At 44.8% G+C, this 288,358-nt stretch overlaps 1 protein-coding gene across 1 annotated transcript; it reads right to left on the bottom strand.

Moving 5' to 3' along the window:
* Positions 1 to 77,191: 77,191 nt before the first annotated feature.
* On the bottom strand, positions 77,192 to 274,700 carry YIPF7 (Yip1 domain family member 7). Its single transcript, XM_040418920.1, has 7 exons — positions 274,385 to 274,700; positions 241,500 to 241,636; positions 213,408 to 213,550; positions 193,680 to 193,825; positions 176,421 to 176,602; positions 78,081 to 78,295; positions 77,192 to 77,731 (listed from the first exon to the last, which is right to left on the bottom strand). The coding sequence occupies exons 2-6, from the start codon at positions 241,601 to 241,603 to the stop codon at positions 78,133 to 78,135; spliced, it is 738 nt and encodes a 245-aa protein (XP_040274854.1). The 5' UTR covers positions 241,604 to 241,636; positions 274,385 to 274,700; the 3' UTR covers positions 77,192 to 77,731; positions 78,081 to 78,132.
* Between the last annotated feature and the right edge of the window lie 13,658 nt (positions 274,701 to 288,358).

Genomic DNA, 288,358 nt, shown 5'->3' with positions numbered 1-288,358 from the left:
AACATGCCCTAATAACTGTAGGATGTCCAGGCATGCTGGGAGTTGTAGTTTTGCAACAGCTAAAGGACTACAGGTTGGGTATTCCTGTACTAAGTCATTTGACATCATAGAGCTGGGTCACTCCTTTATGAGCCCAAAAATTCCCACACTGGCGAGCCTGGACCTTCCGATATTAATATGTAATTCATGTAAAAGACCAGCACGTCATGCAACAAATAAGTGGTGAATTCACTGACAAACAGACATGGCATGATTGATTTTCCTGCTTGCTTATATTAAAAGGGCTGACTAGATGATGTAACCCCTATAAACCCTGTTGGGAGAAGCTGCAATGTTCCATTAATCAAGCTGAACTGTTGAATATAGATGCAGCGTGTTATTGGGTTGCCAGAACCAAGCATATGGCAATTTTATTTCATCAGTATATGATAATAATGCATGGTTGATGTGTTACTGGATAGATATCATTTCCCATTAAGGCCATACTTTAGAAAAGGAGATGATAACAGTAACAATATTTTATGAAGCCGTAAAAATTCCATCGAGCAGACCAAATGGCGTTTAGAGATAACATACATTATTTTTTACACATGACCCAGAACATCAGGATGACAGCCTCTGCTCAAAATGATTACCTTTTAGATAGGAGCAGCTGAAAAGATTAAGATGTCCTTTGCAAAATGTTCAAAATGGACAGGAAAGAGCACCAGCCTAGACATGGTATATACAGTGGGGAAAATAAGTATTTGATACACTGACGATTTTGCAAGTTTTCCAACCTACAAAGAATGGAGAAGTCTGTAATATTCATCATAGGTACACTGTAACTGTGAGAGACAGAATCTAAAAACAAAATCCAGAAAATCACATTGTAGGATTTTTAAATAATTAATTAGCATTTTATTGCATGAAATAAGTATTTGATCACCTACCAACCAGCGAGAATTCTGGCTCTCACAGACCTGTTAGTTTTTCTTTAAGAAGCCCTCCTACTCTGCACTCATTACCTGTATTAATTGCACCTGTTTGAACTCATTAACTGTATAAAAGACACCTGTCAATCACACTCCAACCTCTCCACCATGGCCAAGACCAAAGAGCTGTCTAAGGACACCAGGGACAAAATTGTAGACCTGCACAAGGCTGGAATGGGCTACAGGACAATAGGCAAGAAGGTTGGTGAGAAGGCAACAACTGTTGGAGCAATTATTAGAAAATGGAAGAAACACAAGATGACTGTCAATCTTCCTCGGTCTGGGGCTCCATGCAACATCTCGCCTCGTGGGGTAAGGATGATTCTGAAAAAAGGGCAGGAATCAGCCCAGAACTACACATCAGGACCTGGTCAATGACCTGAAGAGAGCTGGGACTAAAGTCTCAAAGATTACGGTTAGTAACACACTACGCCGTCATGGATTAAAATCCTGCAGGGCACGCAAGGTCCCCCTGCTCACGCCAGCACATGTCCAGGCCCGTTTGAAGTTCACCAATGACCATCTGGATGGTCCAGAGGAGACATGGGAGAAGGTCATGTGGTCAGATGAGAACAAAATATAACTTTTTGGTATTAACTCCACTCGCCGTGTTTGGTGGAAGAAGAAGGATGAGTACAACCCCAAGAACACCATCTCAACCATGAAGCATAGGGGTGGAAACATCATACTTTGGGGGTGCTTTACTGCAAAGGGGACAGGACAACTACACCATATTTAAGGGAGGATGGATGGGGCCATGTATTGCGAGATTTTGGCCAACAACCTCCTTCCCTCAGTAAGAACATTGAGAATGGGTTGTGGCTGGGTCTTCCAGCATGACTATGACCAGAAACACACAGCCAGGGCAACTAAGGAGTGGCTCCGTAAGAAGCATTTCAAGTTCCTGGAGTGGCCTAGCCAGTCTCCAGACCTGAACCCAATCAAAAATCTTTGGAAGGAGCTAAAACTCAATGTAGCCCAGAGACAGCCCTGAAACCTGAAAGATCTGGAGAAGATCTATAGAAGGAGTGGGCCAAAATCCCTGTTGCAGTGTGTGCAAACTTGGTCAAGAACTACAGGAAACGTCTGACCTCTGTAATTGCAAACAAAGGTTTATATACCAAATATTAAGTTCTGTTTTTATATTCTATCAAATACTTATTTCATGCAATAACATGCAAATGAATTATTTAAAAATCATACAATGTGATTTTCTGGATATTTTTTTACATTCTGTCTCTCACAGTTGAAGTGTACCTTTGATAAAAATTACAGACCTCTCCATTCTTTGTAGGTGGGAAAACTTGTAAAAACGCCAGTGTATCAAATACTTATTTCCCCCACTGTACATAAGCTGTGAGGGGTTCAAATTTACATTTGTGTCTGGAAATATCACTGTAATCTTCTGTGATTCCTACAGCATATCTTTGAAACTAGCAGAGCAGTGGCTAAACCAAGAAAATAAAATAAGAAAATAAGCCCCAAGCAACAACCTATACAAAAACCCTATAAAAGCGAAAAAGTAAGCAAAACCTTATATATAAAAATATTATATTCTTTATTGCAGCATATATACACTCACCTAAAGAATTATTAGGAACACCTGTTCTATTTCTCATTAATGCAATTATCTAGTCAACCAATCACATGGCAGTTGCTTCAATGAATTTAGGGGTGTGCTCCTGGTCAAGACAATCTCCTGAACTCCAAACTGAATGTCAGAATGGGAAAGAAAGGCGATTTAAGCAATTTTGAGCGTGGCATGGTTGTTGGTGCCAGACGGGCCGGTCTGAGTATTTCACAATCTGCTCAGTTACTGGGATTTTCACGCACAACCATTTCTAGGGTTTACAAAGAATGGTGTGAAAAGGGAAAAACATCCAGTATGCGGCAGTCCTGTGGGCAAAAATGCCTTGTGGATGCTAGAGGTCAGAGGAGAATGGGCCGACTGATTCAAGCTGATAGAAGAGCAACGTTGACTGAAATAACCACTCGTTACAACCGAGGTATGCAGCAAAGCATTTGTCAAGCCACAACACGCACAACCTTGAGGCGGATTGGCTACAACAGCAGAAGACCCCACCGGGTACCACTCATCTCCACTACAAATAGGAAAAAGAGGCTACAATTTGCACGAGCTCACCAAAATTGGACTGTTGAAGACTGGAAAAATGTTGCCTGGTCTGATGAGTCTCGATTTCTGTTGAGACATTCAAATGGTAGAGTCCGAATTTGGCGTAAACAGAATGAGAACATGTATCCATCCTCTGATGGCTACTTCCAGCAGGATAATGCACCATGTCACAAAGCTCGAATGATTTCAAATTGGTTTCTTGAACATGACAATGAGTTCACTGTACTAAAATGGCCCCCACAGTCACCAGATCTCAACCCAATAGAGCATCTTTGGGATGTGGTGGAACGGGAGCTTCGTGCCCTGGATGTGCATCCCTCAAATCTCTATCAACTGCAAGATGCTATCCTATCAATATGGGCCAACATTTCTAAAGAATGCTATCAGCACCTTGTTGAATCAATGCCACGTAGAATTAAGGCAGTTCTGAAGGCAAAAGGTGGTCCAACACCGTATTAGTATGGTGTTCCTAATAATTCTTTAGGTGAGTGTAAATACATTTGTGGTCATGGCTACGGCCAAGAGATATCCGAAGAACCCTAGGGAGAGAAACAACGGGAACAACCTAACCCAGCTAGGCGTGTCTTAGCTAACCTGACTAAAAGGCTTGTTGTGTGCCCTAAGCCATGATCGTGGGTAGGCCTATAAGTGGGCATACCCTGTGGAAATGAGAAGATAAGGGAGGAAGGGTGGGGCACCTGAGAAAACACACCTGTGAGTGAGGCTGTGGCTCGTATATTAAGAGCCTCCGCCCCTCCCACAAATGCAGGCTGACTAATCAGCCTTACCAACTTGTGGTCATGGCTATGGCCAAGAGATATCCGAAGAACCCTAGGGAGAGAAACAACAGGAAGAACCTAACCCAGCTAGGCGTGTCTTAGCTAACCTGACTAAATGGCTTGTTGTGTGCCCTAAGCCATGATCGTGGGTAGGCCTATAAGTGGGCAAAAACTAAGCCAAGTAGGGTAGAAAAGGAACTCGAATGGCATGTGCAAACTAATCCCCAAGCCAACTGCAAGGCGTCATGGATCTAGAGAAAAATTCGGGGTGTATGAGGCAAGGCCAGAAGGAGACCTACAACCCATCTTGTGGATGACGAGGCCAGAGACATGATGCTCAATATTGCGGATACTGCCCCAAAGCGGAATGGAGGACCGGGAATACGTTGTGAAATGGATCATGAAAACCAACTGAACCTTGTAAAGTTTTGGTTCTGGGAAGTACTGGCAATGCCCTAGCCTCAGGAGATCGTGGGACCAAAACCTAACTGCCTAGACTAAGCAGGAATGAGGGCCAAAAAGAACTATGTAGATAGGAAGAGAATCCTTGAATAGTTCCCCAGACAACAGCTAACTGCTAGCCATGGTCTGCGCGTTGTTCTACTGTGTGCCCCTGAGAATTGTTTTAACACTTGAGACATGAAGACCGACCTACTATCTGAATCTTCTACCGTGAGGAAATGCTGAACCTTGTCCAAAATCCGATTCAACGTAGTTGTAGGGAGTCTGAGGTTAGTGCGGCAAGAAGCTACGAAGCCATAATATACAAAATTCTGTCTATGACCTCCCATGAGTGAGGGAATGCAATTGCAATGAAGCTACCGGTGAAAATGAATTCCTGGTCGTGGTAAAAAGGCAAAGACTTTGCGCGGGGACCTGGTTGACAAGATGCGATCGACTACGATCAGAGACTGAAATGCTAGAGGGAATTACCCTACTTGTTCCTCCTCTGGCAGGACCTGAACGAAAGCATGAACAATTAAAAGCAAGACGAAATATCTGCGTAAGACATGATAATGATGCTGTTGGGCGAACCGGACCAGTTGCGGTCAAAACCTAAAGTGAGTGATCAACATGGATTATTCGGAAATTAGGGAAGCAGGTATGTATGTGATACATACGGGCCAAATCAGCCCAGATGGACAACCAACCAGGCAATCAGCCCAGCAGGACTGAAAACAGTCATCGGGCCCCCGAAGCCATGAGGCCGAAGCCTTCATCGGGCCCCCGAAGCCATGGGGTCGAAGCCGTCATCGGGCCCACTAAGCCATGGGGCCGAAGCAGTCATCGGGCCCCCGAAGTCTTGGGGCCAAAGCCGTCATCGGGCCCACGAAGCCATGGGGCCGAAGCCGTCATCGGGCCCACAAAGCCATGGGGCCGAAGCCATCATCGGGCTGTTTTCAGTCCTGCTGGGCTGATTGCCTGGTTGGTTGTCCATCTGGGCTGATTTGGCCCGTATGTATCACATACATACCTGCTTCCCTAATTTCCGAATAATCCATGTTGATCACTCACTTTAGGTTTTGACCGCAACTGGTCCGGTTCGCCCAACAGCATCATTGTCATGTCTTACGCAGATATTTCGTCTTGCTTTTAATTGTTCATGTTTTCGTTCAGGTCCTGCCAGAGGAGGAACAAGTAGGGTAATTCCCTCTAGCATTTCAGTCTCTGATCGTAGTCGATCACATCTTGTCAACCAGGTCCCCGCGCAAAGTCTTTGCCTTTTTACCACGACTAGGAATTCATTTTCACCGGTAGCTTCATTGCAATTGCATTCCCTCACTCATGGGAGGTCATAGACAGAATTTTGTATATTATGGCTTCGTAGCTTCTTGCCGCACTAACCTCAGACTCCCTACAACTACGTTGAATCGGGTTTTGGACAAGGTTCAGCATTTCCTCACAGTAGAAGATTCAGATAGTAGGTCGGTCTTCATGTCTCAAGTGTTAAAACAATTCTCAGGGGCACACAGTAGAACAACGCGCGGACCATGGCTAGCAGTTAGCTGTTGTCTGGGGAACTATTCAAGGATTCTCTTCCTATCTACATAGTTCTTTTTGGCCCTCATTCCTGCTTAGTCTAGGCAGTTAGGTTTTGGTCCCACGATCTCCTGAGGCTAGGGCATTGCCAGTACTTCCCAGAACCAAAACTTTACAAGGTTCAGTTGGTTTTCATGATCCATTTCACAACGTATTCCCGGTCCTCCATTCCGCTTTGGGGCAGTATCCGCAATATTGAGCATCATGTCTCTGGCCTCGTCATCCACAAGATGGGTTGTAGGTCTCCTTCTGGCCTTGCCTCATACACCCCGAATTTTTCTCTAGATCCCTGACTGACCGGTCGGGCACTTCGGACATGGTCCGAGGGCCCGGCCGGGATGGGGGCCCGCCGCACTCACTGTATGCTGGCCTGGTAATGGTGGTAATGGCAACGGGGCCCGGTGCACTCACTGTATTCTATCGCACCGGGCCCCGCTCACTGTAATACTAAGTTTCATATGTGAACAAGAAGAGAAATCCTCTGCGATCCTCTCCCTCTCTGTACTCACAAACTCAGTAGCAGCCTGGCAGGCCGGGCGGCAGCGTAACTCACTGACGTCAAGCGCCTGCTCCGCCTGTTCATTCATAAAGTGGGAGGAGCAGGCGTGTGACATCAGTGAGTTGCGCTGCCGCCCGGCCTGCCTGCTACTGAGTTTGTGAGTACAGAGAGGGAGAGGATCGCAGAGGATTTCTCTTCTTGTTCACATAGGAAAATTAGTATTACAGTGAGCGGGGCCCGGTGCGATAGAATACAGTGACTGCACCGGGCCCCGCTGCCATTTCAACACCAGATGCCGGCCCCCAGACCCTGTATTGGGGGTCATTCACTCACAGGGACACTGTTATGGGGGGATCTGTGGATGACACATATATAGCATAAGGTGCTATATATGTGTCACCCACAGTGCCATCCACAGAGCCCCCACGACAGTGCCATCCACAGAGCCCCCACGACAGTGCCATCCACAGAGCCCCCACGACAGTGCCATCCACAGACCACCATAAGTTCAAAACCCACCAAAAGCACACCTTTTGGTTCAAAATATTTTTTAATTTGGCTATTCCCCACCCCTCTTGTAATTGTTCCGCTACTTGTGGGCTGCGCGGGCATGAGTTCAGTCACTTCGGTGCGCAATCCCGTCCTGCAGCGCATGATCCCGCGAGACCCGCCGCTGTAGGTCACGGGTCTCGCGGGATCACGCGCCGAAGTGACTGAACTCATGCCCACGTAGCCCGCAAGTTGCAGATCAGTGGAACAAGTACAAGGTGGAGGGGACTGTTTCTAACAGAGGCTCACTAATGGACGCTGAGATTAGATCACCCCATACGAAAGCATTGAACCAAAGGTCTGTTTTACTCCAGGAAGCCCTCAGGTGGCTGCCAGCCACTAGAGGCTGACTTATTGCTGGAACGTAAACAATGCAGTTTCTCTAGAACATTGCAGCTCGATTTGCAAAAGGGACACTGTACCCAGACCACATCAATGAGCTGAAGGGGTCTGGGTGCCTTTTGTGTCACTTTAACTTTGAAATCTTATTAAAGATTGTGTAGGGTGTGGCTGGAGGCAGGGCATGGAGGCGGGACAAGGGTGGGGCTTGCAGCAGAACATGGGTGGGGCCTGTAAGGGGGCACTTGATTTATTTTGCCCGGGGGCCCTGAGGGTTCTCAGTCCGCCCCTGCAAGCAAGACTTAATGTGCGTGGTTTTGCCAACATGATATTTGCTCATTGCTAGGGGCCTGGTTGTCTTACCGTTCCTATTCTCTAGTCTTTTCTATTAATGCAGTAAACTCGTCTACACATAATACTTTATTGTATTAAGATGCCTTCTGCCTTTTGTGGCAGAAAATGCTGTGACTGAAAATCAGTTCCATTCATTTGAGCAAGCACATGGATTTCTGCAAGATCCATTAAGGTGAATGGAACTGATTTTCGCTGCATTTTCTGCCACAAAATCTGGCGCGTGTGAAGCGCCCTTAGTAGTCCTAACCTATTCATCCAGGGTATGAGGCTTACGCTGGGTTCAGACCTGAGCGTACTGGATAGAGCGCTCTGTATGCGCGATTCTTCAGGCGTCTCACATACGAAGCTCCTGTGCAAGCGAACGCCCATTGTCGCGCGTTCCCGGAAGTCTATGTACAGGAACGCGCAACACTACCCCCCAAAGAAGCTCCTGTACTTCTTGGGGCGTAGGGCGTTTTACAGCGCATTCGTACGTGCACATTGGTTCATGCCTGTTGAGCATTTTACAGCGCGTAGGAACGCGCTGTAAAACGCTCAGGTGTGAACCCAGCCTCAGAGTAATAATGTGCATATCATGCTTTATGTGCCATGTGTTGTGAACTACAGTAAAGCTAGTATTACACCGGCCAATTGTCGGCCAGATCATCGCTAACAAGCGTTCGTAGTAACTAGAGATAAACAAAGTTTTCAGAAATTTGAGTCAGACGCTTCGTTGAATGTCCCAAGAAATTCATTTTGTTACAAATTAATTTGTCACGCATCGCGATAAATCAGGTATACCTGAATATGAACCGTATACTTAGGTTGGCGGCCAGGCATTTTAAAATGGCACCGTGGCCACCGGGTGTCTGCTGAGACCCGACACTAATGTCTGCGATGGGTGGTAATGGCGGTCATGGACTTGTAACCCTTCAGATGCCATTACTCTAACTCTAAGTGACAGCCCCGCTTTGGTCACCATATTATATGACAAATAGTTTTCAGGCTCCTGTCCCTTATGGCAAATAATCCAGCGGCCATGTTTTATCCCTAATACATTTTGAAAGCAAAATACCAGTCGGTTCACAGTATAGGGAGGTCATGTCATGGTGACGCAGAATAACATTTTCCCGAACCAAACGTATTAGCTGTGACGAATTTCATTCTGTTAGGTGGACAATTTGTGTGGTTCATTCCGATAAAGAACCATAATCCTCTGTGATTGACCCCAGGCAGACCGCGTCCAACTTCCTGGAAGCCAAAGGGGCGTTGACTTTTGCGATGCCCGTTACATGTGCGGGGCTGCACGCATTGCACTGAAGGGATCTCCGTGTGTCTACCCTTCACTGACAGGTGTCTCTTCAGCCTTGTAAGGAAAACAGATGCCCAATAACATCTAATTAAAGTTACTGCAGCTAAATAGCTCTTCCTTTCATCTGTAACCATGCCCTAATAATGACACTAAGTTAAACGCTACCGCGTCCAACTTCCTAGAGGGCCAAGCGTTGTTCAGCACCAACTGTTCTGTACCCTTACATGTCCAGGGCTGCCCAGAAGGGTTCTTCATGTGTCTACCCTTTGCTGACAGGTGCGGGTTACCTGCTCAACAAACAAATAATTTTTCAGATAAAATTTAAAGAAATTACGATAAAAAACCAAAAAATTTTTATATAAAAGAATAATTTGACCTGCAATTGTAAAAACAAGTGACAGAACAGTCATAGTGACGCAGAATACAGTTTTCGCTAACGGGACATATTAGGTATACATTTCTTTGCACTGTGCAGTGACGTAGAATTAAAAAAAAAATTTGACTTAGTCATAGTGACGCAGCATAATATTTTCGCTAACAGAATCATTTTTTATTTCATAGGCTAATTTTTGCACTACAAATATGAATTTGATGGGATGGTGCCAGCAGCAGTAGTGCTGATACCAGTGATGATACAGGACCCTATTGAAGCCCTGTCATTGGAATGAGTAAACTTTATACTATGCAACGACAATCAACTCGTGGGCAATTCTGTTGTGTGTAGAATTAATTTATTTGCACTGCCCAAACTGTTTTAAATAAGACTGATACAGGTGTATCACCCCAATTTGTGAATCACGGCCTAATAGAATTGCTTATCTATTAATCCATGTTGACATGCCACAAACAGTAGAATGAGACAGATGTATTACCCCAATTTGTGAATCAGGGACTAATAGAATTGCTCATCTATTAATCAATGTGGACACCCCAATGTGGACACCGATCATTTAGAGTTTTCTATTTTTTAACAGATTGTCAACAATAACTATCCCTAGCGCAACAGCACTTCCACATCTCTCCTTATGTGCAGCTAACACAGAAATGGTGGTGACTTAGTGGGGTTAGGCTTTTAAAGGGTTGTGAGATCACAGTGTGTGGAAAGCTCCGGATGGTCTGGCATTATGGGTGTTCTCGTGTTTCTGGGCTTGTATCCCAGGAATTCGAGAAATCTGATTTGTGAACATGAAGTGACAGAAAATTCGGCTTCATAATGAATTAAAGTTTATCTGAAATTTGAATCAAATTCCAATTTGTTGACTTTGATTCACTCAACACTAGTAGTTATGTTGGTTAGCGATGATCTGGTAGTGAAATACTGCCACCGATTACCCGAAACGCTCCTTCATTAGGCAATACAGATTTTTAGCAGGTTCAAAAATAATTTGCCAGTGGCAGATCATGCTGCCTAATCACGATCTGCTCCCGAAAAACAACTAGTCACTAGGGATGGCATTAACAAACACTCCTCCCCATACTATGGAGGAGATTGCTGCATGTAATAGCAGTGATTTACTCCACTAACGAGCAGATAATTGCCGAGAAGGAACGCTTCCTTCCCGACCAATCTTCTGCCTGATCTTTTTAAGACCTGTTTCACACTTGCGTTAAAGACATCCGACAGGCTGTTCTGGCAGGGAACAGCCTGTCTGATCTCTATGCATTCCAGAATTTCCGGAAGCAAACTCATCGCCGTCTGGCCACATTAACTATAATGGGGACCGGCAGTGATCCGGCTGCAACCTGTCAAAAATGCTAAGAAGCAGCCAGACAAACAGCCGCTTTTTGGCAAGTTTTAGCCGGGTTGCGGCCAGATGTCCACTGGTCCACATTATGGTGAATGGGCCAGCAGATGTCAGTTAGCACCCGACAGTGTTGGATCCCGACATCTCTGGCAGGCTGATCCCCTGCCCGAACAGCCTGATGGAGATGTATAGCGCAGATGTGAAACAAGTCTAATGTAATACAGCCCAAGTCTTCCAACTCCCATGAACCATACTATAACTGAATGGTCTGCAGACAACTATGTAGCATAATAATCCCAAGCCTGTTTTAAATCCATGATGATATAATGCTAAATAATTGTATCATAATCCTTTATAGCCGGATCCACTGGACATTTGGGAGAATGTCGAGTTTTGGACCTTTGTGTTTGTGAATCTGAGAAGAGCTGTCAACATTGGATAATTATTTTATTTAGTATGCTGTTTGATACTTTTGTAGAATTACAGTATTTTAAATCAGAAGATTTGTTTGTACCATTACACCTAGAGGATCTGCTCTCTCTGCAATGGCTGTGCCCTCTCCACTTTGACAGGTCCACGAAGTGAAAACATCATGACTCCTGGCCCTGTCAATCAAAGTGCAGAGGGCACAGGAATTGCAGAGAGAGCAGAGCCTCTAGTTGCAAAGGCAACACCCCCGGTGCTCCTAGAAGTTCACTGGCATATATTAAAACATTATTTTTCTCAATAATGCGGGCACATATGAACAGGGGACCAACACAGATGCCTTCAGTTGCCAAGTGCACATGCAACAGGTCAGCCAGTTTCATCAGTACAAATCTGATGCCCTTTAGTAGGGAGTTATACATGGACCGGTATGGCAGAACACAGAGTGACTACAGGTCCAATTTACTTGGGTATATACATTTATTATACGTATTAGCAGTGTAATACGTATATTCTTAAGTGAACGTATAACCAAGTATCTTTACCGTGTGAGACATATACATTGATTGTCCATAATATTAGAACCACCTACCTAATACTGTGTGTTCTACTATGTTCTGCCAAAACAGCTATGACCCATTGTTAGCACCATATATTTTAAGTCCAGTAAGTTTGGAATCAGATCTGGGGAATTTGAACACCTCTCCGTCATGTTCCTCAAACCATTCCTGAACAATGGCAGGACATATTATCCTGATGAAAGATGCCACTGCCATTAAGGCATACCATTGAAATGAATGAGTATACATGGTCTGTACAATGTTGAGATATGTGTTAAGGTATGTTAGAGTAACATCCACATAAATTCCAGGATCCAAGGTTTCTCAGCAGAACATTTCCCAGATCATCACACTGTCTCTGTTTTCTTATCATCTTCCCATAGTGCACCCTGGTGCCATCTCTCCCGTAGATAAGAGATGAATATGGTAACGCTTGTAAATAGGGACAGGCACGGGCAGTGAGATCTAACCTGGAACCCAGCCCACTTTCCCAACCTACTTGCAGTCGGAGCCCTAGGTAGCAAGACTGCAACTAGTCGGCGGTCCCTACGTTACTAAGATGCAGAGAAAGACAAACACCAACAGACAAAAAACAACACATAGGAATAGTCGTACGTGAAAGGGTCTGAACCAGGTGGACAACGGAGTGCAAAAATAAGAGACAAAGAGTAGTCAAAAGACAACTCAAGGTCAAATACCAGATGGGATGCACAGTAACAGAGAGTGGTCAAAAGACAAGCTGAGGTCAAAAGCACAAACAAATCCAATAACCAGGGTCCTAGCTAGTGAGCCCAAACAAAACCATCACCGGCACTGCTATATGGCCAGGAAGGGGATTAAAGGGAACTTGTCACCATGAAAATGCTAAGTAATCTGCAGGCATCATGTTATAGAGCAGGAGGAGCTGAGCAGATTGAGATATAGTTTTATGGGAAAAGATTCAGAAAAACTTGTATTTCATTCATTTAAATTGCTGCTTATAACTGGCTTTGATGTCAAGGAGGCGGTCCTATTAGTGATTGACGGCTATTTATGTATACCCAGTCATAGAGGGAAGGCTGTCAGTCACTGATAGGACCGCCTCATTGACCTCAAAGACCAGAATAAACACGGATATAAATGAATGAAATACAAGTTTTACTGAATCTTTTCCCATAAAACTATATATCAATCTGCTCAGCTCCTCCTGCTCTATAACATGCCACCTGCAGCTCAGACACAATGTTCCACATGACAGGTTCCCTTTAAATAGAGCATCGAGTCCCAGGATCAGAACCTGATAGGTCCATGACTCGGCGCTCCATTTGTCAGAACACTAGCACACAGGAATAAAGCAGCTGAGCAATCATCTCACTGCTAGCCGCCTCCAGCACACGCCCGCTGTGGGGAGAAATAGAGCATTGCATCCTGTTGCTATGGGTGCTGTCATGTCACCAGGGGGCGTGGCTTAGCAGCACATCTCTCCCAACAGTGTCACGCCGAACCTGGAGACAGGTAAGACCAGACAGGTAAGTTTGTGAGAAACATGCACCTGGTTGTCCACCTTTGATATTTATTGATTTCTATTAGTTTATCTTAGATTACAGTTAAAGGGAACCTGTCATCAACTTTATGCTGTCCATACTATGTCATTAAAAGTTAAAAGTAAGTGATTGCCGAGAACCAACATCACAATCATTGCAGACTGGGCCCGAAAAAGAGTCAAGGCCACCTGAGAAGAGTCCTGGTTATTCATGAATTCTCTGCTGATGACTGACAGTCTTCTACCTAGTTTTCTCCCTAGCAGAGAACTGACAATCATCAGCAGATGGACGGGGAGAGCAGGAGATTCTGAATAACCAGGACTCTTCTCAGGTAGATTTGACTCTTTTCAAGGCCTGGGCTGCAATGATGATGAGGCTGGCTCTCAGCAACCACTTACTTTTAGCTGATGAGTGACACACCGCTGACATCAGCATTTCTGTCACTACTTTATACTGCCCTCAGTGAGGTCAGCATAAAGTTGATGACAGGTTTCCTGTCAGGAAGTTGCAATTTTAGAAATCTACTGGTCATTTCACCTTAAAGGAGTCGTACCTTGATTTTTTTTTTTACATTTTTCAAATCATCACCTGGATCTGAATCTATCTGCATAGCGCCACCTGTTGCGTTACCTTTTTTCTAATTTCTTTGTCCTGCTCACTGAGATGGAAGCACATGCTCAGTTACATCATTCAGCTTCTACCAACTGCAGCAGATAGGACACAGCCCTGAGAAAGGACACGCTCCCTAAGCTGCTAGCTTGAAATAAATCTAGTAAAGCAATTGCAGCAATGAATGGGGATATCTCTGGATCCATGTGAGGTACAGGGCTGTCATGTACTATATGATGTCAGATTTACATTAATTGTGGGATAACCCCATTTGTTCAATGTACTATCCCTTTAAAAATGGCACCACACTTCATGTAGTTTTCTGACTTGATAGTAGCTTGCTTTCAAAAGGTAGGTCAACATTTGTTTGCTTGGCATTTAAATCATCTCCACGCATGACCTCACCTAACATTTCCTGTGCTCTAACACCCTCCGTTTTCCATCTATGCACGCCTGGGAGAGCCTAAATTTTATACCACTCCTTACAAAGAGTTATAGCAACATGTCACAGAATACCATTGTTATATCTGAATGCCTGAATTTTATGTGTAGGTCTGAGCAATTTTCTTGAGCTCCACTCCGTGCAGTTAAATCTGCATTTCTTGCTCTTTGCAAGCCAGAACTGACAAGCTTATCTGGGTCAAGTCCTTAGATTTTTATGATCCTAAATTATTTATAACAAATGTTTTTTTTTTCTTCATTCTTAATGTGATTTTGATGTTCCTCTGTGGTTAAAATGTGTTAGTAAATTATGTAAGTTGTAATTTAATTTGCAAAAGGCTAACTCTGGAGGCCAATTGATTAAAGTAAAATATTGCGTGATGGACAACAACATTAACATTATATTGTTGAAAGAAATCTGGAGTAGATTTACAGTTTTGGAATCTTTACATGTTTTTTAGTTCCCACAGTGAGAAGCCTGATAAATATTTCAAGTGCAACTCTACCTTCATCAAGTTTATATGTGATGCAGACAGCAACCATGGATAAATAGGACATTAGGGGTAATTCAAGGAAAATAGACCCAAAAGACCTAATACCCTGAAGTGAGGCTTCATTTGAAATAGTGTCCTAGTTTAGCAAGCCAGTCTGCCACATACTGGTGCCCTGAGCAGATACTCGGAGGAATATCTAACCTATACAGCCATAGCATTCTGGCCTGTCATGCAGATCCCCAGAGATATAAGGCTGTAGTTTTACTGCCATATGCTGCCAGTTTCTTTAGTCTAAAAATACATCTACAGTTTGTGGGACATATACCATAAAGGCCATATTATGTGTAAAAAGAAAAGTTGCAAATCTTCATATGCGACTTTTTAACCATTTCAGGACACTGCCATTTTTCACCTTCAGGACCAGGCCATTTTCTGCAAATCTGACGTATTCACTTTATGAGGTGATAACTTTAAAACGCTTTTACTTATCTAGGCCATTCTGAGATTGTTTTCTCGTCACGTATTGTACTTCATGACAGTAGTAAAATTGAGTAAAAAAAAGAATATTTATTTAAAAAAATTATAATAATTGACCCTTTTTTTAAAAAAAATTAGCAAATTTCCAAATTTCAATTTCTCTACTTTTATAATAGTAACATAGTAACATAGTAACAAAGTACATAAGGCCGAAAAAAGACATTTGTCCATCCAGTTCGGCCTGTTATCCTGCAAGTTGATCCAGAGGAAGGCAAAAAAACCCTGTGAGGTAGAAGCCAATTTTCCTCACTTTAGGGGAATAAAAAATTCCTTCCCGACTCCAATCAGGCAATCAGAATATCTCCCTGGATCAATGACCCCTCTCTAGTAGTAGCTATATCCTGTAATATTATTACAGACAGTAATACCTCCAAAAATAGTTATTACTTTACATTCTCCATATATCTCTACTTCATGTTTGGATAATTTTGTGAATGCCATTTTATTTTTTGGGGACGTTACAAGGCTTAGAAGTTTAGAAGCAAATATTGAAATTTTTCTGAAAATTTCTAAAACCCACTTTCTCAGGACCAGTTCAGGTCACTTTGTGAGGCTTACATAATAGAAACCACCCAAAAATGACCCCATTTTGCAAACTACACCCCTCAAGGTATTCAAGCTTTGTTAACCCTTTAGGTGTTCCACAAGAATTTATGGAAAATAGAGACAAAATTTCAAAATTTCACTTTTTTTGCAGATTTTCCATTTAAATACATTTTTTCCAGTTACAAAGCAAGGGTTAACAGCCAAACAAAACTCAATATTTATGGCCCTGATTCTGTAGTTTACAGAAACACCCCATATGTGGTCATAAACTGCTGTAGGGGCACACGGCAGGGCGGAGAAGGAAAAGAATGCCATACGGTTTTTGGAAGTCAGATTTTGCTGGACTGGTTTTTTGACACCATGTCCCATTTGAAGCCCCCTGATGCACCTTAGAATACAGTAGTAAATGTTTTAGATATTAGACACGTAATAATTGAATTAACATAAGTGAAAAAGAGGAATATACATGCTTCTAAAATTACCTTTATTATTAAATTATGGGTAATAGGACGAACCTATTGATAAAAGATTACGCTCACCTAACAATAACAATACAATAGATAGATTAGCAGGGATGGTGCAGGTATAGGCATAATCTCTGGGGTAACAGATATGAAAAGGCTGGGTAAATAAGAAATCTATCCCTAACCGACCCTAAGGTAGTCTCTGCCCAGGGATGCCCCCTAATGGTGGAGGCACCCTGTCCCCGTGCCTAGGCCCTAAACCACACCCTATTACAACCCTACATATGTATATATAACCAGCATGTGTATATAAACTTCTGGAGGCATAAAGATGATCTGAAATATTGCGACCCTGACGCGTTTCCTCCGCAACTCGCGGCTCATCAGGGGGTGATCACTGAAGAAATAATATAGTAAGGATAATTCAATAGATAAAAAAGAGGTTACTTAGCTCTCAGAGGTCATTGTGTGGAGCAAATAAATAACAGATGAAAGCTCCAGCACTCACTTTTGTTGAAGTGTCATTTCTCCATTCTTTATTGGTAGGTGTTCACAGACATATAGGACATAATAAACTCTCAGGTGTATCGGCTGTTGACGCGTTTCGAAAGCTTCTTATTCGTAACAGTCATTGTGTGGAGTTGAGATGAAACAAAACATGCCAGTCAATATAAAAAGCTGAAAAAAATATTTTTTTTAGAGAATGTGTATAAACTCCAAAAAAGTTACCCCATTTTGGAAACTACAGGATGAGGTGGCAGTTTTGTTGGTACTATTTTAGGGTACATATGATTTTTGGATGCTCTATATTACACTTTTTATGAGGCAAGGTAACAAGAAATAGCTGTTTTGGCACCGTTTTTATTTTTAGTTATTTACAACATTCATCTGACCAGTTAGATCATGTGGTATTTTTATAGAGCAGGATGTTACGGATGCGACAATACCAAATATGACTACTTTTTTTGGTTGTTTGTTTCAGTTTTACATAACAAAGCATTTTTTGGGGATGAGATGACAGATTGATTGGTACTATTATAGGGTGCATATGACTTTTTGATCGCTTGCTATTACACTTTTTTATTTTTTTTTACAGTATTCACCTGAGGGGTTAAGTCATGTGATAGTTTTATAGAGCAGGTTATTACGGACACGGCGATACCTAATAGGTCAACTTTTTTTTATTTGTGTAAGTTTTACACAATGATTTCATTTTTTAAACAAAAAAAATCATGTTTTAGTGTCTCTATAGTCTGAGAGCCATAGTTTTTTCAGTTTTTGGGAGATTATCTTAGGTAGGGTATGATTTTTGCAGGATGAGATGATGGTTTGATTGGCACTATTTTGGGTTGCGATACTACTTTTTGATCGCTTGCTATTACACTTTTTGTGATGTAAGGTGACAAAAAATAGCTTTTTTCACACTTTTCTTTTGTTATAGTATTCACCTGAGGGGTTAGGTCATGTTATATTTTTATAGAGCAGGTTATTACGGATGCGGCGATACCTAATATGTCTATTTTTTTTTATTTATGTAAGTTTTACACAATGATTTCATTTTTGAAACCAAAAAAATCATGTTTTAGTATCTCCATAGTCTGAGAGCCATAGTTTTTTAAGTTTTTGGGCTATTATCTTAGGTAGGGTATGATTTTTACGGGATGAGATGACGGTTTTATTGGCACTATTTTGGGTGCGTATGACTTGGTGAACTAGATGATGAGGAGAACGAGGATGACAACAGAAAAGTGGGGTCATCCTTGTCCTCACTATGGCTCTCGGAGTCGGAGAGCAGCTGGGCGTATGCCTCCTCGGCCAAGAACATCCGGCGGGCCATCTTCTAACGCTAAAGGGGAGTGTGTGTGTAAAACTTTATTTAGTGTGTGTGTGGGGGGGACGGGACGGTGTGTTTTTACGTATACCCTACCCTAACCTAACAGAATAAATATATATATAAAACTAAATTGAAAAAAACGCAAGCCCCAAAAAGTGGTACAAAAAAAACAAAATGCTTTAATCCCTGAAAAATTGCTCACACCCCAAAAACTCGCTCATCAGCGGTACCAAGCTGATCAGCGGTGGGGTGGGCGATGCGCTAACAGTGGCTGGACGCTCTTTTACGGCTAAGAGTGTCGGCCACAGTCAGCGCACCTACGAAAAGAAAAAAAAAGCGTTTGCGCTCAAAAAAATGCAGCACCCCTGGGGGGGTCAGGGGTCGGACAGCTGAGGGTGCTGTGGACCCCAGAGACCCTCAGATGCGAGTGCTGCACACACACAAAAAAAACTTTTTTTTTTACTCTCCCTACCTAACTAAAGCTCTCCCTAAATGTTTATGTGCCAGGTGGCACTTTATGGTGGTTCAGGGGCCATGGATGGCGGCGGATCACGTGGGAGGCAGAGGGACTGACACGGGGCTCCTCTCTTCTCGCTCACATGGAAGGACTCGGACATCAGGGCGTACATGTACACCTTGTGTCTGTAAGAGGTTAAACAACATTGAGCCTAGAGATGCAAGCAGCAACTTCTATGCCACCCTCATCACTTTCTGAAAAAGGGGGCTTGGTGGGGGTGGGTCATGTGCCGTAGCACATTTATCATCATTTACACCAGTTTTTTGGCGTGGTTGATGACTGAAGCTTACTCCAGTTATGAGCTGGCATAGATGTCATTTCAGGTTCACGGACTGCTGGAGGATGTATCTAATTTTTGATAAGGTACAGGAGAATCAAAGACCGCTGTAAAACTCTGTCAGTCATGGAGGAACCGTTAATTATTAGTCCTTATAAATAATAATTTGTCCAAATCCAGACCATAAACCATGTTGGTAGCTATGTCAATTGTGTTTTTACAGCAATGAGTAGTTCTGTAATGTCGAAAAGCCCCTTTAAACTGGAGGAGCATCGGCCAGATAATCACTAACAAGTGTTCGTATGAATGCTCATTAATGATAATCTGCCAGTGTAAAGGTGCTGCCAACTACCCAATGAACGAGTCAAATGCTTATTCATTGGGTAATAGATCCTTGGTGCGAACACCCAAATCATTATTTGCTGGCAGCAGATCATGATGACTAAACACACTCTGTATATATATATTTTAGTATGCTCTCAAATGAATAATAGGGAATGAGTAATTCTGTTGCCTTAGTGGAAAGTGTTGGATTATTACGGCTATCATAGTGGTTCGCACAATATGATAAATTTGGTGCATCTAAATAGAGCAGGGGTTGGCATCTTGCATCACATGTGCCAGAGATGGTATGTTTACATGGCACAACGTTTGCTGCAAAAAATTCAATGGCATGAGGCCCCCAGAGGTCAGAGGACATACTGACAGCGCAACAATTTTTAACTGTATCTGCGTCCACAGGTGCAGTGGCCTAGGTGAAATGTAAATGATTGACTTTGAGAGCTCATTTTTGTGCTGTTCATATGGCCATTTGGCAAATTACATATAGTGCATTTCCTATTTTGGCCCGCCAGATGTGGTACATGGAGCCATTGAAGTCAATGGGTCCGCAAAAAAATGCATATAGCACACAGATGGTATCCATATTTTGCGGATCCATCATTTGTGGCTGTGAGCATGGAGAAGAAAAAGTTGTCTTCAGAAACGTCAAGGCTTCTTTACTGTAAGAACTGTGAATCTGTAGAATAAAAAATCCCATGCTCACAGCAGAGCTTTTCTACAGAGGAGTGGCCAAGGCAGCCTGCTCATGGGGGTTCATATGCCACTGAAACCTGTAAAATATTCCTTATAATATATTTTTACTTTCCAGCTTTTTTTCTTTTATGGTTAAAGTTATAATTTTCTGTAAAGTTTTTGTTACTAAAAATAACGAAGCAAAAACCATTACAGTTTTGTAACTTCCTTAGTATGAAATATCACAAAACAGTATTTAATATCCCTGTAATCATAATAAGCTTTACAATAAAGTGCACATATTATTTTTGGTTATTAGTAGATGGCTTTTTTTTTTTTTCATTTCAGTAATATACTATTTATTTAGTCATGCCTGTCAAGAAAATAGCTTTTTAAGCAATGTTGAGCGAATCAAAGTTAACGAAGTGGAATTCGATCTGAATTTCAGGAAAATTTCATTCGCCACAAATCAGAATTTATTGGTGCTTCGTTGGAAACAAATCAATTTTTCCTGAAATGGTGGTTAAAAAAAAAAACATGTCAAATCTCGCGCACGCTAACGTATGACATCACCATTTCAGTGAACTGGCCGGGCGTAGTGATGTCATCAGTGTCCAGAAAAAAGAAAATTCTGGTTGGGAACCCTGCTGTAGCCCCATCCCACTGTTCTCTGCCGGTTCGGTCGACAATACACTAATGTACACTCACCTAAAGAATTATTAGGAACACCATACTAATACGGTGTTGGACCCCCTTTTGCCTTCAGAACTGCATTAATTCTACGTGGCATTGATTCTACAAGGTGATGATAGCATTCTTTAGAAATGTTGGCCCATATTGATAGGATAGCATCTTGCAGTTGATGGAGATTTGAGGGATGCACATCCAGGGCACGAAGCTCCCGTTCCACCACATCCCAAAGATGCTCTATTGGGTTGAGATCTGGTGACTGTGGGGGCCATTTTAGTACAGTGAACTCATGGTCATGTTCAAGAAACCAATTTGAAATGATTCGAGCTTTGTGACATGGTGCATTATCCTGCTGGAAGTAGCCATCAGAGGGTTGATACATGTTCTCATTCTGTTTACGCCAAATTCGGACTCTACCATTTGAATGTCTCAACAGAAATCGAGACTCATCAGACCAGGCAACATTTTTCCAGTCTTCAACAGTCCAATTTTGGTGAGCTCGTGCAAATTGTAGCCTCTTTTTCCTATTTGTAGTGGAGATGAGTGGTACCCGGTGGGGTCTTCTGCTGTTGTAGCCAATCCGCCTCAAGGCTGTGCATGTTGTGGCTTCACAAATGCTTTGCTGCATACCTCGGTTGTAACGAGTGGTTATTTCAGTCAACGTTGCTCTTCTATCAGCTTGAATCAGTCGGCCCATTCTCCTCTGACCTCTAGCATCCACAAGGCATTGTCGCCCACAGGACTGATGCTTACTGGATGTTTTTCCCTTTTCACACCATTCTTTGTAAACCCTAGAAATGTTTGTGCATGAAAATCCCAGTAACTGAGCAGATTGTGAAATACTCAGACCGGCCCGTCTGGCACCAACAACCATGCCACGCTCAAAATTGCTTAAATCACCTTTCTTTCCCATTCTGACATTCAGTTTGGAGTTCAGGAGATTGTCTTGACCAGGACCACACCCCTAAATGCATTGAAGCAACTGCCATGTGATTGGTTGACTAGATAATTGCATTAATGAGAAATAGAACAGGTGTTCCTAATAAATCTTTAGGTGAGTGTATATTGAGGCCTTTAGATCTGTGTTTGCTAAAAAAAAAAAAAAAAAAAGGTAGAGGATATTGGCGTAAACCGTAGTCAAACTTGCCTCTGGACGTTAGTCTTTCACTGGCATACAATATATATGTAAATTAGATGGTACAATATATAAATACATCTATATAGACTTGACATTAGAGAAGCTTGTGGCGATAAAGATTAAATGTCTTTGTGAATAAACAATCCAAACGAAATGTAGACCGAGGAACATTAAAATGGGACATAAGGGAACAGATGGATGAAGACTGAGGATATCATGTAAGGAACTTATTACTGTTCAGTTCAATAGCTCTGATGGAATGAGCATTAAAACAGAGGGGAGCGCAAAATACTTTGTTTACAGCAACTCTATTGGGGATACAGATGAAAGTCCTACTAATGAAAACAAAGGCAGAAGGCCAAAATCAAATAGCATAGTATGAAATACAAGCATGCATGTGCAAATACAAAGCTAACGTAGCATAGATAGGCAACCAAGCATTGTGGTAAAGCTGTCTACAATATAAAGCCTCATTCACACGTCAGTGTTCCACGTACGTGTGCTGTACATTAGAGATGGCCTTGCGGTTTGCCCGGCGGTCGTTTCGCGGGAAACTTTGCGTTTTCGCGATTCGCTGGAGAAATTCGCGCCCGCCATATTCTTTTACATTGTGAAGAACTTTGACCCATGACACATCTATCAGGTGGTACAGGACAGCCAATTTAGACGTTTCAGCACATGTACATACCCCCTACCTTATAAATAAACCTCATCTGGCCGCCATTTTACATTCAGTCTTTTGTCAGTGTAGGAGAGGTTGCTGTGTGGAGCAGGGACAGGCTGTTAGGGACACCAAACGCTAGCTAATAGGGCCACAAAAGTCATTTTAAGGACTGGTATAGGTGTGCTATCGATAGGTGTGATACACAGAGGGGTGCGATATACTTATAACATACTTTTAGGAGTCAAAAACACATAGATCTATATAGTGATCACCTGGAAGTCAGGGGCCTAGGGGCTGGGGGCTTACTAGGGCCATTTTTATATAGGGTAAGGTTCCGGACGGGGTCGCTCTTATCAGGGCGGGTGGTCTGTGGTTAGGCTATCAGGGCCAGAATAGCACCCCCCTGTAGGGCAATATCAGGGACAGCTCTTTGCCCACCCTGTCCTTCAATACCACATCATCATCTAGCCCAGGGATAGATGGTTTTATGCTTTCCCTCCGGGATTCATGGATGTGCACTGGAACCCCCCGGATTGTGGTAGGACATATGGTTTCTGATTTGGTGCCGCCGAGCACCGGAATTTAGTGCCGCGGAGCACTTGTTATTGCCTATCACATCTATGCTTTTTGCTTAACTTTAATAATTTCATTTATTTTCATTTTGAGGGATATCTTTTCTATTCACACGTCCGCAAAATGGGTCCATATCCGTTCCGCAAAATTGCAGCCCCATTCATTTTCAATGGATCCGGAATGTGCTGTCCACAACCGCATTTGAGGATCCGCACTTCCGCATCCGTGCTTCCGTTTCTGCAAAAAAATAGAACATGTCCTATTCTTGTCCACAATTGCAGACAAGATTAGGCATTTTCTATTATAGTGCCGGCGATGTGTGGTCCACAAATTGCGGAATGCACATTGCCGGTGTCCGTGTTTTGCGGATCCGCAAAACACTTACGGACTTGTGAATGGACCCTCATAGTAACATTATTAAAGGTTAGGTTTTATCTTTATGTATATTCTAATGGATTGTCTTCCGTGTACAATGTTATAATATACTTTCTATGTTAGTATATTATAGTGCATTTGTATTGTGCGGCAGTTGTGTGCGGTTCTGCTGCGATACTCCAGGTATATAGAGGGACAAGCGTTATTGGAACAAATAATTTCTACTGGTGGGATATACCAGTCGCCCCCCAAAAAAACTGATTGAAGCGGGGTGTTATTTACCAATATACTTTCTTTATAGTGCATTTAGGTACTGTATAGTGCATTTGCGCATGCGCGTACGTGAAAATTATATTGCCGATATTTCACATTGAAAAAAAATAATGAATGGAGATCGCAAATTCGAATAATACATCTGGTACAGGGCCGGCGCCACCAGTAAGGCGAACTAGGCAGTCGCCTAGGGCGCCACTTAGCAGGGGGCGCCCGCCGCGGTTTAAAAAAAAAAAAAAAGTTGGTTATAACTAACATAACAGTGGCGGCCGGCGGCGCCCCTCATGCTGCGCCGCCAGAGCGGCTGAGCGCTCTAAAGAATCCCGGCGGGCCGCGGCGGCGGGCGGCACATGTCAGACAGGCAGCGCACACAGGCAGCAGGCGGCGCCTGCTGACTCCTGACTGACAGTCTGTGACTGAGCGCTGCTGCCTCAGTAAAGCCGTGGGGGCACGGGGGGGGGGAGCGGGGGGGGGGCTGACGTCCTGACTCTGAGTGACTATTCTAACTGCTGCTAGCTTATGCCGGCTTACCTGGCTTCAGGCTGCAGTGCAGAGGGTGGAGCGGAGGCGGAGCTCTGCTGACTTTGGAGCTAATGAGGGGTGGAGCGAAGGAGGAAGAAGAGAAGGCGGCAAGGCCGCACACTGAGCAGCCCAGCAGCCAGCCACAGCGGCCCACCACCAGCAATTTGCCTCCCCCGACCCCCAGTGCGGCAGTGCAGTGCCTGTGCCTTCTCCTTCTGGGACAGAACTAGAAGTGGGCTCCTAGCCTCCTACCTGCCTGGATTGGAGTGCAGCCTGCAGATGCAGCTGCTTTCTTCTTCCCCAGGACCCCAGCCAGGGCGACATTCCTGAATGGTGTACGTACCGTGTTTGTCTCCAGTCCCCAGAGCCCGACCAAGAGCCAGACTGCAGCCAGAGACCAGCTCATCTTATTGTCCTGGACTGGTAAGTAGTCAGTAGACAATGCAATATGTTTATTATTTACTGTATTTTTTGCCTTATAAGACGCACTTTTCCCCCAAAAAGTGGGGGGGAAATGGCCGTGCGTCTTATAAAGCGGATTGGGGATACTTCGCTGGCCGCTATGCTGCACAGCGCGGCCAGCGAAGTATCAGTGTGGAGGGAGGAGGCGGGGAAACTCATGGCGGGGCCCGGTGCAGTGACTCTACTCTAATACACCAGGCCCCGCAGCTGTTAAGTACATTCAATCCGAATGGGTCCGCAATTACTGTACTGTACTTACTGTACTAGTACCTTATGTATAGCATTAAGATGGCGCAGACCAGCAGCTCCCTCGGTCATGCGCCGCCTGCCGCAGCTCCCTCCTCATGTGCCGCCTGCCCATCTGCCTGTTCATTCATAAAGTGAGATAAGCAGGCAGGCGGCGCATGAGGAGGGAGCTGCGGCAGGCGGCGCATGACCGAGGGAGCTGCCAGTCTGCGCCGTCTTAATGCTATACATAAGGTACTACAGTAAGTACAGTACAGTAATTGTGGACCCATTCGGATTGAATGGACTTAACAGCTGCGGCGGGGCCCAGTGTATTAGAGTAGAATCACTGCACCGGGCCCCACCATGAGTGTCTCCGCCTCCTCCCTCCACACTGATGCATCTGATGGGGGATCTGTAGATGACACTTATGGGGATCTGTGGATGACATAAGTGTCATCCACAGACCCCCCCCCCCATAACAGTGAGTCATCCACAGATTCCCCCCATAACAGTAAGTCATCCACAGATTCCCCCCATAACAGTGAGTCATCCACAGATTCCCCCCATAACAGTGAGTCATCCACAGATCCCCCCCATAACAGTGAGTCATCCACAGATCCCCCACATAACAGTGAGTCATCCACAGATCCCCCCATAACAGTGCGTCATCCACAGATCCCCCCATAACAGTGCGTCATCCACAGATCCCCCCATAACAGTGCATCATCCACAGATCCCCCATAACAGTGCGTCATCCACAGATCCCCCCATAACAGTGCGTCATCCACAGATCCCCCCCATAACAGTGCGTCATCCACAGATCCCCCCCATAACAGTGCGTCATCCACAGATCCCCCCATAACAGTGCGTCATCCACAGATCCCCCCCATAACAGTGAGTCATCCACAGATCCCCCCCATAACAGTGAGTCATCCACAGATCCCCCCCATAACAGTGAGTCATCCACAGATCCCCCCCATAACAGTGCGTCATCCACAGATCCTCCCCATAACAGTGCGTCATCCACAGATCCCCCCCATAACAGTGCGTCATCCACAGATCCCCCCATAACAGTGCGTCATCCACAGATCCTCCCCATAACAGTGCGTCATCCACAGATCATCTGATAAGGGGGGGGGGGCGGCAATTTTTATCTTGCCTAGGGCGGCAAAAATCCTTGCACCGGCCCTGATCTGGTATGTCACTGTCCATGTTGTGGGACTATTTGTGCACTTCTAGTAATTATTTCTTGGCTGCAAATATGAGCTGAAGGTTTTTCAGGTTCGCCAGCCATTAAAATGAATGGGACCCGCCGCGAACTTGCGGTTCACGAACATTTGATCGCGTTCGCGAACCATCCTGGCATATGTTCGTCCATCACTACTGTACATGTTCTCAACAGCACACGTCCCCATTTATTTTAATGTGTATATTCACACATCAGTGTTTTACCAGGGTCCGTGGGTCCGTGTTTTTACCACGGATGCATGCTCTAATTTGTCTGCGTCCACGGATCCATCACGCCCATTATAGTCTATGGGTCCGTGAAAACCACGCAATTAGTGTAACATCTGTGTTTCACATATTATTAGGAAGATATGCTTTTAAATTATTTTTCAGCAGTGCAGTGTCCGTAAAACACGAATGACACACTGACCCAACATGGACATCTTCATGGAGGCATCACTGACCACCTTTTAACGGATTTAAGCACAGACAAGGACGTGTGAATAAGGCTTAAGAATACAGGGAGTGCAGAATTATTAGGCAAATGAGTATTTTGACCACATCATCCTCTTTATGCATGTTGTCTTACTCCAAGCTGTATAGGCTCGAAAGCCTACTACCAATTAAGCATATTAGGTGATGTGCATCTCTGTAATGAGAAGGGGTGTGGTCTAATGACATCAACACCCTATATAAGGTGTGCATAATTATTAGGCAACTTCCTTTCCTTTGGCAAAATGGGTCAAAAGAAGGACTTGACAGGCTCAGAAAAGTCTAAAATAGTGAGTTATCTTGCAGAGGGATGCAGCACTCTTAAAATTGCAAAGCTTCTGAAGCGTGATCATCGAACAATCAATCGTTTCATTCAAAATAGTCAACAGGGTCGCAAGAAGCGTGTGGAAAAACCAAGGCGCAAAATAACTGCCCATGAACTGAGAAAAGTCAAGCGTGCAGCTGCCAAGATGCCACTTGCCACCAGTTTGGCCATATTTCAGAGCTGCAACATCACTGGAGTGCCCAAAAGCACAAGGTGTGCAATACTCAGAGACATGGCCAAGGTAAGAAAGGCTGAAAGACGACCACCACTGAACAAGACACACAAGCTGAAACGTCAAGACTGGGCCAAGAAATATCTCAAGACTGATTTTTCTAAGGTTTTATGGACTGATGAAATGAGAGTGAGTCTTGATGGGCCAGATGGATGGGCCCGTGGCTGGATTGGTAAAGGGCAGAGAGCTCCAGTCTGACTCAGACGCCAGCAAGGTGGAGGTGGAGTACTGGTTTGGGCTGGTATCATCAAAGATGAGCTTGTGGGGCCTTTTCGGGTTGAGGATGGAGTCAAGCTCAACTCCCAGTCCTACTGCCAGTTTCTGGAAGACACCTTTTTCAAGCAGTGGTACAGGAAGAAGTCTGCATCCTTCAAGAAAAACATGATTTTCATGCAGGACAATGCTCCATCACACGCGTCCAAGTACTCCACAGCGTGGCTGGCAAGAAAGGGTATAAAAGAAGAAAATCGAATGACATGGCCTCCTTGTTCACCTGATCTGAACCCCATTGAGAACCTGTGGTCCATCATCAAATGTGAGATTTACAAGGAGGGAAAACAGTACACCTCTCTGAACAGTGTCTGGGAGGCTGTGGTTGCTGCTGCACGCAATGTTGATGGTGAACAGATCAAAACACTGACAGAATCCATGGATGGCAGGCTTTTGAGTGTCCTTGCAAAGAAAGGTAGCTATATTGGTCACTGATTTGTTTTTGTTTTGTTTTTGAATGTCAGAAATGTATATTTGTGAATGTTGAGATGTTATATTGGTTTCACTGGTAAAAATAAATAATTGAAATGGGTATATATTTGTTTTTTGTTAAGTTGCCTAATAATTATGCACAGTAATAGTCACCTGCACACACAGATTTCCCCCTAAAATAGCTAAAACTAAAAACAAACTAAAAACTACTTCCAAAAATATTCAGCTTTGATATTAATGAGTTTTTTGGGTTCATTGAGAACATGGTTGTTGTTCAATAATAAAATTAATCCTCAAAAATACAACTTGCCTAATAATTCTGCACTCCCTGTATGTCTGTCTATCTCATCATCTAGTTATGTCTATATCAATTATATCAATGGGTGGGAATTGTTTTAAAACGTATGCATCTTGCCTGACATTCAGAAACTGGTCGCATTCCCTACACTTATGTTATGATTGCATTTCATCCTTCTAGCAGCTCAGAAACCTTCCTACTAAAATATTTATTTTGACCTTTCAGTTAAATAATGTTATTAAGTCTGTTTAGTGGACTCTATACAGTATCTCCTTCAATCACAATAGCATGATGATACCTGGACTAGCATGTGACAATAGCATGCATACATCCCCCAAATCCTTTGAAGTCTTGATGGCATACCAAGTCTCCTTAGGAAGGCACAGCAGGAGACTTTAGGCTATACTCCCTGGCTGGTACACAATAGCAAACCTGTCCTCAAGATAACATTTTGAAGTGACATTTATTTGGCTACTCTGTATGATAATGTTTCACTTTTAAATGGATTCTAAGGGTGAGGCCACACTATCAGGTTTCTGCATGCAGTATTGGAAGCCAAAACCATGAGTAAATTCAAAAAAGAGGATGATTCATATCTGTCTTTTATACTTTCTGCAATTTTATGATCCACTCCTCATTTCGGTTTCCAAAACTTAATGCAGAAACCTGACCATGTGGTTGTACCTAAAGGCGTCCGTGCATCTTCAATAGCTGTTAGCCAAAAAGAAAAAAGCTGTTGCCAAACACTAGTTTATCTAATGGGAGAACAAAAAAATGGGGTGACAAATTTAAATTGGGTATCATTTTGGTGCATTTTTTGCAGTGATTTTTGTATGTATATTTTTTCATCTGTACAATGTATCATTTTGTGTAAGATGTCCTTGTGGTGCATGCGGTCCGCCTCGGCATCCTCCATTGTACGCATTTTCTGCTGGGGATTGCCGTTATCTGCGGACCGCATGCCGAGGAATAGCTCACCCGGTTATAGACACGCTACAGTGTCTGGGTTTGGAGCATTTCCACCCGTTTAGGCCACTTTTTTCAGTGAGTTTTTGTCTTTATGTGTATGGAATATGCCACTTCATTTTGCTGGTAACGTTCTTTTGCATCTGGTAGATTCTGTGTCACATGGTCTGTTGTGGGTGCGGCTTCTGTGTCACATGGTCTGTTGTGGGTGCGGCTGACAGCTTTATCCTACCTCACAGTGCATTGGTGATACCACTATGGAGGCATGTGAGAGTCTGGCTGTGAGTTGGTTTCCAGCACTGTTCAGACCCTGTTCACACACCACGGGCAGTTGAGTGGTAGGACCCCATGCGTGCTGAGACACCGTGACGTGGTGCATGAGGGGCTCCGATATGTTCCTGACTGGAAGATATTCGCAAAGTTCACAGCTTTTAACATCGGCCTGAGGAATTGGCTAGTATTGTCAGTTGCGTATCATTTTGGTGCATTTTTTGCAGTGTTTTTTCAAATTTAAATTCCCCCAATTATTCTATGCCCTGACAGATGATGTTGGGGAGCTCCCCATACACACTAAAGTGTTAGCTGAACTCACCATTCTCTGAGGGTTTGGCTGACAATACACTAATGTGTATGGTGACACATCTGTGCGCCAATGTGTTTCAGTCTATACAGGGTTGCCATTGGATGAGGAAGAAAATGGGCAATTGCTTGGGGTCCTCATTCCAAAGGGCGGTCCACAGGAGATCCAAAGAAGTGCATTTTTGCACAGGTTCTTGCACCCTCCTTGCATGAAGGGGGAGCCACCTGGCTTGAACTCCCATGCAGTGTAGGGCTGTTAAAGCCTCTGCTCCAGTGAGTGCTTAAGGAGTCCCATCCACACACTGAGGAGGCAGAAGCAGAGACAGCAAGAGAAGAGCAGGAAGCTTCAAACACAGCAACAGACCTGTTAGCCGATGTATGTATGTATGTGTGTGTACATATGCCTATAAGAGTGTGTATATAGTATACATGTGCCTGTATGTATACATGTATGTGTGTGTGTATATATATATATATATATATACACACACACACATATACAGTACAAACCAAAAGTTTGGACACACCTTCTCATTCAAAGAGTTTTCTTTATTTTCATGACTATGAAGGCATCAAAACTATGAATTAACACATGTGGAATTATATACATAACAAACAAGTGTGAAACAACTGAAAATATGTCATATTCTAGGTTCTTTAAAGTAGCCACCTTTTGCTTTGATTACTGCTTTGCACACTCTTGGCATTCTCTTGATTAGCTTCAAGAGGTAGTCACCTGAAATGGTTTTCACTTCACAGGTGTGCCCTGTCAGGTTTAATAAGTGGGATTTCTTGCCTTATAAATGGGGTTGGGACCATCAGTTGCGTTGAGGAGAAGTCAGGTGGATACACAGCTGATAGTCCTACTGAATAGACTGTTAGAATTTGTATTATGGCAAGAAAAAAGCAGCTAAGTAAAGAAAAACGAGTGGCCATCATTACTTTAAGAAATGAAGGTCAGTCAGTCAGCCGAAAAATTGGGAAAACGTTGAAAGTAAGGGCTATTTGACCAAGAAGGAGAGTGATGGGGTGCTGCGCCAGATGACCTGGCCTCCACAGTCACCGGACCTGAACCCAATCGAGATGGTTTGGGGTGAGCTGGACCGCAGAGTGAAGGCAAAAGGGCCAACAAGTGCTAAGCATCTCTGGGAACTCCTTCAAGACTGTTGGAAGACCATTTCAGGGGACTACTTCTTGAAGCTCATCAAGAGAATGCCAAGAGTGTGCAAAGCAGTAATCAAAGCAAAAGGTGGCTACTTTGAAGAACCTAGAATATTACATATTTTCAGTTGTTTCACACTTGTTTGTTATGTATATAATTCCACATGTGTTAATTCATAGTTTTGATGCCTTCATAGTCATGAAAATAAAGAAAACTCTTTGAATGAGAAGGTGTGTCCAAACTTTTGGTCTGTACTGTGTATATATATATATATATATATATATATATATATATGTATATATGAAGGCAGCACTCCAGAAAATTGTGATGAAAAAAGTGGATTGTTTATTAACCCTTCTAGCAGCAACGTTTCAGCTGGACAAAGGCTCCATAGAGAGCTGAAACGTTGCTGCTAGATGGGTTAATAAACCATCCACTTTTTTCATCACAATTTTCTGGAGTGCTGCCTTCTTTTCTTCTATATATGCATTTGGGACCTTGGTCGCAGGCCCCTGAAAGGATTTTCACCCGTGATTAATGTGTGCTGCTTTTTTCTTTTTCTTTATACATATACATATATATATATATATATCCCTAAATAAAATCCAGTGAGACCAATTGCCTTCAGAAGTCAACTCATTAGTAAATAGAGTACACCTGTGTGTAATTTAGGCTACTTTCACACCTGCGTTAGGTGCGGATCCGTCTGGTATCTGCACAGACGGATCCGCACCTATAATGCAAATGCTTGTATTCATTCAGAACGGATCCATTTACATTACCACGAACAAAAAAATAATAATAATTTTTATTTTATTTTTTGTTCATGATAATGCAAACAGATCAGTTTTGACTTACATTGAGAGTCAATGGGAGGCGGATCAGTTTTCAATTGCACCATATTGTGTCAGTGAAAACGGATCTGTCCCCATTGACTTACATTGTAAGTCAGGACGGATCTGTTTGGCTCCGCATCGTCAGGCGGACATCAAAACGCTGCTGTCCGCCTCCAGAGAGGAATGGAGGCTGAATGGAGGCAAACTGATGCATTCTGAACGGATCCTTATCCATTCAGAATGCATTGGGGCTGAACTGATCCGTTTTGGGCCGCTTGTGAGAGCCCTGAAACGGATCTCACAAGCGGACCCAGAAACGCCAGTGTGAAAGTAGCCTTATTCTCAGTATAACTACAGCTGTTCTGTGGAGGCCTCAGAGGTTTGTTAGTAAACATTATTGATCAAAAAGCATCATGAAATCCAAGGAACACACCAGACAGGTCAGGAATAAAGTTGTGAACTGTAAAGCAGGGTTAGATTATAAAAAAAATCCCAAGCTCTGAACATCTCACAGAGTACATAATGTCTGGTTTTATTTTTTATTTTTTCTATTAATCATTAGATCAATCAATTCCATTAAGTTGTATTATTGCAATTAAATCTACAAAATAATTAGAACAAAAAAAAATTCTTTATACAGCGACACAATGGGGATAGTTTATTAAGACTAGCATTTTATACACCAGGTTTGCTTTAAAGGATGCTAGTAAGATGTGCCAAATTTCTTAAGAGGCACACACCACTTCACCCCCTAATAGTTTTGCCTATGCTTTGCTGGGGCTTTGAGAAAATGCCCTAACAGTTCAGCTCAAGTAGAGATCAGATTTAGGGGGGGGAGGCTGCTTTAATCATTCATATCTCAGGCTCTATAGGAGGTAGAGATGTTGACATGTTTCAGTAGGAGAGAAAAAATATTCTCTATCATGAACCAGGGAGAAGGTAACATGGACTTGATGCATGTTACCTGTCCCATATAAGTTCCAGCAAAAAAAAATAAAAAAAAAATTATTGATATACATTAAAAAAGGGACCCGTAGGGGACCTTTGATATACTCAAGAAAAATACACAAAAAGTGGTTACTATGTTAATAAATATAATAAACAGCATCCAGGTGAGTGACAATGATAGTGGGGAAGGGAGATTAAGTTGTCCCTACACTTACCCTTATCTTAAAGCAGACCACCATTATAACTTCTTTCATCCATGTCTATCCTCTCAGGAGAGTATGTTACACTGACATTTTAGGTTCCTACTTTTCCATTTCCATCCCACCTTATAAACACCCCATTTTGCCACTGCCAATACTCCAGTATTATGCTGCAGAAATAGCCCTCCTGATAATACTAGTATCACAATAGTGCCTCATTCTATAATTGCCACACAATGCCCTCAAAGATAATCACGCCCACCAAATAAAGCCCCTGATAGTAAGTGCCATAAACAGTGCCCCACCCAAAAATAATTATGTTAAGCTGATACTATACCATGAAGCCCTCCATAGTAATAGTGTTCCCAAAATGCTCCCCAATAGTAATAATTCTGCCCTAGAGTGCCTTTAGTAGTAATATTGCCCCTACTGTGCCTCCAATAGTAATAATCTCCCATTGTGCCCCAGTAGTAAAAATACCCTTACAGTGCCAATTCTAGTAATCATGTTCCCCATAGTTCTCCTGTAGTAATAAACGCACTTTAATGCCCCCACTAGAAAAAATTCCCCCAGTAGTGATAAGCAGCAGGGGCAATATTCGAAATCACGATATTTCGCAAATATTTTTGTAGCATATTCGTCATATATTCGAGAATTCGAGATTATATTCTTGATTGCGAAAATCTGCGTTAATGCGTGCGAATTACCAGTAGTAATAATTCCCCCATAAATAATAACATCCACCTATAGTGCCCCCAGTAAAAGTAATGCAACTTAAAGTGACCGCCCCCAGTACCCATGATGCCCACTATATTGTCCCGCAGTAGTAATAAAGCCCCCAAAGTACGCCCCAGAAGTAATGTCATTGCTCTGCCTAAGACGGCCTCTGATAGGCTTCAAGCCTAGTGGCCGGTAACCTATGAGAGTGAATAACAAGGCAGGTAGACATCAACTACCTACCGCCCGCAGCATTTAAAGAGAACCTTTCATTACGATAGAAAATCTAAACTAAGTATACAGACATGGAGAGCGGCGCCCAGGGATCTCCCTGCACTTACTATTATCCCTGGGCGCCGCTCCGTTCTCCCGGTATAGGCTCCGGTATCTTCAGATTTTCGGATCAACCGGGAGGAGCCTGCTCTTGTTCTCCTGGGCGTCTCCTTCTCCCAGGCTGTAGCGCTGGCCAATCGCAGCGCTCAGCTCATAGCCTGAGAGTTTTTTTTCTCGCCCAGGAGAACAAGAGCAGGCTCCTCCCAGTTGAGCCGAAAATCTGAAGATACCGGAGCCTATACCGGGAGAACGGAGCGGCGCCCAGGGATAATAGTAAGTGCAGGGAGATCCCTGGGCCCCGCTTTCCATGTCTGTATACTTAGTTTAGATTTTCTATTGTAATGAAAGGTCCTCTTTAATTACAATCTGTCCTGAGCACAGAGATGCAGTTGAATATCGAAATATTGCTGGATACCCCCACCGCCCTGAGGCAAGGCTCAATAGGAACTTTACTATTGCTGCTGCACACTATAGGAAAAGCGCACATAGTGTGCGCAGCAGCTCCCACGAGCTGTGTATAATGCGATGGAAAAATGAATCAAGCCAGCAAAGAACCATCACAACACATTAGTAAGTGCCTTGTGAAGTTATTTTACAACTTAAACGGGTTGTCCAATGAAATATATTCTACCATTTTCAAACCAGCTCCTGAATCTGGCGATTGCCTCTCCCCCCCCCGAGGAGTTTCCCGCTGATTTTTCCCTTTAACGCTGGCCGCCACCGCAGAGCCACACTGTAATTACAATACCTGTCCCCTAAGTTCAGATAGGGGGGCGGAGGCAGAGCCATGCGTGCAGGCGCAAGCAGCCAGGAGAGGGAGTGGTCCCGTCTGGGCGGCAAACTTGGAAGGAAAAGCCGGAAGCTGCTGCGTGCCCGGCCCGCGTGCCTGCTAATGAGGTGAGGGCGGCGTGATAGTGTTTGTGCCCAGCTGCTCCCTTACAGCATGCAAGAACACTGCCCTGGCTGAGACCTGTCCCTACCTCTGTATAATTAAGATATATATATATATATATATATATATATATATATATAATATACACACACATATACACACACTCACCTAAAGAATTATTAGGAGCACCTGTTCTATTTCTCATTAATGCAATTATCTAGTCAACCAATCACATGGCAGTTGCTTCAATGCATTTAGGGGGGTGGTCCTGGTCAAGACAATCTCCTGAACTCCAAACTGAATGTCAGAATGGGAAAGAAAGGTGATTTAAGCAATTTTGAGCGTGGCATGGTTGTTCACAATCTGCTCAGTTACTGGGATTTTCACGCACAACCATTTCTAGGGTTTACAAAGAATGGTGTGAAAAGGGAAAAACATCCAGTATGCGGCAGTCCTGTGGGCAAAAATGCCTTGTGGATGCTGGAGGTCAGAGGAGAATGGGCCGACTGATTCAAGATGATAGAAGAGCAACGTTGACTGAAATAACCACTTGTTACAACCGAGGTATGCAGCAAAGCATTTGTGAAGCCACAACACGCACAACCTTGAGGCGGATGGGCTACAACAGCAGAAGACCCCACTGGGTACCACTCATCTCCACTACAAAAAGGAAAAAGAGGCTACAATTTGCACGAGCTCACTAAAATTGGACTGTTGAAGACTGGAAAAATGTTGCCTCGTCTGATGAGTCTCGATTTCTGTTGAGACATTCAAATGGTAGAGTCCGAATTTGGTGTAAACAGAACAGAATGAGAACATGTATCCATCCTCTGATGGCTACTTCCAGCAGGATAATGCACCATGTCACAAAGCTCAAATCATTTCAAATTGGTTTCTTGAACATGACAATGAGTTCACTGTACTAAAATGGCCCCCACAGTCACCAGATCTCAACCCAATAGAGCATCTTTGGGATGTGGTGGAACGGGAGCTTCGTGCCCTGGATGTGCATCCCTCAAATCTCCATCAACTGCAAGATGCTATCCTATCAATATGGGCCAACATTTCTAAAGAATGCTATCAGCACCTTGTTGAATCAATGCCACGTAGAATTAAGGCAGTTCTGAAGGAAAAGGGGGTCCAACACCGTATTAGTATGGTGTTCCTAATAATTCTTTAGGTGAGTGTATATACACAGTATATAACGTATATAAAGTATGTACCCTACCCTGCTACCTCTCCTCAGTTATATTACCCACTGTATAATGTACCCTGATACTCCTTAGTTATAGACAGAGCATTTCTTCTGCTCACACTGTCACTGACAGGGACATCGCTGCCTGTCTCTCTCTTTGTGCCTCGGGAGCCTGCGTGTGTGTGATCGCCTGCAGCAGGGTGTTGTGTGTCAGTCTGCAGTAAGGTGTGGGGGTCCTGTGTTGTCTCTGCGGTGCGGGGGGAGTGCTGCGATCTGTCTCCTCAGTGCAGAGTGTGATCAGACTGGCCCTGAGCTGCCCGACCCCCAGGAAGACCTGCAGAAGACCAGTGTGTGTAACTGATCAGAACTGAGGGCCCCAATGAAAACAAATCATTTACTGCCCCTGTGGTCAAAGACTATTACCGGGGACTCTGTATCCACAAGGGCCCGGCCCACCGCCATCTTTATAGAAGACCGTACCAGTACTTCAGACAGTCTATTAGATTATGTGTATTAGAGCTGGTTAAATAACATAGTCTGTTCTATTAGCACCACATTATTTTCTGTCTGCCGCCACAAAACAGTCTGGAAGTGCCCCTCCCGAGACCAGACTCTGGATCCACCACTGGGCCCACCATACGGATACATTTGAATATAATAAATAATTTAACAAGTTTTTTATATGAACATAGGCTGGTTGAGGTGCTGTACATTGAATATATGTATGTAGTGCAGTAAGTGCAGCGTACTCAAGTTAGGTTTAAAAATGTTCCTGGGTGTTGTAGTGCAATTGTGACACTAACCTGAGACAGCTGACTCTCTGCAAGGGCAGGTGATGATAAGTAATGTTCGTGACGCCAGTGCCAATTAAACGGTGGCACGCCGTTTGCTGATAGCAGGAATAACTGAGGAACCACGTGATGTTAAAACAGAACTCAAACTTTAGTAGTCATCATACATGGACATAGATGGAAGCGCAGTTCCTTTGCAGACAGTTGGTTGCAGTACATTTGATGCAGGCAATATATATAGCAAGGTGACTTCAGAGTGTTAAACCCAGGACTTGCAGTACAGGCGGCTTGCACTCTATTCCTGACTGATCCTGGAACATAGAAACTCTTCTCCAAGGCCCGATGCCCTAGCTCTGGCGTATATCCTTGGTTTTATAATTATCAAGTACCTCCTCTGTTGTCTTTAGTACCTCTTGCTTTTCTGGACTTGCATCTGTCTCTCCCAGCACTGACTCTAGAAACTTCTGAACTCCCCTTCCTAGGCTAGGCCCTGCCTATTTATACTGAACTGGGAGCTCCCTCTGCTGACTGGAACAGGGATTGCCTGCAACAGGCCTAACTGGCTTAAAGGGAAATACACATACAACCTAGCAGTGTCGGGTAACTTACCCGTATGCTGCACACCCCCAGACTTTAACGTGAGTAAGGCCTCGTACTCACACACACCTTCCTGAACCGGCAAACCTTGGTACATAACTTAAGCATTAAATCATGAATATAATAGATAATTATTTCACACAGAAAAACATAACATTAATAACTTCATGACCAAATGACGCAAGGGAAAGGGGCGTCTTCTTACTTCTTAGACACGGGCGCTGACCTGGCACAGCGGACTTGGGGTGAACCAGGTTAGTCCATTCTTCTTTGGTGGCAGTATAATAACGGAACTACCCAGGAGTATCCTGTGGGTGTATCACAGGCAAGGGCTCACGTGGAGGAGTCCATTCTTGCGCACAAATGTCAAGTAAAGTATTACCAGTAGCAACTGCTCGAGAGGAGACACCACCAGCATAGTCAAAGTCTCCTAAACGGACTGGCGGACGTCCCCTGGTCATCCGGGTGGACCTTCTCAATACAGGGGTCTCCTCTTCCCTTAGCAACGAGGTAGAAGAGAGAGGAGCAACAGGAGGGTCTCCATCAGTGAGACCTTGGTCAGGAACAACAGGAACAACTAGATCCACTAGAGGGGAAACTGGATCCGGGGCATCTTGAACCGGCTATTCTGGAGGTGAAGATACAGTAGGTGCCGGAGCAGGCACCAGCAAGTTCAACCATGGTGTCAGAAGCCAATGCATGGGATCAGCGTCATACCTCAGATTACTGACAGCCTGCATAGGATCCTCGGGCGGTATTGATGACTGACACAGGAGATTCAGATCCAGAACTCTCGGCACTAGGTTCTGGTGTCAGGCAGAGCTTTAACCGGTTTCGGTGTACAATTTGGGATCCCTTGCCTTCCCGGGTGATCTCATAAGTGTGAGTTCCAAGATTTGGGATTGCAGTGACAACATAGGGACTTCGCTCCCATTTACTGTCCAGTTTACTGGTACGGCGGTTATTTTTTAACCATACCACAGCCCCTATTGTCAAGGGTTCTGCATGGGCTGTTTGATCATAGTCTCTCTGCTGTCGGTCCCTAGCATAGTCCATACGTTCCTGAACAATGGCTTTGGCTGTATTCAATCGCCTTTGATGTTCAGCAACCCAGTCGGTGTTAGGTAATGGGTTAATGCAATCAGGTACGTGTATGTCCAATGAATGATCAGCAGGCAATGTCCCTTGGCGCCCAAACATCAAATAAAAGGGGGTATACCCGGTGGAACAATGTATGGTATGATTGTATGTGAACATGAGCTGTGGCAACAGATTAGGCCAATCTCCTCTGGTTTCAGGAGGCACGGCCCTCAGCATCTCTATCAAGGTCTGATTCATTTTTTCACATAATCCATTACCTTGAGGATGGTAGGCCGTTGTCCGGATCTTCTTACAGTTGTGTAAGCGGCACAGTTCATGGAACAGATGGGACTCAAAAGCAGGTCCTTGATCGGTGAGGATCTTTTCTGGACATCCGTAGGGCAAGAGGAAGTGCTTCCAGAACAGTTCGGCTGTAGTCTTGGCTGTCTGGTCTCTCACAGGCACCGCTACAACAAACTTAGTGAAATGGTCAATAATAGTCATGGCATAAGCATACCCTGAGCGACTAGGCTCCAGTTTCACATGGTCGATGGCGACAAGTTCAAGAGGACGAGTACTTACAATGGGTCTCAGTGGTGCCCTCTGATCATGGTGCTCACTTCGTTTTAAGGCACAGGCTACACACTCCCGACACCACTTCTCCATGTCTTCTCTCATGCCCACCCAGTAAAACCGCTGGCGGATAGTAGCCTCAGTCTTTTGGACCCCAAAGTGACCAGATTGATTGTGGTACATCTCCAACACCATACCTGCATCTCGTCGGGGTATGAGAATCTGGTGCACTCTCTCGTTGGACACTGGGTCTAGGCTTCTCCGTAGCAATAGGCCCTTTTGTATGAAGAGTTGATGGCGCTGTCTCCACAGTTTGATGAGCTCAGGATCTGCACTCTTACGCCGAATCCTCTCAGGGGCTCTGCCACTAGTAATGAAGTCCAACAACTCACCCAGCACTCTACTTTCAGACTGTAGTTTCACCCACCTTTCTTCCTTAGGATCAGGCCTACTGGAGGGTGAAGGAACTGCAGCTCTGTCATTGGTAGCTCGAGCCTGATCCTGTTGAGCAAATTTGTTATAGAAAGCCAGCATCTCTACATCTTCCCAAGCATCTCGCACATCATCAGGAGCTGTCTCTGTGGGAAGCCTGGATAAAGCATCAGCATTATCATTAGTACGTCCAGCACGATATTTTACAGAGAAATCATAGTTGGCGAGGCGAGACGCCCATCTCTGCTCCAAGGCCCCTAATTTAGCTGTATTTAGATGTGCCAGAGGGTTATTGTCAGTGAATGCAATGAACGGGGTGGCGGCTAGATAATCTTTGAATTTTTCCGTCACTGCCCACTCTAAGGCCAGGAACTCTAGTTTGAAGGAACTATAATTCTGGTCATTTTTCTCAGCTCCTTTCAGGGAGCGGCTTGCATAAGCTATCACTCTTTCTTTTCCCTCTTGGATCTGGGCTAACACAGCTCCCAGGCCTCGCTTGCTAGCATCAGTATACAGATGGAAGGGCTTGCTGTAGTCTGGATAACCTAACACAGGAGGCTTGGTCAGTTTCTTTTTTAACAATTGGAACGCTATCTCTCTTTCCTCATTCCACTCAATGGGCACAGGAGTTCTAGGACTTTTCTTGGGTTGCCCCCTCAAGAGCTCCTGGATAGGATCAGCTATTTGAGCAAAATGGGGGATAAAACGTCTATAGTAGCCGGCAAAACCAAGGAAACCCCTCACCTCTTTGACGGTAGTGGGGACCGGCCAATTACGGACAGCCGCTAACTTATCAGGGTCAGGTTGCACGCCCTCTCCGCTTACCACATGCCCCAGGTATTTTACTGCAGGTTTGAGCAAGTGACACTTGGATGGCTTTACCTTCAAGCCATATTTGATAAGGATTTCAAATACTTCTGCTAAATGTTTCAGATGGTCTTCATATGTTTTTGAGTACACAATGACGTCATCTAGATACAGCAGCACTGTTTCGAAGTTTTTGTGACCCAAACACCGCTCCATTAGTCTCTGGAAAGTTCCTGGGGCATTACATAGCCCGAACGGCATACAATTGAATTCGAACAGGCCCATGGGAGTAGTGAAAGCAGTCTTTTCCCTATCTGCAGGGGCCATGGGTACTTGCCAGTAGCCACTGGTCAAGTCCAATGTGGAGAAATAGGCAGAGGAGCCCAGAGCAGTTAGTGACTCCTCAATGCGGGGCAGTGGGTATGCATCTTTGTGGGTTATTTGATTAATTTTCCTATAATCCACACAGAAACGGATACCACCATCCTTTTTCTTTACAAGGACCAGGGGTGCAGCCCACGGACTACGGCTGTCCTGGATTACATTAGAGTCTTTCATCTCTTGGATCATTTCTTTTACAGTCTGATATGATGTAGGCGGTAAGGGTCTGTATCTCTCCTTGATAGGAGGGAGGATGAGAGCCAGTAGGTATGGTGTGTTGTATGGCACTCACCTCTCCATAATCGGTAGCATGCTTACTGAAGGCCTGGTGGTACTCTTTGACCAGCTGTAGGATCCCTTCTTGTTGATGTTGGGGGGTAGTCTCGTCCCCTACATGGAGCTCTTCCCACCAGGGCACTTGTGGCTGGGTCACTGACGGGCGTCCACTGCCTGCAGCTGGCGGCTTTTCTGTCACTGGAAGACGAATGATGTCTTGGAAGGACACCTGAGAAAGCTGGGCAACACGGCAATGCTTAGTAAGCGCCACAGGATGATCACTCAGGTTAATCAGACGGACAGGTACTTTACCTTGGGAGACGTTCACCAGGCACTTGGCAGCTCTCACATAAGGGTAATCCTCCATCTGGATTGGTTCCACCAGGGCTGGATAATCTCGGCCTTGGACTCCCAGGACAGCACGACACCATAAAAGAGTTTGAGAATTAGGAGGCAAAGTCACAGGCTTAATATCACTAATCCTGGCAGTACAAATTTCTCCTTTCCCATTAGCAAACCTCTGCTGGGCACTTAACACAGTAATAGTCTTTTGAATCACCCTCTTGGATGCAGAGGAAGCAGTGGGCAAAGTCTGGTGAAATACGGCAAGTATTTCTGAATAACAGTTTTTGAAGACATTGGTGCCTAGAATGACAGGATGTCCTCCTCTGTCGCCGGCCTGTACTACTATCACCCCCTGTTGCGGTAAGGTTACTTCCCCCACCTGCAGGGTGGGTTCCCAGTATCCATGAATCTTTACTGGTTTGCCATTGCTGGCGATAATCTCCACCCAGGATTTAGGCGGCTGGGTCAATTGGTTGGTGTCCCAGAATCTTTCAAAGGCGGGCAGCTGAATAGTAGTGACCTGAGACCCAGTGTCTAATAGGGCTTCAAAGGAGACCCCGTTGATCTCTATGTTGATTTTAGGATGGGATCCTACATACCGTGGCATCCAATTTGGATCCTTTGGACCTAGTGTTCTACCTCCCGAGGGGTGGTCCTCAGCCTCAGGGGTTGCCCGTTTAACTGCCAGCACGTGGATTCTGTGTGTCCCAGCTTTTTGCAGTATGTACACACGGGCCTCTTGCGACCTCTATTACGCCTCCCAGGATCCCTGGGGTGAGTCTCTTGGTATGGAGGTGGGAACGGCCTAGGAGGTGACAGGAACTCTTCTTCTGACATTATGGGTTTTTCCCATTCCTCTATTTTTCTGCACACTCTCTCTAGACTTTTAGTGAGGTGATTTACTTGCTCTGTCAGCATGGCGATAGTATCGGTAGCTGAAGCTTGAACAGCTTGACCGGCCTGAGCTTGGTTAGTGATAAGCGGTTTTGGCCTGCAGGCTGGTGATTCAGGTAGGGTGCTCAACTCCGGAGATACTGCTGACCCCAGAATTTTTATAGCCAGTTCTTTAAAGTCCAGAAAGGTACTGTTAGGGTGCTGGGCGGACAGCATCTTTAGTTGGGTCCTTATTTGCTCACTAGACACCCCGTTGATAAATTGTTCCCTCAAGGTCTGGTCCTGATTATCAGCCTCTTTGGGATCTATCTGAATTACAGCCCCTAAAGCCTCCTGAAGTGATAGGGCATAGTCACGGAGGGACTCACCGGACTTCTGTTTCTTGCCAAAGAAGTGCATCTTTATCTCTGAGGCAGTCCTAGTTTCAAAAGTGGCCCTGAGGCGGGTGAATATCTGTTCTAGAGTACTCCGCTCAGTAGCAGGCCAGGATAATACCTCCCTGCGGGCAGCTCCCTCCAGTTGCGCTAGCAGGATTTCCATTTGCTGATCGGCATTTATGGGGTACAGTTTGAATAATGCCAGCAACTTTTCTTTAAAGTCTCTTAGGGTATGGGTCTCTCCTTTATAGCGGGGAAACCATGGGGCCCCGAAATAGTAAGGCATGGTAAAGGGCATCATGCTGGGGGCTATAGAATGATTAGAAGCTGCAAGCTCTCCCGGGGCCGGCTGCTCGGGAACTCCCGGTTCTGACATGTTAGCTTATTGCGATGTGGCCGCTGGTGACTAAAGGGGCCGGAACAATCCCCTTCCCTCCGGTTACAAGTTCTTACCGGTATCGCCGGGCTTGCGCAGGCCAAGTCTCGAGAGATTCCGGACGTCCTGAGTACGCGATGACGTAGAAGAAACCGGGCCGCGGCGGTGCGATGATGACGAGGGGCGGGATTTTCTGTGTCTTTGAAGGGATCCGCCCACGAAGGTCCTCAGCAGCGCGGGAAACTTTACTCCAGGCGGCCGGTGGCCATCTTGGTCACCATTCCCTGACAGCAAGCAGGGTTGTTGAGAAGTGAATAAATTGTAATCCACAAAGTCCACTTTAACCACCTCAGCCCCCAGTGCTTAAACACCCTGAAAGACCAGGCCACTTTTTACACTTCTGACCTACCCTACTTTCACCATTTATTGCTCGGTCATGCAACTTCAACCCAAATGAATTTTACCTCCTTTTCTTCTCACTAATAGAGCTTTCATTTGGTGGTATTTCATTGCTGCTGACATTTTTACTTTTTTTGTTATTAATCGAAATTTAACGATTTTTTTGCAAAAAAATGACATTTTTCACTTTCAGTTGTAAAATTTTGCAAAAAAAATGACATCCATATATAAATTTTGCTCTAAATTTATTGTTCTACATGTCTTTGATAAAAAAAAAATGTTTGGGTAACAAAAAAAATGGTTTGGGTAAAAGTTATAGCGTTTACAAACTATGGTACAAAAATGTGAATTTCCGCTTTTTGAAGCAGCTCTGACTTTCTGAGCACCTGTCATGTTTCCTGAGGTTCTACAATGCCCAGACAGTACAAACACCCCACAAATGACCCCATTTCTGAAAGTACACACCCTAAGGTATTCGCTGATGGGCATAGTGAGTTCATAGAACTTTTTATTTTTTGTCACAAGTTAGCGGAAAATGATGATTTTTTTTTTTTTATTTTTTTTCTTACAAAGTCTCATATTCCACTAACTTGTGACAAAAAATAAAAACTTCCATGAACTCACTATGCCCATCACGAAATACCTTGGGGTCTCTTCTTTCCAAAATGGGGTCACTTGTGGGGTAGTTATACTGCCCTGGCATTCTAGGGGCCCAAATGTGTGGTAAGGAGTTTGAAATCAAATTCTGTAAAAACTGACCAGTGAAATCCGAAAGGTGCTCTTTGGAATGTGGGCCCCTTTGCCCACCTAGGCTGCAAAAAAGTGTCACACATCTGGTATCTCCGTATTCAGTAGAAGTTGGGGAATGTGTTTTGGGGTGTCATTTTACATATACCCATGCTGGGTGAGATAAATATCTTGGTCAAATGCCAACTTTGTATAAAAAAATGGGAAAAGTTGTCTTTTGCCAAGATATTTCTCTCACCCAGCATGGGTATATGTAAAAAGACACCCCAAAACACATTCCCCAACTTCTCCTGAATACGGAGATACCAGATGTGTGACACTTTTTTGCAGCCTAGGTGGGCAAAGGGGCCCATATTCCAAAGAGCACCTTTCGGATTTCACTCGTCATTTTTTACAGAATTTGATTTCAAACTCCTTACCACACATTTGGGCCCCTAGAATGCCAGGGCAGTATAACTACCCCACAAGTGACCCCATTTTGGAAAGAAGAGACCCCAAGGTATTCGCTGATGGGCATAGTGAGTTCATGGAAGTTTTTATTTTTTGTCACAAGTTAGTGGAATATGAGACTTTGTATGAAAAAAAAAAATATATAAAAAAAATCATCATTTTCCACTAACTTGTGACAAAAAATAAAAAATTCTAGGAACTCGCCATGCCCCTCACGGAATACCTTGGGGTGTCTTCTTTCCAAAATGGGGTCACTTGTGGGGTAGTTATACTGCCCTGGCATTTTCCAGGGGCCCTAATGTGTGGTAAGTAGGTAAATGACCAGTGAAATCCAAAAGGTGCTCTTTGGAATATGGGCCCCTTTGCCCACCTAGGCTGCAAAAAAGTGCCACACATGTGGTATCTCCGTACTCAGGAGAAGTTGGGGAATGTGTTTTGGGGTGTCTTTTTACATATACCCATGCTGGGTGAGAGAAATATCTTGGCAAAAGACAACTTTTCCCATTTTTTTATACAAAGTTGGCATTTGACCAAGATATTTATCTCACCCAGCATGGGTATATGTAAAATGACACCCCAAAACACATTCCCCACCTTCTCCTGAGTACGGAGATACCAGATGTGTGACACTTTTTTGCAGCCTAGGTGGGCAAAGGGGCCCATATTCCAAAGAGCACCTTTCGGATTTCACTCGTCATTTTTTACAGAATTTGATTTCAAACTCCTTACCACACATTTGGGCCCCTAAAATACCAGGGCATTATACCTACCCCACAAGTGACCCCATTTTGGAAAGAATAGACCCCAAGGTATTCGCTGATGGGCATAGTGAGTTCATGGAAGTTTTTATTTTTTGTCACAAGTTAGTGGAATATGAGACTTTGTATGAAAAAAAAAAAAAATAAATCATTTTCCACTAACTTGTGACAAAAAATAAAAAATTCTAGGAACTCGCCATGCCCCTCACGGAATACCTTGGGGTGTCTTCTTTCCAAAATGGGGTCACTTGTGGGGTAGTTATACTGCCCTGGCATTTTCCAGGGGCCCTAATGTGTGGTAAGTAGGTAAATGACCAGTGAAATCCGAAAGGTGCTCTTTGGAATATGGGCCCCTTTGCCCACCTAGGCTGCAAAAAAGTGTCACACATCTGGTATCTCCGTACTCGGGAGAAGTTGGGGAATGTGTTTTGGGGTGTCTTTTTACATATACCCATGCTGGGTGAGAGAAATATCTTGGCAAAAGACAACTTTTCCCATTTTTTTATACAAAGTTGGCATTTGACCAAGATATTTATCTCACCCAGCATGGGTATATGTAAAATGACACCCCAAAACACATTCCCCAACTTCTCCTGAGTACGGCGATACCAGATGTGTGACACTTTTTTGCAGCCTAGATGCGCAAAGGGGCCCAAATTCCTTTTAGGAGGGCATTTTTAGACATTTGGATACCAGACTTCTTCTCACGCTTTGGGGCCCCTAGAATGCCAGGGCAGTATAAATACCCCACATGTGACCCCATTTTGGAAAGAAGACACCCCAAGGTATTCAATGAGGGGCATAGCGAGTTCATAGAAATTTTTTTTTTTTGGCACAAGTTAGCGGAAATTGATATTTTTTATTTTTTTCTCACAAAGTCTCCCGTTCCGCTAACTTGGGACAAAAATTTCAATCTTTCATGGACTCAATATGCCCCTCACGGAATACCTGGGGGTGTCTTCTTTCCGAAATGGGGTCACATGTGGGGTATTTATACTGCCCTGGCATTCTAGGGGCCCTAAAGCGTGAGAAGAAGTCTGGAATATAAATGTCTAAAAAATTTTACGCATTTGGATTCCGTGAGGGGTATGGTGAGTTCATGTGAGATTTAATTTTTTGTCACAAGTTAGTGGAATATGAGACTTTGTAAGAAAAAAAATAATAATTCCGCTAACTTGGGCCAAAAAAATGTCTGAATGGAGCCTTACAGGGGGGTGATCAATGACAGGGGGGTTGATCAATGACAGGGGGTTGATCAATGACAGGGGGGTGATCAATGACAGGGGGGTGATCAATGACAGGGGGGGTGATCAATGACAGGGGGGTGATCAGGGAGTCTATATGGGGTGATAACCACAGTCATTTATCACGCCCGTGTAAGGCTTCATTCAGACGTCCGGATGCGTTTTGCGGATCCGATCCATCTATCAGTGGATCCGTAAAAATCATGCGGACGTCTGAATGGAGCTTTACAGGGGGGTGATCAATGACAGGGGGGTAATCAATGACAGGGGGGTGATCAGGGAGTCTATATGGGGTGATCACCACAGTCATTGATCATGCCCCTGTAAGGCTTCATTCAGACGTCCGGATGCGTTTTGCGGATCCGATCCATCTATCAGTGGATCCGTAAAAATCATGCGGACGTCTGAATGGAGCTTTACAGGGTGGTAATCAATGACAGGGGGGTGATCAGGGAGTCTATATGGGGTGATCACCACAGTCATTGATCATGCCCCTGTAAGGCTTCATTCAGACGTCCGGATGCGTTTTGCGGATCCGATCCATCTATCAGTGGATCCGTAAAAATCATGCGGACGTCTGAATGGAGCTTTACAGGGGGGTGATCAATGACAGGGGGGTAATCAATGACAGGGGGGTGATCAGGGAGTCTATATGGGGTGATCACCACAGTCATTGATCATGCCCCTGTAAGGCTTCATTCAGACGTCCGGATGCGTTTTGCGGATCCGATCCATCTATCAGTGGATCCGTAAAAATCATGCGGACGTCTGAATGGAGCTTTACAGGGGGGTAATCAATAACAGGGGGGTGATCAGGGAGTCTATATGGGGTGATAACCACAGTCATTGATCATGCCCCTGTAAGGCTTCATTCAGACGTCCGGATGCGTTTTGCGGATCCGATCCATCTATCAGTGGATCCGTAAAAATCATGCGGACGTCTGAATGGAGCTTTACAGGGGGGTAATCAATGACAGGGGGGTGATCAATGACAGGGGGGTGATCAGGGAGTCTATATGGGGTGATAACCACAGTCATTGATCATGCCCCTGTAAGGCTTCATTCAGACGTCCGGATGCGTTTTGCGGATCCGATCCATCTATCAGTGGATCCGTAAAAATCATGCGGACATCTGAATGGAGCTTTACAGGGGGGTGATCAGGGAGTCTATATGGGGTGATCACCACAGTCATTGATCATGCCCCTGTAAGGCTTCATTCAGACGTCCGGATGCGTTTTGCGGATCCGATCCATCTATCAGTGGATCCGTAAAAATCATGCGGACGTCTGAATGGAGCTTTACAGGGGGGTAATCAATGACAGGGGGGTGATCAGGGAGTCTATATGGGGTGATAACCACAGTCATTGATCATGCCCCTGTAAGGCTTCATTCAGACGTCCGGATGCGTTTTGCGGATCCGATCCATCTATCAGTGGATCCGTAAAAATCATGCGGACATCTGAATGGAGCTTTACAGGGGGTTGATCAATGACAGGGGGGTAATCAATGACAGGGGGGTGATCAGGGAGTCTATATGGGGTGATCAGGGGTGATTAGGGGTGATCAGGGGCTAATAAGGGGTTAATAAGTGACGGGGGGGGGGGGTAGTGTAGTGTAGTGGTGCTTGGTGGGACTTTACTGAGCTACCTGTGTCCTCTGGTGGTCGATCCAAACAAATGGGACCACCAGAGGACCAGGTAGCAGGTATATTAGACGCTGTTATCAAAACAGCGTCTAATATACCTGTTAGGGGTTAAAAAAAACACATCTCCAGCCTGCCAGCGAACGATCGCCGCTGGCAGGCTGGAGATCAACTCTCTTACCTTCCGTTCCTGTGAGCGCGCGCGCCTGTGTGCGCGCGTTCACAGGAAATCTCGCGTCTCGCGAGAGGACGCGCCGGCGCGTCCAGGAGGAATGAATCAACCACCTCCAGGACGCGTCTGTGCGTACAGCGGTCCGGAGGTGGTTAATAAAACAGGCAATTTGTCACTTTGGTCACAGGGCAACTGTATAAGGCACAAAGTTCACGCTTCTTGCACTAGAAAGCGTGCGTATCCTGTTCGTGACGCCAAAAGAGAGGTGCAGCGTACTCAAGTTAGGTTTAAGAATGTTCCTGGGTGTTGTAGTGCAATTGTGACACTAACCTGAGACAGCTGACTCTCTGCAAGGGCAGGTGATGATAAGTAATGTTCGTGACGCCAGTGCCAATTAAACGGTGGCACGCCGTTTGCTGATAGCAGGAATAACTGAGGAACCACGTGATGTTAAAACAGAACTCAAACTTTAGTAGTCATCATACATGGACATAGATGGAAGCGCAGTTCCTTTGCAGACAGTTGGTTGCAGTACATTTGATGCAGGCAATATATATAGCAAGGTGACTTCAGAGTGTTAAACCCAGGACTTGCAGTACAGGCGGCTTGCACTCTATTCCTGACTGATCCTGGAACATAGAAACTCTTCTCCAAGGCCCGATGCCCTAGCTCTGGCGTATATCCTTGATTTTATAATTATCAAGTACCTCCTCTGTTGTCTTTAGTACCTCTTGCTTTTCTGGACTTGCCTCTGTCTCTCCCAGCACTGACTCTAGAAACTTCTGAACTCCCCTTCCTAGGCTAGGCCCTGCCTATTTATACTGAACTGGGAGCTCCCTCTGCTGACTGGAACAGGGATTGCCTGCAACAGGCCTAACTGGCTTAAAGGGAAATACACATACAACCTAGCAGTGTCGGGTAACCTACCCGTATGCTGCATAAGTCTCCTGTGCCACTGGTGCAGGAGGTGGGAGACTAGGGGCCCACCATGCTCAGGGGCCCACCGGGGGATTCACCTGTACCCCTGTGGGCCAGTCCGAGCCTGGCTAGGTGGTATTGCCACCGCAAAAGGGTCAAACCCAGATCTAACCCATAGCAATAGTTAGGCTACTTTCACACTCGCGTTTTGGGCGGATCCGTCATGGATCTGCAAAAACGGATCCGTTGCAATAATACTACCGCATTCATCCGTCATGAACGGATCCGTTTGTGTTATCTGTAACAGGCATGCTCAACCTGCGGCCCTCCAGCTGTTGTAAAACTACAACTCCCTGCTGTAGACTGAGAGCTGTAGGCTGTTCGGGCATGCTGGGAGTTGTAGTTTTGCAACAGCTGGAGGGCCGCAGGTTGAGCATGCCTGATCTGTAACATAGCCAAGACGGATCTATCATGAACTCCTTTGAAAGTCAATGGGAGATGGATCCATTTTCTATTGTGTCAGAGAAAACGGATCCGTCCCCATTGACTTACATTGTGTGTCAGCACGGATCCGTTTGGCTCAGTTTCGTCAAGCGGACAGCAAAACGCTGCAAGCAGCGTTTTGGTGTCCGCCTCCAGAGCGGAATGGAGACTGAACGGAGACAAACTGATGCATTCTGAGCGGATCCTTTTCCATTCAGAATGAATTAGGGCAAAACTGATCTGTTTAAACAGCTTTTGAGAGCCCTGAACGGATCCCACAAACGGAAAGCCAAAACGCGAGTGTGAAAGTCGCCTTACTGTACAGGATACAATGTTCTCTGTAAGAGGTACAATGCTGATTTCAAACCCTCTTACATACAGCCCCACTTTCAAAATTTGCCCAGGGCCACACTTTGTTTAAAACTAGCCCTGAGTATTTATACTTCACAAGAACAGAGCAGTCATCTGCTTAAGCTCTGATTTGCATCCTTTTAACCACTTTCCAACATCTGCTGTACACAACTTGACCACAAGCATTCAACCCCTCAGATGCTGTGGTCAGTTGCAGCCACAGCATCTGACAGGTCATGTATAGAACCAAGAGTGGGCTGCTTTTAAAGCCTGAACAGCTCACCTGGAGGACACCTGACCATATCGGGAGGGTGTACAGGGACTGGGGGTCCCCCTCCCCCTTTTCCTAGGTTCCCTATCCTTGTTCTAGGGCCCCATTCGTTTTGGTCAGGATTTGGTGCATTGGGGGTTAATGATATCATCCTGCCGTGCAGGAAGGGGCGTGCTGCATGATGCCCCTTTATAAGGCTCTGCATCCCCTCCTTCTTCCTCTTTGGCAGAAGCGCTGTGTCTGGTAAGATCAGCGTTCAGTCTGCACAGGAAGCATGGATCCCCTGAGGGATATGTTTATGGCCCGTATGGCGGAGGGGGGTGAGGACTGGCTGCGCTCATTCCTTTGCAGCCTCGGATCCCGTCTGCCCCTGGCCTTGCGGTGACCGCCGGTGACTCTTCTGGGGCCTAGTTCTGGAGCTTTGTCGGGGGGTCGGCGGTCTGCACGGAATAGCCGCCCCCCTGCTAGGCTCGGACATAGCCCTCCCCCTCCCTCGCTGCGTACCTCAAGCACTGTTCGTGCAGCTGCGATCCCGGCCGGCCAGCGCTATTCTGCTGTGCCGGCCGTAGCTCCGCCCCTTCCGGTTTTGGCGCCCGCACTTCCGGTTGCTGTATATTTGCCGGCAGTGCGGCGCGAAGTGCGGAATTTAAGTATGGGGGCGAATGTTAGCAGCCCTCCCTCTGGGGATTCGCCTCCTACCCCCCCTAGTTCACAACCCCCACCTCTCCCAACCCCCTCTGCAGTTATGGAGCAAGGGGTGGACATACCCACATTGTCATCTGCCCTTGTGGGGGGCAATGTAAACTTGCCTGATCCTGTGGGTGCTCCTATGAGTGCGCCCAGCAGCCTCAGGCCGCCCCATTCTGTCCCTAGGCGGTCACACAGGCGCAGAGCTAGATCGGATTTATCATCCTTCTCTGTAGAGAGCCGGAGGCGGAGGCCGCGGGGATCGCATAGGCGTCAGTCCCGTCGCCGGTCTGGCGATTCGCGGTGGAGTAGACGCTCCAGATCTCCTAGGTGGCGGTCCCCATCCTCCTCAGAGGGATCCTGCGCTGCTTCAGGAGAGTCTGGTCGGGTATTGCACAGGACACGCAAATGGCGGATGCCTAGCCATTCTTCCAGGGTCGATAGCCTGGTTCCAGTGACCTTTCCGCAACCTGAAGTTGCTGCGCCGGGTCCTGTGGCGGAGCAGGTTCCTTCTAGTCTGGTGAGTACTAGTTCACAGGGGCGTGGGGATCGGGCAGTGGGGGTTCTGATACGGCGGCGTTGTTAAAAGCGTTGTTGGAGAAGTTTAGTCAGCCCCCGCTAAGCCAGCCCCCCCCCCCCCATCTCCTCCGGTCAAGCCGGTGCCCGCATTAGCTAGCGTTTACAAGGATTCTTGTTTCTGTGGAGTTAGCTCGCTAGGGGCCCATTTAGAGGAGGCTGTTAGGGAGAAGGTTTGGGCTAATCAGTATGTAGACATCTGGTCCCTCATATCTGTTGACCAACAGACAGTGGATAAGGAGAGGCGCTTCCCGGAGAAGCCTTACGAACGGAGACCGAAAGTGGCGAAGACAATGAATAATTGGTTGCAAGCCTTTGCGGTTTTGGGTTGTGTCATGGGACAGCGCCATCCCGAACGCTGTTCGGAATTGTTTATATACCAGGATGTCATTTACAGCGCCTATAAAAGTCATGGCGGCTCCGCATGGTGGCATTATGATGAGGAATTTAGGCACCGCCTAGCATTACAGCCGGATTTGGGTTGGGGGGTTAAGGCCACGGATGTCTGGCTCAGGTTGATGGTGGGGCAAAAACCTCCTCCCTTTTCGGGGGTGGCCGCTGGACCAGGGGGGGTCTTCTTCCCCGGGCCCGGTGGCCGTCCCCCGACTGGGGTCATGCTGGCTGTTCAACGAGGGTAACTGCAGGTTTGCGGGATTGTGTAGATTTAAGCATGAGTGCTCCGCATGTGGTGGCCCCCATTCAGCCAATAAGTGCTCCCGTCCTCCCATTAGACCCCCCAAACAGGGCGAGCAGGGTGTGCTTAAGAACCCCGGTGAGCGTGTCAGAGATGTCCCCCTGGCTAGACAGTTACCCCAATAGGCAGGCAGCTGAGCAGCTGAGGGCGGGGTTTTCAGTTGGGTTCTTTATCCCATTTGTATTGAGTCGTTGTCCGGTTTTGTCGGATAACCTGAGGTTGGCCCGTGAATTTCCGGATGTACTCAGGGAAAAAGTTGAGAAAGAGGTGGAGTTAGGACATATGAGGGGTCCATTTAGTGAGTTACCTTTCCCCAACCTGAGGGTTTCTCCGCTGGGGGTGGTCCCTAAGAAGGAGGTGGGTAAGTTTAGGTTGATACACCATCTGTCTTATCCCAAAGGCTCGTCCGTGAACGACGCCATTACCCCGGAGGATTCGTCAGTGTCATATGTTTCATTTGACAGGGCGGTAAAGTTGGTCAGGGAAGCCGGTAGGGGGGCTCTCTTGGCGAAATCAAACATAGAATCGGCGTTCCGCCTCCTCCCGGTTCACCCTGATTGTTTTCATTTGCTAGGTTGCTGTGTAGAGGGTTTGTTTTACTATGACACGTGTCTCCCAATGGGATGTTCCATATCGTGTCATTATTTTGAGATGTTTGGATCATTTTTGGAATGGGTTGTTTGTTACGACACTGGGTCTACATCTATTTTGCATTACCTAGATGACTTCCTGTTTGTTTCCCCTGGTCCGGAGGGCGGTTGTCGATCCCTGTTGGACAATTTTTTGATGAGAATGTCTCAGTTTGGGGTTCCCATTTCGGTTGAGAAAACGGAAGGTCCTGTGACACGGTTGTCTTTCCTGGGGATTGAGATTGACACGATAGATATGGTCTTTAGACTTCCCGCTGAGAAGCTTCAGAAGCTTCTCGGCTTGATTGATGGTTTTTTTAGCCGTTAGGAAGGTTACTCTGCTCCAGCCCTTGTTAGGTCTTCTGTGCTTTGCGTGCAGAGTGATGCCCATGGGGCGGGTTTTTGCACGGCGTTTGTCGTTGGCCTCGTGTGGGGTTAAAGCCCCGAGTCATCGTATTAGACTTACTAGGTCCCTGAAAGATGATTTAAAGGTTTGGAGGTCTTTTTTGCTTGCTTTTAATGGGCATACGTGTTATATGTCCAAGGTGGTATTCTGAGTTGTGTCTGTTTTCCGATGCCGCGGGATCATGTGGTTTCGGTGCCATTTTTGGGAACGAGTGGTGTGCTGCCTCATGGCCGGTGTCATGGTCTTTCTCCGGATTGTGCCGGAACCTCACGTTGCTCGAGCTGTTCCCGATTATTGTGGCGGTAGAGCTTTGGGGTAGGAGTTTATCCAATAGACATGTTTCGTTTTGGAGGGATAATCTGTCGGTGGTTTATGGTATTAACAGTCTTTCTTCCTCTTCCCTCACAGTTTTGTCATTGCTCAGGCATTTGGTGCTTAGGTGTCTTGAGTTTAACATCTATTTCAGGGCTCGTCATGTTCCGGGGGTAGAGAATAAGATTGCTGATGCTCTTTCAAGTTGTCATTGGGAGGAGTTTCGGTCCCTTCACCCGGAGGCAGATCGGGAAGGCAAGGAATGCCCGCAGCACCTATGGCTCCTGGTGGACGACAGTTGATGCCGATGATTTAGGCTTCGGTTTCCCCTGCAACCTGGCAGGCGCATGGTAAGGCGTGGGGGGAATGGGAAAGCATGGTGGGGGGGCGAGATGTGGTTTCCAGAGATGATCTCCGCCTTGAGGTAACGGTTGAATGGTTGTTGCAATTACGCGCTAGCGGGGTGTCAGCTTCAGTTGCGCAGCGTAGGCTGTCAGGGGTGGCCTTCCATTTTAAGTTGCGCGATTGGCCGGATGTTACTAAGAGATTTGTTATACGCCAGGCGCTTCGGGGGTGGAGGAAGGAGCTTGTATACCGTGAATGTAGGCGTCCGGTATCATTTAATCTGTTAGGCAGACTCATTGCTAAGCTTTCTGAGGTCTGTGGGTCCCCGTTCGAGGTTGCGTTGTTTTCTGCCAGCTTCAGTATAGCCCTCTTTGCAGCGTTACGGATCAGCGAGCTGGTATCTCCGTCTGGGAGCAGACCAGGTGGCCTTTCTTGTGCCGACGTGGTCCTAGGTAATGGCGCATTAAGGATCAAGGTGAGTCGCTCCAAGACGGGCCAGTTTGGTAGCGGGTCATGGATCCCCCTTCACCCGGTTCCCGGTGTGTCATGCCCGGTTCTGGTGACGTTTAGTTATAGCTCCATGCGGGGTGTGGGCCATACCTTTTTGGCGCATGCCGACGGCTCTCCTCTGACTAAGTTCCAGTTCACTTCTGTTTTTAAGTCCTGTCTGGAGCTGTCTGGGATAAATCCCAGGGAATTTGGCACTCATTCATTTCGTATTGGGGCGGCAACTGAAGCCGCTAGGGCGGGTTTGCCAGAGTCTGAGGTCATGAGGATCGGTAGGTGGAAGTCTGCTTGTTTTGCGAGGTATATTAGACCGGACCTGTTATAATAAAAAAATAAAAAAAAAAAACGTATTTACAGATGGAAATGAATAAAAAAAAAAAATATATATATTATATATGCTTTCGCGGTTTTAATGGTTGTTTCTTCACAGGCGCAGTAGGTCCGACGGTGTGGATGGTGGGTCATTCCTACATTTTCTGGGCAGCGCAGAGAGCCGAATGTCGACCCGGCGGGAGATTCCTGGGCTTCAGTGATGTGAGAGTGTCGTGGAGGGGTATCCGGGGCCTCAGATAGTCCCAGCTGTTGTCACAGGTGGTGGAGATTGGCATGCAGGCGGGTGGTCCCGTAGTGTTGGTGGTCCACGCGGGTGGCAACGACATTGGGTCTGTGCCGTTGCTTGAGCTCTTAACGCTCATGCGGGCTGATTTAGAACGTTTTCCATCTTTTTTCCGGGAGGTCGTTTTAGTTGGTCAGAGATTGTACCGCGGGTGGTGTGGCCAAGGTGGTAGGGATGGTGAGGCCATCGAGAAGTGCAGGCGGACGGTGAACGCTCGCATGTCCCGTTTTGTTAGTATCCCGCGGGGGGGTGGTTGTTAGTCGTCGTCAGTTGGAGGGTGACAATCGCTCGTTGATGAGGCCGGATGGTGTCCACTTGTCCGATATCGGCCTAGATATTTTCTCTCGGGTCTCCAGGATGGTATTGAACAGGCCATGTTCTTGTTGGGTGGTGGTCAGAGCCCCGTGTGAGGGTGGGTCTCCTCCGTGGCGGCTGGTAAAGAGAAGTTGGATAATGAGCAGGTGAACTGGCGTAATCTGCCCGCTGGGAGTCCAGCGGCTGGCGGATCGCACGGGCTCAGCTATGTGTTATGCCGTTAAAAGAATTAGCTGTGGCCGACTACCACCCAACAAAATCGTTAAATAAAAGTTATAAACTTGACAAGGTTGTCAGTGTCATTTGTGGTGGGTTGGCATGTCGCGGCCAAGGTGTAGATGGTTCCCCTTCCCCTTTCTCCTTTCCTGAGAGTGACTACCAACAGTCTGTGTGCGCTGTGCCTCAGGCAGGGCTCAATAGGAACTAAGCAATAAAAAAAAAAAAAAAATTTGATTGCTTATACTATAGAGATGGTTTACAATGGTTTATTTAGTTTTAAACAAGGTTTCTAAAGAAATTCTGATTCAAATCATCCCCTTTCTCCTCTTTACACATACAAATAAATAAACAGTAAAATAATACACATCAATAGTATCACTGAATACCAAAATGGGCAAACTGTTAAAATCTTGAAGTATCTATCCTCCCCAATTTTTTTTACAATTAATACATACCCTAATATGGTATGAATAATCAGAGGAATAGTGTGGGGGGGGGGGGGGCAGAGGCTGGGGAGGCGCACCCGCTGAACAATTCATTTCCATAGTGAATCAGGGCACCGTCCGTTCCCTGTATCACTGTTCCACTGGTCACCTGCTCTCTTCAGCAGCCGCTCATCACATGTTGGAGGAGCGATGAAAGCTGTTTATTCAGCCTCCTGTATAGCCAGCAGCATCATATGTGTGTGAGCGTGCTGTGCTGCTGCTGGGGAATGCAGAATGTGCCAATCTTTAGAGAAACAAGGTGAGTATTTGTGTTTTTTTTTTCCCTTATGGGGCTAGAGAGGGCACTAGGGACCAAAAGGGGGCACAGGGTGGGCATAACTACTGTGAAGGGGCACATAGGTGGGCATAACTACTGTGAAGGAGCACATAGGTGGGCATAACTACTGTGAAGGAGCACAAAGGTGGGAATAACTACTGTGAAGGAGCACAAAGGTGGGAATAACTACTGTGAAGGGTCCACAAGGTTGGCATAACTACTGTGAAGGGGCCACAAAAAGGACATAACTACTGTAAAGGGGCCACAAGGAAGACATACAGTAACTACTGTGAAGGGGGCACAATATGGGTCAACTACTGCGAAGAGGCACATAGGTGGCCATAACTACTGTGAAGGGGCCACAAGGTGGGCATAACTTCTGTGATGGGACATAATGTTGGCAAAACTGCAGTGAAGGAGCACAATGTGGACATTTCTGCTGTAAAGGAGGCACAATCTAGGCATAACTTCTGTGAAGGAGGCACAATTGGGCCATACTACTGTGTGGGCACAATGTGAATATTACTGCTTTGAGGGAGCAGAATGTGGGCATAACTACTGTGTGGTAGCACTAAGGGGAAATGCCCTAGTTAACCCTGTTATACATTGGGATGGCTCAGTCTTACAGGGCCATCCAAGTTACGGATGTCAGAATATAGTGATGCAAAGATTTTTTTTTTTTTAAGTACTGTATCATTTTGTCATAGATAATGAAAACTATATAAATGTGGTATCACTGTGAATGCCATAAATACAAAATCCATATAAACGCCATTATGCAATTGGTTTTCTTTCCAACTATACCCCATTGATATTTTTTCCATCTTCCCAATACATCATATGGAATATTTAAATAATGTAGGGCTTTATTTACAATAAGACACCAGAGGGCATGTACAGAACCTACAAGTATGCAGTACCCCAGACTGGGAGAATCTGCAATTATTGTTATGTAATTATGTATTTTATAGTGTATGTAGGTAGGAGTGGCTGGTCCTGCTTCCTCCCAAGAGGGGGTATTCCTGTGCAGAAAACAGAGAGGGGGAGAAGCACACGGCAGAGCTCCTGCTCCTGTTAGAGATTCTCCAGAGAGGTCAAAGTAACTGTGGGGGACATTACTACTGGAGGGGAACTGTGGGGGACATCAGTACTTGGGGGCACTGTGGGTGATCTTACTACTGGAGGGGGGCACTTTGGCGGATGTTACTACTGGGGAGCTCTGTGGGGGACATTACTACTAGGGGGCACTGTGGGGGATCTTACTACTGGAGGGGGGCACTTTGGGGGACGTTACTACTGGACGTTACTACTGGGGAGTTCTGTCGGGGACATTACTACTAGGGGGCACTGTGAAGGACATTACAACTAGGGGGCATATTATTACTTGGGGGCACTGTGTGGTAAATTAATACTGGGGGGAATTTGGGGGATAATACTGGGGGCACTGTGGGGGACATTACTGTCAGCACTATAGGGGGCATTACTAGGGGCACTGTGGGTAAGTTTTAATACTGGGGACAGTATAAGGCCTCATGCACACGACCGTTGTTGTGTTCCGTGTCCGTTGTTCCGCTTTCCGTGATTTTCTGCGGACCCATTGACTTTCAATGGGTCCGCTGAAAACTTGGAAAATGCACCGTTTGTCATCTGCGTCCGTGATCCGTGTTTCCAGTCCGTCAAAAAAATACGACCCGTCCTATTTTTTTGACAGACAACGGTTCGCGGACCCATTCAATTCAATGGGTCCGTGAAAAAAGACGGAGGCACACAAGATTGTCACCCGTGTCCGTGATCCGTGTCAGTTTTTTTCCTATCATTTTCAAGGCAAACTTGACATAGATTTTTTTTCACTTTTCATGTCTGGTGATCCTCCAAAAATCAAGGAAGACACACGGAAACAAAAACGGAAACGGATCACGAACAACGGAACCCCGTTTTGCGGACTGTGAAAAAATACTGTCGTGTGCATGAGGCCTAAGGGGCATTACTGTGGACTTTTAATACTGGGGCACTATAGTGAACATCACTGGGGCATTTTTAATGCTTAGGCGCTATACAGGGCATCACTTGGGGAATTTTTAATATTTTGGGCACTATAGGGCATTACTGGGGACATTTAATACTGAGGCACTATAGGGGATATTACTGGAGACATTTTTAATACTATGGCACTCTAGGGGTAATTACTAGTACTATGGGGGGCACTATATGAACATTATTACTGAGGGTACACTAGAGAGTATTATTGCTGGAGGCACTGTAGGGACATTTTTATTACTTGGGGACCTTATTACTTGGACACTAAACAGGAATTATTATTGAGAGCACAAATGGGGGTATTAGTGTTTGGGATTTTAGGGCAACTTATTATTGCTGGGGGAACTAAGGGGAGGGGCATTATAATTTCTGGAGGCACTATAGGGGCATTATTATTACTGAGACATTTTAGGGGACATTACCACTGGGGCACTATTTTTCATCAGTAATAATACTGTATATGGGGGCATTGGAAGCACAGTGGGCACAATATTGGGGTAGGAGCAGAATTATACTGTTGAGGCACCAGGATGGGGAGTTTGTGTTCAGAAGGTGGAAGAGAATGATGGAAAACTGAAGAATCTAAGATGTCTATATGGCAAACTCTGCAGAGACCAGATGTGGATGAAAGAATTGTTTTCATGTCAGTCTGAACCAAACGGAAAAGATAAGAAAAGAGAGTCTACATCAGAGGAGACATCACTGGATGTAACAGGTATGCAGTGTTTTATTCCCCTGTATGTCTGGTAGTGGTGGCAGGCAGTATGCTGTTAGTAGAGCTAGTATTTTGCAGTGACCCATGTCTCACCTCTTCAGCCCCCTCCTCAATATATTTTAGGGCTTACCAAAGTGCAGCACAATATCCTTCCCTAGCAAAACTAAATACCAAAATGCAACACAATATACTGCCCCAGCAGAACCTAATACCATAGTGCAGTACAATATATTGCCCTAGCAGAACCAAATACCCTAATGCAGCACAATATACTTCCCTAGCAGAACCAAATACTACAGTGCAGCCCAATATTTTGTCCCAACAGAACCAAATACCACAGTGCAGCTCAATATTCTGCCCCAGCAAAATCAAATATCAAAGTGCAGCACTATATACTGACCCAGCAGAACCAAATACCATAGTACAAAGCAAAATAATACCACAGCAGAAGCAAATATTACTGTGGAACAAGAAGTATATTGTGTTGCACTATGGTATTTGGTTCTGCTGGGACAGTACATTGTGCTGTTCTGTAGTATTTGGTTCTGCTGCTCTATAGTATTTATGTGTGTTAGCCCCACTTCCTTGAGTTGACCCCATCTACCTGTGTTGGCCCCACCTTTTATCAATTTGGGCACCCACTACTTCATCTACCACTCCTCTCTTCCTGGCCTGATAGGAAGCATTAAATTGTGTCTAGGGTGGCACCAGCTATAAATACAGCCCTGAAAGAGTGCCTTTAGAAAAAACTATTTGTCTTGCAAAAAACAAGCCCTCATACAGCCATTTAAACTGAAAAATAAAAAATAAATGACTTCTGGAAGGTAGTAAAAAGGGAGTAAATATATGGCAAATTGAAAAACATTTAAAAAAAAAAAAAAAAGCATTAAATTATGATTGTTCGAGTAAGTAGTTAGGGACCAAACTGATTCAGAGATGTCTCAATATGGCAGGCTGGCCCTTTACTTGTGTTCCTATAAAGCTAATATTTACTACTTCGGTTCAGAGCTATTTCTCATAACCCCCCAGCAACCAACAATAGACTAAAGTATTTGTGGACCTATATACCTTTTGCATTACAACGGGTCAAAGCGGCAGCAAATCTAGAAGAAGTCCACAACTGATCCATGCTGTGGAACTATTCAGTTGATGGTTATAATTACCTTTTATAGGAGATCTTATAACTATTTTGTTTACCTGATCAACCACATCCCAAGTGGATTGATGCTTATAGTATAATCGATTTGATGAGCGTATACTTATATTGAGCAATTATCATCTTTCTGAATTATTGGGGTATTATATGACTATTTGGAGACTATCCGAGATACCCATTGCGGAGACCCTAACCACCCCTTGGTCTACATCGACCACGGACCCCGTTGCTGAGTGTCTCTGACATTCTTCCAAAAAGAACCAATATATATGAATTATTGTTTGTTTTTTTATGCAGGTATTGTCTGAATTTTATCCGAATATACACTGCTCAAAAAAATAAAGGGAACAGAAAAATAAGACATCCTAGATCTGAATTAATTAAATATTCTTCTGAAATACTTTGTTCTTTACACAGTTGAATGTGCTGAGAACAAAATCACACAAAAATTTAAAAATGGAAATCAAATTTTTCAACCCATGGAGGTCTGGATTTGGAGTCACACTCAAAATTAAAGTGGAAAAACACACTACAGGCTGATCCAACTTTGATGTAATGTCCTTAAAACAAGTCAAAATGAGGCTCAGTAGTGTGTGTGGCCTCCACGGCCTGTATGACCTCCCTACAACGCCTGTGCATGCTCCTGATGAGGTGGCGGACGGTCTCCTGAGGGATCTCCTCCCAGACTTGGACTAAAGCATCTGCCAACTCCTGGACAGTCTGTGGTGCAATGTGGGTGGATAGAGCGAGACATGATGTCCAGATGTGCTCAATTGGATTCAGGTCTGGGGACGGGCGGCCAGTCCATAGCATCAATGCCTTCATCTTGCAGGAACTGCTGACACACTCCAGCCACATGAGGTCTAGCATGGTCTTGCATTAGGAGGACCCAGGCCACCGCACCAGCATATGGTCTCACAAGGGGGTCTGAGGAGCTCATCTCAGTACCTAATGGCAGTCAAGCTACCTCTGGCGAGCACATGGAGGGCTGTGCGGCCTTCCAAAGAAATGCCACCCCACACCATTACTGACCCAATGCCAAACCGGTCATGCTGGAGGATGTTGCAGGCAGCAGAACGTTCTCCACGGCGTCTACAGACTCTGTCACATGTGCTCAGTGTGAACCTGCTTTCATCTGTGAAGAGCACAGGGCGCCAGTGGCGAATTTGCCAATCTTGGTGTTCTCTGGCAAATGCCAAACGTCCTGCACGGTGTTGGGCTGTAAGCACAACCCCCACCTGTGGACGTCGGGCCCTCATATCACCCTCATGGAGTCTGTTTCTGACCGTTTGAGCAGACACATGCACATTTGTGGCCTGCTGGAGGTCATTTTCCAGGGCTCTGGCAGTGCTCCTCCTGTTCCTCCTTGCACAAAGGCGGAGGTAGCGGTCCTGCTGCTGGGTTGTTGCCCTCCTACGGCCTCCTCCACGTCTCCTGATGTACTGGCCTGTCTCCTGGTAGCGCTCCATGCTCTGGACACTACGCTGACAGACACAGCAAACCTTCTTGCGACAGCTCGCATTGATGTGCCATCCTGGATAAGCTGCACTACCTGAGCCACTTGTGTGGGTTGTAGACTCCGTCTCATGCTAGAGTGAAAGCACCGCCAGCATTCAAAAAAGTGACCAAAACATCAGCCAGGAAGCATAGGAACTGAGAAGTGGTCTGTGGTCACCACCTGCAGAACCACTCCTTTATTGGGGGTGTCTTGCTAATTGCCTATAATTTCCACCTGTTGTCTATCTCATTTGCACAACAGCATGTGCAATTGATTGTCACTCAGTGTTGTTTCCTAAGTGGACAGTTTGATTTCACAGAAGTGTGATTGACTTGGAGTTACATTGTGTTGTTTAAGTGTTCCCTTTATTTTTTTGAGCAGTGTATATTTATATATTTTTTTTATATATATATATATATATATAAGAATAAAACTATATTTTTATATATTATATCACTATTTTAAAATACAACTACAGTATTATTAGCACATCATAGCAATCCGATTTATACCAATCTGACTCATACCAACATGTCAGACGAACTCTTCCAAATGAGGTGTGCACAACTTTCCTGTACATTATATTGATCCGTGCTGTGTGAATGAGAAAATCTGCAGCATGACCTTAAGGATTCATGCACACAAACGTATTTTTTGTCCGCATCCCATCCACATTTTGTAGGTCGGACGTGGATACATTCACTTCAATGGGGCTGTCCGCATGGGTATATCCGTTCCGTAGCATCCGCGAAAATATAGACCATGTCCTATTCTTGTGCGCATTACAGACGAACATAGGACTCTTCAATTATGGCACGGACGTTCTGTTTTGCAAAATGTGAAAAGCACATGGCTGGTGTCCGTGTTTTGCGGATCCTCAATTTATGGATGGCAAAACAGTACAAATATTTGAATGTGCCTTGAATGCTTATAGGTTAAGTTAAGGGACCATATTTTATGAAGATAATGTAGATGCAGTCCCAAAGGGACTGCACCTAGCGGACATTTATAATGAAGATAGCCCTTTAAAGGGGTTATCCAGGGCCTAGATATTGATGACTTACCTCTACAATAGGTCATCAATATCAGATTAGTGGGGGTCCAGCGGAGACAGAATTTTGCTTTTGGCTTTGTCCTCTGTTATTACTGGAGCAAGTGGCCGTTGAAAACAGCTGATTGGTGGGGGAATTTCATATTAATGGCCTTCAGCTGCTTGAAGGGGTTTCAAAGCTCACCAGAGTTCCTGTGAGAGCTGTGGTCTCTTCTCAGCTCACCAGGTACAGCGCCATACATTGTCTATGGCTGTGCTAGGTATTGCAACTCAGCCCCATTCACTGCGGCTAGGCCTGATGTATGGTGATGTCACTGGCCTAGGAAGAGACCCAGCTGATAGGCCGGTGTTATAAACTCCCAGGACCTCCGCCAATCTAATATTAATGACCTATGCCAAGGATAGGTCATCAATATGAAATTCCCAGATATCCCCTTTAAACCTTCATAAGAACCAGAACAGAGTCCCATCTCTATACATTGTGAGCGAGTGTTAGTAAAAATCTAAGAAATTCATATGAATCTATGAAAACCTTAACCACATCTATCAAAACATCCTTTGAACAAACTGCCAAGATCCCATGCAGTCAGCTGAAAAGGTCAATGCAAAAAAAAAAGGAAATTGAAAGTAAAATCATGTTTTTAACGGCTGGTGCAACCTAAAGAGCAACAGAGAAATGTGTAATTTGTCCTATACATAAAGGTGCAATGCAGATAGTCCTGACCTTTCCTTCCTGTCTCATAACATATTAGTGCGCCAGAAGCAGAAGTCCATAAAAATGCTACAAGTCCTCGATTTATTCCAGCATTCCATTATCATGCTACGTTCACACGACATTCATACAATATACACAGGAGGCACCTGACATTACACTACAGGAAATGAAACCACCATTGCAACAACTCACCCCAGTGCCCAGATATCTGTCATCTATATGAATAGCTTATAACGGGTGAATATCAGATATGTATAAAATTCACAATACACAAGCAGTTTTCCGTGTGACAATATTTTGTTGTAAGGGTGGTCTTATACTGTGTTTGCCAGTTGGGTGTGATTGGGGTGTAGCAGAAGCATGTCAGGGGCGTGGGACTCCAGCATCAGGAAATTTACTAACATCAGCACTTGGAAACACTTGGAAACTGGAAACACTTGAAATGTTGGCAAAAACTGGGGCTTGAGTAGTATTTCGCCAGGTGCAAGGACTGCCATAGGTGCGCCTAATCATAAATTAGACGAATCTTACGGCAGCACAAGGGGGAAACTAAGACCAACGTAAAAAGTTGTAAATTCTTTACAAAATCACATCATTATTCGAAAGCAGAACACATGGCAGGCATTGACTCTTCTGAACCCCAAAGGATAACACAAGTCTTTATGTGGTGTATTTTCTGGGGGATTTTTCCACTAAATGTGAAGGCACCCTTAGGCCTCTTTCAGACGGCGAGATTTCTGCGTGGGTGCGATGCGTGAGGTGAACGCATTGCAACCGCACTGAATCTGGACCCATTCATTTCTATGGGGCTGTGCAGATGAGCGGTGATTTTCACGCATCACTTGTGCGTTGAGTGAAAATCGCAGCATGCTCCTCTTTGTGCGTTTTCCACGCAACGCAGGCCCCATAGAAGTGAATGGGGCTGCGTGAAAATCGCAAGCATCCGCAAGCAAGTGTGGATGCGGTGCGATTTTCATGCACGGTTGCTAGGAGACAATCGGGATGGGGACCCGATCATTATTATTTTCCCTTATAACATGGTTATAAGGGAAAATAATAGCATTCTGAATACAGAATGCATAGTACACTGGGGCTGGAGGGGTTAAAAAAAATTAAATAAAAATTTAACGCACCTCATCCACTTGTTCGCGTAGCCCGGCTTCTCTTCTGTCTTCATCTTTGCTGTGCAGTAGGAAAAGGACCTGTGGTGATGTCACTGTGCTCATCACATGGTCCGTCACATGATCCATCACCATGGTAAAAGATCATGTGATGGACCATGTGATGAGCGCAGTGACGTCAAAGGTCCTATTCCTCAAAGAAGAAGACAGAAGAGAAGCCGGGCTGTGCGAACAAGTGGATTAAGGTGAGTTAAATTATTTTTAATTTTTTTTAACCCCTCCAGCCCTATTATACTATGCATTCTGTATTAAGAATGCTATTATTTTCCCTTATAACCATGCTATAAGGGAAAATAATACAATCTACACAACACCTAACCCAAACCCGAACTTCTGTGAAGAAGTTCGGTTTGGGTACCAAAAATGCCGATTTTTCTCACGCGCGTGCAAAACGCATTCCAATGTTCTGCACTCGAGTGGAAAAATCACACATTTTCCCACGACGCACCCGCATCTTATCCGGGCCAAAAACATGACGCCCGTGTGTAAAAGGCCTTGGGGCGGTGTCACATGTAGTCTTTTTTGAATTTTTTTTATGTTGTTTCCTGTATGTGTATAGGAATTATTAAATGCAGCACAAACATTTTCAGAGGTCTTTTTCTTAGGCCTCTTTCACACTACAGTATGTCCATTTCAGTGTTTTGCGTTCCGTTTTTCACGGATCCGTTTTTCCGTATGGCATATACAGTATACAGTAATTACATAGAGAAAATTGGGCTGGGCATAACATTTTCAATAGATGGTTCAGAAAAAAACGGAACGGAAACGGAAGACATACGGATGCATTTCCGTATGTAATCCGTTTTTTTTTGCGGACCCATTGACTTGAATGGAGCCACGGACCGTGATTTGCGGCCAATAATAGAACATGTCCTATCTTTCAACGGAAAAACGGAAATACGGAAACGGAATGCATACGGAACACATTCCGTTTTTTTTGCGGAACCATTGAAATGAATGGTTCCGTATACGGACCGCAAAAAACGGACCGCAAAACGGAGAAAAAAAATGGTAGTGTGAAAGAGGCCTAAGGCCTCTTTCACACTACAGTATGTCCATTCAGTGTTTTGCGTTCCGTTTTTTAACGGATCCGTTGTTCCGTTTTTTTGGTTCCGTTTGTGTTTCCGTTTCCGTTCCGTCGTTCCGTTTTTCCGTATGGCATATACAGTAATTACATTGAAAAAATTGGGCTGGCCATAACATTTTCAATAGATGGTTCAGAAAAAACGGAACGGAAACGGAAGACATACGGATGCATTTCCGTATGTAATCCGTTTTTTTTTGCGGACCCATTGACTTGAATGGAGCCACGGACCGTGATTTGCGGCCAATAATAGAACATGTCCTATCTTTCAACGGAAAAACGGAAATACGGAAACGGAATGCATACGGAACACATTCCGTTTTTTTTGCGGAACCATTGAAATGAATGGTTCCGTATACGGACCGCAAAAAACGACCGCAAAACGGAGAAAAAAAAATGGTAGTGTGAAAGAGGGCCTAAGGCCTCTTTCACACTACAGTATGTCCATTCAGTGTTTTGCGTTCCGTTTTTAACGGATCCGTTGTTCCGTTTTTTTGGTTCCGTTGTGTTTCCGTTTCGTCGTTCCGTTTTTCCGTATGGCATATACAGTATACAGTAATTACATTGAAAAAATTGGGCTGGCCATAACATTTTCAATAGATGGTTCAGAAAAAACGGAACGGAAACGAAGACATACGGATGCATTTCCGTATGTGTTCTGTTTTTTTTTGCGGACCCATTGACTTTAATGGAGCCACGGAACGTGATTTGCGGCCAAATATAGGACATGTTCTATCTTTCAACGGAACGGAAAAACGGAAATACGGAAACGGAATGCATACGGAACACATTCCGTTTTTTTTGCGGAACCATTGAAATGAATGGTTCCGTATACGGACCGTATACGGACCGCAAAAAACGGACTGCAAAACGGAAAAAAAAAACGGTAGTGTGAAAGAGGCCTTAACCTGTGATGTTGCTATGTTTTCCTCAGTTTCTAGAGTTTCTATCCCACAGACATTTCCGGTTTCTTTTGGCCTGCTTGAAAAGACGCAATGTGTGGCAATGTTTGTGGGGTTCTTTTTAAAAGCGTCTTAAATTTTTTTTTTAACCATGCCTTTTTTATATTGCTCTACAAATGAAGTGATATCAGGGGTACATACTTTCCTGTAGAAAAACACATGGCTTGCAAAAAAAATCTATTAAAAATGCATGCGCTAAAACCCGATTTTTACACCAGAATTCTGTCACACTTTTTGCAAAAACAGCACATATTAGGCCACGCTACACAAAAAAATAATATCCAGCAGCAGCTAACATACGCAGCTGTAAACTCCATAAGCTTGTTTTCCAGAAAATCCCTAAGCTCCTATAATGCCATGGGAGAGTTATTCCTTTCTGCACTTGATCATGGTTGAGTGACTGGTGTAAAGGTTACAAAATGCCTGCTCTGTACAGACACCGAGCCGGCCAGGTGATTGCAGTAATATTGCAAGGGCAGCACAAGGTTATAATGCGGTCTCTAAAGTGTAAGTGTGTCTTTAAAAAAAATAATGTAATGAGTAGGAGAAGTGACAAGGAAAGACGCAGAGTGCAGGCAGTCAGCGCTCGCTATTGTCAGTGCGTATAGAGGCAGAGGGACAGGGAGAAGCTGTTCTACAATATAGGGACAGTTATATAAATAAAGGGGGTCATTTACTAACTGATATACGCCAGTTTTCTGGCGTATATATCTGTTGCAGATTGCGGCACAAAGGTTATTTGCACCACAATCTGCGACTTTTCGCCACTCACGCCAGGTCTAAAAAATGGTGTGTGGCATGGGCAGGGAAGATTGCACACCGCCAAGCATGTCTCATTATCGTTTATATGCCCGTTTCAAGGAAGCTGGCATAGATTTAGACCAGCGGTGGATGCGCCAAAGTTATGCAGAGGTCAGCGCCTTTACATAACTTTTGGCAGATCCACCGCCAGCCCAGGGCTATTAAAACCGTAGGGATTTCCCAAATGGTAGCCTTCAGATAAATACACAGTAGCCTTTTAGTGGTGGAAATCAAATAATAAATGTCTTTTATTGTTGGCACACCACAATTCAACAGGTGGTAGTGATGAGCTTACTTTCAGCCGACACTTAAAGATAAACAATTCAGTCTTGAATCTGAACAATCACATAGGAAGTTTTAGGCACAGTACCGTACTCCCCAGGGAGTGGATGGGGACCTTGCTTTGTCCTTTGTCTCTCGGCAGAGACCCTGCGGTTTTTACTCGGCTCCAAAAACACACAGCTACACAGTGCTCCACCATCAGCCAGGTAATCACACCCCTGACCCTGCTGGCTGACTCTTTGTAAGCCCGTCAAAACCCGGCCTGGACCATGGGGAACAGCCACCCACCCTGCACTTTGGCTGCTCCCAGTAAGAGCTGGCCCGGATTAGCTTTTCACAGCTATGCTATCAAAGTGTCCATCAGCAACTGCTGCGGACATATGCTCCTACTTCTCGAGGCCAGGAACCTCGGTGACACATATCTTCCATCTATGATGGTCCCTTGTGCCTTTCTACAATATATATACTATATTGTGTATAACTGAAGTCAGTAATTTCAGAGATATAATATGTATTCAGAAAGTCTTTAGACTGACAGTCTCAGAACCTATCACTTTTTTCACATTTTATGTTGTGGCCCTGTGCTGAAATAAAAAAAATAAAAAATAAAGTTTTGCAGCATCAATCTTTACTCAATACCACAGAGACCTCGCTTCTGAGCCCAGCTGCCTATTTAGCCAGGTGCTGCCAAAACCCTGACCGGCACTTAAAATCCGGTCCGGTATTTGATCTCACCTGGCTGTAAATCAGCCCAGCAGCAGGCAGATGCTGGGTGGAAAATACCTTCCTTGCCAGACAAAAACTCTCACTGTGTCACATACCCCATAATGAGAAAGTAAAAATAAAAGTTTATAAATATTTTAAAATTTTAAATTTTGCATGGACAGACCATTTGTTATGACATTTGAAATTTAGCTCTGAGGGCTTCCTATTTCTGTTGATCATCTTTAAGATGTTTCTACACCTTGACTGGAGTCCACCTGTAGTAAATGCAGTTGATTGGAAATTATTTAGAAAGACACCTCCATCTATATAAGGTGAAAATGCATATCAGAGCATAAAACCAAGCCATGAGGAGGAAAGAATTGCCTGTAGAGCTTAGAGACAGGATTGTGAGGAGACACAGATCTGGAGAAGGGTACAATAATTGTCTGCTGCACTGAATGTTCCCAAGATTCTTAAATGGAAGAACTGTAAAGAATAAATCAAGGCAACTGGACTTACTGTAGATTTCTTGAAAATGTTTCACTCGTTCTTCCAACGAGCTTTCTCAATTCTGAGTGACTGTACAAGAATTCTCTAGGAATAAATATGTAACTGAATCAACATCTGGTAATTATACCCAGCATGGGGTCAGATGTCATTATACCCAGCATGGGGTCAAAGGTGTTGATTCCATTATCCTAATTGGAGGAAATGAGAACCTTCACAGACTTTAATGGAAGTTTGTAGATTCTTCCTAGAGGTGGCTGCCAAATTAAAATAAGTAATCTGGGAAAAAGGGCCTTGGTAAGATAGAGGTAACCAAGAACCTAATGGTCACTCTGTCTGAGCTTCAAAGATCATGTGTGCAGGTGAGAGAACTTCCAGAAGGTCAATCATCACTGCAGCACTCCACCAATCTGGGCTTTATGGCAGAGTGGCCAGAAAGAAGGCACTCCTCAGAAAAAGCACTTCATCGACTCTCAGACTGTGAGAAAAAAGATTCTCTGGTCTGATGAAACCAAGTCTGGAGGAAACCAGACACTGCTCATCACCTGCCCAATACCATCCCTACAGTGAAGCATGGCAATGGCAGCATCATGCCGTGAGGATGTTTTTCAGTGGCTGGGACAGGAAGATTGGTTGAGGGAACAGAGTTGGAAAGCTGAATGAAGCAAAGTTTAGGGACATTCTTAATGAAAAATCACAGAAGATAATTCACTAACACAATAGAGGCAAACATTATAGCAAGCATTTTCCTTGTAGCTAGGAATACGGTAATATTCCCAGTTACAGGAGAAATTAGCAATATAAAAAGTCACCCCAGCAAAAAAAAATTGCCCGTCACCCCAGCAAAAAAACATTATGACCTGATGTGGGTCTCTTGTGTAAAATAAATAAAACCAGTAAGACAAACAACATAAAAATGCAAACAATGAAATGGTATTTCAAAGCAAACTTATAGCTCTGCCCCAGCAACCCAAAGTTATACATTTGCTATACAAAAAGGCCATAAAAATGGAGGCATAATTTAAATGTAGTTTAATCTATAAAAAAAAAAAATGAAAAAAGTAAAATGTGGCAAACAGGCGTATTTGCCTTTCTGCTATATTTCCACAGGTATCACAAAAAAATTTGTATATAAGTGGACAAAAAAAAAAAAAACACCCATAATGCAGCCCGCAAACAGCCCGTAACACAGGCCCGGCCGACACATGTTGGTGTGCATGAGCCCTCAAAGTAAGCCAACCAATAATTGGTATAGAGAGAAAAGTGTCTGTCCCTGCACCAGATTTAGCATCCAGCCTGAGCCCCTGTGATAAATCTCGTGCAGGTCCAGATTGCCGGTCTAAGGCTAAATTCACACGGCCGTATGTATTTTGCAGTCCGCAAAATGCGGATCCGCAAAAAATTACGGATGACATCCGTGTTGCGTCCGTTTTTTTTTTGTTTTGCAGATTTATTGTAACAATGCCTATCCTTGTCCGCAAAACAGACAAGAATAGGACATGCTCTATATTTTTTGCGGGGCTACAGAAAGAAATACGGATGCGGACAGCACAAGGTGTGCTGTCCGCATTTTTTGCGGACCCATTGAAAATGAATGGGTCCGTATCCAATCCGCAAAAAAAACGCAGCGGACATGGAAACAAAATACGTGAATGTAGCCTAAGATTACACCATCTATAGCAGGGATGGCCAACCTGCGGCTCTCCAGCAGTTGCAAAACTACAATTACCACCATGCCCTGCTGTAGGCTAATAGCTGTAGGCAGTGTGGGCATGCTGGGATTTGTAGTTTTGCAACAGCTGGACAGCCTCAGGTCGGCCATTCCTGATCTATAGGATTAGTAAATCTGGGCCACTATTTGATTAGAAAATCACTTTTAAACCCACTGTCCTAATCTTGAACTGGTTAAAGAAACAGTCCGGACAAAACAGAAACACTGTACAATGTTGGGCTTAGTGCAGGGTGTGAGGGGGATGATATAGAGATTCGCTGTGTACGACTGCTTCAGTACTAGCGTCTCTTCACATCCAGTGTTAAGCTGGACAGATCATCAGAATTGGAGGAGCACTTTAATTTATGTTGATTTTATTCATACTTAATTTGTGTTTCCCTGTAGAGATTTGTCCTCCTATCTAAACTATGCATTATACATGTTTATGGAGATGTATTGATGAGCTGCGCTGTTATATTTCTGCTATAATTGCTTGAATTGTTTAACCAGTGATGCCAATTGTCTCCTAATCCGCTCATTAAATAGTCATGCCTCTATGTGACATTTTAGTTAGAAATATCTCTTACTTTGCATAGCACTTGTTTGCACTTTACAGGCTTGTGAAAGGTCATTGTCTATAGAAATGAATGTGATCATTAATACCCCTTGTGCTGGCGCATGATGCGCCGGCCTCTACATAACTTACACGCACCCACCGCCGGCCTAAATCTATACCAGTTCCCTTGCTGGCATAGATTTAGATCATTTGTACGCCTAAAACAGCTGTAGAAAATGATAAATGAGACAGGTCGGCTGGCCCACCGCTCTTTTCCTGCCCGCGCCATGTGAATGGGGAAGAGTCACAGATTCGGCAGGAAATCCCCTTTGCGACCGAACCTGTGACAGATATACGGCAAAAATTGGTGTATATCTAATAATAAATGACCCCCTAAATTTTGTTTTGACATTTTAGATTTTACTTTTTTTTGCAACGTTTTTGATTTTACAGGGATTTGTGTAGCGGTGTTATAAATTATTGCTGACATCCAGTTGAAGGTAATTTTAAGGTTTAAATCTAATATTAAAGGGGTTTTCTCATCTCAGACAATGGGGGCATATCGCTAGGATATGCCCCCGTTGTCTTATAGGTGCGGGTCACAACGCTGGGACCCGCACCTATATCGAGAACAGAGCCCCGAAAGTGAAGGAGAGCGCACTGCGCATGCGCAGCGCCTTCCATTCATTTCTATGGGGCCGGCGAAAATAGCCAAGCACTGGCTCGGCTATTGCCGTCTGCCCCTAAGAAATGAATGGGAGCATGGGCTGCGCATGCGCGACACGCTCCTATTCCCTTCTATGGGAGAGGCGGGGATTAGCGCTTGGTGGTGGACGGACCCCGGGAAATATGGCGTCCTCCAGCCACAGCACTCCCCGCTCCGTTCTCGATATAGGTGGAACCCGCACCTATCAGACAATGGGGGCATATCCTAGCGATATGCCCTTATTGTCTAAGATGGGAATACCCCTTTAAGGCTACTTTCACACTAGCGTTCGGAGCGGATCCGTCTGATGTTTCATCAGACGGATCCGCTCCGATAATGCAGACGTTCGCATCCGTTCAGAACGGATCCGTCTGCATTAAAACTTAGAAAATTTTCTAAGTGTGAAAGTTGTCTGAGCGGATCCGTTCAGACTTTACATTGAAAGTCAATGGGGAACGGATCCGCTTGAAGATTGAGCCATATTGTGTCATCTTCAAGCGGATCCGTCCCCATTGACTTCCATTATAAGTCTGGACGGATCCGCTCGCCTCCGCACGGCCAGGCGGACACCCGAACGCTGCAAGCAGCGTTCAGGTGTCCGCTCACTGAGCGGAGCGGAGGCTGAACGCTGGCAGGCGGATGCATTCTCAGTGGATCCGCCTCCACTGAGAATGCATTGGGGCCAGACGGATGCGTTCGGGGCCGCTCGTGAGCCCCTTCAAACGGAGCGCACGAGCGGACACCCGAACGCTAGTGTGAAAGTAGCCTAATATACATTAATAATAATTTTGTAAATATATTGCATTACTCATCTTGCCATGATCCCAAGTTACAGTCTGTATTATAGTCAAAGAAGTATTCATAAATCTGCAGGCTTCACAGCTGAATTCTCCCAGTATTTCTTTCTGGCTCTATGTCTCTTCCTCCCTTTATGTGGTGATTTAAATTCTGGAAAGTGTAACTTCATAAGATTACATTCACATCTTCGGTGAATGTATCCAGCTGTCTGTTCCGGCACAGAACAGCCTGCCGGCTGTTAAATTATACAGTTCACTGTTGGATCCCTATTGACTATAAAGGGATCCAGCGGTGATCTGACCACTTTCCAGCATAAATGCAGGGTTTCAGCCTGCAAAATACTGGTGCATGCAGTGCCGCAACAGCCTGCCAGATTAGGCAAAGCCAGAGAATGAAGCCTTAGGCCCCTTTCACACGGGCGAGATTTCCGCGCTGGTGCAATGCGTGAGGTGAACGCATTGCACCCGTACTGAATCCGGACCCATTCATTTCTATGGGGCTGTGCACATGAGCGGTGATTTTCACGCATCACTTTTGCGTTATGTGAAAATCGCAGCATGTTCTATATTGTGCGTTTTTCACGCAATGCAGGCCCCATAGAAGTGAATGGGGCTGCGTGAAAATCGCAAGCATCCGCAAGCAAGTGCGGATGCGGTGCGATTTTCACGCACGTTTGCTAGGAGACGATCAGGATGGGGACCCGATCATTATTATTTTCTCTTATAACATGGTTATAAGGGAAAATAATAGCATTCTGAATACAGAATGCATAGTACAATAGGGCTGGAGGGGTTAAAAAAATATAAAAATAATTTAACTCACCTTAATCCACTTGTTCGCGCAGCCGGCATCTCTTCTGTCTTCTTTTTGAGGAATAGGACCTTTGATGACATCACTACGCTCATCACATGGTCCGTCACATGATCCATCACCATGGGAAAAGATCATGTGATGAGCGCAGTGACGTCATCAAAGGTCTTATTCCTCAAAGAAGAAGACAGAAGAGAAGCTGGGCTGTGCGAACAAGTGGATTAAGGTGAGTTAAATTCTTTTTATTTATTTTTTAACCCCTCTGGCCCTATTGTACTATGCATTCTGTATTCAGAATGCTATTATTTCCCCTTATAACCATGTTATAAGGGAAAATAATACAATTTACACAACCTTGAACCCAAACCTGAACTTCTGTGAAGAAGTTTGGGTCTGGGTACCACATTCAGTTTTTTATCACGCGCATGCAAAACACATTGCACCCGCGCGATAAAAACTGAACAACGGAATGCAATCGCAGTCAAAACTGACTGCAATTGCGTACCTACTCGCGCGGGTTTGCCGCAACGCATCCGGACCTTATCCAGACACGCTCGTGTGAAAGAGGCCTTATAAGAGCTTGGCTAACCTGTTAAGACTACATCTGACTACAATATTAGTAGTTTGTTACCATTATAGCCAGAAGAATTGTGAATGCAGCTGTAGCCAGATGCATACTGTAATTAAAGTAAGGCACAGTTACCCTCATTTTTATGTCATAGGGGTCTTATTGTAAAAGATGACAAAAGAAAGAGAAAAGTTAAGTGTTATTATGGTCTTCTCTCTGTCCCTTGTGCTTTATCTACTAGGTCTTTCACTGCTCTCCAAATGCTATACTGGTTCCCCTGGACACTGTTGAGGTGTCACCACGTGTTGTTGCTCTCTGGAAGGGATGGTAAGGCGTGGTGCACCTCAAGGGGAAAGTCCAGAGTCAGGGTCTGCAGTAAACCAGCGTGCTTCTTTATTGGAGGAATTCAGGTGCAAAATAAGGCTACTTTCACACTAGCGGCAGGACGGATCCGACAGGCTGTTCACCCTGTCGGATCCATCCTGCCGCTTTTTCTCTGTGCCGCCGGATTCCCGCTCTGTCCCCATTGACTATAATGGGGATGGGGGCGGAGCTCCAGCGCAGCATGGCAGTGCATGGCGAAAGGCCGCCGGACTAAAAGTACTGCATGTCCGACTTTTTAGTCCAGCGGCCTCTCACCGTGAACTGCCGTGCTGCGCTGGAGCTCCGCCCCTGTCCCCATTATAGTAAATGGGGACGAAAGCGGCGGCACGCCGAAATAGCGGAAGGACGGATCTGACAGGGTGAACAGCCTGTTGGATCCGTCCTGCCACTAGTGTGAAAGTACCCTAATACAGACGAGGCTTCTCCAGTCTCCTCCCTGGCAGAAGAAGGGTTTGATGCTGAGGAAAGGCCTGAGTTAGCTGTCCCTTTCTCAGAAGGCTAGTACTCTGGCCAAAGGCTGGTGATACAGGGTCTGTGGCAGAGTATCGCTGTCTCAGTGTTTTCTTCTGGACACTCAATAGTCTGGCAGAGTCTCCTCTTCTAAGCACTGTTCCCTAACTGCAGCACACTAGGGGCTCTGACTGCTCTCCTTATATATAGTTTCTGGCTGAACTAGAACCTTCTAGTTGGAGGGGTGGAGTGGAGAAACTCAGCACAAACAGATACATTGTTACAACTCCCGTCTCTCATAGACTTGCATTAGAACATCAATACTACTCAATGGCAATGGCACTGCAGTATTTCCAGACAAAAACAAGTCTTCAGACAAAACACCTGACATTTAAAAGGTCAGTCTGGTTTTGGTGGTAAACAAGTCTGGCTTTTTCCCTCCAAAACATAGTCTTCATTAAACCTTATAGTAACTGTTGAAAATGACCAGCTTCTCATTATTAGCTAGAAAGTCCCAAAAGTCTCTCAGTATTCATTAACCTCTTCCATAGTGTCGTGCAAACACAGTGCAAATGAACAGGATATACAGTATATCACAACATAAAATGCAGTTACACAGTATTAAGCAGTATAAGTCAGTGCAAGATAACCCTTTAAAGTGAAAAAAAGTAAGGAGTTGATGACTTTGCATAGGGTTAACTGGGGCAAATGACTACAAATGTTCAGACTTCAAAGTACCCTTGCTCCAGGGCACTACAACTGCACACTCAACATCTCTTTCTCTCTTTGATCCAGATTCCATAGTGATCACAAATGTCTCATCATCACTGAGGTCCCTGGTACTTTCAAGTCAGGGGTGTAGGTAAATATTCGGAAACATACTGTTCGCATCCAAATGCAGATGGATGAACTCTCTGCTACATAAGAAGACACCAGTATTACAAATATTAAATGGTAAGTTGAATGCTACAGATTTAGCCTTGGGACCTGGGACCTTGAAGCTACATCTCTCTTTGCAGTTGGGTGCCCTCTTCTGCAAATTAATCGGCATGCCTTATTTTCATCTTGTGCTGTCGAGATGCGTGTGAAATGTGGCAAAAAAACTGTGGTCATACACGCTATCATGGTTTTCTAAAAGTTCTTGAAAAATGCGTTGCTTGTGGTTTTGCAGGTTTACACATAAAACCACATGGTCCTTAACAATAATCACCTTTTAAGGAACTATTAGAAAACCACTTCAGCTTATATGGCAGCACAGCTTTTGGCTATGTCGTGCGTGCATTTCAAATGTCCACAAGCCCCAACATGTGTTCCTATCACTAGGATGACTCCCTTTATAAGCAAGAGTTATGCAATAATAAGTGGTAGGGATATCAAATTGACTACGGGGGAGATTTATCATTCCCCATGCGCCTGAAAAGTGGTGTTAAAAAGTCACATTTGCGATTTTTTATTTCCCCATTTATTGCCATCCTCACCATCTTTCTAAAAAAGGGGACATGGCAGAGCGGGGAAGGGGGCATGGCCAGCCACCACGTCTTCATTTACGTCGGTTTTCTGGCGTAAATGAAGCCAGAAATCTACAGCAGCTCTGAGCTGTCATAGCTTTTACGCGCATGGACTGCAGGAGGATCCACCTAATTTATGACAAGGCATGAGCTTCGTCATAAGTTAGGCGCATCCTCTGCCAGCGCAGGGGATGTCAAGACAGACGAAGAAAGCTCTAGTCTTGATAAATCTCCACCTATGACTGCTGATGGGCTTAGAAGCTTAGATTTCCATGCTCCTTCTATGCATTATTACCAGAAGTTTTGATAATCCAGTAAAAACTTTATTATTCAGAAAATCGCCTGGTCGGAGAGTATGCAATAAGCATTAAAGGATCTGTTCTTTTCTAATAATTATTTTGTAATAAACATAATGATGAAAGGCAGAGTGAGGGCAGGAAATTCACTAAATATCACTATTAAACCAGACACAATGGGGAGATTTATCAAAACTGGTGTAAAGTAGAACTGGCTTAGTTGCCCATAGCAACCAATCAGATTCCACCTTTCATTTTTCACAGCTCCTTTGGAAAATGAAAGGTAGAATCTGATTGGTTGCTATGGGCAACTAAGCCAGTTCTACTTTACACCAGTTTTGATAAATCTCCTCCAATGTCTTGTAGGGCTAATTCAGCTGAAAGTAATGATACATTTTACTTAGTGATTCATTGCTTCATTCTGGAGGAAAAAGTACTTTTAATGAGCAGTTGAGTGCACCCAGGGCGTGCCCAAGCCACGCTGTGCACCCTTTCTCCTCTGCCTTCATCTCTCTTCTTACTGATTAACAGGGTCAGATGAGATGTGCAAGAACCTGGCCCTGTCAATCAAGAAGGAGAGGGATGGGCTGGCAGAGAAAGCTGAAGGAGCAAGGGTGCCCAAAGTTTCTTGGGCCCACCCTCTCTGCACTTAACTGCTCATTTGCATGTGGATTAAAAACAGTATTTCTCCAGAAACAGTGGATCGCTAATTGAAAGGTATCATTACATTCAGCTAAACTAGTCCTGCAACTTTAGACACTCAGCCCAAAAACCCATTGTATTCTTCTAGTAAAAAAGAACGGGGCATGCTTCCAGTTAAAGTCTACGACACCATCAGATTAAGGCTACGTCTACACGACAACATTTGCCACGCGACATTTTGTTGCACTAATGTCGCGCGACAATTTTTATAATGGCAGTCTATGGTGTCGCACTGCAACATGCAACATGCTGCGACTGCGACGCAACAGTCGCAGAAAATCCATTCGAGATGGATTTTTCTGCGACTGTTGCGTCGCAGTCGCAGCATGTTGCATGTTGCAGTGCGACACCATAGACTGTCATTATAAAAATTGTCGCGCGACATTAGTGCAACAAAATGTTGCGCTACAAATGTTGCAGTGTAGTTGTGCCCTATCTGTCGCGCGACTTATTGTCGCACGACAAATTTCGTCATGTAGACGTAGCCTTACAGTCCACATAGTGTAGTGCTAGCCTACTCCAGTGCATAGCATACTTTTTTTTAAAACACAGTTAGCAAAGCAAAAAGTCCATAAAGCAAGGCACAAGGATATGCTACTAGGAGCTGCTGTCCTTCCATTGCCAAGGTAGTGATGAATATTTTCGAAGCTGAAAAACTGCACCATCCAATTACAGCAGCAGCTAAGACCGAACCAGCGATTCCCCTAAAAAGTAAAGAAAAAAATATATACTGTCAATAATTACACGGTAAGATAAAGGTATAGAAGAAGTGCAGCACCCTTGTGATAATTCACACCCTGAGATTCAGAGGACTGCTATTTTGTCTGCCAGATTTTTTAAGAAAAAAGGTATGTGATGTATTTTTGCTTTAGCCTCACCCATTTCTAGGTGTAGCCTCTTTAGTCTCATTCTGGAGAGGGTTTAAGGGTGGGACCTGCATCTATCTGATGTTGATAGCATATCCTAGTGATATGCCATCAATGTCCTCAATGGGTCAACTCTTTTAAATGAAGTCTTCCTGTGGGTGACTCAAGTGTTAAAGGGGTTATCCAAGATCTATAATGCCTCCCAATATGCCCGGGCCCCTCACAGAGGTTGTACTTACCTCGCTCGCCGGCACGGCTGCTGCTGAATCAAGACGTCGGGAGGGCAGCCAATAGCAGGCCGCAATGCTAGGGAGACTTGTCCCAATCGCAGCCTGCTATTGACTGTCCCGCCCGACGCCATGATGCAATCAGAAGCAATGAGGGTGTCGGGGAACAAGATAAGTATAACCTCTGTGAGGGGCCTAGGCATATGGGGGGCATTATAGATCTTGGATAACCCCTTTAAGTACAAAAATTTAAAACACATATTGATTCTGTTCATCAGTAATCTCCTCCTCATAGGGTAAATGCACTTGATCCTCTGTAGAGATGGCCTTGTGGTTCGCCCGGCGGTCGTTTCGCAGCGAACTCTGCACGTTCGCGGTTCGCTGAACATGCGAACATATGGCGATGTCCGCCCGGCGCCATATTCTTTTGCATTGCGCCGAACTTTGACCCATGACTAGGGTTGAGCGAACACGAACTGTAAAGTTCGGGTTCGTACCGAACTTTACGGTGTTCGGCACCCGAACCCGAACATTTCAGTAAAAGTTCGGGTTCGGTGTTCGGGTAATAATAATATACCATCAGATCGGCGTTTTCTCCAATCTGATGGTATATTTTAACTTGAAGCGTCCCCATCACCATGGGAACGCCTCTATGTTAGAATATACCATCGGATTTGAGTTAGATCGTGAAAACTCAGATCCGACAGTATATTCTAACACAGAGGCGTTCCCATAGTGATGGGGACGCTTCAAGTTAGAATATACTGAAAACTGTGGACATAACGGCCCCCTGCTGCCTGGCAGCACCTGATCTCTTACAGGGGGCTGTGATCCGCACAATTAACCCCTCAGGTGCCGCACCCCTCTCCCTCCTCAGTATTAAAATCATTGCTGGCCAGTGCGGCCCCCCTCCCTCCCCAGTATTAAAATCATTGGTGGCCAGTGCGGCCCCCCTCCCTCCCCAGTATTAAAATCATTGGTGGCCAGTGCGGCCCTCCCCCTCCCAATTAAAATAATTGGCGGCTAGTGCAGCCCCCCCACCCCTATTAAAATCATTGGTGTCCAGTGTGGCCTCCCCTCTCCCCCTCCTAATTAAAATCATTGGTTAACAACCCCCCTCCCTCTCCCCCATCATTGGGGGCAGCGAAACGGCAGTTACGATCGGAGTCCCAGTTTAATCGCTGGGGCTCCGATCGGTTACCATGGCAGCCAGGATGCTACTGCAGTCCTGGCTGCCATGGTTACTTAGCACTTTTAGCAGCATTATACTTACATGTGCTGTCTGTGGCCGGCCAGCGCTCCTCCTACTGGTAAGTGAAAGGTCTGTGCGGCGCATTGCTTATAGCACAGACCTGTCACTTACCAGTAGGAGGAGCGCTGGCCAGCCACAGACAGCGCACGTAAGTATAATGCTGCTAAAAGTGCTAAGTAACCATGGCAGCCAGGACTGCAGTAGCATCCTGGCTGCCATGGTAACCGATCGGAGCCACAGCGATTTAACTAGGACTCCGATCGGAACTGCCGCTCCGCTGCCACCAATGATGGGGGGGAGGGGTTGTTAACCTGTGGCCACTGTCACCAATGATTTTAATTAGGGGGGGAGGCCGCACTGGACACCAATGATTTTAATAGGGGGGGGATGCACTAATGATTTTAATGGGGGGGGGGCCACACTGGCCACCAATGATTGTAATACTGGGGAGGGAGGGAAGGGGGCGGCCGCACTGGCCACCAATGATTTTATTTTTTTTAAATTAACAATTTTTATTGTTTTTTTGTTTATCATAGCATGGTACAGGCTTAAGATAAAATACAATAAAACTACATGTGACATAAAAGAAGGCAGTGTATACATTCGAAAGAATCATCACAGGTTTTTTTGTAACAAGCGGGCTATATGGCCCAACAATGACAGGCACTAGTTACTGAAAGGCTTAAGTATGTTTCTGAACAAACAGAATGATGTAGGTTAAGCAAAGTGATATGGATCTGAGGTACATTTCCGGTGTAGTGATAGTGTAGAAGTATGGGTAAGAGTAAATGTAGAGGAGGGGGGGGGAACAGATAAGGCTTTTGCCATCTCTCTAAGAGGGTACGGGGGAGCAATCTTTGGGAAGTATGGGCATCTGTATGTTGTTAGCTATGTGAATCCTCTATATTCTTTCCATGGGGACCAAATTTTTAAGAACTTGGGTCTGGAATGTGATTCCCAATGGGAGATCTCCTCCAATCTGTAAATCTGGTCAACTTTATTGGTCCAGTGATCAATGCTGGGGATATCAGAAGAGAGCCAATGCAAGGGTAAGAGTAATCTAGCTGCTGCTAGTAGGAGCAGGAATAAAGATGTTTTATATGGTCCCAATTTCTCCACTCCCAAGGAGACGAGAACTATTTTGGGTTTACAAGGGAAAGATGTCTGACATATCTTATTACATAGTTGTAGGATTTTATGCCACCAGGGCTCAATTAGTTCACAGGACCACCAGATGTGCATAAATGTGCCTTTCGATGTATGGCATCTCCAACAAGTATCTGAAGCTGTTGTACTATACATACAGGTTATATCTGGGGTCCTGTACCACCTCATAAGGATTTTGTAGCTATTCTCCTGTATGCGAATACACCTAGATAGTTTGTGGGGGGATGATAAGAGTTTAGTAATCTCTTGGGGTGATAAGTTACGCTGTAAATCTCTTTCCCATATGCCTACTATCGCTGGTTTGGGGGGAGAGGGAGGAGATTTCAACTGTTTATATATCATAGATATAGTTTTGGATGGGTAAATCTTGTTGCCCAGCATAGTCTCAAACCAGTTGAGTTCACTCACCTGGGAGGTTTGTTTTGCATAGATGAGGATCTCTGTTTTGAGGAAATGCTGTAGTATTGGATTGCGAATCTGTAAACCCAATTTTGAGTTTATTTCAGAATCCGAAACAACACAGCCATCATTATCTACTAGTTGTGAGACAGGAATCGTTGAGTTTCTTATGTGTGTGGGGCAACTATCTTTTAGTTCTTTGGGTGCCAGATTGATGATGTCTCTAATAAGTAGGAGGGGGGAAGGGAGCGAGGGGCTCTCAGGGTTGGAAGTAAATTTCCTCCAGACCTCTAGGGTGTTGCGTGTTATAGGGTTGGTAGTCCGGCTGGGTTGAGGTAATGGCTTATTTGCCAGTATAAGTGCCCTAATAGAGGATGGAAGAAGGGCATTCTCTAACTCCGGCCAGGATTTGTGACTGGGTTCCCTTATTAAATCTATAATTCTGGAAAGTTGGATGGCGTTCATATAAATCTCTGGATCAGGGAGACCTATACCACCCGAAGCTTTGGGTTTGGTCAGTGTGTCAAAGGAAATACGAGAACTTTTACCTTGCCATATGAACTTACGAATGCACTTATTAAGGGAGGCAAAATATGTTTTGGGTAATTCTATGGGAAGGACTTGCATCAGGTATGTAAGTTTGGGCATGATCAGGGACATAAAAATGTTTTTTCTACCAAACCAGGAAAGATATTGAGAGTCTAAGGAAGTCATCTGAGTGTGCATAGCAGATAAAAGGGGCATGTAATTTAATCGGAATAAGTCATGTAAGTGTGGGGTAAGTTTGACCCCCAAGTACGTTAATTGCTGGGTATGCCAATTAAATGGAGAGTTTACTTTAAGGGATGAGACACTGGTGGGCGAGAGGCCTATATGAAGGATCTGGGACTTTGAAGGATTAATTTTAAAATTTGATAGGGAACCAAAAAGGTTAAGTGTCGACAGGATCTCGGGCATGGATTTGTGCGGATTGGTAGTGGTGATCAGTAGGTCATCGGCGAATGCTGCTAATTTATATTCTCGAGAACCTATTTTCAGACCCTTAATATTGCTATTTTGCCTAAGGGCTTGTAAAAGGGATTCCATCACAAGCACGAATAAGAGGGGTGAAAGGGGGCACCCTTGTCTCGTCCCGTTTCTTATGGGGAAGCTAGATGATTGTATGTTATTGACCGACACGGACGCCGAAGAGCAGGTGTACATCGCAAATATTGCATTAATATATGCCACCGGGAGTTGAAATTTCAACAAAGTTAGTCTAATATATAGCCAGTCTACCCTGTCAAATGCTTTCTCGGCGTCCGTGCCAATCAGAACTAAGGGAACATGGTTATGGGAAGCATAGAACAAGGAGTCTAGAATTTTTGTGGTATTGTCCTTTCCCTCCCTCCCCTTTACAAAACCTACCTGGTCTGGATGGATCAACTTGGGTAAAAAGCTTTGTAATCTTGTGGCTAGCATCTTGGCTATAAGTTTAAGGTCCACATTGAGGAGGGAGATTGGACGATAGTTGGAACATAATGTATGATCTTTACCCTCCTTAGGTATTATAGTTATAATGGCTCTAGTCATATCATGGGAAAGTGGCTTATTGGACAAAGCTAAATTGCAGACTGGGAGCAGATGTGGTAGAAGTATGTTTTTGAAGGCAGAAAAGTATGATATAGGTAGCCCATCTGGGCCAGGGCATTTACCTTTGGGGGTAGATTTAATGGCTGCTTCTAATTCCGGGATAGTGAAAGGCCTAGCCAGGGACTCCCGCTGTTCTAGGTTAAGGGTTGGGAGGTCAATTGTATCAAGAAAAGAGTTTATATCAGTTTCTCTAGATATAGAGGGATCAAGGGGTTTTGGTATTGTTAAATTATATAGGGAATTATAGAATATCCTAAATTGATCTGCTATATCTTCTGTTTTGAATAAAAGGTTACCCTGTTGTGACCTGAGGGAATGAACAAAGCGGGAGTTTCTCCTTTGTTTGATGCGGTTCATAACGTATCTGGAGGCTTTATTGCCATGGGCAAAGATTTTTTGTTGTATTGAGAGAAAAAGTTTGGCTGAGCGTACATTTAAAAAGTTTTTTAGTTGGGTTCTGAGGGAGGAGAGTTCTGCTAGCTGTGAATCTGACATGGATCGTTTATGAGCCTTTTCTGCTAGGTGAATTTTAGATAATAGATCATTGAGTTTCTTCTCTGATTCCCTTTTCAGGAAGGAGCAAAGGCTAATCAGTCTTCCTCTAACATATGCCTTATGAGCGTCCCAGAGGGTTTGGGGCGAAATCTCAGGCGTTACGTTCATAAGAAAGTTTTCTTCAAGATATGAGGAGATAAGAGTAGTTTGCTTTGCATTATTTAACAGGGATTCGTTAAATCTCCAATTGGTTTGCCTGTTAGTTTTTTGATCTGATCGGATTTCACAGAAAATTGGGGCATGATCGGATATGGTAATATTTCCGATTTTTGGGAATGAGCAGAATTGTAATTTTTCTTTTGGAATTAAAATGTAATCTATTCTACTATAGGATTTGTTAGCAGGGGAATAAAAGGAGTAATCTATCGCATCCGGGTTATGACATCTCCAGATATCTAAGATTCCCAGGTTATGAAGTTTTGTGTTTATCAGACTAAGGGCTTTAGTTGGTAGAGGGGATCTTTTAGAGGAAGTGTCTAAAGAGGGATTTAAGGCCACATTCAGGTCACCTGCAATGATCAGGAATCCCTCTTTGTGTTTTTCTATAAGAGAAAGAACAGGGGCGAGCCAGTTGTTTTGATCTACATTCGGAGCGTATAGGTTAGCAAAGGTGAAGGTGGATTGCCCAATTTGGCCTATGAGGATTAGGTATCGGCCTTCTGGATCTTGTATATGTGACCTATATTGAAAGGGGAATCCCCTGCTAAAGCCAATGCTGACTCCCCTCGAGGCCGCGCCCCCGGCACCGCAATGATACCAGCTCGGGTATTTGGAGTGGGAAAGGTTAGGATAGCTCTCGTGCTTGTAATGTGTCTCCTGCAAAAAGATCACAGAGCACCTCTCCTTGTGCAAAAGAGAGAAAATCTGGGATCTCTTAGAGGGGGACCTCATCCCCTTGACGTTGAAAGAGGCTAATTTGAAGTCTGCCATGTTTCAACAAGAAAAGGGGGAGGGGCTCTGTATGGAATAGTAAAGAAAATCTGACCGAACAGGAGCGAAGTGGAGGAGGGAGCGCGGCCACGCGAGAAGCCCGCCGGCATCCAGGCGGGAGGGTGAATCTCGTGCTGTGGGACCTGAATCCGTATGGACATCTGTAGGTTCATTTGGATAAATATATGATAATTTTCATAGTACCTGTCAAAACAGTAACAATTAGAAACACAGAATATAACAATGAGTAAAGGTAAGGGATGAATAAACATCATCCATATCAGATAAAATATATCAGTTGTGCCTTTTTTCCTAGGCATCATGTGGGGGGGGAAAGGGTAAAGTACCCAAAAGCACTACCCTCTGTAGGACCAATTGTACCAGAATATTTAGACATTGGTGTTGTCAACTCAAAATCAGTGCTACAATCGGAGAATTTACCGTATTCAATAGCCAACTGCTATGATTTTTTCATTGGAAAGGAATCTAGTGTAAAACCTATGGCGTGTGAATGGAAGAAACAGATTTAGCAATTGAAGGAGAGAGTGTGGTGGAGTTTTTTGAGATACTGGTGGGTAGCTTTATGTGTCCTGCATTACCACCATAGCAAGTGGGGGTTCAAATATGAGTAGAGAAAGGTCTGATCTTAGTATTCAGCTATATGTCTGGGTTAAGCTTATAACAAATGAAAAATGAAAAATTCATGGAGGAGATCTCACTGATTTCTCATCATGCGCCGGGCAGAGGGCAATGCGAGCCCAGCCCTCCCACCAGCGCACAAGGAGCCATCAAGCGGGAAATCATGCAGTTTTAGCTACAAATCCGTGTCACTCCCATACTACTAAAACGGGATCCATCTAAAATAGGATAAATCATACACATTGCTTAGAGGGAGCGATAAAGTGGGTTGTTGTAAAATATTGGCGGGTAGTTTTGAGTGCTTTGCATTACCAACTTTGAAAGGAATTGCACATATGTACTGAATGTATGGTAAGCTTGGTATTTAGCCTTGTGGCTGAGCAGAACTTAAGCAAGTAAAGTGACTCATTTGACTTTCTCGATTTAACTTAATATGTCAAAGGTATATGAGAACTTATCAGTGCGGAGTCAATGTAAAATACTGACATGACTAGCCAGGCTATCAAACAGATGGGGTCACTCAAAGAGGGACCCCTACTGTCTCTACATAAGTTACTCAGTGGAGACGCAGGCCCGAAATAAAGCAGGCCCAAATCTACACCAAGCACTTCGCTTGCAGTCAAAAACTTTAAGCATAAAATATAAAATATAAAATGGGGGCTCCGCAATGTTACGTCTCATCTGGTGATTTTCTTGGTCACACTAAAAATAAAAATATATGGAGAAAGTATGGCAAATTAGTTGTCCGACAAGGCAAGGCGTTTTGGAGTGGAGAAGGAATCTCTTCTTCTGTTGTTTCTTTGTGCCCTTGGGGTGCGTTGGGGCTCCCAGGGAATCGTCTTGGGTAGTTCTGGAAGAGAATTCAGATTCTGGACCATGTCCCAATTATCAATAGGTAGTGGGGATAGTTGGAGAAGGTCGTATGTCTTGTCTAGATCTGCAAATGAGGAGACTTGGATGCGACGACCATCGTGAAGAAAAGATAAACCAAAGGGGAATGTCCATCTATAGATGATTCTTTTTTGCCTTAGCCAGTCTGTAAGTGGCTTTAAAGCTTTGCGTTTTTTAAGGGTTGATTGTGAAAGATCTTGATAGATGGCGATGTTGTTGTTCTCCCATTGTATTGAACTGGAGTTCCTTGCACCTGCCAGAATATCTTCTTTCACAGGAAAGTGTAGAAATCTGCATATAATGTCCCTGGGCGGCTCGTTCTCCCTTGGTTTGGGTCTGAGGGCTCTGTGCGCCCGTTCAATTAGAACCTCATGAGCCGAGTCAGGGCCCAGAATCCTAAGGCATATCTGAATGACTGTTTCAGGGATATCCACAGCTGTAATGGTCTCAGGCACTCCCCTGAAGCGCAGGTTATTACGCCTGCTTCTATTCTCTTGGTCCTCCAAGGCTGTGTATACTGCATTAAGGTGACACTGGGCTAGCGACATGCTGGAGTACACTTCATCTTGATGTTGAAGGATTGTGGCCTGCGTTTCCTCCAGCACCTCCACTCTTCTCCCTATGTGTCTGACGTCTTCCTTTATAGACGAAATATCTACACTTATGGGGCCCAGGGCTTCAGCAAGAGCTTCTTTTAGAAAAGCTCTGGAGATTGGCAAGCATTCCGCTTCACTGGGATCATCTCCTACCTGGTCCTTGCTGCAGGCGGCAGACTGTTTGTGTCCAGAGCATGGGGTGCCGGGCGCCATCTTGGATTCTCGGCTTCCAGCAGCAGCGGCTGTTTTCTTCATAAATCTCTCTATTTCTCCTGCTTGATTTAGGGAGCGATTGCCTCCTGACTGATCAGTAGGTTTTTGGCCTCTGATTTTCACCATTTCTGGCTTTGTTGGGCTTAAGATAGGGTGCTGTGAGGGATATGCAGACGGGAGAGCAGCGCTTTACACGTCCATCTGGATCAAGCGCTGGCTCCGCCCCCCGGCCACCAATGATTTTAATACTGGGGAGGGAGGTGGGTCTGACCCCTGCTGCCTGGCAGCACCCGATCTCTTACAGGGGGCTGAGATCCATACAATTAACCCCTCAGGTGTTATGCCAGGCAGCAGGGGGCAGTTATGTACACAGTTCTTAGTATATTCTAACTTGAAGCGTCCCCATCACCATGGGAGCGCCTCTGTGTTAGAATATACTGTCGGATCTGAGTTTTCACAATCGTGAAAACTCAGATCTGAAAAAGCTAATACTATTATTTTCCGTTATAACCATGTTATAACGGAAAATAATAAAGTGAAGTTCGGGTCCACATAGACTTCAATGGGGTTCGGGTTCAAGTCCAAGTTCGGATCAAGTTCGGGTCCCGAACCCGAACTCTTTTTTAAAGTTCGGCTGAACTCCCCGAACCCGGACATCTAGGTGTTTGCTCAACTCTACCCATGACAAACACATCATATAAGACAGGACAGCCAATTGAGACGTTTCAGCACATGGACACACCCCCACCCTATAACAGAACCCGATCTGGCAGTCATTTTACATTCTGTGTTTTGCCAGTGTAGGGAGAGGTTGCTTTGTGGAGCAGGGACAGACTGTTAGGGACACCAAACGCTAGCTAATAGGGCCACAAAAGTCCTTTTAAGGACTGGTATAGGTGTGCTATCGATAGGTGTGATATACTTATAATATACTTTCTAACATAGAAAGTATATTATAGTTCATTTGTATTGTGCACCAGTTGTGTGCGATTCTGTTGCGATACCGCAGCTATATAGAGGGACAAACACTATTGGAATAATTAATTGCGACTGGTGTGATATACCTGTTGCCCCCCCCCCAAAAAAAAAACTGATTGAGGAGTGTGATATACCTATAATATACTTTCTAACATAGAAAGTATATAGTGCATTTGTATTGTGCAGCAGTTGTGTGCGGTTCTGCTGCGATACCACAGGTATATAGAGGGACAAGCGCTATTGGAACAGCTATTTGCAACGGTTGTGATATACCTGTTCCCTCCAAAAAAAACTGATTGAGGGGTGGAATATACCTGCTTCCATAAAATACTGATTGAGGGATACAATATACGTGCTCCCACCAAATATTGATTGAGGCCTGCGATATACCTGCTTCCTCAAAATACTAATTGAGGAGTGCGATATACCTGCTTCCACCAAATATTGATTAACGGGTTCTATATACCTGTTTCCACAAAATACAGATTTAGGAGTGTGATATGCCTGCTTCCACAAAATATTGATTAAGGGGTTCTATATACCTGAATCCACAAAATACTGATTGAGGGGTGCGATATACCTGCTTCCACCAAATATTGATTAAGGGGTTCTATATACCTGCTTCCACAAATTACTGATTGAGGGGTGTAATATACCTGCTTCCACAAAATACTGATTGAGGGGTGTGATATACCTGCTTCCACAAAATACTTGTAGTGTCCCATGATGTAAGGGTGGGCACTACACAAGGGTCAATTGGGCCACGTTGTTCTCCACCTCTTGTGGAACATGGTCATTGTATTTTATATTGCATTTTAATGTGAATTCTCATGTTATTTATGTTATCCCCTGTGTACCAGGCCTGTTAAGGGTGTAGTTCCTCCTCCTAGACAGTAGAGGGAGCTAGGCAACCCCTTATATAAATAGTTAGGCCCAGACTGGAAAGAGTCAGTCAGAGGGGAGAGTGTTCAGAAGCCAAGAGTCACCTTAGCCAGAGAGTAGCTGAGGAGCAGCTTCTGACATGCAGCTAGATAGCCCAGGCTTCTAGCTTGCCACCAGGAGAAGAGCCTGCCTCCTGAAAAACCAAGTTCCTACAAAAGTACAGTGCAGAGCCAAGTTTATTCCAGCCAAACAGAGAGCTGAAGAGCAGAAGGAAATAATTAAAGCAAGGAGTCATATACGAGAGGACGTTTTCCCTAACCAAGGATAAAGCCAGCAATAGGGCATACGGGCCTTGGGATAAAGACAGACAGGATCTGAGGAGAAGTGCAGCCTGATCTGTAAGTGTTTTAACCCTCTGAGTATCTTGAAAGAACATTGTGCCTGCCATTTGATGTAAAGCCTGCCTGTCACAACTTTTAACCTGTTGGAACTGACCAAAAGACTGTAAATAGTTAACTTGTTCAGTAAAAAGAAGTTTTGGTTCACTGCAACATGTGTTCCTCACTTATTACTGCAAGGAATCGGTGTGCCACCGTTACCGGCACTGGCGTCATGAACTTTAAGGGATCTTGCCACAGGCACACTAAACCTACAACACCTAGGGCACCTCACCTACCACCTGGCCTGGTCCCTTTACACAGAGAGTGCCCCAGAGGATCCATGTGCCAACCTCTCCATCACTGCTCTACGCTTGCCCAGGGTCTTCTATAAACTGTGAGTACCAAGAGCAACCCTCGTTTTGCCTATTAACCGTGACCTCACATTCGCTCACCCTGCAGGGCTGCGTACTGCATACTGATTAAGGGGTTTGATATACCTGCTTCCACAAAATACTGATTGAGGGGTTTGATATACCTGCTTCCACAAAATACAGATTGAGAAGTGCGATATACCTGCATCCACCAAATATTGATTAAGGGGTTCTATATACCTGCTTCCACAAAATACTGATGAGGGGTGTGATATACCTGCTTCCACAAAATACTGATTAAGGGGTTTGATATACCTGTTTCCACAAAATACTGATTGAGGGGTGCGATATACCTGCTTCCACAAAATATTGATTAAGGGGTTCTATATACCTGCTTCCACAAAATACTGATTGAAGGGTGCAATATACCTGCTTCCACCAAATATTGATAGAGGCCTGCGATATACCTGCTTCCACAAAATACAGATTGAGGGGAGTGATATACCTGCATCCACCAAATATTGATTAAGGGGTTCTATATACCTGCTTTCACAAAATACATATTTAGGGGTGAGATATACCTGTTTCCACAAAATACTGATTAAGGTGTTTTTATATACCTGCTTCCACAAAATACTGATTGAGCGCTGTGATATAACTGCTTCCACCAAATATTGATTAAGGGGTTCTATATACCTGCTTCCACAAAATACAGATTGAGGGGTGCGAATCTAATTTAGCCTGTATTTCAGAAAAGTTTTTGCCACGATTTGAACTCACAACCTCTGTATTAAAGGCAAGGTACTTAACCACTCAGCTATAATAGCTGCATAGCCAGTTACTTAAAAAAAAAAGAGACTTTTACTGTACTGTACTTCTACTGAGACCTATACAGTAGAAGTCTCATATTTAATTTTTTTTTTTTTGTGACTGGCTATGGCAGCTATATAGTGTAGTGGATAAAGTTCTGGGCTGTTATGCAGAAGTTGGGAGTTCAAATCCTGTCTCATATTTTTTTTAATTTTTTTTTGTGCGACAACGGTGCCAATCTGCTAAGCGCGCTGAAACACGGAAAAATTACATGGCATGGCACACATCCTGAACTTAGTCGTGCAGCAATTCGTTGCCAAATACCCCGGGGTCCAGGACGGCAGGCCAGGAAAATCTGTGGCCATTTTAGAAGATCTTACACGGCCATGGCTCTCCTTGCTGACGTTCAGCGGCGACACCACCTGCCCGTCAGACGTCTGATTTGTGACAGCCCGACGCGCTGGAATTCCACCTTGCATATGCTTGAAAGGCTGCTCCAGCAGCAACGTTAATGCCGTTAATGACTACCTGTATGAACTCTGCAGCGGGACAGGTTCTGGGGAGCTTGGTTTCTTTTCACCGCGCCAGTGGCTGCTCATGCGCGACAAATGCAGACTTCTGTAGCCATTTGATGAGATCACCAAACTGCTCAGTCTCAGCCAGGGCACCATCAGTGACATTGTACCTTACACCTTTCTGGAGTGTGCATTGCGCCGTGTCATTGATCAAGCCGTCGAGGAGCAGGAGCTGGAAGATGAGGATGGTGCAATGCTGAATGAATTCCCGGGGAAAATACTCCATCTGAGACAAGTCAGCAGGAGTCTGAAGAGGAGTCAGAGGAGGATGGTGGCTGGGGGGAGGAGGAGGAGCAATGCTTTGAGGGAGACATTAAACTTTTTGGGGATCCCTGAAGTTGTCCGTGGCTAGGGGGAGGAAACCGAGGACGACATTCTCCTGGGCGATGAGCAGGAGCCAGGGCGCTCCACCGCTTCCAATTTAGTGCAAATTGGGACCTTCATGCTCCAGTGTTTGAAGAGGGACCCCCGTATAAAAAGCATAAAGGTCAAGGACCAGTACTGGGTGGCAATGTACTTAGACCCCCGGTACAAGCACAAAATGGCGGATATGTTACCAGTAGGGATGAGCGAACCCGAACTGTATAGTTCGGGTTCGTACCAAATTTTGGGGTGTCCGTGACACGGACCCGAACCCGAACATTTTCGTAAAAGTCTGTGTTCGGGTTCGGTGTTCGGCGCTTTCTTGGCGCTTTTTGAAAGGCTGCAAAGCAGCCAATCAATAAGCATCATACTACTTGGCCCAAGAGGCCATCACAGCCATGCCTACTATTGGCATGGCTGTGATTGGCCAGTGCAGAATGTGACCCAGCCTCTATTTAAGCTGGAGTCACGTAGCGCCGCACGTCACTCTGCTATGATCAGTGTAGGGAGAGGTTGCAGCTGCGACGTTAGGGCGAGATTAGGCAGATTAACTCCTCCAAAAGACTTCATTCTGTGATCGATCTGCAGCTGTGGATCATTGAAGTGCTATTATTGACTTGCTCACTTTTTTGAGGCTGCCCAGAGCGTTTTTAGATCACTTGTTTTCTGGGGTGATCGGCGGCCATTTTGTGACTTGTGGTGCGCCAGCACAAGCTATCACCAAGTGTATTTAACCATCGATAGTGTGGTTATTTTGTGCTATATCCTACATCAGCTGCAGGCTGAGCCTATGTCACCGAAGTGCATTTAACCATCAACAGTCTGGTTATTTTTTGGCCATATACTACATCTGGTGCAGGCTGAGCCTGTGTCACCCAAGTGCATTTAACCATCAACAGTGTGGTTATTTTTTGGCCATATATTACATCAGGGGCAAGTTGAGCCTGTCACACAGCGCCTAAAAAATAGACCTGACATTTCTATTCAACCAAATCTGTACTGTTTTAGCTGGTCAAGTTATTTGTAGTGACCGTAAAAGCACACTTTTTTTTCTGGGTGGAAAAACTATTCCCAAATTTGCCATTCTCAAAATAACTAGTTTCTGGTATTTGAGGCCTACTTGAAATCTATCCCAAAAAGGATATCTTACATTGAAGGTGCTGATAGTGTCATTCAGAAAAACCTAAGAAACACGCTAGCGTGCAGATAGAAGTCTGATTCTGTGATTAAACTTATACCTGTCACACAGCGCAAAAAAAACAGGCCTCACATCTCTATTTAACCAAATCTGTACTGTTTTAGCTGGTCAAGTTATTTGTAGTGACCGTAAAAGCACACTTTTTTTTCTGGGTTGAAAAACCATTCCCAAATTTGCCATTCTCAAAATAACTAGTTTCTGGTATTTGAGGCCTACTTGAAATCTATCCCAAAAAGAATATCTTACATTGAAGGTACTGATAGTGTCATTCAGAAAAACCTAAGACACGCGCTAGCGTGCTGATAGAAGTCTGATTCTGTGATTAAACCTATACCTGTCACACAGCGCAAAAAAAAACAGGTCTCACATCTCTATTCAACCAAATCTGCACTGTTTTAGCTGGTCAAGTTATTTGTAGTGACCGTAAAAGCACACTTTTTTTTCTGGGTTGAAAAACCATTCCCAAATTTGCCATTCTCAAAATAACTAGTTTCTGGTATTTGAGGCCTACTTGAAATCTATCCCAAAAAGAATATCTTACATTGAAGGTACTGATAGTGTCATTCAGAAAAACCTAAGACACACACTAGCGTGCTGATAGAAGTCTGATTCTGTGATTAAACCTATACCTGTCACACAGAGCAAAAAAAAACAGGTCTCACATCTCTATTCAACCAAATCTGCACTGTTTTAGCTGGTCAAGTTATTTGTAGTGACCATAAAAGCACACTTTTTTTTCTGGGTTGAAAAACCATTCCCAAATTTGCCATTCTCAAAATAACTAGTTTCTGGTATTTGAGGCCTACTTGAAATCTATCCCAAAAAGAATATCTTACATTGAAGGTACTGATAGTGTCATTCAGAAAAACCTAAGACACACGCTAGCGTGCTGATAGAAGTCTGATTCTGTGATTAAACCTATACCTGTCACACAGCGCAAAAAAAAACAGGTCTCACATCTCTATTCAACCAAATCTGAACTGTTTTAGCTGGTCAAGTTATTTGTAGTGACCGTAAAAGCACACTTTTTTTTCTGGGTTGAAAAACCATTCCCAAATTTGCCATTCTCAAAATAACTAGTTTCTGGTATTTGAAGCCTGCTTGAAATCTATCCTAAAAAGAATATCTTACATTGAAGGTACTGATAGTGTCATTCAGAAAAACCTAAGACACACACTACCGTGCAGATAGAAGTCTGATTCTGTGATTAAACCTATACCTGTCACACAGCGCAAAAAAAAAAAGGCCTCACATCTCTATTTAACCAAATCTGTACTGTTTTAGCTGGTCAAGTTATTTGTAGTGACCGTAAAAGCACACTTTTTTTTCTGGGTTGAAAAACCATTCCCAAATTTGCCATTCTCAAAATAACTAGTTTCTGGTATTTGAGGTCTACTTGAAATCTATCCCAAAAAGAATATCTTACATTGAAGGTACTGATAGTGTCATTCAGAAAAACCTAAGACACACGCTACCGTGCAGATAGAAGTCTGATTCTGTGATTAAACCTATACCTGTCACACAGAGCAAAAAAAAACAGGCCTCACATCTCTATTCAATGGTCTGCCGGGTGTTCACTCCAAGGTCATGGAAGTCACGCCTGCGGCCAACACCTTCTCCGAGGGATATGGCCTGTTCCAGTGGTGGGTGACGTGAAGCCTGATTCTCTGCTATAACATGAAGACAGATTCTGCGCTGACATAAGGCCAGATTCTCTGTTACGGGACTGCTCTCCTCTGCCTGGGTGCCGGGGCCTAAATGTGTGACAGTGGCCTGTTCGAGTGGTGGGTGACGTGAAGCCTGATTCTCTGCTATGACATGAATACAGATTCTGCGCTGACATAAGGCCTGATTCTGCGCTGACATGAAGCCAGATTCTCTGCTATGGCATGAAGAGACTGATTCTCTGCTGACATGAAGCCAGATTCTTTGCTATGGCATGAAGAGACTGATTCTCTGCTGACGTGAAGCCAGATTCTCTGCTATGGGACCTCTGTCCAATTGATATTGGTTCATTTTTATCTTTTTAAATTTTATTTTAATTCATTTCCCTATCCACATTTGTTTGCAGGGGATTTACCTACATGTTGCTGCCTTTTGCAGCCCTCTAGCTCTTTCCTGGGCTGTTTTACAGCCTTTTTAGTGCCCAAAAGTTCGGGTCCCCATTGACTTCAATGGGGTTCGGGACGAAGTTCGGATCGGGTTCGGAACCCGAACCCGAACATTTCCGGGAAGTTCGGCCGAACTTCTCGAACCCGAACATCCAGGTGTTCGCTCAACTCTAGTTACCAGCATTACAGAGGGCTGGGTCTCCAAATTGTCCACGTGGCCAGAGCTAGCCTTTTATGCCTTGGAGGTGCTGGCCTGCCCGGCGACCAGCGTTTTGTCTGAACGTGTATTCAGCACGGCAGGGGGCGTCATTACAGACAAACGCAGCCGCCTGTCTACAGCCAATGTGGACAAGCTGACGTTCATAAAAATGAACCAGGCATGGATCCCACAGGACCTGTTAATCCCTTGTGCAGATTAGATATTAACTACCTCCCCTTAACAATATATTATTCTACTCCAGGGCACTTCCTCATTCAATACTATTTTTAATTTCATTTTACCATTATATTGCGGGGCAACCCAAAGTTGAATGAACCTCTCCTCTATCTGGGTGCCGGGGCCTAAATGTGTGACAGTGGCCTGTTCCAGTGGTGGGTGACGTGAAGCCTGATTCTCTGCTATGACATGAAGACAGATTCTGCGCTGACATAAGGCCAGATTCTCTGTTACGGGACCTCTCTCCTCTGCCTGGGTGCCGGGGCCTAAATGTGTGACAGTGGCCTGTTCCAGTGGTGGGTGACGTGAAGCCTGATTCTCTGCTATAACATGAAGACAGATTCTGCGCTGACATAAGGCCAGATTCTCTGTTACGGGACTGCTCTCCTCTGCCTGGGTGCCGGGGCCTAAATGTGTGACAGTGGCCTGTTCCAGTGGTGGGTGACGTGAAGCCTGATTCTCTGCTATAACATGAAGACAGATTCTGCGCTGACATAAGGCCAGATTCTCTGTTACGGGACTGCTCTCCTCTGCCTGGGTGCCGGGGCCTAAATGTGTGACAGTGGCCTGTTCGAGTGGTGGGTGACGTGAAGCCTGATTCTCTGCTATGACATGAATACAGATTCTGCGCTGACATAAGGCCAGATTCTCTGTTACGGGACCTCTCTCCTCTGCCTGGGTGCCTGGGCCTAAATGTGTGACAGTGGCCTGTTCTAGTGGTGGGTGACGTGAAGCCTGATTCTCTGCTATGACATGAAGACAGATTCTGCGCTGACATAAGGCCAGATTCTCTGTTACGGGACCGCTCTCCTCTGTCTGGGTGCCGGGGCCTAAATGTGTGACAGTGGCCTGTTCCAGTGGTGGGTGACGTGAAGCCTGATTCTCTGCTATGACATGAAGACAGATTCTGCACTGACATAAGGCCAGATTCTCTGTTACGGGACCGCTCTCCTCTGTCTGGGTGCCGGGGCCTAAATGTTTGATAGTGGCCTGTTACAGTGGTGGGTGACGTGAAGCCTGATTCTCTGCTATGACATGAAGACAGATTCTGTGCTGACATCAGGCCAGATTCTCTGTTACGGGACCTCTCTCCTCTGCCTGGGTGCCGGGGCCTAAATGTGTGACAGTGGCCTGTTCCAGTGGTGGGTGACGTGAAGCCTGATTCTCTGCTATGACATGAAGACTGATTCTGCGCTGACATGAAGCCAGATTCTCTGCTATGGCATGAAGAGACTGATTCTCTGCTGACATGAAGCCAGATTCTTTGCTATGGCATGAAGAGACTGATTCTCTGCTGACGTGAAGCCAGATTCTCTGCTATGGGACCTCTGTCCAATTGATATTGGTTCATTTTTATCTTTTAAAATTTTATTTTAATTCATTTCCCTATCCACATTTGTTTGCAGGGGATTTACCTACATGTTGCTGCCTTTTGCAGCCCTCTAGCTCTTTCCTGGGCTGTTTTACAGCCTTTTTAGTGCCCAAAAGTTCGGGTCCCCATTGACTTCAATGGGGTTCGGGACGAAGTTCGGATCGGGTTCGGAACCCGAACCCGAACATTTCCGGGAAGTTCGGCCGAACTTCTCGAACCCGAACATCCAGGTGTTCGCTCAACTCTAGTTACCAGCATTACAGAGGGCTGGCAGAATGCAGCATTTCCAGACCTTGCTGGGAGAGATGCTGCATTCTGCTGTTGCGGGTGCTGGCAGAGGAATTTCCACCCACAGCGAAACAGGTGCGGGTACCAATCCTACCGCGCCTGCAAGAAGAGGGCGGTTTGAAGATGTGTTGGTCACTTCGGATATGAGATCATTCTTGCAGCCAACCCATCCACAGCCGCCCTCCGGATCCAGCCTCAGGGAACGCCTAGACCGACAGGTGTCCAACTATATCGGGTTAACGGTCGATGTGGACGCTCTGAGAAGCGAGATACCCCTGGACTACTGGGTGTGCAGGCTTGACCTGTGGCCAGAGCTGGCACAATTTGCCATGGAACTCTTGGCTTGCCCCTTGTCGAGTGTCCAGTCTGAAAGGGCGATCAGCGCAGCAGGGGGGATTGTGACCGATAAGCACACTCGCCTAGCTCACAACACTGTGTACTACCTCACATTTCTAAAAATGAATGAGGCATGGATCTCGAAGGAATTCAATAACTGTGACGACCACGTGTAATTGAATTTCCTCATGCCAGCCCACACATATCCGCCACCACACAGAACAAAGAATGGTCCTTGTCTTATGTATATACAGTGGCATAAAAGGCCTTTTCTGTCAGGTGAATTCCTAATTCTTGGGGCCTCTACTCCAGTGGCCTACAGTAAAATTGTTATCCAGTGACCATCTATTATACCTCCAGCCACATAATCACTTTTTCTTTTCTGTCAGGTGAATGCCTAATTTTTGGGGCCTGTACTGGCCTACAGTAAAATTGTTATTCAGTGACCGCCTATTGTACCTCCAGCCATATGATCACTTGTTCTTTTCTGTCAGGTGAATGCCTAATTTTTGGGGCCTGTACTCCCGTGGCCTAAAATAAAACTTTCCTAGGCTCTAGCAGGGCACATTTTTTAAAGTTTCCCTTTAAGACGCATAAAGATGGCCCCTGATTAAAATACATATTTTTTGTGGGAATTTTTGCCATTGATCTCCCTCTGGTATGTCACTGTCCATGTTGTGGTACTATTTGTGCACTTCTAGTAAGTATTTGGTGGCTGCAAATATGACCTGAAGGTTTTTCAGGTTTGCCTGCCATTAAAGTGAATGGGGCCCACCGCGAACGCGCGGTTTGCGAACATTTGATCACGAATGTCCCGGCCGATGTTCGTCCATTACTAATCCTCTGAACTATCAGGGAGGAGATGGTGCAACTGTGTGTCAGGGAAAACATAGTGATAATGCACATACATTTTTTAACTCTAAACTGGATACATGAGAAACATTTCTCCTGATTATAACATGCAATTTGCAGCTTGGGCAACCAACATATTAAAATTTGCAAGAAGGACATATTATTTAGAAAAACTATTGGAGTCATTTATCAAACTGGCTTAGTTGCCCATAGCAACCAATCAGATTCCACCTTTCATTTTCCAAAGGAGCTGTGAAAAATGAAAGGAGGAATCTGATTGGTTGCTACGGGCCACTAAGCTAGTTCTACTTTACATCAGTTTGATAAATGACCCCACATGTATTTCAGTATTCTTTGAAAAAAAATGGAACTGTCCACTTTCAAGCTATCCTTATGTCATAACTAGGTTGTTTTCAGCGGCAACCTATCACTAAAGAAACTAGGTAAGACCAGGGGCATACATACACAGCAAGAATATGAATTGGGCCCCCATGCCCCATCAATAGCCCCTCACACTACTCATTCCTGGCCCATCCCTTATTCACCCCTGGCCCCTCCTATTGCTCCATGAACTGTGCTTGCTACTTCATGTTATATTGTGTGCCTTCAGGGCCAGACTGGGATTACAAAACAGCCCCGGCCCATAAACCCCATCAGCCACATATGATATTGCATAGGAATAATGGTGCGCAATGCACACTGCGGAGATTAATTTTGTTTTACCTGGTAATGCCCCTATGTAAACCATTAATACAAGAAAGTAAATAAAAGTGGAACACAAAAATGTCTAATCACACGGCCAGAAACATACGTTACCCTCCCTAACAACAACACATGCCATGATAAAGCTCAAAATACCTCCACAGCAGTGTCTGATACCAGAGTGCACTCCAAAATACCTCCCCAACTTCACATTTAAACACCACATTGCAGCACAAAATATCTCTCCAACTTTGCCAAATACCACCATGATGTACAAAATGGCTAGAATTATTGCCCCCTGAAAATCCCTCCCCCCCCCCCCCCCCCTTTCCCCACTGGCAGCAGCATTGTCCTGACTTAAATGTCTCAACGCTGTTTGGGACTTACAGGAGCACTAAGGCCGCAGTTGGAGGGAGAAAGCCTTCTGGTACAAAGTAGAATGGAGTTAGCATGTAAAAGGAGGTATGATGTCACAGGTCACATAGTAAGAATTACAATAGGTGCAATGTGTACATATAGTATATACAGCAGTGTACTGATATGTGAGGTACGAGGTATAAATTACACCTTGTACCTCACATATCAGTACATTGCTGCATATACTATGTATCTGTACACACTGCATTTATTATACCATTTAATGTATGCAGTGTGTATTGCATTTTATTTGTATGTTGTAATATACAGTATATCCTGTTCATTATCACTTTATTTACATGGCTCTGTGGAAAGGGTAATGAATACTGAGAGACTGCTAGGACTTTGAAAAGGAAGCTGGTAATTTTCTACAGCTGCTATTGAGTTTAAAGAAGACCATGTTTTGGAGGGAAAAGGCCAGACGTTTACCACCAAAAGCAGACAGTCTGATCTTTTGAATGTCTGGTTTTAGCTCTGTTGTTATGTCTGAAAACTTGTTTTTGTCTGGAAAAACTGCTGTGTCATTGCCATTGACTATCATTGAAGCTCTAATGTAAGTTTATCACAGACAGAAAGTGTTACAATGTATCTGTTTGTGCTGAGCTTCTCCACTCCACCCCTCCCACCAGATGGTGCTAGTCTACCTAAAACTGTATATAAGGAGAACAGTCAGAGCCCCTAGGGTGCTGCAGTTAGGGAACAGTGCTTGGAAGAGGAGACTCTGCCAGACTACTGAGTTACTAAAAGAAGATGCTGAAAAGGGGATACTCTGCCACAGACCCTGGAATTCGTGATCTCGTCATTATTTTTGCGATTGAGCAAATCGGCACTAATGATGCGCATATTTTTTTGAGCAATACATGTAACTTCACATTTTATCAGATCTGAGTAGATATTACTGATTTGTGCACTAGGTATTGTTGTGACATCACAGCACTATGTCTGTAGCATGTATGTATGGACAGCAGAGAAACAGTAATTCCTATCACACTACCTAACACCCTGCACTGGAACCTATCAGCTGCACTATATCACTATCTAACCTACACGGACTATCTCCCACTAACTATCTGTATTATATATATGAGCTAAGTAACTATCTAATGTAATTGGATAAGGAATAGGATTCAGATGAAAGCACAGAGCACAGCAATGTCACTGCTCTCTCTCTCAGAACTGCAAAAACAACTGTAGAAAATGGCTGCTGCGGAGGTTCTTATATAGTAAGGGGTAGGCAACTTTCCTATTGGTTGCTAGGGATGTTGCTAAGCTCTGACAAAGACATTGCAGCCTTCTCATTGGCCCACAAGCAAGAAGGGAGGTTACTAATGAAAAAAAATCTATAATATTTGTGATTCCGAATATATAGCACTATATTCTACATCTTTGCGAATTCTCGAAGTGCCGATATTCGCGATAAAAATTTGTGATTAGAATATTCGCGGTCAACACTAGTGGTGAGGTGACACCTCGACAGAGTCCGGGGGACCCAGCGTAGCGTTGAGGCCACCCCAAACCCGGCCACTGCACACATGCAACAGGTCAGCCATTTTCATAGGTATAAATCTGCTGACAGATGCCCTTTAACTGTCAGTTCTCATCTAAATACAATAGATTGCCGAATGATTTATGTCCTTTCCTGATTTTAAATTAATTTGGTTTCTTTATGACCTCTGAGATCTGCTGCAAGAAATTTTCAATAGTTAAAAATCAAGACAAATTATGTCTTAAACCCATATTATTTATGGCGAGTGTCTAACATTTATTATTATGGAGCCATCTATGCTGATGCCATATGGAAGGCGTTCATAGTTTAATGACTAAACATTACATCTTCTAAGCTAAAGTTATCAAAGTGGAATTGTGCATTTTATGTGCCTCGATGTAATTCTTTTTCCACATGACCATAATCCTGTGAAAATAGTCAGGCACATAAATTAGTCGGTTGATATAATGTGGCATAATCAGTTACAGCAAAACTGTCAAGCCATATTTCTTTCTGCTTTTGTGTAATGTGAAGAAGTATAATATGCTCGGGTAGGGTCATAATTACCTAGTTATGCATAAAGGCATATTTCATATTCTACGTGTTCTCAGCACAGAAAAAAAGAGAACATGTGAATAGAATCGATGATGAATCTCTGCAGGCTGGAAACATACATATGGGCACAATTTAGTAAATAATTTAGGATCTTGTCATTTGTTCTGATTGCCATTATATCACAATTAGGGTTGAGCGAACCCGAACTGCAAAGTTTTTCACTGAATTTCGGGTTTGGTGTTCGGGGGATTTTATTATTTTCCATTATAACATGGTTATAACGGAAAATAATAGCATTCTTAAGACAGAATGTTAAATAAAATGGCCATTGTGGGGTTAAAAATAATTTAAAAAAACGTCCACTCATCCACTTGATCGCGCAGCCGGTATCCTCTTCTTTCTGCAGGACCTGCAAAAGGACCTGCGATGACGTCACCGCGCTCACCACGTTAAGAAGAGGTTAAGAAGAGGATACCGGCTTCGCGATCAAGTGGATGAGGTCGTTTTTTAAATTATTTTTAACCCCTTAATGGCCATTTTATTTATCATTCTGTCTTAAGAATGCTACTATTTTCCATTATAACCATGTTATAACAGAAAATAATAAAGTGAACTTCGGGTGCCGATTGACTTTAATGGGGTCCAGGTTTGGGGTCAAGTTCGGATCAAGGTCGGGTCCCGAACCCGAACTTTGACCTGAAGTTCAGCCGAACCCGGCGAACCCGAACTTCCACGGGTTCGCTCATCCCTAATCACAATGCATTATTTTAGGATTTTATATAGGACTGAATTGAGGCACGTGGATGGCCGGGTGAATGGAGTTTGGTTTTCCAAGACTTTTATATCCTCTGGATTGGTCATCAGTATCTGATCGGTGGGGGTCCGACACCCAGGACCACTGATGATCAGCTGTTTGAGAAGGCACCAGTACACCTGTGAGTGCCGTGACCTTCTCGCAGCTTACCAGGCACAGCGGCATACATAGTATAGCTCTGTGCTTGGTATCGCAGCTCAGCCCCATTCACTTCTATAGAGCTAAGCTGCACCTAGGCCACGTGCCCGATGAACGTGTCATCACTGGCCTAGGAAAAGCTGTGAGAAGGCTGCAACGCTACTGCAAGCACTGCTGCCTTCTCAAACAACTCATCGGTGGGGGTCCCAGGTGTCAGACCCCGACCAATCAGATACTGAAGACCTATCAAGAGGATAGGTCATCGGCTATAATGGCCCAGAAAACCCCTTGATCTTCTAGGCAGAGTATGAATGTCTTAGGCACTAATTTCCTGGATGTTTAGCATTACTGAAGAAAGGGTTAAAACTGTGTCGATTGCAAGAAGCAAACATATATGGCAAGTGAATATCTTGGTGATACTAACATCACACAGTTTAAGCCCTCCTTAATCTCTTCTGCCCTGGTATAAATGACATTTTCTTTCCTCTAAAATGCAGGTTAATCCTTCTATCAGAAAGCATGGATCTATAACTGCAATCCTCTGACATGAAATCTCATTAAACAATCTCTTTTGGTCCATTTCCTTTATTTAAAAATCTATCAGGCATCATGTGAACTCAATCTATGATGTGAAAGTAGATCTTTATCCTCTAATTGAAATGGCTGCACATGAGCGCAGTGAGGAAAAGTGTAACTGGAGCTCGTTTTCAGTCTGGTTGGGAGATGAGAAAATCTATTTGTATGAATTGAATTGTCTCATGTATCAGAGTTCTATAACCTGCAAGGGGTTGTGTCTGCAGTCTAAAGACGCTCCCCCTGTCACTTTATTGACAGAGCCGGACATGTTGCTCCTGAGGCGCTGCTCCTAATAACAGCGCAAGCGCAAAGTCTCTAATTCTGCGCTTGAACCATTACTCAAAGCAGCGGCACAGGTGCGAAATTGTCAGGGCTGTCTAAGATGTCCGGCCCTATAGATCGAACTGCAGGGTGAGCATGTTCAGCTGCAGGGACACAGGCGAAGAACTCTGTTTGATGAGACAAGTCCATTCACTCATCACTAGTCTGGTTATATAGTTAGTAACTTCATGGATGTTGCTGCTTTGTTCCAAAAGCTGAAAGGCTGAGTTGTTAGTAGTTGTTACTAGTATGCTCTTCCTATGTTATACTAACATTAAAGGGGTTCTCCAGGACTGACATATTGAGGACCTATTCTCAGCATAGGCGTAAGATGCACTATGGTCACCATCGGGAATCACATCCAGTTGGTAGCAAGCTAAGGTTACTCCTAAGTATTCAATAGCGTTTTCTACAAGGCCGGATGGACTTGGCTGCAAGCTTACTAGAAGCAGACCTGCCAGAATTACCAGGGATGCAAAGAGTAGTGGACAAGCAGGTTGAAAACCAGGAGAGACAGATGGAGCAAAATTGGCATTCTAGAGGATAATCCAAAAACAAGCCATAGCCAGGATACCAGGAATAACCATAAGCAGCAGACAAGAGGTAAATCCAGAAAACAGCCTGCAGTCAGATACCAGGAGTTCGAATGAAGTAATAGAGAGAACCACACTGCTCAAGAACCAGAAATTCAATGAAGAAATCTACAGGCAAGTTAATTAGAGATATGCAGTCTTAAATCTCCCATCTAGCTCTGGGATTGGACACTGAGTCAAAAACTTTATTGGTTTGGCTTTCAGTCACACTGACTGGTCAGTCAGCCAGGACATTGCTGAATAGCAAGGCAACCCTCCCAGCATAGCCAGGCGCAGTGATTTGGCTGGGTAAACTCCTAACAGTAGGCTATCAATATCAGATCAGTGGGGGCCTGACTACCCGCACCACCACTGATCAGCTTTTGCAGGAGCTCCAGCACTGGAAACAGGAACGAGAACTACACAGCTCCATCTACTGGTTACTGCAGCGCTGCTGCCATTCATTTGGACCATGACTGGTCTGATATTGATGACCTATCCTGAGGACAGGCCATCAATACTTAAAGGGGTTCTGCAGTTTGTTTAAACTGATGATCTTTCCTCTGGATAGATCATCAGCATCTGATTGGCGGGGGTCCGACACCCAGGACCCCCGCCGATCAGCTGTTTGAGAAGGTAGCCGCGCTCCAGGAGCACCGCCGCCTTCTCACTGTTTACCGCAGGCCCAGTGACGTCACGACTTGTATAAAATGGCCTGGGCGCGGCTAAGCTCCATTCAAGTGAACAGAGCTTAGCCCCGCCCAGGCCATTGATACAAGTCGTGACATCACTGGGTCTGCGGTAAACAGTGAGAAGGCCGCGGTGCTCCTGGAGCGCGGCTACCTTCTCAAACAGCTGATCGGCGGGGGTCCCGGGTGTCGGACCCCCGCCGATCAGATGCTGATGATCTATCCAGAGGAAAGATCATCAGTTTAAACAAACTGCAGAACCCTTTTAAGCTCAGAAGCACCCTTTTATTGCTTGCATAATACTTATGTGAGATAGGAACTGAGATATGGAAAAAAACACATCTAAGAAACTTACAGGCACTTTGTAGGATTGTAACCAGGGAGACACATAGGTTTGAATAGGAGATATAGACACAAAATGGTAGATTTTAATATGATTACATAATGGGTTAAACAAAATAAGGCTCTCCTGTTTAACCACTTTATACTGCAAATTGCAGTTGATTCAGAGGAAGGTAAAACTACTCTTTAAAGTGGTTTTATGAGATTTTCCTATTGATGGCCATCACCAATATGTGATTGGTGGAGGTCTGACTACCAGCACTGTGTCGATCAGCTGTTTGACGAGGTTGCAGTGCTCCAGTTTGCACCGCAGCCTCCTCACAGCTTACCAAGTAATGCGATGTCCATTGGATAGCAGCTGTGCTTGGTATCGCAGCTCAGCCCCGTTCACTTGAACGGGAATAAAGTGTGCCTAGCCCATGTGACCGATGAACATGACGTCACTGGCCTAGGAAGAAGCCTAAGTGCTCACCGGAGCACTGCAGCCTCTTTAAAGGGTTGCCGTGAGTTGGAGGATAGGAAGTCATGAGGATAGGACATCAATATGAAAATCTCAGAATACCCCTTTAAGTAACAGAGACCCGATTCACAATGAAATAGAAAAAAAATATATACTCCCTGACCCCTGTGTCAATCAGACAGATCCCTGAATTGACTTTCTATATTAATACCAGTAACCAGAACCAAATCCTATGGGAGCATGTTCCATAATTTTAATGTTAGGACAGTAAATCAATGATTTAAAACTTTTTAACTGTATTTTATTTAAGGGACCATTTACATATGTGTAAAAAGATATCAGAGCTCCTCAGACGTCTTCTCTCTAGGGTAAATATATGTAGCTTTGATAACCTATCATAACTTCTATTACTCCTATTAATTTATTGCCGTTCTTTGTCCTATCTTTAGCTTTATTTTTCAGTGGACTGGTACACGAAATTGGTCTGCATCATCAAGATGTAGTCAAGTTAGTGGTTGAAGGGGTTGTCACATAAAAAATATTCTGCAGCGTTTTAACCAGTACCTGGATTTTAATACATTTGTAATCGCGTGTAATTAAAAATTCAGTCTAGTCACTGAGTTATTCAGTAAGATGTATCTGCATCTGTTTGTTTTTTTGTTCTCATCGCTCTGTCCACCTTGCTTAGGTGGACACACGTGCTCAGTTTTATCCTTCAATTGCGTCCTGAGCTGAGATAGCATGAGAGCGGCAGCAGAAAGACACATTCCTTTCCTAATACAAGAAAAATGTTGTTGTTTTTTAAGCTAGCATCTTGACATCTTGTAAAGTCACTTGCAATAGAGAACATCATAAAGATATAAAGAAATTGGTTTGTGGATAATGTTACCTAATACACTGATTATAATAACTTAAGTAAATCTCCCATGATTTCTCTGTTTTGTAATTATTCATAGAAACCTGGGATTTGTTATTTAGAGATTAAAAAATCTCTTAGACAAACCAATTGCTATGATATTGCTGAACATAAAAATGTAGAGTACAGTATGATCCATGTACCGTAGCTCTCTATCATAGTAGAATAGCCTTTCCATATACTGTAGTATTTCTGTATTACGCTTACTGATCTGCTAACTTGGCTGTCATTGACAAATTCTGAAACTAACCTTTAAAAACCTAAGTTTATCTGCCTACTGTAAGCTTCTAATTTATAGGCAAACACATTTTAAGATTTTGTCGGATTCTTTGATCATCTAAGGGTCTGCCTCTTAATGACTTTTAGGCCCCTTTCACACGAGTGAGTTTTCCGCGCAGGTGAAATGCGTGACGTGAACACATAGCACCCGCACAGAATCCTGACCCATTCATGTGTCTGTGCACATGAGCGGTTTTTTTTTCACGCAACAATTCTGTGTTGCTTGAAAAACGCAACATGTTCAATATTCTGCGTTTTTCACGCAGCCCTGGCCCCATAGAAGTGAATGGGGCTTCAGTGAAAAATGCATTGCAAGCAAGTGCGGATGCTATGCGTTTTTCACCGATGGTTGCTAAGAGATGTTGTTTGTAAAACTTCAGTTTTTTTAAAAACGCATCAAAACGCATTGCACCCGCGCGGAAAAAACTGAACAACTGAATGCAATTGCAGACAAAACTGACTGAACTTGTTTGCAAAATGGTGCGAGTTTCACTGAACGCACCCTGAATGCATCTGGAGCCAATCTGTCACGTTCGTGTGAAAGGGGCCTTACAGTGTCTTTCATATGTCTCAAAGGTGTGCCTTCAGTGTTTATGGTGGCTACTAGATGACTCTGTAGCACCACAGGTATAAATTCAAGATGTAAGCAGGAAGTAAGACAGTGTGTGACTGAGAACACAAGAGTGCCTTGGGAGTCGAGATACCCCAGGGAACCATCTCAAGCAATGCAAGTCAGGGTCTGTGTGTGCTCAGTGAGTGGATGGTGTACTATGAGAGTGGGCAGAGGTCTGGGACTAGGTAGCCACTGAGAAACACATTGGTGGGTATGAAAGAAAAGGCATTGAAGCAGCTCTGTTTAAGTTTAACTCAGGAACAAGTATGGTGCAAGAGTTAACACTTATTCACCAGATAAGGGATGTGTCTTGTGGAGAAACTAACCTCGCCACTGGGTTTTGGAGGGGCCTGTTTGCCAGCCTCTTGCCCCAGGATTATGGGCCCTCTCATCAGCCCATGCTTCCTTTGTTCACAAAGGACTTTTACTAACTTTTGAACCCCTGGTCTAATTTGTGCCATTTTGGGATATGTTAAATGTGTATGTGTACTGTAAAGGGTAGGACATTGTATATTTGAGTAGTGATGTCTGTCCTATTGTCTCCACGTGTGTATTGGCGATTTCCCTTTGTCCTGAGAGATAATTGACTTACTCCTCGGTTGTCTCCAGGACAGAAGACATTGTGTAGGGGAGGATTTTGTATGGGAGTGTTTTACTGTATTGTACATGTTTATTGGCTGTTTTTACAAAACCCTGTGGGTGGTACTGATGTGTACCAATGTTATATAAGATCAATAAAGACACAGCTCTGGGTGACCACTGCTTGACCCTCAACACGGAGCCTCGTCTCGTTCTTGGGGGGATTCACTGTATGCTGTTAGAGACTGATTGCTAGGAGTGTAAGCCGCTTCGTCTGCTAGCAGCTATTCGTGAGGTTCCGTTCGGAGTTTGGAGCATTCCCTTGTATGCCGTTACATGTCTAATTACTGGGAGTCAACCAATGTGATCTCCAGTGATGATGACATCAGAAGCTATGGAGTCCCCATGTGAAAGGAGCAGCAGTGGACATGTGTAACCACTGCTACATTCACTTCTGTTTTGGAAATGGGGCTGAGCACTCAGTTTGACAGAACTAAATGGAACAGTGGTCATGCATGTTCAGTACTGCTTTGTTCATGTAGGGACTCTGCAACCTCCATTCTCATGATCACTGGAGGTCCTAGTATTCAGACCCCTATGATCATACATTTATCCCTCATCTTGTAGACAGAGGATAGGTGAAAAACCCATTTAACCTCCTCAGATCTGAAAACATGGTGTTTGACAGGTAACGGCTGCCCTTCCTTTGCTGAATTAAAAAAAATCTGTGACAGAAAGTGAGAATTGATGTGGATGACAATCATCACCCTTCCTCCATTACAGTTGTCTTATAAGTGGTTGTGGTGACAATTATACCTCACTGTTTAAAGAGAACTAAATAACTGAACTATTTCCTTAGTGTTGAGTCTCTTGATTGCGAGTTTGCCACTACGAGGACCTCCAATGTGTGCTCGCTGAGAGACAAGCTCTGAGCACATGATGCCTACAAAGCTTGTTGCTGTGGTATCCTGTCATGGTAGAGGGTGGCCCTTTCTGCAGTGTTTATGATGGCTACTAAATGACTCTGTAGCACCATAGTTATAAATTTAGGCTGTAAGCAGGAAGTAAGTCAATGTGTGACTGAGAACACTATGTTGTAATCGACAGGTTTCTAGGTATAGGCAGACTCCAATGGAACACTGGTCCCTGAGCATCCATGAGGTTTGGTTGTATTTTTCTCACTGAAAGGTCCATAACACATGACAATCCTTGTAGTACTGATTCCTGGTCCAAGAAATACCAAAGGTGGTAGGAATATTTTGGTGCTGTCCATCTGTCTTAGGTGAAACATCTGAATTGGTGCCAACTCAGAAGAAAGGGTTACAATAGTAATGTCAAGATATTTTCTCAAGATAATATAGTGGAGCCTCGTAATTACTAATTAAGATCCCATTTCTACTAAAGGAGTTGTCTGAGTTATTTATTTGTTCTTTGTATGTTTCTAACTAATGAAATATAAGGGGTTTTACAATTCACTTACTTGACTTGCAGTGGCTCCTTTCTCAGATTTCACTGAGGGTCACATGACATGTGATATCAGCTTGTCTCCCTGCTCTGATGATGTTTCGTGCACAAGCCTGAGAGAGCAGATCTGTGTCTGTGCACAATATGTCACTGTGCTGGCCACACCCCACTGCACTGTCTCTCTCTTCCTGGATTCTTCAGGAAACTTTAACTCCTGCTGCAGCACAGACTCAGGGCTGAAAGCTTTGCTGAGCAGCTACAGGCAGTGAAATTCTGGGCACAGGATCTTTGCTTCTCGTCCTGCAGACACAGAGTTAACAGACTGGAGGAGATTTGCAGAGCATTGTACAAGAACGGGTAGGGGGAAGATCCTAAAACTTTCTTAGCTATAATATATATATATATATATATATATATATATATATATATATATATATATTTGCTGACCATCAGATTTACAGTGCTATATATTTTTTTTTCCTACCTCAGACAACCCCTTTAACCAAAGTGGCAATAATGCCAAGTATGGCTATTTGCTGTGGAAGACTGCCAGTAAAATAGGTTTCATGTAATACAGCAATTTCAATCGGTTAGGTCATTAGTTCCTTAGGCTGAGTTGACACTTCAGTTATTTGGTCAGTTATTTCCATCAGTTATTGTGAGCCAAAACCATTAGCGAAGCATTTGTCCTTATTTCCACTTCATATCATATCCAAAAATGGATAGCTTCCTTGTGAAGTCTGTATTTTTATAACTCCAATCAATAAAAAGGGCTATTGCCAATAAGGACAAGAATAGGATATGGTCTATTGTGGAACAGCCACATGGATCCGCCAAAAATATGGATGTGTGCATGGCCCCATAGAAATGAATGGGTAAATGCGCTGTCTGCCAATATAAAATGTAGCAATGCCGTGGTAACTTTATCTAGCAACTAACATTGACATAGCTATAAGTAATAAAGTCATGCACAGATGTGCTATACTATATTTTAATTAAGTATTTTTTCATGGATTTGTGTCTGCGCAGTGTGGGGTTTCGCTCTGGTAGACAGAATTAGCTGACGCAGTATAGAGGCAACAACAAGTTCTTTGGATCAAACAGTTCAGTGTTTTATTCACACTTTAGGCAAGTGACAAAACAAGCAGTCATAATTAAGCAAAAAGTCACCTTGTGGTGTTGGTGGTAATTCACACCATGCGGCAATTCTGCCTCAAAGAGTCCTTGACCATAGCATCACCAACCTGTTTTCACGCCAAACAGGTAGTAAGCCTTCATCTAGACACAAGGCTCCCAGATCCCAGCACACAGAGACCTGGCTTCTGAGCCCAGCTGCCTATTTAAGGACAGCCAGGTGCTGCCAAAACCCGGACCAGCACTTAAAATTCGGTATTTGACCTCACCTGGTTGTAAATCAGCCCAGCAGCACATGCTGGGAGGCAAATACCTGTTTTCCCAGACCAAACCTCTCACTGTGTCACATACCCCCCCCTTTGTTCAACCCTAAAGGGGGTGAAAACACGCCAGACAGTGTACCCAGGACAGGGCATCCGCATTTCCCTGTAACCGGACTGCCCTGTGTTCCACCGAAAACGTAAAGTTTTGTAGGGAGAGAAGCCATCGGGTGACCCAGGCATTTCTGTCCTTGGCCTGGCTCATCCACTTGAGAGGGGAGTGGTCAGTCACCAAGCGGAATTTTCTCACCAATAAATAATAGCGGAGAGATTCTAGTGCCCACTTGATAGCCAGGCAATCTCTCTCCACTATACTATACCGAGTCTCAGCTGGGGTGAGTCTACGGCTGAGGAAGACAACAGGATACTCCTCCCAGTTGACTTTCTGAGACAGTACAGCACCGAGGCCTAATTCGGAGGCATCGGTCGGTACTATAAACTCCGTTTTGAAGTCAGGCGCCACCAAAACCGGGGACCCACACAGGGCCAACTTCAAAGTGGAGAAAGCCTCTTCCGCCCGATCATCCCAGCGAACGATCATTGACTTGTGTCCGTTCAAGAGTCCTGTCAAGGATGCGGCTACAGTAGCAAAGTGGGGAACAAACCTCATGTAATAGCCCACCATTCCCAGGAATTACTTTATTTGCCTAGTGGTGACCGGCCAGGGCCAATTCCGTATCGCCTCTATTTTGTTCACTTGGGGTTTGATGACTCCACGCCCAATGACATACCCCAGGTAGTTAGTCTTTTCTAACCCTATCGCACATTTCTTTTGGTTAGCGGTTAGGCCAGTCCACTACAGTCTGCACTTTGGGTAGGTGACTTTCCCAGTCGGTACTGTGGATGACAATATTGTTCAGGTAAGCCGAAGTGGACGAAGCACAATCTCCATTAGTCGCTGAAAAGTGGCCCAGCACTTAAAATACGGTCCGGTATTTGACCTCACCTGGCTGTAAATCAGCCCAGCAGCGCATGCTGGGAGGCAAATACCTGTTTTCCCAGACCAAACCTCTCACTGTGTCACAGCATTCACCGAAGAATACTGTAACATCTAGCAGACATAAGGCGGTGATGACACAGCTGACAGCCCCAGGCAGCAACTTGCCCAGGAATATCCTCACATATGTCTTTGTAAATACAGCTGCTTCATTTTGATATATCAGATGTGACATACTGTATGTACATACTTGATATGTGTATGAGAAGCTATGTTCAGTATATTTCAAATCAGACTAATGAAGTGGAAACATCAGTTCTATATCTTTCTCTGAAGAGACAGCACTGGTCGTTCTTTCCTTGGTTTGGAATTACATGGCTTCTTGTCATCTTGCATGTGGAAAATACTTTATCCACAAACACTGTTTGACCAGACAGATGGTGGTCCCTGCTAAAGCTGCTAGGTCTGATCTTTCCTGCACTTTAATGGATAATCTGCCTCTGATTCCAGCTGTTGTCTTTGATTATTCTTCTGTATTATGGTCACTCATCGCTATTTGTACTGCTGTGACCTCTGTAAGAAGGTACCTGGAATCATTGTGGATGGAAGGTATGTGTCACCGAGGTTCCTGGCCTCGGTGAAGTAAGAGCCGGTATTTTATGTGTCAGCAGCAGCTATTGCGAATTGACACCTTGAGAGTTAGCATGGCTGTCATAGCTGATCCAGGATGGCTCTTACTGGGAGTAGTCAAGGTGCTGGGTGGGTGGATGACTACTCCCCGTGTTCCAGGCCGGCTTTTGCCAGGCATAAAAACCAGCCAGCACTGCCAGGTGTGGTGGATTTACCTCCCTCTGACAGTGGAGCTCAGGAGTCTGTGTGCTGTGAACTAAGGGCTGTGCTGGGATTTGAGGTTTGAGCCGGGCTGGAGGACTCAAAGGCCCCTCTAAAGGCGAACAGGCCGCCTAGGGACTTGATGAGGCTGAACTGCTAACAGGTTGTGAATTAACACCCAGGAGAAAAGGTGACTTTTATTGTTTATGGACTTTCCTTGTGTGTGAACAAACACCAAGCCACCTGTGTTTTGTGATACAGCTTATCTGCATTTTGTTATACACCAATGTGTGAATAAACACCGCTGTTTGATTCAAGAACTGTCATTTGCCTCTATACTGCATCCGCTAGTCCTAACTACCAGAGCGAATCCCCACACCTACACATACATAGTGTACATTACAATTAACTGCAGATACGTATCTCTTGTTAGTGATCCGATACTGCACAAAACTGCTAAAATGTTAGGGCCCATATTTTAGTGCCATATTCTTTTTTTGGCAAAAACAAGATTGGATCCCAGCAGGAGAAAGATGGAAAGTGTTTTTGTAGTCACCCATTCTTAATTCTATGCAAATAGGAATAAAGGTCCTTTTACATAGACCGATGATTCAGGCAATTATCGGAACTAACCAAAACATTCCTGATAATTATCTGATCATCAGAGGAGGTGACGTGACATTCCATTTACAGTACATGCAGCAATTACCTCTGCTGTATGGTGGCAAGCGATCGCTACAGTGAAAATTATTGTTTCTGGGTAGCAGATCCCGGTTTACACAATACAATCTACTTCACAAAATCATCAGGTAACTTTTTTTACACAGGCCAATTATCAGGAGAGAGGGTGTATGCCCTTCCTAGAAACCAAGAGTAGTGTCACCTGGCATACAATACTCATGCATATTTTTTGGTTTTCCTAATGATAAAGAGAACCCTTAAAGAGAATCCCACAAGGCAAGTCGACCAAGTAAGACAACTTTCACTTGAGGCATTATGGTTCTCTTCTCCTTTTAGAAAAAATAATTAGCTAGCATGTTTCATTGAGAGATGTGTAAATTTTGTGGGATGTTTTAAGTCTCTTGTCTCACTTTCAGTTGAATATCACTTTGGTCGTTTCTCTGGTTCATCTGACGATCCAAAATGGTGAAATAAAATTGCTGAAGATGTCTGTTTTTGCTACACACATTTGTACTCTCACTCCCAAAAAAATTCTGCAAACTTTAAATGAAATATATCTTGCCTGGTTTGCGCATTAAACTGATAAGAGCAATGTTTTTCTGTGGGCATCTTTATCAAGACCTATGAAAAGAACAATACAGTTGTATACTAATATCCCAATTCTACATCTGCTATTTAAATAGACAGACAACATCTTCCCCACACAGTGGCAGTAAACTGACAATGGATTGCCGATCTATTTAAGAGATTTCTCTCTCTCGGCTGACTGCTACAGGACAATTTTTTGTATTTTATTTAGGTATAGTGTCAGAACTATTGGGTATAAATAAAGTCCATAGTATAAGGCCTATATAGATGTATGAACATGAACAATTAGAATGACCATTTTGTCTTATTTTGAAAGGACAGGATGAGGTCAAAGCCCTTTGAACTCAGGATTACTAACCTAAGATTAACAATATGTACCAGAGTGTTTACTCAAGTCTATTTTTGTGAGAACGAGGTTTTACAAGGTCTAATGAAATGTATTTACCCAGATAAGACAATAGAGTAGAAATGTACTGAGTGTTAGTTTTCTCAGTGAATAGAAAGAATATAATTTTATTATTCATTGTAAGTTTTATATTAATTCTCATGTGTATGGATTTTAGGTTCTATATGATATGTCTTAATATTGTGTGGGTTTTAAATAATTAGATGTGTGATGTTATATGTACGATATGTGTAAGAATTAAGGGATTGTCTCCCAGAGTAAAGTGTAAGTTAATGATCTATTTCCCTGAAGATTTCTTGAATGGAGAAATGTGGACACAGGTGATCATAAACAAACCCTGTCTTTATGACAGGGTTATGACAAACGTCATTGTTTCTTTCCAGTCTCTTCAAGGTCTGTATGAAACCTTAGTTAAAATGTATCCCTTCAAATTAAAAGAATATATACAGGAACTAGCTATAATTGCCTCGAATTTTGTATGGAGTACTAGTGCCATCTAGTGTTAGGGTAACATTAAGGTTTAGAGGGTATTATCCCTAGGGGAGGTCCTATTAGTTATAAAATGAGGTCACTAGTTAATGATAAAACTTGACCAAGCCCTTAAGATAGAATAAAAGGATGGTATGGGCTGACAGAAAGAAACCCTCATCAGGAAACCATCATCAGGGACCATCATTAGGAACCATCAAAAGGGAAAGACCATCATCAGAGAACCTTCATCTTCAGATCAGATCAGGAAGCAAACCATCATCAGATCATCTGGAAGAAACATCTTAATCCATCAGATCCAGCCCTAACCACCTTTTCAGTCATTGGAGGCAGCCATCTTAGAATCATTGAAACTGATTTCTGCTTGCTGACATTTTTGGTATAGTATCACCTTACCTATATTTTATAGGATAATTAATTAATATATATATATTACACTCACTAATCCGGTTTCCTGGAAGTCTCCATGACAGCACAAACTGAGATTGCCTTCCTCTGATAGGACAGGAAAAAGCACACAGAGGTTAAAACTCCACCCCCACCCCTCATCGCCAGTGTATTATAACAGGACTAGGACAAGGGGTAGAACGTAAAACTAGCCAAATAGTCTATTGACAAAGAAAAAACAAGGGCGGGACAAAGTTGTAATGTCATGGAGACTTCCAGGAAACCGGATTACCGGTGAGTGTAATACTAATTTCCCCAGTCGTCTCCATGACAGCACAAACTGAGAACTAACAAAGTAACTTAGGGGGGGGGGGGGGGACTACAGCACCTAGGACCTTACATCCAAAGGCCAAGTCCTCGTCAGCAAACACATCCACCCTATAATGCTTGGTGAAGGTGTGGGCCCTCTTCCAGCAGAAGAGGCTCTTTCAGCCCAAGAAGTGGAGACCGATCTAACTGAGTGGGTTCTAAGGGATGGAGGAGCCTCGGAAATGGTGCATCTAATCCAGCAGGATATAGAGCTCTTAGCTGCCAAACTGGATAAATACATTTTTGTCGATGCGCCACCCCTCTGTGGTGTGTAAATAATGAAGAACTGAATGCCTAACATCTAAATTGTGGAATCTAGATTCCTGCTCGTCTTTAGGGTTAGGAAAAAAAGACGGGATAACTATATCTTGCGACCTATGAAAGGAGACCACCTTGGGGAGAAAACAGGGGTCTAATTTGAAAACGAGCTTGTCGTCTAGCCTTTTGAGGAAGGGTTCCTGTATGGACAGAGCCTGGAGCTCGCAAACCCTCCTTGCGGAGGATATGGCCACTAGGAAGATGGTTTTCAGAGTGAGCCACTTAATAGATAGGGAGAAAAGAGGCTCAAACGGAACATCCGACAGCCCTAAAAGCACGGTGTTGAGGTTCCATGGTGCGACCATATTCCTGACTCTGGGATTTAGTCGATCCGCCGCTTTCAGGAATCTTGCTACCCAGGGGACCTCATAAAGGCTAGTATTATAGAGGGCCCCCAAGGCAGACACCTGAACTCGCAATGTGTTAGGAGCAAGTCCATCTACAGACTGTAGCCCCTAGAGGTCTAAATGAGCAGTTGTCATTTGGCTGCTACATTGTACCTTGATAGCGTTATCCCTGCGGTCCCTTCTAGTTTCCTTCAGAAAGTAGTTGCATAATTGTGGCAACAATATAAAAATACTGCTGGAGTGACATTTCGAACTAGGTCACTATACCCCCTTTGGGGATCTGGATTAAGATAGGCATATTGAAATATGGCTGTGATGTTGCAATCGATTGTCAAGGACAGCTATTTGAAGAACCAACTGATAAACTCTAATATTCCATTAGGAACACCGCAGACCAGACGGACCAATGGAAAACAATTCAGACTGTGGTGGGAGCAGATGTTGAACTTACTTGCCCTCTGATCTCATCCCTGCATCTCACCATAACAATCACCCCTAACAAGTGCAGTGGAGACTTGAAGCCGCCTGAAACCTAATAAGGGTAGGCGGCGTTCCGGCAGGCTACCTGATATGTACTGACCTCGACTTTACTATGAAAGCGTAGCGTCATCTTGGTTGCCTGGCAATAGGAATCCGCCTCCACGCCAGACGTCATAGTAAGAAAGAGCATCACGTGATTATGGGCGGAATATCGGCAGTATCACGTGACTATGACGCGATTTGACAAAGAGGGGGCGTTGTTTGGAGGCGGGGCTTCTCGGCTTTTTAAATGACCCGCGAACTGGGCTGCATTGCCACTGCTACACGCGGGACGCCAGGGAATACCCTTCATCCATTCCTATCTAGAAACAGTCATTACCAACGACTGAACAGATAAGCTGCTTATTATCATTTTTTGCTTGTATGTCAGACTGCTACCAGCATTAGATAAGTAACGTTGTACTGACCTTTTAACATCTGCTGGTGACATCACTGGTGGGGGATCGGTTACAACGTGTGTCTTAATAGATACTATCAACTGACAGAATGCCTTTCTTCCTGGAAGTACACTGAATAGATACTTTCAGTTAATGATATGCATGTATGAATATATGATCACCGGCTTACCAGGTTTGGATTGAAGTCTTACTAAACAAAATATCTTGATTTGGATAAGACTGTTGACCTCTGATTATTTCTGGTTTATCCTCCAGGTTTAGACACATATACCTGGATAGGGGTGTGCATCAATCCTTGAACACCCTATATCTCTTTCTCCACACGGTCTGAGATTAAATACCAGTAATAACCGCAGGTCTTTCAAAATAGAGGGTGATTTGGTCTCTAACCTTATAACGGTCGGCCGATTGGAGGCCACACAATTATTCACCGGTATACCCTATCTGCTGCGCAGGTCCCCAACACCAGGTAGACTGCTAATAGCTTGTTGGTTGTGAATATTTAGTGTGCCCTCTGTGACCCTCTTATTTTGTTGGAGAATAGAGCCCATTTTTAGGGCTCTCTAGCATAATCTTGACCCCTGACGAATCAGGTTACACTGAGGAAACGCGTCGGGTCTATACCATCATTAGAATGTGTTATGTACTTTGATTATTTATCTGTTTGTGTATGAACTTGAATGGTACTGGAGGTGACTTCACACTATTTGTGGATTTACTTGCATTTGATTCATCACAATATTCTCTGCCAGCTTTTTTGCCCCTTTTCCTCTAGTTAGGGAAACCCCCTCAGGACCATATTCTGGCTATCGGGCAAAGCTGGGCAGTCCACTCTTAGGAAGGGCGATAATAGGGATACTGTGGTAGACAGGAGGGAGGACACAGATAGACAGGGCGATTTAGGGTTTTGGGACCCAGCACTGTGTCTTTCTGCCTTGGTACCTGGCTACCCTTCATCCTGTCTCCTTAACTTACTACTGTCCCTTTATTGGTCCCTTCTTATCTCCGTCCATTATTTTAGGAGATATGTGTAACTAGTGGCAACAATTTATTCATTTTTTGTCAAGTTTAGTAGGGCCTATTATTTTATCCTATACATAATTAAATGTTATGTTTTAAATACTTTATAAAGCTACCCATTCATTGTGATTTCCAATATTGATTTAGGGTCTAGCCCATTATCTTATGATAGTTTGACCAACTAGAACTGGTTGTGTTAAATCACGTGTTAGGAGCAAGACCCAAATCCAGCCCATCCTGGAGGAATTCCAGGATAAGAGGGATATTAGGGGTGGACTGGTTGAACCTAACTCCGCCCCAGGAGGCGAACTTCCTCCAAACCTTGAGGTACGCTTTGCAGGTGTTGGACTTCCTACTGAGTAAGAGGGTCTTAACTACTCTTTCAGAGAGCCCTAGCAAGAGGGATTGCTCAGAATCCAGGCGGACAGCTTGAGGAGGTTGGTATTTGGGTGCGGTATGGGACCCTGGGTTAGAAGACCCTCCTCCGGCAGGAAACAAATGGGATCTTCCGGGCTGAGGGACCTGAGGAGCCCGAACTAGCTTCTCCTGGGCCAGAATGGGACCACCAGAATCAGTCTGCACCTTTCGGACTGGAACTTTTGGAGCACTCTTGGGATTACTGGTATCGGGGGAAAGGCGTAGACTAGGCCCGTCGTCCAGCTCTGGGTAAAAGCGTCTATTGCCACACATGGGTCTCTTCGATTGAGGGAGAAGAAATTCTGAACCTTGCGATTCTTTGCTGATGCGAACAGGTCCAGGATGGGATTCCCCCAACGATCCCGAATCTGTTGGAAGGCGGTCTGGGACAAAGACCACTCACCTGGATCCAGACTTTGCCGACTGAGGTAATCCGCCTGGAGATTCAGAGATCCCTTTAGATGTACTGCCGCAAGGGATTGTAGATTCTTTTCTGCCCAAAGGAAGATTCGGTCTGAGAGCCTCTGGAGATGACCGTGTCTTGTTCCTCCTTGGTGCTGGATAAATGCCACCGCTGTGGAATTGTCCGAATGGACCAGGACGTGGCGATTTTTGGCCTGTATTTGGATGGACCTGAGGCCTTCCCACACCGCACGGAGTTCTCTGTAGTTGGAGGACATCCTTCTCTGGTCCTCGGACCAAATCCCTTGAAAGGTCTCTGAAGCCGTGAGGGCCCCCCAGCCCCAAGAGTTGGCGTCCGTTGTGAGGGAAAACACACTTTCCTGCCTCCATGGAACTCCCGATTCCAGGTTCTTGGTCTTGAGCCACCAGCCCAGTGAAGCCTTTACCTCCCGGGATACTGACAACCCCTGGTCCAGGGATGATCGATACCTGTTCCATTGTTTTAGAACCAGCTTCTGTAAAGGTCTCGTATGGAATTGGGCCCAGGCTACCGCGGGGATTCAGGAGGTGAGATGGCCCAACATTTCCATGCCCTGCCTTATTGAGCAACGGGACTGCTTGGTGAAGTGGAGGACCCTTGACCTCAGCTTCTGTACCTTTAGCAGAGGGAGAAAGGATTTTTGAAGAGCTTAATCCAAGAGAATACCCAGGAATACCTTTCGATAGTCTGGAAACATGTCGGACTTCCCCCGGTTGATCAACCAGCCCAAGTTCTGGAGGCGCGAGAGAACCACCTGGATGTGTCTGTGAAGGAGATCTGAGGTTTCCGCTACTATAAGCAGGTCGTCTAGGTAAGGGACGATTATTATCCCCTCCTTGCTTAGGGAGGCTACAACCTCTGCCATCACCTTGGTGAATATGCGGGGTGCTGATGATATGCCGAACGGGAGGCACTTGAACTGATAGTGGCAAACTGTCCCGCCTTGCTCCACCACGAACCTCAGATATCTTCTGGAACGGACCTGTATTGGGATATGGAAGTATGCGTCGGAGAGGTCTATTGTAGCCATAATAGACCCTCTTTTGATGAGCTTCACCGCTGACTTGACTGTCTCCATCCTGAACTTGTGGTAGGTGATATGTTTGTTCAGGGGTTTTAAATTTATGATGGTCCGAAAATTGCCGTTCGATTTCCAGACCAGGAATAAGGGGGAATAGTGACCCCTCCCCAAATCTCTGGCAGGGACCTTTTCTACTGCCCCCAGGCGTAATAAGTTTCTTACGCCCTCGGATAAGGGAGACTCGAGGCCCCTGGTGAGCTTGGTCAGGACGAACCTCTGCGGAGGAAGGGAATCCAGTTCTATAGTGTAGCCATGTTCTACGATGCCTAATATATACAGATCCGTGATGGTTTGTTCCCAAACCCCTAGAAAGGAGCTGAGCCTTCCTCCGACCGGGATGATGTCATTGTTTTGATGAAGAAGGAGAGGGATCTCCCCTGTTGGGATTAAGGAAAAAACCTTTTCCTCTCCCACCTCTCGTAAATCCGCGACCCTCGCGGCTCCTCCTATCGGCCCTGGGATCCTGCTGGGGCCTCCGAAAAAACTGTCTCCTAGACTTGGATTTGTCCTCTGGAAAGCCCTTCTTACAGTCCGTGGCATTCTCAAGGATCTTGTCCAGGTCGGACCCGAACACGTACTGACCGTGAAAGGGTAGAGATATCAGCCTGTTTTTTGATACAGTGTCGCCCGACCAGGCCTTAAGCCACAGTACCCGTCTGGTGGTATTGGACAGAACCGCCGTGCGGGCAGATAGCCTAACCGATTTTGCAGCGGCATCGGCAAGGAATAAAGTGGCCTTCTTCAGAAGAGGAATACTGTCCAGGATCTCCTCCCGAGGGGCCTTATTCGTTATATGGTGCTCTAGTTGTTCAAGCCACACTGCGAGTGTACGAGCCACACATGTCGCTGCTACCCCCGGTTTTAGGAGAGCTGCTGTAGCTTCCCAGGTTCTCTTGAGCAGACTCTCGGCTTTCCTATCTAGAGGGTCCTTGAGCTGCGCTGCGTCCTCGAACGGAAGGACCGTTCGTTTCGCTACATTAGCAACGGGAGCGTCCACCCTGGGAATGGCCTCCCAGTCCGCTTCGTCGAAGGGGTATCACCTTTTGAGGCCCCATGGGATAAAGAAACCCTTCTCCGGCTTCTCCCATTCTGCCTGTATCATCTTCTGGACATTGTCCGGGACCGGGAACACCAATTTGTGCCTCTCCCCTAAACCCCCGAAAATCTCCTCCTGGACTGACTTGGACCACTTAGGGACCTCCATCTTAATAGTAGCCCTGATGGTTCGGATCAATTCTTCTATATCCTCTGGGTTAAAGAGGAACCTCCTGTACTCACTACTTTCCTCCAATTCCTGAGATCTAGCCGAAGTCCCCGCATCTGACAAAACAGAGTCGGCCGAGTCGAGATCACTCCCGGAGAAGTCAAGGCCTCTGGAAGAGGGTGGTCTGTGGCCCTGACAGGGCTGGGGTATAGGGGAGGCAGGGGGGTCCCTAGTGGCCAATGCTGATTGGACCTCCGTTCTGACCAGAGTCTTGATCTCCTCCATGAAACTAGAGGACTCTGCCTTCACCACGGTAGAGGTACAGTCTTTACATAGTAACTTTGACCCTGAGGAACGCTTAGAACAGACGCCGCACTTCCTCGGTCTGTGTTTAACGGAGTAGGAAGACTCCTTTTCTCCCTGCAACACACAAGGGAGGAAAGGGTCAACCACTGCAGGGAAAATGAGCAATATGAAAGGGTGCCAGCAGGCTACTCACACCGCCCGGAGTGGTAGGGGGCTCAAGACCCGAGCCAGTAGTGGTAGGGGCGCTCATCTTCTCAGCTCCCGATCACTTGTGTTGCTGTCTGCAGGTAGGGTGACCGTGGAGGCCTCAGAGCGGTCCGAATCGACTTTCCTTTTTGAATTTGGCGCCGGCCGCGGCCTCTGTGACGTCACAACGCTGGCCACGCCTCCCGGCATCTGACGTCATCACCTGGCGACTGGAGGCAAGCGCGTCACAGCGTCGCTCCAGCCGCCCTACCTCACTGCTTCAAGCCCGCCTGGGCCGCCGCAGAGGGAGTTTAGCGGGGTTCACCATGAATGAGGGTGACCCGGGCATAGACCGCGCCTGGAGGAGGGAGAGCCGGACCCCGGAACCGACCTCCGGTCTAACAGATGACAGCCCACTGTAGCAGGGTGAGAAGAAAAAAAAAAAAAAAGTAACAAATCGAAAGAAAAACTAGGGAACCCAGAAGGGCTCCCAGCACCTCTCTGGCATTCCTTCCTTGACAGGACAGGAAAAAACACTGGCGATGAGGGGTGGGGGTGGGGTTTTAACCTCTCTGTGTGCTTTTTCCTGTCCTATCAGAGGAAGGCAATCTCAGTTTGTGCTGTCATGGAGATGACTGGGGAAATATATATATATATATATATATATATATATATATATATATATATATATATAGAAAACACAAATAGTGCAGCAGCACAGTCAGATGAGGTGTACCGGGTGCAAATCCCCACAGAGGTCGGCTCTTCCTCCACGAAGTATATCAGATGAATGAAGAGGCAGCACTTCCAGTATAGCGTAAACGGGTGAGGACCCCAAATTTATTAAAGCGACGTTTCAGCCTGCTCAATGAGGCCTTTCTCAAGCTACATTACAGTGCAAATAACAAGGTATATATACCCACAATCCAATACAACTCAATTACAGAATGTGGTAGGGCGTATCTTTAGTCTGGTCACATGATCATTAACCATATCTACACATGACATAAGTGCATAGTAAACATTCTCATATAAAAAACATCAAAATTACATACGTGATCATAATAGTGTCAGGATACTTCATAAAATTGCAATTACTGTGCCTCCATTACACTAAGGTGGGATATATCTTATCCATTCCATACATAATTATACATAGCAACCACTGTGCATAAAGTGACAAGTGCATAAAGAGTTAAAATCACAGTCGCTTGTACAGCTGTACCTTATCAAACATTAAAAACATCGGGACGGAGCTCACCACACTTAGACTCTTGAAACACGCCGGCATTGGCGTCTCCTTGTCGACGATGCGCCTGCGCCGAGCCCGACGTCACTGGCCACGCCCCCGACGCCGCCGCACTCCCACATGACAGCTCCATGGACCGCAGCGTCATCCATTGGAACGCATCGTAAGGGAGACGGCTGTGAGGGGAGGGAGGCCAGAACATGTGACTCAGCGTCACGCGCACCGCACACGGGGATGTGTACAAGTAACCATAGTGATGTAAACATTAAGGGGAAGTGCGGACATCTGCTCTGATTCCAGAAAGCATAACTCTGCACACAATCCAAATATCAGTATGCCATGAGGTGCATGAAAACCTCCAAAAAGGGGGGGTAATTGTACAACAGTTGCACGCAAAAAGTGATTGCTTAGTCAACAGTGATCATCACAAAACCACCTTATGTGTATGTGATTACACCTCCCATCTGTCTACACCCATGGCATTGATGTATGTGTGTCACCACCGGCCCACCTCGGTGCAGCAGGTGAAGTGACACCCACCATCCATACTCTTAAAACCTCTCACAGGCAAATTAAGCAAAGTGTGCATCACGCTATCAATCCGGGCCATCAGTCGCAGTCCTGCAGATCTCCACACTACGGTCACATTAATGTTCAAGTGTTCAAGTTCTGTAGGCGGCTCCATCCAGTACATAGAAAAAAAGCTCATCAAGTTCATCCAAAGTCATCTAGAATAAGAAAATACATTTCATTATACATTGTTGGTTTTGTCAAAAACATTAACACTGTTAGGTGTCTCATACACCACACAGGATGGTCGAGGGCCCCCCTCGCTCACGAGCACTACACTCTTATATCATCCACATAGTTCCCATCTACATTCAGCATTCAGACCATCGGGCTTCAATGTCTGTAACTTATGTATCCACATAATCTCGCGTTGTTTAAGTAATCTCTCCCTGTTCCCTCCCCGTTTGAGTGGGGGAATGTGATCTATTACCCTAAACTTGAGATCCTTCTCTCTGTGCCCAGCCTCAACAAAGTGCTTTGGCACAGGGAGATCTCTCCTTTTTTGACAAATCGAATACCTGTGATAGTTCATTCTGGTCTTGACCTCACAAATAGTCTCCCCCACATATAGGAGGTTGCAGGGGCAAGACAACAGATAGATCACAAATGAACTATCACAGGTTAGATGATGTCGTATTTCAAATTGCGTCTTCAGTGTAGGGTGTATAAATTTCTCACCTTTTAACATGTAACTGCAATTCACGCAGCCTAAACACGGATAACATCCGTATTTCCTATGACCAATATAGGTCTGGACTTGGGCCTTACTTCCAGCCACTTCAGCCTTAACTAACTTATCCCTCAGATTGGGAGCTCGCCTGTAGGACATCAGGGGGGGCACAGCAAATTCCTTGACCTTTCTGAAATTGCTGTATAGGATAGGCCAATGTTTTTTAATGACATCTGCTACCTGGTAACTCCCCTCAGTAAATGTAGAAATAAACGGTACCCTCATCTGTTTGTTGGTGTCATCCCTTTGGGTCCTAGACTCCAGCTCATTCAATTGTCTATGAACCAACTTTCTTGGGTAGCCCCTGTTGACAAACTTATCAGCCATCTGCGTTAGTCTCATGTCACATAAGTTGGGGTCTTTAACTATCCGTTGCACACGGAGAAATTGACTCCGTGGCAAGATTTTGACCATGGACCGTGGATGACAGCTCTCAAACTTTAGAAGCCTATTACAGTCCGTTGGCTTGGTGAATAAATCAGTCACCAATCCAGTGTTCTGTTTCATTACCATGGTGTCCAAAAATTGGACCTGCTCGGTGGAGTGCGTAAGAGTAAACTGTATGTCCGAATCCATAGTATTCAGAAACAAATGAAAATTGGCCAACTCACTTTCAGTGCCGTCCCAGATGACAAAGACATCGTCTATGTATCTCCACCACCCCCGCACTCGGCTGAAGTGGTGGGACACATAGACGTGCTCAGCCTCCAGGCCCGACATGAAAATGTTGGCGTAGGTCGGCGCCATATTTGAACCCATTGCGGTTCCCCGCTGTTGCAGATAGTAGCCATCTTGAAAAGCAAAATAGTTGTACCTTAAGATTACACCGAGCAGGTCCAATATGAACTCCCTAGCTTCATCTGTATATTGAGTGGAAATCAGGCATTTCCTAACTGCCTCCACACCCTTATCATGATTGATAGAGGTGTAGAGGCTCACCACATCAAAAGAGACTAGCAGAGTCCCAGCCGTCACTTGCGCGTCAGCAATCTTATTCAGGAAGTCACCTGTGTCACGTATATATGATCTGGCTCCCACAGCAAACCCTCTCAATATCTTATCCAAGAAGATAGCTATATTGGAGAACACAGATTCCCTCCCGGAGACAATCGGCCTCCCCGGCGAGTTTTGTAAACTCTTGTGAATTTTAGGTAACACATATATCAATGGTGTTTTAGGGTGTGTTATCAATAGATACTTGTATAGTGCTTCATCGATCAAACCTCCTGCTTTAGCTCTATCAAGTATACCAGTGATAACCTTGATCACATCAAATTTGGGGTCATGGTTCAGCTGTCTATACACCAGGCCATCTCCCAGCTGTCTCTGTATCTCTGAGATGTACCATTGGGTGTCCATCACAACAACGGCTCCCCCCTTGTCGGCCGGTTTGACCGTGAGGGAGCCGTTGTTGCAAAGTTCACCCAATGCACGTATCTCGGCTGACTTCATGTTAGGATGTTTAAGCCCTCCTTCAGATAAAGAGCTTTTTAACAGTTCGACATCGGCCCTCACAGCATTGATATATGTGTCTATGGCTGGACATTTTACCTGCGGTGTGAAGTCACTCTTGGAGTGTAAACCCACACTCTAAAGGGAGAGTTCACAACCCTGCTCAGCGTCACCAACTCTCATATGATGGTCACTACCAGAAAACCACACTTTTAATTTGATGCTTCTAAAAAACTTTTGCAAATCTATTTCAAGTTGATACCAATCAATTCCCACTGCAGGGCAAAAGGTTAACCCCTTGGATAGAAGCTCGGTTTGTTCATCAGTCAATTTGTGGGAAGATATATTTACCACTATGGATTCCTTTTCCTTATTGGCCGATTCCTCACGCTTCGTTGTTCTTTTTCGCCATTTAAATTGTCGCTGTCCACCACGTCTGGTCCTTTTGGATCCATAGCAGGGCCTAAAAAATCATCATTATGCCGCTGTGCAGGTGTGACTCCATCTTCATTGGTAGATGCCATTTTCCTCTTAGGATTGACAAGTATCTATTGATAACACACCCTAAAACACCATTGATATATGTGTTACCTAAAATTCACAAGAGTTTACAAAACCCGCCGGGGAGGCCGATTGTCTCCGGGAGGGAATCTGTGTTCTCCAATATAGCTATCTTCTTGGATAAGATATTGAGAGGGTTTGCTGTGGGAGCCAGATCATATATACGTGACACAGGTGACTTCCTGAAACAGATTGCTGACGCGCAAGTAACGGCTGGGACTCTGCTAGTCTCTTTTGATGTGGTGAGCCTCTACACCTCTATCAATCATGATAGGGGTGTGGAGGCAGTTAGGAAATGCCTGATTTCCACTCAATATACAGATGAAGCTAGGGAGTTCATATTAGACCTGCTCGGTGTAGTCTTAAGGTACAACTATTTTGCTTTTCAAGATGGCTACTATCTGCAACAGCGGGGAACCGCAATGGGTTCAAATATGGCACCGACCTACGCCAACATTTTCATGTCGGGCCTGGAGGCTGAGCACGTCTATGTGTCCCACCACTTCAGCCGAGTGCGGGGGTGGTGGAGATACATAGACGATGTCTTTGTCATCTGGGACGGCACTGAAAGTGAGTTGGCCAATTTTCATTTGTTTCTGAATACTATGGATTCGGACATACAGTTTACTCTTACGCACTCCACCGAGCAGGTCCAATTTTTGGACACCATGGTAATGAAACAGAACACTGGATTGGTGACTGATTTATTCACCAAGCCAACGGACTGTAATAGGCTTCTAAAGTTTGAGAGCTGTCATCCACGGTCCATGGTCAAAACCTTGCCACGGAGTCAATTTCTCCGTGTGCAACGGATAGGTAAAGACCCCAACTTATGTGACATGAGACTAACGCAGATGGCTGATAAGTTTGTCAACAGGGGCTACCCAAGAAAGTTGGTTCATAGACAATTGAATGAGCTGGAGTCTAGGACCCAAAGGGATGACACCAACAAACAGATGAGGGTACCGTTTATTTCTACATTTACTGAGGGGAGTTACCAGGTAGCAGATGTCATTAAAAAACATTGGCCTATCCTATACAGCAATTTCAGAAAGGTCAAGGAATTTGCTGTGCCCCCCCTGATGTCCTACAGACGAGCTCCCAATCTGAGGGATAAGTTAGTTAAGGCTGAAGTGGCTGGAAGTAAGGCCCAAGTCCAGACCTATATTGGTCATAGGAAATACGGATGTTATCCGTGTTTAGGCTGCGTGAATTGCAGTTACATGTTAAAAGGTGAGAAATTTATACACCCGACACTGAAGACGCAATTTGAAATACGACATCATCTAACCTGTGATAGTTCATTTGTGATCTATCTGTTGTCTTGCCCCTGCAACCTCCTATATGTGGGGGAGACTATTTGTGAGGTCAAGACCAGAATGAACTATCACAGGTATTCGATTTGTCAAAAAAGGAGAGATCTCCCTGTGCCAAAGCACTTTGTTGAGGCTGGGCACAGAGAGAAGGATCTCAAGTTTAGGGTAATAGATCACATTCCCCCACTCAAACGGGGAGGGAACAGGGAGAGATTACTTAAACAACGCGAGATTATGTAGATACATAAATTACAGACATTGAAGCCCGATGGTCTGAATGCTGAATGTAGATGGGAACTATGTGGATGATATAAGAGTGTAGTGCTCGTGAGCGAGGGGGGCCCTCGACCACCCTGTGTGGTGTATGAGACACCTAACAGTGTTAATGTTTTTGACAAAACCAACAATGTATAATGAAATGTATTTTCTTATTCTAGATGACTTTGGATGAACTTGATGAGCTTTTTTTCTATGTACTGGATGGAGCCGCCTACAGAACTTGAACACTTGAACATTAATGTGACCGTAGTGTGGAGATCTGCAGGACTGCGACTGATGGCCCGGATTGATAGCGTGATGCACACTTTGCTTAATTTGCCTGTGAGAGGTTTTAAGAGTATGGATGGTGGGTGTCACTTCACCTGCTGCACCGAGGTGGGCCGGTGGTGACACACATACATCAATGCCATGGGTGTAGACAGATGGGAGTTGTAATCACATACACATAAGGTGGTTTTGTGATGATCACTGTTGACTAAGCAATCACTTTTTGCGTGCAACTGTTGTACAATTACCCCCCCTTTTTGGAGGTTTTCATGCACCTCATGGCATACTGATATTTGGATTGTGTGCAGAGTTATGCTTTCTGGAATCAGAGCAGATGTCCGCACTTCCCCTTAATGTTTACATCACTATGGTTACTTGTACACATCCCGTGTGCGGTGCGCGTGACGCTGAGTCACATGTTCTGGCCTCCCTCCCCTCACAGCCGTCTCCCTTACGATGCGTTCCAATGGATGACGCTGCGGTCCATGGAGCTGTCATGTGGAAGTGCGGCGGCGTCGGGGGCGTGGCCAGTGACGTCGGGCTCGGCGCAGGCGCATCGTCGACGAGGAGACGCCAATGCCGGCGTGTTTCAAGAGTCTAAGTGTGGTGAGCTCCGTCCCGATGTTTTTAATGTTTGATAAGGTACAGCTGTACAAGCGACTGTGATTTTAACTCTTTATGCACTTGTCACTTTATGCACAGTGGTTGCTATGTATAATTATGTATGGAATGGATAAGATATATCCCACCTTAGTGTAATGGAGGCACAGTAATTGCAATTTTATGAAGTATCCTGACACTATTATGATCACGTATGTAATTTTGATGTTTTTTATATGAGAATGTTTACTATGCACTTATGTCATGTGTAGATATGGTTAATGATCATGTGACCAGACTAAAGATACGCCCTACCACATTCTGTAATTGAGTTGTATTGGATTGTGGGTATATATACCTTGTTATTTGCACTGTTATGTAGCTTGAGAAAGGCCTCATTGAGCAGGCTGAAACGTCGCTTTAATAAATTTGGGGTCCTCACCCGTTTACGCTATACTGGAAGTGCTGCCTCTTCATTCATGTGATATATATATATATATATATATATATATTCAATTAACCATACTTTGTGTATAGTATCTGTTTTGGAATAAGATTGGGGTGTACCTGCAGCATCATCCTTCATCATCGGGAGAAGAGGGTTGCAGCTTGCCCATGAGGCAGCGTCGTAGCCAGCAAGTCGCTAGCGTGGCCGGAAGTCAGCAGGTTAGCAGCAGTGCGTCGCACTGGTTTGCGGAGGCAGCGGCAGTAGCAGTCAGTCAGTGCGTAGTGTTGGGGGTAAAATCACCTACTCGGAGGTGTGGCAGTTTTTTGTTAAGCCGCCGGAGGAGGTGAACATGGCCATATGAATCTGTGGGCAGAAGGTGAAGCGTGGCCAGGGTACTAATATTGGGACCATGGCCCTGCGTCAACATATGCAGTGTCAACATAAAGTGGCCTGGGAGAACTGTGGCTCCGATGTGGTGGTCCAGTCTGCCGCAGCAACCGCTGCATCACCCAGTTGCAACCCGGCTTCAGGCAGTCAAGGCTCCACCATCTCAGCCAAAGGGAGCTGTCTGTCCTTCCCATCATCTGCCGGTCCTGATGCTCCTGCTCCTCCTCCTCCTAGTCAGTTATTCCATCAGCAATCGATCACCAAAGCGATTGCCAAGAGACAACAGTATGCGTGCACTCATCCAACGGCGCAGAAGCTGGACATGCTTCTGTCTAAGTTGCTGATGCTGCAGTTCCTCCCTTTCCAAGTGGTGGACTCTGCACCTTTCAGAGAACTGATGGCTTGTGCCAAGCCGAGGTGGAGATTCCCAAGCCGTCATTTCTTTGCCAAAAAGGCAGTACCAGCCCTGCACACACATGTAGAACAGAAGGTGGTCCAGTCCTTGAGCCTGTCGGTGTCTGCCAAAGTGCACGGCAGTGCTGACGCATGGAGCTGTAACTACGGTCAGGGACAATACATGTCCTTTACGGCCAACTGGGTGAAAGTGGTTCCTGCACAGCCACACCAGCAACTTGGCCAGGTGATGCCGCTTCCGCCTCCACGTTCTTACACCGTAGGTCCTGCGACAATGTCCGCCTCTGCCTCCTCATCCTCCACCGTGCCCTCAGCCTCCACTGCAGGGTCAATTCACAGTGCCCCTCCAGCATACCACATGTGCAGAGCACGGTGGTGTCACGCTGTTCTGCACCTCGTTTGCCTGGGCGAATGGAGTCACACAGGGGAGGAACTGCTCCGTGTCCTTCATCAAGAAATCTAATCCTGGTTTCTCCTCGAAAACTGAAAATCGGAACCATGGTGACCGACAACGGGAAGAACCATAGTTACCCCAAGGAGAACTCGCCTGTCCACCCAAAATGCTGCATCAAGAAAGACTGAGCCATGCGCCCTGCATGGCACACGTGTTCAATCTGGTTGTCAAGCAGTTCCTGAAGCCTTCCACCCATCCGCAAGACATCCTAAAAATGGCCAGGAAACTTTGCATGCACGACCTCCTTGCTGCAGCGACAGAACGGAATCCCCCAACATAGGCTGATATGTCACGTTTCCACCCTCCATATGTTGGACCAATTGTACGAACAGAGAAAGGCCATAAACGATTTATTGATGATCCAAGCCGACAGGAGTACTCCTCTGTGTAACTTTGATGTCAGCCAGTGGCAGCTCATGCATGACACCTGCCAATTAGTGTTGGGTGAGCATGCTCCGCCGAACACTAATTTTACTCGAGCATCGCAATGGTCGGCACATCACGGTTGTAACGGATCTCCTGCCACTTTGACGGGGTACCTCCATTGATGGATGCTCCTAGTGCTTCCCGAGGACTCCAAGCACTCCACTTGACACCGTAACACTGCTGACCCCACGAACCGCCGCAGCTTGGTTGGGAAGTCGCCGTTGTCTACCCACACTAGACCTACGACAAGGTTTCCAGGTTCCAGTGGGTGCACCTCTCTTCCTTCAGAGAGCGATGCAGGAACAGGAACAGCTCTTACAAGAGCTAGGGATTATACTCTGGAGAGTAAAATTATTATAGCAATCCCCAAAGTGTAGTTCTCCAATCCCCAAAACATGAGCCCAAACTTAATGAAGGGTAGAACAGGACATTTAATGAGGCTACATGCCAGCCTTTTATGCAGGTCTTCCAGCAAGGGACACTCCCCATGGGGACCTTGTGGAAGCCTGAGACAGTTTTTACATAGACCAATCACATGCAGTTACAGGCAGAAAACACACACATGTGATACAATTAATCAACACAATGGTATAACGTAATCACTCACAGGCAGACAACATCCACTTGTGATATAATTAACCAACACAATGGGATAATGTAATCACTCACAGGTAGAAACTACCCATTTCTCCCTTTGTAGAATAATGAGCCGGGGGAGAGGGGTCTCCATAGTTCTCGGTCCATAGTCCATAGGAAGGAGGCTAGCCCTCAGGCCTCTCCAGCAGCCTGAGTGACGGTTCAGTCCGAATACCACGTGTGCTCGAGTGTGATGCTCGAGTCTCCTCCCCGCACGTTTGTTGGCTGCTACGCAGCCAATAAACATGCAGGTAAGTACTGCCATTCACTGTAATGCCGTAGCCATGTTGGCTACTGTCATTACAGTGATTGTCTGGCCGGAACGCGCCATCGGGTGCTATATAGCACCTGATCACACGTGTTAGGCTCAGTCTTAGTCAGGGAGAGCTGTGCTGAAGAAGGGACAGATAGTGTAGGGAGTGAAATAGTAATATTTTATTGAAAAAACTTGTTAGAGACCTAAAAGTCCTTTTAAGGACTATTGTTGTATCTAGCAGCAATATAATTATTAGCGCAACCTGCGATAAATTGCGTGGAATTGTTAGAGAGACCCAAAAGTCCTTTTAAGGACTATTGTTGTATCTGGCAGCAATATATATTTTTAGCGCAACATGCGCTAAATAGCTTGCAATTGTTTGGCCGCTGCAGACAGCGACATTATCTGTGCTACATCTCCTGTCTAACGTGTGCGCAGTCTTAAAATATCTGTGACATCCAGTGTACTTTTTCCATAGACTGTGTCCACTGCCGACAGTTACATTACCTGCGCTACATCTCCTGTATAACGTTTGCATTTATGAAATATCAGTGACATTCAGTAAAATTTTTTTTTTATGCTGGTGGCAGCGACATTACCTGCACTATATCTCCAGTATAATGTTAGCGCATCAGTGACATTCAGTGAATTTTTTTTCGCCGCTGGTGACAGCGACATTATCTGCGCTACATCTCCTGTGTAACGTGTGCGCAGCCCAAAAATATCTGTGACATCCAGTGTACTATTTCCGTACATGGTGTCCGCTGCGGACAGTTACATTACCTGCGCTACATCTCCTGTATAACGTTTGCGTATCCGAAATATCAGTGACATTCAGTCTAATTTGTTTGCTGCTGTGGCAGCGACATTACCTGCGCTACATCTCCAGTATAACGTTAGCGCATCTGAAATATCAGTGACATTCAGTGTAATTTTTCCGTAGACGGTGTCTGCTGTGGACAGTTACATTATCTGCGCTACATCTCCTGTATAACGTTAGCGCATCTGAAATATCAGTGACATTCAGTGTAATTTTTTTCGCCGCTGGTGACAGCGACATTACCTGCACTACATCTCCTGTGTAACGTGTGCGCAGCCTAAAAATATCTGTGACATACAGTGTACTTTTTCCGTAGACGGTGTCCGCTGCGGACAGTTACATTACCTGCGCTATATCTCCTGTATAACGTTTGCGTATCCAAAATATCTGTGACATTTAGTCTAATTTGTTTGCTGCTGATGGCAGCGACATTATCTGTGCTACATCTCCTGTATAACGTTTGCCCATCCTAAATATCAGTGACATTCATTCAGTGTAATTTTTATTAGCCGCTGGTGACAGCGACATTACTTGCGCTATACCTCTTGTATAACGTTTGTGCATCCTAAAATTATCTGTGACATTCAGTGTACTTTTTTCATAGACGCTGCGGACAGCGACATTATCTGTGCTACATCTCCTGTTTAACTTGTGCACATCCTAAAAATATCTGTGACATTCTGTGTACTTTATTTGCGCATACACTTACAAAACCTGCGCTACTGTACCTGTGACATACTTGCAAGCATATATATACCATTTAATATGCGCAAGGCGAGCAGTAAGGGACGGGGAAATGGCCGTGCTGCTGATGGTGCACACAGAGGCCGTGCTGCCAGAGCACAAGAAACACACTCATCCACGATACCTACAGTGCTGCCCATAAATCTTCATACCCCTGGCAAATTTTAACTTAAAGTTACTTTTATTCAACCAGCAAGTAATTTTTTGACAGGAAATATAGGTGTCTCCCAAAAGATAATAAGACGATGTATAAGAGGCATTATTGTGGAAAAAAAAAACATTTCTCAGCTTTTATTTACATTTGAGCAAAAAATGTAAATTCCACAATTTGAGTGGAAAATCTCAGAGGACGTGGTCGGAAGCCAAAAGTGACACCTGTGCTGGCCAGGAGGATAGTTAGAGAGGTAAAAACCACCAAGGCCATCCTCCTGGTGAATCTGTGCTCTGCTGGTGGCAATGTCTCAAGGCAGACAATCCAACGGACACTGCACTGTACCAAGGAGGACGCCACTTCTCCAGATAAGGCACACAAAAGCTCGCTTGGCCTTTTCAAAAGCTCATCTGGACAAAGAAGAAGACTTCTGTTCTTCTGTCTTATGGTCAGATGAAACAAAAATTTAATTGTTTGGTCACAATGATGTTTCCTTCATTTGGCGTAAAAAAGGAGAAGCCTTCAACCCAAAGAACACCATCCCCACTGTCAAACATGGTGGTGGGAACCTAATGCTTTGGGGGTGTTTTTCAGCCAATGGTCCAGGGAACCTAATCACAGTAAACGGCACCATGAAAAAAAAGCAACACATGAGGATTCTCAATGACAACATCAGGCAGTCTGCAGAGAAACGTTGCCTTGGGCACCAGTGGACATTTCAGCATGACAATGACCCAAAACACACAGCAAAAGTGGTGAAGAAATGGTTAGCAGACAACAACATTAACGTTTTGGAGTGGCCCAGGCAGATTCCAGACTTGAATCCAATTGAGAATCTGTGGAGGGAGCTAAAGATCAGGGTGATGGCAAGAAGACCCTCCAACCTGAAAGATTTGGAGCTCATTGCTAAAGACGAATTGGCAAAAATACCTGTGGAGACATGCAAAAAGCTGGTCTGCAATTATAGGGAAGCGTTTGATTGCTGTAATAGACAATAAAGGCTTTTCTATTGATTATTGAGAAGGGTATGAATAATTTTGGACTGGACACTTTTTGCTCAAATGTAAATAAAAGCTGAGAATTTTATTTTTTCCACAATAATGCCTCTTGTACATCGTCTTATTATCTTTTGGGAGACACCTATGACATTTCCCGTTAAAAAAATACTTGCTAGTTGAATAAAAGTAACTTTAAGTCAAAATTTTCCAGGGGTATGAATAATTATAGGCAGCACTGTAGCTTCATGTCCCAGTTTGCAAGGCGGCGCAGGACACCACTCAGACCAGTGCAACCAGGTGGTCGGTTGGATTGCAGCAGATAATGCTTCCAGTCGGTTAAGCACCACCCTGTCTACCACAGAGTCTAGTCTCAGTAGCCAAAAGTCTGTTCAACAGAACCTCACCCTGAAACTCCTTCCTCCCACAATGGAGAGTCTTGGCAAACAAGTGATCCCACACTCGGATATTCTGAAGAGCTCTTTTCATCGCCATTCCTTGATTTGGGCCTCTCAATAAGCCCGCTTAAAGAGGGACATGAGGAGATATTGTGCCCTGATTCCCAAACTCTTGAGCATCCACAGTCACAAGAAGATGACGGTGGGGAACGGCAATTAGTGTTTCATGAGGTGGATGATGATGATGAGACACAGTTGCCAATAAGTCAACCGCAATTAGTGTCTCAAGAGGTTGTTGATGAGGATGAGACACAGTTGTCAATAACTGAGGTTGTTGCTAGGTCAACAAGTCAGGAGGATAACCAGAGTGAGGAAGTGGAAGAGGAGGTGGTGGACGATAAAGTCACTGACCCAACCTGGGAAGGTGGCAAGCCGAGCGAGGACAGCAGTACAAAGGGGAAGGGATCCGCAGCACCGCAACAGGCTGGAAGAGGCAGTGGGGTGGCAAAAGGGAGAAGGCGTGCCACACCAAACAGGCTGCAACTGTTCCACGGAGTACCCCCTTGCGGAAATCTCCCTTGCCAAGGGGTAGGTGTTCTGCAGGATGGCGCTTTTTTGAGGAAAGTGCAGACAACAAAAGAATAGTTGTTTGCAACCTGTGCCGTACCAAAATGAGCCAGAGCGTGAACACTAGCAACATCACCACCACCAGCATGATCCGCCACATAGCATCCAAGCACCGTAATAAGTGGGACGAACGCCTGGGTCCACAATCTGTGTCTGCGGGTCACACCACTGCCTCCTCTTCCCCTGTGTTACGTGCTGGCCAATCCCCTGTCCAAGACGCAGGCCCGGGTGCCTTCCGCCATGCACCTGGACCTTCGCAAGCACCATCAGCTAGGACATCCACTTCTGTGTCCCAGCGCAGCGTACAGATGTCTATACCCCAGGCCTTTGAACAAAAGTGCAACTACCCAGCTAAAGACCCACAGGCCATAACACTAAATGTGCACCTTTCCAAATTGCTGACCCTGGAAATGTTGCAATTTTGGCTTGTGGACACTGAGGCTTTCCGCAACCTGATGTCGGTGGCTGTCCCGCGTTACTCTGTCCCCAGCTGCCAATATTTTTTACGGTGTGCAGTCCCAGCCTTACACCAGCATGTGTCCCGTAACATCACCCGTGCCCTGACCAATGTAGTTGTTGGGAAGGTCCACTTAACGACTGACACATGGACAAGTGCTTTTGGCCAGGGACGCTACATTTTCCTGATGGCACACTGGGTGAGCGTTGTGGAGGCAGGGTGCGAATCATACCCTGGGATGGCACAGGTGCTACCGACGCCAAGGATTGCGGGCCCTACTTCCATCAGAGTTTCCGCTACCACCTATGTTAGTGGCTGCAACCACCCCTTCTCCTCCTCCTCCACTTCCACCTCTGAATTATCATCTTGCAGCACTAGTCAGACATCAGTCGGCAGCTGGAAGCAGTGCAGCACTGCAGTGGGGAAGCAGCAACAGGCAGTGCTTAAACTGATCTGCTTAGGTGACAAACAGGACACCGCAGCAGAGCTGTGGCAGGGGATAAGGGACCAGACTAAGCTGCGGCTCTCGCCACTCAACCTACAACCAGGCATGGTTGTGTCTGATAATAGCCGTAACTTGGTGGCGGCTTTGGAGCTCGGCAAGCTCACACACATACCATGCCTAGCCCACGTGTTCCACCTAGTGGTTCAGCGGTTTCTCAAAACCTACCCCAATTTGCCTGAGCTACTGGTGAAGGTGCGCCGCGTGTGTGCCTATTTCTGCAAGTCATCGACAGCTTCCGCCGGCCTGGCAATGCTGCAGCAGCACTTGCAATTGCCAGCTCACCGACTGCTGTGTGACGTGAGCATGCACTGGAACTCCACGTTCCACATGTTGGCCAGGCTTTGTGAGCAGCAGAGGGCAGTAGTGGAATACCAGCTGAAACATGGTTGTCGCCTTTTCAGTCAGCTTCCGCTCTTCACAAGCGACGAGTGGGCATTGATGTCTGACCTCTGTGAGGTTTTACGCAACTTTGAGTAATCAAGACAGATGGTGAGCAGCGATAATGCTATTATCAGCGTAACCATCCCACTTCTGTGTCTACTCAAACGCTCGCTGCTCACATGTGAAAGAGGTGGAAATGGGGGAAGACAGTACACAGAGTGATAGCCAGACCACCCTCAGTTCGTCATCTAAGCGCAAATTGGATGATGAGGAGGAGGAGCAGGATACGGTTGCCTCCGCTACAGAGGTTAGTACCCATGGAAGTTTTATTCCATCTGTTCAGCGTGGATAGGTAGAAGAGGAGGAAGAGGATGAGGAGATTGAGAGTTATCCTCCTGATGAGGACTGCGAAGTCTTGTCTGTTGGGACTCTGGCACACATGGCTGACTTTATTTTAGGCTGCCTTTCCCGTGACCCTCGCGTTGTACGCATTTTGGCCAACACCGATTACTGGTTGCTCACCCTTCTCGACCCCCGCTACAAAGAAAACTTCTCATCTCTCATTCCTGTAGTGGAGAGGACAAGCAAAATGGTGCAATACCAGAAGGTGCTTGTGGAAAAATTGCTCCAAAAATTTTCAGGTGACAACACTGGCTGCAGAATACGTAGTTACTTGGCTAACCGAGGAGGGGAGACAAGGGGAACACACAGCAGTTCCAACAGAGGCAGGGCAACTCTCTCCAAGGCCTGGGACAGTTTTATGACACCCCCCCCAGCACCCTGAACCTGATGCGCGGCCTAGTGTCACAAGGAGAGAAACATTTTGAAATATTGTGAGGGAGTACGTAGCAGACTGTGTCAGCGTCCTCAGTGATCCCTGTGTGCCTTACAACTATTGGGTGTCCAAGCTGGACACATGGCACAAACTGGCGCTCTATGCCTTGGAGGTGCTGGCCTGCCCCACCACCAGCGTTTTGTCAGAGCGTGTATTTAGTGCTGCTGGGGGCATAATAACTGATAAGCGCTTCCGCCTGTCAACTGAAAATGCTGACCGGTTGACTCGAAAAATGAACAAGGCCTGAATTGCCCCTGACTTCTCTACTCCACCAGAGGAAAGCGGCTGAACATAAAGGCACTTTAAATGTGGCTTTTATGGTGTATTGAATACACTGTATTCCCATGCACCCCTTCCACCAATAAAAAGGGTATATAGTTCAATCTCCCTTTTCTCTTTCTCCTCCTCCTCCTCCATCATATCAACATGCTTATTAGGCTGCCCTCGCTCTAATGTTTTAGAGGGTCAGCTCAGCAGCAGGCCATCACCCATAATGTTTTAGAAGGTCACCAGCATGCCCTCGTCCATAATGGTTTTGAGGGTCACCAGCAGGCCCTCGCACATAATGTTTTAGAGGGTCACCAGCAGGCCCTCACCCATAATGTTTTAGAGGGTCACCAGCAGGTCCTCGCCTATAATTTTTTAGAGGGTCACCAGCAGGCTCTCGCCCATAATGTTTTAGAGGGTCACCAGCAGGCCTTTGCCCATAATGTTTTTGAGGGTCACCAGCAGCCCCTCGCCCACAATGTTTTAGAGGGTCGCCACCATGCCCTCGCCCATAATGTTTTTGAGGGTCACCAGCAGGCCCTTGCCCATAATGTTTTAGAGGGTCACCAGCAGGCCCTTGTTCTTAATGTTTTAGAGGGTCAGCTCAGCAGCAGGCCCTCACCCCTAATGTTTTAGAAGGTCATATCAGCAGCAGGCACTCGCCCCTAATGTTTTAGATGGTCAGATCAGCAGGCCCTTGCTCCAATAGTTTTTGAGGGTCTCCAGCAGACCATCAATCATCATTTTTCAAGGGTGTGTATGACGCCCTCCTTTATGTGTAATAAAGGGTGTATTGTAGTGCCGGTTCCTTGTAATTTTTGGCAGCCCTTTCACTTAGTGCATAGGCTTTATGAGTGTAGGAGTCCCACTACCTGAACAATTGTACCACAATGTGAATGAGGCCCTCCTTTATGTGATATACAGGTTCTATCGGAGTGCCTCTTCCTTGTAATTTTTAAAAGCACTTGCTCTTTATATACAAGTAAATATACAGGAAAGAATGTCTCCTAACAATTTTTCCTCTAAAATCGATTTTATCTTCGGTTTGGTGCGTATTATTGTCAATCTGTAAAAGTGGCGTACTACTCGGATAACATCATTCCAGCAGCGACCTGGGAGTCCAAGATGCATCCAGACATCCTTCCCATGCTGTTCCCGAACCATTTCATTGGTGTTTCCATCAATTTCTGACCTTTTCCTGTGAACCAGACACCCTCCCCTCTTCAGAGCAGGGGGTGTCTTGTTTAATGCTCTGGTTCTCCCATTGACTTCCATTGTGCTCAGGTGCTCGGTAGATCACCCGAGCATCTCGAGGTGTTCTACTCGCTCACCCGAACACTTTGGTGTTCGACCAACACTACTGCCGATTGCTCAGGCCCTTTGAGGAGGCCACATTATTTTTCAGTCGCCAGAACTATGGGATGAACAATGTCATTCCACTGCTTCATGTCCTGGAACAGATGCTGGTAAATCTGGCTGGTCAGGGGATTGGATACGTAGCACCTAGATCTCTCGGCCACATGAGCCCTGATGGGGGCTGATCTGGAGGAGGAGGAGGAGGACATTGGAGCACAAGCAATATGTATCGAAATGGATGGTTTTGCTACATGGGTGACAGGGGAGGAGGAGCAGGAGCAGCCAGAGGAGCTTCAGGGCGACGAGGAAGAGGAGGCAGAGGACCCAGACACACTGTGGGAGTATGCAGTGGAGATGGAGGCAGGGAGTCCTTCCGAGTCACTTGCACAAATGGCCCGACGCATGCTCACTTGCTTGCGTAGTGACAGCCGAATTGTCACCCTTCAGCAGAGGGATGACTTATGGCTCTCCACCTTGTTGGACCCTCGCTACCGGTCCAAAGTGGGGGCCTTTTTTACACTCGCTAAGAGGGAGGACAAACTGAACTACTATAGAGACATCCTATCCTACTATAGAGACATCTGCCTTTCTGCACCATTGTCCATCCTTTCGCAGGTCTGACCGGGGGGGCCCTCTGCGCTCGCGTTCCACTGCTATGGCTTCTGGGGAGGGGTGGGGTGGCAGGAAGAGTACCAGCTCCATCAGCAGCAGCCTGAATCTACAGTCGCTGATGAGCAGCTTTCTTCACCCGCATAGGGAAGAAACTACTCACCAGCAGCAGCTAGACCTGGAACAGGACCTGAACCAGCAGGTGGTCGCATACTTGGACAGCACCCTGCCACCCCACATTGAAGATCCACTGGACTACTGGGCAGCCAAACTGGGTTTGTGGCCGCAACTGGCAGAGTTTGCCCTGGAAAAGCTGTCCTGCCCGGCCTGTGTTGTGGCATCAGAGCGGGTGCTTAGTGTGGCGGGGGCCATAGTTACCCCAAGAAGAACTCACCTGTCCACCCAAAATGTGGAGAGACTGACCTTTGTCAAGATGAATCAGACATGGATCAGCCAGGATTTCAACCCACCAATGCCTGATGCATTAGACTAGATCATCCATGGTGCCACACCAACTTTTTGAAAAAAAGAGACTGGTTTCTTCTAGCTACCTACCTCAGCTACTATTCTGATTCTGCAACCCGCCTGATGCAACACATCTGATGCCAAGTGCTCCTTCTTTCACCCACCATCTTCACCTGGTACTGGTATTGCCACCCACCTCCCCACTCTGTCACCGGGTCACTCTATGGTCTTCTGATGCTGCTTCCACCTCCACACTATGTCACCTTGCCACTCTGTGGTCTTCTGATGCTGCTGCCACCTCCACACTATGTCACCTTGCCACTAGTGATGGACGAACATCTGCCGGGACGGTTCACGAACGCGATCGTGTGAACGCGATCAAATGTTCGCGAACCGCAAGTTCGTGGCAGGTCCCATTCATTTTAATGGCAGGCGAACTTGAAAAACCTTCAGCTCAAATTTGTAGCCAAGAAATAATTACTAGAAGTGCACAAATAGTCCCACAACATAGACAGTGACATACCAGATGTATTATGATCTTCATAAAAATAAATTTAAATGCGAAATATCGGCAATATAATTTTCGCGTACGCGCATGCGCAAATGCACTATACAGTACCCAAATGCACTATAAAGAAAGTATATTAGTATATAACACCCCGCTTCAATCTGTTTTTTTGGGTGATGACTGGTATATCACACCAGTAGAAATTATTTGTTCCAATAACGCTTGTCCCTCTATATACCTGCAGTATCGCAGCAGAACCGCACACAACTGCCACACAATACAAATGCACTATAATATACTTTCTAACATAGAAAGTATATTATAACATTGTGCAAGGAAGACAATCCATTAGAATATACAGTTGCAAGAAAAAGTATGTGAACCCTTTGGAATGATATGGATTTCTGCACAAATTGGTCATAAAATATGATCTGATCTTCATCTAAGTCACAACAATAGACAATCACAGTCTGCTTAAACTAATAACACACAAAGAATTAAATGTTACCATGTTTTTATTGAACACACCATGTAAATATTCACAGTGCAGATGGAAAAAGTATTTGAACCCCTAGACTAATGACATCTCCAAGAGCTAATTGGAGTGAGGTGTCAGCCAACTGGAGTCCAATCAATGAGATGAGATTGGAGGTGTTGGTTACAGCTGCCCTTCCCTATAAAAAACACACACCAGTTCTGGGTTAGCTTTTCACAAGAAGCATTGCCTGATGTGAATGATGCCTCGCACAAAAGAGCTCTCAGAAGATTGATGATTAAGAATTGTTGACTTGTATAAAGCTGGAAAGAGTTATAAAAGTATCTCCAAAAGCCTTGCTGTTCATCAGTCCACAGTAAGACAAATTGTCTATAATGGAGAAAGTTCAGCACTGCTGCTACTCTCCCTAGGAGTGGCCGTCATGTAAAGATGACTGCAAGAGCACAGTGCAGACTGCTCAATGAGGTGAAGAAGAATCCTAGAGCTTCAGCTAAAGACTTACAAAAGTATCTGACATATGCTAACATCCCTGTTAGCGAATCTACGATACGTAAAACACTAAACAAGAATGGATTTCATGGGAGGATACCACAGAGGAAGCCACTGCTGTCCAAAAAAAACATTGCTGCACGTTTACAGTTTGCACAAGACACCTGGATGTTCCACAGCAGTACTGGCAAAATATTCTGTGGACAGATGAAACCAAAGTTGTTTGGAAGAAACACACAACACTGTGTGGAGAAAAAGAGGCACAGCACACCAACATCAAAACCTCATCCCAACTGTGAAGTATGGTGGTGGGGGCATCATGGTTTGGGGCTGCTTTGCTGCATCAGGGCCTAGACGGATTGCTATAATCGAAGGAAAAATTTATTCCCAAGTTTATCAAGATATTTTGCAGCAGAACTTAAGGCCATCTGTCCACCAGCTGAAGCTCAACAGAAGATGGGTGTTGCAACAGGACAACGACCCAAAGCATAGAAGTAAATCAACAACAGAATGGCTTAAACAGAAGAAAATACACCTTCTGGAGTGGCCCAGTCAGAGTCCTGGCCTTAACCCGATTGAGATACTGTGGTATGACCCCAAGAAATCGATTCACACCAGACATCCCAAGAATATTGCTGAACTGAAACTGTTCTGTAAAGAGGAATGGTCAAGAATTACTCCTGACTGTTGTGCACATCTTATCTGCAACTACAGGAAACGTTTGGTTGAAGTTATTGCTGCCAAAGGAGCTTCAACCAGTTATTAAATCCAAGGATTCACATACTTTTTCCACCTGCACTGTGAATGTTTACATGGTGTGTTCAATAAAAAACATAGTAACATTTAATTATTTGTGTGTTATTAGTTTAAGCAGACTGTGATTGTCTATTGTTGTGACTTAGATGAAGGTCAGATCACATTTTATGACCAATTTGTGCAGAAATCCATATAATTCCAAAGGGTTCACATACTTTTTCCTGCAACTGTACATGAAGATAAAACGTAACCTTTAATAATTTTACTATGAGGGTCCATTCACACGTCCGTAAGTGTTTTGAGGATCGGCAAAACACAGACACCGGCAATGTGCATTCCGCAATTTGTGGACCACACATCGCCGGCACTATAATAGAAAATGCCTAATCTTGTCTGCAATTGCGGACAAGAATAGGACATGTTCTATTTTTTTGCGGAAATGGAAGCACAGATGCGGAAGTGCGGATTCGCCAATGCGGGTGCGGACAGCACATTCCGGACCCATTGAAAATGAATGGGTCTGCACCCGTTCCGCAAAATTGTGGAACGAATGCGGACCCATTTTGCGGACGTGTGAATGGAAAAGATATCCCTCAAAATGAAAATAAATTAAATTATTAAAGTTAAGCAAAAAGCATAGATGTGGTAGGCAATAACAAGTGCTCGGCGGCACTAAATCAGGTGCTCAGCGACATCAAATCAGAAACCATATGTCCTACCACAATCCGGGGGGTTCCAGTGCACATCCATGAATCTAGGAGGGAAAGCAAAAAAACATCCATCCTTGGGCTAGATGATGATGTGGTATTGAAGGACAGGGTGGGCAAAGAACTGTCCCTGATATTGCCCTACAGGGGGGTGCTATTCTGGCCCTGATAGCCTAACCACAGACCACCCGCACTGATAAGAGCGACCCCGTCCGGAAACTTACCCTATATAAAAATGGCCCTAGTAAGCCCTTAGCCCTCTGACTTCCAGGTGATCACTATATAGATCTATGTGTTTTTGACTCATTATAAAAGTATATTATAAGTATATCGCACCCCACTGTGTATCACACCTATCGATAGCACACCTATATTAGTGCTTAAAATGACTTTTGTGGCCCTATTAGCTAGAGTTTGGTGTCCCTAACAGCCTGTCCCTACTCCACACAGTAACCTCTCCCTACACTGACAAAACACTGAATGTAAAATGGAGGCCAGATCAGGTTTATTTATAAGGTAGGGGGTATGTCCATGGGCTGAAATGTCTCAATTGGCTGTCCTGTACCACCTGATGGATGTGTCATGGGTCAAAGTTCTTCACAATGTAAAAGAATATGGCGGGTGCGAATTTCTCCATATGTTCGCATGTTCGGCAAATCGCGAACATGCAAAGTTTGCCGCGAAACAACCGCCGGGCGAACCGCAAGGCCATCTCTACTTGCCACTCTGTGGTCTCCTGATGTTGCTGCAACCCCCACACTATGTCACCTTGCCACTCTGTGGTCTCCTGATGCTGCTGTAATCTTCACACTGTCATTGTGCCACTCTGTGGCCTCCTGATGCTGCCGCTACCTCCACACTGTCATTGTGCCACTTTGTGGCCTCCTCCTGATGCTGCTGCCGCCACCTCCACACTCTGTCATTGTGCCACTCTGTGGCCTCCTGATGCTGCCGCCACCTCCACACTCTGACATTGTGTCACTCTGTGGCCTCCTGATGCTTCCACCACCTTAACACTCTGTTACTGTGCCACTCTGTAGCCTCCTGATGCTGCCGCCACCTCCACACTGTCATTGTGCCACTCTGTGGCCTCCTCCTGATGCTGTCGCCAGCTTAAGACTCTGTCATTGGGCCACTCTGTGGTCTCCTTATGCCGCTTCCACCTCACCACTGTCATAGGGCCACTCTGTGGACTTCTCATGGTGTTCCCACCCTCCCCACTTCATGACTGGACAACTATTTTGCGTTTCGGCCTGGCTGACATCATTATTTATTTTACCCTTCTTCTGATCTGTCAGGAGGAATGAAAAAATGAAACGCACAACGGATCCTGTCTGTGTAGCAGCTGTAAGGCCTGTATGGTCCCATCAGAATTGGCTTGTGATTTGGTAGCCAAAAGCAGGAGTGGGTACAAAACACAGAAGACATGCAAATGTTCCATTCAAGTGTCATCTCTGTTTAGGATCCCCTCCTGTTTTTTTGGGCATTAGCAATACTGATGGATTACTGACCAAATGCTGACTGAGTGAAGGCGGATGCTCCACAGATTGGAATCCATTTTTTGGGGGTTATTGTTCTGACAGATCAGAGGTAGGGCAAAATAATCAGTGACGTCAACACAAACTTACTGCTGACACCCACTCCACTCTACTTTTTTAAGCGTTTAACAGAACAGGTTCTGTAGACATCTATGTGGAATCAGCTGACGACGGTGTAAAAGGAGTGTGCTTCTTCTTGGAGCTAACATCGACCTGTAAGGCATACTTGAGTTATTTGGTCATTTTTGGCCCCGTGACTGCCCAAATAAGTTAAGTGTGCAGTGATTCTAAGAGCGACGCCTGTCATCTGCATGTCATACCGACTCACAGTATTGTTTCACTACCAAAGCAGACTCCCTATGCATGTTACTGCAAGGCACAGTGTTCTATACTACTATAAAGGCTCTCAGGAAATAGACGTTTTTTAATGAAATTTGCCGCGAATATATTCGGATCGAACCAAATTTTTTCAAATAAATTTTGTTAATCCGGCTGTTAGTTACCGTAGGTGCACATCATATACCCATTGTTTGCGTGAAGTACACCTGCACTGCATACGTGACAGGGAAAATAATATAGTTAATTCGTCTGTTAGGTGCACGTCTTATACCCATTTATTGCGTTAAGTGCACTTGCACTGCTTACGTGACAGGGAAATTGATATAGTTAATCTGTCTATTAGTTATGTGCACGTCATATACCCATTTATTTTATGTGACAGAGAAATTGATATAGTTAATCCGTCTGTTAATTAGGTGCGCGTTATATACCCATTTATTGCGTGAAATAAACCTGCACTGCATACGTGACAGGGAATATACTGTAATATAATTAATCTGTCTGTTAGTTCAGTGGGTGACTTCAAAGAATGAGGAGAGCATCAAATAAGGGACATGGACCTGGTCGTGGTGCTGCTGGGGTTGGTGGAGCTCCTATTGCAGGGAGAGGACGTGGTCGATCTGTGCCAGCTACATGCCCAAATCAAACACCTTTCTCAGGTGCACGTAGGCGACAGAACGTTCAGCGTTATTTTGTAATCTTGAATACCGGTGTACAAATGGTGAGGCCAGAACAAGTAGAGGCGGTAGTAGATTGGGTGGCTGACAGTGCCTCCAGTTCCTTCACATTGTCTCCCACCCGGTCCCCTGCTGAAAGTGCAGAATTGGCACCTGCAGCCCATGAGCATCTGTCTTTAACCTCATCCCCTTGCAAATCGGCCAAGCAGTCTGAACCCCAAGTCATGCAGCAGTCTCTTTTTGATGACTCTGCTGGCAGGGTCTCCGAGAGCCGTCAACATAGCCCTGCTCCAGAAGTGAAAGAGATTGAGTGCACTGATGTTTCAGGATGTGGACATGGGAGGACCACCGCAGCACATCTCTGATGATGACGAAACACAGGTGCCAACTGTGGCTATCTGCAATGTGCAGACCGGCAAGGAGGGCAGGGGTGAAGAGTGGGTGGAAAATTATGTGGAGAATGATGAGGTCCTAGACCCCACATGGAATCAAGGGACTGCGAGTGACAAGTGCAGTTCAGAGGAAGAGGTGGTGGTCACACAGCACCAGCCGCACATCAAAAGAGGGAGCAGTGTGCAAATGCAGAGTGGCCGTCCCCTGCTACTGCCCACCGCACTCAGGAACTGAGCACACCAAAGCCAGCTCCAAGGAATTCCATAGTGTGGCAGTTCTTCAGACAATGTGCTGACGATAAAACGCGAGTGGTTTGCCCGAAGGATAAATGTTCTAAACCTGAGCATGACCAGGCATCTAAATGCAAAGCACGAGCTGCAGTGGAGTAAACACCTCGAAAACTATGAAAGATCTCAGGCTCCTCCTGTTCCCTCTTCTGCTACAGTGTCGGCCTCTTCATCCCGCTCTGGAGTGACAGTGGCACCTGCCATCCCGCAAACAGAGGATGTGGCAGCAATGCAACCATGTCCGTCACCAATCATCTCCACAATGTCCCATGGAAGCGTTCAGCTCTCCATCTCCCAAACACTGGAGAGAAAGAGGAAGTACCCCCCTACCCACCCATCCCTGGCCCTGAATGCCCGAATTTTAAAATTCCTGGCCCTTGAAATGCTGTCTTTCCGTCTGGTGGAAACATTGTGGTGGCTGTCCCACAGTACGTGGTTCACAGCCGCCACTACTTTTACAGGCGAGCCATCCCGGCCCTGCACAACCAAGTGGCGGACAAAATTAGGTGTGCACTGCGCAACGCCATCTGTGGCAAGGTCCACATAACAACCGATATATGGACCAGTAAGTACGGGCAGGGATGTTATATCTCACTAACTGCACACTGGGTAAATGCAGTGGAGGCTGGGCCTGAGGCGAATAGCAGTTTGGCGCATGTCCTTCCAACACCGAGGATTGCAGGACGTTTCTCTTTGCCTCCTCCTCCTCCTCCACTTCCTCCTCCACCACCTCCTCATCTGGTCAGCGTAACACCTTCACCACCAACTTCAACACAGCAAGGGGGAAACGGCAGGCTGTTTTGAAACTCATCTGTTTGGGGGAAAAACCCCACACTGCGCAGGAGCTGTGGATGGGCATGGAGCAACAGACCGATGAGTGGTTGGTGCCACTGAGCCTCAAACCCGGCCTGGTGGTGTGCGATAATGGGAGAAATCTTGTAGCAGCTCTGGGCCCAGCCGGTTTGACACACATCCATTGTCTGGCGCATGTGCTGAATTTGGTGGTGCAGAGGTTCCTCAAACATTACCCCGATATGTCAGAGCTGCTGCAGAAAGTGCGGCTTGTCTGTGCGCGCTTTTGGCGTTCTCACCCTATTGCTGCTTGCCTGTCTGCGCTGCAGCGTAACTTCGGCCTTCCCGCTCACCGCCTCATATGCGACGTGCCCACAAGGTGGAACTCCACCTTGCACATGCTGAAGAGACTGTGCGAGCTGCAGCACACACGGATGAGTCGCTCTGTGGAACAGCACCACTTCACCACCAACAAGTGGGCCTCCATGCAGGACGTGTGTGCCATGTTGTGCTGTTTTGAGTACTCCACCAACATGGCCAGTGCCGATGATGCAGTCCTCAGCGTTACTATCCCACTTCTATGTCTCCTTGAAAAAACACTTCAGGTGATGATGGAAGAGGAGGAGGAAGAAGGATCATTTTAACGGTTATCAGGCCAGTCACAAGTGGCTTGGAGGGTGGGTTCCTGCACCAACAGAGGCCAGGTACACAATTGTCCAGCCACAGCACAGTTCTGGAGGATGATGAGGAGGAGGATGATGACGAGGAGGAACTGTGTTCACAGCAGGGTGGCACCCAAAGCAGCTCATAGGCATCACTGGTGTGTGGATGGGGGGATACAGAGGTCACAGATAATACACCTCCCACAGAGGACAGCTTGTCATATCCTCTGGGCAGCCTGGCACACATGAGCAACTACATACTGCAGTGCCCACATTCTAACCAGTGCTAATTACTGGGTGGCCACCCTGCTAGATCCCCGCTACAAGGACAATGTGCCGTCCTTAATTCCGTCACTGGAGGGTGATCGGAAGATGTGTGAGTGCAAGCGCACGCTGGTAGACTCGCTGCTGATGGCATTCCCACCTGACACCACGGGCTCAGTACAAGGCGAAGGCTGAGGAGGAGGAAGAAGTCACCAACGCAGCTGGGGCACCGTCAGCACCTCAGAAGGGAGGGTTAGCATGGCAGAAATGTGGAAAAGCTTTGTCAGTACGCCACAACAACCAGCTCCACCAGCTGATATGGAACGTCTTAGCAGGAGGCAGCATTTAACCAACATGGTGGAGCAGTATGTGTGCACACGCCTACACGTACTGAATGACGGGTCTGCCTCATTCAACTTCTGGGTCTCCAAATTGGGCACATGACCTGAGCTTGCCTGTTACGCCTTGGAGGTGCTGGCCTGCCCTGCGGCCAATGTATTGTCCGAACGTGTGTTCAGCACGGTAGGGGGGTGAACACAGATAAGCGTAGCCGCCTGTCCACAGCCAATGTGGACAAGCTCACAGTTCATTAAAATGAATCAGGCATGGATCCCACAAGACTTGTCCGTACCTTGTGCAGAATAGACAAGTATATCCAGCCATTGTCATACTCCAGCGCACTTTCTCTTTGTTTTCTTTTTTATATTTCCCAATGTTTTGGGGTCTGCCCAAATTACAAAAAAAAATAAAAAATGTAAATGAAAAAAATACTACTCCTCCTCCACCACCGCTTCCACCTACACCGCCACGTCCACCGTCTCCTCAACCTTCTACTCCACTTTGACCTCCACCTCCTAGTTCAAGATCATAATTTTATAACTATTTTTTTAAATTCTATGTTATTTTAATTCATTTCCCTATCCACATTTGCTTGCAGGGCGATTGCCATGCTCTTACCACTATTTTGCTATCTTTTGCTGCCCTCTAGCCCTTTCTATGACTTTTTTAGAGCCATATTAGTGCCCCAAAGTTCGGGTCCCTATTGACTTTAATGGGGTTCGGGGTCAAATTCGGGTCACGAACCCGAACTTTGCGGCGAAGTTCGGCCGAACCCGGCGAACCCGAACTTCCAGGTGTTCACTCAACCCTACTCATCTCTAATGTACATTTTAGAAAATTAATGAATTTTAATAGATGTAACGCTTGGGCAGATTTACTAATCCTATAGATGGTAAAAACTTAGACCTGCATCAGATTTATCACAGTGATAAATGTAATGCAGGGATAGACACTTTTGTCTAGCTCTGTACCAAATATTAGTTGGCTAAGGGTACTTTCACACTAGTGGCAAGAAACTCGTAGTTTTATTCCGGCTGCCTCTCGGCATGTTTGCTGTGCTGCCGTCAGAACTCCGACATTATATTATAGTCAATGGGGCCGGAGTGGTAGTCCGGGGGCACGCGTGCACTAGCGGCAGCACGGACCCGACAGGCTGTTCATCTGCCAGAGCAGCCTTCCTTACCGCTAGTGTGAAACTAGCCTACAAATGCATCTTTGGTCACATCCCTTTTCCATGAAGCTTCTTCCTGCTAAGCTCACCCCCTTCATGAGCAAATCAGAAAACAATTGTAGAAGACCTAGTTGCACCAAATTGTGCCAACTTGTGACACTTTTTAGACAGATTATAGGTGGAAAAACATTAGCAAATTCGGCCACTACGTATCAAAACAATTATTATTTTGCAGAAGTACTGCATGGGAGAACGAGAGTTTTTCCTTTAATTGTACCAGCTAATGTTACTCGTTCTATCTTACATGGTGAGTGATTAGCAGAATGTTGTACTGTAGTTTGCTAATATTTATTAGTGTTGATCACGAATATTCTAAGCGAATTTTTAATGCGAATATCGGCACTTCGAGAATTCCCGTAGAATATAGTGCTATATATTCGCAATCGCGAATATTCTAGATTTTTTTTTACATGAGTAACCTCCCTTCTTGCTTGTGGGCCAATGAGAAGGCTGCAATATCTTTGTCAGAGCTTAGCAACATCCCTAGCAACCAATAGGAAAGTTGCCTACCCCTTACTATATAAGAAACTCCCCAGCACCCATTTTCTGCTGTTTTTTTGCAGTTCTGAGAGAGAGAGAGAGAGAGAGAGAGATAGAGCAGTGACATTGCTGTGCTCTGTGCTTTCATCTGGATACTATTCCTTATACAATTACATTAGATAGTTAGTTAGCTCATATATATAATACAGATAGTGGGAGATAGTCACTGTAGGTTAGATAGCGATATAGTGCAGCTGATAGGTTCCAGTGCAGGGTGTTAGGTAGTGTGATAGGAATTACCGTTTCTCTGCTGTCCTTACATACATGCTACAGACACAGTGCTGTGATGTCACAACAATACTTAGTGCACCAATCAGTAATATCTACTCAGACCTGAGAAAATGTGAAGTTGCATGTATTGCGCAAAAAATATGCGCATCATTAGTGCCGATTTGCACAATCGCGAAAAATAATTACGAGATCACGAATTCTAGAATTCACAAATTTATTGCGAATATAATGCGAAAAATTCACAAAATATAGTGAAAAAAATATTGCCTATGCCGCTCATCACTAATATTTATATGTTCCAGACTATGAGCAGGGCATACAATGACTGAGACAACATCTTTAAACCCACAGAAGTCAAGTCATACCTTGCATCAATACATAATTCTAGTTCCTGTAAACATAGAAATGGAAAATTAAGTGGGTTAATTTCTGTTCCTACACACAGTTGTGGTTTAGAGAATCATGGGCTGAATAAGAAAACATATTTTTTCTGTAATGGTCCTACCAATTATCATTATTCGCCAACTATTATGTCTGCTACCGTCTTCTTCACGTGTTAGGCTGGCAGCCAAAAGAACATAAATCAGTCACATCTTTTGTCATTTTCTATGAAAAGGTTGCACCTGACAATTCCATCAGCTTCATGGGATGTGAAATTGGGACAAATGATACAAGTGACAATCCTGTTTGATGGGATAGCTTTGTCATAATGATACATGACTGTATTTGTAAGAATGATTTCTATTTCTACAGAACGTATGGAGACTCTGATAAGTGAATGTGATCCATTATGTTAACTTTCTTGAAACACTGATGTAACCATTTCCAGATAGGCTCTACTTGTAATTTCTGTAAATAACAAAATGATAAATTATACTATTCATAATTGAGATAAGCGAATTTCTTGAAAATTCGATTCAGCTGATCCGCTGAATTTCACAAAAAAATTTACTTTGTGACGAATTACTTCGCCACAAAGGGCATTTTTTTGTAAGTAGCGGAAGCAATGACAGGGAGCTGCGATAGCGCCGCCCCCCGTCATTGTACCCCTCAGATGCCTCATACATGATCGCGGCATCTGAGTGTACAAACAGTGAGAAATGGACATTAAAAAAAATTACATCAAACTTACCGCGTCTATTTGCGCGGGACGGGCCGTCCGCCGCCATCTTGCTTGAAGATCTCAGCCGAAATCACGTGCGGCGCGAGATTACGTCATCACGTCGGCCGGCGTGATGATGTAATTTCGCACCGCTCGGGATTTCGGCTGAGATCTTCAAGCAAGATGGCGGCGTCCGGCCCGTCGCACGCAAATAGACACGGTAAGTTTGAATTTCATGATTAATCGATTCGCTGACCCGAAGCACGAGGAAATTTGGCTTCTAGGCGAATCGAATAATTCCTGAAATTCGGTTAGAATTCTACTTCGTCGTATTCGATTCGCTCATCTCTATTCATAATGTGAAATAACCTTAAATTCTCCACAGATTACAATTTTTCTTAGGTATTGTACTTGTCAATTGGACTACTGATGCACGTCCAGGTCAAGACACGTTTTACATCTACTGTACCTTATCTCCCAACCTCATAACAAGGTCACTGTTATTTTACCACACATGTACCAAAGGCTTTGTCCGTACAGATACAAGTGGATCTGTGAATATGACAGACAAGTGGTCAGGGGCCCTTATTCTACAGACTACTGTACATATTTCAGATGCTTAGTACACCTGTTATTTGCAAAGGGCAAACTAACTGTCCTTGCTAAAGGGGCACTTTGGACCTGATATTTCAGACAGTTATTAATCTTTATGTTAAAGTGGTTTCATGAGTGTTTAAGGCTCTATTCACACAGGCAATTTCGTTCTGCATTTTGTGGAACGGAAGAGCGGACCCATTCATTTCTATAGGGCAGCACGATGTGCTGCTCAGACACGGAATTTGGAACTTCCGGGTCCGCAATTCCGTTCCCGAAAAAAATAAAACATGTCTTATTCTTGTCCGCAATTGCAGACAAGAACAGGCATATTCTATTAGTGCCGGCAATGTGCGGTGCGCAAAATGCGGAACACACATTGCCGTTGTCCGTGTTTTACGGATCCGCAAAACACGTTGCGGACGTGTGAATGGACCCTAATACTGATGATCCATTCTCAGGATAAGTCATAAGTATTTTCATGGTGGGGCTCCGAATCTTGGCATCCCCATCGATCAGTTGTTTTGGAGAGGATGGAAAGCAGCTTACCAAGGATGTGTCCTCTTTACAGCTTACCAAGCACAGCGCCATCCATTGGATAGCGCCTGTGCTTGGTGCAGCCCCATTCTATGAGCTGCACCTAGGCCAAGTGACCCATGAACGTGACGTCAATGGCCTAGGAAGAGGCCACAGTGCTCACTGGCGCACCTGATCGGCAGGGGTGCTGGGAATCGGACCCCCATCTATCTGATACTGATGGCCTATCCTTAAACACACGATCAACCACTTTATTGCAGTTTTATTTAGACATTATATTGTTCTGTTATTATATTACTATGCATGGAGAAATCACTTTATGTTGATATTATTTGAGCAGAATGTGTTTTCACTGATTCTTCCTTCTCTGTTGTCGGATACGCAGTAAAGATAGAATAAAGGCACTGGTGATGCCACCACTTTTATTGGTGCCTATGGTTACACGACTGATCACATGATTGGCGGGATACCAGTTCTAGGAGGCTGCTGCTGGACCTACCTAGACTCAGTGTGAAAGTTGTCACAACTGGACAGATTTCTCTGTATCTGAACCTGCTGTATAATGTAAAATAATTATTATTATTCATAATGATAATAATAAAGTCTCCCAATGGTCTTTTCTGACCATTGAAAAGATGACTATAAAAAGTAAAAAAACAATATTAGCGTACTTTCACACTAGCGTATTTGCAGATGGTTGTACTGAAAATACAACCATCTGCATCCATTATAAATGGTAGAGATGGCCTTGCGGTTTGCCCGGCGGTCGTTTCGCGGCAAACTTTGTGCGTTCGCTAATTTGCCGAACATGCAAACATATGGCGATGTACGCCGGCGCCATATTCTTTCGCATTGCGCCGAAATTTGACCCATGACACATCCATCAGGTGGGTCAGGACAGCCTATTGAGACGTTTCAGCACATGGACATACCCCCGCCCTATAACAGAACCCGATCTGGCAGACATTTTACATTATGTATTTTGCCAGTGTAGGGAGAGGTTGCTTTGTGGAGCAGGGACAGGCTGTTAGGGACACCAAACGCTAGCTAATAGGGCCACAAAAGTCCTTTTAAGGACTGGTATAGGTGTGCCATCGATAGGTGTGATATACTGAAGGGTGTGATATACTTATAATATACTTTCTAACATTGAAGGTATATTATAGTGCATTTGTTTTGTGCAGCAGTTGTGTGCAGTTTTGCTGCAATACCGCAACTACACTGCGTGCAGAATTATTAGGCAAATGAGTATTTTGACCACATCATCCTCTTTATGCATGTTGTCTTACTCCAAGCTGTATAGGCTCGAAAGCCTACTACCAATTAAGCATATTAGGTGATGTGCATCTCTGTAATGAGAAGGGGTGTGGTCTAATGACATCAACACCCTATATTAGGTGTGCATAATTATTAGGCAACTTCCTTTCCTTTGGCAAAATGGGTCAAAAGAAGGACTTGACAGGCTCAGAAAAGTCTAAAATAGTGAGATATCTTGCAGAGGGATGCAGCACTCTTAAAATTGCAAAGCTTCTGAAGCGTGATCATCGAACAATCAAGCGTTTCGTTCAAAATAGTCAACAGGGTCGCAAGAAGCGTGTGGAAAAACCAAGGCGCAAAATAACTGCCCAAGAACTGAGAAAAGTCAAGCGTGCAGCTGCCAAGATGCCACTTGCCACCAGTTTGGCCATATTTCAGAGCTGCAACATCACTGGAGTGCCCAAAAGCACAAGGTGTGCAATACTCAGAGACATGGCCAAGGTAAGAAAGGCTGAAAGACGACCACCACTGAACAAGACACACAAACTGAAACGTCAAGACTGGGCCAAGAAATATCTCAAGACTGATTTTTCTAAGGTTTTATGGACTGATGAAATGTGAGTGAGTCTTGATGGGCCAGATGGATGGGCCCGTGGCTGGATTGGTAAAGGGCAGAGAGCTCCAGTCCGACTCAGACGCCAGCAAGGTGGAGGTGGAGTACTGGTTTGGGCTGGTATCATCAAAGATGAGCTTGTGGGGCCTTTTCGGGTTGAGGATGGAGTCAAGCTCAACTCCCAGTCCTACTGCCAGTTTCTGGAAGACACCTTCTTCAAGCAGTGGTACAGGAAGAAGTCTGCATCCTTCAAGAAAAACATGATTTTCATGCAGGACAATGCTCCATCACACGCGTCCAAGTACTCCACAGCGTGGCTGGCAAGAAAGGGTATAAAAGAAGAAAATCTAATGACATGGCCTCCTTGTTCACCTGATCTGAACCCCATTGAGAACCTGTGGTCCATCATCAAATGTGAGATTTACAAGGAGGGAAAACAGTACACCTCTCTGAACAGTGTCTGGGAGGCTGTGGTTGCTGCTGCACGCAATGTTGATGGTGAACAGATCAAAACACTGACAGAATCCATGGATGGCAGGCTTTTGAGTGTCCTTGCAAAGAAAGGTGGCTATATTGGTCACTGATTTGTTTTTGTTTTGTTTTTGAATGTCAGAAATGTATATTTGTGAATGTTGAGATGTTATATTGGTTTCACTGGTAAAAATAAATAATTGAAATGGATATATATTTGTTTTTTGTTAAGTTGCCTAATAATTATGCACAGTAATAGTCACCTGCACACACAGATATCCCCCTAAAATAGCTAAAACTAAAAACAAACTAAAAACTACTTCCAAAAATATTCAGCTTTGATATTAATGAGTTTTTTGGGTTCATTGAGAACATGGTTGTTGTTCAATAATAAAATTAATCCTCAAAAATACAACTTGCCTAATAATTCTGCACTCCCTGTATATAGAGGGACAAGCTTTATTGGAACAACTATTTGCAACGGGTGTGATATACCTGTTGCCCCCCAAAAAACTGAGGGGTGTGATATAACTGCTTCCACAAAATACTGATTGATGGCTGCGATATACCTGTTGCTCCAAATTAACAGGGTGGTATAATATAACTGTTGTGGCAAAAAAAATAATTGAGGGGTGTGATATACCTGCTTCCACAAAATAATGATTAAGGGGTTTGATATACTTGCCTCCACAAAATACTGATTGAGGGCTGCGATATACCTGCTTCCACAATATACTGATTAAGGTGTTCGATATACCGTATTTTTCGCCCTATAAGACGCACCGGCCCATAAGACGCACCTAGGTTTTTGGCGAGGAAAATAAGAAAAAAAATATTTTTAACCAAAAGGTGTGCTTTTGGTGGGTTTGGAACTAATGGTGGTCTGCGGATGGCACTATTACTGGCGATCTGTGGATGACGGACACTGTTATGGGGGATTTGTGGATGACAGACACTGTTATGGGGGGATCTGTGGATGACGGACACTGTTATGGGGGATCTGTGGATGACGGACACTGTTATGGGGGGGATCTGTGGATGACGGACACTGTTATGGGGGGATCTGTGAATGACGGACACTGTTATGGGGGATCTGTGGATGGCTGACACTGTTATGGGGGGATCTGTGGATGACGGACACTGTTATGGGGGGATCTGTGGATGACGGACACTGTTATGGGGGGGATCTGTGACGGACACTGTTATGGGGGGATCTGTGGCTTGCACTGTTACAGGGGGATCTGTGGCTGGCACTGTTACAGGGGGGATCTGTGGATGGCACTGTTAGAGGGGGATCTGTGGATGGCACTGTTAGAGGGGGATCTGTGGCTGGCACTGTTACAGGGGGATCTGTGGATGGCACTGTTACAGGGGGGATCTGTGGATGGCACTGTTAGAGGGGGATCTGTGGATGGCACTGTTAGAGGGGGATCTGTGGGTGGCACTGTTAGAGGGGGGATCTGTGGGTGGCACTGTTATATATGTGCCATCCACAGACCCCCCCAACCCATAACAGTGCCATCCACAGACCCCCCCAGCCCATAACAGTGCCATCCACAGACCCCCCCAGCCCATAATTGTGTCATCCACAGATGTCCCCCCGCCGCTCCGGTATACTAATATAAAATGTCTTATTCAATTAATAGTTATTAAACATGCCCCCTCACTCCTAATAGTACCTTACATCCTAACCGCTTCAGTACAACGCAGGCAGGCCGGGCGGCCGGCGCGTCACTCACTGACGTCACTTGCCTGCGCCGCCTGCTTCATTCATAAAGTAGGCGGCGCAGGCACGTGACATCAGGGAGTTACGCTGCCGCCCGCCCAGCCTGCCTGCCTGCATTCTACTGAAGCGGTTACGATGTAAGGTACTATTAGGAGTGAGGGGGCATGTTTAATAACTACCGTATTAATTGAATAAGACATTTTATATTAGTATACCGGAGCGGCGGGGTGGGGCTATAGTACAGTGACTGCACCGCCCCGCCGCTATTGCCGGCCCGCAGCTCCTCCTCCCAGTCCCTCCCCCCGCTCTCGCATACATCGCAGCCAGCGATGTAAAATTGCCAGCATTCGCCCCATAAGACGCAGGGGCATTTTCCCCCCATTTTGGGTGGAGAAAAAGTGCATCTTATGGGGCGAAAAATACGGTACCTGTTTCCACCAAATATTGATTGAGGCCTGCAATATGCCTGCTTCCACAAAATACTGATTAAGGGGTTTGATATACCTGATTCCACCAAATATTGATTGAGGGCTGCTATATACATGCTTTCACAAAATACTGATTAAGGGGTTTGATATAACTGCTTCCACCAAATATTGATTGAGGCCTGCGATATACCTGCTTCCACAGAATACTGATTAAGGGGTTTGATATACCTGCTTCCACAAAATACTGATTGAGGGCTGCGATATACCTGCTTCCACAAACTACTGATTAAGGGGTTCGATATACCTGTTTCCACAAAATGCTGATTAACCCCTTAATGCAAAATGGCGTCCATGTAAGGCAAGGGATGCTGTGCCAGAACGCATTCCGCCGTACATGCACAGCGGGCTGATCGGGCGGTTGCAGGAGCTGCCCCCGCCCAATCACTGCAGGAGTCCAGCAATCTTTGGTAGCCGGACCCCTGCTTTACCGGGCCCCTGCAGAGGCTGCCCAATGCCTTGCACGGCACGGGGACCTGCCTTCTACGGGAGCTGAGGAGATACAGCCCCAGGCTGGGTCTCCTAGGCAACCTGTTAGTGCATTACTCAGTGTAATCCACTAACAGGCAATGCATTACAATATAGATGTATTGTAATGCATTGCAGAGGGGATAAGTTGAAGTCCCATGGTGGGAAAGAAATAAAGTTTAAAAAAAAAAGTGTTTTCAATAAAAAAATATATATATTTTTTTAAGTTAACAAAAAGAAAAAAACGTCCCTTTCCCCTGATTTTATAATAACAAATAGAAAATAAAATAAAAAAACACATATTAGGTATCGCCGCGTCCGTAAAGACCGGCATTATAAATATATCACATGATCCACCCCGTCCGATAGACACCATAAAAAATAAAAATAAAAACTGTCCAAAAAGCCATTTTTGTCACCTTACATTAGTAAAAGTACAACACCAAGCGATCAAAAAGGCGTATGTCACCAAAATAGTACCAATCTAACCGTAACCTCATCCCGCAAAAAATGAGCCCCTACATAGGATTTTTTTTGTTTCTTTTATTGTGTAAAACTTAAATAAAATAAAAAAGTATACATATTAGTTATCGCCGTGTCTGTAACAACCTGATCTATAAACATACCACATGACCTAACCCCTCAGATGAACACCATAAAAAAAAGGTTTAAAAAAGCCAATTTTTGGCACCTTAGATCACAAAAAGTGTAATAGCAAGCGATCAAAACGTCATATGCACTCCAAAATTTTACCAATCAAATCATCTTATCCTGCAAAAATGATATCCTACCTAAGACAATCTCCCGAAAAAATAAAAAAAACTATGGCTCTCAGACTATTAAAACACTAAAACATGATTATTTTTGCTTCAAAAATAATATTAGTGTATAAAACATAAATAAATTTAAAAAAGTATACATATTAGGTATCGCCGTGTCCGTAACAACCTTCTGTATAAAAATATCACCTCAGGTCAACACCGTAAAAAAAAATATATATAAAAACCTTGTCAAAAAGCGATTTTGTCACCTTACATCACAAAAAGTGTAATAGCAAGCGATCAAAAAGTCATATGCACCCCAAAATTGTACCAATCAAACCACCATCTCATCCCGCAAAAATCATACCCTACCTAAGACATCTCCAAAAAAATAAAAAAAACTATGGCTCTCAGACTATGGAGACACTAAAACATGATTTTTTTTTTTTGTTTCAAAAATGATATTAGTGTATAAAACTTAAATAAATATAAAAAAGTATACATATTAGGTATGGCCGTGTCCATAACGACATTCTCTATAAAAATATCACATGATTTAACCCCTCGGGTGAACACCGTAAAAAAAATCTAATAAAAATGGTGTCAAAAATAGATCAAAATGTCATATGCTCCCCAAAATAGTTCCAATCAAACTGTCACCTTATCCTGCAAAAATGATACCCTACCTAAGACAATCGCTCAAAAAATAAGAAAACTATGGCTCTCAGACTATGGAGACACTAAAACATGATTTTTTGGGTTTGTTTCAAAAAAGATATTATTGTGTAAAACTTAAATAAATAAAAAAAAGTATAAATATTATTAGCTATTCCTACGTCCGTAACGACCTGCTCTATAAAAATATCACATGACCTAACCACTCAGGTGTACACAGTAAAAAAAATAAAAATAAAACGGTGTCAAATAAGCAATTTTTTTGTAACTTTACATCACAAAAAGTGTAATACCAAGCGATCAAAAAGTCAGAAGCACCCCAAAATAATACCATTTAAACCGTCATCTCATCCTGTAAAAATCATACCCTACCCAAAATAATCGCCCAAAAACTGAAAAAACTATGGCTCTCAGACTATGGAGACACTAAAACATGATTTTTTTTGTTTCAAAAATGCTTTTATTGTGTAAAACTTAAATAAAGAAAAAAGTATACATATTAGGTATTGCCTAGTCCGTAATGACCTGCTCTATAAAAAAAATTCACATGACCTAACCCCTGAGGTGAACACCGTAAAACAAAAAAAAAACGGTGTCAAAAAAGCCTTTTTTTTTGGTACCTTACATCACAAAAAGTGTAATACCAAGCGATCAAAAAGTCATATGCACCCAAAAATAGTACCAATCAAACTGTCATCTCATACCGAAAAAATGAGCCCCTACATAAGACAGTCGCCCAAAAAAACTATGGTTTTCAAAATATGGAGACACTAAAAAAATCTTTTTTTTTCAAAAATGCTTTATTATGTAAAGCTAAAACAAACAACCAAAAAGTAGTCATATTTGGTATTGTCGTGTCCGTAACAACCTGCTCTATAAAAATTACTCATGATCTAACCTGTCAGATGAACGTTGTAAATAACAAAAAATAAAAACAGTGCCAAAACAGCTATTTTTTGTTACCTTGCCTCACAAAAAGTGTAATATAGAGCAACCAAAAATCATCTGTACCCTAAAACAGTACCAAAAAAAATGCCACCTTATCCCGTAGTTTCCAAAATGGGGTCACTTTTCTGGAGTTTCTACTCTAGGGGTGCATCGGGGGGCTTCAATTGGGACATGGCGTAAAAAAAAACAGTCCATCAAAATCTGCCTTCCAAAAACCATATGGCATTCCTTTCCTTTTGCAGCAGTTTTACGACCACATATGGGGTGTTTCTGTAAACTACAGAATCAGGGCATAAATATTAATTTTAGTTTGGCTGTTAATCCTTGTTTTGTTAGCGGAAAAAAATGATTAAAAAGGAAAATCTTCCAAAAAATGTGAAATTATGAAATGTCATATCCATTTTCAATTAATTCTTGTGGAACACCTAAATGGTTAACAAAGTTTGTAAAATTAGTTTTGAATACCTTGAGAGGGGGGGGGGGGGCTTCAAATGGGACATGGCATCAAAAAACCAGTCCATCAAAATCTACCTTCTAAAAACCATATGGCGTTTCTATCCTTCTGCGCCCTGCCGTGTGGCCATACAGCAGTTTACGACCACTTATGGGGTGTTTCTGTAAACTACAGAATCAGGGCAATAAATATTGAGTTTAGTTTGGCTGTTAATCCTTGCTTTGCTAGCGAAAAAAAATTATTAAAATGGAAAATCTGTAGTGATGATCGAGCACCAAAGTATTCGGGTGTTCGGCCCGAACACATTGCTATATTCGTGCACCCGAGTATAATGAAAGTCAATGTGAAACCAAGGCAACCCTGCTCTGAAGAGGGGAGGGTGCCTGGTCCATTGGAAAAGGTCAGAAAGTGACAGAAACACCACCGAAATGGATCGGAAACAGCATGGGGACGATGTCTGGATGCATCTTGGACTCCCAGGTCGCTGCTGGGAACCATGTTGTCCGAGTTGTACGCCACTTTTACAGACTGAGAAAAATACGCACAAAACCCCCCCAAAAAAGGAAACATTGTTAGGAAACATTCTTTCCTGTATATTCAATTGTATACAAAGTGCAAGTGCTGCAAAAAATTACAAGCAAGAGGCACTCCGAAACAGCCTGTATATCACATAAAGGAGGGCTTCATTCACATTGTGGTACAATAGTTCAGGTAGTGGGACTCCTACACTCATAAAGCCTATGCACTAATTGAAAGGGCTGCCAAAAATTACAAGGAACCGGCACTCCAAAACACCCTTTGTTACACATAAAAGAGGGCATCATACACATCCTTGAAAAATTATGAATGGTCGCCTGACCCTCAAAAACATTTGGAGCAAGGGCTTGCTGATCTGACTGAGCTGACCCTCTAAAACATTAGGGGCGAGGGCCTGCTGGTGAGCTGATGCTCTAAAACATTATATGCGAGTGCCTGCTGGTGAGCTGACGCTCTAAAACATATATGCTAGTGCCTGCAGGTGAGCTGATGCTGTAAAACATTACATGCGAGTGTATGCTGTTCAGCTGACGCTCTAAAACATTACATGCGAGTGCATGCTGTTCAAATGACGCTCTAAAACATTATATGTGAGTGCATGCTGTTCAAATGACGCTCTAAAACATTATATGCGAGTGCATGCTGTACAGCTGATGCACTAAAACATTATTTGCGAGTGCCTTCAGGTGAGCTGACGCTCAAACATTATATGCGAGTGCATGCTGTTCAAATGACGCTCTAAAACAGGGATGGCCAACCTGAGGCTCTTCAGCTGTTGCAAAACTACAATTCCCAGCATGTCCAGACTGCCTACAGCTATCAGCGTATAGCAGGGCATGGTGGGATTTGTAGTTTTACAACAGCTGGAGAGCCGCAGGTTGGCCATCCCTGCTCAAAAACATTATATGCAAGTGCATGCTGTTCAGCTGACGCTCTAAAACATTATATGCGAGTGCATGCTGTTCAGCTGATGTTCAAAAACATTATATGAGAGTGCATGCTCTACAGCTGACGCTCTAAAACATTATATGCGAGTGCATGCTGTTCAGCTGACCCTTTAAAAAAATATTTAATTGAGGGCCTGCAGTTGAAGTGACCCTAGAAAAATATTTGAGTTGAAGGCTTGCAGTTGATCTGACCCTATAAAAAAAAATTGAGTTGAGGGCCTGCAGTTGAGCTCACCCTATTAAAAAAATTAGAGTGGAGGGAATATATACTGTACAATCTGGATGAGGAGGAGAAAACAAGATTCAACCATATACTCTTTTTTTGTGGTTGAAAAGGTGCATGGGAATACACTACCATAGATTGAGTACATTATAAATGATAGATTGAAATTGCCTTTATGTTCATCATCAGCTCAGCTCTCCTCTGGTGGAGTTGAGAAGTCAGGGGCAATCCAGGCCTTGTTCATTTTTATCTCAGTCAACCTGTCATCATTGACTCTCCATCTCCTCCTCCTCCTCCTCCTCTTCTGCCCATCCACGCTGAACAGATGGAATTAAAGTTCCATGGGTACTACCCTCTGTAGCAGAGGCAACTGTCTACAGCTCCTCCTCCTCCTCTTCATGGTCCAATTCGCGCTGAGAAGACGAACTTTGGGTGGTCTGGGTATCACCCTGTGTAATGTCCTCCCCCATTTCCTCATCTTCTACATTCAGAGCGTCGTCCTTAATTGTGAGCAGTGATCGTTTGAGTAGACACAGCAGTGGGATGGTTATGCGTTATCGCCACTAACCATCTGTGTGGATTCATCAACGTTTTTTAAAACCTCACAGAGGTCTGACATCAATGCCCACTCTTGCCTTGTGAATAGTGGCAGTTGACTCGAAAGCCGATGACCATGTTGCAGCTGGTATTCCACAACTGCCTTCTGCTGCTCACAAAGCCTGACCAACATGTAGAACGTAGAGTTCCAGCGCATGCTCATGTCGCACAACAGTCGGTGGGCTGGAAGCCGCAATCGCTGCTGCAGCGTTGACAGACCGGCTGAAGGTGTGGACGACTTGCGGAAATGGGCACACACGCGGCGCGCCTTCACTAGTAGCTCTGGCAAATTGGGGTAGGTTTTGATAAACCGCTGAACCACTAAGTTTAAGATGTGGGCTAGGCATGGGATGTGTGTTAGGTTGCTGAGCTCCAAAGCCACCAACAAGTTACGGCCATTGTCAGCCATAAACATGCCTAGTTGTAGGTTGAGTGGCGAGAGCCACAGCTCGGTCTGGTCCCTTATACCCTGCCACAGCTCTGTGGTGGTGTGCTGTTTGTCCCCTAAGCTGATCAGCTTCAGCACGGCCTGTTGACACTTACCCACAGCAGTGCTACACTGATTCCAGCTAGCGACTGATGGCTGACTGCTGCTTGAGGTGGAAGTGGAGGAGGTGGCGGAGTGGGGGTTGGAGCCAGTAACATAGCTGCTGGCAGAGACCCTGATGGATGTAGGGCCAGCAATCCTGGGCTTGGGTAGCACCTGTGCCATCCCAGGGTACGACTCACTGCCGGCCTCAACAACATTCACCCAGTGTGCGGTCAGGGGAATGTAGCATCCCTGGCCACCAGCACTTGTCCATGTGTCCGTGGTGAAGTGGACCTTACCAGTAACTGCGTTGGTCAGGGCACGGGTGATGTTCTGGGACACATGCTGGCGTGCTGGGCATGAGGGCCAAATGTAATAGTGGCGCTGGAAAGAGCTCCTCGGAATATTCGAATGTGGGATCACTCATTTGGCAAGCCTCTCCATGGTGGGAGGAAGGATGATCAGAGTGAGGATTCGGTTGACCAGACTCTTGGCTACAGAGACTGGACTTGGTGGAAGAGAGGGTGGTGCTTAACCGACTGGAAGCATTATATTCAGCAATCCAACCGACCAACTGTTCGAACTGGTCCGACTTGGACAGCGCCGCCCAGCTAAGTTGGACATGAAGCTGGGTACGGTGGATGTTTTTTTTTCTGGTGCACTGGAAGCAGGCACAGTTTCATTGTGCCCAGGGCCACGGCCTCTGCGTGCACCATCAGCATCAAGCCCACTTCCCCGTCCTGTAGTGCTCGCCTTCTTAATATTAATGGTTTTGTCACTAGATGTGGCGCAGATTGTATTACTGTCCGCTAAAGACACTGTTTTTGGATGCAGGACAGTATATGTCACAGAACACCACAGAATATGGACACTATATTAGGCCCAGATTATTGGAATTTGCAATACAGACACTGTTTTCGGATGCAGGACAGTATATGTCACAGAAACCCACAGAATATGGACACTATATTAGGCCCAGATTAGTTAAATTTGCCCTAAAGAAACAGTTTTCGGATGGCGTACTGTATATGTCACAGAAAACAACACACTATGGACACTAGACTAGGCCCAGATTATTTAAATTTACGCTAAAGAAACAGTTTTCGGATGGAGTACTGTATATGTCACAGATGTGTATTAAACGCACACTATAGACAATAAATGTGGTGCTGATTATTTGAATTTACACAAAAAGACACAGTCTGCGGATGATGTACAGTATATGTCACTAATTAAAGAAAAATATCTTGCTGCTGTCAAACACACACACAGTAGTCCTTAAAAAGACTTTGGGGTCTTTGAAAAGCTTTTGGTAGTAAAAAGAGCAAATTTCTCTCCCTGCACTATCTGTCCCTTCCTCAGCACGGATGTCCCTGAGAATGATCAATTTAGCGCAGGCAAAAAGATATTGCTGCTCTAAAACAAACACACACACACAGTAGTCCTTAAAAGCTTTTTTATAATAATAACTGAATTCAGCTCCCTACACTGCCTTTCCCTTCCTACGCTCTGCTCTCCCTGACTATGACTGATCCGAGCACGTGTCATCGGGTGCTATATAGTGTAACACCCCAGAGTTGTGTTACTAAACTCTTCTACCCCGCGCAATCTCCTAAGAGCATTAACTTTGTCATCTCATGTAATTTTACATTATAAGTAACATAGTAACATAGTACATAAGGCCGAAAAAAGACATTTGTCCATCCAGTTCGGCCTGTCATCCTGCAAGTTGATCCAGAGGAAGGCAAAAAAAACCTGTGAGGTAGAAGCCAATTTTCCCCACTTTAGGGGAATAAAAAATTCCTTCCCGACTCCAATCAGGCAATCAGAATAACTCCCTGGATCAACGACCCCTCTCTAGTAGCTATAGCCTGTAATATTATTACGCTCCAGAAATACATCCAGGCCCCTCTTGAATTCTTTTATTGTACTCACCATCACCACCTCCTCAGGCAGAGAGTTCCATAGTCTCACTGCTCTTACCGTAAAGAATCCTTTTCTATGTTTGTGTACAAACCTTCTTTCCTCCAGACGCAGAGGATGTCCCCTCGTCACAGTCCTGGGGATAAATAGATGATGGGAGAGATCTCTGTACTGACCCCTGATATATTTATACATAGTAATTAGATCTCCCCTCAGTCGTCTTTTTTCTAACGTGAATAACCCTAATTTTGATAATCTTTCAGGGTACTGTAGTTGCCCCATTCCAGTTATTACTTTAGTTGCCCTCCTCTGGACCCTCTCCAGCTCTGCTATGTCTGCCTTGTTCACTGGAGCCAAGAACTGTACACAGTACTCCATGTGTGGTCTGACTATTGATTTGTAAAGTAGTAGGAATATGTTCTCATCACGGGCATCTATGCCCCTTTTGATGCAACCCATTATCTTATTGGCCTTGGCAGCAGCTGCCTGACACTGGTTTTTGCAGCTTAGTTTGCTGTCTATTAAAATTCCTAGATCCTTTTCCATGTCAGTGTTACCGAGTGTTTTACCATTTAGTATGTACGGGTGACTTGCATTATTCCTTCCCATGTGCATAACTTTACATTTGTCAGTGTTAAACCTCATCTGCCACTTATCTGCCCAAGCCTGCAATCTATCCAGATCCCTCTGTAGTAGTATACTGTCCTCTTCAGTGTTAATTACTTTACATAGTTTAGTGTCATCTGTGAAAATTGATATTTTACTATGCAAGCCTTCTACAAGATCATTAATAAATATATTGAAGAGAATAGGGCCCAATACTGACCCCTGAGGTACTCCACTAGTGACAGTGACCCAATCTGAGTATGTACCGTTAATAACCACCCTCTGTTTTCTATCATTGAGCCAGTTACTTACCCACATACAGACGTTTTCTCCCTCCTCATTTTATATACTAACCTTTCATGCGGTACAGTGTCAAATGCTTTGGAGAAGTCCAGATACATGACATCCATTGATTCGCCGCTGTTAAGTCTAGAACTTACCTCCTCATAGAAACTGATGAAATTAGTTTGACATGACCGATCCCTCACAAAGCCATGCTGATATGGCGTTATTTGCTTATTTCCGTTAAGATGCTCTAACATAGCATCTCTCAGAAAACCTTCAAACAGTTTACCCACAACAGATGTTAAACTTACCGGCCTATAGTTTCCAGGCTCTGTTTTTGGCCCCTTTTTTAATATTGGCACCACATTTGCCATGCGCCAATCCTGTGGGACATTCCCTGTCAGTATAGAGTCTGTAAATATCAGAAATAAGGGTCTGGCTATGACATTACTTAATTCCCTTAGGATACGGGGGTGTATGCCATCCGGTCCTGGCGATTTGTCTATTTTAATCTTTTTAAGTCGCTGTTGTACTTCTTCCTGGGTCAGACAGGACACTTTTAATGGGGAATTTATTTCAACATTCAGCATTTCATCTGACAGTTTATTTTCCTCAGTGAATACATTGGAGAAAAAAATATTTAACAGCTTTGCTTTCTCCTTGTCGCTCTCTGCGACTCCCCCCTCATTACTCTTTAAAGGGCCGACACCTTCAGATTTATACTTTTTAACATTTATATAATTGAAGAACATTTTAGGGTTAGTTTTACTCTCTTTGGCAATTAATCTCTCGGTCTCTAGTTTGGCCGCTTTTATTAGTTTTTTACATGTTCTATTTTTTTCCTTATAGTTTTTCAGTGCTTCCGTGCTACCCTCCTGTTTTAGTGTTTTAGATGCTTTCTTTTTGTCATTTATAGCTTTCTTAACAGATCTGTTTATCCACATTGGTTTATTTTTGTTCCTTATATCTTCACAAATGTGCATAAAACCTTGTTAAATCTAATAATTGTTGCAATTTCCATGTTCAGCAGCAGGTGGAAGCAATGTGTTAGCAAGGAGTTAAGTTCAGTTTAGTACATCTAAGCTGGAATAGTTCGTTCTAGCTTAGCTCCCCCTCTGTGAGCAGAGTGGGCTGTGTCCATATCCTGCAGCATGGGGAGAGAAGGAAATTAGAGTGAGTGTACCCCTGCTAGGGTTAGGGTGTGCATGTTAGGAGCTCTAAGATATAGGGAACCAAACCAGGATCTTGTCCTCGCTGAGACATTGATCATCATCCCCAGCCTGAGCCCTGCAGCCTCAGCTGGATGAAGCAAGCAGACAAACTCCAGTTCCAGGAAGAAAGCATCCCTGAGAAGATAACTGTGAGTAAAGTCCAGAGACCCAGGAGAAGCCATATTCCTCCTCAGCTAGTCAGTCCCCATACAGCAGAAGATAGAAAGTGCAGAAGCCAAATTCCTGCCACATGTTTAGAGCTACAAAGCAGACGTCCCATCCTGCAAGCTCCAGGTTGATAGAGCAAAAGATAAATCCCTGCCAACCATTGCCAATGCCTGCTGGGACCTAAGACAAAAGATGTATCTTGCTTGGATGAAAGTTACCCTCAGTAAAGACAAGTTTGAACGTTACCAAAGGTCTGGATCTCAATTTCTACTGCAAATTCCTCTATTACTCCTACCAGCACTACACTCAATTTATTGCAAGTGAGCCAGGATCCAGGAGTCCAGCCGTACCCAGGTAGGAAACACCATTGACACCATTGCCACTACCATACAGAGACATTACACCACTCTGGCATTCCTAACCTGTGGCGTGAGTTATAACACCTTAAAGGGCCCTGTGACAGTAGCCTGCGCACGCTGCAATTGGCGTCAGAAACAAAACTATAGACTATTATACCCATATCCTGACCCACTGCATAATCTGGCGTCAGTGTAACTGTACCACGGTCCTGCTCATTGCATTTTTGGCGTCACAAACAGGATCGGATCGAATTGTGTGCCTATCCCTGCCATAAATGGATCCAACTGTGTGCCAACAGAACCGGATCCAATTGTGTGCCTTAACAGAATCAAAGTGCATGTTTAACCCTGCTACAAGGCCTGAGGATTGTGCAAAACCCTAAAAATTTACTTTATTGACTTAATTGCTATGCCAGAAAGCGCTACAAAGTGCGCACTAGCACTCCAAGGGTTAATTCGCCATATTCGTGGAATGACGCCGCTTCTTCATGCCCTTCAGAAGCGATAAAACTCAAGAACGCCCTCTCAAGAGCACGAAAATGCCGAATACGCCCCCCCTCGAAGCGAAAATCCTCAAGCCTGCCCACCAAGAACTCTGCAATGCGAGCCAGGGGAGTGCAGACTCCTCCCTCTGGGCTCCTCCCTTATTCCCTGTACCAAGTGAGAGAGGAGACACAGGAAACATGGCGCTCCCATCACCCAAGTGGGACCAAATGGCGGTCCAGGGAGAGCTAGTGTACGAGGCTCCCTTACCAGAGAACCAGGTCTCCCAGCTGATGAAGAGAGCTGGCCCCATGCTGCAACTGGTGCAGAGACGGCCGCCGCTGTACAAGTCAAGATGGCCGCCGCTCCCGAACACGCTTCCGCGGATGATGACATCTCATCCCCAGTCCAGACCTCAGAGGCTATGGATTCCTCCGCAACAGCTGGATGCACAGACGAAATGTCCTCCAAGAAGGCCGCCGGCGATGAACCTGCTCCCGCGGAAGACACCGCCGACCAAGTCGCCCAGGCCTTGGACCTACCTGCACCGCTGACGGCACCGGAAGCCCCAGATGACCACCATGAGGCACCGGAAGCGGCCGCGAAATCAGGTAGGAGCATTCACGCTCCCTGAGGCCCAGGCCCGGTTTGAAGCTGCCCCTGCATCATGCCTGGGATACCCCTGGTAGGCCCAAGCCAGCTCCGCTACGCAGACCTGCTCGTGCGGCGGAGGCGGCCGGAGTTTCCATTCCGCCGTCCAGAACCAACACTACCGGAGCGGGATGCCTTAATCCTGAAGTCCCATTAGAGATCACTACTCACGCCCAGACTGCGTGGGAATACAAGTCGGCTATTGAGGAGTGGGTCAAGCAAGTGCTAGATGACCCTCGGCCAGGTGACCCGAAATTAGTCCGGCGCACAGAGACCGTACTATGGTTTGCTGTAGAGAGAGGAGTGGGATTCCTCCAAGACAGTCATTCAGGGGCCGAAATATTTGTGGGCCGCCGTTCCGTCAAACGCTCCTACTTTCCCCAGGCCCGTCACAACCTGTACGTGGGGGATCCAGTGGAATACACCCCCATGCGCTCCATGCAAGGCCCTTTCGCCGCTGGTGTGACTCTGCTGGCCAAACCTTTGTCCCCTGCAGTTACCCCAGAGACCTGGCTGGAAGATCCAGGCTCTGCAGGGAGAGTACGCTGCCTACAAGAGACCCCAGACGGCAGGATGAGGTTCAGAGAACAGCCCCAGCCAGAACTGGAGCCCCTCATCCCTGACCTGGCCGCACCCCCAACACTACGGGTGGGCCAGATTAATAATTCTGTGCTGAAATTCAACCCTAGGGTGCAGCCATACGTACTTCCCCCAGTTTGCCTGCGAGACCCTTCAGCCGCAGGTATTAACCACCTCTGCACCGGCTAGGGATCCCGGCTTGCAGCATGTCACAGCTGCATTCACCAGGCTGTCTGCTCAGCCAAATACCAAGTGCACCACTAGAGGGCAGTGGCGCACCACTACTGCTGCAACTCTGAGCTACCAGAAGCAGGAGCGCCCCCTAATGCACTTCAGTAGCTCCAGCAGCGATGAGGACCTGGATGTCCTCCTCTAAATCCCCTTCTCTTCAACACCTGAACTATTTGGGAGCCACGTCGTGGACTGTTCTTGACGGATGAGGACCCGTTGGCATTGTTTTAATGTTTTCCTTTACAGGTTGCCCTGTTTTGTTCTCACCCTGATGGCCATGTGCAGTAAGGACTCCCCCCCTCTTCACCTTTAACAACCTTTCACATCCCAGGTTGTGTCAAAGTTTGCACACTCTTCATCTTTCTCAGGTTACTTGATAGCCTTATGGAACTATGGTTCTTAATATGCTGCTTTTATGTGTTTTATATGTGTTTTAATATGCTGCTTTTATGTGTTTTATATGACATTTTATACCGCCTAATGGATTACAATTAACTTTAATATTCCTGTGGATTACAATTGACTTTTTCCTGTTTCCAGAGGATTCCACATCAAGCACTACAAGAAAAAGGACTTAATCCTTATTTGAGCATATTATTGCACTAATAAATGCATAACATATTTGCACTGTTTTACTGGTTACTGCAACGTTAAAAGCTTGCACCCAAAGAAAGGACTCAAACGTATACCTGAGCTTTTTGTGATCTCTATGTGATATTCTTGCACTAATGTGGCCTAAATGTTTTCAGGTTATGCAACGTTCAAGTATTATTTGCCCATTGTGTGTATTCTCTTTTAGGTGCCACAATCTTATCTTGCCACAATGTGCCCTTCATGCACTTAGTGTGATATTGCACTTAACTTTTGCACTTGGCTAGATATGTAGCACCTTACTCTTGTACCTTGCTTTACAGCTATTGTTCTCTCCCCCCTTTATACGGACTGCCTATCTGGACGCTTAATACTAATGGCCTACACCTGGTGTTGTATACCCATAGGTACCCAGGGTAGGACCAAGTGGTAAGTCCTGGCAGGTCTAGTAACTAACCCCGCTGCTTCGAGAATGGTTCGAGGAGTTTTTGACCCCTCCTTACCGTTTGTTATTTGTTCAGGATTGCTCCCATCCTGAAATGTCTTCCAGGAGTTTCATGGGATTATCATCCCCTCCTCCTGTGACTGCCAGAAGTCCATGCCTTGCCTAAGGTATGGCGCCTCAAAACTTAGAGCCACTTTTAGCTACCCATAGTCACCATAGTGATCGTGCTATAAGCCTTATATTTTGACTTTGGTGCAGGGAAGAGAATACAGGATAAATCCACCCTTCCATTTGCGGGCATTTCATTACATAATGGTGGGACTACAGAGTAAAGACACCCCCATGCTTTCTTTGGTGTTAGGATCCGGAACACTTCAAAGTCAGTCAGTAATGATTGCTTAGTGCAGACCTTTGGTTCACTGGTTATACCGAGAGGGAAACTGTTACTTAGGACACCCTACTCATGCGGGCAGGAACCTCAGGGTAGCCGTTATATGTTTTGTCTTTGTCTGTCATATATGTAATACATGCAGCACTTTGTATTTATTTGGGTACCCCAAAGCTAGTTCCTCCCCTCCTAAGCATAAGCCGAGGGCGGCTTAACTCAAAGAAAGGGGGAATGTAACACCCCAGAGTTGTGTTACTAAACTCTTTTACCCCGCTGCAATCTCCTAAGAGCATTAACCTAGTCATCTCATGTAATTTTATATTATATCTTCACAAATGTGCATAAAACCTTATTAAATCTAATAATTGTTGCAATTTCCATGTTCACCAGCAGGTGGAAGCAATGTGTTAGCAAGGAGTTAAGTTCAGTTTAGTACATCTAAGCAGGAATAGTGAGCAGAGTGGGCTGTGCCCATATCCTGCAGCATGAGGAGAGAAGGAAGTTAGAGTGAGTGTAGCCCACCCCCTGCCAGATATAGGGAACCAAACCAGGATCTTGTCTTGGCTGAGACATTGATCATCATCCCCAGCCTGAGCCCTGCAGCCTCGGCTGGATGAAGCAAGCAGACAAACTCCAGTTCCAGGAAGAAAGCATCCCTGAGAAGATAACTGTGAGTAAAGTCCAGAGACCCAGGAGAAGCCATATTCCTCCTCAGCTAGTCAGTCCCCATACAGCAGAAGATAGAAAGTGCAGAAGCCAAATTCCTGCCACATGTTTAGAGCTACAAAGCAGATGTCCTTTCCTGCAAGCTCCAGGTTGGTAGAGCAGAAGATAAATCCCTGCCAACCATTGCCAATACCTGCTGGGACCTAAGACAAAAGCTGTATCTTGCTTGGATGAAAGTTACCCTCAGTATAGACAAGTTTGAACTTTACCAAAGGTCTGGATCTCAATTTCTGCTGCAAATTCCTCTATTACTCCTACTAGCACTACACTCAATTTATTGCAAGTGATCCAGGAGTCCAGCCGTACCCAGGTAGGAAACACCGTTGACACCATTGCCATTACCATACAGAGACATTACACCACTCTGGCATTCCTAACCTGGGGCGTGAGTTATAACACCTTAGCGGGCCCTGTGACAGTACCCTGCGCACGCTGCAATTTGTGTCAAGAGCAAAACTATAGACTATTATACCCATATCCTGACCCACTGCATAATTTGGCGTCAGTGTAACGGTCCTGCTCATTGCAATAGCACCCGATGACGTGTTCCGGCCAGCCAATCACTGTAATGCCAGCAGCCAACATGGCTACTGGCATTACAGTAAGGGCAGTACTTACCTGCACCTTTTATTGGCTGCTTAAAACACACAAAACGTGCGGGGAGGAGACTCGAGCATGGCACTCGAGTACTGCTATGTGCCGAGCATAGCGATGCTCGAGCCGAACTGGTAGTAGAACGAGCATGCTCGCTCATCACTAGTGCCAATTGCTGCAGCTTTCTGCAGTGTGAAAACCGGCAAGGAGGGCAGGGGTGAAGAGTGGGTGGAAGGTGATGTGGATGATGATGAGGTCCTAGACCCCACATGGAATCAAAGTCATGCGAGTGACGTGTGCAGTTCGGAGGAAGAGGTGGTGGTCACACAGCACCAGCCGCACAGCAAAAGAGGGAGCAGTGTGCAAAAGCAAAGTGGCCGTCCCCTAGCCAGTACGGCTGCTACTGCCCACCGCACCCAGGGACTGAGCACACCAAAGACAGCTCCAAGGAGTTCCCTGGCGTGGCAGTTCTTCAGACAATGTGCTGACAACAAAACACGAGTGGTTTGCACGCTGTGCAATCAGAGCCTGAAGCGAGGCATAAATGTTTTAAACCTGAGCACCACCTGCATGACCAGGCATCTAAATGCAAAGCACGAGCTGCAGTGGAGTAAACACCTCAAAAACTACAAAAGATCTCAGGCTCCTCCTGGTCCCTCTTCTGCTGCAGTCTCAGCCTCTTCCTCCCCCTCTGGAGTGACAGTGGCACCTGCCACCCTGCAAACAGAGGATGTGGCAGCAACGCCACCACATCTATCACCGTCAACAAGCATCTCCACAATGTCCCATGGAAGCGTTCAGCTGTCCATCTCCCAAACACTGGAGAGAAAGAGTAATTACCCCTCTACCCCCCCGCGAAACCTGTCCCTGAATTCCAGCATTTCAAAATTCCTGGCCTTTGAAATGCTGTCATTCCGTCTGGTAGAGACAGAGACTTTTAAAAAAACTTATGGCGGTGGCTGTCCCACAGTACGTGGTTCCCAGCCACGATTACTTTTCCAAGCGAGCCATCCCCGCCCTGCACAACCAAGTGGCGGACAAAATTAGTTGTGCACTGCACAACGCCATCTGTGGCAAGGTCCACATAACCACTGATACGTGGACCAGTAAGCACGGGCAAAGACGTTATATCTTCCTAACTGCACACTGGATAAATGCAGTGGTGGCTGGGCCTGAGGCGAATAGCAGTTTGGCGCATGTCCTTCCAACACCGAGGATTGCAGGATGTTTCTCTTTGCCTCCTGTTGCCTCCTCCTCCGCTTCCTTCTCTACCGCCTCCTCATCTGGTCAGCGCAACACCTTCACCACCAACTTCAGCACAGCCAGGGGGAAACAACAGCAGGCTGTTTTGAAACTCATTTGTTGGGGGGAAATACCCCACACCGCGCAGGAGCTGTTGATGGGCATGGAACAACAGACCGATGAGTGGTTGGTGCCACTGAGCCTCAAGCCCGGCGGTGTGCGATAATGGGCGAAATCTCGTAGCAGCTCTGAGCCTATCCGGTTTGACGCACATCTCTTGCCTGGTGCATGTGCTGAATTTGGTGGTGCACAAAAAAACAAGTGTTCCTGAACAATTGCCCCGATATGTCAGAGCTGCTGCAGAAAGTGCGGTCCGTCTGTGCGCGCTTTCGGCGTTCTCACCCTGCTGCTGATCGCCTGTCTGCGCTGCAGCGTACCTTCGGCCTTCCCGCTCACCGCCTCTTATGCGACGTGCCCACAAGGTGGAACTCCACCTTGCACATGTTGGAGAGATAGTGGAGTTTCAGCTGCAGCAGGCGATAGTGGAGTTTCAGCTGCAGCACACACGGGTGAGTAGCTCTGTGGAACAGCACCACTTTACCACCAACGAGTGAGCCTCCATGCGGGACGTGTGTGCTGTCTCGCGCTGTCTCGAGTACTCCACCAACATGGCCAGTGCCGATGACGCCGTCCTCAGCGTTACTATCCCAATTCTATGTCTCCTTAAAAAATTGCTTTGGGCAATGATGGAAAAGGATGTGGCACAGGAGGAAGAGGAGAAGTAGGAGGGATCATGTCCACGGTTATCAGGCCAGTCATTCACAAGTGGCTTGGAGGGCCGGTTCCTGCACCAACAGAGGCCAGGTACATAATTGTCCAGCCACAGCACAGTTCTGGTGGATGAGGAGGATGATGAGTAGAAGGAACCGTGTTCTCAGCTGGGTGGCACCCAAAGCAGCTCATGGGCATCACTGGAGAGTGCCTGGGGGGACTGGGGGGATACAGAGGACACAGACAATACACCTCCCTCAGAGGACAGCTTGTCATTGCCTCAGCCTGGCACACATGAGCGACTACATGCTGCAGTGCCTGCGCAACGACCGCTGACTTGCCCACATTATAACCAGTGCTGATTACTGGGTGGCCACCCTGCTGGATCCCCGCTACAAGGACAACGTGCCATCCTTATTTCCATCACTGGAGCGTGATCGGAAGATGCGCGAGTACAAGCGCATGCTGGTAGACACGGGTCTGATGGAAGCACAAGGCGAAGGCAGAGGAGGAGGAAGAAGTTGCCAACGCAGCTGGGGCAACGCTAGCACCTCAGAAGGGAGGGTTAGCATGGCAGAAATGGGAAAAAGCTTTGTCAGCGCGCCACAACAACCAGCACCACCAGCTGATATGGAACGTCTTAGCAGGAGGCAGCATTTCAGCAACATGGTGGAACATTACGTGTGCACACGCCTACATGTACTGACTGATGGGTGTGCCCCCTTTAACTTCTGGGTCTCCAAATTGGGCACATGGCTTGAGCTTGCCCTTTACGCCTTAGAGGTGCTGGCCTGCTCTGCGGCCAGTGTATTGCCCGAACGTGTGTTCAGCATGGCAGGGGGGGTGATCACAGACAAGCGCAGCCGCCTGTCCACAGCCAATGTGGACAAGCTCACGTTCATTAAAATGAACCAGGCATGGATCCCACAGGATTTGTCCGTACCTTGTGCAGAATAGACAAGTATACCGGCTGCACCTAGCCTTTGTTATAATCCAGCCCAATTTCTCTTTGTTTTCTTTTTTATATTTCCCAATGTTTTGGGGTCTTCCCAAATTTATAAAATAATAAATAAATACAAACTACAAAAATAGTGTTGGCTGCCTCCTCCTCCTCCACCACCGCTTCCACCTACACCGCCATGTCTACCACCTCCTCAACCTCCTACTCCACTAAATTCTATGTTAATTTAATTAATTTCCCTGTCCACATTTGTTTGCAGGACAATTGTCCTGCGCTTACCCCTATTTTGCTTCCTTTTGCAGCCCTCTAGCCCTTTCTATGACTTTTTTAGAGCCATTTTAGTGCCCCAAAGTTCGGGTCCCCATTGACTTCAATGGGCCTGGGTTCGGAGTCAAGTTTGGGTCGTGAACCCGAACTTTGCAGTGAAGTTTGGCCAAACCCGAACTTCCAGGTGTTCGGTCAACCCTAGTAATTACTCTCCCCTAGTCACAAGTTTAAACACTCCTCCAACCTTCTAGCCATCTTCTCCCCCAAAACAGCTGCACCTTTCCCAATGAGGTGCATTCCATCCCTACGATAGAGCCTGTAGCCGACAAAGAAAGTCAGCCCAATTCTCCAGTAACCCAACCCATCTTTCTTACACCAGTTCTTGAGCCACTTGTTAATCTCCCTAATCTCCTGCTACCTTTCTGATGTGGCTCATGGTAAGGTAGTATTTCAGAAAATACTACCTTTGAGATCCTTACCCTGAGCTTGCGACCTAACTGCCTAAAATCATTTTTAAGGACCTATCTCTAATGATTGTAGTAATGATTGTGGATCCCCATATGGTAGCAATGGTTGCTTCATGTACTTTTGGAATAATTCGGAATGAACTTTCTCATTCCCGATCACCGCACACTCTATCGACTATAGAGCCCTAAGGGTACAGGCATATGTGGGAAGTCTGCAGAGGATCTGCATTTATTCTGCAGCAGCAACCTTCACACCAAAGGGTGTGACTCATACCTCAATATTTTTGTAGAATCTTTTTATTATATTGTATATAGAATCAGTTGGATTGTTTAGAGCAAATTCTAATGTGGACTATGGAACAATTAGGAAAATAACAATAATAAGCATATTTTCATAGATTCATACTTACTGTAGAGAAAACAAAATGGCAAAGCAGGAAAGTATCACCATAGGCAGAAGGCAGTAACCCAAGACACTGGCAACACATCCATGAGAGACATCTGTGATACTCATCAGATTTAATAAAGCATGAATTCCCAGGCAGCCAAGTATACTCATTGTGTACACATAGCCAAAATGAATCTTTCCTGCCTGCAGACAAAGGAGACATTTTAGATAGAATTATTTTTAGTTTTTGTAGAAATATGCAAAAAGAGAATAAATATCTTTACTTATTGATTGGAATGCTCTTTATTGTTTTAAGAAGTTTTTCTTGCAAAGTTTCCAGTTGCCAGTTATGATTAAAAAAAACTGGCATACTTATACAGCAAATGGTGCATCTGCAGTGTGATCCATACCTCCCAACTTTTAAAAATCTCAGAGGGACAACATATACTGTAGAGTGCGCATCGCAGCAATTTTTTACATACTAGGCCATGCCTCTAACTCCTCCCATAGAATCATTAGTGACTCCGTCAGAACTGAAGCAGCTGGGGATTGGTTAGTGTAAGTTCCTTTTTTTTTTTACAGCATGTGGAGCCCCTAGGGCAATTTTTTGCCCTGCACTTCAACATTCATTTAAATATTAGCATATAAATCATCGGATTATAGATATTTGAAGGTCCAAATTGCACCAAATAATGAAGTTATGGTCTAATATACAGGTGGAAACCATACAGATAGTTTAGTAAGGAGCAAATTTATTGTTGCATAGGGATGAGCGAACCCATGAATGTTCGGGTTCTCCGGATTCGGCCGAACTTCAGGTCAAAGTTCCGAACCCGCACCCCATTGAAGTCAATGGGGACCCGAACTTCACTTTATTATTTTCCGTTATAACATGTTTATAGCGGAAAATATTAGCATTCTTAAGACAGAATGGAAAAGAATATGTCAATTTAGGGGTAAAAAAAAAAAAAACTCACCTTGTCCACTTGATCGCACTGCTGCAGTGTCTTCTATCTTCTTTCAGCAGGACCTGCGAAAAGGACCTGCGATGACGCCACCGCGCTCACCACGTGGATCAAAGAGGGACTTGGCTCAAAAACAGGGACTGTCCCTCCAAAAGAGGGACACTTGGGAGGCATGGTGTGACCCCATGGCCATCAGCTCACCGTCCCACCCTTCACTCATATAGATAACAGCCTAGAGGTCAGTGTTGTAGGCAGGTGGATGATCCAGGAATGTCTTGGAGAGGAACTCTCCTGTACCTCAAGTACAGCCATCGGCTGGAGAGTAAAGATGATGATGTGTCCTCTCCTCACCTCTACTCAATAGTGTTGCATGAATCGAAGCATCTGAAGAGGAATTAAATCCAAATAAAAAAAATAAAAATTGATTTGCCGCGTGGTAACAAATCAATTTTTCCTGAAATGGCAGTAAAAATTTTAAAAATATATACCTCATATATTTGCATTCGAAGATGCTGTCGTGGCCATCTTGATTGCAGAAACCGTGCAAAATCTTGCACAGGGTGACGTATGACACCACCACGCTGACGCCCTGGCCAGGCACACGTCCCTGCACGAGATTACAAGTGGTGTCTTCAATCAAGATTGCCGCAATGGCCTCTATGCAAGCAAATGGATAAGGCAGGTATTAATTTGTAAAAAATTTTTACCTTGATTAACCACTGGAAGGCTTAAATTGTTGCCTCAGATGCCGTGATTAGCGATAAACTCGACGTCTGAGGGGTTCAATGAGGGGGGGGGGGCGGTGCAATCGCCATTCCCTATCATTGCGCCCGCTACATACATAGGAATGTGCTTTCTTTGTGAAATTTGCAGGCGAATTGAATTTTTCATAACTTTGCTCATCTCTACTAGTCAAACTCAAGGGCACTGGGTCAGCCAGAGAGGATAATGGTCATGAGTAGTGTTGATCACGAATATTCCAATCGCAAATTTTTATCGCGAATATTGGCACTTTGAGAATTTGCAAAGGTGTAGAATATAGTGCTATATGTTCATAATCGCGAATATTCTAGATTTTTCTTCATCAGTAACCTTCCTTCTTGCCTGTGGGCCAATGAGAAGGCTGCAATATCTTTGTCAGAGCTTAGCAACATCCCTAGCAACCAATAGGAAAGTTGCCTACCCCTTACTATATAAGAAACTCCCCAGCAGCCATTTCCTGCAGTTTTTTTTTTCAGTTCTGAGAGAGAGAGCAGAGACATTGCTGTGCTCTCTGCTTTCATCTGGATCCTATTCCTTATCCAATTACATTAGATAGTTAGCTCATATATATATAATACAGACAGTTAGTGGGAGATAGTCACTGTAGGTTAGATAGTGATATAGTGTAGCTGATAGGTTCCAGTGCAGGGTGTTAGGTAGTGTGATAGGAATTACTGTTTCTCTGCTGTCCATACATACATCCTACAGACACAGTGCTGTGATGTCACAACAATACTTAGTGCACCAATCAGTAATATCTACTCAGACCTGATAAAATGTGAAGCTGCATGTATGTGCGCATCATTAGTGCTGATTTGTGCAATCGCAAAAATAATGACTGGAGATCACGAATTCTAGAATTTGCTAATTTATTGCGAATATAATGCGAAAAATTTGCAAAATATTGCGAAAACGAATATTGCCTATTGCGCTCATCACTAGTCATGAGGAGTAACCTCAGACCTTCAGAAGCAGCTGGAGAGAAGCAGAGAGGAAGCCCCGGGTGTGGCAAGAGGACAGAGAGAGAAGCAGGCAGCGTGGAAACAAGTTCAGGACAAGAGAAGGCAGAGTGAGAAGTTAGGAAAGAAGGAAGAGAAGCTAGTAGAAGGAGGTATCTACGGCAACCACCCTAAAGAGTTGAGGTAACAGAGCAATAGGCCTATTATGGCCAGCAGAGTTACTAAGTGAGAAGCAACACTTCTGTTGACACTATATTTGATGCTAGTATAAACCACATTAAAACTTCAGTTTCTTCAAGTTTTTAGTTTTTTTAGTTTTTAAAATTTTTGTGGATCCCAAGGAAAATAATAATTTACCAGTGGACTTGACAACTTATTCACTTTGTAAATCCATTGGTGAACTGACCATCTCTTTTTTTCTGCTATCTCTTTTCACATCAGATGTAAGCAGAAACGTAGCACCACTTAGGTGCTAGTACTTCATGGGGCACTACTTCTGTCTGGGGCACAATTTGGAGCACAATTACTGTCTATGGCACCATCTGTTTGGCCTTATTATTTTTTGGGTTCACTATCTGGCGCAAGTATTTTGTTGTTACTGTGTGTGAAGCACATGATGCATTTCTCAGTTCCAGCAGGTACAGTAATGAAGCAGCACAACGCTGAGGGTAGGAGTAGAATGGGAAGTTTGTGTAGAAGGTGAGGAATAGGTGAGAATGGTGGTAGAAAACCACCCTGATTGCGTAGTCATCGGACGATGAAGAAAAATGTTTGGGTGGCGGGGGGTGGGGCACTATAAAATATTTGCCCTGGGACCACTAATTTGTTAAAACAGCCCTGTCTGTGAGCTACATTCAACTTTAAGTGATGGTTAGGAACAGTGATGGTCAGTTCGCAGTGTTCGCCAGCGAACACATGCGGGCTACCATCTTTAGTAAGGTAGACTCACCCGTCCAGCAATGAACAGGTGAGCCCTTACCTGTGTTTTTGAGGGACCGCGTGTTCCCTATCCAGAAGGTTACACCTCTTCAGTCTTGAGGCATCCAAGATATATGACACAGGCAAATAAATCAGGTCCCCACTGCCAACACTCTAAGGCTCCTGTGGGATATCAGAAAGTATGCATATAGTGAAGCACTGCAGGTCACCAGAAATTACTTGTGTGGTTGTACTCACAAGCGCAGCTTGACATATGGGCACTTAGTATAACTCCACGGCTCTCCTTTTATCCACGCGTCTTCACAACCACTAAAACAAGGATCACTCCAATAGTGAAGTGTAGTGTACGGGAACTGTAATACCCGTCACTACCAAAGTGTCACTTGGTGTGCTGTCGTCCCTCCTAATTATGGGGAAGTTGTTATATGTCAGTTTTATAAAAGGTCATGTAATGCAATGCTATGTGTTTCCCTGTTACTATGACACTTGCATGTACAGGCCTGCTAGGGGTGTCATTCCAGCTTCTAGTCATTAGAGGGAGCTAGGGAGCCCTAGTTTATATAAGGCCCAGTCAGGGAAGTAGAAGGCAGACGGAGTCTAGTGTCTGTAATCTACAGTTGGAGATTAGACAATGTCTGAGACAAGTCCAGGCCTGAAGCCTGCTGTCCAGGAGAAGATTCCCTTCTGAATTCCCATATGCAGAAGCAGGAATATGTTAGCTCAAGAGCCTGAGGAAGTTTCCAGAAGCTGAGAGAGACAGAGGCAAAGATCAGGAAAGCAAGAGGTACTCAGAAAGACAGAGGAGGTACTGATTAAAGCTATAGCCAAGGAGATAAAGCCAGAACTAGGTTAATGGGCCTTGGTGAAGATATGCTATATTCCAGGATCAGACAGAAATAGAGTGCTAGCTCCTGTGCTGCAAGTCCTGTGTTCAACACTCTGTAATTACCCTGCTGTAACTGAATTGCCTGCATCGACCGAATTGCAAAATCGACTGTATGCTAAGGAACTGCATTTCCATTATTGTCTCTGCTTGAAAAACTACTAAAGTTGGAGTTCTGTTTTAATACTACGTTTCCTCAAATTATTCCTGCATCCGCAAACGGCGTGCCATCGTTTACTTGGCACTGGCGTCACGAACTATTTCTACCTATACCTGCCCTTGCAGAGAGTCAGCTGTACCAGGTTAGTGTATATTGCACTACATCACCCAGAAACACCTACTGCACACAACTTGAGTACGCTGCACCTCTCTTTTGGCGTCACGAACAGGATACGCACGCTTTATAGTGCAAGAAGCGTGAACTTTGTGCCTTATACAGTTGCCCTGTGACCAAAGTGACAATTTGCCTGTCTTATTAAAGTGGACTTTGTGGACTGAAAATCATACCCAAAGTGTACCAAAAACCTCTAAAAAGCGCTGTGCAGTGTTGCGCTACCCAGAGGAAGAAAATTGCCGCATTGGAGTGTGGTTTTGTGGACTTTTTGCAATCCTGCTTGCTGTCAGTGAATGGACAGCGTTTTGCTAAAAATGGCCGCTGAGCTTGCTGAATTTACTGCTGCGTCACCTTCATCCCGAAAAGGCGGGAAAAATTGGCGCCTTTCTGAGGAAAAAGCGGGAAGAAGGTCAAGGTCAGGCGCCACGGCTTATCTGGACATTTGCATGTCTGCCAGCATGGACACCGCCTTCCATATACTGGAATACCTGGGGGGGCGGCTCCCCAGTGCAGTGGGAGGAGCTGGCTGCTGTAATTGACGCGACCCTATCGCTCTCCTCAGAAGGATCGAGCATGTTGGATTGTGAGCAGAGTGTTGCTACAGCGTCCGCACCTGCAATTGCAAAGATGTCTGATGTTGGTGTAGAGCCAGAGGAGGCTCCACCGGCCTACGCTCCGGGACCGGAGCAACCCGCCTGCCGCCCAAGGGAGAAAGAACCCGAGCCCTGCTATGGCTCGTGGAGGGACTTTTTCCAACCATCTTTCAAATGGTCCTCCCTGATGGCGGAGATCCGAGAGGCCGCTATAAAGCGGAATACAAAGACTAAAATCATCTATGAGGAACTAACCAAGACAATACATGAGAAGCATACGCACACCCAACCCCGCCTGGAAAGGAGAAAGGGAGTGGTGCTGTCATTTGACAAACCCCGTGGCTACGGGTTTATTCAGGATTATCTAACTGGCAGAGACCTCTATGTTAATCGAAGGTCTGTCAAAAGAGACTACCTCCCTTCGTACCAGCACAGCCTCCGCGAGGGAGAGGAAGTGGAGTACACCCCTGCCGAGAGCCTGCGAGGCCCTTATGCGACTGCTGTGACCCGTCCCAAGCGTGCATCTGAGGACTGGGAGGCAGAAGAAGGAGAAGACTACTCTGGCTGCGAGCGGGAACCGGAACGCTCTCCAGAGCCGGCCCATCACGCCTTTCAGGAGCGGAGCTCCTTCATTGGGCCAAACGTCTTCTGGCAGCCAACCGTGTTGGAAAAATGGGTGAGCCCCTATCCTTCCCCCGAGCTGCCTCGTCGGGAGAAGACAATATCGGAGCTGGAGCAGTTAAAAGGACTTAGTGCTACCTTTCAGAACATCCGGATGGGACGGAGACCAGACGCATCGCCAGAACCTGCAGAGGCCGAGTCCGCGCCATTGGTGACTGTACCTGCGCCGACGGCGCCAGCAGAGGACAGCGACTCCGACACAGAGAGCATCGGTGAGCAGATCGTCCGGCTGGAGGAGAAGTTGCGGGAGTTGCGCAAGACATACACCGCCAGGATCCAGACACCGCCGAGGAAGGATGAGGTAAGGGTGCCTGTCACCACCCGTAGACCACCTTCTGTTGCCACCGCTCCGTCAGTGCCCCAGACCGGACCCGCGATTGCCGTAAACTGCTGCACCCAGAGCACCGGACCGCTTGCTGCGGCGGTGCCAAGCACGTTACACCCTGCAGTGATCATGCCAGGACCGGCACGGTCCACCAGAGGGTTCACCCCTAGGCCTATGGGGCCAATACCTATTAGGGGCCCCTTTACCCTACAGCTGCCCCCTGATACAGTTATGTGGGCACATCCTCCTGTAGAGGACTACTACAGACGATACCTGTCAGCGGAGCCAAGTGGATATGATATGCCACTGTGAATCAGCCTGCTAGGCCTTTGATTTGTTTCATTGCAGAAGTTTGATGTTAACCCTTCCAGGACAGGAGTCTTATGTTTTCTGGTCCTTTGTTGCGGCTGCCAGTTTGTCCACGGCTCAGTGGTAGGTGTTGACCACTGAAATCACAAAGTCAGCAAGGCCACGTTTGTTTCCAGGACCTCCTGCCTGCTTTTGCTATCCCACGCCAAGTTGTGCCTGTTCCTTAGTTGCACCTTTTACCCTTCACCCCCCTTTTCAGGTTGATCAGGGGTATTACAGCACTTTTCTTGCTGTCCTTTTATTGTGCAACTTCATACTAAGGAACCGTGCCCGGAGACAGACTCAAAAGTACCTGAGCCTCTGAGATTTTTGCCCTTTTAAAAAGGAAATGTGCCCAGAGATGGACTCCACCGCATGAGAGCCTCTGTGATTTAATAAGAAATAACCTGGGTACGGACTCATGTTTGTTCTTTGAGCCTCCAAGAACTTTGATACTGTTTTACCGTTTTCTACTGTTCCATCATGGACTTATTCATTGTCATGGACTATCCTGATTATAATGTTACGCTGTGCCAGGTCAGCGCCCCCGTTCCATTCACTATCCTGAGAGAAGAGAACGACGCCCCTTGTCACTACCCTTCACCTTTGCCAATTGGACCTGATGTAAATGTAAATGCAGATGAATGACATGTATGTATGCCTGCATGTCTCTATTTTCTATTACAGGTAGAGATTCCAGTTGGGCGACCCATGATGGAGTACGAGGTCGTACTCAGCTTAAAGCAGTGGGGTATGTAGTGTACGGGAACTGTAATACCCGTCACTACCAAAGTGTCACTTGGTGTGCTGTCGTCCCTCCTAATTATGGAGAAGTTGTTATATGTCAGTTTTATAAAATGTCATGTAATGCAATGCTATGTGTTTCCCTGTTACTATGACACTTGCATGTACAGGCCTGCTAGGGGTGTCATTCCAGCTTCTAGTCATTAGAGGGAGCTAGGGAGCCCTAGTTTATATAAGGCCTAGTCAGGGAAGTAGAAGGCAGACGGAGTCTAGTGTCTGTAATCTACAGTTGGAGATTAGACAATGTCTGAGACAAGTCCAGGCCTGAAGCCTGCTGTCCAGGAGAAGATTCCCTCCTGAATTCCCATATGCAGAAGCAGGAATATGTTAGCTCAAGAGCCTGAGGAAGTTTCCAGAAGCTGAGAGAGACAGAGGCAAAGATCAGGAAAGCAAGAGGTACTCAGAAAGACAGAGGAGGTACTGATTAAAGCTATAGCCAAGGAGATAAAGCCAGAACTAGGTTAATGGGCCTTGGTGAAGATATGCTATATTCCAGGATCAGACAGAAATAGAGTGCAAGCTCCTGTGCTGCAAGTCCTGTGTTCAACACTCTGTAATTACCCTGCTGTAACTGAATTGCCTGCATCGACCGAATTGCAAAATCGACTGTATGCTAAGGAACTGCATTTCCATTATTGTCTCTGCTTGAAAAACTACTAAAGTTGGAGTTCTGTTTTAATACTACGTTTCCTCAAATTATTCCTGCATCCGCAAACGGCGTGCCACCGTTTACTTGGCACTGGCGTCACGAACTATTTCTACCTATACCTGCCCTTGCAGAGAGTCAGCTGTACCAGGTTAGTGTATATTGCACTACATCACCCAGAAACACCTACTGCACACAACTTGAGTACGCTGCAGAAGCACCGCTAGTAAATCGCTGTATAAAAAGTGTTTAATATACTCACAAACATGAGATAAAACAAAGCAGTCAATGCTGTCTTTTCAAATCTGCCCGACCCGGGTTTCACTCCACGCTTCGTCAGGGGCGTCACCATGATCTTACTCCCACATGTTTTATACCCTCCCCCATATACATATCATAAAATAAATACCATAAAACACTTATAACCAGTTGAAAAACTTTTCCCATCAGCACTTATGATCACATCCTGGGTATTATTTTCTCACTTTCCACTTACTTTCAGTTGCAGGTTCATTCATAAATCCGCTCTTAGTCACTCCCCTACTATCCTAGCTCATGACGATACATTCTACCAACTCCCATAGTACACACCTCCCTATTCTGATTGGTGTGTATTGCCTTTCCTTCTTTCCCTGACACACCTCCCTCACCTAATTGGCTAGCAGCGATCGATCTTTTGGTTTTTCAAAATCAAATACTTTATTCCACCAGGCACGATTTTAGATCCAATTCGACATTAAGTCCCTGTGGCTGGATAGTATCCAGCTCATAGATCCAGCTGACCTCCCGCCGATCTATCTTCTTTACCGCATCTCCTCCCCGCCAGTCATTTTTCACCACTTCTAATCCAGTGAATGCAAGCCCCTTGGGGTTTTTTGGATGAACTTTCTTAAAATGCATGGATACCCCATGAGTCTCCAGTCCCTTTTTAATATTATTAATGTGTTACTGTATCCGAATTTTTTATTTTCTCGTTGTGCGACCCACATACTGGAGGCCACAAGGGCACTCCGGCATGTATACAACTTCTATACTGTCACACCTAATTTGCCCTGCACTTTAAAGTCTTTATCTCTTTTAACCGAGTGGATCACTGTAGTTTTCATTTTTTTCTTATCATTGTTTCTATTCCTACACGGAAGGCACTATATGCATACTTTCTGATATCCTACAGGTGCCTTAGAGTGTTGGCAGTGGGGACCTGATTTTTTTGACTGTCATATATCTTGGATGCCTCAAGACTGAAGAGGTGTAACCTTCTGGATAGGGACCGCGCGGTCCCTCAAAAACGCATGGTCTGAACTGTGATTTGTACCCACATCACATTTAGGAATCGCTGCGACAATTTTTGTCATACGTATTGGGACTCTTTTACTTTTTCAGTGTTCTAGTGTGGGACATTCCTTATACGTTGTCAAATGCATATCTGATTTCAGAGCAAATTTTGTATGTGATATTCAATTTGCATTTGCACCTAGTATGAAGACAAACAAAAGTAATGATTTGAATGGCCTGTTTGGTGAGCTTGAGAGGGATCTGATTAAGGAGGTCAGGACCACCTGGGATATTTTGGCTCTGGAGAAATTTCTATCCGAGAAAAAAATCCCAGAGGGTCTGAGGTGGCAGCTACCCCTTAATTCTGAAGAACCCAAAGATTTATTAGAATGGGAAAAACACATGAATAAATGTGGTTTCCGGACTATTAGCTTTATAATTGGTATAAGGAGGAAAAAGCTGAGAAAAATTACCAGTAATATAGAAAAAATCCAGCAGTTATTAAGACCTTTTAATGAGAAGCAGGAATACCTAGATCTGAGTAATAAATGTCAGAATAACCTAGGAGCTGAGACAGAAATAAAGAGTAAGAAACAAAAAAAGTATTAAAAAAATCATGTGAAGATTATGAAAACAATAAGGTGTATAAATGGAAAACTAAGGAGGATAAGAAGGTAAACCAAAACAAAGGAGAGGCACCCAGAGAAGACACAGGCATAACTAACTAAGGCTACTTTCACACTAGCATTCGGGTGTCCGCTCGTGCGCACCGTTTGAAGGGGCTCACGAGCGGCCCCGAACGCATCCGTCTGGCCCCAATGCATTCTCAGTGGAGGCGGATCCACTGAGAATGCATCCGCCTGCCAGCGTTCAGCCTCCGCTCCGCTCAGTGAGCGGACACCTGAACGCTGCTTGCAGCGTTCGGGTGTCCGCCTGGCCGTGCGGAGGCGAGCGGATCCGTCCAGACTTACAATGTAAGTCAATGGGGACGGATCCGCTTGAAGATGACACAATATGGCTCAATCTTCAAGCGGATCCGTTCCCCATTGACTTTCAATGGAAAGTCTGAACTGATCCGCTCAGACAACTTTCACACTTAGAAAATTTTCTAAGTTTTAATGCAGACGCATCGTTCTGAACGGATGCGAACGTCTGCATTATCGGAGCGGATCCGTCTGATGAAACATCAGACGGATGCGCTCCGAACGCTAGTGTGAAAGTAGCCTAAGGTGGGAACATCAGGAATCAGAGAGATACAGGTGATCCATATAGAGGCTCTAGATATGGTGGTAAACAAGAGAACTCTAGAAAACCGCAATATATGAATGGGGACATACAGGGTTATAGACCCTGGAGAAGATTTTATGGGAATTTTAGAAGAGGAGGATATAACCAGTGGAGTGACAATTACTATCCCAACTATAGGGGTGGTATTTTACCCCATCAGCACTAGCAATATAATGGAAATGGAAATACATACCAACATAGGCCCTATGAAGATAGACAAAGGTACAATATAGATAACCAACAAAGGAACCCTATGAGAAAAGATGAAAATACCCAATTGGTGAATTTACTACTTAATCAAGGAGAGAAACAATCGGAGAATCCAGAAATAAATCAAGTAGAGAAACAAAATGTTCCGCATCAGGCAATAAAGGGGATACAAAGGGAAAGTTAAATGGGAGAAACAGTGGGAGAGAGGCAGAAGAATTTAACCCCCCAGAAAAGAATGCTAGGAGGGGGGAAAGGGGAGGAGTCAAGCATAGAACCAACCCCCAAAAAAGTCAAGGGGGAGAAACAGGCATCTTTAACTTGAGTAATCACAAGCTATCAGAACAAGAAAAAAGAGTATTGAGTAAGGGTTTAAAGTTCGCACCTACGCGAGGAATAAATAAGTTCGAAATGTTCTTGAATGTGCATAAATATCTTAGGAAGTTGAACCTAGCGAAATATTTTGCGAATAGCCAAGTAGCACCGATTAAAAATTTCACAGAAAAAAATGAATGAAAAAATGAAATCTCTACTCATTAACCATGTATTTTCTAGATTTGGTCTTCCCCAGCGCATCGAATCCGATCGTGGAAGTCACTTCACCAGTGAGGTGATGACAAAGATGTGGGAAATCCTGGGGGTAAAGAGGAAGCTACATATAGCTTATCGACCAGCCTCTAGTGGTGGAGTAGAACGTTACAACCAGTCCATTGTGAACATCCTGAAAAAGTTTGTCAATGAATCTGGTAAGGACTGGGATGTCAAGTTGCCTTTGGTGCTTATGGCCATCAGAGCCACCCCAAGCGCAGCAACTAAACTTTCTCCCTTCGAGATGATCACGGGAAGGAAGATGGTGTTACCCCAGCATTTACTTTACAGGACAACAGACCATAACTTGATCAATACTACAACGTCGCATCAGTATGTGGAAAATTTACGCAAGCACCTTCAACATGCTTTTGCGTTCGCCCAGAAAAATATAGAGAAAGCCGCAGTGAGTGCTAAGACATACTATGATCTGAAGACTACACAGAAGGAGTATCAAATTTCCGATCGGGTATATCTCTATAACTTCGCTCGGGATCAAGTGAAGGAGAGAAAATTCCTACCTTCCTGGAAAGGTCCCTTTGTCATCACTGACAAATTATCTCCAGTGGTCTACAAGATCAAAATCCCTAAGGGGGATGAATTTATTGAAAAATGGGTGCACATTAATCAGCTACGTGTTTGTCATCCCAGTGCACGACTTCGAGAGATTGAAGGAGTTGGATGAAAAGAGGTGAAAAGACTTTATGGTTCCAGCTAAAGACGGAAATAAGGATTGGTATCGTATGAACGGAAAAACGTTATCTGTTATTCTACATCTTTAACGCATACTAACCCATCCTGATGTATGTTTCCTCTGTAACAAAATGTCTCCTAACTCACCTCTGAAACCAGAACTTACTCTGTTCAAGAAAAGAACTTATGCCAATCAGAGGTATATGGTATTAGTAACTCTTTTCTTGCAGGATAAAGTAAAAAAAAATGTATATACTCATATGTGTCATATAATATTTTATAGGCGTAAGATGTCATCAAAGATGATTGCCATTATCTACGTCGTCCTGATCTTGGGGAAGGAGTTCCATGCTGAGCCGATTGCTGTGCCAGGTCCTTCATCGGGGATCATGCTACAAGATACAGCGGGGTTCATCTTGACGAACAAGAGGATATTATCCCAGAAGGTCTACATCAGCCTGGATCCACGCGTTTTCGTCGAAAGGCAATTCAACGTGTCCGAAATCCAGTCCCCGGAAATCCAAGCCTGGTACCAGATGCACATCGGATATTCCCAAGAACGGATTACGCAAATCCTGGAGCAAGCAAGGAAGACTTTGACCAGAGAACAGTTTTCTACAAACCAAAGTGATTCATGTTTTTGCAGTCGTAGCCGCCATAATCTTTGGCGTAGTGGGCACTGTTATTACTACCGGTATGACAGTTGCCGATTCCATCTCCATCAAGATATTGGAACTTGAAATTGGTTCATTGAAAAGGAACCTATTAAACATTCACGTGGAGATGGAGAATCAAAACAAACCTTTATCGAACTTATATCCTGTTTTGCAGGATCTATGGGATGGTTGAGTTTGTTGACCATCCAAGTCATGCGTTAAATAAGGTTCTCCAGAAGAACTTTAGTCAAGCTCTGGTTAGAACATTATAAGCCAAGTCTACGCATCGAAGAAGATATATGAAAAGCCCTTTTAAGCATTCCAAATACATTCACATTTTATGGAATATTTTGGAATGAAGGGGGATTTGTTGTGCATTTTCATAAGTGTACAATGTATCTGATGATACCATATTCAATATGGATGATCATTGCCTTTAACAACATGTGATCAGCATGAACCTGAAAAAAACCAAGATGGGTTCATAGCAAGTTCAATGTGTTAAAAGTGAATATATAGAGAAGACTATACTTTTATTATTGTTTAGAGACATGGATTTATCTACACAGGTTTCTCTAAACTTGTCTGTCTGAGGAACAATGGGTGTTTCATGGCTAAACCATGATCTGATAAGAGACGTCCATAAAACACATCTGGTGTGGAACAGATATCTATTCATATATTCGCATATAGATATATTCCTGTGTGCATTTATTTAGCGTTTGAACTTATTAATGATTCATATATACTATGCAATATTGATGTATTATAACCAAATATTATTAATGTATCTTTATATGTCTATATCTCACTGAGAGGGTATATTCTAGGGGATATAAAATGTGTTTAAGTGGAAATTTCTTAAATAGGGTTTATTTTAGAGGAGCTGATGTTATTTCAAACATCATTACTCAATAGCTGAAGGTACACAAACCAGAAAAACCATCATTACTCCTATCTGCCCCATAAATTCAGGGATTAGGGAAACTTCTGATACCGCCAGTCAGTCTGAGCAAAGTGTCAGAAAGAGCCCCTCCTAATTGATTTAAGGTGTGAAAGGGCAAAGTTTAAGTAGTAATAAAACAATCTGTATATATGTTAATTCTTAAAATATTCAAAATTGTTATATGATACAACAGTGCCATCAAGTGGTAGATGGGCAGAAGTTTCTTAGGAATGTCAATTAGATGACATCATCCCCATGTTTAACATACGTCACACCCACTTTATCTAATTGGTAATCCCTAATCCAAGAGGGGATGGGCATAGATAAGGATTGGGATATCTGATCCAGTTTTGGGAGAGCAAAAGACTTTTTCAAACACTTCACAAAAGGAAAAACTTCACAAGGACTTCTTCACAACGGAACTCTTTACAAAGATTTATTCATCAGCATCACTTCACACGTCAGGAACATACCATAGGACGGGACATATCTGAACCTTGGAAAGCTGAGTCCATTCTAAAAGCTCTTTATCCCAAAGCCAGGGGTAATGTATAATTTATTTCATTTGCAGTAATTATAAATCGCTCCAATTGGCATATAGTTGAGACCCCATTATTAGTGGGTCAATAGTGTTAAAACAATAATTTTATGGGAAATTTTAATGAACGTGCACATCATTAGAATTCTTTTAATATTGCTATCAGAGTGGAATCTCTGATCGGATTTTATTATCCGTAGTTAGGCCAACGGGCGTATTTATAAGATGTCTCTTACTGCCATATTCTTTGATTGAGCATAAGGAATTTTCCACAGATTCATTTCTATTGTTTTGTTGTTATTGTTACATTATAATATTTTAATAATCGGTAATAATTTGATAATAATTTGAATAACATTGTATTGTACTTGGTGTACTAAATTAAGTAAGCCCGGCGTAAACGGCGGAGCATCATTTTGTGGTCAATTTTGATATTATCCTTGTATTCATTTGTATGCCATTTTTACTGCATGTATTTATTTGTAATAAATTATATTTTATATAATTAATTGCACCCTGTTTCATTATCTGCACAAATTAACTTTAGATCTCATCAATAAAAGAACTGGCGTTTATATGTCCGCCAATAAAAATTTAAATTTTAAATTTTTCATATTTCATAAAAATATGAAATCATAATTTTTATGATTTCATATCTTATATGAAATAAATACCCGACAGGTGGAGAAAGGGAAATCAGTAATTAGGAGGATGTAGTCATTATGATAGAACATATGCTCGCCCCTGTAAAGATACAACAGAGGGAGAAGAGATATACACAATAAATCTGTTATCATTCATGTGTTTATGATACTAATATTTCGGTGCTTTACGCACCAGGTCCAGTTTTGGGGACAGTCCATACACTAAAGCCTCAAAAGCTAGGAGGGATAGACATACACGCACATAAGGGGAAGGGGAAAGGGGGTGGGGAATAGGAAACATAGATTAAAAATGCCCCAGGGACATGTAAGAGGGCCTGCAAACAAAGTTAATGAGTTGGAGTAAGCGGGAAAAATTGCCAAGGGTACATGGAGACAACCATTGCCAGAAGAATCAATGCCTAAATAGTTAAGTAAATACATAAATGGAAGAGAGATGGTCAAGGGCGATGAGAGAGGATAAAAAAAAACATCATAAAGAAGGATCAAAGGAAACATGAGAAAGTCAGTCTTTCATTGAGACCATGGGGGGGACTGGGACCGGAGTCTGTGGATCCATTCACTCTCCTTTTGCAGGATCCTCCTGTCCCAGTCACCACCACGTGGAGATGGAGGTATCAATTCAAGAACTGTAAACCGAAGTGACCTAGGGTCGCCCCCATGAAAGTTATTCACGTGGGTAGCAACCGGTGTTGTTTCTTTGTTATTTACGTCATTGACGTGCTCCAAAATCCTCTTCCTCAGTTCCCTGATTGTCTTACCGACATAATCCAAGGGGCACGGGCACTGACACAGATAGACCACACCCTTCGATCTAGAGTTGATAAAGTCACGAATGTGGAATACCTGACCTGTCACTGATCAAGTGATAGTTTTGGCAGTGGAGAGATACTCACAAGCTTTGCAGCTACCACATTTGTAGATGCCGATAGGTTTTCTATCTAGCCAGGTACCAGTTTTAGCAGGTGGTATAAAATGGCTGCTGACTAATCGGTCTCTCAGACTCCTGCCTCGTCTATAAGAGACAGCAGGATGTTCGGTAATTATCTCTGAGAGGTCAGGGTCCATTCTAAGGATCGGCCAATATTTCCTTAAGATTTGTTTAATATCTTGGTTTGCTGCATCAAAGTTGGAAATAATTCTCATTGGCTGAGAACAGGCAGTTGTTTTATTTTTGGGAACTAGTAGATCAGTATGGTCCTTGGTCACTGCATGCTTGAACGCGTCTCTCAACACTGGTTGTGGGTACCCTCTGGCTCTAAATCTAGACTGCAGAGCCCTGGCCTCACTGAAAAATGACTCCTCACTAGAGCAGTTTCTTCTCACCCGGAGGTATTGACCTCTAGGGATGCCCCTGCTCCAGTGCAGTAAGGAGTTAGTGGCTGTCGTCTTCCTATATATGTTTGTTGACAATCTGTCCCCTACCTTGGTTACTTTCACGTCTAGAAAAGTAATAGCAGATGAGTTATATTCAGAGGTGAACCGGAGGCCTATCTCGTTTTTATTCAGATCAGCGACAAACCTTTTGTACCCTTGCTGATCTGATATTAATGACCTGTCCTGAGAATAGCCCAACAATATCTCTAGCCCGGACAACCCCAGCATTTTTCTAATATAGATGTCAAATAGATAGAGACTACCACATGCTTTTCATAGTTCATCAATATCTGAAGCTCTAAAAGAAAAAATATATAACGACAATTTCACTTTAAGCAGCCATCGTGAAGACTAAATGATACAAGATAAGAACCTGCAATATTGCTTTTTACTGTACTTTGTTATGCCAAAGAGGGTCTAGAACATGCTGTGACTAATTTCATCCATCACCTGTAATTACAGCTTGCAATTCCTAATTAGAAAGTATTTATTTGCTTGAAATGTGCCTTTGAAAAATCCTTGCCCAATAAATTGGATAATAATTCTTATTTTCTCCCTTTCCATGTGATTATTTTTTGAATTACAGCCCCTCTCCACTCACTGTGTTATCCAAAGGCAAATTCATAAGATAACCTCATTTTTCTACGATGCAGGGGAGGCAGACAGCAGGAAGAAAGAACCTGGGCTGTATCTCACCGCAGCGGCATTATGTTAAATAGAGCATAAATATTCTGTTACACATACGTGTCATAATTATGTGTGATAAACGGCTATATGGCGAGTAATTATCGTTATGAAATGTAATTTTTTTACCAGCAAAAGTGTGGATCCAAGGGCAAAGCAAAACAGTGTAGGGCCTGTCAGGTCAGTTTCATTCATAATACTGCCATCTGCTGGCTTCCATGGGTTCAGGACTGTTAAAGTCTTCTGCCATATGTGATCAAAATTAACACCCAGTTCTGCGGGGAAAAGATGTTTTCAAATATTTAGCAAACCATATATGAACATCCAGGTATGCAGCTCATGAATATCACTTTCCAATTTTATTACAAAATGGTACATAGGCAAATAGTAATTGAAATTGCTTGGGGAAAGAACATAAAAGGTTTCAATCACTTACATTGAGAATTGAAAGTAGGAAATGGGCTCTTTGGAAAAACACATGCATTTATGTTTTTTTACACCTTTGCGTGCATTTTGCAATTGGTAAAAGCACCACAAATAGAAAATGCTGCGATAAGGAAGAAAATGCTTATAATCAGAGGCGGACTGAGTGGTTTGGCCCCTTAGTAATGTTCATGTTCTCCTTACCAGCCACATTAGGCTACTTTGACACTAGCGTTTTTTGTGGATCCGTCATGGATCTGCAAAACCGCTTCCGTTATCATAATACAACCGCATGTATCCATTGTGAACGGATCCGGTTGTATTATGTCCTCTATAGCCATGACAGATCTATCATGAACACCATTGAAAGCCAATGGGGGACGGATTCATTTTCTATTGTGTCAGAGGAAACTGATCCATCCCCATTGACTTACATTGTGTGTCAGGACGGATGCATCTTTCTCCGCACCACATCGCGGACAGAAAAACGCTGCTTGCAGCGTTATTCTGTCCGCGATGGGGACGCAACGGAACGGAATGCATTTTGGTGCATTCCGTTTCGTTCAGTTCTGTTTTGTCCTCATTGACATGACGGATCTCAATAGCGGAATTGAAAACGCTAGTGTGAAAGTAGCCTTAGCTGTAAGAGATTAGAACAGGGATAACACAATGTTAACATTAATCTCATATAGGCCTCTTTCACACAGGCGTCATGTTTTTGGCCCGGATAAGATGCGAGTGCGTTGCGGGAAAATGCGCGATTTTTCCGCGTGAGTGCAAAACATTGTAATGCGTTTTGCACGCGCGTGAGAAAAATCGGCATGTTTGGTACCCAAACCCGAACCCGAACTTCTTCACAGAAGTTCGGGTTTGGGTTAGGTGTTGTGTAGATTTTATTATTTTCCCTTATAACATGGTTATAAGGAAAAATAATAGCATTCTGAATACAGAATGCTTAGTAAAATAGGGGTGGAGGGGTTAAAAAAAAATATATATATAATTTAACTCACCTTAATCCACTTGCTCGCGCAGCCCGGCTTCTCTTCTGTCTTCATCTTTGCTGTGCACAGGAATAGGACCTTTGATGACGTCACTGCGCTTATCACATGGTCCGTCACATGATCCATTGCCATGGTGATGGATCATGTGACGGACCATGTGATGAGCGCAGTGACGTCATCAAAGGTCCTATTCCTGTGTGTGCACAGCAAAGATGAAGACAGAAGAGAAGCCGGGCTGCGCGAGCAAGTGGATTAAGGTGAGTTATATTATTTTTTCATTTTTTTTTAACCCCTCCAGCCCTATTATACTTACACCTATATCACAAAGGTTATTTGTGCCACAATCTGTGAATTTGAGGTCTAAAAAAGTGGGCGGGGAAGGTGATGGGCTGGCAGAAAATGGTCTAAATGTAAGACAGCAAGGAAGATGTCTTACATTTAGAATCGGCGCTGGATGCGCCAAAGTCATTTATTTTTTTTAAATGTTCTTTTTATTGAAGTTTTAAATTATAAATAATAAATCTGAATATTAAATTTTTTTACAAGCTTTTTTAGGATTGTAGTCTCTTGTTCTTTGTTGTCAAATACATACATATAAATTAAAGTTAGAATAAATTAAAAGTATAAAATAAAAACTAAGCAAGTATATATAAATATATAACATAACTGATATTAAGACACAGGTGTAATAAATGTATTGTTATATTTTGTGTATTATTTATATACATATATGCACACATTTTATTGATGCTATTTTATAAATGTTCTAAATATTTTGCCTTTAAATTTGCGGGTGTGTTTTTATAAAAGTTTTCCAATGATATGTTTTTTTCTTTGTTATTTAATGTATCTATTCTCGCCATACATATCAATACATAGCATGTATTTCATTTGGGATATTACTTCTGAAGTTGTGGGAGTTAATTAGTGTATCTAAGAATTCATGATACATCTTTTAGCTATTAATAATGCATGTGTTATTTGTCATTTCACTATTTCTAGCCATTATATGACATACTGTATATCTGCCATTTTGGTATTTTTTTTCCTCTGCAATCTGTCAGTAAGGTCTCAAGCACAACAAACATATTTTCTTTCCGTGTCTGTTCCGTTTTTTTTGCGGACCGTATGTGGAACCATTCATTTCAGTGGGTCCGCCAAAAAAATTGAAGGTACTCCATGTGCATTCCATTTCCGTATGTCCGTATTTCCTTTCCGCAATAAAATAGAACATGTCCTATTATTGTCCGCATTATGGACAAGAGGGCCAGCTGTTCTGTTCCGCAAAATACGGAATGCACAAGGACTTCATCCGTATTTTTTGCGGATCTGTTTTTCGCGGACCGCAGAATACATACAGTCGTGTGCATGAGCCCTAATTCTGAACTTTTGAAGAGATGCTGGGTGTGCACTAGCTGCCACAACACAGATCATGGATAAAGAAGAATACCTGCTCACTAACTAGCACACCCTTAGAAACAGAAGCAGTAATGGTGGACATTAGGTATATATAATATATATATAAAACAAGCCTCTCTTCAGTCTCTCTGCTTCTGCCTGTCTGTAAGCAGCCCCTCCCTTCGCTTTCCATAGACTTCTTTGTAATCTAATCCTTCAGTGAACAGGTATCCCATTTGCAATGGTCTTCACTGAAGACAGACCTGAGCAGAATTGATAAGAAGAGAAGAGGAGGTGAGGCAGGAAAGGACCCTGGTAAGAGGAGAAGCAAGCTTCTTTCTCTGATAAGATATATTACAAAGTTTCTTGTGTGTGTCTATACTATTCATTTATAAGATAAAAAATAATGAAAAAACAACTACTTGTCACGCGTTGTGTCAGATGCAATGCCAGGCTTCGACCCTTATGACGTGCTGCCCAGCCACGCTCCCTGGTAACGTGAGTCCGTCCATAGCAATGAAGTGCTCGCTCTGTTTCTCCCTGCAGCGCATGCATGCTGGGGGAGATTTTGTGGTTTATTTTGCTTAGGTGTGTTGGCTTATGATGCAGGCTGAGTGACTGCACAGTCTGCCCATGTCTAGGCTACTGTGTTCTGGTCTAAGAGGGCGCCAGGTCCCTGGATCTATCAGGTTCTGATCCAGGGACTCTGCATTTTGTTCAAATCCCTTGCTGGTAATACACCCTTGCCAGTTATAGGTTTTACTCCCCTGTTGTGCTCCTGGTTACATTATGTGCATGTTGGATCGCTATTTGTTTTTAACTCTCTTTCTTTGATTACTCTCAGCCTCGTGATTTGGTACTGTGACTCCAGTCTGGTTCTGACTTTGGCTTGGCTATTCTGACTAACCTTTGTCTTCTGATTTGGTACTTTATTGTTCCGCCCGGTTCTGATCCATTCCCGTACCACCACATTTTTGTGTTTTCAGGGAATGTTGACCAGTTGTGGACTTGCCGCTTAGAGCTTGCACTGCAAGTAGGCAGAGAAAGCAGGCTGGGTTCACTGTATCTGTGTTTCCTACCAACTGTGCTGTCACTACTCTTTAATTACATTTGTACCCTTCCTGGCTACCAGCAGCTTCCACCCTGCTAACCTCTACAATCTTCTATCTTCTCCTCTGACCCAGGTCCTAATTCAGGCTCTGCAACCTCTCAGTGCAGTCTCAATCATAGATTTCCCCCTATACAGCCACAGGCTTGGATTGAACCTATATTTCTGTATCTGTGCACTTACTTTCCACAGTCTAGGTAGGTATCCCTAAGGTTCTCTAACCTGCAGTTTATCCATCTGCCACTGCAGCTCCCACTTTCCCAAGAAGTCTCTTTCTCTACTGTGACTTCAAGGATGGAAGATTTCTCCTCAGGCTATATTCACTAATACCCTTCAACTTACCAATAACCACTCTGACACCTTCTTGCTTGGTAAAATGACCATTACGGCCAACTTTATTGTACACACAAATATCATAATAACAATAATCACTTTAATACATCCTTAAACATTATGAACCACTGTACCGTAACAAGGATCCTGGAGGGCAACCCAAACAAGCGGTATCTTCCGTAACCATCTCTCCATTATACTTCAAGATTACCCTTGGCCGCACTCACCGACCCAAGGGCACCAAATCCTTGAAGTATCCAAGTATCTCCTCCTGTAGACCTTTTAGCCCAAACAGGAGCCCCATCCTCGGCATTCACAAACCACATGAGATACAGGCTCCAACATGTCCTGCATCTCTTAAACCATTGGATTGCTCCCCCAGGATCTCATATCCATCAGCCCAATTTCCACCACCACGCTTACCCCAATTCACCAAATTAAGGGCGGGAGGGCGGGAAACACTCTGCCTTGCACTGATACCTGCTGACCAAAACCACACCCCCAAATCCTATATACTGCCCGCGAAACCTCACTCCTCCCCCTCAACCAGCTTCCAAACCTTAACCCCTTCCTAGCCTGACGACTTCCACCCAAGTCAAAGCGCACTCCGCTATATCTGCGCCTCACTCCATTGCTGTTATGACTTCAAGGATGGAAGATTTCTCCTCAGGCTATATTCACTAATACCCTTCAACTTACCAATAACCACTCTGACACCTTCTTGCTTGGTAAAATGACCATTACGGCCAACTTTATTGTACACACAAATATCATAATAACAATAATCACTTTAATACATCCTTAAACATTATGAACCACTGTACCGTAACAAGGATCCTGGAGGGCAACCCAAACAAGCGGTATCTTCCGTAACCATCTCTCCATTATACTTCAAGATTACCCTTGGCCACACTCACCGACCCAAGGGCACCAAATCCTTGAAGTATCCAAGTATCTCCTCCTGTAGACCTTTTAGCCCAAACAGGAGCCCCATCCTCGGCATTCACAAACCACATGAGATACAGGCTCCAACATGTCCTGCATCTCTTAAACCATTGGATTGCTCCCCCAGGATCTCATATCCATCAGCCACCAGACGACCACCGGTGACACCTCACCTGTGGGCGTCCCGCCACACCCTAAGAGCCGTCTCCAGCCCCTCCTGGATACTTAAGGCCCACAAATCAATACCTATGTCATTCAGATGCACGCCATCAGATCTCAGGAATTGAGGCGACGCCGCCTCCAATTCCCGATGACGCACCACCACACCACCTTGTCTGCGAACAAAACGCCCCACCTCCTTGTTTAACTTCGCCCGAGCTTTGTTGATTCGTTCCACCGACCTTGCAAAACGCCAACTACTCCTCGCAACTACCTCCGACCATACCAACAGCAAGCCCGGGAAATCCGACACCAAACGCAACACGTCCAACTTGATGTCCCTAATCACATCTCGCGACCGCCGTACACCCAGATCATTGCCACCCGCGTGCAAAACCAAAATGTCAGGCGCGCGATCCAACAGAACATTCGTATGTACTTCAGGCAAAACCCGCCCCCAAAGAAGCCCTCTTACACCAATCCACCGGACTTGCAGTTCCTCCATCGAAAAACCCAATTGACGGCCGTTCCGCCGAACGTCGGCACGCAACGCCCCCCCAGTAGACATATGAATGCCCGAAAATCCACGCAAGACAAGGTGCCGCCCCTGCAAAACAAACAAATTCAAATAAAACAACAGTCACTGCTAATTCCGATCCCCACAGATTAATCATGAAACAATTTTTTACTCCCACACTCACAAGAGATGAGGCCTAACATACGACCGAAAACAATCAGACTCCCACCGCCCTATACGTTTTATAACTTCTTCTCCCAGCCCCCACCTGGAAGCCTCAGTCGCGGCCTCAATCCTAAATGAGTGTGATGCAAATTCCTTCGCCGGAAAGCCCGCCCGGCCGCAATGCCAAAAATTCCCTGACACAACGCACTGGGCAAACAACTGACTCACCAAGCAGTCTAAGCCATACAACCACACCCTTCCCCACCTGATCTGTTTTTGACTTACGCAGCAGACATCTCAAAGCACCATCCACCAGCGCAACATCCTCCCACAACAAGCCGCCCCCGCTCGTGCGACTTGCCGCCACCAACTCAGAGATCCGAAAAGCCCCGAAAAAGGCCAATACAAACGCTGCCCTAAACAGACACACTTCGTACACTGATTTACAAACCATCCCCGCTTCCTTCCACAGCATCTGTAACACCGCAAAAGAAACCGGCCTCCTAGTATCCTTTCATACCACACTACGACGGTAACCCTTCAAGGCCTGCCGCACCATGAAACACCTAGACACATCGGCCAAGCCCCTCAGGCGCAACCAGAAAGCAACAGCCGCCACCCTCTTTGACGCCACCGAAAATGACAAACCTTCCGCATAAAACTGACCCACCCAGAATATCAACAACATCCTAAATTCTTCAAGAGAACTGCAACCAGCCATCTGTTCAATCAATTGCTCCCACAATACCCACACTGAAGAATAGGCCAACCACGTACCTCTACTCAGAGACTGTCTAATCAGGCCCGCCGACACCCCAAGGCCACTCTCCAGAGCCACTGGGGGCAGGGCAACCCCTTGGCCTCGGCACCCGGCGCCAGACCGCAAAAACGATCCCACTGAAAGCGAGAAAGTGAATCGGCAAGTGAGTTATCCACTCCCGGCACATGCACTGCAACAAAACATGCATTCAACTGCAAACCCAGTAAAACCAGATGCCGCAGCAAATTCAAAACCGGAGGTGAATTCGCCGTCTGGCTATTAATTGCCTGGACCACACCCATGTTATCACAGTAGAAACGAACCCGCCGATTCCTAAGCAAGTCCCCCCACAACTCGGTAGCCAACACAATAGGGAAAAGTTCCAACAATACCAAATTAGAAAGGAAACCGGCCTGCCTCCATTCTACCGGCCAAGCGCCCGCACTCCACTGACCCGTACAAAAAAAAAACATAGCCACAGAAACCAGACGCATCAGAGAACAATTCCAGATCCACACTATCAACCACCGGTTCCATCCACACAGACCGGCCATTATATTCAGACAAAAAATTCACCCACACCGCTAAATCCTCCTTCAACGCAACAGGCAAACGCAAATAATGAAAAGGTGCAGCAACACCCGCAGTCGCTAGTGCCAAGCGACGACAAAACACCCGCCCCATTGGCAAGATACGACAAGCGAAATTCAATTTACCTAAAACCGACTGAACCCGCTTGAGCTGTACCTTCTTCGCCTTCTGCAAGAACAAAACTTCATTCAACAGATCAGACACCTTATCAACAGGCAACCGACACTCCATGGCCACACTGTCGATCTCGATCCCTAAAAACTTTATAACCGTGGAAGGGCCCTCTGTCTTATCCGCCGCCAGCGGAATACCAAAACGAGCAGCCACCCTCTCCATGGTATGCAACAAAACAGAACACACCCTAGATCCAGCCGGACCCAAAAACAGAAAATCATCTAGGTAGTGCAAGACCAAACTCCAACCCGCTTCCTTCTTTATCACCCATTCCAAAAAGGAACTGAACGACTCAAACAATGAGCACGAAATCGCACAACCCATCGGCAAACAACAATCAACGTAATAACAGCCATCCCACTGAAAACCCAATAAATGCAAGCTATCAGGGTGAATAGGCAACAACCGGAATGCGGCCTCAATGTCAGTTTTTGCAAGTAGAGCGCCCTGCCCAAAACGTCGTACCCACCGCACTGCCTCATCAAAAGATGTGTACGACACTGAGCACAACTCATCCGCTATACCGTCATTCACTGACCCACCAAGCGGATAGGACAACTGATGAATAAGCCAAAACTTATTAGGCTCCTTCTTAGGAACTAAACCCAAAGGAGAAACCCACAAATCCGGCAAAAGGACACTCCACAAAAGGGCCTACAACCCTACCCGCAGCAACCTCCCCGGCAATCTTGTCCCTCACCACAGCCGGATAGCGCAATGCAGAAGACAAATTCCGCAGAGCCTGACTGACCCCCGCCAAACCGCATGGAATAACAAAACCTTCAGTAAACCCACCCAACAACAACTGAGCCGCCTCCCTATTTGGATACATCCTTAAATATGGCTCCATCTCGTCCACCCTCACCGGCGTCACCCCTCTTCTGCACAACCTCGGATCCCTTACCCTTACCCCACTTGGAGCACCGGGACAAGCTATGGGAACCTCCACACCCGGAACACTCATGTTTGTACCGGCAGTCGGACAAAAACCTACAATGTCCCTCATTGTATTGCCAACAACAACCCCTCCTGTTACCCCCAGAAGACTCTGAGGCCGGGCCCCCCCCGGCCCCTCCACGAAAGGGCTGAGGACCCCCTTTTGGTGCCGCCATCAATCGCATCCACAGACCAATATCCTTGTGGTCCCAACGAATGCTAGGCCTGACCGCCTTCCGCTGCCGGAACTGCTCGTCATACCTAAGCCACGATACACCCCCATAAGTCCGATGCGCCTCACCGATAGCATCCTTATAACCGAAGAGAGCCGAGCAGTGCTCAGGCGCCTTCTCCCCAACTACACTAGCCAGAATTGCAAAGGCTTGCAGCCAATTCTGAAAGGTACGCGGAATCAACCTGTACCGCCTCCTCTCTTCCTCCTTCTTGCTCTCATCCGGTCTACCCCTATCCAAATTAAATTTTTCCAAGGGAAGTAACGCAAAAATCTCCACATACTCATCCCTCCATATCTTATCTTTAATCTCCTGCTTCAAGTGAGCCCCCAGCGGCCCCTCAAAGCACACATAAATCTCCCCTTTTGCCGCATCCGCCAACCGAACACCATCACCCACATCCTTTTCTACCGCTCCTGGCCCAGCTGCCTGGGTACCAATGCCATCACCAGCCCCCACAGGCCCCAGCACCGAACCCTGCTCCCCTTCTAAAGCCTGTACCAGAGCCCAGACCGGTACTGGAGGCGCCGCAGGCCCAGAACCCAACCGAGACAATAAGGACAACATGCCTGACAATACCTCCCGCACCAAAGCATCAGAACCCCCCACATTAATCCCAACAGCGCCCACATCCCCCACAACATGACTTTGACCCGCCGGTCTCTCACCTGGCCGTCCCCGGACAACAACACCGGCAGCCGCGGAACTCCTTCCAGACGTCCTCAGTGGCGTAGTCGAACAGCACGGCACAGCTAATTCCCTTAGAGAGACGTCCATGGCGCCTGCCGCAGAGTCTTCACCCGGCTCAACTTCTCCTTCCTCCAATGGCGACAACTCCCCATCACCCTGCTCCTGCAAGTGACCGTCATCCCGGAATTCATACGCCGCACCAGCCTCCACACATGGCCGCACACTTCCTTCCTCCATCCTCAACATCATAACCTGCTCTCCAGCAGGATTGCCAGAAGCCGCCTCCTGCAGTACTAGATCAGGGGATAAAGCAACCATCCTGGTCTCTTCCAGGTTGCCATGTCGCCGGCCCACCGCCAGGGGCCGCGACGCCCTCACGTTACGTTCTCCTCCTCTGTGCACGTCCGTCCTCAAGCGCTCCAGCCGCCGACCGGAAGCCGCCGGCCGCAGCGCAGAAGACCTCGCTGCTCTGCTCCCAGGAAGGCCCAGGCTGCCGGACCGCCCGACCACACTACCCCTCCGAACCTCAGGTAAGGCCGCCAGGGTTCGCTCACCACTCCGGACCGCACCAGGGGAGACACCCGCTTGCCCACGCTCCCTGCCTCTCGTCGCCTGGGAGACGGGACCGGGGTTAACCCGGCCCTCTCCCGCCGCTCCACCACGCACAGAAGCATTCCTCCCGCTGCGCCTGGGTGCACTACTGGGCACGGACACCACAGGCCGCAGCGGAGGGTTCACAGGGGGACTCCGGAGACGCCGCCGCACACGTGGGGTAGACTCCGGACTCAGCCGTTCCGGGGGAACCGACCTCCTGGCCCTGGCAGGTCGCTCCGCCGCCACCGCTATAGGAGAAGGGACAAGAGCCGCCTGAATGGTCTCATGCAGACGCTCCGCACCATGCTCTTGAACTGCAGCCCTGACCGCTGCCATAAGATCCTCCAGAGACGGGACGACATCCTGCTGCTCAAACACTCTGCCTTGCACTGATACCTGCTGACCAAAACCACACCCCCAAATCCTATATACTGCTCGCGAAACCTCACTCCTCCCCCTCAACCAGCTTCCAAACCTTAACCCCTTCCTAGCCTGACGACTTCCACCCAAGTCAAAGCGCACTCCGCTATATCTGCGCCTCGCTCCATTGCTGTTATTCTGCACAGTATCTTAAGTAGATTATTTTCAAATGAAAGCTTCCTTGTTTCCCTTCAGCCTTTACAGTATGGAGGACCTCAATCTTGCAGATGCCTTCAAGGCTTAGGCTGCTTTCACACTAGCGTTTTAGTTTTCCGGTATTGAGATCCGTCATAAGGGCTCAATACCGGAAAAATAAAACGCTTCAGTTTTGTCCCCATTCATTGTCAATGGGGACAAAATGAACTGAACAGAACGGAATGCGCCAAAATGCATTCCGTTCCGTTTAGTTGCGTTCCCATACCGGAGAGCAAACCGCAACATGTTGTAGTTTGCTTTCCATCCTGGGATGCGGATCGAGGCGGATCCGGCATTACCCTCAATTCAAGTCAATGGGGACGGATTCCTTTTTTTCTGCCACAATAGAAAACGGATACAACCTACATTGACTTTCAATGGAGATCATTACGGATCCGTCTTGGCAATGTTAAAGATAATACAACCGGATCCGTTCATAACGGATGCAGATGGTTGTATCATTAATAACGGAAACGTTTTTGCTGAACCCTGCCGAAACCAGTAAAAACACTAGTGTGAAAGTAGCCTTAGGTGCCAGGAGGTCATATACTCTCCCTATTAAGCTGCAGTATCTGTCCAAGACTCATATGTGCTCCTGACTCAGCTTCAATCACAGCAGAAGAGTTTATCAGTTTTATGTAGACATTTTACAGCAAATAACAGAAAATAAATACTTTATCATCTAAGAACCCTCCATAGGCCAGACTTCCCACATCAGTGAAGTTTTGGCATCCCTAGCTCTGACTCTGTAGACATGTCAGACCTTTTAGGCTAGGTTTCCCAGTTTGCCACGCAGTACCGTGTGGCAATACCACTACGGGCTTACCATAAACTACAGTAGTTTCTCAGCATAAAAGTTATGTGCTTCACCTGTACTTGCAGAGAAACTTGTGGCAAGTCATGGTAAACCGCCATGGTTGTGCTAGATGGTACTCTGCTGCATGGCAAACTACCGCCTCATGACTGCTGCATGGCAACCCAGCCTTATGGGCTAGTAATGAGCCCACCAGTAACAACTGAGGTGTTTGAGGACCTTCAAAGAGTCCCTGTATTGGAGGTAGAGGGAGTATTGGTTCCACTTCCAACCATTCTACTATTTCACAAAAACCCAGGCCCGGAACTAAACACTTACCAATGGCTCAGCAACATAGGGTTGGCTAAGGAAACCAAGCTTTCCTGGATTCTTTTATCTTACCCATTTCAACAACTTGGATGAGATACCTTCCACTACTTCTCCTGCTGCAGGCTTGTTTTTATACATGTGTGTGTGTGTGTGTGTGTGTGTGTGTGTATGTATTGGGCACTTTCCTTCCAAGGTGGGATATGTCACACACTATTTGGTTAAACTAAGTCTAGTTTTACACTAGTGCTAAACTGTGCCGACAGGCTGTTCTGGTAGAGGAACAGCCTGACAAAGTTCATCATATCCATCATAGCCGGATACTACCTTTCCCCCAGGGATCTGTCAATAGTGTTGCAGCTGTATTTGTCCAGCCCAATCTTGGCAATAATGTGGAAACAGGCTGGATCTTTGCTGGGTCCTATTATAGTAAAAGGGACTTGGTGGTGCTCCGGCAGTTTCCGGCTATTCTGGATGCAATAAACACCAACAGGCTGTTCCTCTACCGGAACAATTTTCCGGGAACAGTTTAGCACTAGTGTGAAACTAGTATAAGAAAAATAAAATATCTACATGCAGCGTATATTATTCAAAAATATTCTCATAACTTTTTAATAATCTTGAACAAACTGTATATCAAGCTGTAGTTTATGTTATTCACATTGTAACATGGTGGCTGGTAAAGTACTGGAGGGTATGTATATCTCAGCCAGAATGCTCAGATGGGTGAGGTAAAAGAATCCAGGAAAGCTGGACAGTTTCAGTAAAGTGTAGTTTGATGAGGCACTTTTTCTTGAAATTGATTTATGGGCCTGGATTTTTATAGAATGGCATGTAGGTGTTAGCAGTGGGACATGCCAGTCTCTTCCCACTCCAGTACAACACTTTCCCCTAGCCTGAGGCAAACCCAAGTGTAGCTACTCGATCATTACTGGGGTAATAAATACAGGGCTGATAAGATAACTCAGGGTCAGAAGCCTGGAAGCTACATGACCTGTTGGCTGTGTAAAACCTAATCTCCTGTGTTATGCTAAGAGAATAGGTGAGGAAAAACCCACTGTTTACTTAGCGCCCAGATGGGCAAGGACTTTTGTTTTGTTGTTAAGGTTCTACTTTGGGGCCATGAATTTACTCCCCGGAAATAAACGGTATTGGAATGAAATCTGTTATCACCAACCCCCGTTCCCACACACATCCCAAAAACAGATACAATATAGGTCATATTTAGCAAACCTATACAGCTTATTAATATTTTGTTCCTAAAGTATGAAAGCTGATCAAATGAACTAAAAACATGCTAAAGCCTAGTTCTTCAGCTGACATACATACATATATGTATTAACACATGTCTCAAAGATTCCTGGAGAAAACAGTGTCTTGTGAAAGTATTCACCCCCTTGGTGGAGTGAAAAAATACCTTGTATAGCAAATAAATGAATAAATAAAAGTTTAAAGGTTATGAGCAAATATGTATTTTTCTATGAAACCCTTAAATACGGTCTGGTCCAACCAACTACGGTCATGTAATTAGTTTAAATGTGGTCCCCTCTTTGTGCAATAAAAGTCTCACATGATGTGAGTATAAATACACCTGTTCTGAAAGGCCCTGAGTCTTCAACACTACTGAGCAAGCAACATGAAGCCCAATGAGATCTACAAACAGGTCAGAGACAAACTTATGGAGAAGTAGAGATCAAGGTTAGGTTTTCCTAAACTTTTGAACATCGCATTGAGCACCATTAAATCCATTATAACAAAATGGAATGAATATGCACAACTACAAACCTGACAAGAGAAGATTGCCTACCAAAACTCACAGACCAAGCAAGGAGGCATCAATCAGAGAATCCAATGATAACACTAAGGCCCCTTTCACACGGGCGAGTTTTCCACGTGGGTGCAATGCGTGAGTTGAACGCATTGCACCTGCACTGAATCCGGACCCATTCATTTCTATGGGGCTGTGCACATGAGCGGTGATTTTCGCGCATCACTTGTGCGTTGCGTGAAAATCGCAGCAAGCGCTATTTAGTGCGTTTTTCATGCAACGCCGGGCCCCATAGAAGTGAATGGGGCTGCGTGAAAATCGCAAACATCCGCAAGCAAGTGCGATTTTCACGCACGGTTGCTAGGAGACGATCGGGATGGGGACCCGATCTTTATTATTTTCCCTTATAACATGCTGAATACAGAATGCATAGTACAATAGGGCTGGAGGGGTTAAAAAAAATAATAAAAATAATTTAACTCACCTTAATCCACTTGTTCGCACAGCCGGCATCTCTTCTGTCTTGTTCTGTGAGGAATAGGACCTTTGATGACATCACTACGTTCATCACATGGTCCGTCACATGATCCATCACCATAGTAAAAGATCATGTGATGGACTATGTGATGAGTGCAGTGACGTCACCACAGGTCCTATTCCTCAAAGAAGAAGACAGAAAAGATGCCGGCTGCGCGAACAAGTGGATTAAGGTGAGTTAAATTATTTTTAATTTTTTTTAACCCCTCCAGCCCTATTGTACTATGCATTCTGTATTCAGAATGCTATTATTTTCCCTTATTACCATGTTATAAGGGAAAATAATACAATCTACACAACCTTGAACCCAAACCTGAACTTCTGTGAAGAAGTTCGGGTCTGGGTACCACATTCAGTTTTTTATCACGCGCATGCAAAACGCATTGCACCCGCACGATAAAAACTGAACAACGGAACGCAATCACAGTCAAAACTGACTGCAATTGCGTACCTACTCGCGCGGGTTTGCCGCAACGCATCCGGACACGCTCGTGTGAAAGAGGCCTAAAGAAGCTCCAAAGATCCATAGAGGAGATGGAAATATCTGTCTATAGGACAGATATAAACCACACACTCCACTTAGTGGAACTTTATGGAAGAGAGGTGAGAAAAAAGCCACTGCTGAAAGAAGACACTTTTGGAGTTGGCCACACAGCATGTGGCAGACTCCCCAAACACCTGGAAGAAAGTCCTCTGGTCCAATGAGACCAAACTGAGCTTTTTAGCTATTGTTAGAAAAGCTATTTGTGGCACAACCCAACACTTCCCATCACCCCAAAAACGCAATTCCCGAAACACTTATATTTCTTGGCTCTTCAAAGCTCAGGCCTCAATGCAATGGAAATTCTGTGGCATGACTTGAGTTGGAGCAGTTTTGTCTAGAAGAATTAGCAAAAACCACATTGTCTAGATGTCCTAAACTAATAAGATACATATCATATGAGATATGAGTCATCTGTAACCTTTCCCTCCCATCCTAACTGTTATAGACATATGTGGATGGGCATTAGATACAGTGCTATCACATATATAGAAGGACACAGCACCACTATATCTATAGACTGTAGTCTCTGATGTAGACTTACTCTTTCCTCATCTTCTCCATTCAGAGACTTTCCTGTAGTGGTAATATACATAATGCTCTTCTCCATAGCCCCCTGTAGTGGTCCCATTTCACTTCCAGCTGTGGCCTGAGTTCCCATGTAGGCATTCACGCTAACATCACCATGGCCTCCTGTGCCAGGTCTCAGGCAGCGCTTGGTTGCAGGAGTTCGTGACCATGGCATTGCACCACCTGAGACGGAGAAGGTTGTGACCTCCTGTACCATTCTACTGCCTCATAGGCTCCTGTCCCCCGCTGTAAACTGCCAGCCTCCTTAGATGTAGATCAGTCATTGTCTGAGGTCAGATGCTCAACTCGCCTCATGGTAGATCCAGCCCTCTTTGTAAGTGCAACAAAAGGTGCTCAACAGAGTAATACATTTCAGGGGGTTTATACTTATGGACATTAAATGTAATTATTTTTTGTCACATTAAAAAATATTTTGCACTTTTAAAGTGATCGGCATGTTTTGTAAATCAAATGGTACAACCCCCCCAAAATTGATTTTAATTCCAGGATGTAATGCAATAAGACAGGAAAAAACACCAACAGGAATACTTTTGCCAGGCTCTGTAAATAATTTTCACTCTAGATTCCAAAGAACTGATGCATTCATTACACACTATTTTATATTTATATTTAGTAATTTTTTTCTGACTTCTAAGGGTATGTCTATACAAGGGAATTTTTAAAAGTGAAGGCAAGCATGTGGCTATAACATGTTGGATTCTTTCATTGGCTTGATTTTAGCCTACACCATCATCCTCACGCCACTCGAGGGCAAAATACACACATAACAAATCACAATATCAGAAGGGTAAAAGTCACAGGGTCTCATATCAAGGTTTTTTATTGTATTGTGACTGGAGAAGAAACTGATCTTCACTTTCTGCCTCCTGTTCCATTGAATGACCACATTAACAATGTGAACTTATACAGCACAAGCTACATGGGGCAGCTCGAAGCACACTGAGGCCTACAGGTATGCCGGCAATGCTGCTCAATTTCTTGCGTGGACAGTGGTTACAATGGTACAATGGTTCATATACCTTATCAGTCACTAGCAGGATTACATATTGTGAGCAGGTGTTATCGCAGGACGGCAGGCTTATTCACAGTTATGTATACCAGTCCTGAACAATGGCATCAGGAATGAGATACGTTGGGTATATCTGCTCCGGTTGCTGAGCTGTGACAGACACTCATTGAAGATATCCTTCTGAGGTATCTCCGGGCCACCTTAGTGTACAACCGCATGGTCATGCCAATGTTGCGATGTGGCCACGCTGCTTTTGAGTATTGCGTGACCGAACTAAGCTTCAATTAACTATTTAGGACCACACTGTTTAGTCAGTCTGCATGTTTAATCGTCGTGCTGCACCCATAATACCAGAGATCTCAATTACTTAACTGGAGTCTGCTGCAGGCCTTGCGGCTAGGTGGTATTTACCCGCAACATGGGCACGTCACCAACACGGCACAGCTGCATGGTGTGGTTCTACCATTAGGTTTATAGGCTGGCTTTGACACGTAGGTTTTTAGTAGCATTTTTCTACGTTTTTGTTGCAGTTTTTGCACTGGCATTTTTGGGCTTTTTTTTTAGCAGTGAAAACATCAGCTCCAGATGTTAGCTGAAGGTCTACGGGAAATATAAAACAGGCCACACATGCGTCCTTTGTTACTGGTGTTTAAATTAATTGGATGACATCTTTTATCACTTTGGCTTCTTTTAAAAAATGCAGCATATTGGAGCTCTTGGTGTTTTAGCATCACTTTCTCTATAGGGGAAAAACACCATGAAGAAAACACTAGTGGCAAGACACACTGTGTGCAAAAGGAAAAGCGCCCCCAAAAATAAAAACACTTGCGCTTTATGCAACTGTGACTTTAAAACCATCTGTCCCAGGAAGCATGTCTACAGTTCATCTGACCGCAGTTTGAACTCCCCCTCCCTGTATATTGAGTTGTGCTTTGCACAGCTAAGGCCATGTTTTTTGCGGACAGCAAAATACATACGGTAGTGTGCATGAGGCCTAACAATGCCTATCCTTGTCTGCAAAACGGACAAGAATAGGACATGGTCTGTCTTTTTTGTGGAACGGCCATGCGGACATATGGAAACAGAATGCACACAGAGTCATTTCGGTTTTTTGCGGACCCATTGAGGTGAATGGTTTCACATATAGGCCACAAAAAAAAAAAAGGAACAATCATGGAAATAAAATACGTTCGTGTGCATGAGCCCTAACACATCATTTTCATCCAGTAGACAGGAGCTGTATTTGTACTGTGCCATACACGTCTATCCACCCTTCTCTTTCACTTGGTTAAAGGGGTTACCAAATTTAAATAAAAAGTCAGGAAGCATCTGTAAAAAAACAACAATCCTAAAATAACTAAATAAATAGACACGTTCCCCTTCTCCCCCCTGTACTGCACTCCGGTCCTCCCTGTGCTCACCACGTCACCGCTGCAGATGATCAATGGCCTCAGCTATGATGTACACTGCTGAGGCCAGTAACTGACTGCATGGTGATCTGTGTGCACAAAACGTTACTGCTGCAGCCAGGAAAACGAGGTCAGCAGAGGAGGAACGGAAGGAGAGAAAACTGCTAAGCATACTTACAGCTGCTGTCAACTATTTATTTCACTCGGACAACCCCTTTAAGTACTCCAAGTTCTCAAGAAACCGATAGCGACATGCTAGCAAAACCATTGACTGGCTGCAATGCACAAGACAACCACTGGGTGGCCACGCAGACTTTTCTATAGGGTAGAAATCTCATGACAGAGTATCATGAAATCATGTTGTTTTGTAAAACTGGTCCGACACGCGACATTGCACATGTAATAGCGACAGACACGGTTCTGGAAGTACACAGTATGCGAGCCAGAACATCTCAGCTGTGTATACTGTGTAGTGGCCATTTTTGGGTACTGCAATTCAGCTCCTATTCAAGTGATTGGGGAGTGAGCAGCAGTACCAGAGTGGAAGGAGTTAAGGTTTTCTGGCTTTGTACAGTGTTGGCTTCCAGCAGTAAGCAGCTGTTCGGTGGGACTGCTGGGTGTTGGACCCCACCGATCTGATATTGATGGTCTATCCATCTGTGCCAGCTATTAAGGGCTCATGCACACGACTGTACGTATTTTGCGGTCTGCAAAACACGGATCCCCCCCCCCCAAAAAAAAACGGATGACATCCTTGTGACGTCCGTTTTGCATCCATTTTTTTTTTTTGCGGATCCATTGACACATGTTTTTTTTTTTTTTTGCAGATCAGATATGCAGACATATGGACACGGAATGCACATGGAGCCATTTCAGTTTTTTTTTTTCAAGCCCCATTTAAATAAATGGTTCCGTATATGGACTTGTAAAAAATGGAAAGGAAACGGAACAAAGATACGTTTGTGCGCATGAGCCTTAAATAATGGGATTTCTAAGCTTTAGGCTACTTACATGTGACATGGACACCGGCCTATGTGCGTTCCGCAGTTTGCGGACCGCACATGCCGCTATCAAAGAAAATGCCTATTTTTGTCCGCAATTGCGAACAAGAATAGGACATGCTCTATTTTTTTCTGCGGGGCTGCGGAACTACGGATGCGGACAGCACGCGGTGTGCTGTCCACATCTTTTGCGGGCCCCTATTGAAATGAATGGGTCCGCACCCATTCCGCAAAATTGCGGAACGGATGTGGACTCGTTCCTACGGTCGTGTGAATGTAGCCTTACTCAGTGGAGATAGGGAGGGGAGGTGACAACCACTTTGAACACACTTCTAGATTTGAAATGTGATTGTACGAATATTCTTGGCCTGATGTCTAACAGGAATGTTACTACACCAATGCGCAATGGAGGGGCGGCCCGTCTATGCCGATCATACAACTGACGCGGAGCGCCAGAATTGGATGCTGGCGCCAAGATTAAAGTCATGGAGCGGTGTTCTGATTGGTACTCTCAGATTAAAATTCTGGACGTGAATGTCTGAAGGACCCCTTGGAAGAAGGCGGCAGCGAAATGTGCGTTGGGGCCGGCGTCATCCTGGAGGTGGGGGACTATCATGGGTAAGATCTTCAGTGACTCAATGGGATTTCCGTAGCGAAGGTCGGGTTTGGGAACAGCAGAACTTGCTTTCTTGTGGTACTAGATGCTATTAGGCTAGGTCTACACGATGACATTTTGTCGCACGACAATTTTTATAATGGCAGTCTATGGTGTCGCACTGCAACACGCGACATGCTGCGACTGCGAAGCGACAGTCGCAAAAAATTTATTCGAGATGGATTTTTCTGCGACTGTCGCGTCGCAGTTGCAGCATGTCACGTGTTGCAGTGCGACACCATAGACTGCCATTATAAAAAATTGTCGCGTGACAATCTGCCCGACAAATGTGGTCGTGTAGACCTAGCCTTAGTCGATGCACTTGCTTCTAACATAAGTATGGGTGTCCATTTGTATTATTTTGTATGCTCCCCTCCAGTGATGTCATTTCTATCCTTACACACTCTTTTTTCGTGGAGTTATTTTGTAGTATTTTGGCAATAGTAAAGATTTATAACTTTATGATACCGGGTGGTGATGTGGCTTCTGGTGCAGTATGTACTGTAGAAATACGTTACTGTACCAAGTGCTCTCTATGGGCAAAACATACATTTTTTAAGTGACTCTCTCTCAGTGATCATTACCTTCTAGCAACGGCGGTTCATCCTCAAAGCTGTCATTGGTCTGGAAATGATATGATGGGTATGATGGCTCTTCATACACGTACCCTGTTTGACTCAGAGGAGAGAAAATCATTCCCGATGGCAGAAATTCCGCTTTTCTTGCTCTGTGCAGAAAACGAAACCAAGTACAGCAGAATCAATACAGCATGAAGCGAAAGCGCTAAATCCATCCACAAAATGTTCTGACATTTCACATCTACGAAAAGGAAGTTTTATGGAATGAAGCAGGGCGTAGCGGTTCATCTGCGGCGGGAAGGATTGCAGTAGTTGTTGTTTTTTTATGAGGAATTAAAATCTGCCGAAAGTTTATTCTGAGCTGATTTATCTTGATGTATTATGGAGCGATTCCCCAATCAGGGCTGGTTTTAATAGCCCCCCGCTTGTCATTTTTAGAAAGTGTCTAACTTCAGCCCACACGGTACCGTCAAACAGCCATTTAATTCTCCAGTAATGTCGTCATATACAGGGAGTCCATAAAATACCGCTATATAGTAGCCCAAATAATACTGCTAAATACATTATACTGTGATTTAATTGCCAATTAGCTAAAGAATCATTCCCTTCTCTGCCAAACATGGCTAATAGACATAAGCAAATCAATTCTAGATTTATTTAAATTCACTACAATTCAGATGATTCATATTGACTCATGTCAGAAAATCAAAGAGAAGACAGTGACAGAGGCAGGGAAGATAAAGAAGGAAGATCCTGTGAGCCTGGGCGCTGCCCCTGCCTGGCATGCTTGCCCATAATGCCTTGTCAGCCTCAGACATACATAAGGCACTATAGCTGCCATGTGTGAGGCTGTAAATCCATTTTAATTCCTAAGGGTGTGCATTCAGTACATCTGTGTCGGAGAGAAAATTCACTCAATGCAGCTAGTTTAGGTTCAAACAGGGACACTGTTAGGGAAGATAATAGGCAAGTGCGTTAACATGCTGCAGCCATTCGTATGCAGTAAGGGGGCTGCACTGCACAGCAATATTTAAAGCTACAGCTTTTTTTTGTTTCTGAATGTGTAGGAGCCAGCTAGCTCCCCAGTTTACATCCCATCCATAAATGTACAGTCGTGGCCAAAAGTTTTGAGAATGACACAAATATTAGTTTTCACAAAGTTTGCTGCTAAACTTCTTTTAGATCTTTGTTTCAGTTGTTTCTGTGATGTAGTGAAATATAATTACACGCACTTCATACGTTTCAAAGGCTTTTATCGACAATTACATGACATTTATGCAAAGAGTCAGTATTTGCAGTGTTGGCCCTTCTTTTTCAGGACCCAAAATGTCAACGTTTTGGTCCCCGAGCCACTTAGTTATCACTTTTGCCTTATGGCACGGTGCTCCATCGTGCTGGAAAATGCATTGTTCTTCACTAAACTGTTGTTGGATTGTTGGAAGAAGTTGCTGTTGGAGGGTGTTTTGGTACAATTCTTTATTCATGGCTGTGTTTTGGGGCAAAATTGTGAGTGAGCCCACTCCCTTGGATGAGAAGCAACCCCACACATGAATGGTCTCAGGATGCTTTACTGTTGGCATGACACAGGACTAATGGTAGCGCTCACCTTTTCTTCTCCGGACAAGCCTTTTTCCAGATGCCCCAAACAATCGGAAAGAGGCTTCATCTGAGAATATGACTTTGCCCCAGTCCTCAGCAGTCCATTCACCATACTTTCTGCAGAAGATCAATCTGTCCCTGATGTGTTTTTTTTTAGAGAAGTGGCTTCTTTGCTGCCCTTCTTGACACCAGGCCATCTTCCAAAAGTCTTCGCCTGACACCTGCCTGCTGCCATTCCTGAGCAAGCTCTGCACTGGTGGCACTCCGATCCCGCAGCTGAATCCTCTTTAGGAGACGATCGTGGTACTTGCTGGATTTTCTTGGACGCCCTGAAGCCTTCTTAACAAGAATTGAACCTCTTTCCTTGAAGTTCTTGATGAGCCTATAAATTGTTGATTGAGGTGCAATCTTAGTAGCCACAATATCCTTGCCTGTGAAGCCATTTTTATGCAACGCAATGATGGCTGCACACGTTTCTTTGTAGGTCACCATGGTTAACAATGGAAGAACAATGATTTCAAGCATCACCCTCCTTTTAACATGTCAAGTCTGCCATTTTAACCCAATCAGCCTGACATAATGATCTCCAGCCTTGTGCTCGTCAACATTCTCACCTGAGTTAACAAGACGATTACTGAAATGATCTCAGCAGGTCCTTTAATGACAGCAATGAAATGCAGTGGAAAGGTTTTTTTGGGATTAAGTTAATTTTCATGGCAAAGAAGGACTATGCAATTCATCTGATCACTCTTCATAACATTCTGGAGTATATGGAAATTGCTATTATAAAAACTTAACCCCTTAAGGACGCAGGGCGTATCGGTACGCCCTATTTCCCGAGTCCTTAAGGACTCAGGGCGTACCGGTACGTCCTAACTTGAAATCGGCATTCCGGCGCCCCAGGGGTTAATCGGAACGGGATTTCGGCTGAAATCATTCAGCCGGCATCCCGTAACAATGCAGGGGGGGGGTCATTTGACCCCCCCGCATCGACGATCGCAGAAAACCGCAGGTCAATTCAGACCTGCGGTTTTCTGCGTTTCCGGTCCATTCGGGTGTCCTGTGACCCGATGAACCGGAAAAAGACTGCGATCGGTGGCGTAATTTTACACCACCTATCGCAGTCCGAGGATTTGGAGAGGCGGTGCTGGCCCTGGTGCTGAACGCCGCTGTCCAGGGTGCTGATTGGAGCAGGGGAGAGAGGCGCGAGATTCAAACTTCCTGCGCTCCTCTCTCCCCTCCTCTTCCTGTCCAGCACCCTGACCGTGCAGCACCGTCCAGAACGAGCTCCTGTGTCCCCACAATCGGCATCCATCACCCTCCTGCACCCATCGCCACCCAGGTAGGTTAGTGAGGGAGAGGCACCGTTAGGCAGGGAAAGAAGGGAAAAGTTAGTTAGAAAAAAAACCAAAAAACTTTTATTTCCAAACTTTCTTTGATCCATCCATCAGACCCCAGATCCCCCCCTGCCACTTGCCCCCCCCACCAGACCCCCCCACCACCAGACCCCCACCCCACCCCCCTTCCCCACCACCAGCCCCCCACCACCAGCCCCCCCCCCTCCCCTGACCACCAGCCCCCTTACCACCACTTTTTTTTTTTCTGCGTGCGCTGACTGACTTTTAGCGTCCGTCCAGTGTTAGCGCATCGCCCGCCCCACCACCCCACCGACCACTGATCAGCGTTGTACCGCTGATCAGCAAGTTTGAACTTTTTTTTTCCTAACACTTCCCCTTTCTTTTTTTGCCTTTTTTAGTACGCGAACACCCGTTGCCCCCACACACACGCACATATAATAAAGGTTTCCACACACGCACACATACACGCACACACACCCATGGCCCGCCGGATGTTCTCGGCCGAGGAGGCATACGCCCAGATTGCCTCCGACTCTGAGAGCCCCAGTGAGGATGAGGATGACCCCACGTTCCTTTTATCATCCGCATCCTCCTCATCATCATCTGATGACGATGAGCCACCAAGGCGGCGGAGACGCCGCCAGGCGGAGCCAGGGGCCCCACATGCTAGGGATCCTGTGGCCCACCCTAGTACGAGCCGCCCTGGGGTTCGTACTGGTTTCCCGGCCCACCAAATAAGTCCACCGGAGCCCCCTGCCGATGAACTTAGCTGGTGTCCCCCAGTGGACTTTGAGCCTGAGATTCCGGATTTTGCTGGCAATCCTGGAATCCAGATTCCCACAGTGGGGTTTACTGAAATAGACTATTTTAGTTTTTTTTTCAGTAACCCACTGGTGAATCTGATGGTGGAGCAGACGAATCTGTACGCCCAACAGTTCGTCGCTCAAAACCCAGGCTCATTTTTGGCTAGACCCGGTGGCTGGACGCCGGTCAGTGCAGCCGAGATGAGGACATTTTGGGGCCTCGTGCTGCATATGGGTCTAGTCCAAAAACCCAGTGTCAGGCAATACTGGAGTGGGGACGTCCTATACCAGACCCCACTGTTCAGTATGGTCATGACACGTCCCCGGTTTGAGGCCATCCGGAAATGTCTGCATTATTCCGATAATGCAGCATGTCCCCCCCGAAGTGATCCTGCCTATGACCGGCTGTACAAGATACGGCCGGTCATCGATCACTTTGGGGCCACATTTCAGCAGGCCTACGTACCTGGAAGGGAGGTCGCGGTTGATGAGTCTCTCGTTGCGTTCAAGGGGAGACTCAGTTTCCGCCAATATATTCCCACAAAGCGGGCGAGGTATGGCGTGAAGCTATACAAAATTTGTGAGAGTACCTCAGGGTACACTTACAAATTTCGTGTGTACGAGGGGCGAGATTCCCGGATTCAACCCCCAGAATGTCCCCCCACTCTGGGTGTTACCGGGAAACTCGTGTGGGACCTTATGTACCCACTGCTGGATAAGGGTTACCACTTGTACGTGGACAACTTTTATACCAGCATTCCCTTGTTCAGGTCCCTTGCCGCCAGATCCACGTTCGCTTGTGGGAAAAAAAGAAAAGGTGAGCGCCTTCCTGCCTACCCCCTCCAGGTACCTATCCCCAGGGGTGAGACCCGTGCACTTACCAGTGGAAACCTGTTGCTGGTCAGGTATAAGGACAAGAGGGATGTCCTTATGCTGTCCACAATCCACGGTAACGGCATCACCCCAGTCCCTGTGCGAGGTACCGCGGCAACGGTCCTCAAGCCCGATTGTATCGTCGCCTACAATCGGTATATGGGAGGAGTTGATCTCTCGGATCAAGTCCTCAAGCCATATAACGCCATGCGCAAAACCCGGGCATGGTACAAAAAAGTTGCGGTCTACTTGGTGCAGGTTGCCATGTACAACTCTTTTGTACTATCCCGAAGCGCTGGCAGCACAGGGACATTCCTCCAATTCTATGAGGCAGTCCTCAAGGACCTGATCTTTTCGGACCGGGAAAGAGCAGGCCGGAGTACCTTGGGAATTGGAGGCGCCCGGATCGTCCCTGGCCAACACTTTCCAGGTGTGGTCCCCCATACTGGAAAGAAGGGACGAACCCAAATAAAGTGCAGAGTGTGTCGCAGGAGGGGGATACGGAAGGACACCACCACTCAGTGCGACACTTGCCCCGATCATCCGGGCCTCTGCGTTATCGATTGCTTCAGGGAGTATCACACTTCCATGGAGTACTAAATTTTTATAATCCCCAACAGTCCACTAGAGAACATAAAAAACTATGGCTCTCAGACTTTGGAGACACGGAAAAAAAAATTTTTTCCCAAAAAAATATTAGTTTTAGTGCAGGCATCCTCAAACTGCGGCCCTCCAGATGTTGTAAAACTATAACTCCCAGCATGCCCAGACAACCTACAGCCATCAGCAGGGCATGGTGGGAATTGTAGTTTTACAACATCTGGAGGGCCGCAGTTTTTAGGATGCCTGCTTAGTGTCTCCAAAGTCTGAGAACCATACATATTGGGCATCGTCGCGTGCGTAAAAGTCGTTGCTATAAAAATAACTTTTGCCCAAACGCCTCGGATGAACGGTGTTAAAAATATAAAATAAAAACGGTGCCAAAACACTCATTTTTGGGCAAAATTTCCATTTGAATCCTTTTTGCCGGTAATAACGCAAGGGTTAACCGCCAAACAAAACTCAATATTTATGGCCCTGATTCTGTAGTTTGCAGAAACACCCCATATGTGGTCGTAAATGGCTATATAGCCGCACGGCAGGGCATAGAACGAAGGGAACTCCATATGGTTTCTAGAAGGCAGATTTTGATGGACAGTTTTTTTTTTGACACCATGTCCCATTAGAAGCCCCCCCTGATGTAGCCTAGACTAGAAACTCCAAAAAAGTGACCCCATCTAAGAAACTACACCCCTCAAGGTATTCAAAAGTTACTTTACAAACTATGTTAACCCTTTAGGTGTTCCACAAAACTAAATAGCGAATGTAGAAACAATTTTAGAATTTTTTTTTTGTTACATTGCCTCAAAAAAGAGTAATATAGAGCAACCAAAAATCATATTTACCCCTAAAATAGTCCCAAAACAACAACCACCTTATCCCGTAGTTTCCTAGATGGGGTCACTTTTGTGGAGTTTCTACTCTAGGGGTGCATCAGGGGGCTTGAAAGGGTACATGGTGTAAATAAACCAGTCCAGCAAAATCTGCCTTCCAAAAACCATATGACGTTCCCCTTCTTCTATGTCCTGCCGTTTAGCCAAATAGTAGTTTACGACCACATATGGGGTGTTTCTGCAAACTACAGAATCGGGGCAACCCATTTTGAGTTTTGTTTGGCAGTTAACCCTTGTTTTACTCCTGGAAAAAATTGATTATTTTGGAAAATTTTCCAAAAAATAGAAATTTCAAAATTGTTTCTCCATCTGCCATCAACTCTTGTGGAACACCTAAAGGGTTAACAAAGTTTGTAAACCCAGTTTTTAATACCTTGAGGGGTGTACTTTCTTAGATGGAGTCAGTTTTTTGAAATTTCTATTCTAGGGGTGCAACAGGGGGCTTCAAATGGGACATGGTATAAACAAAACCAGTCCTGCAAAATCTGCCTTCCAAAACCCATATGGTGTTCCCCTCCTTCTATGTGCTCCCGTTCGGCCAAACAGTAGTTTACGACCACATATGGGGTGTTTCTGCAAACTACAGAATCGGGGCAACCCATTTTGAGTTTTGTTTGGCAGTTAACCCTTGTTTTACTCCTGGAAAAAATTGATTATATTGGAAAATTTTCCAAAAAATAGAAATTTCAAAATTGTTTCTCCATCTGCCATCAACTCTTGTGGAACACCTAAAGGGTTAACAAAGTTTGTAAACCCAGTTTTGAATACCTTGAGGGGTGTACTTTCTTAGATGGAGTCACTTTTTTGAAATTTCTATTCTAGGGGTGCAACAGGGGGCTTCAAATGGGACATGGTATAAACAAAACCAGTCCTGCAAAATCTGCCTTCCAAAACCCATATGGTGTTCCCCTCCTTCTATGTGCTCCCGTTCGGCCAAACAGTAGTTTACGACCACATATGGGGTGTTTCTGCAAACTACAGAATCAGGGCAACCCATTTTGAGTTTTGTTTGGCAGTTAACCCTTGTTTTACTCCTGGAAAAAATTGATTATATTGGAAAATTTTCCAAAAAATAGAAATTTCAAAATTGTTTCTCCATCTGCCATCAACTCTTGTGGAACACCTAAAGGGTTAACAAAGTTTGTAAACCCAGTTTTGAATACCTTGAGGGGTGTACTTTCTTAGATGGAGTCAGTTTTTTGAAATTTCTATTCTAGGGGTGCAACAGGGGGCTTCAAATGGGACATGGTATAAACAAAACCAGTCCTGCAAAATCTGCCTTCCAAAACCCATATGGTGTTCCCCTCCTTCTATGTGCTCCCGTTCGGCCAAACAGTAGTTTACGACCACATATGGGGTGTTTCTGCAAACTACAGAATCGGGGCAACCCATTTTGAGTTTTGTTAGGCAGTTAACCCTTGTTTTACTACTGGAAAAAATTGATTATATTGGAAAATTTTCCAAAAAATATAAATTTCAAAATTGTTTCTCCATCTGCCATTAACTCTTGTGGAAGACCTAAAGGGTTAATAAAGTTTGAAAAAACAGTTTTGAATACCTTGAGGGGTGTAGTTTCTAGAATGGGGTCATTTTTGGGAGGTTTCTATTATCTAAGCCTCACAATATGACTTCAAACCTGAACTGGTCCATAAAAAGTGGGATTTTGAAGATTTCTGAAAATTTCAAAATTTGCTTCTAAACTTCTAAGCCTTGTAACATCCCCAAAAAATAAAATATCATTCCCAAAATGCTACAAACATGAAGTAGACATATGGGGAATGTAAAATCATCACAATTTTTGGGGGTATTACTATGTATTACAGAAGTAGAGAAACTGAAAGTTTGAAATTTGCAAATTTTTCAAAATTTTTGGTAAAAATTGTATTTTTTTATGCAAAAAAATTAACTTTTTTGACCCAATTTTAGCAGTGTCATGAAGTACAATATGTGACGAAAAAACAATCTCAGAACGGCCTGGGTAAGTCAAAGCGTTTTAAAGTTATCAGCACTTAAAGTGACAGTGGTCAGATTTGCAAAAAATGGCCAAGTCCTTAAGGTGAAATAGGGCCGAGTCCTTAAGGGGTTAAGCAGCAACTTTTCCAATTTCCAATATTTATGTAATTCTCAAAACTTTTGGCCACGACTGTACTGTCTAACATTTTTATGCACTGGCTGAACTGGACTCTTTCTGCAATCCTTCTTAGGCTACTTTCACACTTGCAGTAGCCTTTTCCGGCAGGCTGTTTCGGTGGGGGAACAGCCTGCCGGATCCGTGCTACCGCTAGTCCACCGTGCCCCGGAAGTCCACTCCGTGCCCATTCACTATAATGGGGACAGGCCAGAGGTGCGGCCGCAGCACAGAAAGCATGCTGAGAAGCAGCCAGAATAAAACTACAGCATGCCTCTCGGCATGTATAGTGAATGGGGCCGAACTTCCAGCGGCACAGTGGACTAGCGGTAGCACGGATCCGGGGAGCTGCTCCCCCGCCGGAACAGCCAGCCGGAAAAGGCTACCGCAAATGTGAAAGTAGCCTTAAAGGGGTTGTCTCACTTCAGCAAATGGCATTTATCCTGTAGAGAAAATGAATACAAGGCACTTACTAATGTACTGTGATTGTCCATATTGCCTCCTTTGCTGGCTAGATTCATTTTTCCATCACATTATACACTGCTCGTTTCCGTGGTTACAGACCATCCTGCAATCCAGCATTAGTGGTCGTGCTTGCACAATATAGGAAAAAGTACTAGCCTATGTGCGCTCCCATGGTCCCGGCCACCAGAGAGGCTGACCCTTTCTCCTATAGTGTGCAAGCATGATCACCACTGCTGGATTGCAAGGTGGTCTGTAACCGTGGAAACGAACAGTGTATAATGGGATGGAAAAAAATGAATCCAGCCAGCAAAGAAAGCAATATGGACAATCACAATACATTAGTAAGGGCCTTGTATTAACTTTCTCTACATGATAAATACCACTTACTGAAGTGAGAGACAACCCCTTTAAAATAAATAGTGTACCAAACCTGACCGGACGTATCTTGCTCATAAGAGTGACTGCATATTGGAGTGGACCTTGTCCATCAGGTTCCATATGGTACTGATGCTGCTGCTCCCAAAGAAGGGAGAATTTCCCCCCCCCCCTACCGCTTTTATAAAATCTAAAGCCATTGCTTCTTTACTTTCCTGGAACACTGTCACTTGCATATTTGTGGCAGTGGAATTGGTGGAAATAGTATCCATACATATAGATACAGGGCAGTGATAAAGTATTTGCCCCCCCCTAAGGATTTTTTTTGTTGTTGCACATTTGTCACACTTAAATGTTTCAGATTATCAAATTTGAATATTAGACAAAGATAACCTGAATAAATACAAAAATGCTTTTTTTTACTGATTATTTCATTTGGCGGCAACAACTGCAATCAAGTGTTTGCGATATCTGGCAATGAGTCTTTCACATCTCTGTAGAGAAATTTTGTGGTTCCATTAATAACAGCAAGTAGTCCAGGTCCTGAAGCAGCGAAGCAGACCCAGACCATCACACTACCACCACCATGTTTGACTGGTATGATGCTCTCTTTCTGAAATGCTGTGTTAGTTTTATGCCAGGACTCCAAAAAGTTCCACTTTTGTCTTGCCAGTCCACAGAATATTTTCCAAAAAGTCTTGGGGATTATCAAGATGTTTTTTGGCAAATGTGAGATAAGTCTTTGTGTTCTTTTTGGTCAGCAGTGGTTTTCACCTTGGAACTCCCCCATGGATGCCATTTTGACCAGTCTCTTTCTTATTGTTGAATCATTGACACTGACCTGTGAGGCCTGCAGTGATTTAGATGTTGTTCTGGGTTCTTTTGTGACCTCCTGGATGAATACACTCTTGGAGTAATTTTAGTAGGCCGCACTCCTGGGAAGGTTTCACCAGTGTTCCAAGTTTTTTCCATTTGTGGATAATAGCTCTCACTGTGGTTTGCTGGAGTCCCAAAGACTAAGAAATGGCTTTGTAACCTTTTCCAGACTGATGTCAATGACTTTCTTTCTCATCTCTTGAATTTCTTCAGATCGGGGCACGCTGTGTTGCTTTTTGAGATCTTTTAGCCTAATTCATGTTGTCAGACAGGCTCTATTTAAGTGATTTCTTGATTCTACAGGTCTGGCAATAATCAGGCCTGGATGTGGCTAGTGAAATTGAACCCAGCTTTCCAAAAACTGTGAAACTTGGTTAATCACAGTTAATTCATGGAGGTGGAGGAATTATTTTTTCAGATAAGGCCAGGTTGTTTGGAATAGCTTTTTTACCTTAAAGGAGTTCTGCACTTTGTTTAAAATGATGATCGATCCTCTGGATAGATCATCAGCATGTGATCGGCGGGGGTCCGACACCCGAGACCCCCGCCAATCAGCTGTTTGAGAAGGCAGCGGCGCCCCAGGAGCGCCGCGGCCTTCTCACTGTTTACTGCTGGCCTAGTGACGTCGTGACTAGTATCAACTAGTGTGGGCGGGGCTAAGCTCTGTTCACTTGAATGGACATTAGCCCCGCCCAGGCAAGTTGATACTAGTCGTGACGTCACTGGGCCAGCAGTAAACAGTGAGAAGGCTGCGGCGCTGCTATAGCGCCGCTGCCTTCTCAAACAGCTGATCGGCAGGGGTCCCGGGTGTTGGACCCCCGCCGATCAGATGCTGATGATCTATCCAGAGGATAGATCATCAGTTTAAACAAAGTGCAGAACTCCTTTAATAAATGGAATCATCATTTAAAAACTCCTTTTTGTATTTACTCAGGTCTTTGTCTGATATTCAAATTTGTTTGATAATCTGAAACAGTTAAGTGTGACAAATGTGCAAAAACAAAAGAAATCTGTAAGGGGGTAAATACTTTTTTTACAGCACTTTATTTTATTTTTAACATAATAAAAAATCGGTTGCAACTCACTCCCCAAAACAAGATAATTTTTGCAGCATTTGATCAAAACAAGCAATTGACTCTTCCTATACTACTGTGTGTGTACAAACACCAGAAGACATCTTCCCCTAATAATGGACAGTTTTTGAAAATTATTTTAATATTAAAAAGTATAACAAATCTGACAGCGCAGTGTGTTAATAAATAGGCTGCTTGTTACCACCCGCTATCATCCGCTTACCCATAGTATATAGGTCTCTGTCAGTCTGTAATTACTAATACTGTCTTGGTGATAAAGAACTTCAAAGTAATTACATAGATTGTCATACGCAACTTGTCAGGGCAATCAGAGCACCTTCGATTTTGGTCAAATTTAATTGGACACAAATTGAATCTGCAGACCATTTAATTTTAATCAGATCCGAAACGAAGTTCAAGAAATGTAATAATTTCTAATAGCTAATAGCCATCATATTCTGTTTGCAGGGTAGGGCAGAGTTATGGAAACAGCCAACTGGGTTGTGCTACACTGTTTCTGTAGCTCCCATTCACTTCTATCCATTTCTAAAATTCATACTCACCTCTAGGATCCTCCATATCCACTTCTGTATTCTCCCCTAGATAGTCTATATAAGCCCTATAGATACAGGTGTTTGGGCTTATATATTTATTTTCAAATTTATAAGGATTTTGGTCTTCCATTTTTTCCACTTTTTATTTTAATCTGTTTTGAAGTTTGTATTTGTTATGATTTTCATATATTTATTATTTTGTGCTGTAGGGATAGGAATCAAACATTGCCCCTACACATTTGTATCCACTGTTATTCATTGTTCTTCTTTTAGTAATGCATCAGTATCTCTCTGTGCATCTCAAACTAGTGTTATGTCCTATAAACTTACCACCAAGTCTTGGCGCAGGTAATAGTTGCGCAGGAAATGCGCTCTCCATTGTAGAGAACGGAACTGCTCTATGTCCCTGCGCACCTTCGTTGAGCGCAGGACATGCGCACAAGGCAGGACCGATTCGGAGAATGCTTTAAGTTCCTGCACATCCTCAGTGGAGACTAGACAGCAGGTTCTAAGACAAGTTGGTGCGCATCGGGAAGTTGCGCACGATGTCACGATGGGCACGCCCACAAACATCGTGATTAGCTGAGAGGCACAGGGAAGGCGGCCCCTTTTGGAGCGCTATTGGTTAAGTCCACTGGTTGCCAACATCCATTCAGAGAAAGCTCTTGTAGCCAATTGGGCCAATTAATGGTCAATCACGTTTAGGAGTCTAGACCTCGGTTGTAGCGTCCTCACTTCAATGCTGCCCAATAACCACGATGAAGCCAGTTTAGCTGGCGAAACATGTCGGGGGGGGGCAGTTTTTTTTCAGGTTTTAGTTTTCTGGTCCTGTCTATGTGTGCCTAGGATAAACATACAGGGAGTGCAGAATTATTAGGCAAGTTGTATATTTGAGGATTAATTTTATTATTGAACAACAACCATGTTCTCAATGAACCCAAAAAACTCATTAATATCAAAGCTGAATATTTTTGGAAGTAGTTTTTAGTTTGTTTTTAGTTTTAGCTATTTTAGGGGGATATCTGTGTGTGCAGGTGACTATTACTGTGCATAATTATTAGGCAACTTAACAAAAAACAAATATATACCCATTTCAATTATTTATTTTTACCAGTGAAACCAATATAACATCTCAACATTCACAAATATACATTTCTGACATTCAAAAACAAAACAAAAACAAATCAGTGACCAATATATCCACCTTTCTTTGCAAGGACACTCAAAAGCCTGCCATCCATGGATTCTGTCAGTGTTTGATCTGTTCACCATCAACATTGCGTGCAGCAGCAACCACAGCCTCCCAGACACTGTTCAGAGAGGTGTACTGTTTTCCCTCCTTGTAAATCTCACATTTGATGATGGACCACAGGTTCTCAATGGGGTTCAGATCAGGTGAACAAGGAGGCCATGTCATTACATTTTCTTCTTTTATACCCTTTCTTGCCAGCCACGCTGTGGAGTACTTGGACGTGTGTGATGGAGCATTGTCCTGCATGAAAATCATGTTTTTCTTGAAGGATGCAGACTTCTTCCTGTACCACTGCTTGAAGAAGGTGTCTTCCAGAAACTGGCAGTAGGACTGGGAGTTGAGCTTGACTCCATCCTCAACCCGAAAAGGCCCCACAAGCTCATCTTTGATGATACCAGCCCAAACCAGTACTCCACCTCCACCTTGCTGGCGTCTGAGTCGGACTGGAGCTCTCTGCCCTTTACCAATCCAGCCACGGGCCCATCCATCTGGCCCATCAAGACTCACTCTCATTTCATCAGTCCATAAAACCTTAGAAAAATCAGTCTTGAGATATTTCTTGGCCCAGTCTTGACGTTTCAGCTTGTGTGTCTTGTTCAGTGGTGGTCGTCTTTCAGCCTTTCTTACCTTGGCCATGTCTCTGAGTATTGCACACCTTGTGCTTTTGGGTACTCCAGTGATGTTGCAGCTCTGAAATATGGCCAAACTGGTGGCAAGTGGCATCTTGGCAGCTGCACGCTTGACTTTTCTCAGTTCATGGGCAGTTATTTTGCGCCTTGGTTTTTCCACACGCTTCTTGCGACCCTGTTGACTATTTTGAATGAAACGCTTGATTGTTCGATGATCACGCTTCAGAAGCTTTGCAATTTTAAGAGTGCTGCATCCCTCTGCAAGATATCTCACTATTTTTGACTTTTCTGAACCTATCAAGTCCTTCTTTTGACCCATTTTGCCAAAGGAAAGGAAGTTGCCTAATAATTATGCACACCTGATATAGGGTGTTGATGTCATTAGACCACACCCCTTCTCATTACAGAGATGCACATCACCTAATATGCTTAATTGGTAGTAGGCTTTCGAGCCTATACAGCTTGGAGTAAGACAACATGCATAAAGAGGATGATGTGGTCAAAATACTCATTTGCCTAATAATTCTGCACGCAGTGTATTATCAGCCACTCCCAAAAGATCAGCATAAGTATCTATACAGCAGCAGACAAAGAATGTGTAGAATAAGCCACGGCACTCCAAAGGGATCCAATCAATTTCTTTATTACACCTAGTGCAGCAACGTTTCAACCTAATGGTCTTTATCAAGCTCCCAATACACTGATAACAAAGTGAACTTTAAATACAATCCCATAGCCCCACATTGGCTATTGCTAAGCCCTGCCCATTAACCCCCTCATTACTACCTAAAAACATTCTCAGATTGCCAACCCCATTGTCAATCCCTGATGACATACTTTTCTCACCAACATGCTGTAGGAGACTCCGTCAAGCCCTCATCGCTTCAGGTACATAGCGATCTTCCCCCGCTGTTCCATGAGGATTCGGCGTCCCTAGATCCAATCTGCGCAGGCGCGACATCACTTCCGCCCTTTCAGACGCATTTCCGCCAGGCTATGCCCTATTTTCCGACCACGTGACCCTGTCGCTCCAGTGACGCGATGTCACATGATCGTGCATCGCTATCTTCATGTCACTACGCGCTGGGGCTCAATTATACTGAATATTTAGGCAAACCTATAGGCAGAGGCTCTCGATTGGATGATGTGGGCTGCCTGGTGCACACCATAAGAAAAACTACTATTTTTAACCATTAATCAAAACATTATAATACATAAGTTACTTAAGTGAAGAAGCTGCAGCCATAGGGTCTATCATTGCATCCTTATTTAGGGGTGCTTTTATCACAACTCGAGAAACTACAGAGTGAATAACATGGCGTTTATTCTAAGCCTGTACAAGCAGGTTTTCAATCATTCATCCAATGGCTGGTATATAGAGCAAGTGTTCCAGGGGTGATAAGCCCTCAGTCCACTAGCCCATCCAGTCCCATACTGACATTCATTCTACAGGGAGGTAGAAATAGAGATATAAGGAGTAACCCACCAATAAGGGGTCTCCATCTACCTCTCACAACCTCACAATTTTTTTATGATTAATCCTGCTATATCATTATTCAGCTCCAACACCATTTCACTCTATTGTCCTTACAGATAGATAGATTCTCAAGTTATACAAACCAAGCAACTAGGCCCTTCCGGCTGCAGTCTCTATACACTATACAAAAATAAAAAATGATATTATATCTGATGCAGACCTCAACAGCCTCACATCTCCATCAGGAAATCCACATGGCAGGTTCCCTTACTCCCTCATCAGCTATAGAACTTTCTCATAGAGGTATCGTGAAGGCCAAAAAGACGGTTCTCCCACAGCATGCGTATGTTCTCCATCTAGGGAAAGAAAAAGTGTAGGCCTGTTTCTCAAAAGTGACTTCCAACCGCCAGTATATAATAAAGCTATTGAGACCTTTGTCTCCCTTGTCAGACTGGTTTGATAAAGAAGTATACAAACCTCTAAGTCAAGACCCAAAATGGAATATCGTGCGCAAGATCAGGTTATTGGCGGACAATGCTTTCGCAAATGACCTGATTGATGCCAATTTACATACTTACCTTGTGCCACAGAACCCGGTGACTCCTCTCTTGTATACCCTCCCTAAGATACATAAAGGGTTGATAGACCCGCCAGGACGCCCCATAGTGTCGGGTATGGGGTCAGTCTTCTCAAATGCAGCCACTTTTCTTGAAAAAGTTTTAAGATCTTATGCAATGGAGGCCAGATCCTATGTGAGAGACACTACAGATTTTCTGTTAAAAATTGATGCACTGGAATTTCAAGAGGGAGATTTATTGGTTTCATTTGATGTAACCAGCCTCTACACCAGTATTGACCATGAACTGGGGCTGAAGGCAATTAAATGGGCCCTCGATAGGTCGGACTTTGGTTCTGACATAAAAACCTTTTTAATCTCCCTACTTGAAATTTTACTGTATCATAATTATTTTTTGTTTGAAGATGTGTTTTATGAGCAATGTCGGGGCACCGCGATGGGGTCCAACGTGGCCCCGACATATGCAAACATATACATGTCAAACATGGAGGAGACGTCTATATACCCATCCACCTTCTACAGTCATGTGAGGGGGTGGATGCGGTATATAGACGACATTTTCCTAATATGGAATGGTACGGAAGAAAAACTGCATGAATTTCATGAATATATTAATCAGTTGCATGATCAACTGAAATTCACAAAAGTGTACTCAGCGGAATCTTTACAATTCCTAGATACGTTGGTTTATGTAAGGGAAGGTAAATTAGAAACAGACCTCTTCATTAAGCCAACTGACAGGAACAGTATGTTATGCTTTGATAGTGCACACCCTAGGAGGTCAGTGGAATCCTTGCCTTTTAGTCAGTTTTTACGAGCAAGAAGAATAGTGTCAGAGGAGAATTTGGTTGACGACAGATTGAAAAAAATGGGACAAAGATTCAGGGATAGGAAATACCCCAAAAACCTGATAGATAGGCATTTAGAAAAAGCCAGGAATAGTGATCGACAGCAACTATTAACTGCAACAACGAAGAGGGAAGAACAAAAAATAAGTAGGATCCCATTTGTGTCAACCTATAGTAAAATGAGTAATCGTATCTCGGGCATATTGAGACATAACTGGCATATACTAACAAATTCTTTCCCAAAGGTAATTGAATTCCAATCCCCCCCGCTGAAGTCATATAAGAGGCCTAGAAATCTTAAGGATAGCTTGACATCAGCTGATGTAAAAGTTAAGAAAAAAGAGGTTGGTAGAAGGGGGTGTTACCCTTGCTTGGGCTGCTGCAATTGCGGCAGCCTAATCAAGGGTGACTCCTTCTGCCACCCTAGAACAGGGAAGAAATATGACATTAGAGGACACTATACGTGTAACACAGATTTTGTCATTTACAGCTTGCAGTGCCCGTGTGGCCTTCTCTATATTGGAGAGACGACACAGCCCTGTAAAAACAGGATAAATCAGCATCGTTACACTATACGTAAGCTGTTAGCTAAAAAAGAAAAAGGGAATCAGCAAAATCAGGAATGTGAAGATGAAGCTGAGTTACCAGTACCTGAACACTTTTGGAAATATAGACATAATGTCTCTCAATTGAGATATAGGATCATTGATAGTGTTCCAGTCTTGAGGAGGGGTGGAGATAGGGAGAAGCTGTTAAAACAGAAAGAACTAAGATGGATCTTTGAGTTGGAGACAATGGAGCCGAAAGGCTTGAACAGGGAATTTAAGGTTGGTTCCCTTTTCTGAACTCTCGATCAGGATGTGCGGAGATATGATTTAAAATCAGGCTTAGTAGCCGTGTTTTATATGTTTACATATATGTATAATATGTAACGCTTATTTTATTTGCATCTCCATTTTTATGATATTGTTCTATTTATTTTTCTTTCCCTAGATGGAGAACATACGCATGCTGTGGGAGAACCGTCTTTTTGGCCTTCACGATACCTCTATGAGAAAGTTCTATAGCTGATGAGGGAGTAAGGGAACCTGCCATGTGGATTTCCTGATGGAGATGTGAGGCTGTTGAGGTCTGCATCAGATATAATATCATTTTTTATTTTTGTATAGTGTATAGAGACTGCAGCCGGAAGGGCCTAGTTGCTTGGTTTGTATAACTTGAGAATCTATCTATCTGTAAGGACAATAGAGTGAAATGGTGTTGGAGCTGAATAATGATATAGCAGGATTAATCATAAAAAAATTGTGAGGTTGTGAGAGGTAGATGGAGACCCCTTATTGGTGGGTTACTCCTTATATCTCTATTTCTACCTCCCTGTAGAATGAATGTCAGTATGGGACTGGATGGGCTAGTGGACTGAGGGCCCCTGGAACACTTGCTCTATATACCAGCCATTGGATGAATGATTGAAAACCTGCTTGTACAGGCTTAGAATAAACGCCATGTTATTCACTCTGTAGTTTCTCGAGTTGTGATAAAAGCACCCCTAAATAAGGATGCAATGATGGACCCTATGGCTGCAGCTTCTTCACTTAAGTAACTTATGTATTATAATGTTTTGATTAATGGTTAAAAATAGTAGTTTTTCTTATGGTGTGCACCAGGCAGCCCACATCATCCAATCGAGAGCCTCTGCCTATAGGTTTGCCTAAATATTCAGTATAATTGAGCCCCAGCGCGTAGTGACATGAAGATAGCGATGCACGATCATGTGACATCGCGTCACTGGAGCGACAGGGTCATGTGGTCGGAAAATAGGGCATAGCCTGGCGGAAATGCGTCTGAAAGGGCGGAAGTGATGTCGCGCCTGCGCAGATTGGATCTAGGGACGCCGAATCCTCATGGAACAGCGGGGGAACATCGCTATGTACCTGAAGCGATGAGAGCTTGACGGAGTCTCCTACAGCATGTTGGTGAGAAAAGTATGTCATCAGGGATTGACAATGGGGTTGGCAATCTGAGAATGTTTTTAGGTAGTAATGAGGGGGTTAATGGGCAGGGCTTAGCAATAGCCAATGTGGGGCTATGGGATTGTATTTAAAGTTCACTTTGTTATCAGTGTATTGGGAGCTTGATAAAGACCATTAGGTTGAAACGTTGCTGCACTAGGTGTAATAAAGAAATTGATTGGATCCCTTTGGAGTGCCGTGGCTTATTCTACACATTCTTTGGCTACTACGGGAATCCTAGGACCAGGATTCAACGCTACAGGCACCACCACGTATCAGAGTTATTGCAACAACAGTGAGTAGTGCTGGCCTGTTTTTCTATTTATGTATACAGCAGCAGAGATATCAGCAGCCAGCAGAAATAATATGATCAACAATGATTAACCGTTTTGTTTGGCTCACGTACCAATTTTAACAATGATAATTAAAAGTTACATTTTACTGAGACACTAATATCTGGGTCAAGTTAGGTATTCAGCCATCTAGGCTTTTTGTATAGATATACCCATTCACTTCTATTACAATTTTGGAAACCCTCTGCGGTTTCTGTAACTCCAACCACTCCCTGTAAGGTGATGAAATGTAATGATAGGCAGCCTTGGACAAGGGTTGTGCTGTTTCAGGAAGGAAATAAATAAACAGCCCCATTTTCTATTCTCAGATCATTTCAATTTTAATCTAAGAGTTTACTACAATTACTAAGATTTAACACAGTGTAAAACGTTTTAAAATTTATCCTGAGGGTAATATTTTAAGTCATTTTTTGGAGTTTCTGTGGTTGGCTCTATAAAATGTAAAAAGAATAGTAGGGGAGGTATACCCGTTGGGTTCCACCCAACTCGACTGGTTGAGGCAGGTGCAGGAGACGACCAGCAGATGAATAAAAGAAGCTTTATTTGTGGGTGAAAAACAGAAAACTCGTTTCAGGGTTCTAAAACCCCTTTATCAAGTATTTTTCGATGATTGGATCAGGTAGGGGCTAGTATCGCACTCAGAAATAGTCGTACTGTTCCTTGTTATGAAGTGACCCGTGGTAACGGCTTCTGTGCACGCTGCACAACGGGGTGAGAGGCAATACAGTAAAATGTAACAAATGTTGCACATTACACATAGTTGTTAATTTTGGAGCTCTATTTTCTTGCCTTTGATATTTATTATGATGTGCTGCTTTGGAAACGTCACTGCTGAGACCAGTCATCAGAGACTGGAAGTCCGCTGGAGCCAGGGAGCTGGGAGCAGATTAGTGGGGAAAAGGAGAGTAGGTGTTTTTCAACAGGTACAACACTGTGCAGTAGTCTGTTAAAAAAGTTCCCAAAGCTGGACTACCACTTTAAGCAAAAAAAAATCGTGCACAAAGGCGAATGTTAAAGGGGTTATCCAACCCCTATAATGACCCCCCCCCCCCCCCCCCCCAATGCCAGGGGTCTCTCATATAGATTATACTTACCCCGCTCCCCAGTACTCGCGTTGCTCCTGATGCCCACATCGCCACTGCTGCATATCCCCGTCACGTAGATCAAAACATCTGGTGACGGGGGGCAGCCAATAGCAGACCGCGACGAGCCTACCTAGCATCACGGGTGACTTTAGGGAGACTCGTTCTCACTGGCCCCATCCCTGGATGTTTTCATCCGCGTGATGGGGCGATGTAGCAGTGGCCGTGGGGGCATCAGGAGCTACGCAGGTCCCAAGCAGCGGGGTAAGTATAACTTGTATGAGGTTCCTGGGCATTTTTGGGGGCATTATAGGGGTTGGATAATGAAGGGTTAAATAGAATAAGCTATATGATCTGTATGAAGGACAGGATGCTGGGTGACATCATACTAGAGGGAGAATATGTTTACATTAGCCTTATGTCCATATAGGGAATGGATTCTGCGCAGCAATAGTGAAAATGTGAATCACATCTGTTTCCAATATGTGTGGATGAATGTCTATAAAGATGCTGGATTCTTAGAATTAAATCAGAACTTTTCAGAAACACGTCTGTGTGTATCATTGAGATAGTTCTCCAGGTACCTGTCTGTGGAGACAAAGGAAGAATTAGGGTGCATTCAGAAGCAGATTTCTTTTAGCTGGGGGCTCTGTCCGGGATAGAACATACAGCATCTCGGTAACATTCCTGTCTTTAATGACTGGGGACATTCCGATGCTTTCCGACAAACATACTGTTGTTTCTATTTTGAATCCACTTCAGACACACTGAAAGGAATAATATCTATCTTTAGGCAAGATAGACTATAAATAGACTACTGGCCAAGTCTAACAGATAAATTCTTTAGGGAAGGATTTAAAAGAGGAATTCTTTTGGGAAGAATTCAAAGTGTCTGCACCCTGATTTCTCTTTGTCAGCCAATTTTTATTGCTTCTTATCTGTCGCTTTCTTTATGCTCTCTTGTATGTTATGATGTTATGAAGCATTAAGTAATTTTTATTCTGAAGATAAGCAGCAAATGATACTGTGAAAACTGTACTAACTTTATTGTGTGTGTCCTGGATAACCGTAAGACACCCGACTTTTCTGGCGAGGGGAAACCTGCTAACCCAGAAACTAGTGAACGCAAGTGACGGTTTGAAGAAATAATACTAACAGTCCATTGAGCAGGAAGTTGAGCATTGACATAAGTCCTCTGACCCAGTTGACAAGATTGTCGGAGCCTTTACGGTTCAGTACTGCCAGTCCTGGGGAGAGTTCAGCTCTGATTCCTTCTCTAATTAAGTTATAAGAAATGGGTGCAAAGCAAGGAAAGGTCCCCGTCCCCCGTATGTAGAAGAAACATGTAAGAATTATGTAGCCCGGGTCTGTGGTACTGATTATTATTTAGTTACTCCCTGGGTGGATAATATGGCAGGATGAACAGAGGGGATGAAGAGTATAAATCCGTTCCCTCAGGAAGGGGCTAATGACACCTTCCATGTGGACATGGTAAAAGGGTTATGTTTGGGTGACACTGAAGCTTACCTATATTATGGTCCAGACCCCCAGTGGGACATGCAGTATATGAAGTTGGGAGGGGAAAATTGGCTAACTTATGCACCATATTGGTATGATAGACCAAATAAAAAGGTTAAGAAACAGAAGGCAGAGAACCAGGAGGGATATAAAAAGAAACATGAGTTAGAAAAAGAATTGACAAGGGGTTCACCTCAAAAGCCCCCTCCTCCTTATTTAGGAAATATCCCACAGATATAGCCATCCCTTTCAAAAGATGACTTAGATTTATTGGCTGGATATACTGCTACCAATATCCAACCACCTACAGCTCCCCAGCTCCCACAGCCACCTCCGCAGTTGCCACAACCTATGCCTGATCAGAGTGGTCAGGATCCAGCGGCTGGTGCTGTTGGTGCTGGGGATGTCATAGCTCCCATGCGCCTTAGATCACAAAAGTATTTTCCCACACCTGAACATATATCTCATCCTGATGAGGACAATGACCCTGAGGAACAGTTCCCTTTTATGACTGTAGGGGACACCTTGTTAAAGAAACCTATTGAAGTAGATGATATTAATAAGATTGTTAAACACTGCCCTAAACCCTCTTCATCTTCATCTGGGACATTTCATTATTTGAAGAGAGCTTGTCAAGGGAGATGTCTGACTCAGGAGGATATGCGCCTCATAATAGATGGGATAGTTGGGCACAATTCCCCCTGGGATTAGAGTAAAGGTCCCCTCTATAAGCACTATAGAACCCCCGAATACGCCGGCTGGAAATTCTAAATTAAATACTGAGGCAGGCATAGACACAATGTGGGAAGAAATTAAGGGTGAAATGGAGAGGTGTTTTCAGACTAGGTCCCCGTTGCCGACTGCTGTAGCCTGTAAACAAAGATCAGGAGAGTCTGTTATAGACTTTTGGAAGAGGTTTAATGAAGTTTGGACTCTGGAGGCAGCAATAAGTATTCAGGATAGTATGCATTCTATGCTCATTCAGACTTTCCTTACCAACCTACAGCCACATCTCCAGCTTACTGTTAAACAAATGATCTCCGAATGGCCTAGTCTTAATAAAGATCAATTCCAAAATAAGTTAATGGAGAAAGATCCGGCAGGTTGTTTTGAAATGGTAGGACCTAAAGAGGCCCATTACCAAACTCAGGATAGGAATTGTCCCTCAAATCAACCCAATAGGGGAAGTGGCAGAAGAAGGGGTAGAGGGCCATGCTTTGGGAGAGGGGGGAATAATAGAAATCGTTCTGCAGGTTGCTTTAATTGCGGTAAGACTGACCACTGGATCAGTCGATGCCCTTACCCACTCAGGCAACCTGCCCTAAATGATACCCAAGCTCAAGGCACTGAACCGTATCCACAAGCTCAGATCCGAGATCTCTCCCCCCCCCCCCCACTGCCACAGTCCCTGAATAATACCCATCGTTTTCCCGTAGCCTGGGGGCAGCAGACATCACAATGAGGATGCCCGGGGGACAGTATCCCAGCATTCACTCTCATCACAAACCACTATAAGGAATCACCACTGATTGTGTTAACCATAGAGGGACGTTCTCTCCCTTTTCTTGTGGATTCTGGTGCTACTAGTAGTACTATATGTGAGGATTATTATAGTGGTCCAAGAGAGAATGCTGAGCCCTCTGTTGGAATTAATGGGATACTGACCAGATCTTTTAAAACTCCTCCCCTCTCGATCCAACATCCATACAAGCACCAGTCATTTGTTCACACACAGTTTTAGGATCATTCCAAATTGTGCTGTGAATTTATTAGGGAGAGATTTGTTTGTTCTGTTAAAGTTGCAGTTGGGGATTAGCAAGACGGGACACCTACATGTCACATCCTCAGTTATGCCCATTCATGTACCAAAGGGTAATTGTTTTTTATATTTGGAATGCCAACCTCAGGATCCGCTACTTGATCTGGTTCCTCCTGAGGTTTGGGCAAATACTGACCAAGATGTTGGTCTTATCTCTTGTACACCATATAAGGCAATGCTTAAGCGCTGCACCTGTTTATATTACACAAAACCCCCTTTCCCCAGAAAAAGAAAAAGGGATTGAGTCTATGTTGATGGAATTCCTAGAGGCAGGGGTTATTGAGGAAATTATCTCCCCCTATAATGCACCTATCAACCTAGTGAGAAAGGCAGATAATACCTTTAGGTTTGTCCAGGATCTTAGAGCGGTAAATGCACAGATCATACCCATAGCCCCTGTGGTTCCAGACTTACCATCTCTGCTATCAGCTATTCCTGCCCATGCAGAGTTTTTCTCTGTTATTGATTTAAAGTACGCATTTTTTTTCTGTCCCAGTTGACAAGGATACGCAGAGGTTTGGCAGCACTACTGAGCCCAAAAAAAAAATTGGGAAAGCCATAAAAAATACCTTAAAGGTGATGGTGGTGCAAGCAGATAAGGATCTTGGCTAATGGTCCCAACGTCAAATAAATGCAAAAAATACGCAGCACTCGCCAATGTAGAAAATCCAATGGTGGTTTTATTCAAAAAACAGCAAGATGATGCAACGTTTGGACCTTCCTCTGTCTTTTTCTTTTCTTTTTAAAATCTTTTTATTGATTTTGTAACAAAGGTATGATAATACAAACAATGGTGCCAAAAAGCAAGATTATACAGTGATTTATAAGCGGGATAGTACAAAAGATGAAGAGCCAATAAAAATCAAGAGTACAGTATTAGCTTATTCCTCGATGACAGACAGTTAGATAACAAACCTACAGTCTTGCTAACTAATGCTTATGCGCTAGTAAAGGAAAGACCGGATGATAACGGGTCGCCCTGCAGCCCTTACTTTTTCCGAACACTAACTTCAGCAAATATTAAGTATAAATGCAGTGTTCCTCCTGATCTAATACCAGACAAAGATGAAAGTCCTATCTGTCGAGCTAAAGGAGAAATCATAGGATTAGCACCAAAAATTAGGATCTACTGAATTATCAGTATGAAGGTAAATAGAAATAAGCAGCTGAGGATTAAACTAAGCAGCTGAGGATTATTGGATCATTCACTTGAAACAGAGCAGGAGGAATACGGAGTACAAGCTCTGAAAAGTCCGCGATCACGGTACCGCTGACGTCATCCACCAGACACCCGAACCACGCCCCCCCGCGTCCTAGGCAACACGAGGGACGCTATCGACTCTGAACAGGACTGAACCAACACAGCCTTCCAGGAACCGCCGATCACTGCCGGAGGATTACACACAAGCAGCGCTAGGAAGGGTAAGTGACCTCTGCAGCCAGAGACAGTGCAGGACGCCGCACTCAGGCTCAGAGCTCCTTTTTTTCCCTCCACAGCTCGGCATATGAAATTCAAAGTACATATTGTCTAAAGTATTGAAGTACAACTACATATACATGCCTGCTGCTTTATTAGAAATATATTGAACCAGTGCAATATTTATCCCGGACTGTGCGGCAACTGACATCTACATAAACTATTTATACAGAGCCATCATCCTCTGCTCAGCGTTTCTTCACCTTCATAAAGGACTACGCTATCTTATAAGATATCTTTTATTCAACTTTACCTCTAAAACAGTGGCCACCATCATATGCATAACAGTATATGAAAGACTTTAAGATCTCCTTCTTTTTTCCAGATTTTTCTTCATATATTTTTTCCAGATATTTTACAGGGTATTCATTACCCAGTGGTGATCACCCACTACTCATATTTTTCTACTCATATTTTTCTACCAAAAGACTACCTTTTTATATATTTTTCTACTAAAAGACTATCTTTTTATGTATTTTTATCTCCACCATCTCTATATACTAATTTTATATCTTGACCCATCTTATTTTACTACAAATAAAATACTTGTTTGTACCCAGATTAGAGTGTGCCTGCTTACCCTTGTTTTTCTGAAATAGAAATAAACCTAACATAAAAACAAAAAGAAAGAAAGAAAGACCGGTGAGGGGGAGAGGAAGAGGGAAAAGGGGGGGGGGGGGAGGGGAGGTTAGATGATGGGAGTTAACTGGGGGGGGGGGGGGGGAAGCTAATATGACACACAGTGTTCATCTATATATAAAGAAGGAGAAGGACACGATCTGAAGGACCGAGGCATGTGAGATCAGCCTCTGCGAGCGCACCGGAGTGACCAGGCAGCCAGTCGCATTGCTGCGCTTGAAATTTATGAAAGTCTGCTCTGAGGTGTTGGAGTCAGAGGATAATTTATATAATATCATCTTACAGTTTAAGACATAGAAGGAGAAGAAGGGACCAATTCATTAAGCTGGTGTGCAGTAATGTTGTCCTTCCTAGACGTCCAAGGGGACCAAATTTCCAGATACCTATGATGTGTACGTGATTCCCAGTGGGATAATTCCTCCAGTCTAGCTATAGCTTCTATCCTCGGTCTTTTTCAAGCAATACAATGAATTAACAAACATGTGCCTTATGGAAGCGATCCATACCTACGAATGTATACGGTGACGTATGAATATATATGAATAAGGGTGTGTCACTTCACTTGGGGGGAGGATTAATCCCACCCACTGGGCACTATATAAGGCACATGTTTGTTAATTCATTGTATTGCTTGAAAAAGACAGAGGAAGATCGAAACGTTGCATCATCTTGCTGTTTTTTTTTAATAAAGCCACCATTGGATTTTCTACATTGGCGAGTGCTGCGGATTTTTTGCATTCAGTTGACAAGGAGACACGGCCACTTTTTGTTTTTACATTTAAATTTCGCCAGTATAGTTGGTGTAGAATGCCTCAGGGTTATGTAGACTCCCCAGTAGTCTACTCCATTGTCCTCAAAGTTACACTGCGCCCCTTGGACTGCCCCTCATGGTTCTGTCCTTCTACAATATGTGGACGATCTCCTCATATGTAGTCCTACTAGGAAGGCCTGCCAGGCAGACTGTGTTAGTTTATTACTGTGGTTATGTGAATGTAGTCACAAAGTTTCTAGGAAGAAATTACAATGGTGTATGGAAAGTGTTGAGTATTTGGGCTTTGTTCTCAGTAAAGGTTAGAGGAAAATCACCCATGCCAGAATTACCGCCGTACTAGGTCTGCTCCGCCCACAAACCAAGAAAGACATGTTGACCTTTCTTGGCATGATTGGTTACTGCCGCCAATGGATTGCTGATTGTTCCTACTATGATAATATTCTGAGACAAGCCACTAATACTGAGATGCCTGACTTCATTAAATGGTCTGAGGAAATGTTACAAGCTTTTAGTCATTTGAAATGTGCGATGGTTTCAAGTCCTGGTTTGGGTCTTCCCGACTATGGCGTGATGTTTCACTTATTTGCCAGAGACAATTGTAAAACCATGGCGGGAGTCCTGGTGCAAGATCATGGAGGCAAATTCTGCCCTGTTGCTTTTTTCTCAAAAGTGGTTCCCGTACAGGTTCAGGGCATGCCTGCGTGTCTCAGGATTGTGGCAGCCTGTGCTATGGTCGCTGAGATGGCCGCGCCTATCACCCTAGGTCATCCCACCACTCTGCATACATCACACAATGTTCAGGCCCTATTAAGGAACATACATACGCAACATATGTCAGCACAAAGACTGAGTGGATATGAAGTTTTGTTGCTATCTAATCCTCAACTTCATATCAAATACTCACATTCAGTTTAGCCCCCCTCTATGGGCAGAAGTGGGCCGGCCCATGTCCTGTCTCATGGGGAGGGAAGGAAGTTACAGTTAGAGTGTACCAGCCACCCCGGCTAGGGGAAGGCTGTGTTGGTAGGAGCTCCCAGTTACAGGGATCCCAACCTTGGAGCCAGCCTCGGCTGAGGCTAAAGATCTCAATTCCCAGACTGAGCCATCAGCCTCAGCTGGTTGACAAGCAAGCAGCATCTCCAGAACTACAGATCTCCAGGACGAAACATTCCCTGCGAGCAGAACTGTGAGTACAGATCCAGAGACCAGGAGAAGCCAAATTCCTCCTCAGCTAGTCATGCCCATATCAAGCAGAAAACAGACAGAGCAGAAGATAGATACCTGCCAGATTCTCCAGGCATATGATAAGAAGCAGAAGAGATATTGATTCCTGCCACATATTGCCAATACCTGCTGGGACCCAAGGCTAATGCTGTACCTCATATGGATTCATGCTGCCATTCAGTAAAGACAAGTTGAACTTAATTACAAGACTGGATCTCATTCCTTATTACCAAAGTTCCTCAATTACTCCTATTAACAACACTCATTTTATTGCAAGTGAGCCAGGATCCAGGAGTCCAGCCGTACCAAGGTAGGAGACACCGTTGACATTACACGGAGACACTATCCCCACTCTGGCATTCCTCACCTGGTACGTGAGTTGCAACATCTTAAAGGGCCCTGCAACAGTACCCTGCGCACATTGCAATTGGCATCACGAACAAACCATAGACTTATATACACAAACTCTGACCCACTGCATAATTGGCCACCGTACCACGGTCTTGCTCATTGCACACGCGCATCACAGTAGGCCCTACTGTGATGTGCGTGCGCTTGCTTTGTGGAACGCAAATGCGTCCCACAGGCAAGATTCGATTCCTCTGTAGTGCAGGATGGGTCGCCATGGGAAAGAGCCGCATTGAAGGGTCTAAAGAGCCACTTGTGGCTCGCGAGCCGCACTTTGCCGACCAATGCCTTAGACAAAAGTGTCTAACCTTGCAACAAATTAACATACAGTGCGAGACACTATTGTCTACATTTTAAACAGGGTTAATAAATCTGCCAGAATGTTTCACTTTGAGAACTGTTTGGATTTCCACTCACCTATTCTCCCCATACACGTTACTCTGCCCAGTAACAGAAAGTCCTTGATCGGTGTCTTCAATAACGTAATCAGACTGATAAAAATCTGAATCAAACTGATCCATAGGTGCAGCTTCTTTTCTTGCTTCTTGCCTTATCTGAAAAAGGAAAGTATTGAAACATGACCTTCGAGACCTCAGTGACACCGTGAAATATTGTGCAAGACCCAAATCATGTTTTTTTTATTAATTAATTGGATATGATATTGATAAGATATTAAAATACACTGTTCCAGCTTGTGGCCAGCACTGAGATTTATAAAGACTTTCCTGTTTTGTATAAAGAGAACCTAATGGTATTTTTACAAAATAAGATGTGTCAGTGATGAAATCCGTGATAAGATGGTCAGTGATTCATCAGTGAAGATTTCGTAAAAAAAATCTGTGTTTGGTCTCTGTCCGTTCTTGGCTTTTCGTGTGTCATCCGTGTTCCACTGACTCTGCATAGCTGAAAGTTAATTTTCAGAGCATCTCCTAAAAATGGACTGTGAAAAACAGGCAAAACATGGGTGGCATCCGTGTTGAGTCTGTGTTTTTTATGGACCCATAAACTATAAATGGGCGTGATAGATCCGTAAACATGGACAAAAATAGAGCGTTCTTCCGTGCTAAAACCATATAGTCATGGACTGTGTTAAAACACGGATGTGTGAATTCACACAACAAAATGAACGGATACGTATGCAGTCCGTTGCCAACACTTTCGCAAGGCAATGTAGGAGAGGGTTCTGAGGAAGTCATCTAAAGTAATAACTGGAATGGGAGGACTACAGGACCCTGAAAGATTATCAACATTAGGGTTATTCACTTTAGAAAAATGACGACTGAGGGGAGATCTAATTACTATGTATAAATATATCAGGGGTCAGTACAGAGATCTATCCCATCATCTATTTATCCCCAGGACTATGACTGTGACAAGGGGACATCCTCTGCGTCTGGAGGAAAGAAGGTTTGTACACAAACATAGAAGAGGATTCTTTACGGTAAGAGCAGTGAAACTATGGAACTCTCTGCCTGAGGAGGTGGTGATGGGGAGTACAATAAAGGAATTCAAGAGGGGCCTGGATGTATTTCTGGAGTGTAATAATATTACAGGCTATAGCTACTAGAGAGGGGTCGTTGATCCAGGGAGTTATCTGATTGCCTGATTGGAGTCGGGAAATAATTTTTTCCCCCTAAAATTTGGAAAATTGGCTTGTAGGGATGAGCGAAGCGAGCTTTGGATCCAATATCTGAAGTCGCTTCGCTCCAAACTTCAGTTTAATGCTGTACGAAGATCCGTCTCTGTACAGCATTAAAATGTATGCGCTCCGGTGAGGCGAAGTGAGTTATTACTGAAGTTTTGCGGGACTTCGGTGAATAACTTCGGGATTTGATTTTTGAACTTGAAAACCATTTTAAAACTTGGTACCGAAACCGACTTCAGATATCTGTTTTAAAATGGTTTTCAAGGTTAATAATGAAATACTGAAGTTATTCACCGAAGTCCCGCAAGACTGACTTCTCCTCGCCGGAGCGCATATATTTTCATGCTGTATGGAGACGGATCTCCGTACAGCATTCAAATTAAGTTTGGAGTGAAGCGACTTCAGATATTGGATCCAAAGCTCGCTTCTCTCATCCCTATTTACTTCTACCTCACAGGGTTTTTTTGCCTTCCTCTGGATCAACTTGCAGGATAACAGGCCGAACTGGATGTACAAATGTCTTTTTACAGCCTTACAAACTAGGTTACTATGGATGTTACTGCAGTTCATTGTAATTAGAGGGCCTGTAGATTTGCCATGCTGCCCGCGGATAAGGCAGCGTGAGCCCCACCGACAGGTTCCCTTCAACGTGTGCACGTGTCATTTAGCACAACTGTATGTGATAACACTATGTGAAATTCAATGCTGTTTTTCTGCCAAACTGCTAATGACAACACTGTTCCAGCAACATCAATATATAGTATTTCTGAGAGTCCATAGTAAATTAGCAGAGAATTGCATAGAAAATGGTTCAATCTGAAGTGAAATATCTACAGAACTTCTGCAACATACAGTAATGGAAATTCCCCAGTAGTGTTGGGCTCGAATATTCGAATAGCGAATATTATTTGCGAATATCGGCACTTCGAGAATTTGCGAATATTTAGAATATAGTGATATATATTCATAATTTTGAATATTTTAGATTTTTTTTTCATCAGTAACCTCCCTTCTTGCTTGTGGGCCAATGAGAAGGCTGCAATATCTCTGTCTGAGCTTAGCAACATCCCTAGCAACCAATAGGAAAGTTGCCTACCCCTTACTATACAGGGAGTGCAGAATTATTAGGCAAGTTGTATTTTTGAGGATTAATTTTATTATTGAACAACAACCATGTTCTCAATGAACCCAAAAAACTCATTAATATCAAAGCTGAATATTTTTGGAAGTAGCTTTTAGTTTGTTTTTAGTTTTAGCTATTTTAGGGGGATATCTGTGTGTGCAGGTGACTATTACTGTGCATAATTATTAGGCAACTTAACAAAAAACAAATATATACCCATTTCAATTATTTATTTTTACCAGTGATACCAATATAACATCTCAACATTCACAAATATACATTTCTGACATTCAAAAACAAAACAAAAACAAATCAGTGACCAATATATCCACCTTTCTTTGCAAGGACACTCAAAAGCCTGCCATCCATGGATTCTGTCAGTGTTTTGATCTGTTCCCCATCAACATTGCGTGCATGTCACGGCTGAGGATGGGGGAAACCCTCAGCCGTGAGGTGCCAGGTGTTTAAGTAGCTACTCGGCCATGAAGCCACAGGACAGGGAGCAGGTCACCTCCTACAGCGTCCCTACCCTGACCCTAACTCCTAACCTGCATGGGCCGACCTTTAAGGTAGGAGGGCCCATGCGCCGGAACCTCGGAGCCCTGTCTTACCCTCCGCAGATCCCTGAGCTAGGAGCTGGGTAAGGCAACCTACTCCTCCTTGACACGGAGGAGCAGGAGCCTCAATGGCCAAGCTGTTGGGAAAAGGGGAACAGAAACAGCAATACGGAAATGGCAGGTGAACAGACATTCACCAACCTGCCACAGCCCTGCTGACTGGATCCCTAAACAGACAGGGATCCAGAACCGTTATGCTGCACAAACACATATGAAAATCCCAACAGACAAACTTGCTACAACACACACATAAAGACATAGGCATACATGAAACTTAACTAAAACCTATACTATGAACTCAAACTTAAACTATGACCACAGTGGTGGCTCTCACTGGCGGATGACAAACACAGGAGGCTGCTATCAGCAAGCATGCTGAAGCAACCTATTGAGCTCTGCAAGAGAGAGGGTCTTTATAGGCCCAAGTGGCCACACCCAAGGATTGGACACACCCAGTGACATCACACACACACCGGGAAGGAAGTTAACCCTTCCAGTAACACAGAAGGGAAAACAAACATACATAAAGGGAAAGTGCACACAATAACTAACAACAAGTGCACACATACACACATCACACAAAACCGCATGCACAACGTAGCAAGCTGCAATGGCACAGCTCCGACTGCTACGCTGCCCATACACACTGTTGCCAGCGGCAACCACAGGTGAGGCAAATACCACAGCCCTCACCTGTGATTGAACACCAAAGAGAACCGCTGACAACCGCATGCGGTTCAGGAGTCACGGTCATAGCCATGGCCGTGACAGTGCAGCAGCAACCACAGCCTCCCAGACACTGTTCAGAGAGGTGTACTGTTTTCCCTCCTTGTAAATCTCACATTTGATGATGGACCACAGGTTCTCAATGGGGTTCAGATCAGGTGAACAAGGAGGCCATGTCATTACATTTTCTTCTTTTATACCCTTTCTTGCCAGCCACGCTGTGGAGTACTTGGACGCGTGTGATGGAGCATTGTCCTGCATGAAAATCATGTTTTTCTTGAAGGATGCAGACTTCTTCCTGTACCACTGCTTGAAGAAGGTGTCTTCCAGAAACTGGCAGTAGGACTGGGAGTTGAGCTTGACTCCATCCTCAACCCGAAAAGGCCCCACAAGCTCATCTTTCATGATACCAGCCCAAACCAGTACTCCACCTCCACCTTGCTGGCGTCTGAGTCGGACTGGAGCTCTCTGCCCTTTACCAATCCAGCCACGGGCCCATCCACCTGGCCCATCAAGACTCACTCTCATTTCATCAGTCCATAAAACCTTAGAAAAATCAGTCTTGAGATATTTCTTGGCCCAGTCTTGACGTTTCAGCTTGTGTGTCTTGTTCAGTGGTGGTCGTCTTTCAGCCTTTCTTACCTTGGCCATGTCTCTGAGTATTGCACACCTTGTGCTTTTGGGCACTCCAGTGATGTTGCAGCTCTGAAATATGGCCAAACTGGTGGCAAGTGGCATCTTGGCAGCTGCACGCTTGACTTTTCTCAGTTCATGGGCAGTTATTTTGCGCCTTGGTTTTTCCACACGCTTCTTGCGACCCTGTTGACTATTTTGAATGAAACGCTTGGATGTTCGATGATCACGCTTCAGAAGCTTTGCAATTTTAAGAGTGCTGCATCCCTCTGCAAGATATCTCACTATTTTTGACTTTTCTGAGCCTGTCAAGTCCTTCTTTTGCCCCATTTTGCCAAAGGAAAGGAAGTTGCCTAATAATTATGCACACCTAATATAGGGTGTTGATGTCATTAGACCACACCCCTTCTCATTACAGAGATGCACATCACCTAATATGCTTAATTGGTAGTAGGCTTTCGAGCCTATACAGCTTGGAGTAAGACAACATGCATAAAGAGGATGATGTGGTCAAAATACTCATTTGCCTAATAATTCTGCACGCAGTGTATGAGAACCTCCCCAGCAGTCCTTGTATGCAGTATTTTGCAGATCTGAGAGAAAGAGCAGTGACATTGCTGTGCTCTGTGTTTGCTGTGTCATTACATTAGATAGTTAGTTAGCTTATATATATATAATACAGATAGTTAGTGGGAGATAGTCAGTGTAGGTTAGATAGTGATATAGTGTAGCTGCTGTCCATACATCCAGACATAGTGCTGTTGCAGCGTACTCAAGTTGTGTGCAATAGGTGTTTCTGGGTGATGTAGTGCAATATACACTAACCTGGTACAGCTGACTCTCTGCAAGGGCAGGTATAGGTAGAAATAGTTCGTGACGCCAGTGCCAAGTAAACGGTGGCACGCCGTTTGCGGATGCAGGAATAAATTGAGGAAACGTAGTATTAAAACAGAACTCCAACTTTAGTAGTTTTCATGCAGAGACAATATTGGAATCGCAGTTCCTTGGCATACAGTCGATTTTGCAATTCGGTCGATGCAGGCAATTCAGTTACAGCAAGGTGATTACAGAGTGTTGAACACAGGACTTGCAGCACAGGAGCTTGCACTCTAATTCTGTCTGATCCTGGAATATAGCATATCTTCACCAAGGCCCATTAACCTAGTTCTGGCTTTATATCCTTGGCTATAGCTTTAATAAGTACCTCCTCTGTCTTTCTGAGTACCTCTTGCTTTCCTGATCTTTGCTTCTGTCTCTCTCAGCTTCTGGAAACTTCCTCAGGCTCTTGAGCTAACATATTCCTGTTTCTGCATATGGGAATTCAGGAGGGAATCTTCTCCTGGACAGCAGGCTTCAGGCCTGGACTTGTCTCAGACATTGTCTAATCTCCAACTGTAGATTACAGACACTAGACTCCGTCTGCCTTGCACTTCCCTGACTGGGCCTTATATAAACTAGGGCTCTCTAGCTCCCTCTAGCGACTAGAAGCTGGAATGACACCCCTGCAGGCCTGTACATGCAAGTTTCACAGTAACAGGGAAACACATAACATTACATTACATGACACTCTATAAAACTAACATATAACAACTTCCCCATAATTAGGAGGGACGACAGCACACCAAGTGACACTTTGGTAGTGACGGGTATTACAGTTCCCGTACACTACACTGTGATGTCACAAGTTCACGACAATACTTAGTGCACCAATCAGTAATATGTAGTCCGACCTGTTAAAATGTGAAGTTGCGCGTATTGCGCCAAAGTATTCGCATCATTGGTGCCGATTTCGCAATATATTGGAGCACTCTATCTCCATATAAAGCTATTGTAATGTTCTGCCAAGCCAAGCATTTTCTCCAGTCTCAGGAAACCTCTAGCAGCTTGAAAAATGTAGATATAGTGACCCACGCCTGTATTGCGCGCCCATTACGCGAATATTACATTGCCGATTTTTCACGATCAAGAAAATAATCTCGAATTTGCGAATATATGACGAATATTCTACCAAAAATAACGAAATATCGCCAATTCGAATATTACCCCTGCCACTCATGACTATTCCCCAGAATGCTTTGATATTTTTACACTATATTTGCAGGGGGCTTTGAAAACACTTTACATGTATTGTCCAGGATTTTACTATTGATGGCCTGTCCTCTGTATAGGCCATCAATACCTGATCAACGGGAGACCCACACCCCTTTTTGGAGTAGTTTTGGAAGTAAAAGTTAGGGCCAGAACTATCCGTCTATTAGTGAACAGAGCTTGTAAGCAGGCTCGGACTGGCCCACAGGGGTACAGGTGAATCCCCCCGGGGGGCCTCTGAGCAAGGTGGGCCCCTAGTCTCCCACCCCCTGCACAAGCGGCACATAACACAGAGACTTACTGCACTACATGCACATATTCAATGTACAGCACCTCAACCTTATAAGGAAACTCCAGTTTATTATTATAGACACGATCAGAGCTGAGATGACTTCTAGGTATAGAGGAAAGCTAGCCAGTGACCTCTTCTCCCAGGACCTACCCCCATATTCAATCATCTGGTAGCATCTTGCTGCTGTGTAATATTTGAATGTATCGATAAAATTTCCTGGTGGGCCCTAGGCACCCTAGTCCAACACTGCTTGTAAGGCCTTTTTCACACAGGAGAGTTTTCCGTTCAGATGTGATGCGTGAAGCGAACACATAGCATCCAGACTGAATCCTGACCCATTCATCCCAATGTGTCTGTGCATACTTCACGCATCATCTTTGCGTTCAGGAAAAGTCACAGCATGTTCTATATTGTGTATTTTTCATGCAGCTCTGGCTTCATAGAAGTGAATGGGGCTTCGTGTAAAACGGAAGGCATCCGAATGCAATGTGTTTTTTTACTGATCGTTACTAGGAGATTTAGATATTCTTGGGTTTTTTCACGACCAATCCGGATACAATGTGAACAGAAAAACGCATACACTGATAGCAATCGCTGAAAAAACTGAAACCATCAGTTGTTCCTTGAACAGATCCTGACACAGTCCATATCACTTGTGTGAAAGAGGCCTAACTGCAGCACTGTCCCCATTCACCTCAGCGGGAGCAGCACTGCAGTCACCAGCTCCGTCCATTACACAATAAATAGAGCAGTTTAGTCTGGGCAACAACTTTCAATGCAGTTGCTACCATGAATCAGCTGATCGTCGGGGATGGAGGGTATCCGACCATCGTTGATTAATATTTAAGCCATCATTAGTAAAATCCTGAACGACCTCCTTAAAGGGGTTGTCCGGGTTCAGAGCTGAACCCGGACATACCTCCATTTTCACCCCGGCTGCCCCCCTGACTTGAGCATCGGAGCAGTTCATGGTGACGTACTGGGCTCTCCATGGGGCTGCCAGGAAGCCTGGTGACGTCACCGGCACTGATAAGCGGGATTTAGCTCTGCCCTAGCCAGTAAAACAGCTAGGGCAGCGCTAAAGCCCGCCCATCAGAGCCGGTGATGTCACCGAACACACTGCCGGGCGAAAGCTTCCGCCCGGCAGTGTGTTATGATAAACAAAAGAGCCCGTGCCCAACCCCTTTAAGCTAGAGAAAACTGAGTGAGAATTGAACTCAAAAACTAAACTAAATAATAATAATAATGAAGTAATAATAACATAAAGTACTATAACCAGATGATTCACACTTGTGAAAAAAGAGGAAGTCATTTCCATTGTTGATCACTGGAATATTTTAAGTTCATGACTGTAATAACGTGGAAGTCATGGGTTTTAGCACTTAAAAGATAGATTATGGTACAGCGACATGGCTGATTTATTGCAACAAGTTAGAGGGGGGAGTCTTATACAATGACACTGCGGCTGAGCCTGTTAGTACAGGGGGTAGCAGCAGATTTAAGGGTTAAACACAGAACAAGATGTTTTATTAGTTCTTACAGTATTTAAATTGCAGTCGGCACATACCTTAAATGAATGTAAATGTACAGAAACACGACAGTGGTATATCAGTTGGGGCGAGGATCCGGGAGCTATTTATACTTGGCTATATTTGGTGGAGGATGTGTTCCAGCCAGAAAGATCATCTGGCTGCAGGATGACTAATTTGGATACACGGTAATAATACTAATAATAGTAAGAAGAATGTGTGCACAGGAGAGCAGCAGTGCAGTCACAGACCTGGTCAGCTGCCTAAAAGAATAGGGACTTGACAAACAATTACTCAACAATGTGATAGACAAAAGACCGGAAAGCACTATACACAGTTATGTAATGTACAGTCGTGGCCAAAAGTTTTGAGAATGACACAAATATTAGTTTTCACAAAGTTTGCTGCTAAACTGCTTTTAGATCTTTGTTTCAGTTGTTTCTGTGATGTAGTGAAATATAATTACACGCACTTCATACGTTTCAAAGGCTTTTATCGACAATTGCAGCGTACTCAAGTTGTGGGTAGAAATGTGTTCCTGGGTGTAGTAGTGCAATAGACACTAACCTGAGACGGCTGACTCTCTGCATAGGCAGGTGATGGTAGGAAAATGTTCGTGACGCCAGTGCCAATTAAACGGTGGCACGCCGTTTGCTGATAGCAGGAATAACTGAGGAACCACGTGATGTTAAAACAAAACTCCAACTTTAGTAGTTTCCATATAGAGACATTAACGGAAGCACAGTTCCTTTGCATACAGTTGATTTTTCAATACGGTCGATGCAGGCAATACAGATTAAGCAAGGTGACTTCAGAGTGTGAAACACAGGACTTGCAGTACAGGAGCTTGCACTCTATTCCTGACTGATCCTGGGACATAGAAAATCTTCTCCAAGGCCCAATACCTTAACTCTGGCGTATATCCTTGGTTCTCTCTTTATAAAGTACCTCCTCTGTTATCTTGAGTACCTCTTGCTTTCCTTGACATGCCTCTGTCTCTCCCTCAGCTTCCTCAGCCTCTAGAAACTTTAGCACACTCTAGAAACTTCTGACTTTTGCTTCCCTGACTGGGCCTTATATAAACTAGGGCTCTCTAGCTCCCTCTAGTGACTAGAAGCTAGAATGACACCCCTAGCAGGCCTGTACATGCAAGTGTCATAGTAACAGGGAAATACATAACATTACATTACATGACAATTTATAAAGATGACATATACCAACTTCCCCATAAATAAGGGGGGACGACAGCACACCAAGTGACACTTTTGTAGTGACGGGCATTACAGTCCCCGTACACTACATACCCCACTGCTTTTAGCTGAGTACGACCTCGTACTCCATCAGGGCTCGCCCAACTGGAATCTCTACCTGAAACAGAAAAAGAAACATGCAGGCATACATTTATGTAATTCATCTGCATTTACGTTCATATCAGGTCCAATTGGCAAAGGTGAAGGGTGGTGACAAGGGGCGTCGTTCTCTTCTCTCAGGATAGTGAATGGAACTGGGGCGCTGACCTGGCACAGTGTAACATTATAACCAGGATAGTCCATGACAATGAATGAGTCCATAATAGAACAGCACAATAGATAAAACATTATAAAAACGGAACTACCCAGGAGTTTCCTGTGGGTGTATCACAGGCAAGGGCTCACGTGGAGGAGTCCATTCTTGCGCACAAATGTCAAGTAAGGTATTGCCAGTGGCAACTGTTTGGGAGGAGACACCACCAGAATAATCAAAGTCTCCTAAACGGACTGGCAGGCGTCCCCTGGTCATCCGGGTAGACCTTCTCAAAACAGGGGTCTCCTCTTCCCTTAGCAACGAGGTAGAAGAGAGAGGAGCAACAGGAGGGTCTCCAACAGGGAGATCTTGGTCAGGAACAACTGGAACAACTGCAACAATTAGATCCACTAGAGGGGGAACTGGATCCGGGGCATCTTGAACCAGCTCTTCCGGAGGTGAAGTTACAGTAGGTGCCGGAGCAGGCACCAGCAAGTTCAACCAAGGTGTCAGAAGCCAATGCATGGGATCAGAGTCATACCTCAGATTACTAACAGCCTGCATAGGATCCTCGGGCTGTATTGCTGACTCTGACACAGGATATTCAGATCCAGAACTCTCGGCACTAGGTTCTGGTGTCAGGCAGAGCTTTAACCGGTTTCGGTGTACAATTTGGGATCCCTTGTCTTCCCGGGTGATCTCATAAGTGTGAGTTCCAACATTTGGGATTGCCGTGACAACATAGGGACTTCGCTCCCATTTACTGTCCAATTTACTGGTACGGCGGTTATTCTTTAACCATACCACGGCCCCTATTGTCAAGGGTTCTGCATGGGCTGCTTGATCATAGTCTCTCTGCTGTCGGTCCCTAGCATAGTCCATACGCTCCTGAACAATGGCTTTGGCTGTATTCAATCGCCTTTGATGTTCAGCAACCCAGTCGGTGTTAGGTAATGGGTTAATGCAATCAGGTACGTGTATGTCCAATGAATGATCAGCAGGCAATGTCCCTTGGCGCCCAAACATCAAGTAAAAAGGGGTATACCCGGTGGAACAATGTATGGTATGATTGTATGTGAACATGAGCTGTGGCAACAGACTGGGCCAATCTCCTCTGTTCTCAGGAGGCACGGCCCTCAGCATCTCTATCAAGGTCTGATTCATTTTTTCACATAATCCGTTACCTTGAGGATGGTAGGCCGTTGTCCGGATCTTCTTACAGTTGTGTAAGCAGCACAGTTCATGGAACAGATGGGACTCAAAAGCAGGTCCTTGATCGGTGAGGATCTTTTCTGGACATCCATAGGGCAGGAGGAAGTGCTTCCAGAACAGTTCGGCTGTAGTCTTGGCTGTCTGGTCTCTCACAGGCACTGCTACAACAAACTTTGTGAAATGGTCAATAATAGTCATGGCATAAGCATACCCTGAGCGACTAGGCTCCAGTTTCACATGGTCGATGGCGACAAGTTCAAGATGACGGGTACTTACAATGGGTCTCAGTGGTGCCCTCTGATCATGGTACTCACTTCGTTTTAAGGCACAGGCTACACACTCCCGACACCACTTCTCCATGTCCTCTCTCATGCCCACCCAGTAAAACCGCTGGCGGATAGTAGCCTCAGTCTTTTGGACCCCAAAGTGACCGGATTGATTGTGGTACATCTCCAACACCATACCTGCATCTCGTCGGGGTATGAGAATCTGGTGTACTCTTTCGTTGGACACTGGGTCTAGGCTTCTCCGTAGCAATAGGCCCTTTTGTATGAAGAGTTGATGGCGCTGTCTCCACAGTTTGATGAGCTCTGGATCTGCACTCTTACGCCGAATCCTCTCAGGGGCTCTGCCACTAGTAATGAAGTCCAACAACTCACCCAGCACTCTACTTTCAGACTGTAGTTTCACCCACCTTTCTTCTTTAGGTTCAGGCCTACTGGAGGGTGAAGGAACTGCAGCTCTGTCACTGGTAGCTCGAGCCTGGTCCTGTTGAGCAAATTTGTTATAGAAAGCCGGCATCTCTACATCTTCCCAAGCATCTCGTACATCATCAGGAGCTGTCTCTGTGGGAAGCCTGAATAAAGCATCAGCATTATCATTAGTGCGTCCAGCACGATACTTTACAGAGAAATCATAGTTGGCATGGCGAGAGGCCCATCTCTGCTCCAAGGCCCCTAATTTAGCTGTATTTAGATGTGCTCGAGGGTTATTGTCCGTGAATGCAATGAACGGGGTGGCGGCTAGATAATCCTTGAATTTTTCTGTCACTGCCCACACTAATGCCAGGAACTCTAGTTTGAAGGAACTATAATTCTGGTCATTTTTCTCAGCTCCTTTCAGGGAGCGGCTTGCATATGCTATCACTCTCTCTTTTCCCTCTTGGATTTGGGCTAACACAGCTCCCAGGCCTCGCTTGCTAGCATCGGTATAAAGATGGAAAGGCTTGCTATAATCTGGATAACCTAACACTGGAGGCTCGGTCAGTTTCTTTTTTAGCAATTGGAACGCTATCTCTCTTTTCTCATTCCACTCAATGGGCACAGGAGTTCTAGGACTTTTCTTGGGTTGCCCCCTCAAGAGTTCCTGGATAGGATCAGCTATTTGAGCAAAATGGGGGATAAAACGTCTATAGTAGCCGGCAAAACCAAGGAAACCCCTCACTTCCTTGACAGTAGTAGGAACCGGCCAATTACGGACAGCCGCTAACTTATCAGGGTCAGGTTGCACGCCCTCTCCGCTTACCACATGCCCCAGGTATCTTACTGCAGGTTTGAGCAGGTGACACTTGGATGGCTTTACCTTCAAGCCATATTTGATAAGGATTTCAAATACTTCTGCCAAATGTTTCAGATGGTCTTCATATGTTTTTGAGTACACAATGACGTCATCTAGATACAGCAGCACTGTTTCGAAGTTTTTGTGACCCAAACACCGCTCCATTAGTCTCTGGAAAGTTCCTGGGGCATTACATAGCCCGAACGGCATACAATTGAATTCAAACAGGCCCATGGGAGTAGTGAAAGCAGTCTTTTCCCTATCTGCAGGGGCCATGGGTACTTGCCAGTAGCCACTGGTCAAGTCCAAGGTGGAGAAATAGGCAGAGGAGCCCAGAGCAGTTAGCGACTCCTCAATGCGGGGCAGTGGGTATGCATCTTTGTGGGTTATTTGATTAATTTTCCTATAATCCACACAGAAACGGATACCACCGTCCTTCTTCTTTACAAGGACTAGGGGTGCAGCCCACGGACTACGGCTGTCCCGGATTACATTAGAGTCTTTCATCTCTTGGATCATTTCCTTTACAGTCTGATATGAAGTAGGCGGTAAGGGTCTGTATCTCTCCTTGATAGGAGGATGAGAGCCAGTAGGTATGGTGTGTTGTATGGCACTCACCTCTCCATAATCCGTAGCATGCTTACTGAAGGCCTGGTGGTACTCTTTGACAAGCTGTATAATCCCTTCTTGTTGTTGTTGGGGGGTAGTCTCGTCCCCGACAAGGAGCTCTTCCCACCAGGGCACTTGTGGCTGGGTCACCGGTGAACATCCGCTGTCTGCAGCTGGCGGCTTTTCTGTCACTGGAAGACGAATGATGTCTTGGAAGGACACCTGGGACAGCTGGGCAACACGGCAATGCTTAGTAAGCGCAACAGGATGATTGCTCAGGTTAATCAGACGGACAGGTACTTTACCTTGGGAGACGTTCACCAGGCACTTGGCAGCTCTCACATAAGGGTAATCCTCCATCTGGATTGGTTCCACCAGGGCTGGATAATCTCGGCCTTGGACTCCCAGGACAGCACGACACCATAAAAGAGTTTGAGAATTAGGAGGCAAAGTCACAGGCTTAATATCACTAATCCTGGCAGTACAAATTTCTCCTTTCCCATTAGCAAACCTCTGCTGGGCACTTAACACAGTAATAGTCTTTTGAATCACCCTCCTGGATGCAGAGGAAGCAGTGGGCAAAGTCTGATGTAATACAGCAAGTATTTCTGAATAACAGTTTTTGAAGACATTGGTGCCTAGAATGACAGGATGTCCTCCTCTGTCACCGGCCTGTACTACGATCACCCCCTGTTGAGGCAGGGTTACTTCTTCCACCTGCAGGGTGGGTTCCCAGTATCCATGGATCTTTACTGGTTTGCCATTGCTGGCGATAATCTCCACCCAGGATTCAGGCGGCTGGGTCAACTGGTTGGTGTCCCAGAACTTTTCAAATGCAGGCAGCTGAATAGTAGTGACTTGAGACCCAGTATCTAATAGGGCTTCAAAGGGGACCCCGTTGATCTCTATATTGATTTTAGGATGGGATCCTACATACCGTGGCATCCAATTTGGATCCTCTGGACCTAGTGTTCTACCTCCCGAGGTGTGGTCCTCAGCCTCAGGGGTTGCCCGTTTAACTGCCAGCACGTGGATTCTGTGTGTCCCAGCTTTTTGCAGTATGTACACACGGGCCGCTTACGGCCTTTATTGCGCCTCCCAGGATCCCTGGGGTGAGTCTCTTGGTAAGGAGGTGGGAACGGCCTAGGAGGTGACAGGAATTCTTCTTCTGTCATTATGGGTTTTTCCCATTCCTCTATTTTTCTGCACACATTCTCTAGACTTTTAGTGAGGTGATTTACTTGCTCTGTCAGCATGGCAATAGTATCGGTAGCTGACACTTGAACAGCTTGGCCGGCCTCAGCTCGGTTAGTGATAAGCGGTTTTGGCCTGCAGGCTGATGACTCAGGTGGGGTGCTCAACTCCGGAGATACTGCGGACCCCAGAATTTTTATAGCCAGTTCTTTAAAGTCCAGAAAGGCACTGTTAGGGTGCTGGACGGACAGCATCTTTAATTGGGTCCTTATTTGTTCACTAGACACCCCGTTGATAAATTGTTCCCTCAGGGTCTGGTCCTGGTTATCAGCCTCTTTGGGATCTATCTGAATTACAGCCCCTAAAGCCTCCTGAAGTGATAGGGCATAGTCACGGAGGGACTCACCGGACTTCTGTTTCTTGCCAAAGAAGTGCATCTTTATCTCTGAGGCAGTCCTAGTTTCAAAAGTGGCCCTGAGGCGGGTGAATATCTGTTCTAGAGTACTCCGCTCAGTAGCAGGCCAGGATAACACTTCTCTACGGGCCGCTCCCTCCAGTTGTGCCAGCAGGATTTCCATTTGCTGGTCGGCATTTATAGGGTACAATCGGAATAGTGCCAGCAACTTTTCTTTAAAGTCCCTTAGGGTATGGGTCTCTCCCCTGTAGCGAGGGAACCATGGGGCCCCGAAATAGTAAGGCATGGTAAAGGGCATCATGCTGGGGGCTGTAGGATGATTAGGAGCCGCAAACTCTCCCGGGGCCGGCTGCTCAGGCACTCCTGGCTCTGACATGGTAGTCTATTGAGAGGTGGCCACTGGCGACTAAAGGGGCCGGAACACTCCCCTTCCCTCCGGTTACAAGTGCTTACCGGTATCGTCGGGCTTGCGCAGGCCAAGTCTCGCGAGATTCCGGACGTCCTGAGCACCCGATGACGTAGAAGAAGCAGGGCCGCGGTGGTGCGATGATGAAGAGGGGCGGGATTCTCTGTGTCCTTGCAGGGATCCGCCCACGAAGGTCCTCAGCAGCGCGGGAAACTTTACTCCAGGCGGCCGGTGGCCATCTTTAGCAAAACGCTGTCCATTCACTGACAGTAAGCAGGATTGTAAAAAGTCCACAAAACCACACTCCAATGTGGCGATTTTCTTCCTCTTGGTAGCGCAACACTGCACAGCGCTTTTTAGAGGTTTTAGGCACACTTTTGGTATGATTTTCAGTTCACAAAGTCCACTTTAAATAAACAATTTGTCACTTTGGTCACAGGGCAACTGTATAAGGCACAAAGTTCACGCTTCTTGCACTAGAAAGCGTGCGAATCCTGTTCGTGACGCCAAAAGAGAGGTGCAGCGTACTCAAGTTGTGGGTAGAAATGTGTTCCTGGGTGTAGTAGTGCAATAGTCACTAACCTGAGACGGCTGACTCTCTGCATAGGCAGGTGATGGTAGGAAAATGTTCGTGACGCCAGTGCCAATTAAACGGTGGCACGCCGTTTGCTGATAGCAGGAATAACTGAGGAACCACGTGATGTTAAAACAAAACTCCAACTTTAGTAGTTTCCATATAGAGACATTAACGGAAGCACAGTTCCTTTGCATACAGTTGATTTTTCAATACGGTCGATGCAGGCAATACAGATTAAGCAAGGTGACTTCAGAGTGTGAAACACAGGACTTGCAGTACAGGAGCTTGCACTCTATTCCTGACTGATCCTGGGACATAGAAAATCTTCTCCAAGGCCCAATACCTTAACTCTGGCGTATAGCCTTGGTTCTCTCTTTATAAAGTACCTCCTCTGTTATCTTGAGTACCTCTTGCTTTCCTTGACATGCCTCTGTCTCTCCCTCAGCTTCCTCAGCCTCTAGAAACTTCAGCACACTCTAGAAACTTCTGACTTTTGCTTCCCTGACTGGGCCTTATATAAACTAGGGCTCTCTAGCTCCCTCTAGTGACTAGAAGCTAGAATGACACCCCTAGCAGGCCTGTACATGCAAGTGTCATAGTAACAGGGAAATACATAACATTACATTACATGACAATTTATAAAGATGACATATACCAACTTCCCCATAAATAAGGGACGACGACAGCACACCAAGTGACACTTTTGTAGTGACGGGCATTACAGTCCCCGTACACTACACAATTACATGACATTTAGGGCTCATTCAGACGGCCGTATGCTGTCCGCAAAAATACTGAATGCTATCCGTTTTTTTGCGGATCCGCAAAAAAATGAAACATGTCCTATACTTGTCCGTGAAAATCAGGACATGGCCCCATTGAAGTCTATGGGTCCGCAAAAATACTGAATGCTATCCGTTTTTTTGCAGATCCGTTTTTTTGCGGATCCGCAAAAAAACGGATAGCATTCAGTATTTTTGCGGACAGCATACGGCCGTCTGAATGAGCCCTTATGCAAAGAGTCAGTATTTGCAGTGTTGGCCCTTCTTTTTCAGGACCTCTGCAATTCGACTGGGCATGCTCTCAATCAACTTCTGGGCCAATTCCTGACTGATAGCAACCCATTCTTTCATAATCACTTCTTGGAGTTTGTCAGAATTAGTGGGTTTTTGTTTGTCCACCTGCCTCTTGAGGATTGACCACAAGTTCTCAATGGGATTAAGATCTGGGGAGTTTCCAGGCCATGGACCCAAAATGTCAACGTTTTGGTCCCCGAGCCACTTAGTTATAACTTTTGTCTTATGGCACGGTGCTCCATCGTGCTGGAAAATGCATTGTTCTTCACCAAACTGTTGTTGGATTGTTGGAAGAAGTTGCTGTTGGAGGGTGTTTTGGTACCATTCTTTATTCATGGCTGTGTTTGTGGATGAGAAGCAACCCCACACATGAATGGTCTCAGGATGCTTTACTGTTGGCATGACACAGGACTAATGGTAGCGCTCAGCCTTTTTCCAGATGCCCCAAACAATCGGAAAGAGGCTTCATCGGAGAATATGACTTTGCCCCAGTCCTCAGCAGTCCATTCACCATACTTTCTGCAGAAGATCAATCTGTCCCTGATGTTTTTTTTTTGGAGAGAAGTGGCTTCTTTGCTGCCCTTCTTGACACCAGGCCATCTTCCAAAAGCCTCACTGTGCGTGCAGATGCGCTCACACCTGCCTGCTGCCATTCCTGAGCAAGCTCTGCACTGGTGGCACTCCGATCCCGCAGCTGAATCCTCTTTAGGAGACGATCCTGGCACTTGCTGGACTTTCTTGGACGCCCTGAAGCCTTCTTAACAAGAATTGAACCTCTTTTCTTGAAGTTCTTGATGATCCTATAAATTGTTGATTGAGGCGCAATCTTAGTAGCCACAATATCCTTGCCTGTGAAGCCATTTTTATGCAACGCAATGATGGCTGCATGCGTTTCTTTGCAGGTCACCATGGTTAACAATGGAAGAACAATGATTTCCAGCATCACCCTCCTTTTAACATGTCAAGTCTGCCATTTTAACCCAATCAGCCTGACATAATGATCTCCAGCCTTGTGCTCATTAACATTCTCACCTGAGTTAACAAGACGATTATTGAAATGATCTCAGCAGGTCCTTTAATGACAGCAATGAAATGCAGTGGAAAGTTTTTTGGGGGATTAAGTTAATTTTCATGGCAAAGAAGGACTATGCAATTCATCTGATCACTCTTCATAACGTTCTGGAGTATATGCAAATTGCTATTATAAAAACTTAAGCAGCAACTTTTCCAATTTCCAATATTTATGTTTTTCTCAAAACTTTTGGCCACGACTGTACACTGTTAAAAAACAAAAACAACAAAAAACCTAAGGGAACAGATGATAAAATCGCATGCCCCTGAGGAAGCAGGAGAGAAGCTCGGGTCAGACCAACCCCAAAGAGGAATTGTGGAGCACATTTATTAAGAGCAGCGTTTTAGACGCTGGTCTTAGGCTACTTTCACACTAGCGTTTTTACTAGATCCGGCAGGGCTCAGCAAAAACGCTTCCGTTACTGATAATACAACCATCTGCATCCATTATGGACGGAACCGGTTGTATTATCTTTAACATATCCAAGATGGATCCGTCATGAACTCCATTGATAGTCAAAGGAGGACGGATCAGTTTTCTATTTGTCAGAGAAAAATGCCTTGCTCCGCATCCCAGGACGGAAAGCAAACCGTAGCATGCTGCGGTTTGCTCTCCGGTATGAGAATGGAACGTAATGCATTTTGGAGCATTCCGTTCTGTTCAGTTACATTTTGTCCCCATTGACAATGAATGGGGACAAAACTGAAGCGTTTTTTTTTTTTTTCCGGTATTGAGACCCTATGATGGATATCAATACCGGAAAATAGAAACGCTAGTGTGAAAGTAGACTAATAACGCCTATATTTGGCGGTGGGTCCGCCAAAGTTATGATGAGTTATACTTTGGCGTATCCAGTGCCAGTTCTAAATGTAAGACAGCTTCCTTGCTGTCATACATTTAGTCCATTTTCTACGCCTAAAACAGAGGTAGAAAATGGTACATGAGACAGGCCTGCCGGCCCGTCCCCTTACCCACTGCGCCCACAGTTTTAACTAACCCTTGAGCCACCATCTGCACCTGAAATATTTTAGGCATATTTCAGTCAGGGGCGTAGCTAAAAGCTCATGGGCCCTGGTGAAAGAGTTCAGCTTGGGGCCCCCCTTCCCTCAGAGCTGGTGCACCTAGCTTTTCTGCCGCCCAAGGCAAAAATTTAAACACCCCCCCTCAGGCCAAATTCTCAACCTAAGGCCTCTTGCACACGAGTGTGCGCCCCATGATCGTGCTGCGGCCAGTCCGTGGGGCATACATCCCGTATGTGTTCTGTTTTTTTTGCGGACACATTGACTTGAATGGAGCCACGGAATGTGATTTGCAGGCAATAATAGGACATGTTCTATCTTTCAACGGAACGGAAAAACGGAAACGTTATTCATACGGAGTACATTACGTTTTTTTGTGGAACCATTGAAATGAATGGTTCCGTATACGGACCGCAAAAAACGGCCCCGAAACAGAGAAAAAAAAACGGTTGTGTGCGGGAGGCCTAACCCCTTCCCTCCAGTTCTACTGCTAAAGGGGTTGTCCTCTTTTTACTACTGATGACCTATCCTCAGGATAGGTCATCAATATGTCCGACACCTAGCACCCCCGCCAATCAACTGTTTGAAGACAGGGCAGCGCTTATATGAGAGCTGCTTTCTCTGCTCTGCTTACCCTTCAAAGACATACTTGGAAAACATTACATACAGCGCTATAGAACATACAGGGTCATACAGCGCCACATATGTACCTCTTACATCCAGTGACTTCTCTTCTCTGATGTAGACATTCTGTTCCCTCTTCTTCTTCTGTCAGACCAGACTGCCATGGTGACTTCTTTCAGCCGTGCCTTATGTCTGCATAGTTTAACAGACATCTTACTTTCCTACTTTTCCATCATCCTCCTCACCTTCTCAACACCCCATTCTGCCTGCCCCAATATGTCCGCTGTGCCCCCCAATACTTTCCTGCATAAACAGTCCCCCTGAAAATACTGGTACCAGATAGAGAGTGCGTCAGTACAAAAACAACCCTTTATATTGTGCACCAGTAAAAAAAAATACCCCCTTCCTTTCTGATCAGACCCCCATATAAAATCCTAAATGAGACCCCCCATCTCAGACCAGACCCCCTTTAGACCTCTTTGTCAGACCCCATATAATTCCCCAGTTTTAGACCTCAGATCAGACCCCCATTAGACCTGCTTGTCAGACCCCGACCCAATATCAGACCTCAGATAAGACCCCCATTAGACCTCCAGACCCCATATAAGATCCCCATTCGACCTCCAGACCCCCATATCAGACCTCCAGACCCCTATATCAGACCAGACCTCCAGATCCCCACTAGACCTCCAGACCCCCAATTAGACCCCCATTAGACCCCATATCTGACCCTCATTAGACCTCCAGACCCCAATCAGACCCCAATTAGACCTTCAGATCCCCAATCAGACTCCCATTAGACCACCAGACCCCCCAATCAGACTCCCATTATACCTCCAGACCCCCATTAGACCACCAGACCCCCCAATCAGACTCCCATTAGACCTCCAGACCTCCATACCCCCATTAGACTTCTCAAGGGACCCAGTCAGACTTCCAGACCCCCAGTCAGATCTCTAAACCCCCCATTAGACCTCTCCATACCCCCATTAGACCTCTCAGAGCCCCAGTCATACCTCCAGACCCCCCATTAGACCACTCTAGACCCCCAGTCACACCTCCAGACCCCCAGTCAGACCCCCAGTCAGACCCCCATTAGACATCCAGACCCTCATTAGACCTCCAGACCCTCTAATCAGACCCCTAGTAGACCTCCAGACCCCCAATAGACCTCCAGACCCCCCATTAGACCACTCTCGACCCCCAGTCAGACCTCGTCACTCTCCACACCTCGATTCCTCGTTCCACCTTACCCTTGGCCGCGGTCACCGACCCAAGGGCACCAAATCCATAAATACCATATACCCCTGCAGGCCCTTTTTGCCCAACAGGAGCCCAAACCACCAGCTTGCCGAACTTCCTGAGATGCACGCTCCAACTTGTCATGAACCTCTTAAACCTTGCAGTGCCTTCCAGGACCCTCCATTAACATGCCACGAATGAACAGAGGTGACACCTCACCTATGTTCGTCCTGCCACACCCTAAGGGCTGTCTCCAAGCCCTCTTGAAGCCCCAAGGCCCACAAATCCATTCCAATATCATTGAGATGGACCCAGTCCGCCCTCAAGAACTGAGGCGATGCAGCCTCCAGCTCCCTATGGCGAACTACAAATCCAACTTGGTGCCGAACAAAACGCCCAACTTCCTTATTAAGCTTCGCCCTCGCCTTATTAATCCGATCTACCGACCTTGCGAAGCGCCAAACCCTCCGAGCTACCACTTCAGACCACACCACCAACAAACCTCTGAAATCGCACAACAGCTGGGGGGTGGGGGTCCCTCCGGGTCCCTCCCTATCCCCAGGTTATATACAGCCTGCGAATCCCCAGATCCACCCCTTCCCCCCCTATCCTATCCATCCACAATCAGCTTTACCCTTTCCTGACTTCAACTTCCCCCTAAGTCAAGCTACACTACACTATGGCTGCGCCCCGCTCCGTTGCTCTCATTCCCTTTATAAGATGCAGTGCATCTAGGGAAAAATACAGCACCACTGGCAAGGGGGGGCCCTCCGGGCTCCCCTGGCTTTGGGGCCCAGTCACAACTGCGACCCCTATAGTTACGCCAATGATTTCAGTATAATAAATGACCCCCTGAGTTTTATCATCTGTTTTTTACTGCAATAATCTTGCATGGGAATGCCACCCTAAGCAATACTTCACTATTTTGGATACTTTTTCCTACTCTCCCCTACATAGGAGTTATAGGAGGGGACCCCATTTTGCAGGTGAGTTTGTGTGTAACCAAAGTGAGCGGTGATTGATGCCATCCGGTCCAGTTTGATTGTTAAACTCCTGGAGGACTTTATGTAACCATGGATGATCCTCAACCTGAGAGTGTGAAAATGTGCATTGCGGATCCATATTTCTAATATGTGCTGTATTCATGCTGTTATAGCTTCATCTAGTGGATTTTTGTAAAAAATAGTTTCTAGCTAGCTAATTTAATGCTCTGTATGTCCTATGAGGAGCCACTGTATGCATAACCTAGGAACCGGGTGACATAATCAGCTCAGTTCATAGAAGTCAACTCAAGGACATGCAATCTTCCACCACACCCAGACTAAGGGACTAAGGGTCCATACACACGTCCGCAAAATGGGTCCGCATCCGTTCCGCAATTTTGCGGAACAGGTGCGGACCCATTCATTTCAATGGGTCCGGAATGTGCTGTCCGCATCCGTATTTGCGGATCCGCACTTCCATTCCGCAAAAAAATAGAACATGTCCTATTCTTGTCCGCAATTGCATACAAGGAAAGGCATTTTCTATGAGAAAGCCGGCGATGTGCGGTTCGCTAAATGCGGAACGCACAATGCCGGTGTCTGTGTTTTGTGGATCCGCAAAACACATACGGACGTGTGAATGGACCCTTAATGTGGCATTGCTGTTAGGGCCCATTCAGATGGCCGTATGCTGTATTCCGCATATTATCCGCAGTTTTGCGGATAACATGTGGACCCATTCACATCAACGGAGTCTAAAAAGATGCAGACAGCAGACCGTGTTTCCGTTTCGGGGTTCCGCAAAACCAAACTTGAGTGTCCTATAATTGCCCACTATAAAAGTTCCATGGATCCATTCAAGTCTATGGGTCCGCAAAAATGCGGATTACTATCGAAGTCTTTCCGTATGTAACCCTCATTTTTGCGGATCCATGTCCACAATTTTATTGACCCGGCCCCAACCTAATATTGATACATTATCAGACTATCAAGTCTAGACAAAATCAGACAGAGAAGATCCATATTGTCAGTTGGGAGACATGGCTTTCTCAGTGGAGCATCTAATTGTCCTAATCCAGGAGAGAGTGGGACACCCGGTCAGAACTGTACCACGACCGTGTGCGCAAGGATAGGTCGTGGGCATAAATGGCACAAATACCTGATGCCTGATGAGTGGGCAAAGGGGAATGACAAAGTACATAAAGTACTTGGTAAGTAAATTTTATTTTATATTTCTTTGTCATCTTTTTTTCCATGAAATTGGGTGTATGTTGTCTTGCATGTGCAGGATGCCTAGCTTGTAGTTTGCAAACTTCTATGAGCATTCTGCTCTCATTTTCTAAGTGCACGAGCAACATGTAATTTTTTTTTTTATCGAATTTTTGGGACAAAGTAAATATAATTATATATATATAAATTGATTATAGTGATTTTTTATTTATTACATTTATTTTTTACAGTAAAAAATTTGAAAACACGCTGGCACTCCTGCCGGGATCAGTTTCGGAGATAAGAAACTGCCCGTAAAGGGCGAAGCGGGGATAGTGGTGGTAAAAAGAAATAACCCTATCTGTATACCCAGTAGCTACAATTTTTCAGGCCAATCTTCGAGCGAAGACCGTAAGTTTTTATTTAGTAGATTTTTTGGATTATGCAATAAGAATTTTGCAAATTATTTCTATTTCTCGTTATTTTCTTCTAATGAAGAAGAACCAGCAGCAAGCCATTCTGCGGAAAACACTCTGGTAATGTCCCCACAGGAGCCCTCCTCTCCGGCACCCACTCCGCCAATGCCAGCAACACCACCGACGGAGATCCCAACAACACCTGAGGTTCCGCATCTACCTGCCGACATAACCAGACGTGCTACCAAGCGAAAACGTGATCCTCTTCAGCCTGTTTCGGGTACAACTACTCGAGACCTGATAGTCAGGTTCTCGAGTATTCAGCCCGAAACAGGCGTGAGTGTCAGGAGGACAGTATTATGCTGGGAATGGGGCCTTTTTTGCAAAGGGTACCCAGATCCAGACAGCATATGTGCGTAGCAGCAGAAACTACTGTCCTGGAGCTATTTGCTGGCCCAACAATGCCGATGCATATATACAATGTATTAAATGATGCTAGGAAACAATTGCATCAGCCTTCTACATCTCCTCCTATGCATCATCCCTTTCAGCCTCCTACCTGTACTTATCAGGGTCCAAGGGCTACATGGGTCTTACCACAGACCTCTACCTCATCTACTGACCCTTATTCATTTACTAGGGACCTGTATGATTTATAATTTGGCTTTTTCCTTTCTGTTAAATTACATTTTTTTGGTTATAAAAAAAGAATGTTTAAAAAAAATATATACATATATACTTTATTACACTGGGTTTTAGAGTAGCTGTTGAAAAAAAGGATTGTAATGAAAAAAGCTACATACAATGTTATTTTAAAATTAGGTATTAGGCTTCATTCACACAGCCGTTGCCCTCTAAATTGTGGTCCCTAATGCACGGAACGGCCGCACAACGGGCGTGTGCATGAGGCAGTTTTTTGTAAAAATAGTAAATAAACTTATTTACTGTTTTTCCAAAAAACCTTACCTCACAAGCCCACGTCAAGGGTCCTCATTATCTTGCGAGTCCCTAATCTAATCTAAGAATATGGGAACTATCTAACATTTTAAATTTAAAGAAATGTATTCAACCAGAACCCTTGAATAATCGAGTATCATGAATGCTGTCCAGCTGCCATGATAATGCACCCTCTCTACTAATGAAGTAATCAGCAAAGAGTTCCCGAACTGCTAGTCCAGCAGATCCAGGTCTTCCATGCTGATTATGGTCTAATCCAACAGATGCGGGTGTCAGAAAAGGGGCCACTTCAGGTTCAGAGGGTGCATCATGAATCCTGGTGCAGTTGTGTAATATCACACAAGCCTATATCACCAAGGTGGCATTTTGCGGACTCATTTGCAAGGATGACATGAACACTCTCCATTTATTAGAAAGTATTCCGAAGCACATTCAACATATCGATGTGCACGAGACAGACGATAATCCCAGATATGGTTGAGATTCCCAGCAGATACTCATAATACAATGAAGCAAAAGAGTTACCAGTGGCAAGGAACCTGTGAAGAGAAAAAATACAATTATCAGTTCCTGAAAGCTAAAACATCACATTAAAGTTTAAATTAAGGATGGACAAATAACCTTACCTCAACGTGACTAGAAGTCTTTCTTTAGTTGAAATGCTGCGCCTCATGTTTGTGTCCTGGAAAGTAAGAACAGAACGTAGAGATGCCAGCAACATATCAAAAGTAGCAACCGACATACGGCAGCAAGCCTGAAATTTATCAGGGTGCTGCCATAAGTCAAAGTATAATGTATGAAAGTGGCTCTTCTGTAGGTGCTGGAGAAATTAAAACTCCTGTACTCTACTAGATTGCTTCAAGTGTTGTATTTTATTTAACAAGCGGATTTCCCGTTCAAATGAAATGTACTGAACATTTTCGGCATTTAGCCTTCTTCAGAACACTGGATGAGCCGCACTGTGTTGAGAATTGAAAGTAGGGTAAAGTACCCACAGCCAGTAGCAGACTGTGTTGGGCTCTGTGGCCCTAGTCGGCGCTGGGTTTAAACTGGGCAGCAGCCCTATAGGAATGGCGCCATCTTCTGTAGGCGCTGGGAGACAATAGAATGAACCCACTGCCTCGTCCTTCTTGGTTCTTCAGACAGCATAGCTGACTGCCGTCCAAATCTCAGAGAGATTAGCCAGTACTGAAGAACCTCTCGTACATATGCCATGATAAACACAAAGAAATAAAGTTAGAAACAGATGCCGACCAAGCACAAGTTTCCCACAAATATCTCTGCGTAGTCAAAGCAAGAGCAAATGGCGCCAATGCGATCATGTGACCAGATTATATACATGTCACCTTTTTATTAAAGTCACCTATCAAATCTTTATTAAAAAAAATAAAGAAAAGACACGGATCCGCAAAAAAACAGAAGACAGAGAAAACATTGGTAATACACCTTCCGTATTTTTGCGGACAGATGGAACGGAAAACTTGAGATCCGAATTTTTGCGGACCGCAAAAATACAAACGGCTGTCTGAATGGGCCCTTATGTTGAGGCTATTAGTTAGCATTGCAGAATGTATACACATGTACAGTGGATATATAAAGTCTACACACCTTTAATGTGACCTATAAACTGTACCACACATTTGAAAAACAAACTGAAATCTTTTAGGTGGAGGGAAGAAAACAAAAAAAACTTAAATAATGTGGTTGCATAAGTGTGCACACCCTCTTATAACTGGGGATGTAGCTGTGTTCAGAATTAAGCAATCACATTCAAAATCATGTTAAATAGGAGTCAGCATACACCTGCCATCATTTAAAGCGCCTCTGATTAACCCCAAATAAAGTTCAGCTGCTCTAGTTGGTCTTTCCTGAAATTTTCTTAGTCGCATCCCACAGCAAAAGCCATGGTCCACAGAGAGCTTCCAAAGCATCAGAGGGATCTCATTGTGAAAAGGTATCAGTCAGGAGAAGGGCACAAAAGAATTTCCAAGGCATTAGATAGACCATGGAACACAGTGAAGACAGTCATCATCAAGTGGAGAAAATATGGCACAACAGTGACATTACCAAGAACTGGACGTCCCTCCAAAATTGATGAAAAGACGAGAAGAAAACTGGTCTGGGAGGCCAAGAGGCCTACAGCAACATTAAAGGAGCTGCAGGAATATCTGGCAAGTACTGGCTGTGTGGTACATGTGACAACAATCACCCGTATTCTTCATATGTCTGGGCTATGGGGTAGAGGGGCAAGACGAAAGCCTTTTCTTACCAAGAAAAACATCCAAGCCAGGCTAAATTTTGCAAAAACACATCTGAAGTCTCCCAAAAGCATGTGGGAAAAGGTGTTATGGTCTGATGAAACCAAGGTTGAACTTTTTGGCCATAATTCCAAAAGATATGTTTGGTGCAAAAACAACACTGCACATCACCAAAAGAACACCATACCCACAGTGAAGCATGGAGGTGGCAGCATCATGCCAAGGGGCTGTTTTTCTTCAGCTGGAACTGGGGCCTTAGTTAAGCTAGAGGGAATTATGAACAGTTCCAAATACCAGTCAATATTGGCACAAAACCTTCAGACTTCTGCTAGAAAGCTGAACATGAAGAGGAACTTCATCTTTCAGCATGACAACGACCCAAAGCATACATCCAAATCAACAAAGGAATGGCTTTACCAGAAGAAGATTAAAGTTTTGGAATGGCTCAGCCAGAGCCCAGACCTGAATCCGATTGAAAATCTGTGGGGATATCTGAAGAGGGCTGAGCACAGGAGATGCCCTCGCAATCTGACAGATTTGGAGTGTTTTTACAAAGAAGAGTGGGCAAATCTTGCCAAGTCAAAATGTGCCATGCTGATAGACTCATTCCCAAAAAGACTGAGTGCTGTAATAAAATCAAAAGGTGCTTCAACAAAGTATTAGTTTTAGGCTACATGCACACGACCGTATGTGTTTTGCGGTCCGCAAATTGTGGATCCGCAAAATAAAACGGATGACGTTCAGTATGGCATCCGTTTTTTTTGCGGATCCGTTTTTTTTGCGGATCCATTGTAATAATGCCTATCCTTGTCCGCAAACTAGAAAAAAATAGGACATGCACAATTTTTTTTGCGGAGCAACGGAACGGACATACGGATGCGGAGAGCACACGGTGTGCTGTCCGCGTTTTTTGCGGACCCATTGAAATGCATGGGTCCGCATCCTATCCGCAAAAAAAACGGATCGGACACGGAAACAAAATACGGTCGTGTGCATAAGGCCTAAGGGTGTGCACACTTGTGCAACCATATTATTTTATTTTTATATTTTTTCTTCCCTCTACCTAAAAGATTTCAGTTTGTTTTTCAATTGAGTTGTACAGTTTATAGGTCACATTAAAGGTGGAAAAAGTTCTGAAATGATTTATCTTTGTTTAATTTTTTTACATCACAGAAACCTGACATTTTACCAGGGGTGTGTAGACTTTTTATATCCACTGTATATTGACATGCCGCACTGAATGTAACCTGTATTTCATGCACATGTTTGTGTTTGCACAGCTTTGTATCGTATTGTGTTATAGTTATAGCCTATTGCCACATGATGATGATCAACAATAGTAAGCACATTTTCTTTCTGTTTCTCAGTTTCACCCTATCCTTACAATAAAAGTTGAATTGGATATTACTCCAGAATCAATAAATTGCTAGGAGGGAGTTTAGCTGCCTGTAAAACTATGCCTTACTCACACATAAGGAGGACAGAGCATTGATAATGACCAATTCTTTCTTATAAGTAATAAGTGTAAGGCTACTTTCACACTCGCGTTTCATGGATCCGTTTGAAGCGCATTTGAAACGGATCCGTCACACAACTGACAAAACTGAGACAAAGGGAACACAATCAGACGGATCCGTCTGTAAAGCAGATTCGTTGGTCACGTTTGTTTCCGTTTTGGCTTCCGTTTAGCGGATCCATTTTGTAATAGGAAGGCGTGTCTCAAAGTGTCCACCCACTTTTACAGTGTATTTAAGTAGGGATTAATCCATTTAGGCTCTTTGTGTATTGGGAACATGTTGCCTGCACACATACGTCTGCTATTGAGGTCACTAATCCTGAAAGCGAGATGGAGAAGACGTGCTCAGCAAAGAAGACGACGCCGGTATTGGGTCCACCTGATAACTTCCAAACACATGACCAGAGGCGTATTTTTCATCCTGTATTTGGAGCATGACTATCGAGAGATTTGACCAGCTACTGCAGCGCATTTCGACAAGTCTTGAAAGACAGGATACCCGCTACAGAAGGGCAATTACTCCTGCAGAGCGACTAATGGTGACAATAAGGTAAGGATTGTCCAAATTTAATTTTTTACAGCTCTATACTTTTTTTAAAAATATTTATGTAAATTTTTTTATTTTGTCACAGGTTTCTTGCTACCGGAGAAAGTCTTTCATCGCTGCATTACCAGTATCGGATGGGAATTTCAACGATCTCCGGTCTAGTCCGCGATACTTGTCGTGCCTTGTGGGAGGTACTGCACGAGGATTACATCCCACATCTGAACAGTGGCTTCAGATCGCGGACAAGTTTCTGCAAACCTGCCAATTCCCGAACTGTGTCGGAGCTGTGGATGGGAAACATTTACAGATTGTGAAACCTTCACGAAGTGGCTCTGAATTCTATAACTACAAGAAATACTTTTCAATTATCTTGATGGCCATTGCGGATGCTGAATACCAATTTGCCGCCGTTGACATTGGAGCTTATGGGCGGACAAATGACTCGATGGCTTTCAAAAAACCTGCAATGGGACGCCTCCTGTATTCAAAGGACTTTGGATTGCCAGCACCGAGACCTTTGCCAGGGACTGATGGACCTCCAATGCCATTTGTGGTAGTAGGGGACGAGGCGTTTCAAATGTGCGAGAACCTCATCAAGTCGTACTCTAGCCGCGACTTGAACCCTGCAAAGCGCGTTTTAAACTACAGACTGTCACGAGCTAGACGACTTGTGGAGTGCACTTTTGGCATTTTAGTTGCGAAATGGCATATTCTCACCAAAGTCATTAATCTTAAGGTTGAAACCATAGACGATGTAGTTAAAGCCTGTGTAGTTCTACATAACTATCTTTTATCAGAGGAACCACTGCGCCTGGACCCACAAGAGGTTGATTGCACACTTACCAGGCTGCAACATCTGGGGTATCGTTCAACCCTTGCCGTGGCCCGAATGAGGGACAGTTTTGCTGATTATTTTGTTTCTGAAGCTGGCAGAGTGACTTCGCAGGATAATTTAGTTTAATTGTTGTTTAAAATGTTTGGTCTTCTATAAAAAAATTTGGGTATACACCTTGTGTCTTTTTTTTTGCTCAGCCCCAAGAACGCTTCTAAAATGGTGATATATTAAAGCATCACTCTTGTGAATATGCACAAGGTCCAGATACTCAGTGGTGGCATTTGCGCACGGGAGTACACAGTAGCATTATGCTGTGCATGTTGCGCTGCATGCTGGGTAATTTTCCCGCACTCGTATGATCTTATGAGTGCGGGACTACAGCACAGCAGGCAGCCGGACGTGCACGGCATCTTTGTAATCTATGATGCTGTGTCTCATCATTATTATTCACTGCGCTGGGCGGCTCTTACATTCCCCGATCCTGTCACCTGAGAGTAGAGCGCTGGATTCAATTACAGGCTTGGGAGGGTGCCGGCGCATGCGCAGATGGTCCGATTGAGGCCGATGCCCATAAGTATCTATCGGGCATGCGCGGGAACTGACAGGATCGGGGAATGTAAGAGCCGCCCAGCGCAGTGAATAATAATGAGCTGGGCGGCGCTAGGAATCGACAGTTGAGGCGCGGCTGGGCACAAAGGTATGAGAAAAAACGCCCCTTGGGCATAAAGAAATGTGATTGACAGATGAATATAAAGTTGTTTTTACATGGTTTACAATGCGGACAGGGGGTACTCTTATATCATTGGAATACACTTTAATAGATCTATCACTGCATAGGAATAACTAAATATGTTTATAGGGCCTGTCAGTGTCCCTTTAAATATATAATGTCCACCACAGAAATTCCTTAAAATTTTATTTATTTTTTCTCAAAAAAAAGGGAGAAATATTATACCATGATCATGTTGTGGAAGTTCAACTAAATAAAATTAGTGTGGATGTGAGACATGGCTGAAAAAGTGTGGCACATCGACTGTGGAGAGGCAGATGGTGGATGAAGAGAAGATGGGATAAGCAAGTGCCACCTGCCCACCACAAGAGCCATATGCCCCCTCAAGTGCCATCTTCCCCCCCAAGTGTCACCTGCCCCCCTCAAGTGCCACCTGCCCCCCTCAAGTGCCATCTATCCCCCTCAAGTGTCACCTGCCCCCCTCAAGTGTCACCTTCCCCCCTCAAGTGCCATCTATCCCCCTCAAGTGTCACCTGCCCCCCTCAAGTGTCACCTGCCCCCCCAAGGGCCATCTGCCCACTCAAGTGCCACCTGCCCCCCCAAGTACCACCTGCTCCCCACAAGTGCCATCAACCCCCCTGTGAGAGATAGAGACAGACAGATAGAAAAAGATAAAGAAACAAAGGTAGATAGACAGACATGAAAACTTCCCATACTTACCAGTTTTTTTTGCAAAGACTGTTTGCAAAGATGGCAGATTCTTATGGCTGCTGTGGGAGGGGGCAATTCTTGAGCATGCTCAGTGCGCAAAACGTTTTGATAAGGATCCGCTCAAACTGAGCCATTACAGACGGATCCGTCCCCATTGACTTTCATTATGTCCTAGGACAGATTCGTTTGGCTCCGCATAGTCAGGCGGACACCAAAACGCTGCAAGCAGAGTTTTGGTGTCCGCCTCCAAAGCGGAATGGAGGCGGAACGGAGGCAAACTGATGCATTCTGAGCGGATCCTTATCCATTCTGAATGCATTAGGGCAAAAACTGATCCGTTTTGGACCGCTTGTAAGAGCCCTGAATGGATCTCACAAACGGAAAGCCAAAACGCCAGTGTGACAGTAGACCAAGAGGGTCAGAAAGATATGGGTATGACCTATGACCCATGCATCATGCCCCAGTTCGGGATTGTGAGTGACTCACGCAGACTCAGCAAGGTTTGGACACAAACTTAATGGTTACACACAGTACTGTGGCACAGAGCTTGGCGGTTCCACAGAGATAGTGTGGGACAGAGCTTGGGCATATAAAGCAAACTGTATATCAACACTGGAAGACACAATGTACTGAAATAAATTCACTGAAGACAGGAAGCAAATGATGATAGCCAGGGATGAAGGCGATGGAAGTCAGTCAATGTACTAGACGGAAGATGGCTATGGCATACAGGTTGAGAACAGATAAGTGTCAGAGATATACAGAACTGCTCTGAAATACAACCCAGTAAGACAGTAAAGACATATAAAATACCACTCAGCAATTAGAAAAACTTCAATGATGACAGCAAACAAAAGACCAGAGGACCACAGGTCCCAGGATAGACTGAAACAAGAACAAGGTATTGGATCTGGAAACAAATGCATAGAGCCATCCCCAGCAATCAGAGAAGCACGTGGCCTAGACATAAAAAGGCTACTGTAACGGGGTTCTGAGGGTGCACTCGGTTCCCCATTGCCCGCAGACCTGTTGCTTAGCTTTAGGAATGAGGCTCTGTGTTTGACCTCATTCCCAGGGCGGCTTTACTGTTGGGTGGCTCCCTGCTCCTAGTCTGCCTTGAGCGCCGAGCTGATCACTCGGTGCTCGACTGGTTGGTCTGTCGGTCATGTGACGCTGGCCACGTCACATGACCCTCACTCCCCACTATAAATACAGGCAGCCTGCTGGCCACAGGTTGCCTGTTAATTTAGGTTCCACCTGCGATTTTGTCTTTCCTGGCGTACTTACCTCCTGCTGAATTCCTGACGATACTCTGCCTGCTCCTTGTGTACTTTGCTGCTCTCCTGGTATTCTGACCCCGGCCTCCTCCTGACGATCCTCTGCTGACTCCTTTAGTACTTCACGACTCTCCTGGTATTTATGACCCCGGCTTCTCCTGACAATTCTCTGCTTGCTCCATTTGTACTTTGTAGCTTTCCTGGTATTGACTCGGTCCGTTCTCGTTCTGTTGTTTGTCTGTCTGTCATCCCTGCACTTAGTCGAAGCTAGGGATTGCCGTCCAGTTGTCCCCTGTCATTAGGACTCGCGAGGCAAGTAGGCAGGGCCAGGGGTGAGGGTGGAGCGCAGTGGTCACTTCCCTCCCCCCTGTGTGTGTGTGTACGCGACCGTTACAGCTACGCAATCAACAACTCCACCCTAAACTAACCAAGACAAGCTAGGTGATGATCTAACTTGATTTACATGCAAAGTATTTGCATAACAACTACCCCAACCATGTGAACATGAGGCAAAAGAGAAATTGCGGTTGCTCATAACAGTAAATTAATAATAATGTATGTCCTACTTTTTATCTGGTGCCATACTTTTTGGAGATATAACTATGAAGACAAGCAAAAAACATGAGCAATAGCAGAAGAGACAAATGGAATCCTCTCTACCATGGCATCGACACATAGCCCACTGTCTCTATAGCACGCCGCACCTTTATTTGAGAACACACCGGCAATCACCTTAATGGGGTTGTGTCACAAAATATATTCTACATTTTTAAAACCGGCACCTGGATCTCAATATCAGTCTACAGATGTAGAGGAGGCCTCTGCCTTTAACTTGCCTGTTCATCCGTTAATAATTTGAATGAGCGTCTCCAATTTTAACTGTGATGAAATATTTATAAGGCCATGTGAAAGGTGATGTTTTATGAGGTAACAAAAATTGCTTTCCTGAAATAAAAGGCCATAATAATTCAGTCACCAGTCATGATGGTCTGGATCGTGCTGTAAGATGCCTTGATTTATCATCTCTCGCTGGCTAATATTTTACTAGATGGCATACTTGGTTATTTACAACCACGATGCGAAAGAATTACTTTAGGAAAAGAACGATATGATGTATATCCAGCTTCTTATTTTTCAGATCATATTCCGAGCATCTGACTTGTGATTCTTTCTTCATTACTTATAAAGACATGAGACTGAATATGTTTTACTTTGGGGATTAAGGAGTTTTCCAACCCCTAAAAATCATGGCTGAAATTGATTGGTAAAATAAATTTTTACATATTCATGCAGTGACCCACAGGGGGAGTGCTGCAATGGAGGATCGGAGTGGTAGTGGTTCACAATGGCTGTCCTTACTCTGGCACTTCCTGGGGCAGCAGTGAATAGAGGGTGCACCCTTTCTGCCCTTGGGGCACACCCTAGGCCTTTAGGGGACTCCCGTCTGGTAGTAGTTGAGGTGCCATTGATGGTGTACAGTTGGCAGGTTGCAAGGCAGGAGTGAGGTGCAGGGTTGGCAAAAGGTTAATGGATAAAGAACAGTATTTTTTTTATTTTTTTGGGGTTGCAGTACAAATAGCAGTAATGAGTAGTGTTGAGCGCGAATATTTGAATAGCGAATATTAATCGCAAATATCGCAACTACGCTAATTCGCGAATATTTCGAATATAGTGCTATATATTCGCTATATCGAATATTCGTCATTTTTTAACATCTGAAAACATGATTCCTCCCGGCTTCTTTCTTGTGAGTCAATGAGTCATTGGCCCACAAGCAACTTAAGCAGGAAGAAATTATGTATATGGAAAAAAAATTACGAATATTCTAAAAAACAAATATATAGCAATATAGGGAATATATTCGTTATTTAGAATATTCGTCTTTTTTTTTTTCAATGTGTACTGTTATTCCACTTTGGCATATTGCTCCCCGACAAGCATCCCCGTCACCATGGGAACGCCTGTGGGTTAGAATATACCATCGGATCTGAGTTTTCCCTGAGATCGTGAAAACTCAGATACGATGGTATATTCTAACCCACAGGTGTTCCCATGGTGACGGGGATGCTTGTCGGGGAGCAGTATGCCAAAGTGGAATAACAGTACAGATTGAAAAAAATATTCGTCATATTGTAAAAAACTAACTTGTAGCAATATAGCGAATATTCGTAAAATACACACATAGACTGCAATTTAGCTAATATACTGCTATAGTAATTTTATTTTTAAGTGTACATTTTTTCCAAAACTGAAGTTCAGAAGAGACAAAAAAAATTTGACTATAAAAAAAAGATTATAGCACTATGTTAGCTACATTGCAGTTTATATGTGTATTTTACGAATATTCTAAAAAATATAGCGAATATTCGTAAAATGCACATATTAGCCATAGCCATAGCCAACCAATAGGAAAGTTGCCTTATGCAGTTAAAAGAAAATCGCAATACGCGAATAATTTAATCGCATTTTATTCGCGATAAATAGAATAATGACGAATATTTGATTCCGACGAATATAAGACGAATGTTCAATCGAATATTCGCGAAATATCGCGAAATCGAATATGGCACCTCCCGCTCATCACTAGTAATGAGGACAATTCTGAGGTATAAGACAGATCTTACCTTTGCCAATGGCTGTGTATAGGCAGCGGCAATAATGGTGGTAGTACTCCTTGATTCTCTAAATACGTTGCAGTCTTACCAATTTGACCACCATGGGTGGGCAAGTCTGACAAAAATGTGGTAGGTGCTGGAGGCTACAAGCCATACCATGTGCAGCAAAGTCCAAGTTATCGCTACTATTCCTGCACACACACTCAGTCTGCATTCACTCAGGGTTAGTCTCCTGGTACAGTCCTTTTTTTTTCTCTGGCAGCTTCTACACTTCACATGAATAGTGGTTTCAAGGAGAATGGATTCTCTTCCCCCACACAGGCTTCATCGAGATTCAAAAGCATCTGCCACCAACACAGGGAGGGCCAGACTGACTCTAAACTGGCCAAAAACTAACCTAATAGGTGTGTGACCAGCACATCACCCTGGCAACTACACCAAGAGGCTGCCAGATTAACTATATACTTGCCCATATTCAGCCATGTGGGATACACCGTGCGTGAAATAAATTAAGTTAACCCTTTTAGCAATAACTAACCCTTGCAATGGTCCTCTGGGGCACTGCAGTTACATTTAAAATTCACTGTGATTCCCACAATGTTGGTCACCAAGTGTCCTCCACTACTTCCCATTGCAGAAAGCAGGAACCATTGGTGCACTGCACCAAATTTAAAAGGTAAGTATGTAAGAGGGTTGCCCCTCCTACAAAGAAACATGCATCATTGGCGGATATAGCCAGCTGCTTTGGTTTTGTTACAGGGGTGATACTACCCAAGTTGTACTGTTCTGTGACTGCGATGTGCCAAATTACTGTGTAATGTGATATGCCGAGTTATGTGCCTTATGCCGCTAAGAGATGCCAGGGAGGACAGGGTAAGATGTAAATATATGTCTCAGATTTTATCACATCAGAGTGAGGGCTTTGTCTATATATAATGCTTGCCTCTATTTTATTAAGTGCATTATTATCTTTTTTCTATAATTTCTTTATTTTTTTTTCATGAATGCTGCCAGGGACATCCACACATTTATTTATCATATTGTGCAGGATGTTTTTATCTTTGTTTTTTCTGTGATTTTTCTGTTTATGTAGTATACGGAAGGTGTACAGCAAACTAGAAGACACAAAAGGAAGATACGGCTGACTGGATCCAAAACTAAGGAACCAAAGGGATAGCCCAGCAACAGACCTGGCTCTCTCCCTAAACTGCTCAGCCTATGCAAAATTCTCAATGGTAGAAGATCGCATATCCTCGTACCTCGACTGAATAACCCCTGAACACCCTATAATAGTGAGGGGACACGACCACCGGCCCCCACTTGATACGGAGGGAGTCAGGGTCTCCTGGGATCCAGCAAACAGGAAAATACAAATGAATAAACAAAACTTATCTGTAGAAGACTCAGTAGTAGCATCCAGCATGCATATACTCCAGGAAGTTGTATAAACCGCAAAGTGATGCAGTATGGGAAGGGATTTAAAGGGATGCAATCAGTGCAACTACATGACAGCTGAGAGAGGCTAACGAGATGAGAAAATGAAAGCAAAACAAAAGGAACCTCAAGGAGGAGGTTCTGAAGGACGTCTGTCAGAGCTTCTCAGATGTCTGGTGGTGACATTGAGGGAGTGACACCTTCAAGTGTGAATGTGCTCCTATTTTATCTTGGGAGTAGCATTGTTGTACACTTTTGCCCTTCCTATTTAACCGGCGACCTTGATTAGGTGGTACATATAGGTGTGCTTGCTCCTCCTCTCATCAGCTGCTTGATGCACATGGAGGTGACTAGGAGCAGCACACCATATGTGTGGGGGCTGCGCTCCTGCACATAGAAGCCCAACGGCTTAGGTAGGTTTAGCATAGGACCCGCCTGACCTGAGACCACCTTGGCGAATGGTAGGCAGGCTCAGATGTGTTTTGATCATAAGATGTAAATACACCATATGTGATGATGTCAAAGGATTTTGAGTGGAAAAACTGAACTCTGACTGACCCATAAAAATATATTAATCACCAGACCAATTTAAAGGGAACCTATCACATTGAAATGCAGTCCGATATGTACAATTAAAGCAACCCGGGCTTGTTCCAGCCACAGTTTCAGTCTGCCTCCCAGAAGTCCATTGGGTCAGGGAGAAGGGTATGTTCCGGAGAAAGGTAATTTAGAAAAAGAGACAATTTTACTTAAAGGGCTTCTGTCACCCCACAAAAGTCTTCTTTTTTTTTTTTGGATAGTTACATTCTTTATAGCGCGATATAGGAGAATATAATCTTATCACTTACTTTCATGCGGCCGTTTCTTTAGAAAACGAAGTTTTATAATATGTAAATCCGGTCTCTACCAGCAAGTAGGGCGTCTACTTGCTGGTAGCCGCAGCAGAAAACCGCCCCCTTGCCGTGTTGATTGACAGGGCCAGCCGTGATCTCCTCCTCTGGCCGGCCCTGTCAGTATTTCAAAAATCGCGCGCCTCTGTTCATTCGGCGCAGGCGCTCTGAGATGAGGAGGCTCGTCTCCTCAGAACTCCCTCAGTGCGCCTGCGCCGATGACGTCTTCTCTTTAGGTGATGTCATCGGCGCAGGCGCACTGGGGGAGTCCTGAGGAGACGAGCCTCCTCATCTCAGAGCGCCTGCGCCGAATGAACAGAGGCGCGCGATTTTTGAAATACTGACAGGGCCGGCCGGAGGAGGAGATCACGGCTGGCCCTGTCAATCAACACGGCGAGGGGGCGGTTTTCTGCTGCGGCTACCAGCAAGTAGACGCCCTACTTGCTGGTAGAGACCGGATTTACATATTATAAAACTTTGTTTTCTAAAGAAACGGCCGCATGAAAGTAAGTGACAAGATTATATTCTCCTATATCGCGCTATAAGGAATGTAACTATCCAAAAAAAAACAAAAAACTTTTGTGGGGTGACAGAAGCCCTTTAATGTTTTTGGGGAAAAAAATGGAAAGCTAGCCAGAAGTAGTAATGCCATAAAGCAGAATAAAATTTGAGCAGAGGCGCTGAACTTCACAACATTTGAAAAACGCGACAACTTTTATGGAGAGCTGGTGTAAGGGATCGTCTCTCTTTCAGGGGGTCACAGTCACAGACATCTTCACAGACACCAGGATTTAAGGGCCAAAAACTGTGTTTTATTGCGGCACGTCCGCGTAAACAGTTGTAAAAAATAAACTCCTGCCCGTCTGGGCTCGACCTAAACACATAGGTTTCCCTGACTCACCTCTAAGTACCGCTTAGTGTCAGGGTCTCAGGCTCCAAGCCTTAGCAGGTTCCACTCATCAAGTGTCAGTCCACACAGGGGAGAGATCAGGCTTCGCATTGCCTTGTAGCCCCTCAGTCTTCCTGACTGAGACCACACACAGAGCCTCTGCTCCAGTATCACAGACACTTCTCCCTTCAGACTGACCTACTCTGAGGCGCTTTATGCAAGCCTGATTACAGCAGGCCTCACCTGCGATCACCTCAGGTAGAAAGGAAAACCCGTACTGGAAGGGTGTGGACTGTGAACTCACTCTACCAAGTCTAGCCACCAGTCCAAGTAAAATCCAGCCCAGAAAATGTATACAGAAATGTCTCAGCAAACTATGCTTTGCTGAGACTACTGCCACTCTCTGGATTTTATCTGTCTCATTCATCTGAGGTACCTGAAGTGGGACAACACACCTTCCAGCACTGTTCACATTACCACACTGGGTAGAAGTACAGTAGTAATGCCGTAGAGCAGAATTAAAGGGGTTGTCCAGGTTCAGCGCTGAACCCGGACACAACCCGATCTGCACTCATTCACCATGCTTTTCACACTCCGATGCTCCCCCTATCCCTTTTCTTGAGATCCGGCGACGTATCGGGCTCTCCATGGGTAAGCCAAGCGGAGGCTTCCGCCTAGCAATGAGCCAGGTGACGTCACGGCAATAATGTCCAAATGTGAACAAAATGTCACACTCCGATGCTCCTCCTTGCCCTGCTCTGAATCGCGCAGGGCAAGGAGGAGCATTGGAGCATGACAAGCTCCGATGCTCCACTCATTCATGGTGAATGGGGGCAGATTGGGTTGTGTACAGGTTCAGCTCTGAACCCGGGAAAGCCCTTTAAATTTGGGTGAAGCCACAGAATGCAAAACAATTACCACAACTAAGTGGTACGGCAGCAAATGCATCACCAGCAACATGGTCGGGTGGGAGTTCAGCTCTTCATTGCCACTATGGCCATGGCCACCCTCCTCCATCGTCAGAATCCTCACTCTCCCAGACACTTTTATCAGACAGTGATATGTCATTGTGGAATCCTTGGACCCCTCACAATTCCCTCCTCTGTATTTGCCCCAAGTGCCACTGTCACCATGGCTACCACTGTCTCTACCACTACCACCATGGCTACAAATGTCAATACTACTACCACCAACACAGCAATGCATTAGGTCCCCCATTTCTGTCTTAACCTCCACCTCATGGTAGTCCAAATGCTGACTGTTCTCACAGAACTCATCAACAGGGACACAAGTCAGAGGTTTGGAACACATTATTAAACAGTAACAAAATCGCAAAGTGTTTTTTGACAATTAATAGGGTGTAATTAAATGTCCCTCCCCTTCTACTAACACACTAGACACTGGTATTAACAATTTACAATGGTATATTGACGCACTAAAATTAAGAATCAAAATTAGGGTTATTCACGTTAGAAAAAAGACGACTGAGGGGAGATCTAATTACTATGTATAAATATATCAGGGGTCAGTACAGAGATCTCTCACATCATCTATTTATCCCCAGGACTGTGACGAGGGGACATCCTCTGCGTCTGGAGGAAAGAAGGTTTGTACACAAACATAGAAAAGGATTCTTTACGGTAAGAGCAGTGAGACTATGGAACTCTCTGCCTGAGGAGGTGGTGATGGTGAGTACAATAAAAGAATTCAAGAGGGGCCTGGATGTATTTCTGGAGTGTAATAATATTACAGGCTATAGCTACTAGAGAGGGGTCGTTGATCCGATCCAGGGAGTTATTCTGATTGCCTGATTGGAGTCGGGAAGGAATTTTTATTCCCCTAAAGTGAGGAAAATTGGCTTCTACCTCACAGGGTTTTTTTTTGCCTTCCTCTGGATCAACTTGTAGGATGACAGGCCGAACTGGATGGACAAATGTCTTTTTTCGGCCTTATGTACTATGTTACTATGTAAGAAAGAAAAAAGTGCAATTGAACAATGTAAAATATCCGCTGCTGGGGGTGCTGGGAACAGGCCTTTAAAATACTTATGAACTGAAGAAGCTTGAGGTTTTTGAAAAAAAAAAAAAAGGCTGGCTGCTCATACACAGAAAAATATTATCTTTGTGCAGACACTCCAAGATTTTCTGATTGCAGTGCATTACATGAAAAGCTCCAGCTGCCTTCATTGTAAAACACACACAGTACAATGCCCTTATGCTCTGTCTCTCTAATGATACTCGACCTCACTGTTCCACCTATTACCGGTAATTCAATTTATGTTCTTCTCACTCATTTCGCTGCCTCGAAGACTCTAATATGGCCAGGGGCGGATTAGCAATATACCCCACCAGAAAGATTCCAGTGAGCGTCTGGCCTCAGTTAATGCAGCAGAATTATAATGACAGCTCAGCAGGGTCTCTGCAATACAAGTCACGGGTTGCTGGCAGCCCAGCTGTGCTGTCCTCATACTCATGATAATGACAGCACAGTAGGGCCGCCGGTGGCCTGCAATGTGTATTGAAAAGACGCTGCTGAGCTGTCATTAAGCCACAACGTGTCAAGTGCGGCCGGGTGTCGGAGCTGCAATGTGTATAATGTACACCGTAGTCCGGCGCTTACGTTTTGGTGGAAGTTCCACAAAGAGAAGCCAAACAAAACATGGCCTTTATACCAAACAGTTGTATCCACTCCTCTTTTCCACGTGTTCGTGTCTTAGGCTACATGCACACGAACGCTGTTTGTTTCCGTGTCCTTTTTTTTTTTTTTTTGCGAATAGGATGCAGACCCATTCATTTCAATGGGTCCTTAAAAAATGCGCACAGCACACCGCGTGCTATCCGCATCCGTATGTCCGTTCCGTAGCCCCGCAAAAAAAATAGAACATGTCTTATTCTTGTCCATTTTAGGCATTGTTACAATGGATCTGCAAAAAAATAAAAACGTATGGCATACGAATGTCATCAGTTTTTTTTTTGAGGATCCGCAATTTGCGGACCGCAAAACACATACGGTCGTGTGCATGTAGCCTTACAGAAAGTGGTCTCCCAGTGAGCAGTTACACCACAGTCTTCAGAAATATGGTCCAGCGTGGTCAGTGTAGTGTAGGTAACGGGACTTTTGGGGGGGGGTCGAACAGTTTAAGCTCTAGTGCTTTGATTGACTGAAGGGTGTGATGTCAGCGGAGCACTCAGTGCTTGTAATTGAATCATCTGGGAGCCACTGTCATGTCGGTGACTACTAATGTATTTAGGCTCTGTGGGGATGTGCCCCCATAACAGTGCTTGCCATACTGCTCCATAATAGAGCTAGCCACAGTGCCCCATAACAGCGCCTGTCATACTACCCCCATAATAGAGCTAGCCACAGTGCCCCCATAACAGTGCTTATCATACTGCTCCATAATAGAGCTAGCCATAGTGCCCCCATAACAGTGCTTGCCATACTGCTCCATAATAGAGCTAGCCACAGTGCCCCATAACAGCGCCTGTCATACTTCCCCCATAATAGAGCTAGCCACAGTGCCCCCATAACAGTGCTTGCCATACTGCCCCATAACAAAGCCTGCCACAGTGCCCCCATAAAAGTGCTTGTCATACTGTCCCTATAATAGAGCTTGCCACAGTGCCCCATAACAGTGATTGTCATACTGTACCCATAATAGAGCTAGCCATAGTGCCCCCATAACAGTGTTTATCATACTGCCCCATAATACAGGGAGTGCAGAATTATTAGGCAAATGAGTATTTTGACCACATCATCCTCTTTATGCATGTTGTCTTACTCCAAGCTGTATAGGCTCGAAAGCCTACTACCAATTAAGCATATTAGGTGATGTGCATCTCTGTAATGAGAAGGGGTGTGGTCTAATGACATCAACACCCTATATCAGGTGTGCATAATTATTAGGCAACTTCCTTTCCTTTGGCAAAATGGGTCAAAAGAAGGACTTGACAGGCTCAGAAAAGTCAAAAATAGTGAGATATCTTGCAGAGGGATGCAGCACTCTTAAAATTGCAAAGCTTCTGAAGCGTGATCATCGAACAATCAAGCGTTTCATTCAAAATAGTCAACAGGGTCGCAAGAAGCGTGTGGAAAAACCAAGGCGCAAAATAACTGCCCATGAACTGAGAAAAGTCAAGCGTGCAGCTGCCAAGATGCCACTTGCCACCAGTTTGGCCATATTTCAGAGCTGCAACATCACTGGAGTGCCCAAAAGCACAAGGTGTGCAATACTCAGAGACATGGCCAAGGTAAGAAAGGCTGAAAGACGACCACCACTGAACAAGACACACAAGCTGAAACGTCAAGACTGGGCCAAGAAATATCTCAAGACTGATTTTTCTAAGGTTTTATGGACTGATGAAATGAGAGTGAGTCTTGATGGGCCAGATGAATGGGCCCGTGGCTGGATTGGTAAAGGGCAGAGAGCTCCAGTCCGACTCAGACGCCAGCAAGGTGGAGGTGGAGTACTGGTTTGGGCTGGTATCATCAAAGATGAGCTTGTGGGGCCTTTTCGGGTTGAGGATGGAGTCAAGCTCAACTCCCAGTCCTACTGCCAGTTTCTGGAAGACACCTTCTTCAAGCAGTGGTACAGGAAGAAGTCTGCATCCTTCAAGAAAAACATGATTTTCATGCAGGACAATGCTCCATCACACGCGTCCAAGTACTCCACAGCGTGGCTGGCAAGAAAGGGTATAAAAGAAGAAAATCTAATGACATGGCCTCCTTGTTCACCTGATCTGAACCCAATTGAGAACCTGTGGTCCATCATCAAATGTGAGATTTACAAGGAAGGAAAACAGTACACCTCTCTGAACAGCGTCTGGGAGGCTGTGGTTGCTGCTGCACGCAATGTTGATGGTGAACAGATCAAAACACTGACAGAATCCATGGATGGCAGGCTTTTGAGTGTCCTTGCAAAGAAAGGTGGCTATATTGGTCACTGATTTGTTTTTGTTTTGTTTTTGAATGTCAGAAATGTATATTTGTGAATGTTGAGATGTTATATTGGTTTCACTGGTAAAAATAAATAATTGAAATGGGTATATATTTGTTTTTTGTTAAGTTGCCTAATAATTATGCACAGTAATAGTCACCTGCACACACAGATATCCCCCTAAAATAGCTAAAACTAAAAAGAAACTAAAAACTACTTCCAAAAATATTCAGCTTTGATATTAATGAGTTTTTTGGGTTCATTGAGAACATGGTTGTTGTTCAATAATAAAATTAATCCTCAAAAATACAACTAATAATTCTGCACTCCCTGTAGATCTAGCCATAGTGCAGCATAACAGTGCTTGTCAAACAGACCCATAAGAGAGCTAGCCACAGTGCCCCCATAACTGTGCTTGCCATACTGTCCCCATAACAAAGCCTGCCACAGTGCCCCCATAACAGTGCTTGTCATACTGTCCCTATAAAAGAGCTAGCCACAGTGCCCCCATAACAGTGCTTGCATAATGCTCCATAATAGAGCTAGCCATAGTGCCCCCATAACAGTGCTTATTATACTGCCCCATAATAGAGCTAGCCATAGTGCTGCATAACAGTGCTTGTCAAACAGACCCATAAGAGAGCTAGCCACAGTGCCCCCATAACTGTGCTTGTCATACTGTCCCCATAAAATAGCTAGCCACAGTGCCCCCACAACAGTGCTTGTCATACTGCCCCTATAATAGAGATAGCCACAGTGCCCCCATAACAATGCTTGCAATACTGCCCCATAACAAAGCCTGCCACAGTGCCCCATAACAAAGCCTGCCACAGTGCCCCTATAATAGAGCTAGCCACAGTGCCCCATAACAAAGCCTACCACAGAGCCCCTATAATAGAGCTAGCCACAGTGCCCCATAATAGTGCTTGCCACAGTGCCCCATAACAGTGCTTTTCATACTTCCCCCATAATAGAACTAGCCACAGTGCCCCCACAACAGTGCTTGTCATACTGCCCCTATAATAGTCCTAGAGAGGAGGTTACTAGCAGTGAGTGAAACTGAGTTGAAGGAGTGTATTACACAGACAAAACAAATTAGTGATCATACTGAGTTTGTTAAAAAAGAGGCGTTATTACAACAAAACATTGAACGCTTCACGTCTCAAATCAAAAAAAGGAAACACTTCCTATTCAATAGAGATACTAGTGACTTTAAGAAAGGGAAGGTACTCGAATTTGGCCCTAGACGTCAGGTCACCTCAGAGGTAGACACTGAACTGTCTTCCTCTGAGTGTGACACTGATGTAGAGCGGGGTAGTGTGCCGCTTCGTGGACGAGGTAGTTCCAATAGAAGGCCCCAGAGATCTCGGGGATCAAGACAGGGAGTCAGATCTGGTAGGGAATAACGTTTTTTTTTTTTAGATCAGTCCCCACCGGTATCCGACTACCTATTACGCTGCAAGAAAGCCCCGGAGGGTCCCAAGTAGAGGAACTCCAGGTAGTCAACCTGTCCAAACGCGACCTCTCCCCCTCTCAGATAGAGGTTCTTAAGAAGGGTTTGTCTTTTGTGCCCCTACAAAAGTTTCATCTCTTTAATTGGAGTAAAGATCTACAGTTGTACAGTCGTGGCCAAAAGTTTTGAGAATGACAAAAATATTAGTTTTCACAAAGTTTGCTGCTAAACTGCTTTTAGATCTTTGTTTCAGTTGTTTCTGTGATGTAGTGAAATATAATTACACGCACTTCATAAGTTTCAAAGGCTTTTATCGACAATTACATGACATTTATGCAAAGAGTCAGTATTTGCAGTGTTGGCCCTTCTTTTTCAGGACCTCTGCAATTCGACTGGGCATGCTCTCATTCAACTTCTGGGCCAATTCCTGACTGATAGCAACCCATTCTTTCATAATCACTTCTTGGAGTTTGTCAGAATTAGTGGGTTTTTGTTTGTCCACCCGCCTCTTGAGGATTGACCACAAGTTCTCAATGGGATTAAGATCTGGGGAGTTTCCAGGCCATGGACTCAAAATGTCAACGTTTTGGCCCCCCGAGCCACTTAGTTATCACTTTTGCCTTATGGCACGGTGCTCCATCGTGCTGGAAAATGCATTGTTCTTCACCAAACTGTTGTTGGATTGTTGGAAGAAGTTGCTGTTGGAGGGTGTTTTGGTACCATTCTTTATTCATGACTGTGTTTTTGGGCAAAATTGTGAGTGAGCCCACTCCCTTGGATGAGAAGCAACCCCACACATGAATGGTCTCAGGATGCTTTACTGTTGGCATGACACAGGACTGATGGTAGCGCTCACCTTTTCTTCTCCGGACAAGCCTTTTTCCAGATGCCCCAAACAATCGGAAAGAGGCTTCATCGGAGAATATGACTTTGCCCCAGTCCTCAGCAGTCCATTCACCATACTTTCTGCAGAAGATCAATCTGTCCCTGATGTTTTTTTTGGAGAGAAGTGGCTTCTTTGCTGCCCTTCTTGACACCAGGCCATCTTCCAAAAGTCTTCCCCTCACTGTGCGTGCAGATGCGCTCACACCTGCCTGCTGCCATTCCTGAGCAAGCTCTGCACTGGTGGCACTCCGATCCCGCAGCTGAATCCTCTTTAGGAGACGATCCTGGCTCTTGCTGGACTTTCTTGGACACCCTGAAGCCTTCTTAACAAGAATTTAACCTCTTTCCTTGAAGTTCTTGATGATCCTATAAATTGTTGATTGAGGTGCAATCTTAGTAGCCACAATATCCTTGCCTGTGAAGCCATTTTTATGCAACGCAATGATGGCTGCACGCGTTTCTTTGCAGGTCACAATGGTTAACAATGGAAGAACAATGATTTCAAGCATCACCCTCCTTTTAACATGTCAAGTCTGCCATTTTAACCCAATCAGCCTGACATAATGATCTCCAGCCTTGTGCTCGTCAACATTCTCACCTGAGTTAACAAGACGATTACTGAAATGATCTCAGCAGGTCCTTTAATGACAGCAATGAAATGCAGTGGAAAGGTTTTTTTGGGATTAAGTTAATTTTCATGGCAAAGAAGCACTATGCAATTCATCTGATCACTCTTCATAACATTCTGGAGTATATGCAAATTGCTATTATAAAAACTTAAGCAGCAACTTTTCCAATTTCCAATATTTATGTAATTCTCAAAACTTTTGGCCACGACTGTATGTGCGTAGACTTAAGTGGAAAAAGTTCTTTAATATGCACAATAGACGGCAGTGTCAGGAGCTTGGGATCAATGTAGAGGATCTTCAGGATGTACACCTTCTGGTGGGTTTATCTGAGGAAGGAGATAGAAACATAGGTGATGGCCCGTACACGGATTTAAAGAATCCATCAAAAATGTTTCCACCAATAAATGATAACACCCCAATTGACACCTTTCTAAATGTGGTAACCCCTGATCTTCAGAACCCTGATGGACGATTCATGGGGCATGATAATATGAACCACGAGGAAAGAATTGCATTGCAGGAGTTAGAGCGTGACACCAGTATTGTCATTAAGCCCTCAGACAAGGGCGGTAATATTGTGGTCATGGACCATGATAAATACCGCATGATGTGCCTCAGACTCCTGGAGGATAAAAATACCTACACTGTCCTTGGCACGGACTCTACACCTGTGTACAGAGCCCAACTTATGACACTGTTGAATAACTGTTGAGGAGAGACTCATTAGCAAGGCAGAGCATGAATACTTGTTACCCAAGTTCCCTGTCCTTGCTACATTCTATAGTCTGCCCAAGCTACACAAACAAGGTACCCAACTGAAGGGCAGACCCATTGTCTCTGGCATTGGCAGCCTCACTGCAAATATTAGTACGTACGTGGACACCATCCTGCGTCCATTTGTAGTGAGCCTGCCATCTTATGCCAGTGACACCATGGATGTGCTACAG

This window comes from Bufo bufo, chromosome 2 (assembly GCF_905171765.1).
Source record: "Bufo bufo chromosome 2, aBufBuf1.1, whole genome shotgun sequence".
Taxonomy (NCBI): Eukaryota; Metazoa; Chordata; class Amphibia; order Anura; family Bufonidae; genus Bufo; species Bufo bufo.
The sequence above is the reverse complement of the archived record's forward strand: the minus strand, read 5'-3'. Positions and strand labels throughout refer to the sequence as shown.

Excerpts from the sequence above, each read along its gene's own strand:
- YIPF7 (XM_040418920.1), bottom strand. The coding sequence starts at position 241,603 with ATGGATCAGTTTGATTCAGATTTTTATCAGTCTGATTACGTTATTGAA. Across the intron at positions 213,551-241,499 it reads AACGTGTATGGGGAGAATAG|AGCAAGAAAAGCGGAATTTC; the intron begins GTGAGTGGAAAT and ends TTTTCTGCACAG. Across the intron at positions 78,296-176,420 it reads GCCATTTTGTTTTCTCTACA|GGGAATCGCTGGTTCGGTCT; the intron begins GTAAGTATGAAT and ends TTTACTTTTTAG.